The 288,358-nt window shown below is 37.9% G+C and overlaps 1 protein-coding gene across 5 annotated transcripts; it reads left to right on the forward strand.

The window, feature by feature from the left end:
* Positions 1-36,763: 36,763 nt before the first annotated feature.
* Positions 36,764-170,851, forward strand: sema6a.L (semaphorin 6A L homeolog). Of its 5 annotated transcripts, XM_041568308.1 has the most exons (21): positions 36,765-37,194; positions 52,324-52,403; positions 87,927-88,063; positions 91,129-91,246; positions 98,203-98,263; positions 99,729-99,791; positions 101,580-101,681; positions 105,009-105,099; positions 107,990-108,109; positions 109,065-109,153; positions 111,263-111,480; positions 113,985-114,116; positions 115,459-115,614; positions 116,547-116,723; positions 117,097-117,237; positions 118,143-118,223; positions 120,570-120,628; positions 120,941-120,961; positions 121,072-121,125; positions 125,181-125,321; positions 146,832-152,278. In XM_041568308.1, the coding sequence occupies exons 3-21, from the start codon at positions 87,964-87,966 to the stop codon at positions 148,016-148,018; spliced, it is 3,111 nt and encodes a 1,036-aa protein (XP_041424242.1). In that variant the 5' UTR covers positions 36,765-37,194; positions 52,324-52,403; positions 87,927-87,963; the 3' UTR covers positions 148,019-152,278. The 5 variants fall into 5 exon arrangements, with proteins under 5 accessions (XP_041424244.1, XP_041424242.1, XP_041424241.1 ...); XM_041568310.1 differs by lacking the exons at positions 52,324-52,403; positions 146,832-152,278 and adding an exon at positions 168,470-170,851 and having other exon boundaries at positions 36,764-37,194; XM_041568307.1 differs by lacking the exon at positions 52,324-52,403.
* The last annotated feature ends 117,507 nt before the right edge of the window (positions 170,852-288,358 follow it).

Raw genomic sequence — 288,358 nt, forward strand, 5'->3', positions numbered from 1 at the left:
CACATTGGCCTGTTCCTTGTCTGAATATACTTTCTGTTCAGGCCAACAGTAGCTGATATTGTTTTTTTCCATGTGAGATTTGCCACATATATTAATATTAATTAGGCCCATCAGTTTAATGTTATTACTAATACAGCCTGGCCAGCTTTATTGAAAGGGGAGCCTTTCTTATATCCTACTAACTGCAGGCGCAGTATTGAACATACCATAAACATCCTGAAAAATGAAATATATCAATTTCAGTTCCAATAACATTCAAAAGTGCAGTGCATGTGTATTCCTCGAGGAAACAATGAGAGTTTAAGAAAATGCATAAAGCTGTTAGGTGATCTGCCAATATTAACATCAAGAGATGAGTAACTGCTTTATCCTTGAACTTTCTGAGAACAGCAAGCCCGCAGGCAATTACCAGCAGTTCATGAGAAACACTCTGACACAGGCGGGGGACAAAATGTGATGGTTCTTTAATAAAGCTATTATTGTTCACAGTGTATAATTGCCACTCACGTGGCTGCTTGGGCATCCTGGGAAAATCAGCTCAAATTCACCTTCTCCCCTGCTCGAAATGCTGTCAATTCAGTAGATTAGAATTAAATTATGCTAATAGCAAATAGCTGAAATTCAGTAAATGAACCCAGCTTGAAATCCTTATATGTGTTTCAGGATCTTTACTTTGGTTAGGAAACAAGAACAGTAAAAGCTCAGCTTGCACCCTAACATACGTTGATTGCTCGAGTTCATTACTGCCATTATTCAGCATTATATGAATACATTTCTCTAATAAATGTTACACGGATTTTGATGTTATGGCTGCAAAAAGATCATATGCAAAATTTAGACTGCAAAAGCTATGTTGATATGTTGTCAGAGGTTCCATTAATTGTATGGGACCTGTTATCCAGAATGCTCAGGACCTGGGGTTTTCCAGATAATGGATCTTTCCATAATATAGATCTTCATACCTTATGTCTACTAGAAAATTATGTAAACATTAAATAAACCCAATAGGCTGGTTTTACTTTCAATAAGGATTAATTATATTTTGGACCAAATACAAGGTACTGTTTTATTATTACAAAGAAAAAGGAAATAATTTTTAAAAATTTGGATTATTTGGATAACATGGAGTATATGGGAGACGACCTTTTGGAGCTTTCTGGATAACAGAACCCATACCTGTACATACACCATGGTATGTCAACAACTTGACGACAGTATATAGTGTATTGTGCGCACAAGACAGCAATTTTATCTGACATCATGGTTTTGCGTCTTGATAATAATTCAGTTACAGTAACAAGTCTGTTATTAGACTGGAGAAGTGCTATAATATTAAACATAAAATTACTTGTTATTTTAATTAAAAAATATGGTGCCGATTAGAAATTAACATCTGCTAAAAGAGATTTTATAGCATACAGGTTTAGCATCTGTTATCCAGAATGCTCTGGCCCTGGAGTTATCCGTATAAGGGATTTTTCTGTAATTTGTATTTCCATACCTTAAGGCTACTAAAAAATTATTTAAAAAATGAATCCAATAGAATTGTTTTGCTGCCAATAAGGATTAATTATATATATTACAGAAAAATAATACAGAGAAAAGGCAATATATTTTAAAAAGGGAATTATTTGATTAAACTTGAGTCTATGGGAGATGGCCTTCCTGTAATTCGGAGCTTTGTGGATAACGGGTTTCCAGATTGCATGCCTGTATATCACTTGTGAAGGGAGTAGCGGCCACAGCAGAGTTTTGTACAAATGCAAAATGATTTGCCACTTAAGCAATGCATTGATTGGCTACATTATGGGAATCTAATGACCACATCTGTACTAATTGGTACCACTGAACTAATTGGTAAAACCTCTCATGAGATGCAGTAAAACAATGAAGGAGAAACATTCAACTTTCAGAAAAAAACAGTAGCAAGAAACCAGTAGCAAGGGAAAAGATCTGGCATCATTCTGCATTAGTCCAGTCCTGTGTGTTCCAATGTATCACAAGCCAGAGGGTTCTAATACAGTGTAATGGGAAGCAGCTGTTCCCTATTAAAGGTGTCTGACCACCAATGAGAAGATTGTGGCAATCAAAGAGGCTTGTGTGACATTTCCCTTATGCTGGTTACCCACAGGCAGATCTTGCCAATCCATTAAATTGCATAACAACCGGATATTTGGACAAACCAGTCTCTATATGCATGTTTTTAATTAGACAAGAAATTGAACCAGGGATGGGGGGGCAGGGGGAGACAAACACTGGATGAATTCCTTCATCTTTAGTACAGGTATGGATTCTGTTATTCAGCAACCCATTATCCGGAAAGCTCTGAATTACAGAAAGGCCGTCTCCCTTAAGATGGCCATAGATGCAAAGATCTGTTCATACGAATCCTTGATTTGTGCGATTTCCGGAACGTGTGTGGAGTGTCCCGACATTTGTCGTGCCATGCCGATCGGTCGTTCAGTCGATTGGACAGGTTAGAAGATTTCTGTTGGCTGCCGATAATATCTCTGCATGTATTGCCGATATCTGACGATTTTCAGTGGGAGACTGTCACCAACTTTGTCGGACATAAACTTTAGTACGATTGCTGTCAGGGACAGAACATCGGCTGATCTGTTCTTTAGAACTTTATTTGATCTGAAAGGTTAGTGGCAGGTCGGGAGATTGGGATGTCTGATCGTTCATCCGATATGCAGGGTTTCCCTGACCCGCACTAGACCCTAACCCACCCTGCACCGACCCGCGCCCGCCCGCACCGCTTCCAGGGGTCAATGACGTCAAAATAGGGGCGGGGCGAGCAGACGTGAGAGTATAAAACAGGAACCCAGAAGTCGGTTGCCGGCATTTGAAGGTGGGGAGCACCGCAGGGAGCACTGCGAGGTCGACCCGAACCCGCCCGAACCCATGGGTAAACCCGCGGGTATCGGGTCGGTCCGCACATCACTACTGCACGTCTATGGCCAGCTTTAGACTCCATTTTATCCAAATAATCAAGTTTGTTAAAAATGTTTTCCTTTTTCTCTGTAATAATAAAACAGTACCTTGTACTTGATCCAAACTAATATATAAATAATCCCTATTGGAAGCAAACCCAGCCTATTGGGTTTATTTAATGTTTACATGATTTTCTAGTAGACTTGAGCTATGAAAGATCCATTATCTGGAAAACCCCAGGTCCAGAGCATTCTGGATAACAGGTCCCATACTGAAACGATTGTATTCTAATGTGGTAATTGTCCTCTGCCATTAACGTGGATCTTATAGGCTCTGCATGGCATCCTCCCGTTTATATAAATGGGATTGAAGAGAAGGCAACATACATGGTCTGCTAACCAAAGCACAAATCATAGGCCTAATGTGAGCACTGAAATGTTCAAGAACAGGCTCATCAGCAAAGACAGGAAAAGAAAACAAGAGCTACCTTTAAAAATAAACAGATCCTTGGCGTACAACAACACTATTCACTTCAGATGTCCTTTGTTATATGAAGTGAAATTCCTTGCATGCACCCAGACTATATAATGTCTTTTAATTACTCGTGCTAACAAATGAAAATTCAAAGCAAAACAGAGAAAGGCCTTTCTAAACAATATGCTAATGTTGGAAATTCCTACACCCAAATTAAGTTTATGCACAGAGAACATATTGTATATCAAATCAAATCGGATGAAATCAGAACTAAGTCAAGGTTCTGCCACGCAGATTGGAGTAATCTTGCCACATTACAGCCGTGCTTGTTTGAACTGAATTAGTTCCCTTTCCAAATCAAAACTCAATTTGCAGATCTCCTATTATGTTAGTAAATGAATGTTATTTGTATATGTGTATGTTTTTTCTGGCTTGGATTTGGTAAAATTGATTTCCTGAAATAGCTTTTCATTTTATGTGGCTTGTAGGCAGTGATACTCTGTTTAAATGGGATGTTCATCTTTAAAATAACTTTTACTATGATGTAGAGAGTGATATTCTGAGACAATTTGCAATTGGTTTTCATTTTTTATTATTTGTGGTTTTTGAGTTAACTTTTATTCAGCAGCTCATCGTTTGCCGATTCAAATTACCCTAGCAACCCTGCATTGATTTGAATAAGAGACACGAATATGATTAGGGAAGGGTCTGAATAGAAAGATGAGTATTGTAAAGGAGCAATAAAAATAATTGTGTAGGCCTACAGAGCATTTGTTTTTTAGATGGGGTCAGCTGGAAACATTCAGAAGAAGGCAAATAATGCAAAAGCCATACAAAAAAAAAGAATGGCCAATTGAAAAGGTTTTCATAGTTAACTAAAAAGTGAACGACCCCTTTAAGCATATATCGAGTGGGTAACCCATTAAAGTGGCAATAAACACCTATAAGATATTTGGCATGGAAGTAGGAGATGCATAGATCAAGTGTAAGCTACACGTTGTCTTCAAGTTCACTGTTGCATTTTGTTTAGTTAAATTCCACCAACATTGGTTAGTGCTTAACCTCTTTTTTTACTTTATGGTTTCTTATTTGAAACGTGGCTGTACATCCAAAGGTTGCAACAAGCATTTTAATAGCAGGATTACCTTTAAATTGCTTTTAATCCTAACCTGTCGGACCAACAGATACAGTGTGTACAGGACCGGATTTACATAGCAGACGCCCCTAGGTCCCCTACCTTTTTTTTGCTCAAATTTTCATCATCGGGACCAGAGCAATGGGGATTGACGCACAGGAAATGAAAAAAATGATCATATCTCCTGCGCATCCCCAGTGTTTCTGAACCAATGTGGGTGTGTTGGGAAGCATGCCACAATCTTAAATCCTGCAGCCCTAGGCCTGGGCACTGGTGGCCTCTCCACAAATCCGGGCCTCAGTGTGTTTCTAGTGTACTTTTGTGTCACTAATATCTAATGAAGGAAAAATTAATAAAAGACTGCATTTAGGAAGTCTTGCACAGCTGTGTCTGTCTAGGCTCAGTGGAATAGCACAAACAGAATATGGAGTATTGACTGAATCAATTACATACATGGCTGGCATACTGTATGTAGAGCGTTAAATTGGACAACAAATACAGCAATCCTGACATTTGACAGCTACGGACAGTTGATGAACACATGCACCAGTCAGTGCAATAACTGGCCAATCAGATCTCATCCAACTAGATATCAGGCGCATCTTGCTGAAACCAGTCTGGTTAATAATATTAGCAGCTGTGATGCCTGTTTTCTGTAGGATAAACAGGGAAAGTATCAGTACCATTAGCTCCAGTCATTGTGATAAATATTTGACAAATAAGCAGCATGTTGAAAGCAAATCAGTAGCATAATGTAGCAGCAAACTTGCATTGACATAAACATATATATATTTAGCAAGTGGTAAGCATGCATTTGCATTTAAATGAAGCAGTTACTTATTAAAAGCATGCTTCCACTTAAAACTGAGTGGACTATTTGTCATTCCAGCTGAAAGCAATTTCTCAAAGTCATCTGGTTTGTCCAGCCCCATCAAATGGAAATATTTTCATACATGCACTGAATCCAAGAGGGCACAATCTTTATGATGTCAAGTCTATCATCAGAATAACAGATATGAGCTTAACCTGATGATTATGCCTCCTTATAGGTCCCTGGTAAGGCCTCATCTGGAGTATGCAGTACAGTTTTGGACTCCAGTCCTTAAGAGGGATATAAATGAGCTGGAGAGAGTGCAGAGACTTAGTGCAACTAAATTGTTTAGAGGGACGGAAGACTTAAATTATGAGGGGAGACTGTCAAGGTTAGGCTTGTTTTCTCTGGGAAAAAGGTGCTTGCGAGGGGACATGGGTACATTAGAGGACATTATAGACAAATAGCAGGGGACCTTTTTACCCATAAAGTGGATCACCGTACCAGAGGCCAGCCCTTTAGACTAAAAGAAAAGAACTTTCATTTGAAGCAACGTAGGGGGTTCTTCACAGTGAGGACAGTGAGGTTGTGGAATGCACTGCCGGGTGATGTTGTGATGGCTGATTCAATTAATGCCTTTAAGAATGGCTTGGATGATTTTTTGGACAGACATAATATCAAAGGCTATTGTGATACTAAACTCTATAGTTACAATAGATATGGGTATATAGAATTTAATTAAAAGTAGGGAGGGGTGTGTGTGTGGATGCTGGGATTTCATTTGGAGGGGCTGAACTTGATGGACTTTGTCTTTTTTCAACCCGATTTAACTATGTAACTAACTATGTAACATATACGTAAGTTTTAATAAAACTTAGCCAGCTTCCTGCTTAACTGCAGATGTGAGTGGGTCCCAAACCAGGGCATGTGTTATATCTACTTCTTCTACAAGATAGACTGAAAAGAAAAGTGGAAGGGTGGATGACATGGTTTGGTGTGTGTGTGGAGTTACAGCCTCACGGGTATCAGATACAGGCACATGCACCTCAGGAAAGCAGAACAAAACATGTATCATGAATAAAGATGTCAGTTTATTGTTAGATGCATATAAATTCTTCGGGTAATGCTTTGTTTCTAGATCTTTTATCCACACTTTTAAATGTGTGGTATCCTTGTTCTTGGGAGGCTTCACTTGGCATGGTTATTAAGATAAAAAAGACCATGGTGAGAATACTGTATATCAGGGCTGTCCAACTGGCGGTCCATGTAAAATTTAAAAGGTATCACTACAGAGATTAGCCCCTGCATTGTTTAAACCTCAAATTCAGACTCTAATCCCCTGTATTGTTCACACTTGTGATCCCCCTGCATTGTTCACACTTGTGACACCTCTATTGTTCACTCCCCTAAAGCCCTGTACTGTTCTGAGACCCAGACTGAAACTGCCCACATTGTTCACCTGTTCACACCTTATTCAAAATGCTAATGTGTCACTGTATCCAGTACATAGTACATAGCTTTCCCTGTCTCCTGCTCTGTTCTGCCTTCCCCCCTGTGTGTGCCATTCTCTGCTTACTCAGTGCTGCTTGTGTGTGCCATTCTCTGCTTGCCCAGTAGTGCTGCTTGTGTGTGCCATTCCATGCTTGTAATAATTACACCGCACACCCGGAATTTTACTCACTTTCGCTGCTATAGTGGTGCTGGTTATCCGTTGATCCGACAAGGCCCCTCAGCAACAGCAATTCCACAATCATGGATCCGCACACAGTAGTTTTTCTGCAGTGGGGAAACCCCTTTCTTTTTATTTATATTTACCACCAATATCAACGTTTCGGGGGTACAACCTCCCTTCGTCAGGATATTCTCTGCTTGCCCAGTGCTGCCTGTGTGTGCCATTCTCTCCTTGCCCAGTGCTACCTGTGTGTACCATTCTCTGCTTGCCCAGTGCTACCTGTGTGTGCCATTCTCTGCTTGCCCAGTGCTGCTTGTGTGTGCCATTCTCTGCTTGCCCAGTGCTGCTTGTGTGTGCCATTCTCTGCTTGCCCAGTGCTGTTTGTGTGTGCCATTCTCTGCTTGCCCAGTGCTGCTTGTGTGTGCCATTCTCTGCTTGCCCAGTGCTGCTTGTGTGTGCCATTCTCTGCTTGCCCTACGCTACCTGTGGAATGTAAGCCTGTTAGGGGTTTGTTATTGGGGTTTGTTAGCGTTTGGAAATTGTTGTTAAGGGCCCCTAAGGTGTTTAATCATGTGTTGGGGGGTTGTTGTATTATCCACAGGGGAGGATGAGGCATATGGATTTAAGAGTATGTTTTAACATGACTTTTCACATATGAGTGATGAGGGATTTCCCTGCAGTGAGCACCAACCATTTGGTTTTTTGGTGTGTTACCACCGTTAATGTGGATATGATCTTAAACTTCTTGTGGTAACATGGGTGTGGTTTACAATGGGTGTGGTTTAAAAGGGGGAGTGGCCAACACTGACTTCAATTATCGGCCCTCCATCACATAGGCCAGTAAAATTTTGGCCCTCGGTACCACAGAAGTTGGACAACACTGCTGTACATGATCACAATATTTCGTTGGCAACAAAAAAATGGTCACTATAATTTGAATTTCAGTATATTTCTCAATATTGACAAATCTTAGTAGAGGACAGAGACAGCCAGTGCCTTTGGAAGTCATTTTACTTCTTTGCAACATGATAATTAAACTGGAATGAAAAATCTCTTGTAATTTTAGACTCTATTTACATATCCAGTATCAATCAATACAATCAGCAGACTAAGCACAAAGGTTTTATCTGGCATTAGTAGACTTGCTGCAAACTCTAAACTTGATATACAGAACCGATATGAGAACATGTAAAGGACACTGCTTTCAGGAAAGATCTATGATCTGGTGCACTAGTAGCAAAGGTCACACTAAACATGTCTAGTTTTTGTATTCTAATGTCTCCAAACATATAGTTGAATTGGAATGTTATTATAGTTGAAAAGTTTATTTTATTAGACCTGGCCCATGGCCTTAGGCTTAAACACAAGACATAAATCAGAAATAAGAGTGTTTAAACTTTTATCTCATTTTAATATTAATGGTACATTAGCCCGAGTGCCATTGGTACATTGCCTTGACATGGCTCCTAGATTCTTCAGAGCAGGTTAACTAAAGGGCGAAGTGGCTAACGCTAACCACTTTTTGCCAGAAATCACATCTGCAGGGACATTGCCAATTGACTAACAGGTGCAGACATCAATTTGCTAACGAAAGAGACTGACGCTAGAGTTTGTTCACACTCTATCACCGGGTGACTTTTTGCTCAGACGAATGGTCATTACTCTGCCAATTCACTAAAGTGTGGATTTTACTGAACGTTACCTCTTTCGCCAGAGTTGACTACGCCACCTCAAACCAGGTGAACTGCTAAAATGAAGCTACATCTTCCTCAATCTTATGTCACTTACATCATATCCTGTCTGACGAAAATACATTAAAGTTTAAAATACGCTGGCGACTTTTCCTTTTTTAAGCGGGATTGCCTGCAAAAGTCCTATCTTGAACTTTTTTGGGTTAACATTTTTCCCCAGACATTTGAGGGCCATGGAACATTTATTTTACAGTGGGCTCATGTCTAGGGCATTATCTGATCTATTTTGTCTTTATTAAGGTGCATTGGACTTGTGTAATAAAAAGTGACCACTTCAAGCATTTGCAACAACCTCTCTAATAAAGACGTCCATGTGACTTTAATGTACCCGCCCTATTCAAATTGATCTAAGCGTAAGATCACTAGCGACTTTTCCGCTAGGCATAAAAGAAGAATAGCGAATCTTTGCTATTATGCTTGCACTGAAGAATTATTGCTATTGAAAAGTTGCCAGCGTTCGGCGCCCAGGACGCAACTTTGCATATCAGTGAATTAGCGTAGTGGTAATGAATTTGCACCTGTGGTGCGAAGTGTGTGAATCGGTCGTTGGCGACAATTCGCCCTTTAGTAAATCTGCCCCTTATTTTCATCCAAACCTAACAAACAAACCTAGTCTCCAGGCCCATACTGGCAATCGATGGGTTCTGACAAATGCCAGAGGGGCTGCTATAAGGTGCCATAGTCAGTATTTAGTGGGCTGGTGGGGGCTGTTTGGGGCCTGGTGGAGAAGCTCTCTGCCCAAAAAAGGAAGTGAGTTGTACTCATTAGTGTCAGTAGGTGTTTTCTGTAATGCAGCAGATATGTGTAGTTCAGCTCCTCAAACAGTGTTGTAGGTTTGCCACTTCCAAAGCAGATTATCGATGAAAGACTCACTGGAGAGCTAAGTAGTGCAATAAGTTTTTTAGTTTATTGGAGATGCATAGTACAACATGTTTCAGACCACATGGGCTGGAGCAAATTACACCAGAGAAAGGAACCATGTGGTCCGAAACATGTTGTACTATGCATCTCCAATAAACTGAAAAACGTATTGCACTACTTAGCTCTCCAGTGAATCTTTTATTATGTACTCATTAGTGGTATACTTGGTGGGTCACAGGCGGGTTCCAGAAGAACTTTTCTTATCGCCCACCCATGACCTTACTTGCTTCCAGCAGTCTGCATTTATAGAGTGCAAAAAGTCGACCTGCACATCACTAGGACTCATGCAACTTCCAAAGGCTGAGGAAAAACCTTACAGTAAATATTTATATTGTTAATAAGTACATTAGCCTTAAGAGTTGCTGAGTCAGGTTGTGGAGGTATACAGTGTGCTAAATGACTAGTGTGTTCCACTGTCAGAACAATGACATTTAATTGGTTTATTTGCTGATGTTGCAAGAAAATAAAACTGTTCAGTGATGTCTAGTACCCTGTTATATTGCTGGATCAAACAAGCAACTAAGTATGATTTATAGCAAGTTGAATGGTGGTTGCATCTTGAGAATACAGTGGTCTAGCATATATTTAATCTGCTTTTAAATCTTTTGTAAAAATCTGTATTGCCCCTAATACAAACCAAAGAAAAGAACACACATAGGAACAGGGGAGCAAGTGACCCACCAGTAAATCCAGCAAATGGGTAACACAGATTAAGACACTAAACAAGAACAAACTAGTCTTTATATATTCATGTCCATTCTTTCTTTTGTACTAAAAAAAATGAAATGTGTTAATAGGAGCACAGAAACCATATGTTATCCTAAAGGGCAATATGTCTTTCAGAGATTTTTCTTCATACTATTAGTTAAATAAAAAATCCTACTTCACGAATAATTAAATATTACCTTCATATTTCATACAAAACACAAGGATCAAACACAGGAACAGGAATGTCAGCCATACAGTGGTATTATTGTTAACACACAGAGAATCCGGAGAAAGTCAATGGTGTCAATGTAATGTATGAAAGCAATGTACACTCCGCTGGGCGTTCAAGCTGTGGCATGTGTATTTAAATTACGATTAATGAACTGAGATCACATTCCTTGGACGGCTCTAAAAGGCCTTATATTTTGTGAGAATAAATCTCTGGTCAGTGGGTGATATTACAGTGGGGAGGCATAGAATTATGTGGTACAAACTTTCTTTGAGCGCCGGTGCTTTGAAATGTTCTGGAATTCTGACTTTTTTGGCCATATACTGCCATGGTTGCACATTGTATTTTGTCATGTCAAAAGAGCATTAACAAAGATGGCTTGCTTTACTTAAAAGAGGATATTATCAAATGCATAACATTAAAAGCATATGGGGTGCAATATGTAAACAGACACAAAGCTTGCTCTAGATCTACAACGTAGTAACCAGCAACCAATCTGGTTTTCTTTCAACAGTAGCTCAGTAAATGCAGCCTGTTAATTGTTTGCTACAGAGGTGCTATAATGTATCATAGGTCTCCATCAGGGCCCCCTGGCAGCCAATTTATTAGCCCATTGGTCTTCTGGGACCCCTGGACGGAGGGCTATGATGATACATAGAATGGGCCAAAAATGGCACTTAAATGTTTGCCCCAATTTTTTTGAACTTGTAAGGGGGCCCTGACCATCAATAGCTATTTATAACTTGTGTGTGGGGGGGGGGGTTACTTTTTAAGCCGCTGATGTCTGGCTGATGTTTGTGTGGTCTTTTAACTGTGATGTGAAGTGGGCAGGATATGGGGTGGGGCTTGGGCGTGAGGGTGGGCGGCACCCAGGGGGCCCCAAAAATGTTGTTGCCCCATGATTTCTAATGGCGGCCCTGATAACAATCATTGTTTTAATCATGCTTTGAGGCAACTGTTTGTGGCTCATTATAATGCTTTGTCATGCTCTATCATGAACATTATACAGGAATTCTCTCTCTTGAATCTACTGATGCATATCAAGGTTAGAAAGTTCCACGTGAGAAGATGTTTTTAAACCTGCAGCACAACAAACCATTAGTCTTAGTTATTCAGAAAGCTTAATGGCAGTGGCCGAAGGGGAGATTTGTCACCTGTGATTTTTTTTTTAACAACTGCGGGTGACAGATCTCCTGAAAATGCCTCTCCATTGCAAATAATTTAAATCGCTGGAGGAAACTTCGAGCAATTTGGCAATATGTTGGTCATACCACCAGCAATTTCAATTACCCCAAAGGGGCAGTACCACCACTTCATCAAGATAAGCTCAATGAATAGGGCTTGTGCTGAACATACTTTTTTGCATACTAAGAAGAATTATTTATAGTTTTGGTTATCTCTTCCACTAAATGAAAAAAAAAAAAATTAAACCACTTTAATTTTCTAGTTTCCAGTAAAAAAAAATAAACCCTTTACAACTCACCGTTTGAGTAACAGAAGTACGTATTTATTGCCGGTGTCGAAAAAAAATGTCTATGAATCTGGGACAGACAAAAGATATTCCTATGGCAGTGATCCCCGAGCAGTAACTCGTGAGCAATATTTTGCTCTCCAACCCCTTGGATGTTGCTCCCAGTGGCCTCAAAGCAGGTAATTATTTTTGAATAAGTTTTGATTTACAAGTTTTGGTTGTATAAAAACCAGGTGTACTGCCAAACAGAGCCTCAATGTAGGTTGACAATCCACATAGGGGCTTCCAAATCGCCAATCACAGCCCTTATTTGGCACCCCAAGAACATTTTTAATGCTAGTGTTGCTCCCCAACTCCTTTTACTTCTGCATGTTGCTCTCGGGTTCAAAAGTTTGGGGATCCCTGTCCTATGGCATCTAAGTTACTAGAAATTACTAGAAATTGTGCTCTATAGCTTGAAGACTCCTTGCAATGTCAAAAATATAGGTGAGAATTTACAGTTCTCACCTATGTCCAGCACCCTTGTAGTGGATACCATTAGGCTATGCAGCAGTGGCTTCTATTTACATATTTATTAAAGCCTCCACATTGGTTGAGGATATAGTGCTGGATAACTTACTCTATCTCACCATAATTAGAAAAAAATGGATAATTATTACCTAGAATGGAAGTGACAGGGCTTGTTTCTCTTTTCCTCTCTTGAGATCTTCTTGTGGGAATTATGTGATGAACAACTGGATATATACAATCAAGTCACAGACATGTAGCTGCATCATGTACAATGTGATTGTTTAACTGCTACGACAAATGAACAGATCATGAGGGATTAAACTACTGTGTATGTGTCCAGTTTTAGCTCCTAAATAAACTAGGAAAGACGTGTCAAACCGTACATCATGGCCTATGCCTAAACATAAATGTGCTTAGTTTGGTCGAAACTCTGTGCTAGTAGACTACAGTAATAGTAGATTACATTTTTGGCCCATGTTTTGTTGAGCCAAACCTTGCATGAAAAAACACCCATACAAACCAGATTCCATGAAAGTGGAAAGGTACGCAGATTTTGAAACAAGCTTTACAGTTATGGGAGGACTGAATAGATTTTATGCCCAGACCTGCTTCTTGATTGTTTAAGAAATGTCTGTTAAAAGAGTTATAGTAAGCATAGCCAACATAAGTTAATCAGATAAGAAAGAAAAATAACACTGACAACTTCTGAAATGTTTTTGGTTTCTTAATCTTGCATGCCAAGGAATAAGAATATCTATATAAGTCAATTAAATACATTTTACAAGTAGATTCTAACTTAAATGCATTTCACTTTTCCTCACAAAATGATTGTAATTAAAGAGAAAAACAAATCTCTCAAAAATGGGCAAGACACGCATACTAGCACACGTTTGCATTTAGTGCTGTCCATCAAAATGGCATTGTAAGGGAAACAGGGACCATGAACCCTATTAGTCTGTAAAATACATTGGGCAATTCATCATCAACACTGCTGAATGCAAATACCTTTAAAACAACAACAAAAAAAGTGCATGTTTTCTGCATTAATGGTGACAGCATGGTGTCTCCATGGGGATAAAAGATCCCTACTTCTCCTTTATTTGATATTCTGCTGCAGATGGAAAGCAAGTAGTTTGTGCCCAAAGTACACTATTTTATAATACTCATCATATTCATTATCATTCATCACAAGTTCTATTTGGTATGCACACGCATACTACGATCATTTGGCTGCTTATTAATGATTCAGGTCTTCCATGCAAGCTGCACTGGATTTAAACAACAGGGCAATGTGTAAAGTCAAGTGCTCTTGGGACTCCCTAGAACCTTGTGTCTCAGTGTTCGCTAATATGTGCTATTGACACTTGAGCTAGGTACACCCATTTATCACCCACCACCTATTTGCACTGCTTCCAAACACACAGGGGCAGATTAATTTACGGACAAATTTTTGCCAGTTCCAGCTTCGCACCCCTCGCACCACTTCGCCAGGCGCAAATACGCTACGAATACTCTTATTCAGTAAAATGCTAAGTTTTCTCCCGGGCATCAAATGCCGGGGACTTTTCGCAAGCGTTTCTTCGGCTGTGCGAGCTTGTGCCTAGCTACAATCTGCTACTGATCTTGCGCTTAGTTCAATTTGAATACGGCTAGCAAATTGGCAATGTCCCTGCAGATGGCAACCCTGGTGAAAAGTCGCTAGCGCTAGCCACTTCGCCCTTTAGTGACTCTGCCCCACAAGGTGTTTAATGAAAGACATCCCGGCGACTTCTCGCTAGCGTTACTTCGGCTGTGCGTGCTTTTCATAGTGAAGATGTGCTAGCGTTCATTTGTGCCTAGCGACAATTCACTAATGGTCTTGCGCTTAGGTCAATTTGCATACGGCTAGCGAATTGGCAATGTCCCTTCAGAAGGCAACGCTGGCGAAAAGTCGCTAGCATTAGCCACTTCGCCCTTTAGTGACTCTGCCCCACATGGTGTTTAATGAAAGACATCCTTTAATACTAGAATGGCCTCATAGAATTTTTAGTTAGTCTGTTTTTTTGGCTTCGTAATGCCCCAGCAATTAACAAATTCATCAAGTAAAACTTGTCCTACAAAGAATAAGGTAGAATAATCTTTAAACTGAATGTGGCTTCCATCAACCCAAGATCTTCTAACTTGATTATTTGATTCCTGTGAAAAGTTTCAGAATGTATACAGCCAGTATATCTATTGTATATGTACTGATTTTTTCCCCAAATCCCCCTTCCAATAGGAATGAATAGAAAGTGAATGATTTTTCTTTGGTGCTAATCTCACATTTTTACTAACCTGCCCCCCCCCATCTTTGGTATTACTTTATAACAATTGGACTATGCTGTATGTAAAATTCTCTTGTGTATATTTTAATGACATTATTTTTTCCAGTTTTGACAACTATTCATTCAGTTGCTATTCAGATTTCATAAACAGCTGTCTTCATTAAAGGGGAACGCATATTTTCATAATTTTATTTTCATTTAAAAAACATGCAGACTTTTCTTTATTTTTAATGATTTCTGACAGTTCCCTAAACCTAGCCCCCTGCTGATCTCTCTGACTACTTTGCTGAGCTGACTGACTACTGTTACTGGACTGGCCAGCTGTCCTCAGTCTGCATCCTCCAAACCCCACACACATGTGATTTCAATAAGAAAAGGAACATCACAGTGCAATGCATTGTGGGTTATGTAGTTCCTGCATGCTGTCTATAAGCTGTTGAATAGTTGTTAGAATTTGTAACATCAGTGTTTAGTCCCTCCTTTCCTGCCAGGATTTCAAATGATGCAGAAAGAGAAGAACTGTTAAACAGCTGGATTTCAGCATAGAAAATTATGTTTATTCATACTTTTTGAAGAAACAGGTAACTGTGATGGATATATTAGGGGTTTCTGTGTTATGTGGGTCTCTTTATCAAATTTTGGTTTAGAAGCCAGAGTTCCCCATTAAATGCAGTTGTTAGAAATCATCTTTCAGTTTTTACTATCATCTTTGGCAGAAACAATATTTTATAAAAATAACATGACATTTAGAATAATTTTATTTTAGTATTTGTATTATAAGAAGTGTTTATCTACCCTCATCTTTGCTCCATTGTGATTATTTAAAGTGGACCTGTCACCCAGACACAAAAATCTGTATAATAAAAGTCCTTTTCAAATTAAACATTAAATCCAATTTCTATTTTTTATTTAAGCATTCATAGCTGTTGTAAACTCATTTAAAAATCTCAGCTGTCAATCAAATATTGTCTGCCCCTCCTCTATGCCCGTGGCATAGAGGCGGGGCAGACAATTACTTTCACTTTCAATTCAGCACTTCTTAGATGTCAATGCTCCCCACACATTCCCCCACTTCTCTTTACCATTTAATTGTGTAGCCAGGACATGGGGATGGACATCGGGTCCCCCATTCTGGTGCACAAACAAGATTCTGAGATGATGGCTCCTGCCTGCTTGCTATAATTTTGAAATCCCAGACTGAAGAAAACAAGATTCAATTAATTTATATAGTGTAATTAAAGTTCATTTTCCTTGACTAATCTGATAAAATAGGATTTTGAATAATTTTTTTGGGTGACGGGTCCCCTTTAAGTGTAAATAATCATTACACATGTTCTTAGTGTGGCTCCTCCACTATTATTTGCCTGTAGTTAAGGTGGACAATCGGGTAGATTTGATTTAATGGCATACATGCCAACCGTCTAGGCATATATGTATAGCATTTTCAGGAATGGGGAGCAATTTCATGATACTATCCTGCAAAACTGAATTTTTCTTCTGCTAATGCAATGTGTAGATACATATAAAAAAATCAGAAAAGATGCACGTCTGCTTCACTTCATACATGCTGGGCCCATCAGTCCAAACAGACATAAAACAAAATCAATTAGCCATTTGAAATGAGTAGTCACATGCAATAATATGCAGCTTTTCAGCCCAAGGCTAGATGTTTGGATAACCCAAAGGTCAGTTATTCTAAGCAACTCTGCAGTTTACATTTACACAAAATGTTCAATGATTTTTAAGCTACTTAAAAGTAATTTTTTTCTGTCTTATGCTTTTGCTGTCCAATGGCTTAATATCGCTTGAACAGAAAAGTGCTGATACGCTCCAAAGAGAAACTAAACTGTGGGGTTGCCTGCTCCTGTTAGAGGTTCAAAGCGCGTCACTTATATAAATGTCAGAAGCTATGACCTTGTGAATAAATGTTATAAGGTGTTTAAAAAACATTAATAACAAATAAAAAATCCATTACTGCATGTATTCTCCATGTTACTAGTGGCTACCGGGGTCTTTATGGGCTGTTCTCATAGACCCAGATACATATTTTGTCTCAAATGCCAAAATAAGCAACAAAAGAGAATATCATTAGACATACAGCTGTGTATTTGTACAAATTTACACCTAGAAATAGCAATGTGGCTATGTGACCACATTAAAAGAATGTTTTTTTTTACTAAAACTAACCACACAAAAGTCAAAACAACACAGAAAATGTTCAGTTGATACGAATTCCTTCAAAGAAATGAGATTAAACAAAAACCATTTGATGTGCGCAAAGACCATGATTTATTTAGATGTGTTGGGTTATAAAAGAAACACGTATGTGAGTATTCATTTGAAGAATAACATTTCCTTCAGGTTGAATGTTTGTTTTTGTATTTGTCTCATGGAAATATTAAAAGCTAAATATGTTGTTTTTATCTTGCTTTGCGTTTGCTCATGACTTATTGGAGTTCTACTGTGTTATAATCCCATTGCAAGAGGCAAAAAGGGTCCATGGCCCAGGAAATATTAGGATACATGGCAAAGTTCAAAAAACAAATAAAATTCACCACCTTTTTGTACTTTGCATACTGCCCTGCACTTCTCTGAATTACCAAAGGTCTCTGAAGTCCAAAATGGATCGCAGAGACTTGTGTTTCCCCCATGAATAAAGTGCTACCTGTGTTCAGCAGAGCTGTATTTACAGGGCCAGGTAATGGGAGGCACATACTGTAGGTGTCTTCCCTCTCATTCCCTACCCATTCTCTAACTTGCCCATTAGTCAGACCAGCAAGTTAGGGAGCAGCGGCGAGCATAGGCTTCAACTGAGCCCTGTAGTTACCTCCTATCCAGATAGAAAGGACAGAACTGCCTTGTACTAGATACAAAACAAAGCCTGACACTGGAGATGCTTTTAGAATAAGTGCACTTTTGTATTATTAGTTTAAACCACTTTAGATAATCCTAAGGGACATTTAAAAGACACCCTCTTTCAACATGAGTTGTACTGAACTTTTTACTGATACTTTTAGTATTTTGTTATTTTTGGAAACATTTTAAGTAAAGTCACATTATGAGCACAATAAAAATAGTACACAGAATAACAGGCTGCAGCTGGGGGAAGAGGGGGTTTGTTTATACAGAGGGTTTCTTCACTCAACTTTTTTCTGCTGCCTTGAAGAAGGCAACCACCTACTATTATCACAAACTATTACTTTGGTATCTGAAAAACAGTTCTTTTCTTTTTGGCTCTGTCTATCAAGCCACTCCTCTGATGAGAGTTATTCATACACTGTTAGCAATGCTTCCAGAAAAGCAATATCACTTAGGGGCCGATTCATGAAGCTCGAGTGAAGGATTCGAATTAAAAAAACTTCGAATTTCGAAGTGTTTTTTGGGCTACTTCGACCATCGAATGGGCTACTTCGACCTTCGACTACGACTATGACTACGAATCGAACGATTCGAACTAAAAAACGTTCGACTATTCGACCATTCGATAGTCGAAGTACTGTCTCTTTAAGAAAAACTTCGACCCCCTACTTCGGCAGCTAAAAGCTACCGAAGTCAATGTTAGCCTATGGGGAAGGTCCCCATAGGCTTGCCTGAGTTTTTTTGATCGAAGGATATTCCTTCGATCGTTGGATTAAAATCCTTCGGATCGTTCGATTCGAAGGAATAATCCTTCGATCGTTCGATCGCAGGATTTGCGCTAAATCGTTCGACTTCGATATTAGAAGTCGAACGATTTTAGTTCCTAGTCGAATATCGAGGGTTAATTAACCCTCGATATTCGACCCTTCATACATCTGCCCCTTAAAGTAAAACCAAGACTTAAAGGAACAGTAACGTCAAAAAATAAAAGTGTTTTAAAGTAAAAAAAATATAAAATGAAAGTATAATGCAGTGTTGCCCTGCACTGGTAAAACTGCTGTGTTTGCTTAAGAAACACTACTATTGTTTATATAAATAAGCTGCTGTGTAGCAATGGGGGCAGCCATTCAAAGGAGAAAGGCTCAGGTTACACAGCAGATAAATAAGCTCTGTCTCTCTAATGGTGTTATCTGTTATCCATTAGTTAACCTGTGCCATATAGCCGTTTTTAAATTTCTGCCATTGCTCCACAGCAGCTTGTTTATATGAACTATAGTAGTGTTTCTGAAACAAATACATCAGTTTTACCAGTGCAGGGCAACAGTACATGAAACTTTCATTACTTTAAAACACTTAAATTTTGGTATTACTGTTCCTTTAATAAAAAACATATAAAAGCCATTTGTAACCACTTGCACCAAAGGTAGAATGCATGATTTTTAATTTGAAAAATAAAAAGGCCTCTCCACCTCATTTACTCAGTACCTTTTAGGCTTCCTTCGATCTGCTAATATATTTTTTCCCATGACCATCACATGTTGACTGGACCTATATTTGACTATACTAAGAATGAATATAAGCAGCATTATGAATTCGTGGGGACATGGACCATGACAAAATGTCATTGTTTTTCTTATAGGTATTTTCATTTAATCATAGTACATTATTGCTAGGATCACTAGGATAGGCAGGACCCAAATCATCTCCTGTGCCCTTAGCTAGCATTTCAGAAGTTTGGCAAACTATTTCTGATTAACAAGAACACTGCCTGTTGAATTAGTGAGATTCCCTGGGGATGCATGACTGCACATTACCTAAATTCATGATAGTCTTAGCTAGTAGAATTATATTGCTATTATAGATGTGAATATTATCTGGATACATGTTTTTCTCATGAGCATATTAATAATGTTATATACAACATGCAGCACTGAAAGAAACATTCCATGGGGGGAATTTCAATACTTGCGCTATGTAAGACTGAGAATGTGAGAATGGCATTTGAGGACAAGATAGATTTCCTCAGTGACAGATTTATAGGTAACTCTAGGAGACTTATGAAGTATGCTGAAGTGCAATAACAAATTCTGCATTATGTATAATTTAAAGTATTTGACTATAAGGGAATGGCACAGAAGACAGAAAACATGCTGAATGACGCAGTGCAGAACACTATTAAGAAATGAACTTTTTGAACTGTACAACTACACACAACAACTGCTTTAAGTAATGCACTTAAGGTCCCTTGCTGCTCCCACTCCATTTTCACTCCTTTGTGATTGATGTTGGAGTGAGTGCTGAAAGCAGTGTCTCTGTTAAAGCTGGCCATAAATGCAAAGATCCGATCGTTCGAATCCTCGAATGATCAGACTTCCCCATCTCCCGACCTGCCACTAACCATTCAGATAAAGTAGTAAAAGAACAGATCAGCCGATGTTCTGCCCCTGACAGCAATCGTATGAAAGTTATGTCCTGACAGTCTCCCACTGAAAACCGTACGATCGGCAATACACGCAGAGAAATTATCGGACCAAACGACCGATCTCCGCCGGACAAAAAATGTCAGGACTCTCCACACACGGTACGAAAATCATACGAATCCTTGATTCGGACGATCTGATCTTTGTGTCTATGCTCAGCTTTATGCTTATAATAAATAATCATAGAGACAATACACTAAAGCCAGTGGCACACTAGGCATTTTATACAACTGTGTAGATATACATGCAGTCCACTGACTTTGTGTTTGTGCTGACAGGCTGAGGCCTGTACATTAAGAACTCAAAGTGCAAGTCAGTGGATCAGGCTTTGTTTGCCTGCATAGGTGGAAAACCTTCTAGTTTGTCACTGGTATTAAAGGTGGGACTGATAGAGTACACATTCCTGTTGGTGGAAACAATACTATTTGGGTCAGGATATACTTTTAGTAAGTGATATGCACGGTTTACTTAGATAAACATGGCTGTCCACACCAAGAGCTCCCTCCAGGTGTGGAAGCATACAGAGCTGTCAACCCAGCACAGCAGGCAGGTAAACTGGGGGGGGGGGGTGCATGCATCACACCAGCAATTTTTTTTCCAAATGCAGTGACATCATAGGAGGTTCTTAATTGCGCTTGCTCACCAAAGGAAGTGACGTCACTGCTCATTGATCTGCCTGAAGCCACTGATTGTGTGACACTCATGCGCAGAAGCAATGGAGAACATTAACAGTTTGTAAAGGGGCCATACACATGATTAAATTAAATAAGACTTAAGATGGTTTAATATAAAAATATGTATGGCAGTTCTTATTGTTGGTTTACTTATCTATATACTTGACCACAAAAATGGCTGGAAGGCAGGACCCCATAGAGTTTACAATGACTGTTAGGGGCAGATTTACAGTATAAACATTTGAGATTAGAGTATACCACAGAAAAATTCACCCACTTACTAGTCATTCCTATAGAAGTGTATCGATCATTAGTTAACTTTATCAATAGTTAACTTTAGAGTTCACCGTTTATAAATACTCTTTTAAAAATTCCATATAGAAAGTGGGTGAATTTTTCGGTGGTATACTCTATTCTCAGATTTTGATAAAGCTACCCATTGAAATCTGTGTAAACAGTGTTAAACATTTCGATTTTTCAATAAAAAAAAACAGGATTAACATGTTTTTCGAACAAGCCCCATTTATCTGCCTCATGTCGAACAAATATATAAATAACTGCAGTATTTTCATAAATGGCCAACAAGAAAGCAATGGTATTAATAAGGAAATGTAAGTACTAGAAAAGAGAGGTTTCCAATGTAAGCGTAAAGTATGCAACTCTAGTAATCCCATTATAGATTCACTTAATGACTTTTATTGACAAAAGCATGTAAAACAAATCAAACTGCGCCATAAACATTGATATTTAAGTAAAGCCACCTGGCCAGTGCCAGCCCCGGTTATTAGTGACATTCTGATTGTGGCTGTTCTAGTAACAAAAGGTAAGTTTAATACTATGAAAAGCTCGTTTGTCCTTAAGTAACAAGAGAAAAGATTCTTCTCTATTGCCCTGCAGAATCCATATGACTATTGTAGTACCAGTGATGATTTAATTAAGCAGGCAAGGAAAAGGATGCATACTCTTTCAAGTGCATTTGTGAGGCAAACAAGACAACTTAATTGTTTGTTTCTCTAAGGAAAGGAACGAAAGCACAGAATTAATGCGGTTCAGCCTGTGAAACAATTTGTTTGCTCTGCCTAATTTTAACAATTAGCAAAGTTTTCTCGGTCCCAAACTACATATAAATCAGTTTGGGAGAGTGACAGTGCCATCTAATCTTTAACAAGAAATACAAAGTGACATTAAAAGCCAAGCATCTTCATTATATCAAAGGCTCCTCTACGACAAAGTATTTTGTAACATTAAAGAAGTTAGTTACTAAAATTGAATGAATCTCATATTTTATTAATAAAAAACATGACCAAACTACCGAGCCTGATTTAAGATTATTCATTAATAAAAAAAAAAAAAACTTGAAAAAAACTCCAAACTTCCATTGGATCACAGAAAAACTTAAAATAGATCGGAAACCCCAATCGCTCAAATTTTTCGGGGCTTTTTTCCCAAATCTCTCAAATTTGAAAAAGTTTTTGCCCGAAAGCTTAGAAAAAGTCCGATTTTCAGCTAAACCCAGCACAGACCATGACAACTTTAAATTGAGATAGTTGTCTCTCCCATTGACTTATACAGGACCTCGACAGGTCTAAGATGGTGGATTTTTCAGCTTCGGGCTTTTTGCAGCATCAGGGTATAATACATTTCAAAAAATTGGAGTTTTTGCTCAAAAAAACCCGACCACAAAAATTTGAATTTTATTAAATAACCCCTTATATGTACATACTTTAAATAAGAGGTGTTTTCTATACCTTCTTGAAGTTTTAGACCTAAATATCATTAACATCATCTCCACATTGTGACAGCTCATACCAAAAAATCCATACACTCCTGCCAGAAATACTATGGGGTATATTTATCAAAGAGTGAAGTTAGAGATCACCACGGTCCTCTAGAGAGAAATTCCGCCACTCTCCATTCATTTCTATGGGAATTTTGAAATGCGTATTTATCAAAAATCCCATAGAAATTAATGGAGAGTGGCAACATTTGATATACCCCTATGATATACCCCTATGTGTTCCAAAATAATATTTTATTACATATTTACCAGAAACCACAATTCCTACATAATAATATTGCGGGTATAGTGTGGCAGGTATTCAGATTTAATGGTTACCCCCATGGGCACACAGCAGCTTATTTTTATAGACTATAGTGGGGAGCCCAAAAGTTAGATTGGGATCTACCAGTAGATCTTTAGCTGGGGATCAGTAGATCTCAAGACACAGTCAACAAACAGCTTGTCTATTTCACCCTCCTATTTCATGCTTTTCATTCAGATATTTATTTTGTTAAGGTTAAATAAGAAATAGTTGTTTGTTAAATATAGCAATAAATATATTGATTTATGAGAGACTTTATAAGTAATAGTTTCTATGAAACAGAATGCTAACAATGCTTTTATGGATGTAGATCATAATAGGACAACATCATTAAAAGTAGACCTCACATTAGTAAAGTATGGGCACTCCTGGACTATAGTATTGTTTCTAAAGCAAACTCAAGATAGGGTAATAGTGTAGGGTAATATTATATTTAAAGAAGACCTGTCACCTTGAGACATAAGTAATATATATCTTTTCCCTCCTTAGTTTAACCCTTTAGTTAGCTGTTTTTGTCTATATCTGAAACGGATTAGAAAATATCCTACATGTAAAAAGTGCTTCATGTTGAAACAGGACCCCTTTGTTTTCTGAGTGTGGATTGTGCCAAACTGCCAAATCTCATGTATACTTAGTCATAGAGTATACTCTGTGATAGACGGGCTCTGTACAACTCATGTCACACCAGGACTTGAAATTCTATTAGGATTGTTTGAAACACATTGTTCTATTCAGATTGTGTGGGCTACTACTAAAAATCTCATAAACTATGAAATTACAGAAACGCTAAAACATACTAAGAATGTGCAGTTCTTGGGACTCATTCATAATCACTGGGCAATACCTGGACAATAACCAATTAAATGTTTGCTTTCAAAGTTCAACCTGCAGCTGCCTGTAAAAAGCCAGTCACCGATTGGTTGCTATGGGCTATTGCCCAGGTGCACATTTGCCCAGTGTTTATAAATGAGCCCCCTTTAGCTTAAAGTCAACCCCAAAATAAAAATGTGCCTAATAGTGATGGGCGAATTTGCACCGTTTTGCTTCACCGAAAAATTTGCGAATTTCGCGCGAAATTTACGAAACAGCGAAAAATTTGCGAAACTGCGCCGGCGTCTCGTTTTTGACGCCGGCGGCCGTTTTTGACGCCGGTGGTCGTTTTTGACGCCAGCATCCGTTTTTTTTGACGCGGGTGAATTTTCGCGGGAGTTTCGCAAATGTATTCGCTGGCGGTGAATCGCGCAATTTTACTGAGAATTCGCGCCTGGCGAATAAATTCGCCCATCACTAGTGCCTAATAAAAGAAAACATAATTCTAAGCAACTTTCTAATATATATTTATTGAAGATGTTCAGTGCTTTTAAAGTTATAGTATTTTCTTAACTCCTAGTTAGTACTATTTAAACAATGTTGCAAAAGTCTTGGTTCCCCAGCATTAACAACAGGTCTCTTAATATAAGTAATAAAATAAGCAGTTGAAATAAGTAGTTCATATAAATAACTAATCAGCTCCCCTCCAAACTTCCACTCCCCTGCCCTCTGAGCACATACAATGGAAAAATTCCCCTGTTTACAATATTCCCTATTGTGGGCCTGGATGCACCTCCTGCACACCCCTAGTAGTTGTGCCACTGATTTTTTTTTTATAGGGACTGCCACAGATCTTGGCACTCCTAAACTGATCAGAGAGACCTGTAGCAATTCATTATGCCTGGAATATTTTTTAGGACAACTTGAGTTTTTAAAGTTTTTTTTGTAATTCCTCTAAATAAAGAAAAATGCAAAAAGTAAATACTTTTCATTATGTAAGGATATTTACTAGATAGTGTTGGGCCTACATGTGAGGGTGACAAAGGCACACCTTCTCCCCCGACCACCCCCATGTAATTCTCCACCCTACCCCCCCAACACATCAGCAAAATCAGACACATACACTACATATTTCCCCACAGAGAGACAAAATCGCAATTGTAAACTGGGAGATTTGGTGTACCAGACTTAGAAAAGGGGCAAACCTAGGGTAATGTAGGTAGCAGAAGTATGCCAGGTCCTAGGCACATGTTTCTACTGCCTTTCCAGCTCTGATACTATAAACATTGTATGCACTTAAATACAAATGATTTGGAAAGTCTGATGACTCCCAAATGCACCAGTATATATGTAAAATATATATAGTTTATACGTATAATTTTATGTAGATTTCCAACTCCCAGCAGCACCTTACTACATTTTCAAAGAACATCATGAGAAATCGGCAATAATCAGCTCAGAGCAGATTCGCTTTTCTCAGCCTTCAAAAATACACAGGCACATACAGAACATACAGAGCGGATTGGTCATACATAAATGCAGGCTGAGAGAAGCGCATCCCCAGCCCTGTGTGCTATCAGTTTAAGGGGCTGTAGGTCTGTGGATCTGGTGTAGAAGACACATATGAAATAATCCATGAGATTTTCTTGATATTGTAGAATACAAGTTGTATAGACACTGATTGTAAAATTCAGCAATATGTCATAAAACAAATAGATAAAGACACTGCTGGGATTAAGGGCTATTCCACACGGGGAGATAGCGACGCGTTTGCGGTCGCGGCGACAAAGCGCCGCGACAGTCGCCGCGACCGGCGCAGGCGACAGTTTTGTATGGGCGCCTATGTAAAAATGCCTGTGCTAACCACACGAGGCGATGCGCTTTTCAACAGTCGCCTGAAAAAGCCTGGCGAGGCATTTTCAGGCGACTGTTGAAAAGCGCATCGCCTCGTGTGGTTAGCACAGGCGTTTTTACATAGGCGCCCATACAAAACTGTCGCCTGCGCCGGTCGCGGCGACTGTCGCGGCGCTTTGTCGCCGCGACCGCAAACGCGTCGCTATCTCCCCGTGTGGAATAGCCCTTAGGGTTAAATATAAAAATTAGGAAAGTGTGTGTGAAGGGTAAAGTAACTCAATACTTTTGCTTTATTAATAGTACACTAATTGTTTATATGAAGAGCAGAAAGCAGCAGCATTATGGTTAAACTTTAGCTGCTACTTCGGCAAAGAGCTCCTTATCTGACATATGACACTTCTTCCTCCTCCATGCTGATAAACCTTACTGATGTTGTGCTTCCCTGTTCTATCTGTGCTTAGAGCAGAAAGCAGCAGCACTATAGTTAAACTTTAGCGAGAGGAGTCTGAAGGGCTGATTCTACCCATGATGCCTTGCTCTCCCGACTTTCAGGAAAGTCGGGGCTTCAGTCAGTATCTCGTGGACATTTTCAAAAGTAGTTATAAATTGAGATTTAGTGAGATTTGCGTTGAATAAATTGAGGTATGTGGTTTGTTTTAAAAGTTTTATTGCCTTCCTAGTGCTAACTCAATCGTGACAGGTTTCCTTTAAATGCATATAATAATATTTTGCTGTTAATGATCCTGTTTATGTAAATTGGGAAGTTGCTTAGAATTATGCAAAATATGGTGGTTTACACCCTATTTAACGAAGAGTTTTTGAAACCACGGCTAAAAAGTATGAAAGAAAATGATGCTGAACTCTGCTAAAAAAGACGAAAACCTCTAAAAGGAAAAGCTCTAAAAGTCCGAAATGATTTAGAGCAGTCCAAAAATATCAGCGCACCTCCCATTGACTTCAATAAGACAACTTGTACTTGGCAAGGTTTTGTATTAGTGGTTTTAGTGTTTTTTTTTTTTTTTAATTTTAGAGCTTTTTTTAAAAAAATTAGAAAAACGCTAATTTTTAAGAGATTCATGGAAAATTTTGAAATTTGATTGTTAGTCGGACTGCCTCCTGTTCTGAATTTTGTGCAAGTGCGTCTGTTGATGCAGGGGAACTTTGGACTGGGAGGTAGCTCCAGGATTCCCACAGAGTTCTCTGTCTGTGTCAATTGATGCAGCAAACGTGCACCTAAAGAATAGAGTTCATGTGATTTTGATGCAAAGTGTCTCAAGTGATTCCATCCGGAGATTCAAAGCAGTGTTCAATTTGTGTTGAAGTAGAAGTGTGCAAAGTTTGACGTATCAAACACAATTGTGTCAGGCACATTTTCTTAATAAATTATTGCATGGTCTATCAGAGGCTAGTCTTTTTAAATCTCAATCAGCAGCTGACTGAAGACACAGCTTTTTCAAGGCAAATTACTATACGCATTGTAACTGTCCCATCCCCCACCTTAAAAATAATGTCTATGGCACAATGGGTATTTTGCCTCTGGGAACAGTAACTGACAATCACACTTTGATTATTGACCATTCATTGTGCCCAGGACATGTGCTTTCTAGTGAAGTTAATGTGGGAGGCCTGTGGCCTCTTGTTTTAATATGGTCACAACACGGCTCCTCCTTTACTTCTAATTTTCATATATTTCACATTCGATGTATCTAGTCTCCAAGGTTGGTTTATGATAGCCCTGTACTGACTACCATGAATACTAACTACATACTTGTTTGTGCAGAAAATGATGCAGCTAGGTATAGTCCATAAGGAGACATGTGGTTCATAAGCAAAGCAGGTCAATTCTGTTTATTTACAATGGTGATTAGGGTGTGGAAGGAAGTTCAATGGTATTTCAGCAAATTCTGCTCACTGAGTGTGAATAAACAGTGTGAAACGATTGTACAAAGAGTGGAAAAAACAGGGTCAAGGGAATGGCCTTCACATTGGGTAGAACTAATGCACTGTGACAGACTAAAGGAAGGGGTTAGTGGGAGCAGGTTAAAGTTGGCAGGGCAATACAACTGTTAATGAGGATAATGATAAAGTGGAAAAAAACGAGATAGGGCTGTAATGTCAGGGAACAAAATGGGTGATGCCAGCTGTAAATTTCTTACCAAACTGAGTTTGGCTTTAGCAAGGATTCATTACACTGAGAAGAAAAACAGATTTATTTAAAGGTTAGATATAATAAACTGTAGAAGAAGATGCTTATTTGCTCCACTAAACAGAATAAAGATAAAACTGGTGGTGTAACAAAAGATGACCCAGGCTTTATGAATTAGAATTAAAAGACTAATGTGTTGAGAAGACCTGGAGCTGAGAAAATGCAGGAGGGGTAATTTATTAGGCATGGGGAGCAAGTGCAAGATCACATAAGGGTACATTTACTAAGGGTCGAATTTCGAAGTGCTAAAACTTCAAAATTCAACCATCGAATTGAAAAAAAAAAAGTCGAATTATTTTTTTGTTTAAATTTAGCTGTTTTCGATCAAATTAAAATAGTTCGATCGATCGTAGAAATAGTTCAAATCAAACTATTTGAACGATTTAATCGAATGATCGAATGATTTTCAAAAAAAAAAAAAACTCTGACTTCTAAAAACTTAACCAAATGTTGGCTATAAGTTCTAGGAGGTCCCCTTAAAAAGGTTTAAAGGTGGCGTTTTTAAATTCGAAAATTCACTTTGAATTCACTTCGACCCTTAGTAAATGTACCCCTAAGTGTCGCTCTCCTTAGTGCTTACTTACAAAGCATTTGCGCCCCTGGGATTGCACCTGATCAAATATCCGCCCCCTTGGATCAAGCTTCCCTAAGGCAGGCAGGAGTAGGGCACTGTTAATAGCCCATAGTATGTTACAGTATGTTACATATCCTTAAAATCTAATAAGCTGAAAGGATAGTTATCTTCCCAAGCTTCTATAAAAGTCCATCTGCAGTTTTAACCTTGCCTAATGATCCATTGTATTTCTGGCAGACTGGGCATCCTTCTCATCTTCCAAAGGCCTCCGTTCTATAATGCCATTGCAATAAGGCAGAAAAAGACAGCAGTATGTCATGACAGCATTGGTGGCAAGGTCGCTGAACTGATCATACTGTGGGTAGATGGAAACCCAAAGGGCAGGGGCCAAATGAATACACAATGCAGTCATTGACCAGTGGCCCAATAGATATCTAGAAGATTTTTGGTCAGACATTGATTAGCTAGTCAGGAAGCATACACCACCACTAAGCTGAGGACTCATTCTGGAGGAACTGAGCTTGCAGCTTTATCAGCCAAGATATGAGCATACCAACAATTATCAATCAACCCATCTATATAATACAACATTGCTATTCTCCCAAACTGATATTTTCCTTTCACAAGTGCCTTAAAGAGTCACTGACACCAGAAATTAAACATCTATAATAATATTGCCTTTGAAAGCTACTTAAAGGAGAAGGAAAGCTCCAAGACAGTTTATTGCCAACAGATTAGCCACAATAGTGCAAGCTAGAATGCTATATTTATTCTGCAGAATGCTTTACCATACCTGAGTAAGCAGCTCTAGACACTGTCTCTGTTTGTTTAGGATAGCAGCTGCCATATAAGCTTTTTGTGACATCACTTCCTGCCTGAGTCAATCCCTGCTCACATACAGCTCTGAACTCAGATAACAGCAGGGATGGGAGGAGGGAGGGGGATAGGAACAAACTGAGCATGCTCAAGCCCTGTCCTGGAGGTTTATGCTGAAAACAGGAAGTCTGATACAGAAGCCCATGTGTATACAATAAATGGAAAGAAATACAGTGTTTCTTTTGACAGAGGGCTCAGAGAAGCATTACTTTGAGGGTTTTACTGGTGTTTTTATATAGACCTTTCTGATAAAGATTACTTAATTTTAGCCTTTCCTTCTCCTTTAAGGTGGCCAATCAAAGGCAAATATTGGCTGTGAATCTGCCTTGACATTGCCTTCCTTGATATATTTATGATAGAAAATTACTCAGATGTCAGTCAGGTTGGGCAAAAAATACTGCCAATTGAAGATCAAATATAAATTGCTGCTGACAGTCCTGCGTGTCCATGTGATACAGCTGTTGGCTGGTGGGAGCAAGAACTGGATAAGTCACATTTGTCTCATCACAAGGATGACCACATTGTGCAAAGATCTGCTTATTATGGTCATCTTTAGTCTTTTGCTATTCTAGACTAGAATACCCTAGATGTATTAATGGTTAGTATACATTTTATATACTTTGTCACCATTAATTTAGTATTTGGGGCCAACAAAAAGCAAAAAGTCGCAGAAATGTTTCATTTAGGATCTAATTTGCTCATAACAAATGATAAAAGACAAGGATTAAACAGGCAAGGATTTTAATGAAATGAAACCTAATATATTTTCAAAGTGCTTATCTTTGTGTAAGCAGATACGACTAAAATGCCAGAGCGCAGCCATGACTCACATTTAGACAGAATAAGTAGCTTTGTTACGATGACACCCAATGAATAACCGTGCAATGTTCAAAGCTTGTCACCTATTAACTGTGAGCCTGGAGCGTGCCTACCCCCTCCACTGTTAATACTGTATATTCATCTACTAGGAGGTTAATCTAGTAGGCTTTCTGATTGATTGCTATATAATAATTTCACCTTTCTGAAATTTCAGATGTAATTATCTTTTTTTTATTTTAAAGCCCTTTGAAGCTGCGGACATTAAATCACTATTTGGGTGGCAAAATGCTATTATAAATACATTTCAAGACAATCCACTACAAGAGTCTCTGTTACATATAGCAAGAGGCTAAAGAGACACAAAGAAAAAAAAACTTTTTATTTGTCCCTGCAAACCCTTTGTTGAGCTGGCTATACATGCCCTGAGATTGAATGCTAGTTTTAGGCTACACTGGGTTCAGTCACTTGAATTAGCACTGATGCAAATGCAGAGGGAATGCTTTCCCTTTAAATGGAAATTGTAATTTGCTGATTTTGTGTAAATATGCTAACACATGGATGCACAGCATTATGCTTAGTCAATGTCAGATGGGTGTTTTGACTGCTGCTGTCATCAGGCGAAAATCAACAGTGGTCAAACACCTCTTTCTGTCTGTCACTGCTTCTCATATTAATCCATGGGAAACGCTGTGTCTGAAGCACACCTAGTGGTGACAGTCAGGCAGGCAGTTTTTTTCCATAGCACTGACAGACAGAGAGGGGTGTTTTAACTGCACTGTTATCTGCCTGATGACAGCACTTATCAAAATGTCCAGTTTTTAGGATAATAGCACACCAAAGGGCATATTTATCAAAAGGTGCAACAGTCGGTCAGAAGGAAATCTAACTGCTCCGTAGTTCGTTGCATGGGCGTTTTACAGGCATATTTAACAAAGAATGAAGTCTCACTTGTTCAGTAGTTCATCAATAGACCTACCGTATGCTGCAACAAATCTTTCTGCCTTCTACTTTTGCTATGCACTTGCCTTATTGGGCTGTGGTCCCTGCTTGGACCCCTTAAAGGGATACTGTCATGAGAAAACATGTTTTTTTTCAAAACACATCAGTTAATAGTGTTGCTCCAGCAGATCTCTGCACTGAAATCCCTTTTTCAAAAGAGCAAACTGATTTTTTTATATTTAATTTTGAAACCTGACATGGCTAGACATATTGTCAGTTTTCCAGGAGCCCACAGTCATATGACTTGTGCTCTGATAGATTTCTGCCCCCCCCCCGCAAGCCTAAGGGTAGTGTAGAGGCGACTAATCACTTCTTCTTTGGGGCAACTAATCTTCCCGGACTGCTTCCCCGTGTCTTCCGCCTGCTTCAATGAAAAAAACGCCTGTGGCAATTCATTTGTGGCTCTTCGATTTCCGAAGTCGCACGAATTTTCCTCGTGACTCCATAAAAATCATGACAGAATCCCTTTAAAGGGGTGGTTAACTTTTAGTATGTTATTGAATGGCTAATTCTAAGCAAAATTGCAATTTCAATATTTTTTTATAGTTTTTAAATTATTTGCCTTCTTCTTCTTCTGACTCTTCTACTGATGCAAACATGCTTTTAATTGCTATCCTGTGATAACTCAACACACATCATTATATACAGTACATGTAATGCAGTTAACCAGCTAGTAAACTCTCCTCCTGCATAAAGGCAAGAATGGCTGATACATTTTAATGTAGTGTACAACATACATACTACATTTAGCTTTTAGCAGATAGGTTCCCTTTAAATCAATACCCCACCAGGAAAACTTCTGTTGTCTGTGAGCTATGTTTACACAAAGCAGTAACTAGACACAACCTCTCTCTTTTAATGATCTGATCATCCACAAAGCCATCTTTTCAGGGATCATGTGTCGCCATCCATGACATGAGGCAATAGGAATGGAGGATTGTTGATTTGCTATCAAGGGTCCTAACGGACTGATGGTTATCATCACGACAAGCCTCCAGATCAGCAAGATAAATGTAAAATCAACGTTATTATATGTGCCATTGAAGGGATTCTGGGAATTCTGAGAACAGCATCCAGAACATCTAGAATATGGTTAAAAATACTGTATTTTATTCACTTAACTTAATGTACCAAACAAGAGCATCGGAATATTAATCAAATTTCATGCCTTTCAGCAGCCCCCCCCCCCATTTTGGAATCTTTTAAATGTCAGTGACACTGCACATGCTCAATGTGCTCTGAGCAGCTGTTAAAGGGGTGGTTCACCTTTAAATTAACTTTTGCTATGTTATAGAATTACTAATTCTAAACAACTTTTCAACTGGTCTTTTCTTTATTTTTTTATAGTTGTTGAATTATTTGCCATCTTCTTCGGACTCAGCTTCCCAGCTTTCAAATTACCCTAAACAACAAATACTTAAGGCTACTAATTTATTGTTTGGGCCTTCTCTTATTTCAGTGTCTTATTCAGATCAATGCATGGTTGTTAGGGTAATGTGGACCTTAGCAACCAGACTGCTGAAATTGCAAACTGGAAAGGTGCTGAATAAAAAAGGTGCTGAATAACTCAAAAACCACAAATAATAAAAAATGAAAACCATTGAAAATTGTGTCAGAATTTCACTCTCTATGTCATACTAAAAGTTAGTTTAAAGGTAACCCCTTTAAAATGCTAAGCTTGGAGGTGGTCAGAAAACCTCAATACATTTGTGGAAAGTGAGGTTGGTGCTACATGGCTGATAATCAATTCTGATGCACAATGTAGTGATTTCTGTGGTGCCAGGTAATATGATTTTGAATTAACTACTAAGCAGCTTTGTATTGCAATTTTATTATGTACTGTATATTGTGCGTCTGTCCCTAAGCTCAGGTAAGTGACAGCACCCCAGAGCATGTGCAGTGAATCAGCAGAAAAGAAGACGGGGTGCTACCGGGGTGTTTTGAAAGGCAAAGAGTTTTCCTTGTTAAAGGGCTGTGGACTGTTGCAGATACTCAAAGACATAGCATCTCAATGTGTAATTAAATTTTACTATGGACAAGACAAGGACTGGTGATTCTTACACATAAAAGTTCTCAAAAGTTAATCAGAGTTGCAGTTCTGTGGGTTCCATTCTTGAAAGGTATTTGGCAAAAACAGGCGCTACATTGCACCAGTGCAGTTATCCATAACAACCAATCAGCAATTCTCATTTTCAAGTTAGAAAATGGAAGCTTTGGTAAGAAGGGTTGCTATAGGTAACTGCACTAATGGAATCTAGTAGTTATGTTAGCGAACCAGCCCCAAGATCTCCCGGTTTCTCTATCCAAACTGCACTGAACTCTGCAGGCACCTTTATCCCAGACACAATATCAAAGTGACAGCCATATGTGCCCGACTGCCTCCAAGCACCGTAACAAATTCAATAAATACCAGCATGTCCAAAAACCAGCACTTTGTTTCTTAAAATGGGACAACCCTGACAGGTACTTAATTTATTATTAAACATAAGCTTTCCAGATCCCTCAGCAACTGATTTCGACTCAGTTAACCAGAGATTGCATTAGAGGAGATGAACTGTAGAAAAACAAGCTGCAGCCACCAGGCTTGGCTGGTCTCCTGACTCCTAACTGGCTTTCTAGTTGGCTCAGCATGGCCGGCGGGGGAAATGGCTAATCCATCTGCAATCTGGCTATTAATTATCTTAACTGGAGCGCAGGAAACATGAAACATTCACTCCTTGTTAGGGCTCTTACAGACGCGAGCGTTTGAAGCTGCACTCCCCTGCATTCCGGTTTTATGTGTTCAGCCGCATGTAGGCGTCAAACGCAGGTTGAGACGCAACATGCTGCATTTTTCTTGCATGTGCCTGTGTGAGTACAGCCCCATTGCAAAAAAACTGAATGTGTCTACTCCTGCGCTCCCCTGCGGCTGAACGCATAAAACCGGAACGCAGGGGAGCGCAGCTTCAAACGCTCATCTAAGAAAAAAAACATATATATTCGTCATGGTACAAACCAATCACTCAGTGACATTAAATAAAATGAACTAAACAAGTCAGGAATCAAAGGAGTTAAAGCAACCCAAGTCTAGGTATGCGTGACCGGCAGATGCAGGGAAGTGCAGTTCATCCGCAGCTGGATAGGAGAAGGCTGAGGGTCCCTTTGCCAGAATGAACAAATGAGGCTGTCTGGCTGCTTTCCTATAGCTGGTCTAGTCTGGCACCTGCTGCTGGCTGAGCAGGATTGTGTGAGCAGTGATCCATGTACAGCTCAGCACTACTCCAGGGACTCCCATTCTCTGTGCCAGACCCACCCAATGCCTGGCAGAGACTGTTCTCTCTCCAGCCAGTGTTACCAGATTAATAAAATATCACATGTACAAAACACATGCAGGTGGGCTCTAGCTTTACTTCTCACACACTCAAGTTGCACTCAGTTCAGCCCTCCTAATTTGACCCCTGAAAAACTCCCTGGATTCACTGGAAATCATAGACCAACAACAGTGGCTGGTAGTAACCCATTCCCATCCACTCCCTATGAATTTACAGTTTAAATCCAATTAATTTGCAATAAGTGCAACCCTGCTAATTGCCTTTGTTAGAAGTAATTGCAGTTACTAGTTAGTAGTAGGACTGATGTTAGCAAGGCTTGTGTTTGGCCGAGTAATTGCCACGATTGGGCTTATGGGCTAGTCCACACGGGGAGATAGCCCTGCGTTTGCGGTCGCGGCGACAAAACGCCGCGCCAGTCGCCGCGACCGGCGCAGGCGACAGTTTTGTATGGGCGCCTATGTAAAAACGCCTGTGCTAACCACACGAGGCGATGCGCTTTTCAACAGTCGCCTGAAAAAGCCAGGCATTTTCAGGCGACTGTTGAAAAGCGCATCGCCTCGTGTGGTTAGCACAGGCGTTTTTACATAGGCGCCCATACAAAACTGTCGCCTGCGCCGGTCGCGGCGACTGGCGCGGCGCTTTGTCGCCGCGACCGCAAACGCAGGGCTATCTCCCCGTGTGGAATAGCCCTATGGCAAAGAGCAGTAAGTAGAGAAAGCCCTGGGTCAATGATGTGCTGAGAGGAGCTTAAAGGAACAGTAACAACAAAAAAGAAAACTGTTTCAAGGTAATTAAAATATAATGTACGGTTGCTCTGCATTGGAAGTGCTTTAGAAAGCCTACAATAGATCATATAAACAAGCTGCTGCGTAGCCATGGAGGCAGCCATTTAAGCTGAAAAAGGAGAAAAGACACAGGATACTTAGCAGATAACAGATAAGCTCTGTACTAGAATACAATGGTATGCCACAGTGTGACTGTATTATCTGCTATGTAACCTGAGCATTTAATGGCTGCCCCTGGCTATACTGCAGCTTGTTTACATCATTTCTGAAGCAAACACGCCAGCTGTTCAATTGTAGGGCAACAGTACATTATATTTTAATTACTTTAATTCACTTTACTTTTTTGGTGTTTTTGTTCATTTTGTTTCATAAACCAAACGGAATGCTATATATGTATGGATATATATTGTACCATATAGGTTTGTTTGGTGCCGTAAGGGGACGTGTGTTTCAGGAGGATTTGAGGAGAGCTACAGCCCAGGCCTGGACTGGGAGTCAAAATAGGCCCTGGCATTCCAATTACAGAGAGGACCAAACAGACCCCCCACCAGCCCAATAAATAGTGATGGTCTATGCAGTAGCGTAACTAGAGGGGGCGGGCCCTCGTGCGTGACGCGCAGCCGGGCCACGCCCCCTCCGTACCTGGCCCGCTCGCACCCCCTGCTCACCCGAAGGTTCCGCCTGTGTGTCTATGGCATCTTACAGCAGCCCCTCTGGCATTTGCCAGAACCCACAGACAGATTGCCAGTCCGGGCATGCTGCCACCCACATCTCTCACTAAATACTAGGAATGCACCGAATCCTCTATTTTGGATTCAGCCGAACCCCCGAATCCTTTGCAATAGATTTGGCCGAATACCGAACAGAATCCAAATCATAAGCAAATTAGGGGTGGGAAAGGGGAAACTTTTTTGACTTCCTCGTTTTGTGACAAAAAGTTCATCGATTTACCTCCCTCTCCTAGTAAATTAGGATTCGGTTCAGCCAGGCAGAAGGATTCGGCCGAATCCGAATCCTGCTGAAAAAGGCTGAATCCTGGATTCAGTGCATCCCTACTAAATACTGACTTTCTATGGCATATTATAGCAGCCTTAATGGTATTTGCCAGAACCCACAGATTGCCAGTCCAGACCTGCTGCTGATACATTACCAGGCACTGGGCAGGCTGGTTCCCAGAAAGTTGCAGGTGTGGCATCACTCAGCCTGCCATTATGTCATTATTATGTGATTATTATTATAGGCACGTGGGCAGAATTCTCACACTTCTGAGTCTGTTTCTATTGTTCTCCCAGTAACACATTATGCTACTAATATATATATATATATATATATATATTGATCCATTATCTCCCCCTACACGCACCGGGCGCAGTTTCCTTGGGGTACCAGACAGTGAGTGAGTCAATCCGCTCCGGGATTTCCCTAGTGCACAGGGGCCAATGCCAGTAGCCGAGGAGTTCGGTGAGGGGGCGGTGCCTGCGGAGAGAGAAGCAGATCCCAAGTCTTCTCCAAATACAGTTGAATGAGCAGCAGTCAGTGTGAGAGGATTGGGCTGCTCTTCCCTGCTGTTAATCCTATAGGAGTTCGTTGTACCCGGGCATCGCTTGGCACAGCAGCAGTATCAGCGCCTGTGTGAAATGAACAAGAACAAGCCTCGCTCCAGGTTCTGCTGAAGGCGGGGGTCATTCTCTCTCTCAGTTTAACTCTGTGGATTCCTTGTGGGATTGTTGTCTCGGAAAGAGAAGGGTTCAGCCCAAGTTTTCTGCGCTCCCTTCAGTGATAGCGCAGCGGTGCGGGACTAGTGGAGTTCCATGAGCTGTGATGACAAAGGCTGGCACGGGAGAGCTGCTCGCATCCCTCTCACTGGATTACTAATGGGACTTTACATGAGCTAGCCGGACCACTGCGCTGCCTGATCCCAAGGTACGGTGCTACTATGTGCGACACCAGCTGCCTGCCTCTCAAGGGGGCTTCTTTGGATCCCACTGCTACGCATTCTGATCCTATAGTGTGTATTACTAGTCATACTGATCGCATAGTGTGTATATTACTAGTCATACTGATTCTATAATGTGTGTATTACTAGTCATACTGATCCTATAATGTGTGTGTATTACTAGTCATACTGATCCCATGGTGTGTATTACTAGTCATACTGATCCCATAGATACTGTGTGTGTATTACTAGCCATACTGATCCTATAGTGAGTGTGTATTACTAGTCATACTGATCCCATAGTGTGTGTGTGTTACTAGTCATACAATGAGGGGTCGGGCACAGATTGTATACTCTACCCAGCTAGGGTCGGACAGTGATCGCACTATAACATTTCGTGGTCTCTTTCATTCATGGGATGTGCTTAGGGGTAACCGTGTAAGTGCAGGGCAGCTCTACTACTGTCTGGCAGACAAAGGGTTGTCCCCACACTGACTGGTGGCAAACACAAAGACAAGGGCTGGCCTGGATGGCTCTTTCCTATTGTATTGACTCGAGAGTGAATGGCTGGGAAGCAAACGCGACTATCAGCGCTCATCTAGTGCACATTGGGGACAACCCGGGGCGAGGGAGAGATAGAGGAGGCGGTAAATTGCTACCGCGCTAACGATTGCGCTCCCTTCCCGACCAAGTAGTCAGCGCAGTAGCCTCCTTCTCCTCCTCTCCAGCACTCCGGGATTAACGAGAATTCAGAGGGTCGTCTAGCAAATAACAAATCAATTTTCTCTCTCTCTCTCCCACCCAGAGATCTGGTCACTATTCCCCAGCGCCCCGTGTAACCTGGAAACAGGGTGAGACAGTTCCACACTCACTCCCAAGCTCACGCACAACTTCAGTGCATCTTGTTTTCTTATTGACACATGGGGTTACCTTGTACCGTTTATTTCAGCTGTTTAAAAACTACAATTCCATCAGGGTGGTGCCGTATTTGGATGATCAGATAACATTTATAAAAATGCATGACAGGGCACCTGATCCTCTGTGTATATTATCTATCTGTAGCTCATGTTTTGTAGGTGTCATGCCATTTCCCAATAGAGGGGCAGACATGTTATGGGGCTCATGCTGGGATATGTGCATATAATACTCTACTGTAGGATTGTAGTGTACTGTACCACCTCAGAATTGGATCACTCCCATGATCCCAGTGTCACGCATTAAACCAAGAAATGGAAACCCTTTCAGCCCTCTGCTATGTCTGGTATTTCATGTATTATATATGTACTGCACTTTGTGCAATTGATTGGGAATGGCAGACATTACAGTAACTCACTGCCCCCGTACCCCTGCCAGTGGCTCTTGTATGCTTGGGTGTGTGTGCCTCCCTCCGTCCCATGTGCATGGAAGTCAGTCAGCTGAGAGTAATGTGCTCTAAGTGCTCTGGCTGGGAATTTGCACCAGAGAGATACAGTGGGAGCTTTGGGAAAGCTGCCTGTAAATCCTCCCCATGTGTTGTTTTCCCCCACTGCCTTCTGTTGCCTGGGTCCTGCCTGTTTCATTTGGGTAAATGGAGCAGAAAGGCAGGGAGCTGGTGGGACTGGCTGTGAGCATCCCAGTGGGCCCCTAAAGCCAAATTAGATCATTATTAGAAAATGCTGCTGGAGGAATTGGGGGAAAATAAAGGGTACCTCTGTTATAGGAGCTGGATGCTGTTGCAAGCACACATCATCAGTTTTCTGCTGCTGCTAAATATATTCTGCTTGTATTGCTGAATCTGGTTATGCCAGGTTCATGCTGATTTAAGTAATAACCCCACGGTTGGAAAGGAATTATATATATATGATCTGAGGCTTTTTCCTGCAAACAGTGTTGGCTCAACTGTATCCCCCTATTATACTGATCCTTTTAACCCTTCAGACTGTTGTGTTCATGCCCTAATGCATTGATTTTCTTTTCGCCCAGTAAGTGGTTCGGAGAGCTCACAACAAGCCACATTCCGTTATCTCTCCGAGAGCGCTGGGCACATTCTCTATTTAAAGCTCTATTGATTGCACTAAACATGAAATGTTCCTCTAGCCCGTTGGGTAGAGTAGAAACGAAACACGTGGTGCCTGCGAGATAAAACAAAGGTTAATTGTGCAAAACCTCTCAGTCTGCTCTGTGTCTGCAATACACCTAACAGTATGGACACCCAGCCGTTCCCTCCGCCACACACAAGTAAATTGCACCCACAGCAGCGGATCTTCTAATGCTACATAATTGCTTCTGAGCTCTCTTTAATAGAGCAGGATTCAGGTAGAGCCAATCTGTAACAGTGTTTCAACTACAACTCCCAGTATCCCCTGATAGCCAGCTACTGTTGATTCTGGTCATCAGCTTCAGGGAAGCAGGTTATATATACACACAATAGTGCACAAAGAACGCCTGATCTGGATCTCCCCAGTGCGTAAGCCTTGTCATACTTAGAATTGAAAGCACATTGCTTGTGGAGTTATTAAAATCTGGATTGTACAGGGCGAACCAATTATTGCATAAACTATTTATAGCATTTACAGTCCAGGGAAGAAAGTGTTTACTCTGTGTGTATTATTTTGTAGCCGTCCATAATAAGTCCAAATATATCGATATACTCTGATGTATTTACTGCTTGCCCTCCAGAGTCTAAATGCTAATCATTAACCCAACTTTAAATAGCCAGTCAGAAACATGGCTCCAATCTTTTCGGAAAATAAATAAATGCTATTGATCTTGGGGGTTTTTATCTTGTCTGGGAACCGTGATCTGCTTGTTACAATGATTCTAAAAAAAAAAAAGAGGCTTTTAAGTGAAATGTACTTGGGCAGAGCAAATATTTTGTTGTGGTAATTGCTGTCCTTCCAGGGTGCATTTGCCGAAGTGCAGTGATAAGGTGCCTTTTATTGGAAATCCTTGTTTGTTTCTATGGATCAGCAAAATGTTCCAAAAGCTGGAAATAACTGTGGAGGTTAAACAAGCATACTCAGAGACTGAACTATTGTCTTACCCCATGATGGTATAATTCCCTTATTCACTAAGCCTTACCTCATTCAATGCAGAGATAATGAGGATTTAGGCAACATAACCCTGCATTGTTTAAATAACCCCTTCGTTTGCAAGAGTGCTTTGTGCATTGTTGAAATCTGATCAGAACCTTTATCCGTTGGCTTCTATTGCTAAGTATATGGAGGATATTGTTTCAATTTAAAGACCGATATCCCAGGCAGTCTGTTAATGTTGCGTGGCTGAAATGAAACAGTTGTAATGTTTGGGTAAGTGCTATTAGGTAGTAGTACTCTGCAACTAGGTATCATACTGTAGCTACTGTGCAACAACTGAACCTTTACTATCACAGCATTTTCCTTGGATAAGTGAAGAGTAGCAGACATGGTTTGCCCCTATCCTCCCTACTGTTTATTTCTGATTCGCTGATTGATTAGTCAATGAAAGCTTTTACAGAGGAGTAAAAATCCAAATGGATTTAAAGGGCAAGTTCTTATCTTGTGAAAATGTATTACAAATTAAGGTGCTTTTTTTTTTCCAAGGCAGGAAAAGGGGTGGGGGATAGTCTCCGGAGCTGAACTGGGGGGGGGGGGTTTGATGTGGTTAGACAAGTCAGTGCCTTTGTTGATAAAGCTGACATCCTGCATGTCCTGTGATAAATGCCTTGGAACTGAGTGAATAAAGAGCGACAAATGTGTGTCAGTGTTTTAGGTTAGCTATTTGTGCCCTTAACTTGCACCAATTTTGTATTAGCATGTTAATGGGGGTATTGTTTGGCACTGACAGGCTTTACATTGTTAATCTTATTTTCTCCTGATTACAATTATTGTATTGGCCTCTGCCACTAGGGCACGAAGGTCAAACACACAGCCCTCTAAGGATTTTGTGACCAGTAGCACCCCCTAGCGACTTAAGCTCATGGGGGGATTTTGTTATAGTTCATTACACTAAGAGCACAGACTTTAACATTGTTTTAAAGTCTCCCATTGGCTACGAGCATGGGGATAGCAAGTGTGGCATACATGAGGTTAAAATGTTTAACTTCTTATGATATGGAATATCCTTCAGAGTAAAAAATTATAATTGATAAAGTAAATTGGAGAGAACTTGTTCTTTTAATCAATGAATTGTGTGTATATGGTTCGCCTGGTGGAGAGAATGTGATTTGCAGTGAAGGATTGCTCCCTCATACTGACCATATCTTTGCAGACTGCACATAGTGGCATTGTTAAATATTTGTGTGTGTTTACTGTTTAATTACTATTGCATTGTGCTCTTTTTGCTTGTTTCAAAGAATGTTTTATTCATATCATGTTGCTTAAGGCAATTTGTGTTTCTTGCATCGGTGATACAGAGAAGCAGCACAGTGCTGTAAAGGGGAAATTTCAATGCTGAATTTGGCATAAATAATAAGCATAGGATATTGATTGTTTATTGGTGTCGGTATAATAGCAATACCGTGCAATTAATTCAGCTTTGTATAGTTGCAGATACATATTGTGGCAGTTAACCAGTATAAGGAGTTGTTGTATATAGTTGTTTAATCTTTTGTAAGTATGCTTGATTGTAAGAATTGTTTTGTGCTGTCTGTTGTAATGTGCATTATATGATACATATATGTATTTCTTTTATACAATTTTATAGTCTGTGTCATGGTTTGAGATTTGGATGGTAAATCATAATTTCAATATCCTATACCAGGATTCTGTCGCTAGAGGTTCATTGGCTTTTATGGTCCCACTCTCCCTTTAGTATTCCAGATATTTCTTCATGATGCCATTGTTTATGTAGATCTGACTCATGAATATACATTTTGTTATAAAGCAAACCATTCAATCAATGATAAAGTAAATCAATGATAGACACATGCAACGCATATCTATTGCTTTGTGTGTTGGCATGTAGTAAATAACTATAGACCAACAGTGATGCATTGACACCTCAGGGATAATTCCCAGGTGTTCTATAGCCCTGGCATACTCACCAAATAACGTAATTGTCCAGGGTTGTTAAACGTCTTGACTCAAGGTTTTATGAACAGCAATTCCCGGATTCCTTTTCCCTGCCCAGAATTCCAGGAATAGCTGCTCACCATGCCTGAAGGGTTGTGGCATACCTTTAGTAAAGATCCCAGGATACTCTCATCCTTTAGTGTGATCTTTTTTACTGTGTGAATCCAAATCAGAAGGTCTGTCTTGTTGGTTATAATACCACCGAGTATATTGGATACGTTTGCTTTGATTTTTTGTACCAAGTACCAATGTTGGAATGAGTTTCCGCATGCCTCAGCTATGGTCTGAACTGTGCAGCTAAACTGGTTCCCTTTGGGTGTACTTATGACATGTCAGTCATTTATATTAAGTGATCCTGCTATGTTAACTATATGATAAGCATGCTATAAAATGTTTGGAATTAAACCTATAGCATTTCATGCTAGGAAGGTAGTTCAGCTAGTTGCCTGGCTCAGACGGATATGCTTATTGGCTGCACAGAAATGTTGGCTTAGAATCTGTTAGGATTTTACCTGGAATTTAAGGTAAGTTTTGGAACTCCACACAGACTGATACTATCTCAGGCTAGGCACAAAATAATGGAACCTAAAGGTAATATTTTCCTGTGTGTAACCAGCATAATGTCTTGCCTGTGTTTGTTACAAACGAATGCACCCATTACATCAAAGAGAAGTCCGTGATGGCCAAAGATTAAGGGAGCAGAGTATCCACTATAAACACAGAAAGTGAGCCCAAATGACAGGACAGCGATAAGATCAAATCAAAGGAGGAGAGTGACCGTTTCTGAGGCTAATTAGCTGTTTCCTCCAAGGAAGCTTTTACTCATATACTGCTATTTGGAAGTTATTCTGGATGTGTTATTTGCTCCTATACACTGTTATTCACAGTTAGTCCCCTTTCAGTCCCTGAACTGTGTCCCCCCGCCCCCAGCACCCACTGTTGTTTATCTGCCATGTTCAATGGCGGACGTACTTCCATGTCAGCCTTTAAAAAGGAAACTTTGCTGACAAGTCATTGACTAAATGGACTAATCCAGTCCTGGGACGTGAAGTAATGTAAAGAGGCAGGTCTGGATAACTTCCTAGACAAATCATCTGGTTGGTGGCTCCATTGTCTTTGCTAGCAAATAAAAACAAAGCAGCTGCTTCTTTGGAAACAAAGGGTATTTTTCTCCTCCAGAATGTTTGCTCTGGCAGGAACTACACCAACACAGGACTTTTTTTTATTGTTTCTTTCGTTTTCCCAGTTTGTATGGCTATTTCTTTGTCTTTATGAGGCGTTTGAATGCCTGAGACGTCCTTAACAGCTTGGCTCAAAATGGCAGGCCTTATTGCTTTCTGTGCCAAAGGCCATGCCTTCAATGCATTCAGTTTTAGTTTAGCATGCACATTGGCCATATACTGAGACCTGTACTTGGCCATGTCAAGTGTTTTACTCTTTTTCCTCACTCTGCATAGGCAGCTGAGTGGTTAGCATTACTGCCCACCATGTCTGTGTAAATTTCCTCCAGGTAACTCCCATACTCCAAAAATGGCCCATTTTTGGCTCCTGATAAAAGTTATTTATTTGATCTTTTAGTATGATGTAGAGATGGGTATGCTGAGACAATTTACAATTGGTTTTCTTTTTTTATTATTTGTGGTTTTGAAATTATTTAGCTTTATATTCATCAACTTTCCAGTTTGCAATTTCGGCAGTCTGGTTGCTAGGGTCCAAATTACCCTATCAACCATGCACTCATATAAATAAGATACTGGAATATGAATTGGAGAGGGCCTGAACAGAAAGTTTAGTAATAAAAAGTACCAATAACAATAAATTTGTAGCCTTACAGAGCCTTTGTTTTAAGATGGGGTCAGCGACAACCATTTGAATGCTGGACAGAGTCAGAAGAAGACAAATAATAATAAAAAAAAAAACGTTTCTTAGAATTCACCATTCTATAACATACTAAAAGATAACTTAAAGGTGAACCACCTCTTTAAAATAGGATGTGAATGATGTATAAGCCCCAAGGAACATTGCAGTGCTATATAAATCAAGAATAATAATAATCATGGTTCCTTATCTCATTTTCCTAGCCAATGATCCTGTTTAGCTCCATTCTGTAGCACCAAACTGACTGAATGATTTAGCTTCAGTATAGTTTGGAGATCCTCAGACTGAATATCTGTGCATTAAATGATTCAGTCATCATTAATATTACATAAGGCAGAGAAGCCCCTCCAGCAGAAAGCAGCTGAAGCAAGGCTCTGTGCTCGATTCCTTTTTCTTTTCTTTTTTTTTTTTGTAGTCACTGATGATAAAACATAAAATCCTGCCTTACAACATGCCCTCATTTGCAGCAGCATTATTGATACCCCGGCTCCACTGAGGCCTAGTTGCATCGTCAGATGTTTTCAGCGTTGGCCGACATCACCTTATTTCAAAGTGAGAACGGTGACTGCAATAATTCTTGAGTTGTCTTTTTCCCCAACTGTAATTAGGAGCCATCTGTACAAGAACAAAGAATGAAGAGGCTAGCCGAGCCTGATATGTTTTTATAAATTAAGGTCTCAGTCCTGATGTACTGATTGATGTTATGCCGTATTTGTGTTCATGTTTCCTATTTCATCTGACGGCGTTTCAGAGTGAGCTATTTAGTTAATTCCTCGAACATCTTTAAATTATGGCCCAGCTAGAGACCGTAGCTGGATCTTCATCTATTAATCATGAAAAGTGCTTTCTCATGCAGTTGCTATAGTTTCAGTGCCTCGGCTAGTGTTGGGGTGCCTTGGGAAAGGTTTGGCGTGTAAGAGGACTTGCAAGCCTTGCAGTTATTTTGGCAGAAAGCAGAAGTTGAAAAAGAACAGAAAGCGATTTCGAACATTATTCAGCCCTGGATTAAAGGAGGCAACTCCTAGATGTGTCTCTGCGGACCTTGTTATGGGAAAATCCAGCCGATATTTTTTTCCACAATTTACTTTTTTTTTTTTTTTTTACTTTGTTCTTTGAAAAATAGAATGGAGAAGTTTCTGGTCTAGAGCTTGCATTAATGCTACAGAAGTCCTTTTAATCCCTAAACTAGTGATCAATGCAAAGGCTAATGAGAAATGTTATAACCTGCAGGGTAATTCAATTAAGTTGTTTCAAATCTGTTTAACTTAAAAGTTCAGATACACAATTGGATTGCTGTGCTTGTTTATACTGACTATTATTATTATTAACATGTATTTATATAGCGCCAACATATTGCATAGCACTGTGTTAAAGTGAGTTTAATGCTAATATTTGTTTATTATTAACCTAAATAGACCAGAGTGTGTGTGATGGGAAAGGACAGCAAACCTGACCTTTGGCCTCTATTCTGTTTTGGGTCCTTATTAGAGTTCCTAACTAACTCCAGAAGTGCTGAGTTACTTTACATAATATTGGCAAAGATCTATTGAGAAACTGGGTCATCAGCTCTTCCTGACCCTGCAGGATCTCATCTCTCATTTGTATATGCGGCTGCTCACAGGAAAGTTTTTGGAAACATTGCTGATGGGGGTTATCGTCCATAGTTTTCTGCAATCTTCCTAAACGATCACATGGGGACCACACACAAGAGCCAGTTTGGTTCATCATGACCAGACTGAATGATCTTGTCAGCTTCTATTCGAACACTTGTTGAATCAAGTATTCCAAACCTTTTTGTTATTCTTTAGTCAATGGGCGGGCAACGTCGCTGAGATATTTTCATTGGCAAATATGGCATCTCCTAATGTATTATCATAGTACATTAGATTGAAAAAAGACACTCGTCCATCAAGTTCAACCAAAGTCTGTATATAACCTGTCTAACTGCTAATTGATCCAAAGAAAGGCACTCCAAAATCGGACCAGTCCTGGTCTCCTGGTAGAACTAAGCTGTCTGTTAAAAAACAAACATTTTCACATGGCCTAAAGTTGGCCATACACGGAGATGTCGCTAAACGAGCGGATCTCGGGCTGATCCGATCATGGGCCCTAGGTCCCAACGATCAGATCCTAACGATTGGGAACAGGCGGGCGGTTCATCAACGAACAGATGCGGCCGCGATCCGACAGGATTTTTTGTCCCATCCGATCGAGATCTGGCCGACTTTTGGCCAGATCTCGATCGGGAAAGCCCGTCAGGGGGCCCCATACACGGGCCAATAAGATGCCGACTTGGTCTGTCGGCAGCTTTTATCGGCCCGTGTATGGCCACCTTTACATTGGTTCCCCATATTGTCCCAGACTAAAACTGCCAGATTCATCGACACATGGTAAGTCTAGCGAAATCTGGACACCCAAGGTTAAGAAATAGGGTCATAGGGCATAGTTTTCCATTGAAGGAGTAAGCCTTTGTACCACACTCAATTGGCAGTGAGTATATACTAACTTTATCTGACGCAATCTGCAGTCAATTAATGTGTGGTTTAAGGGAAGACTCTCAAGACACTTGCCTGCAATGTGAGTTTTGTATTCAGTAGCAATTCTAATTCTAGTTGTTTACCAACTGAATATACCACAAAAATACCTGCTGTTGTGCTGCACAGTTTGACCTGAGGTGGCCTAGGCTGAAACAAGCAAAATCCATTTACCCAAGATGACCTTTTTTCTTCTTAGACCAAGGGTGAGAAACCTTATGTTAAACTACAACCCAACATCCCACTGGCTGCTTTAGGAGAAAGGGGAAAAAATTACTTGTACTAAATGTATATTAAATATTTATGTAATTATTTCCAGCTGGTACCTCTTAGTATTTTTTTATAGAGGTGATCTCCCTTACTGGGTAATTATGTAAAAAGTCTATTCTAGAGATAGGTTAAGTGGAGTGTTACTTTAGTAAACAGCTGAAAGAAAAGAATAGGAAATTCTATCCATTCTGCCTCCTAAATGACTTATGTTGTATTATAAACTTACATGATCGCTTACAGAAGGAATAAAGGAGCTTAAAGCATCAGGGAACCATTTAAATGGGTGGTTCACCTTCAAGTTAACTTTTAGTTTGGCCAACTCTAAGCAACTTTTCAATTGGTCTTCATTATTTTATTTTTTTTTTAATTACCTTCTTCCTCTGACTCACTCCAGCTTTCAAATGGGGGTCACTGACCCATTTAAACAACAAATGCTCTGAATGGCTACAAATATATTTGTTACTGAGTGACTTTTTATTACTCATCTTTCTATCAAGGCCCTCTCCTATTAATATCCCAGTCTCTCATTTAAATGAATGCATGGTTGCTAGGATTATTTGGATCCTAACGACCAAATAGTTGAAATTGCAAACTGCTGAGCTGCTGAATAATACTTTACATAGCAAGAATAATTATATTTATAACTGATCTGTTAATGTCCTATTAACACAAATTGGCATTTCTCTTACTCACACACCATGATTATTCACAGTTAAATTAGCTACTCTTTTATACTAGTTGGAACGTGTTTGAGACTTAAACTGTGCCCACCCTGGGACCTGGCCAGATGGTGAATGGAAAGGCTTAATAATCTTGTTGTGTGCGGATGGCATCTGGCCATAGATATGGTACCTAGCTGAGGCCCTTTCTGTGATGTGAGTCCCCTGGTGTGATCTGATTGTTCACTTGGGGGGAAAGTAATTGGATCAGCTATAAATGTGCCATAAATTGGTTTGCCATATTGGAAAAGAGGCAATTGTGTGGTGTCAATGCCAAAAGTATGGCTATCTTAAAGATGCATTCCCCCCCCCATTCTGCTGCTACATTACCAGTGTAGACGAGGGTACAGGAGCCCAATCTAACATTTCCTCCATTTCTTCTCTTTGTTCTTACATAGAAATGGGAAATGACCATGGTATAGGCATACAAGGCAAATCGGGTGGACACCTGAGCCCACCGGAAGTCTTAACACTGCCCACTCCACATGGGAAAAAATAGGTCACTGTTGTTTTTAGGGGTAAAGACCCATAGGGTAAAATGAAATAATTGCATTACCATGAAGTGGCCTGTGTAAAAGTGAACTTCATGTCAAGCTCATGCTTAAAACACCCATGGATACATGCCCATACTTAGCAAGCCAAGATCTGTTTTCTTAATCAATAACTGGCCAGTTCCTCTACAACTTCTCTGTCTCCCTTTGAATCTCAGACGGTAGGAGGTATAACTTATCTACACAAATCCCATAGAAATACAGTGGAGCGGTGGTTGAAAATTAAAGCAGGTGCACAGGACATGACACAGAGCAGTATCACTCTAAATCACCTTGCTCTTGCTGGTTTTTGAAGAGCATTTGAAATTCATTTTGTAAAACATTTATAAAACCGTATCTATTATTAATGGTTGTAATGTATGAAAAAATAAAATGTCTTTTCAAAAAGTAAACTGAGCTGAAATATACATATTCTGTGGCCAAAGTAAGTTCTTTTTCAGCATGTTAATTCAGTTATTCTATCATTTCCCAGGAAGAGTGTCAATAAATATTGAATTAGATGAATGCTCGATGCGGGCTGAATTGAGGATGCTATTATTTAATAGTAGTCATGCTTGTATAACTGCATATTTTGTATTAATAAAATGCAAGCGTATTATCCTTGGTGTATTGTAGAATAACAATGAGAAGCTGCCATGTGCACTGGTGTTACAAATTAATATTTGAAGGTGTGCTGTTTTCCCATATAATTCTTCTAACCCATTGATAAAGGCATATTAGAACTAGATATGTTTTAAATCATAATTTTTGGGATATGGACTATTCCTTAATCGTTAATGCAAGATTTAGCCCAACCAGATCCGAACCCTAATTTCATATACAAATTATCACACAGAATGGTGGAAAAACCCCAGGTGTATAGTGTGTGCGTGGAAAAAAATTGCGATATTCCTAAATTTGTGAACGGAAGTCAAGTGATATTTAGGGTTTGGATTTTGTTCAGCCAGGCACTTCAACCGAATCCTTCTGAAAAAGGTTGTACAGGTATGGGATCCTTTATCCGGAAACCTGTTATCCAGAAAGTTCTGACTCCATTAAAATCAAATAATTCAAATTTTTAAAAGTGATTCCCTTTTTCTCCTTGTACTTGATCCCAACCAAGAAATAATTAATCCATATTGGAGGCAAAACACGTCTATTGGGTTTATTTAATGTTTTAACTATTTTTAAGTCGATTTTAAGGCACATGGATCTATTATAAAAAGATCCCTTATCCGGAAAGCCCCAGGTCCCGAGCATTCTGGATAACGGGTCCCATACCTGTATTCAGCAGAATCCCAAACCTGGATTTGTTGCATCCGTAATTAGAACCTTCCAACCCAGTATATTTGCATTAATGCATACTGTATAAAATGGGAGCTGCCATGCTGCATGTGCAATAGCAACATTTAATAGTTGTTATATTTGCATTCAAGAGAAATAACTGTAGGGTTAAAAAAAGAACATTTGTTTTTGTAATGCTTTCTTCTTCCTAAATAGATGTTTATACTAAATACTTGAGTGCTTCCAGGGCCACACTGAGATGGGCTACTTTGCTGCAGCAATTAAACAGCACAATAAATCTTCAGAAATGCCCTGCAGAGTTCCCCTGTGACTGCCGCAGTGCAGCCAGATGAGCATGTGACAGCTGAGATACTCTGACATGGCAGCATTGCAATCCGTGAAATGATCGCAATAAAATAGTGCTATCCCACCTTAATTTTAATGCAATGGTGATTTTTTCAAAGTACAGATTGACCAATTCTTACTTGACAAGTACTGTGCTGGATACTGCTGAGAGCGGCCTTGTTAAGTTATTGCTGGGCAAATCTATGCAGTAATTTTACCATTTCTTCAGTCTTATTTCATAAGAGTATGTGTGAGATAGTGTTTCCTTATGAAAGCAATGGCTTGGGATTTAATTTCCTTTAAAAAGAATACATTTTTCTATATGTCAGTTTGTGCCAGGGCTAGACTATATCAAAGAATCTATAAAGAATGGTTTCAGAAGCTATCCATATATGTAGCCTTTGTCAGGTTAAACAATATGTCTGATTTTTTTATAACACAGCACTTTCCATGTCTGCTTTAGGCTATGTAAATGTAAAGGCACTATTCATCAGGGAGTGTATGATAGGTCTGTCCAATTCTAGACCTCAGTATATAAACACATCCCTGCTTTGGCACAGGTGAGATCATTGCTTTTTCAATCTTTTGACCGACTCACCTGTCTTTAGATATGAGTATACTGTATGTAATGTAAACTACCCTTCCAATGTCTTTGAAATCCTAGTCGGAAATATTAACTAAGGTGCAACATAAAGTGACATCATCTTCATGGATACTTGTGTGATGAGTGTGAATTAGCAGGCTCTGCTGTAATGTAAATATTGAATGTGTTCTGGGTGGGTAACAGCCTTAAGAAAAGGAAAGACAGGGTTGGATGCCTTTTTATCAAGGGATTAAATACAAGGTATCTGAAAAGAACTCCATATAATGCTGATCCAGTGACTGGTGCAGTTGCACTCTTGGAGTCAGGTAGGAATTTCGCCCCCTTGGCAGGAAAATTTAAAATCAGCTAGCAGTTAAGGTGGCCATAGATGTAACAATTACAATGTTTTTTGGAAAAGATCTTTCCAAGAAAGACTGTTCATTTCAATAGAAACTGGTAGAATCGTCAGTTATACAGGTAGAAACAATACAATTCTACCTGTTTCCGATGATTCAGCACTAATAATGGCCGATGTTTGGGTGCCTTCAAAGGCACCCGATCAAAATTTTCCATCCAGCCCGATCGTCGAGCTGACCGATATCCAAGTCTTCTGTTGATAACGGTCGGCTCTTTTCCCACCATACGCGCACCGGATATCGCACTAAGATTAGTTTTGTACAATATTATCTGTGCGTCTTTGGCCACCTTTAGCCAGGTTTCACTTTAAAAGATTCAATCTAATGGACATGTTTTTGTTTTTTTTTAACCTCCTCTAGTTTTCTCCCTTCTGCCATATATTCCATATTGTAGGTTAAAAATTAGGCAGAAAGCTTGCTAGTCATGTAGAGATTCTCAAAGCCACACCCACCAGCGGGCAACTGTTTTCTGGGAATCTCTTTTATAGAAAAATGACTACAGTTATGAAATAAGGGGTGGGGTAGCAGGAGTAAGTGCATTAAGGAAGACCCCATTGGACCCACTGGAAGGCCATGAGTGCAGCATAGAGAATGTGCCATATGGTAAGATGATGGTTTTCATAAGGGTGAAGGTCCTTTGCTCTGGGGCCCACAACACATTGTGATGGACGTGTGTCTTTTTTCCACCTAACTTACTATGTATGACCATATGCATTTTGTAGGTGTTGATTTACACTACACCGTGGCCAGACTGACCATATGCAAAATATGTGCATCACAGTATTATTCCTTAAGATCTGAACAAAATATGCTTCTATTGCCCAAAACGCTTTACATTTGATTATTTCCTTCCCTGGCCTCACACACTCACACTCGTGTAATTGTAACCTGGGTGCTTGAATTGCAAGTGCACCATTTCAGAGTTAATAAAAAAAAAAAAGGTATAACATGGCTTTTATTGGGCCTTGTTCTTCCAGAATCCTAGACGCCAAAATCCTTTAGGGAGTAGCCTTGTGCTTTCAAGCACCACAGTAGCTTTTGATCTCCCAGACTGACTTCAACATAGACTGCAATTAGTAGCCAAGCTTCAGCTAGAAACTAAAGAAAACATGTACCAGCCTATCCTGCCCTCTGTGTACGAGATGGCGAGATGAGCGAAGAGTGGGAAATGGATATGTCCTGGTCACATTACGCTTTTCTCATTATTGTGGAATAGAAAGAAGGGTTTTTTTTTTTCCTAACTGGAACTGATATGAAGCAAACTGGATCAGCACTTATCTGTCATGCTGTTAGGAAAAGATTCATTTCATATCCCTGTTGTCCTGCAGTTTACGGAAAGGCTTTAGCAGCGAGTCCTGTGGCCATAGACCACTGTAACTTCATGTTGCTAATGCTTCTGGGCAGATATTGAAACAAGTTGCTGAATTAAAACAAAAGCAGATTCTTTGTTAACAATGTTGTCCTGTATGTATATATCCTGTTTTGAGGGTTAATATCTTAGCAGATCTTTTTTTGTTTTTTTTAAAGTGTGTAAGAATTCTCTGCGAAAATACCATACTCCTGCATCGCTTTGCCTCCAGTGATTGACACTCCTTGGGTACATATTGGTAGGTCCACTTTTTTAGTGGTAGAATAAAATACCTCCCAACATTTTGGAAACAGAAAGAGGGACAAAAAGATTTGCTGTGCATAGCATGCTAAACATTTTTGACCACCCCCATTTTTGTGACCACACCCCCTAATTACCATGTTCATTTTGCAAAATGTTGCAGGTTATGAAACTTTTAACACATTTCTATGTTTTTTATGTATTATAATGAAGGTGAATTGCCCTTTAAGCTGCAAGTCACCATTTCCCGAAGAGACCTGCTTATCTTGAATTGGTACAATTGTTTCTTAGTAACTAAGTGCACCTGCCACACGTTCTCGGCTCTCTGCCAAAAGCCAATTACGTTTTAGAAACTTGTACGAGACAGTTGGGAGGTATGGAATAGGTACAGTGTGATATCACTGGGCATGCACAGAATTACTGATCTGCGTTGGGCACATTGATTGTGTGCAGTTCCTTTTGCACAAGGCTTAGGCCTGACCAAAAACAGAAATATTCCTAGCTACGTGGGAAATGTCCAGTCGTTGGAGTTCTTAGCCTTATGATAGTGAAGATCCATGCCTCATGGTTGTATATATGCATAATGTACATAATAATTTTTACCATTATCATTTGCCTTTAAGATAAAATGAATGATAGCAGCATTGTCTCTATCAGAGCTGTAAATACTTGCTTTACTGGAGGTACAGTGGGATGATTGCGTGGGTGCTGGAAATAGAAAAGAATCGTTCTGATTACAGATAGCTGGGTATGACTCCTATGCATAAATCATATGTGGGGATTGGCTTACCATACTATTAGCATTGGGTTTCTTCTGGATCCCCTGTTTTATATGCAGACGATATTCTGTCCTGCCACAAAATACATTTCAAAGCTACTGTCAGTGATCATTACTGTGCTATAAGCCTACTGAACCTAAGTGATAATAACATTTATGATGATCTGGCTGTTGTAGAGCAGGTCTAACAATGCACTCCCTTGTTTAAAGGGAGTTGAAGTATGAAATTCTTGGCTTGCTGTCCTAACCTCATCATATCTTGTGAGCAACACCTTTCCCTGCACACTGCTAGCATCATAGCAACCCCCGGCATGCAATTTGCAGGCACAATTCAGCGCCAAGCTTCATAGACGCCTTCTGAAAAAGGAGAAAGCACAGATCATTTGCTAACATCTGAATTTAATTCAATGTGTGAACAACAAGTTTTAATGCCTATAAACCTTGCAGAGTCTAGCCACAAACTTGCGAATTGGGTTGCTGTCTAATTAAGATATGTCGTCTTTTTTAAGTGTTGTGACAGATAATCTAATGCAGCTATTTCTATATCCTAATTTTCTGCTTTATTAGTGAAACACTTGAGCTCATTTATAATCGTGTGCGGCTTGCATTGGTCATTTCTGCTGCATAGAAATATATACACTTTTAAAGAACAATGCACAAAAAGGGCAATTGCGTTAGGATAAGGGAAACATTATGGTTAGTTATATTTCATCTATTAAATGATACCAGTCCTTTATTATATTACATAATGTGTAATGTAATATATGGGCAGAAGATAGACCCATAAGCTGGATAAAACCACATTTTTTTGAGAGCTCTTAATTATGGAAATGCCATCTTCCATAAACTCCATTCTAATCAAATGATTACATTTTTTAAAAAGGATTTCCTTTTTCTCTGTAATAACAAAACAGTACCTTAAACTGGATTTCACCTAATATATTATTAATCCTTACTAGAGGCAAAACAGTCCTATTGGGTTTAGTTAATTTTTAAATAATTTTTTAGTAGACTTGAGGTATGGAGATCTAAATTATGGAGAGATCCCTTATCTGGAAAACCCCAGGTCCCAAGCATTCTGGATAGCAGATCCCATACCTGTATATGATGTTTTGCCCCATAATGTGTACCATCTCACCCAGCCTGTCAATTATTCAAGACCTTGGTTTGGTAACATTTGACTATCTCATATAATCTTTTGAGAGTATAAATGTTCTTATCATACCTCCCAACTGTCCCGTTTTCAGCAGGACAGACCCTCTTTAGACAGTCAACCCACTGGTTTGTACTGGAAAGTCCAGATTTTCTCTGCACTGAACAGCTGATATAAGATACAATGTTTCTAACTTAATTGGTTTTTGGCAGAGAGCCCAGAACAGCCACAAGGTTCAGATAAGGTACTTTGTAACAATTTTGAGATAAGGAAATAAGTAATTGTAACAATATAAGATAACAGGTCCCTTGGGAGAAGTTAGACTCACAGCTTAAAGGGCAATTAACCTTCATTAGCAAAACTGTAATAACTGAAAAAAAAAAACAGAAACATGTTGAAACTTACATAACCTGCCAAATTTTGTAAAATCAACATGGAGATTAGGGGGTGTGAGCAAAAATGGGCATGGTCATAAAAAAATTGTCCCTCTTTTTATTTCCAAAATGTTGGGAGGTATGATCTTATATGAATTATCATTGTCACCGTATTGAACACCTTTGTGAGTTCATGGTATTATAACCATAATGGAGAAATGATAGTGACCTCCAATGTATGTATGCTACCATCATTTTTAGTATTTGTACCAATCAGCTGTAGCAGCCATTACCTTTTTCTATAATACAAACACAACGTAGATCTGATGATCCTGAGGCCAGATGTAATGTAGAGTGCAGTTCAACAAAAATCCATTTCTCCCCTTGGAGTGAAGGGGTGTAGTTTTCTTCTATTTTATTACTTCTTGTTTATCAAATATTTCTAAAGAAGGTTACTTTGTATTTTTGTCTGTGACTGAAGGCCTATCCAGTAACATACAGTAGAGAGGTATGGATATGCACCCAAGTAATAGTGTTGTGTTGTTTTTAGCTTTCATTAGCATTCTTGTCTGACTTGCTCTTGTGTATTTACACTTCCCTCCTTGCGACATGAATCTCCATATTGTTGCTGTGCTAGAAACAATAGAATGCTTGTGTCTTTCACCCCAATGGAGATATATGCCTTGAAACAGTGCCAGGATGCTCTTTCCTGAGGAACAAAACTGGTGACCTAAAATACACTCCTCCGAGCAGACAGAAAAAAAACAACATAGTTCAGTTCATCAGTGCATCAGATTGCCAAGGATCCAGAGTTTTACCAAGCTTTGCACTGCTTGGGACAGCCTACAGCACCTCGGTCTTAGGGAATCCCATTATATTTTCTACATTGATACTAATCATGCAAGTAGTGCCTGTATTGGACCTGTTATCCAGAATGCTCGAGGCCTGGGGTTTTCAAAATAAGGGCTTTTATAAGTTGGATCTCCATATCCTAAGTCTACTAAAAAATGATTTAACCATTGATTAAACCCAATAGGATTGTTTTGTCCAATAAAGGGTAATATCTTAGTTGGGATCAAGTGCAAGATACTCTTTTATTATTTCAGAGAAAAAGGAAATACTTTTTTTTAAAAATTGAATTTTTTGATAAAAAATTTAGTCTGTAGGAGATGGCCTTTCCATAATTTGCAATTTTCTGGATTACAGGTTTCCAGATATCAGATCCCATACCTGTATGAGCTATTTAATTACCTGGCAGCCAACAGCGTAGTGCTAACACTTGAAAAAAGTTGCTTGATGCCATTCATCTGCAACCTAAATTATCCCAGGCCATTGTATATTGTTGTATATCACCCTTCCCTTCATAACCTCCCTACAAATGTGATATCAAACGTAGCTGCTGTGAACTATACCTTTTGGGATCTGCCACCAGTGGAAGGGTATTGGGCTGCTGGGATTTATATTGCAGTGTATTTGGCATTCCTATTTAACAATACTGTGCTGATAGATCTCTAGTAGACAGGTTATAATCTTGGGTAGTTTATATAATGCCAATGGCCAGGGCGTATTGGCAGGAAAGCAGCCAGCTGTAGATTTTGGCCAGCTTCCATGATGGCAGGTTGTTTTCTGGCCTGTTTTAGGCTGGCACACGTGGTTATTATATAATTTTGATTGTGGGGACAGGTTTATTAATTGCATTCTGTCATTGCATAATTATCCCCATTTATTAGAATATCATTTACATTTTTTACACAAGCTATAACAGTGGTTTCTCTCATGATAGAGGTTATATAATTAGTCCATCTATTTACTTTGCTTCAGGCAAGCCTCCTTATCTCTTTTTCTCCATATTAAGGTGGCCATAGACGTAGAGATCTGCTTGTTTGGTGATGTCCCCAAACAAGCGGATCTCTCCCCGATATGCCCACATTGAAGTGGGCAATATCGGGCTGATCTGATCGTGGGCCCTAGGGCCCAACGATCGGATCATAATGGATCCGGGCGGGCGGATCGCGGGACTGCATAGATGCGCTGCAACCCGACAGGATTTTTTAACCTGCCCAATCGAGATGGCCAGATATCCATCGGGGAAGCCTGTTGAGTTTTCACAGCTTTTATCTGCCTGTGTATGGGGGACGTTTAAAACCACAGCCACCTTCAAGCATCAGTATAGTTTTAATAGATTATTCACATATTCAGCCACTGGCTCATGACTGATTGTAAACTAATAATGACCATAAACTATAAGATACGCTCATTTGGCAAAGTCGCTAATTTATGTCCACTAAAGGCAGGGCGAAATCAGATTACAACAATGGCAATGGGCACAGATGGGATGAAGACCGCATTAACTAGCCAATGCGATGATCGATCTCCAGGGAGTATCAAACCTGCCTCATCAATATTTGGACGATTTTTGGCCAGATATCGATCGGGAAGGCCTGTTGGAATGACCCATACACGGCAGATAAGCTGCCAAATCTGTCTAAAGATACCAGGACATGGTATCATCCAAGTGAGCATATTAAGTATAATTATATTATTACTTATACAGGTATGGGACCTGTAATCCAGAATGCTTGGGACCTCGGGTTTTCTGGATAACAGATCTATGCGTTATTTGAATTGTCATACCTTAATCATTTAGATAATAAATAAACCCAATAGGCTGGTTTTGCTTCCAATAAGGATTAATTATAACTTAGGTTGGATCAAGTATAAGATACTGTTTTATTATTTACAGAGAAAAGGGAAATCATTTTAACTAAATTTGGATCAGATGGAGTCTATGGGAGACGGCCTTTCCACAATTGGGAGCTTTTCTTGATAACAGGTTTTCAGATAACGGATCCCATACCCTTACAGGTTATCATTTTATATGCATGTATCTTATGGCACTTTATTTGCACTTATTGGATGTGTTTCTCTCACTATGCTGATCTGCCAATTATTCTGTGGATATGCTATCTATATTTCGTTCCGTGCAAACATAGACACAGCTGGCTATAGATGCTGGAAGCACAGGTATTATGTGCCAGTGTATGTGCAGATTTGCCTTTTGAAATCAATGTATAGCATTTCTGTAGGTGTTGGCAGGGCAGTGACTGTGCAACCCCTAACACTCCTGTAACTGCTCAATTTGTGCAGCAATTTAAGGAACAGGCAAATTCTCCATCATAAAAGGAGTCCTATTTATTTTGCCGTTACCTTCCAAATTGTTAAAACACCTCCCTGACAGTTTATGTGAATTGATTACTGGTATATGCGGCATTTAATAGGCAATCTCGACAAACAGCTTCCAAATACTTTTAACAGGTGGTATTGATTTTGTCAATTGTCAAGGGGCTATAAAGTGGATATACATAGAACAGTTCTGTAGGTTCTGCATTTTTTTTTTTAGTTGCTGCTGTTTTTGCTGATGCCTGCTGACATGTTTTATCCATTGGGCGAAGAGGGGTTGCTTAAGTGTGCTGAATTAATATTTTATTGTGTAATGATGTATTTTCAGATCAGTATAGACATGATTTATGGTAGGAGGTTGCTACTGTTCATCTTTGTGCAAGAGAGAGACTGTGGTTAGAAACACGTTTGTAGACTAGAGCAGAGGGCTAACCTGAACCATTTTGGCTGCTGGCAGTGAATGTCGGGCTGCTGGAGAGAATGGGCAGAAACCCAACTACCCACCCTCCATAGTCACTGTGGACTCAAAATGGCTTTGAAGATCTTGGGGACCCAGGATACTGGTCGATGGCACTGCACTACTGTCAGTATCCCTTTCAATTATAGAGTGACCCTTTAACGAAAGTGACAGTTCTGTAGCAGTTTTATAGCTGAGATTCTACCTGCCAAAAGTCACGGAGACAGAATGTGTAACATAACCTATGATTGATTATTCATCACATTATGACTTAGAAGCTGGTAACAATAACATGCTTTTTAAATGGATTTTTTTTACCACACCTAAAACTGTATGGACTGCATGACTGTATGAACTGTAAGAAGCATAACTAAAATACAATTTGCCTGTATTCTGTACAAATATCCTGGTATGGATATGTTTCCAGAGCAACTTATAGTATATATTTCTCTTCTCAGGCTTGGAAGACCCATTGTTATTCAGATGGGTGCTTCGCAAAATGCCATTGCCCTGGTGCCAGGGCACCAAGAGTCATTCTTGCACTTTTTTTTTATATTTTTTATTTTTAGTTGTGTTAAGTTTGGAAAAACTTGAATGTATTTACAAAACTTTAATATAGAAGCAGCTTGCATGTTTAGCAACCTTTCTCCTTTCCCTCATTGTGTTCTTTTTTTATGGTAATGGAGTGCAGAAATAGCTTTATGCTATCTCATCCAGCAGCTTGCTCTTCCAGATGCGATTTCACAAACAACCATTTAAATACACAATGCTTGTTGGAATACTTAATTGTTGCTTACCTATTTGTTTTGCATTGTGCTTTCAAAAGGTATATGGCTTTATAGAAAATTCTTACCCCCCTCCCCATATAAATTAGAAGATAATTCCCATGCCTATGTTGCTTGGTTTAAATGAAGCCATTATGATTGCCTATTACTTGCCATTTTTCCATAGTCCATTGTTCAAGCAGACTGCAAAAGATGGTTTTGTTTGGATGCCTTTGTGTTGCAGTTGTCTGGATGAAAACACGCAGTACACCCGAGCAAAAAGCAGAGACAGATTTCAAGTCTTTGTATTGGTCTTTGGTATTTATTTTTTTCCTTAGAATTCTTTTTTTATAGCTGCTTTATGAGAAATGATCTCAGATCCAAATGGAAAAGGAGATTCATTCCCAGAAAAATCATCTGTTTATGGGTTACAGAGGATTTCATGCATATGTAGAGCTGTACTATTCTCCTTTACCTTGAGAGCTGAAATGCACCCACTATAACGTGATGTCTATTGTGATGCTTCACATAAATAAGTTGGCTGAAGCTCAAATAAAGGACAAGAACAGCAGCCTCATTGACAAACTCATAATTCCCCTTCTATATTCAGGGACAGTTTGAAGAGAGGGCAGGAAAGGGGCCTAAAATTAACACCTTGCTAGGAATTGTAATCATAAAAAACACAAAGGGCATATTATATACAGGTATATGCATTATCTAGAAAGCAATAAATTACAGGAAGGCATTCATCCATAGACTCCATTTTAATCCTATAATTTAAAATGTTAAAAATTATTTCTTTTTTCTCTGTAATAATAAAGCAGTAGCTTGTACTCGATCCTAACTAAGATATAATAAAGCCTTATTTGAGGCAAAACAATCCTATTTTGTTTAATGTTAAAAATCATCTTTGTAGTAGACTTTAGGTATTAAGATGCAAATTATGGAAAGATCGTTTATCATAAAACCCCAGGTTCCAAGCATTCTGGATGGGGATGCACAGAATCCACTATTTTGGATTCAGCCGAACCCCCGAATCCATCACAAAAGATTCGGCCGAATACCGAACCGAATCTGAACCCTAATTTGCATATGCAAATTTGGGGTGGGAAGGGGAAAACATAGGTTACTTCCTTGTTTTCTGACAAAAAGTCACGCAATTTCCCTCCCCGACCCTAATTTGCATATGCAAATTAGGATTAAGATTTGGTTCGGCTGGGCAGAAGGATTCTGCCAAATCCGAATCCTGCTGAAGAAGGCCGAATCCTGACCGAATCCCGAACCGAATCCTGGATTCGGTGCATCCCTAATTCTGGATAACCAGTCCCGTACAATCTTACAAGTGTTAGTATCAGTATACCGCTGGGAAATTCAACTTGCAACCCTCCATCTATTGTTGAAATCATTATGCTTTATATTGCTCCAACATATTCCGTAGATCTGAACAATCAGATTGAGTCAATGCTGATACACCTGATCATCTACAATTGGTTACTTTGGCCCTGCATAGGAAAAGTTTCCTTAGCCTTGCCAGCGCCACAACACGACTTTTCACAGTTAGTTGAATTTAGTTTATTATTTAAATTAATTGATAGAATCCATTTAACTGGCTGCCTGGTGCAATCTATTTATGCTGATGTGCCCGGCAGCTTTTGCTATTAATGCATGAATGTATTGCCAAGTTCACTGAAGAGTGTGTGTTCACCCAGACGCGCATTATACATTATAAGATTTTGTGTTTAATTAAAGTCTCTGACTTTGGCGGAAAGCGCTGGGGGGAGGGACTGAATTGCAGGCTCATCAAGTAGCTGTCACTCAGGCAGAAATAATGGCTTTCACCCCCATCGCTGGGCTGCTCTGTAGCCTGCCCTTGGTCATTTTGTGGCTTCTGTATCATTCAGAGAGAATCCCTCGGTGACAAAAGACTGGGGAGGAGAAAATAATTCCAAGGCCTTTCATATGGGAGCATGTTGCTTCTCTAATGGACTGTAGACGGGTTTGCATCCTTAAACATGACATCAAATGTGTGACCCCATATCTAATGCAGTCAATGCAGCGTTCTGATGCTTAATGCCAGTTTTTTCAAACCTATTTAAAATCTTATATTCCCCCTGGTCTGCACCTGCACAAAAAAATGGGTGTGCCTTATTGGTGGGCTTTTTGTTTGCTTCTTCAAGCCCACCAATGGCCTGGCAATTCTTTTGTTCTCTGAGCAGCGCAGCTTTGTTTTGTAAAGAGAGTATTCAATAAATAAGGCATTTTCTAATAAATAAATGCAGTGCAAATATTCATGCAGCCCTTTTGAGGGATTATTAAAGAGTATTTTTTCTTCAGAATCAATGCACATGCTTTACCACGGATTATATAGGAAGATATTTCTGTTCCGGTTTATTTTTTAAAGATTAACAGATTCTCCATTGTGGAACGTGTTCAAACATATGGTCTGGCTAAAATGAATAGGTTTTTCTGTGTTTGCATTCAGTTCTGCTCCATGAAATATGTAACTTGACTTCATTCTTATCAGAAAGTGTGATTTACACACCGTATTATTCCTGGTATTTTATTCAGCGTTACAGGGGCCCGAGTGTTCTTTGCAGGAACTGAGGGGGCGGATGAAAAGTAGGACATGTTTCAAGAAATAAGTTTTTTCCTCAGCTTTTCTCTGCTTGTTTTGGCAGCCTCACATTGCATGTTACCATTAAACTGTCTGGGCTGAATCAGGGCCAAAACCAAATGCTCTTTTAATAACAGGAAAATAAATTCTTCGATGAGAATAAGACATTTGCAGCTCTGAGCTGAGCTTACATTACATAGATGCATGATACTAGAAATCTCTAAACAAAGCAGTAATACACCTATAACCATTATGCATGGCTAGGGGTTCCTGTCCGACAAGTCATTTTTTCCAGGAAAGGTGGCAACCCTATGAGAACCATATGTTGGAAAATATATATTGCCTTTTAGGGATCTGCTTGTTAATAAATATCTCTTGTTCAACAATTTGCTGTCACAATGCTACCCCCACACCTTTGTTTTACTGCCTTCCCAGAGACATCAACAAACGCCATGTCATAAGGGTGATAATGATCCATTTTTGAGCCGTGTTGGAGAGTTTATTTTTTTTATATTACCATTTAGTATGAAGAGGAATTAGGAATGAAAAAAATCCAAATATGGATCATCATCACCCTAATGACATGGTGTTAGCTGATGTCTCTGACTGCCACTTCATTTAAATACCACACCCTTTATAATGCTGGTTTCGGCCTATGTTTCAGGCAGTCAGTAGAACGTGGGAGCCCTGCATTTACAACAGTTTAGCCAATACGGATAGTGTTTTTCATTTTGAGCCTTTCGATTATATTTTAGCAAGAACGAGAATGTAGGGCGGATCCCTATTGTTAATAAACTAGGCCTTATATAGATGTGAAAAAACTATGGTTGTTAAAGAACTTGAAATAAAATGAATCCTATTAATTATTAGGGCATGTTTTCTATTTAGTACACGTTAAGAAATAAAGTCCCTTTTATCAGCGATTTTCTTTGTTCTTGTGTGTTTTGTTGATCTGTATTTATTATCCCTTCTACGGGGACAGAGGCTGAATACAGAACCTTGTTTATTTTTGCATAATGATCGCATTTTGGGAGCCACTGTACCAAACACAGTAGAGATCAGTCTTATGCAAGTTATAAATGAATCTGCATACATGCATTTTTTTCTTGTGTTAATGTTTGTTTATGGCTCCAGCCTCAATTGGTTTATTCATGGGGCAGTGCTCCGTGGAACGTGATAGCATTCAAAATGTAAGGGCTCTGATTGTCCCTTCGCTACTACGACTTGAATGGAAAACAGCCTTGATTTAAAAAAAAAAAAAAAAAAGCCAGGGCAAGTTGAATTGGCAGTGCTCAGGGCTATTGAATCTATTGTTTTCCTCTTTGAATCAAGGGCCTATATCTTGTGTTTTGCACATTCTCTGGCAAAATTGTTTACTTCGCTGATATAGCAATCGTTCTTGTTCCTCCTTTCTTCTCCTTTGTCAGGAGGCTCGCCTCTACTATCATATTTTCTCATCTCCAATATTCTGAGCTTTCTTGAAATGGGATACAGAATTATGTATGACTGCCATACTAATGAGCCTAGCAGACAAAGCTCGCAATGTCTCCAGGATCCGTCCTTCAAGCAACATTTTGCAAATGGTTTAGAAGCTTTAAGACATGAAGCAGAAGAGATGTTTCACGTTAATTCAACTGTGAAGCATGTTCTAAGTATAGGAAGGGGTAGGTTATATTCTCTATAAGGGCTTGTTGATAGGTAGGACCTTTTCCATCCTTTGCCCATTGTGTGAAATGTTTGTGCTGTTTTCTGAATATGAATGAGATTAATGTAAATGTTTCCTGTTGAATACGGTTTATTGATAATTATGGTACCAGCTATGCAGTTGGTTGTTAAACTGGAGCAAACTTTGTTACTTACCCCATGTTTAAATGTACTTAAATAGACTGTAAAGTATAGGCAGTTTTGCTCGGCATTACTTATGAACACTTGTGGTCTTGAATGCTTAATTTTTCTCCCTTTGACCAACTGGTCAGATCATTTTGTGGGGGTGCTGGAACATATGTATCTGATAAACACATACACCCAGCAAAATAAGATGTTTGTTGGACTAGTTTTGCTGGAGGGGGGAGACTATTTAATGAACAGGTTGCAGAGATTTAGGGCAATTTTGTGGTATAGTGATGGTAGTTCACCCTCTGTTAAGCAGCCTGGTCTCATATTTTCCTATTTTGTATTTTGCCTTAAAAGGGTGGTGTTACATTTTTAAGATATCAAAATTAATAGTTTTGTTGGTAACCTTTTTGCAGAGTAAACACAGCTGACATTGAGAAAGTGATCAGCCCACACTGTAAAATGTGTTGCTTGATAGCAAATGCCTCTTTCCAATTTGACAGGTAACCTTTTACAGTGAAATCAGCCTCTAGTTTGGGCAAATTAACCAATATATCAGACCTGTTGCAAACACTACTGTTTTTCTGCAAAAAAACAAACATTTTTTTTCTAATGTTTTATGTAATGTAATGCCAAGAACCAGCCTGCTTAAACATAATTGTGCCAAATTTACAGACCTCGTTTTAAAGACTTGACATTCAGAGGCAGGACAATTTTCCAAGGAACAACAGAGACTGGGGACAATTGGAGTGCAATACCTTTGTCCAGTTACGTTGAGAAGAAACCCAATACATGAAACACAAGTAAAGGGATAGTTTAGGGATTACGGGACCATAGTACAGGGGAATCATGGTGCTGGCATAGATTTAAGGTATCTGTCATTTTTAGGTTACGAGAGAACCTAGAAAGTTGTCTGTACTATGGAAAGGGCAATTTACACTGCAGTTCAGCTATCCAAATGATATTAAACCACACCCTCTAGACTCTGGGATTGTTAACTGAAGCCCTGTGTAAGATGATAACTGATAAGGAGATTGTGGTCAGCCTGCCAGTGTGATAATGTATGCTTAGCCAAGGCTACAATTGCAAGACAAGAATACTTGGTGTTTTACACCTAATGGAATATAAATGTACTTTCAGATCATAAGATTTGCATTATAATTTGTCAGAGAGAAAAAAAAGATAAAGTGATAGTGGCCCTTTCATTAATGGGACATTAAGGTGGTCTGGCTTTGATCCCTGTGCAGAGGAGGCCTCTGTTATCCAGACAAAAGAGGTATAACCCTGTATCTGAATGGCTTAGGAGCCATGGTCTTTGATTCCAGTATTTTTTAACAATAATTATCCAGTAAAGCAGTAGACATAATACTATTATGTTGCCTACAACAAGCAGAACGCCATGTTAATGATGTTTAAAACAATTTTAAGTCAAGTTGCTTTTCAAAACTAATTAAACCTCTCAGACATCTGTTTGCTGTAAATGTTTGGCTAGCATTTAGCTCTGGTATTAAATGAATGAATTTCTGTGTTCTCATTAGCCCTGCAATTGATCAGGAGTCTGGGACTTGTTTGTTTTGCACCAGATACCAATTTTTTATTGCGAGACAAACACGCCGATAGTCTTTAAAAAATGCAATCAGCACTGCTTGGTGAGCGGCACCTGATCCTGTGAGAAGGAAGGAGCCAGTTGATAAGGCTGGAGCCATGTCCTATCAACTGGACAAATAAAGTCTGACTGCAGAATGGAACAACTATATCAGAATAGTCAATTATATTACAAGACATAACTGTGGCCTGCTTTATGTTTGTTTAGCATTTTCTTTTTCAGACTTTGAAACTTGATGACTGAAAAGGATAAGGTTGTTGGTGCTTTGAGTTAAGGTTATGCAGGAGGCACGGGCAACCTTTTCCCAACTGATCTATTAATCATTTGCGGCAGGGTCAAGGTGAGCAATCAGCTTTTAGATGTGGGCTACCAAAGTCATTCCACAATCATTTATCACTCACTGTGCCTGAAGTGCCATCTTCCTATATTGTAAATGACTGTTCTCCTGAAGGAATACCATGCTGTACTTGTCCCCAGGAATATCATATGCTAATTATTTTTTTTGTGGGGGGGTTTATTCCCACTTTCCCTGATTTGGAATTGACATTTAACAACGTTGAATGTAATGTAGTTGAGCTATACCAGCAGTCATAAATATTCTTAGAACATTTACAGCTTCACTGTTACTAATGCTATAATGATGCATTAATAATGGGGAGAAGATATGAGAATTTTAGGCAACTACCTTGTCCTAAACTCCATAGCTAGGAGCAACCATGACACTGGACTGCTGGTTAACTCGCTTTTTAATTTGTTATTAGTAAGGATGCACCAAGTCCACTATTTTGGGATTTGGCAAACTCCTTTGCTAAAGATTTGACCAAATACCTTACCAAATACTAATTTGCATATGCAAATTAGGGAAGGGTACATTTTATTTAAACTTCCTGTTTGATGGAAAGTCTTGTGATTTTAAGGATTCTGATTCAGTTTGGCCAGGCATGTGAAGTTGGCTGAATCCAAATCCTGCTGAAAAAGGCTGAATACAGAACCAAATACTGGATATGGTGGATCCCCTAGCTTTTAGTAAGTATAAAAATATACATTTTGCTATGACCTAGTACAAGAATGTTGGCATGTATGGCAATGGCTGGAAGGTGACAGAATGGGCTTTTCTGCTTTACCTTAACATTAAAGGGGAAGTTGGGATACACTGTAGGAGTGAGGTTTGAACAAACACTGCCTATTAGAATGTGTTTGTGAATCATTTTTTTTCCTGGCAGTCGCTGCAGCCCTATCTGAAATAGAGCACTATTAATTCACATAATGTATGAAAGGGCTCCACTGTTAATCTATACGTTGCAGAATTATTTCTTTTGGGCTATTAATTTAATTACCCTGCTTAACAATTGAAGGGGAAAGGGCAATGACCGTAAAAGCTTCATGCTGCAACCCTAATCAATAGCACAATTGACATATTGAGATGCGATAGGAGTAACAATCTAGTGGCTAAAACTAAAGAAAAAGAAAGCCCACACTCCTGCTGGCCTCTTGTGCTGCTGTGTAAAGCAATGTGGTGGTATTCAGTCTTTTTTTCAATCCTAGTTTGTTCCTGCAAGGGTCTTGTTCTGCTTCTCATATGAGCTGTAGGCATATTGCATTGCAACCAGCAAATCTCTCCAAACATTAATGTTGCACAGGGAGACTTTTGGCTGCTTTATGTAGTTGGCTACAACATATATACATAGTTCTCTCTATGTAGGAAAATGTTAAGGGTAGGGTTGTCTTCTAATAGCTTTAGTTGCCCTTTAGCCAGAGTTCGAGGGTCAGTAGATCTCTGTTGGAAAGGTACAGACATACTGCAGGTTTTAATTTAACGTCTTTAAATGTAAATGTTTTGCAAGGTAATCTAAATATCTTTTTAATCAGAAGTTATTTTGGTGAACATAATGGACAATGAAATCGCTCAAAGGCAAAACTATAGAAATATATATGTTTATTATAATACTAAATTCATAAAGCATGCATTTAGTTCAACGAGCTTTTATCATGCAGATGACAAAACACAAATCCTTTGAACTTTATTTTTTCCGATCTTGTATGAGATATTGTCAAGTACGCTGGAGCTAGTAATTAACATCTGAACCTCTGACAATTATGTATGCTCCATTCTGACAAGCGAAATTTGTGGGGGTGGAATCTGAAAATAAGTAGGCATCAATTAACCTAATACGTTGGCCCCAATGTTTCAGTAGCTACAGTAACATATGCTGTCTACGTGATATTGAGATGCAGATTTTATGGCCTATAAAAAGCACACTGTAATGGGTGCAACGGTGACATTTATACTAAGCAAATACAAGATGGCTGGTCTTTTCCATGTGTACCTTTTATCTAGTGGGCACACTGTGTTAGATCTGGGCTCCCCAACCTTTTTCACCCATGAACAACAATTAGATGTAAAAAGAGTTGGGGAGCAATGCAAGCATGAAAAATATTCCTGGGCGGTGCAAATTAAGTGCTGTGATTGGCCATTTGGTAGTGGAGGGAGGCTCTGTTTTTTGAAACCAAGCTTGCCTCCAAACGAGGAATTGAAAGTTTGAGGCCCCTTGGAGCAACATCCAAGGGGTTGGTGAACAACATGTTGCTCAAGAGCTACTAGTTGGGGATAACTGTTTTAGAAAGGGTTGCTTCATTGTTGAGGTTTCTTTTTACAGCAAAATTCATAAAACTGACATTTTAAATGGGTGCCAGTTTTAAATGAAGTAGCCATCTTCCTGTGCCTGTGGCCCACACCTTATCATTTAGAGTAAATAAGATTGAATAATAAACTTTTTTTCCAACATTAGACGTCCAGTTAGCTAATGACATAGATGAATAAGTACATAAGGTCATTGGGTGACCAAAAATTTAATCAGAACACAGCCAATTCTCGGTGCTTGAGTTGTCTTCCATACAGATGAATGGCAATTGCCACTGAAGTCACCGGCAGAAGTTGCAGGCATTGATGGGCATATGCTGTGTGCCTAAGATCCTGATCCACATTATCACCGGACTGACCTTTATAGACTTTTACTATGTGAAAGTGTAAACAACTTGTGTGGCAAATCAAGGCCAGTTTTTTAGACTAGACTATGTTATCTGACCTCTACCTGTCCATGCTCTTAATATATTGTAGTTTAGGCTAGGGTCATATGGGTGACTTGTTTCTCAGAAATGTGCATCGAATAAAATATTGTGATCGATTGTGCTCTCCTGCAAAGAAGCTTAAAGGAACAGTAACACCAAAAAATAAGTCATGGGGCAGCCAACAATGGGATTCCTCGGCACTTATTGGTTATCTACTGGGTATCCTCTGCTTGAACGGCTGCCCCCATGGCTACACAGTAACTTGTTTATATAAACTATAGTTGTGTTTTTAAAGCAAACACGCAAGTGTTTTCCAGTGCAGGGCTACATCATATTTTAATTACTCATTTTATTTGTTTTACTGTTCCTTTAATGTCATAACAAAAGGGGTTAAACACTTGCTTTAGGAAATACAATATATAGTTAGAAAAGAGTAGTGTCAGTGGAAACATGAATGATTTCTCGTTTTCCTCTGTTTCTAAAGAAATACAATACTGGTTTATTTCACTAATAACCTGGCAGAATTTATGAAAATAAAATTGAGCAATTATACCATTGCCTATAACCTATAATGATTGAGCTTTATAGGGACATAAAAGCCTTGTCCATGAAGCTGCATTTACTGACCTCCTTAAGGCCTTTGTCACAGTCGATCATAAAATTCAGCTGAAGGCAATTAGCTCTTTGTAAAATCGCTATGACTGCCCAGGGCACTTTATTTGTATTTAGCTAATTTGGAGTTGGGCAATCCATTACTGAGTGAACGCTAACATAAAAGGCTACTGGGTTATTTATTTATTTTCAGCCTTGAATTAGTCATGACCAAGAGACTGTGGTTGTTGGATTGCTTATTATTCTTTTAAAACCTCTTCATGCTACAGATGAAGTTAGGAGACCACTATGAAACCCATATTCTAATGAGGTCCATCAGAGAGAAATCAAATCCTATGTTCAACTCTGCCTTATCCCTATTTGCATTAAACCCCAGACAAGTTTTGAACAATTTAGGACATGTCCTAATCTTTCTCAATCTGCATGATTTATTTGAGTAATTCTGCTTCTGTAATGATACAGGACTCTGTTTTTCCTAATACAGAGAAGTCTATCAGAAACATACAGTATGTTGTCACTTTACTCTTGCCTTATTGTAGTCCGACAATTGCTATCCAGTTGATCTTGTGTTTTCATTTTATTGGTACGTCAAATAAGATATTGTCCATTAAGGGCACAGCTTCTATAATATGATGGTGATGAACAAAAGAGCACCAGTCTTGCCACTGTAGTTTGTACTATAAAAACTCAAGCTGGTCAAGCATTCATTTGCTTCTCGTATTGAGCATCCGGTATTTTACTGCTGACTAAGAACATCTTGTTGTTGACAGTACAGAGCCCACAGGGAATGCTAACAGCGTGAGCTTTTCAAGAGCAGACAAAAATTGGGTATTTGCCAGGTTGCTCTGTGGCAAGTTTGACCTTTTTAAAACAAAGCCTTGTAATTCTGCAACTTTTTTCATAGGAAACATTTTATCCCTTTTGTAGCTGCTGGGTTGAATGGCATTGCGTTCTTTTTTGCAGTTTCGTGGCCTGTTCCTTTACAACATGCATCTGTTTGGTTGCCCCTTTTTAGCGCTGGGTCATGGGCTTTATTAAAATACTCTTTATTTTGTTTTAATTCTGGATAAGAGCAGACCATAAAAAAGCAATTGGAGCTAATGTCCTGTTAAATAAAAAAACAAGCTCTGGAAATGGATGTTCAGATACAGGTGCTATTTTTTTTTTTATTTGGTTACTAGAATTTTCAACCATTGTGTGAATAATACACTTGACAAGCAGTTTATCTGGTGACATTGTGCTGGCTAATATTACATATACTTATGAAGGATTGGAAGTCCTCAGCAAATTACATGTCAAATAATACTGCACTTTAGTGAAGGAGACCATAATGCAGATAAAGTAAATAGTTCCGTATCTACTTGCATATAATATACGGTTATAAAAATGATGTATTTTCTTTAGTATGCTTATACTTTTTTGAAGTGAATGCCTGGCTCTTGAACACTTGTTTATTTTTCAAGCCTGTTGAAGAGCAGAACATTCTTTTGTTCTCAGGAAGAGTTGTCAAGGTTTGTTTGCATGAACAAGAGTCATTGCCTTGCTCACAAATGGGGAGGGCTCACAAAAGACATACAAATTGCCATTAGAACAGCATCTTATTTACCAATGCAAAACTACCAACTCCTGAATAGAGGGTTAGAAAGAGTCTCATGGGGCTAATTGCTGTTCATAAAAATACTGTGGTAAGGGTGTATCACCCTGGCTAATTCCAGAACTGTCAGTGAACTGACACTATCTAATAAATAGATTTGGCCTGGCTTGGACAAGTGCTTTGGACAAGTGTTGCGTCCCCTCCACAGAAGACCATTTTATGGCAACAGAAGGATATTTAACTGAATGAGGGATAAAAGCTGGTATAGATACTGAAACTTGCACGTGTCTTTAAAGAAAAAGTGTTGGTAGTATACAGGACTTCAGTAGTGATATGATAGTTGGTAACATTTTGTGTTAACAGTTGTACAGTTTTTTTTAGAATAAATTTGGTTAATTTCAAAATGTTAAAAATATAATGAAAAATGTGTGATCCCAATTATTATTATTTTCTATTGTTTTTTTTTTTAAACACCCATAAGTCTGGGAACATAGATAACGCTTTATGAACAGGCTTTATCTATTTAAACAAAAAAAAAAACATTAAAATGTTCTATATAGGGCTTTATCTACATTCAGTCTGCTGTGGTATAAATATATACAAACATACATAAGCTGCAATTTTCTAACCTTTAAGGATATAGTAACACAAGGCATAGTATATTTCAGTATTTTTCTTGACCTATTTTACAAGCTGGTCCACTGGAGAATTAGATGTATTTTTATTGTTTTATAAATGAGAACACAAGTGTACCATGACTCTTCCACTAGTGGTTTGCAACAAAAATCCCTTGTTAATTGCACTCAAAGCCTGAGAGATTGACTCATTACTCTGCTTTCCAAGCCTTTACATGAAAACAGCGTTAAGAAATCCATGCTATTCATCTACAGGCCTTTAGGTAGACACTATTCTAGTATAATATCACTTATCCAGTTAATGTGTGTTGCATCCGGATTTTATTTTTTATACAATTTGAAATTCCCATTTTTTTCTTAGAAAATTAACACAAACTCATGAGCAAGAACTGCAAGCATAACCTAATAGTTTCCTATTAGGTTATGGAGAGAAGAAAAGTCTAGTAACCTTGGTGATGCAGATTTGGATTTGAGGATGATGGTACCTAACACTACCTACGTTACCAACATTCTCTTGTTTGGGGAGCTTCCTAAATGTGCAGATCCATAGATGCAGTGTTCCCAGATTAAATTCATTGTCATTTTTTTTTTTTGTTCTGGGCTGTTGGATATCTCCAGCCTGCCAGTTATTTGCTAGTTATAGATATCTAAGGAAGTTGTTATCAGATTTGGGTGTCAAATCATTCAAAAGAGTTGCTGACATAAGAGGGCTAATACATCTGACTGAAACTGGATGAAGGAGATTAGCAAAACTGTTTGATTACAATCTGGTTCCAACATGGTCAGATTATTCATATTAATGCATTTTAAGAGTTCAGTGGATTGCTAGAATTTAGGTAAAGGCCAGTGGCACATGGTTTTTATTTAAAAAGAAAACTTATATCTGCCACAGGAAGATCATTTCTTAGGTTTTGTTATGGGAAATAGTGACATGAAATTTCCAAGAACTCTCCTTAGGGTGATGATATACATGTACGTGCTGTATCAAATGTACACTTGCTTTTGGCCTAGCTCAAGACATGTTTCTATTTTCTTGTTTTAAGCAGTATACTCCCCCAGGTACTTGTTTGGAGTTAATGATTCCATTGCATTCACCTAAAGTACAACATACAATTTTATTTATGGCTTTGGCACATTGGTTCATGCTAAATTGTGTAGAGGAGATTGAAAACACCACTGCCATCCCTTATACGCGTGAATGAGAAACATGTGAACGTGATGGTACTGAATCACTCGCTAGTCATTTTTTTTATCTTGAAAGCACCCTTGCTAGCACTGTCATATGTTTCCCATTCTAGTAAATGTATTGTTTATTAGTTATCTACTTTAGCCTTGCATATGTTGATGTATAACATCCGTACTGTATGGGCAATGCTCACGTTTATATGAATATTATTCATAATATTTATTTCAAGTTTTTATTTACAAAGAGTTTACTTGAATGTAGCTTGAATCTAACAATGTTGTTAGAAATGTAAAATGCCTTGTGTAGACCTGAGTATAGGCCAGTTTGATGGTTATATACGTTAGTGATTATTTATGTTGGTTAGGGCCAAGTCTTTAATCCTATTTTGAAGGCAAAGGTGTGTGTCTGTGTGGGGGGGTCCCTTTGAATGCAAAGGCCCTGAACCCAAAACATCTGAAGATCTTTGAAATAGACTAGAGGAACTCTACTTGATGAAACAGATGACAGGTTTGATGGCTGAATCCATATTTGTTTTTCCGTGGATATTTCCAGTGCTCTTTACAAGTACGCTACTGAAATACAGTGGTTATAAATAGTCTTGCTACTTATCTATATAATGGTCCTACTTTTGCAATCATTCTTTTTTAGTGGGTGGTAAACTGCAGTTGTTTTTATTGCCCAGTGCTTCCCATCTGGATGGTGATGTGGCCTTCTAAGTGATTGTAAGGCCTTCATATTCTCCAATGTCTGGCTACACAGAGTTTCATGAATATCAATGTATTAATATAATATCGTCCCCAAAATGATGAACTAAGCAAGATATTTGTGCAAGAAAAGTTAAAGCAACAAGAGTAGGCTTTACAAAAAGCCTCATCTCCATGCTACGTATGGAGATGAGGGTTTTTGTACGGTCTACTCTTACGTAAATATCCGGCATAGTTCATAATTTTGTCCCTAATAATGCAGGCGGGCAGTTTACTGTGCACATATGGGAAAAAAAAATCAACTGTGACGCTCAGGAGACTATGATTTTTCTAGAATTGTTTTGTTTAATAGATAAAGCAAAAATCAACAATGGAAACTTTTCATTAATGGGAAGTGCAACGCCTACATTATCTATTCTATTTGTGTTATGAGTAATGGGGCAGATGAGTAAGTTTCACCAGTATAAATAGACTCCGATTTCTAGGCCATTCTTTTTATACCGGCTTTACCAGATAAATGGGAATTTGTAATACATTGCAAATCAAAAAATTGAAAGGGAACTTGGGGTTGTACTATGTTTAACTAAACTGAAAATGACTGAGAGCTTTCAGCTTTATACACACTTCTCAGACAAGTGGGTTTGTTTCGGTCATCACCATGTGCACAAGTGTAGTGCCTTAACTGGTCAAGTGTGCACATACCTGTAGTTGTTTTTAGCTTGCACACTAGTTTGCCTATTTCTAGATATTTTTTAACTTCAGTAGAGCATCATTGTCTAAGAGCCACAGATGTTCTAATGAAATATATGGAGAATATAGTAATTCTGCTACAGTATGTATGGCACTTGATCTGACCATCAACAAACTTTTGGATTAGCCCTATGTATGGTCACTCGCAGACATTTTATTTAAATTCAAGTAAATGAAAGCTAATTCTTATTTCTAAAATGCTATATTTTCCCTTTGGAATCCAGCTATGAACTTGTTGCTATATGTTGTGTGTCCCGAGCCTTTGATGAATTGCCTCAATAAAGCACACAGATGCTTCTCCTCTGGCAATAAGGGAAGAAAGAAAACTCAACCCAGTTTATACCTTGTGCAATTCCCCCGGTACTTTATTTGAGACATTGTTATAAGCAAGATATGTTGTTTCATTCCCTTATTCTTGATAACAACAGGTGTGCTATTGTTGAACCAGCTGTCAAGAGCCTAATAATTAGACCTAATTAGAATTAACTGGTTTGACTGGATATGTGAAACTGATAATAAAACCAGTGAAAATGTCTAGGTCGGCACTCCTACATTTGTTTCCCTGTTTCTGCAACAATCATTTTCTTCACAGACATTTCTTATTGATGGGTTCATTTGAGAAACGGCTTTAAGGGTTATTCCAGAAGATAGATTCTATTTTACACCAGTGCAGTAATCCATATTAGTCAATTGCTGTTATTATTACACTAGACCAGACTGTTTAATGTAGATAGCTTGCTATGTCTAGTGTCTATGTTTTCAGCTACCCTAGGGAGTCTTTGTGTTTTGACTTTCATTGGCTTTTCCTCTAAAAAGAGATACTTTATTCAAAACATTTTGGCATTAAAGAAACCAGACAAAATGCCAGTACTGCTTTCATGGTTTCTTTTAAGCAGCTGCACGGGTCACAGCATAACCTGTGCAGATGCACTTCCTGCCTGCTAGACCAGTGCAAATGAACGGAAGGAAAGCTACGCAGTTCAAGTAATTTTGTTTCATGGTAACCCATAGGTTCATTAAAAAACGTGCTAAATTGCACTACTGCATACTGCAATAAGCAGTTAATTTTCATCGGTTTTATACTGCTTAGAAAATGTTACCATAAAGTTCAAAAGAAGTTTAGCAAATCACTGAGGCAACTTTGGGCGACTATTGAAAACGTGTGCATTAGCGCAGGCAACTTTGCATTGTAGCCTATGGGGAAAAACGCCGAGGCAGTTCGGGGAGATAGTCGCTCAAAAGACAAGGCGATTAGTCGCCAGGCGACAAAATCTCCCCGAATCTCCTCGTGTGGCCTTACCCTTAAAAGTATCATCTGAACTGCAGGATTCCCCAGTTTGTTTGTTTTTTTACATCTGCCCCTAAATTACCCTTTCCTTATCCTGGATTAAATATTTCTGGTTTTCTACAGGCTGATTTACAGCCGCTTCTGTCTGGCTCAGTGCATGCCCGTATCTGCTGGATTAGGCATATAGGATGCTTTTTATAAAGCAGGATTAGGGATGATTCACAGGAGCCTTTCTGTGGGGGTAGCACTGCAGTAAGTGTTGGTATTACACATCAGCAGGATAATTGGTGGCATCTCAAGCCTTGCAGGCCTTGTGCGGATAAAGCACAGCCGGGTAGATTGAAAAAACAGACTTCTTTTATTGGTTCTCGGTGCATTGATATATGTGCCGAAAAAGAATTATTACATTCATTTCCTACTGCTGGGCATGCAGTACTTCTAGAAGACATGCGGGGGTTGTATCTATAATAATGTAATCAACTTTCACAACAACTGTCCGATTATTTCTCCCTAGAATGTGCTTTCGGAATATTGCTCTGGGGAATGCAGTGACTTGGCCGATATATATAAGTACATGCCCTTTAGTTACTGAACATTGGTGTTAAGAGCAGGGGCACACTGGCAGATTCAGGGAGATTTAGTCACCTGGCGACTAATTGCCTCTTCTGCGGGGAGACAATCTTGCAGAACTGCCTTCCACCTGCTATAATGAGAAAACGCCTGCACCAATGCACTTGCAGCGCTTCGATTTCCGAAGTCACCCAAAGTTTCCTCGTGAGGCAACTTTGGGCGACTTAGGAAATCAAAGCGCTAAGAGTGCATTGGCGCAGGCGTTTTCTCATTATAGCAGGTGGAAGGCAGTTCTGAGAGATTGTCGCCCCGCAGAAGAGGCAATTAGTCGCCAGGTGACTAAATCTCCCCTAATCTGCATGGGCACAGGTAACATTTCTAGAATAATGGCTTCTGATTTGTGCATGTGATGAGTCACATTGTAGTTCTGGCAATTCACAAGCAGCATTTAAAATATCAGCTGGGGTTATATAGTAAGTTAGGTTGAAAAAAGACACACGTCCATCAAGTTCAACCTTTTAACTTTTTCTAACCTGCCTAACTGCCAGTTGATCCAGAGGAAGGTAAAAAAACCCCATCTGAAGCCTCTCCAATTTGCCCTGGAGGGGGAAAAAAATCCTTCCTGACTCCAAAATGGCAATCAGACCAGCCCCGTATCAACTTGTCCTATGAGCTATCTTCCATAACCCTGTATTCCTTCACTTGCTAAAAAGCAATCCAATGGATGGATGGAATGGAATGTTTTTGTTTGTTTCTTAGAATGGAAGTTTCCAATGGATTTACAGCTATAGGTTACATGAGAACATCATACCTCCCAACATTATGGAAATGAAAAGAGGGAGATAAACATTTGCAACTTGAAAACATTCAAATTGTTTTGACCATGCCCATTTTTGTGGCTATATCCCCTAATTACCATGTTCATTTTACAAAATTTGGCAGGTTATGAAAGTTTGAACATATTTTTGTGGATTTTTTTTTGCTAATGAAGATGAATTGCCCTTTAAGCTGTGAGTCGAACTTTTCCCAAGGGACCTCCTTATCTAAATTGTTACAATTACTTATTTGCTTATCTCAAAATAGTTACAAAGTATCTTAGTTGCACCTGTGGCTGTTCTGGGCTCTCTGCGAAAAGCCAATCAAGTTAGAAACATTGTTTCTTTTCCTGGCAGTTCAGTGCAGAGAAAGTCCGGACTTTTCAGTAAAAAAGCGGGACTGCAGGTTGAGCTGTCAAAAGTGGGACTGTCCCACTGAAAACAGGACAGTTTGGAGATATGGAACATCACTGAGCCTGATGGCTACATTTCTTATGTGTGATTCTAGTAGCCTTAACCAGCAACCCTAGTTCATAGGCTCCAAATTAACCTGGCAACTGGTGCTTGGGTGTAGCTAAGGGCTCTTACACATAGGTGCTTCTTCATATGATCTCATGCATCCAATTGATCTGCTTGGCCACAGGCATAGTTCACTGAATTGCTGTGAAAAGATCCCATGCACTTAAAAGGAGACCTACAACTACAAAATTCTGAGCACTCTTATGGGCACTTTTGCAATTTATATATGTATTTTCTGCAAGCTTTCATGATTTTTGCAGTTTTTCATGCAAGTTTTTACATTTAATAAAACTATTAAAAATTATAATTTTGCCACTAAATGAAAAACTGTAGTGCTAAAAAAATGCCCCTAGCTGCCTGTCACTGCCACGGTTCATTAAATACAGGTACCCGAAAGGCGTAGTCAGGCAGTCCGGGGTCGGTAGAGGCAGAATTCAAGTAGGGTCAGACAGGCAGTGGTCGGTACAGGTGGAGTTCAAGCAAGGTCAAACATGCTGGGGTCTTTACTGGCAGAGATCAAGGAATAGTCAGACAGGCAAGGGTCAATATATATTTCAGAATAGTCAGGCAGACAAGGATAAAATTGGAATCGAAAGACAGGAATCACATCCAGATACTAAACAAGTTAGATCTAACAACAGGCAATGAGTTTGGATGCAAAGCCCCTTTAAATATTCGAATTTCACGCCAAACGAAAGTGATGACCTAACGTTTGCGGCGTGTAAAACCCGGAACACTAGGAACCTGCAATATACAAAGAAGATGTACTACTTGGCGGGTGATGTTACAAGCAAATGCATCTTTGAAGAAATATTACATTATTATTATAATTATTTTGAAATTATACAGATTTTTTGAATGTGCCAACTAAGCATGCTCATCATATGTTAATGTGTATAGGCAGTTGGTATTGTCCATTTTAGCTCTGTGTTTTTATTAGGTTGTTATGCTTTGGTACCCTGGCCTATTTTCAATCCCCTTTTTTCTGCTGCTGTCCCTGTGAAAAAATAATTAAACTTCCCACCCATGGGGTTTTACAGCATAACCTGTTCAGCTTTGCATTTTGTGCTAAATTAAGCAGGGTCATGCCAGTGGCATAGAGGCGGGGCAGACAATTACTTTCACTTTCCATTCAGCACTTCCTAGATGTCACTGCTCTCCCCACATTCCACCTTTCTCTTTACCATTTAATTGTGTAGCCAGGACATGGGGATGGACATCAGGTCCCCCATTCTGGTGCACAAACAAGATTCTGAGATGATACAAGGCTTGTCTTAATAACAGTGTCCACAAAATGGCTGCTGCCTGCTTGCTATAATTTTGAAATCCGAGACTGAAGGAAGCAAGATTCAAATAATTTATATTGTATAATGAAAGTTCATTTTGCTTGACTAATGTGATAAAATAGGATTTTGAATAATTTTTTTTGGGTGACGGGTCCCCTTTAACTAGATTTGATTTGGGATTCAAAAAATCCACATTAGGTATGCGGCAAGCTTGGATGTCTGTGTTTAGGGGATGCACTGACAGTGTTAAAGCTGCCTGTGAGATATATATATATATATATATATATATATATATATATATATAATGCGGCAATGGTGCATGGGAGTTTCATCATTCTCTTTGTACAGGTATTCTGCATGCGCTGATGGCTGCTCCTGGATTTCCTTGGCTGACTTGTGATTTGTCACGTGTGTGCTGCCTCTACTGTATGTGGCACGGAGGCAATGTGTATAATAACTGTCACTAACAACAAACCACCTCAACTATTAGAAAATGAGATCCTTGGACATCTTCTAAATAACATCAACAGCTTTGATTGTGCTCCTTGATGTAGCTCCTGCAACTGAATTGGGTTACGGTTCTCCTTGTCTTCATGTTGCTTTCATGGCTTTGCAGCTGAACCATACCTGTGAAAGGGCGTTGTGCTTATTTTATGGTAATTGTGAAGTCACTTACATGGAAACAGTTTAAAAGCTTTTCTAGAAAGAAATGAGCTGCACTCAAAGCACAATGGGTGACTCGCACATGTTTTGCACAAGATGATGCTGTCTAAGCAATATAAAGCGGGACATAGTTATCACCCAGGTGGAACCCCAAGCCTTCTTATTTAAGGTGCCTTTTTTTCTATGGGAAATGTAGGTTAACAAATAGAGTACTGCTGTCTAGTCAAGTTAGTATATACCTCTTATTTAGAACTGGTATGGGATCTATTATCCGCAATGCTATATAAAAGATCTTTCTATAATTTAAAGCACCATGTCGTAAAAAAAACCAATTAACATTGATTTGTGTTGGTTTAGCTAACATGCAGCACAAGGTGTTGTCTTCCTTTATCCAGAGAAAATTGCTATTTGTTTATAAGGATACAAGCAGGGAAGGAGTATTTTATATTTAATCTGAGCTCTGATGTCATAGTGGTCTTGTAGGCGAATGGGGAGTTTCTCATGTTCAGCCTGAAAAGCACCAATATGTCAGACATTACCCATTCCAGTGAATGGTAAGCAGCAGGGGCAGTTTTGGGCTCTTTACTACCAATTGATTTATACCAGCTGAGTAAATGTCCATGTGCCTTCACTTTTATGGGTACCTTTAATTTTCTGACACTGTAAAATGCTCATTATCCAAAGTGGCAAGTTAACCATAAAGGTGAGGGCAGATGGTCATTTTTATTTACTTTCCTGTGTTTAAAAATGTTTCCATACCTTTGTGTACAAAACCAAGGAGCAACGATTCCTGTATTATACAAAGTCAAAAATTCCCTGAAATGACATTATGGTTAGTGATGGGCGAATTTCGTGAAACGGCGTAAAATTTGCAAAACGGCGATGGCATCTCGTTTTTGACGCCTGCGTCAGTTTTTGGTTTTTTTGGACACCGGCGTCCGTTTTTGTTGAAATTGCGCCAAATTTGATGCAGGCGAATTTTCACAGTGGTTTCGCAAATTAATTGTCCGGTGGTGAATCGCAGGAATTTGCTGTGAATTCATGGCTGGCGAATAAATTCGCCCATCACTAATTATGGTAATAGGAAAGACACCCATATAATGCACATTCCACTATTTCTTTGAAATGCTCCCCTCAATCTGTTCCAATTTTATTAAAACCAGGCAGTTTAATATTACAGGTGAGGATCTATATATCCTCTTGGTGTTTAGACGTATTTATTATTTTTTCCTGAACCCTGCTCAAGGTTGCTGATTGGAGGCTGGCATAGCTTTCTCCTGACTGTACATCAAAACCTCAGTGTTATTGATTAGGGGCTGAGCACGTGGTTTGGATGAAGACTGCGGGGCATATCACACACAAGCTTTTAACTTGAATTGCTGATGGATTGATTCTACTCTCAGTCATGTATTTGCCAGTGTAGTCCTGCAATGATGATACTTGCTGGGAAAGACAACTACAGCAAATGTACATGGCTGTGCCTAGATTGATCCAGTTGTCTTTCCTTTTAAACAGCATGTTCTAGGTGTCACCGTTTCACTCCCATCAACCCACTTTTGGGATGTCTATAACGATTATTGCCTTGCAGCAATTAATCTCAACTTTCCCATGTTCTGAAGTATAGGGATTCATTTTTGCTATCAATTTACATTTAGAGACTTAATTCATTTGAAGGCTTGACAGATGATTGGTTGAGAGCACCTTGCCATGTTTTGGGTAACCTTCATTGCCAATTATTCAGCTCCTTGCAACATTCACATTGCAATAATGTACAAAAGCTACCGAACAAGTCTCTGAACTGAACAGATATGAAACATTTTACATTACAGGGTTTGTTAATCTGGTTAAACTGAAAATGATGTTTATGGAAAACTTGTTTTATATTGTAACCTAGGAAGAACAAACAGGCTTTGGTCTTACTGTGCTTGAAATAGAACACCCTAGGATTTTCAACTATTCAGCTTCGCTTTCCCATACTTTGAAAAGTATTTTTCTAACAAACATGAAAGATAAAGAAGAGCAGATGCTTTTTCAAAAACCAGAGCTCAGTTTTTCATACTATCTCTCTGATATATCAATGCAAAATTCACTAAACAGGTGGCTTATTGGCTCCCTCTGGACTGTTTACAGTAAAGGTTACTACCAGAATCAGCTGCTACTGGTTTCATTGCGGTCTGTTCATTTTTACTGCCCAAATCAGCATCTCATTAGTGCTGCATTTATTAAGGTCCTATTTCTCTGATTAGGTAACAGAGAAGCAGCCTACTTAAAGACTTGTTTCCATACTTACTTAGGGTCTGTACTAGCCAAGAAATGAAGGACTGCCAGAGCATTAAGGCTGTCCCTTTTTAAGGCAGCAAGACAGGGCATTCTTATTTGTAGATTATATTGTATGATAATAAAATGGTTCAGAGAGAGAGATAGAGGATGTAAACATCTCATTTTAAAACACATGAAATAAGGGGATGTAGAAAGTGGTTAAATGTTAGGTAAATATTTAAAAATAGAGATATCTTGGTGAACAGTTGGGTTGTAATTCAACTTATGGCATGTTCTAGAACTTCTAGACTTCAAGGGGCATATTTACTTAGCTTGAGTGAAGGAATAGAATTCTACCATCGAATTGGCTACTTCGACCTTCAACTACAACTTCGAAACGAACAATTCGAACTAGAAATCGTTCGACTATTCGACCATTCGATAGTCGAAGTACTGTCTCTTTAAAAAAATAACTTCAACCACCTACTTCACCACCTAAAACTGACCGGCCATCAATGTTAGCCTATGGGGAAGGTCCCCCTAGGCTTTCCTAGCTTTTTTTGATCAAAGGAAAATCGTTCGATCGATGGATTTAATTCGATTGAATCGTTCAATTCGAAAGATTTTTCCTTCGATCGTATCGAAGGAAATGCGGTAAATCCTTTGACTTGAATATTCGAAGTCGAAGGATTTTACTTTGACAGTCGAATATCGAGGGTTAATTAACCCTCGATATTCGACCCTAAGTAAATGTGCCCCCAAGTGTTGTGTTCTACAGTATGGGGCAACTGTGTTTATAAAAGCTGACTTGGGTGCTTTGACAAAAGTGTTCACTTTTGCAGCTGACTTTGTGTACTATAAGTTACAGCAATGGCTGATCTTGGTATTTGTAGAGCTTTTCAGAAGAAGTGGTGACGTGATAATCACCTTATAGTAATTGATTGTTGGGTTGAGTCTTGGATCGACCAGAGCAAACTGTGTATAGCAAAAAATACCTCTTTCTGGGTGACCATTCTTTCTTAACTCTAAAACACATGCAAATTTTTGTACCTGTTTTTATTTTGTCATACTTTAGTGAATTGTATTGGTACTGGAGTAAATGGGTTGTGTAGCATTATTTGTGACTGAGGCAATGTGATGTGACTTTTTGAAAATTACCAGAAAATAGAGATTTTGCACTTAAAAAAACTGTCTTTTCTTTCAACTTCTCTAAACTGAGTTCCAAAGCAGAAGAAATAAAGGTAAATGACTGAAACTAAAACATAGCCAACAAACCTTCCACATTTACTAGAAGGCAAAACAATTTCCAGCCTCCCTGGACGACAACAGTTCTATCCCGTGTAAACTTAAAAAAATAAATTAAATTGTTACTTTAAAAGATTCATTACAGTTTCTGAAATCAATATCATGCGCATTATAATGTTTCAGCAACCTTCTTAAATTGACAGGAAAATTCACCGTCATTAGTTTGATAATGACTTTGCCCTATTTGTCCTTATTCAGTGTAGTATATATTATATCTTGTGCATATCAAATTCCCAATAAATCTATTTTTAAACCCTTATTACCAACGTGTAGATAAGTCAGTATAATAAGAAAGCTTTCAAGTATGTAATAGGAGTGTTATATTCATTTTAATATCTGGGAATATTTATTGTGCTGGAACCACCAATTCTTCTGTGTTGGAGACTTCCTTGGCTCCTGGTAATTCTCTAGTGAGCCTGACTCAATTGTTAATGATGCTTCAAAAGTGAGTGTTGTCTAAAGGTCATAGCACATGAGGTGCGTTTAGATTCTTTGAACACATACGTTTTTAAGTAGCCAAAAAACATGGAACCAAAGAGCCTGAACTGCTCACCCAATTTGCCTGCACTGAAATCACATGCAAGGGCTTATCAGGCAATAGTTTAATGAAAACATAGTCCTGTCCTGTGTCTGACAACCCTAAGATTAGCAAGTCAAGCCAATTTTAGATTTTTTTGGCAAAAATCCATCAGATATACGAGTTAACTGGCATATACAGTAATGTAATTTACTACACCTACGGGGAGGTAGTGGACCACATGGGCGATTTCCCCACAGGTGTTTCTCAGTAAACGTCACATTAAACCATTTTAGTTTATCTGTCACCTGGTAGCATAGTTGAGACCAATTAGGAAAAACCGGGTGCCTGTAGACCATTTATCTGCAGGACAAAGCACCATGGAAAATGGCTTTGTATAGTAAACCCCCTGTGTCCCATAAATACATAGATAATGAACAGCCCTTGCTGACAATAGTTTTAGGGTAATGGCCAATGGAGAGATTTGTCGCACACAATAAAAAGTGAGGACTGTGGACGACAAATCTCCCAAAAATACTTCTCCGTCTGCAATAATTTAATTAGGTGGTGGTAAAATCTGCACAACACGTCATTCTTCCTTAGTTGCCTCGCAAGGATACTTAGGTTTTGCCACCAGTGATTTCAATTATTGCAGACGGAGAAACATTTTCATGAGATTTGTCGCCTGCAGTCGTGCATTTTCATCACGGGCGAGAAATTTCCCAGTCAGCCATGGCCCTTAGCCTTTTAGATGCAATCAGATATTGTTTGTGTGACACTAGAGAAGCATTTGAGAGCTAACAGAATCAACTGATTCCAAATGAAACAAAAATAAATAACCCAGGCTTACTAGCGTGACTAGTGACAGATCTGTGTGCATTGCTTTCAGTGCATCTATCTGTCCCTCAGTATGTGTATTCTTAACTTGTTGACAGTATTAACTTGTTGACATACAGAATAAAATACTCAAGGGAAAGGCTATATTGGATGTTTAGCCTAATGCAATACATAAATAAGCATTACATTTAGCAACTCACTTGCTTCTAACCTAGCGTGCATTATTTCATTGTTACTGTAAACCACCAGTCGGAACAGAGAACCTTTTTTTCTTCATCCAAAAGATTTGCATACAAATGTATATGTACTGGAATGACTTCAATCACTTTCTTTAAACCAGATTTGAAATTAGAGGATTTTTATGGATATGTAAATATTTCACCAATTTTTTAAGAGGCCCCGGAGTAGCGATATATTTAATCTAAAAGTACTTACCTTGGAATTGATAAGGGGATCACAAGCCAAGTCTGTTTAGTTCCAAATGACACCAACGAGTGCAGAGCTGAACACTTTTGATCAGTGAAATTACATTTCACGGATGATTAGTCTAACGACAGCCGAAATAATATTGTTCTTGTTTTGCCGACATCGCCCATTTAATGGATCACATACTTAAAACTGTGTCTTATGCTTTTTATTATAAGGATGAGAGATGCAATTTAGAGTGGGAAGAGAGTGGGAAGAGGCATTGGCATTTTCCTTTTTTTGCTATTTTTGGAGCTTTTTATACTAACATCAACCAAATGTTTAAAATGCAATGCAATCATGAGCAAACGATCAAACTGATAAACAGGACCTTGTAAAAATCTTTTAACATATTTAGTACAACATGTGTACATTTTAAATGGTGCCATCTAAAATAATAAGACAATATAACAATGAAGTTGGGTCTTTCAGCAACCAACCATAGTTACAAAGTTAATTTAGACTGTAAAAAGTGCACGCCTACATATGATAGTCACTGTAACCTTGCATATTATTCTTGTCCAAGGCTTTGTTAACTTTTAGGGGCAAATTCATCAAGGGTCGAATTTCGAGGGGTTAAATCCCTCGAAATTCGACTGGGGAATAGAATCGAATAGGCAATTTGGGCGGTTTTAGGTGGCGAAGTAGGCAGTCGAAGTATTTTTAAAAGAGACGGTACTTCGACTATCGAATGGGCGAATAGTCACAGCGTTTTTGCGCTTGATCCAGTACTTCAACTATCGAATGGCGAATAGTCGCAGCGTTTTTGCGCTCTATTCGAATCATTCTACTCAGGCGAATTTACGCCAATTTGATAGTCGAGGAGCACAAAAAAACAATCGAAATTCGAAGTTTTTTTACTTCGAATCCTTCATTCGAGCTTGGTGAATTGGCCCCTTAGTATGATGTAGAAACCCAACCAGTGGCTCATGAGCAGCATGTTGCTCACAAACCCCTTGTATGTGCTCACAGTGGCCTCAAAACAGCTGTTTTTTTTTTGAATTCCAGGCTTGAAGGCAAGTTTTGGTTCCATAAAAACCATATGTACTGCTAAACAGACCTCCTGTAGGGTGCCCCATAGGGACCAATAATAGCCCATATTTGGCCTTTCATGGGGTTTTTTTTATACTTGTGTTGCACCCCAACTCTCTTTATATTTAAATGTGGCTTGTAGGTAAAATAAGTTAGGGGCCAATGTAGAGAGTGATATTCTGAGACAATTTGCAATGTGTTTTCATTTTTTATTATTAGTGTTTTTTTAAGTTATTTAGCAGCTCTCTAGTTTGCAATTTCTGTAATCTGGTTGTTAGGGTCCATATTACTCAAGAAACCATGCATTCATTTGAATAAGAGACTGGAATATGAACAGGAGAGGGTCTGAATAGAAAAAAAAAAGTACCAATAAATGTGTTAAGTTGGAAAGAGTCCAAAGACACTAAATAATTCAATAATTATATATAAAAAAAGTTATACTATACTAAAAGTTTAACTGAAAGGTGAACCACTCCTTTAATAGAATAGGCCATCACATCATCACCCAGGAGGGAATACCACAAACATAATCAAAGGCTTTTAAGCAGAACCTCAATAAAACTATATAGCAGTGAGCAAGCTTTTATTTAAAGAAGAGTAGTGACTGTATCTGAGCTGTGACACATCATTCCACTTTGGTGGGACAAGTGACGCTGAGCTAGAAGAACGCCTTATAAATAAAATATCACAAAGGATAAGATGGGTGCGTTCATGACAAATTTTGAAAGTTAGAGCCCATGAAATGCACATCATATTGTTTTATACACCGATCCCTGAATGATTCATGACAAGCGCTCTTATAAAAGATTGTTTTATTTTCTGGCAGAAAATATCAAAGACAAGTAAGCGAGGGAAATGTTGATGCTAGAAAAAGTTTCCTAGTACATTAGAAGCCATGTATAATGCACTAATCTACGTTCAGCTGTTTCATGCCAACATTACCATTGTCTTCACAGGATATCCTATTCTTTGTTCCTTCTTTTATCTTTCTTTGTTCCCTGCTTTTCCATATACATACATTTCAATATTTCTTTTTTTTTAACTAAGATCAAAAATTGGTGCATTTTTGTTGTCTTCAGCAATGTTGAGTGTTTAGAGAGTTCTTTGATTTTTTTTCCCCCCTTTACATAGATTTGCATATATTAATTTCCACTGAGTCTCAGCTTCAGTATATAATGTCCCCCAAGGATACTTGAAAGAGAATATTAAATCAGTCTTTTATATTTAAATCTTTATACAAAGCTGAGGAAAATGTATTTTTTAATGAAGTTTTTGAGTTTCTTTCTTAAACTTTTTTTCTGCTTGTCTTGAATGCTGTCTTTTAAAGGGATACTGCTCTTTAGTTGTAAGGTGCTTTATAAAAAAATAGCCTCAGAATTGTAAAAGCAAAGCATATCAAAATATCTCATGGGATCTATTATCTGGAAATTTGTTCCAAATTACAAGAAGACCGTCTCCCATAGAGTCCATTTTAATCAAATAAGTCAGTGTTTCAAAAATGATTTCCTTCTTTTTGAATATAAAAAATACTGGGTTTCTGTTATCCGGAAACCCATTATCCGGAAATGTTATCTGAATTATGAAAAAGACATCTCCAATAGACGCCATTTTATCCAAATCCAAAATTTTAAAAAGGATTTCCTTTTTCTCTGTAATAACAGTACATTGTACTTGATTCAAACTAAGATATAATTAATCCGTGTTGGAAGCAAAGCGAGTCTAATGGGTTTATTTAATGTTTACATAATTTTCTAGTAGACTTAGGGGCAGATTTACTAAACTCGAGTGAATAATTCGAATGCAAAAATATTTGAATTTCGAAGTATTTTTTTGGGTACTTTGACCATCGAATTGGTCAAATTCAATCGAATCGAATGATTCGAACGTTTCGAAGTAATCGTTCGACTATTCGATAATCGAAGTACTGTCTCTTTAAAAAAAACTTCAACTTCATACTTCACCACATTAAAGCTACTGAAGTGCAATGTTAGCCTATGGGGATCTTCCAGAGCACTTTTCTAAGTTTTTTTTGATTGAATAAAAATCATTCGATCGATCGCTTAAAATCGTTCGAAACGTTCGATTCGAATGATTTTATCGAACGATTTTTATTAGATCTTTCAATTCAACCTTTTGATTTGTACGATCGGATCTTTGCGTCTATGGCCAGCTTTAGCCGTCCCATCTTAATCTTCTAATTTCATAAACAGCAGAATATAAACCCAATCTCTACAGGGGGGGCGGGTGCACCATATTTGCTTGTTGATGTTGGGGGTACAACAGGGCAAGATTTCAATATAAATTGCAAGTCAGGCTTGAGATCTGTCCTGTTTGATGAAGACATAAATGTTTAACAAGGTTTAACAACTGAGCAAAGGCCTCCGTATACCAAAACACTTAAGTGAAATACTGGACAGGTGGCAACCATACAACTCAGTCTACTTCATTTGTCTTTAGTTACACTACACCGCATTGTGTTTGGGCTACATTTTCAGAAGACTTCTGTAGATAATTTGATATTTAATCATTAAGCTTTGTTCTAGACACAACGCATTACCACCAGGCGTTCTCATCAAATTGCTATTGACCGTCTTTTTTCAAGTGAATTTCATTTCTAGCGAGTTCATTAACGCTTCTTTTCATGCTTTTTTTCTAGGGTGAAGTAAAACGTAAAGACTTTGCGCTAAACTACTATGAGGTCAGAAGGTTTGCTGCTATACTTCACGATACTACAGTTTGCTAGGGCAGGATTTCCTGAAGACTCAGAGCCTATCAGTATTTCGCATGGCAACTGTAAGTATAGATTATTAGAAGTCTCATATGTGTATGTATGTGTGTATATATATATATATATATATATATATATATATAAAAATATTTATATATGTATATACTATGTGTGTGTGTATATGTGTATGTATATGTATATGTATATATATATATATATATACAGTATATATATATATATATATTAGTGTGATGGGCAGCACCCCGCTTCCAAACCTCACCCAGTTGCACGGTTAAAGCTTACATACATTTTCCAAAAAAGAACCAGCAACACCGGGATATTTTTCAAGACCAAAAAACGTGTATTTAGTAAAGCATGTCTTAGCCAACGTAACGTTTCGGTCCCCACTGGGACCTTTCTCAAGGCAACCACACCCTTAACATCTATATATATATATATATATATATATATATATATATATATATATATATATATATATATATATATATATATATATATATATTTGGATCTCCACTATAAAATGATGAAACCCCATGGCAGGTTGGGACATTGTCAGTGTACCAACTAGCAGTTTCCTCTTTCAAAATGTAATTGTTTACTCTTCCAATCTGCCTCAGAAATAGACTAGTACATCCATGCCCCATGCCCTACCCAAGGTCAAAGAAAGAAACAGAAAGCAAGATATAATTTTTTAAATAATTTCAAAGAACTTTTGTAGTGCCATACATTCTTCTGCACAGATGTCACAAAATACAAACTGGAAATATATGTTGTATATTCTTAAGATATCATTTTCTCCACAAGGAAGAAAGATGCAGGGCTAACGTTGCAGTCATTACATTGAAGGTCCTGATGGATTTGAAATGGCTAATGCTTGTTGCCTTGTATGAAGGGCCTGCACATAAAGGGCTTGTCTGAACAAGGGATAATCTCTTGGCATATCTGGTTCTAATCTCTTCCAGTAACCTTCTTAAAAGCTATACTTTCTTTAATCCATGGCCAGTCCTCTAGTTTTTTTTCTGTCTTATCTACCTGCAGAAGGGATTCCAAGTTACTAAAATGCATGCCTCCCATAATCTGACACGCTGATAGCTATTTACAGACTAAATGACTAGCCACATGCTTTGCAAGAATTTAGCATAATCTGTATACCTCACAGAATGGAAATAAAAAACATTGACACTCCGCTGGGCCTCTCAGTGTTTAGTTGTAAGATCAGAAATGCTGCCACCAATCATATTTGAAGTTAGGCATCTGTAATTGCACACAATAATAACTGTAAATTAGATTACAAATCTGAAAATGAATGAGAGGATAATGAACGCTCATTTACTCAAAGGATTATTTAAATTACATAGAAATTAAAAGCAAACAGGCATATATTGATATTCAGTAAGTATCATGTTCACATTGTCCTTCTTATTTCAACATATTGCAACTTGATTTGTTAGATTATTTAAAGGGGAATAATGCCCTGTTTATAATTAGATATCAGCTGCCATGTGATTTATCTGACAGTAAAGCTGGCCATAGACGCAATGATCCGATCGTACGAATCATGGATTTGTACGATTTTCGGACCGTGTGTGGAGAGTCCCGACATTTTTCGTCCAGTGGAGATCGGTCGTTTGGTCGATCGGACAGGTCGGCTGCCGATAATATCTCTGCGTGTATTGCCGATCATACTATTTTCAGTGGGAGACTGTCACTAGCTTTGGTTGGACATAGATATCGTACGATTGCTGTCAGAGGTAGTACATTGGCTGATCTGTTCTTTTACTACTTTATTTGATGGGAATGGTAAGACTTTGAACTGAATTGTTAGTGGAGGGTCGGGAGATGGGAAAGGCCGATTGTATGTTGATTCGTACGTTCGGATCTTTGCGTCTATGGCCAGCTTATGGTATGAAAACATAGGTTAGGGCAGTCATTTTGATTTACACAGGGCTGGGAGCTGCCTTGGTGCTAGCCTTGGCAGAAAAAAGTGCAAATATACAGAGAAGGAATACTCTGTGCACACTATTTGTTATATTGTTATACTTTAGAGCACTTGAAAAAGCACCCGGGAAGCCTGAAACATGTTGCTCAGGCTATGATTCAGTTTAAGCAGTGATTAAAGTTTAGTGTTATTGCTCTTTGCTCCCCTGAGCAAAAAAAAAGGGTTTGAACCCCAAAAATCTGTAAACCTTAACATATTGAGAACCAAATTATGGAAAGATCCCTTATCTGGAAAACCCCAGGTCCCAAGCATTCAGGATAAAAAGTCCCATACCTGTATTTAAATTTTTATATTCTGTTTTATTTATTCCTTTTTGTTGATTTTTGCTTAATAATAATGGGTAATAATAAAGGTGCCAAGTTTGCTACAGGTCTCTTTACCCATAGCAACCAATTGGCAGGTAACATTTACTGATCAGCAAGCATTTAATTTGCTAGATGGCTGAAATTTTTGCCATTGCCAATACAATGCCCCAATAGAGCAGAATGTCAATGCTATCCCTTTTTAACGTGAAACCCTTGCCTGTGGTGACCAAATTACCTTGTGAAATGTAAGAATGCTTACTTTGCTTTGCATAGCCATTTCCTCTCTGAACTCTTCATCTGTCAGACATTGGAGTATGCCTTTTTTTTTTTTAAATTCATAACTGATCAATGACAAGTCTCAAAGAAAAGTAAATGGATAAGAACCCTACTTCTAAGCCCTGTGAAAAAATGTATATATCAAGGTTTCCTATCCATGCATAGTTCAATGCATGCAATCTAACAACTGATCAGTCTCAAATTTCTAACAATAAATCTTGAGCAACAGAGGAAAATGCTCAGGAGAAAGATGATCCCAGAGGCCCTTAAGCCACTTCAAAATTTGCCATGAATAAAAGGAACCTGGAGTGAAAAGACACTGCCTGAAAGCAAGAACTATTTGGGGAAGTATTGTTCTCTCAAGGCCTCAGTTTCTTGAATTTCCAATTATGTGATAAATTCATTGTTAGGCTTCAAAGAAACACCAGGAAAGATGGTGTCCTTTAGTCATAGCGCTGTATATTTTAGCGTGTAGCTTCTCATTTTTCAATTTTCTTTTTCCCTTTTATCTCTTGTTTTCTAAAACCAGACACAAAACAGTATCCGATATTTGTGGGGCATAAACCAGGACGAAACAGCACACAGAAGCATAAGATGGACATCCAGCAGATCATGATAATGAACCGGACTCTCTACATAGCCGCTAGGTTGGTGGTTTCCTGCTGTTTTTGGTTTCCTGCTGTTTTTCATTTATTAACTACTTATAAAGTGCCAACATAAGCTGCAGCTCTGTACAATGAGAAGCATCCTCTGATTTCCCACATGTAGTCTAATAAGACTTCTTACACAGGCATTTTTTAAAGGCATGATGAGAACATAAAAATGCTTAAATTGCATTTGTGCGTTTAAATGCATTTAATTCTCTATTCTACTGGTTTTTGAATGCATGTCCTGTGCAAGCAAATACAGTATGCTCTGTCTAAAAAAAAAAAATGCCATGAAACGTGAGCATCTCTCAATGCTCTTGAGTAAAAGGCAGAATATAATGGAATTGGTTAGCTAATGCATTTAGGTTCTCTGAAACATGCATCAAACCAATAAAAAAATGCCCATGTGTAAGAGCCCTAAACCGGTTAATTGAAGGGTGATCATCCATAGGTTAGATCCATTATCCAGAAAGCTCCAACTTACGGGAAGGCCATCTCCCATAGATTCTATTTTAATCAAATAATTAAAATTTAAATGTTTTTCCCCCTTTTTCTCTGTAATAGTAAAACGTTACCTTGTACTTGATCCAAACTAAGTTCAGGTTGGGTTTAAGTAGTTTTTTTTAGTAGACTTAAAGGGATAGTGTAATGGGGAAAAAACAGTTTTTTCAAAACGCATCAGTTAAAAGTGCTTCTCCAGCAGAATTCTGCACTGAAATCCATTTCTCAAAAAAAATGTATATTTAATTTTGAAATCTGACATGAGGCTAGATATACTGTCAGTTTCCCAGCTGCCCCGAGTCATGTGACTTGTGCTCTGATAAACTTAAGTCACTCTTTACTGCTGTATTGCAAGGGTGGAGTGATATCCCCCTTCCCTTCTCCCCCAGCAGCCTAACAACAGAACAATGGGAAGGTAACCAGATAGCAGCTCCCTAACACAAGATAACAGCTGCCTGGTAGATCTAAGAACAGCACTCAATAGTAAAATCCAGGTCCCACTGCAACACATTCAGTTACACTGAGTAGGAGAAACAACAGCCTGCCAGAAAGCAGTTCCATCCTAAAGTGCTGCATCTTTCTGAAAGCACATGACCAGGCAAAATGACCTGAGATGGCGCCTACACACCAATATTACAAACTAAAAAAAATACACTTGCTGGTTCAGGAAGGAAATTTAATACGAGTTAATTATTTTCAGTGTAAACCTTGTAATTTAGAAATAAAAACATCATAAAAATCATGACAGAATCCCTTTAAGGTATGGAGATCCATATTATAGAAAAATTCCATAATCCGAAAACCCCAAGTCCCGAGCATTCAGGATAACAGGTCCCATACCTGTACTCTGCAGAGAAAAAGAATGCTTATCATATCTTAATTTGTAACTGGGGGGGCTTATTCTACAAACAAACAAACATATGAAAGTCACGACTGTTGTTGTTTATGGAGAAAAAATATTGCCTTGTAGAACTTCAAGTATGGACTGTTTTACTTGTTGACATGCATTACATTGTTCAGATATATTTTTCAGTAATAAAGGGTTAACCCTAAGGAAGTCCTCAAATGTTTAGGCATGCACCTGACCCAAAGCCGGAATGTTTTCCCACTGTGCTGGGTGAACCCATGTCAAAAGATTCACATCCTTTTCGCAGTCCACCAAGCTGTTCATTCAGCAGCTGCCATTGTGGACTCCTGTTGACATACAATGTTTGGGTGGCCATGGGTCACGAACAGCCAGTGGCATTATTCAAATAGCCTCCCTGCTCACAATTATGTCATGGAAACAAAATCCATTACTGCTGGCTAAAGGTGTGAGAAGCAGAGACGTTTACTTTGTGCTAATGCAATGGAATTAAAAGTCGGTTTGGAACATAGAATTTATGGAACTTGCTTGTTTTTTTTTTTTTGGAGAATAACAAAGTCTGATTGTTCCCTGTGAAAAAAAGGGCTGTGGTTTTCATTTCCTACTTCCATTCAGTAACACAGTGACCCACTCAAAAGAACTGAAGAAGCAATTGTATTACTGTTAGCCTCCATATTCACAATTTCGTTTCATAATGGGATTTTCATTACAGGGTTTCACCTAGGAATTGGTGATAGCATAGCGTGCATTTAAAGATTTAGGATCTGGTGACACCTGTTCTTCTCAAGAAAGTATTGTCAATTCATTTCTCGGGGAATTCACATCTATTTTAAGAGGTTTATTTATGTGCTGCTTATTCTAATTGTACTTGTTTGTGCAATGTGCTGGAGAAGGTCAATGCTAGACCTTCTGTGCTGGAGCTGCCGAAGCAGAAGCCTCCGGAGCAAGTTAAATGGGTGCTTCACTTTTAAAGAACAGTTCAGTGTGAAAATAAAAATTGGGTAAATAGATAGTCTGTGCAAAATAAAAAATGTTTCTAATATATTTAATAGCCAGAACATTACTTCCTGCTTTTCAGCTCTATAACTCGTTACTCGTGACTTGAAAGGGGTCCATAAGGGACATAACTGTTCAGTGAGTTTGCAATTGATCCTTAGCATTCACCTCAGATTCAAAAGCAACAGATATGTTGCTCCCCATCAAGTCACTGATTGGTTACTGCTTGGTAACCAATCAGTGGAAAGCAAGAGAGCTGCAACTCAGGAAATAGTGTTCTGTTATGTTAGACATCCAGTCACTCCAGCCTTTATACATTACATTTAACTATATTAGAAACATTTTTTTATTTTGCACAGCCTATCTATTTATCCAATTTTTATTTTTACACTGAACATTTCCTTTAAGTTAACTTTTAGCATATTATAGAAAGGCCAGTTCTAAGCAACTTTTCAATTGGCCTTCATTTTTTCTTTTTTTTTAAATTTCTTTTAATTATTTCATCTTCCTTTGACTCTTTCCAGCTTTCAAATGGGGGTCACTGAATCCATCTACAAAACAAATGTTCTGTGAGGATACACATGTATATTTACTGCTACTTTTTATTACTTTCTCTATTTATCTCCCATTCATATTTCAGTCTCTTATTCAAATGAATTCATGAGTGCTGGAGTAATTTGGACCCTAGCAACCAGATTGCTGAAATGACAAATTGGAGAGCTGTTGAATAAAAAGCTAAAAAACTTAAACCAATTTCAAATTGCCTATATGATACTAAAAGTTAATTTAAAGGTGAACAACCCCTTTAAAACTCTAGTCTATCTTGCCACAAACCAGTAGTTTTGTCACTATAAGGCTTACATTGTAGCTACAGTTTCTTTACAATATTATCTGACTGTGATCCGTGGAACTCACCAGGTACTCGACCTCAAGTGCCCCCTGCAAAACTGAGCATATAACCATTTATTAAGCAACAACATATTTAGACAGATTCCTCAAATATTCACTTACAATCTGTGATCACTTGCAAATATGATGACCAAAAACTTACCATTGTGGCCAGACAACAGTTGCTAGCATTTTCTTCATAGCATTTAGCCGAAAGGATTTCTCCCTGATTATGTAGTTCCTGCAACAGAGCAAAGTGGACACAGCAAATTAAGCTGAAAGCTAATATTATTCTTCTAATGACCCTGACTGCGGTTTCGCCATTAAAGTGAACTGCAGCATCCAGCTCCAAGGCTGCAAACAGAAGTTCTTTTCTTTAGTGAAGCCAGAACACTCCATATTGCCGCATTTGGCAGACAACGGAACCCTAATTACAAAAGAATTTAGCCACAAGCAGTAAATAGAAGTTGGAAACCCTAACTCGTTTCCAGTTGCTTTGGCATTGTATGCACAATATAAATGGCTGAGTTGTTGTTTAATGTTTGAATTAACCCTTTTTTTCCGCTAAAAATGCGGATTTTACTGTCATTCGGAGTTTAGTAAATAACCCCCATAGTTGATGTAGAGTGTGATATTCTCAGAAAATTTGTAATTGGTTTTAATTTTTTATTATTTGTGTTTTTTGAGTTATTTAGCCCTTCAGTTGTACAACTGTTTCCATTAAGTGCTGTAAGTTGTAATTCTGAGGATCTAAATTTTACAACCCTTGCTCTATATTTTTGTGTTGGTTATGAATTCTGGTAAAGGGACCTTAAATTATATTTAAGTATCAGGTAGAGAGTGATATCAGGAGTCAATTTGCAACTGTTTTTCATTTTTTTATTATTTGGGGTTTTGGCGTTTTTTAAGCTTTTAATTCAGCAGCTCTGCACTTTGTATACTCAGAGATCTGGTTGCGAGAGTCTGAATTTCCTTAGCAACCATTCATTGATTTGAATACGATCCTGGAATATGAATAGGAGAGAGGGCCTGAATAGAAAGATGCGTAATAAAAAGTAGCAATTACAATAATGCTTTAGGATCATAGAGCATTTGTTTTTAGATGGGGTCAGTGACCTCCATTTGAAAGCTGGAAATAGACAGAAGAAGAAATAAACTTATGAAAAAATGAATTAGCCATTCTATAATATACTAAAAGTTGGTGAACCATGTCAATAGCCTATATAAGGTCGGATATTGAGAGTTTGTCCCTAGAAAGATATAAGACGGTGGTAATTGAAACCAGCCCTGCAGGATGACACATAATGTGCCAAGCAGCCAGTTGTATTGAGCCTTCAGTTGAGCTATAGATGGGCAACAGATGTTGCCTGCGTGATTCTTACTTTTAATGAACACCATTGATACATTTTTAATAAACACATTAAATAGATAATGAGCAAAGCAATCAGTTGGTGTCAGTTTGTCTTGCCATTAGCTGTGCCCACTATTTAGAGACCAAAGAGGTTGATCAATGAAACATACCACATATCTGCAGCCATATCTATCCAGCCATCAGGCTTTTAAATCACCGGAACAACATATCTACTGTTCCTTTTCTCACCGTGCTGGTATTAATAACTGTGCATCTAAAATGAAGTCAGTATAGTGTACTTTTTCTACTTCATTGGTGCCACTCCCTTTGCCATATGTTCTTTCCTTCCTGGGGAATAAATTATTTTTTTGGACATCTGTTCATGTGCCTCTTTAAGGAGCACGTTCATGTGTCCTGTTAATGTACCCAGAGCAACTGCAAATAGCTGCTACTATATGCACTGCTGGTTTTAGTGTTCGTTCACAATTAGCAACAAAACGTTATTTTTCCCCTGTCTGTGCCTCCCAGACAAAAATGCCCCTGTGTACTTTTCACACTGCCGGGAGTGTTAAATATAGGCCTGCACCTGAGACTCTCCTTCTCCTCTCCAGAGGGACATTAACAGACAGTTGTAAAGAGAGCCTGGCTCTCACAGCAAAGCAGGAAGGTAAATGTAGTCAAGTAATGTTCACTTTTAGCTCGAGTACATTTGTACAAACTAATGGAGCATCAAAGTGTGATAAAAAGAGAAGGCTGGAAACTGCTGCCAACATTCTCCTCTCATATCCTCTACTAGTTCTGTACAGCAGTCGGGTTGTTTATTGGTCCTGACAGAAGGCTTGCAGGGTCCAGCAATAAATTGGGCAGCTCCTCTGTCCTATGTGGAGTTGTATTTCATTATTTAAAAAAGGCAAGGAACACGCTGTAAGGCTCATGTGCCATCTTTATTCTTGATATAAACAGTTGAAATTGCCATTGTTTATTCAATGTACTTTTTTATTTTCGGTGCTGCTTCTACAGGGAAACATGACCTATGTAAATAAGTTGGGTGTCAACTTCTAACCTGTACATTTGATTGATTAGAACTGAATTATATATAATTATTTTATATACACACATACATAGGTAATAAGGTTATATGTGTGTGTGTATATTTAAATATAGATATTATAATATATATACATATATATTAGGGATGCACCAAATCCAGGATTCGGTTCGGGATTCGGCCAGGATTCAGCCTTTTTCAGCAGGATTCGGATTCGGCCGAATCCTTCTGCCCGGCCGAACCGAATCCTAATATTAGGATTCGGTTCGGTATTCGGCCGAATCTTTCACAAAGGATATATATATATATATATATATATATATATATATATATATATATATATATATATAGTATATAGGCACCGGGGTCATTAGAAGGGGTTGAACTTGATGGACTTTTTTTTTTAAACCAAGTAAACTATGTAACTAACTGTAAGCTCTTTTGGACAGGGTCCTCTACCTCTTCATGAAATTCACTTTTGGTATTATTTAGAGAGATATTCTGAGACAATTTGCAGTTGGGTTTTCATTTTTTTTTTTTTTTTAATTTGTGCTTTTTTGACTTATTTAGCTTTTTATTCAGCTGCTCTCCAGTTTGCAGTTTCTAGGATTCACAGTTGCTAGGGTTCACATTACCTTAGCAACCATACACTGATTTGAATAAGAGACTGGAATATGAATAGGAGAGGCCTAAATAGAAAGATGAGTAATAAAAAGTAGCAATAACAATACATTTGTAGCCTTACTGAGCATTTGTTTTTAGATGGGGTCTGAAAAGCTAAAAAGAGTCAGAAGAGGAAGGCAAATAATTAAAAAAAAAAGAAAAGAAAAGTTGCCTAGAATTAGCCGTTCTATAACATACTAAAAGTTATCTTAAAGATGAACCACCCATTTAACGTATACACCCATTTATTGTACAATGCTTCAAAATATGGTGTTTTTAATAAATACATGTTAATATTAATGTAACGATATTGGTACAAGTACAAAAGAACACTGTTGCCCCTAGTTATATATTATGTGAATCATTATGTATCTCACATTGGCACAGTGGTTAGCATCTCTGGGGTCCTAGGGAGTTAGCACTGGAACATGTTCACAAGTCCTCTGCTTAATCAGAGTCTAAGGTACCATAATAGCAACTTCATTGTTATAACCTTGAGGGGGTCACCAGGGACCATGTTGCACTGATTCCATCATATATCTGCCTGTTACACATAATTTGCTTCCCCCCAAGCAAGAACCATCATTCAATTGCTGAAATGAGACCGTAATCATTCCTCATTTTACTACTTTCTTTTTTTTTAGGGACCACATCTACACAGTCGACTTGGAGACGCCATATGCCGAGGAAATCTTTTTCAGCAAAGTAAGTCCTGTTCTTTTCTGCTTGAGCAAGGCAGGTTATTCTTATTGCCTCCTGTCAGACGTTATGATGACAAAGCTGATTTGGAAACAGAAAATAACAGTTTATTCCACCTTCATTTCTAATGTCGGGTTCATCCAGTGCAAAATGCAGTCCTTAACAAAATGTTTCAGAATCCCCAGCAGGATTATCTATCAAATGGCTTTTAGAGAGCCATGTATATAATTGCAGAGCTTCAGCATTTGAACACCTAAGCATACCAGCTGAAATATTGCATTCTGTCAGGCTGTAAACATGTTTAATAAGGAATCACTCATTTAGCAAATTAAATACTTCTTCTCCCCTATCAATGACTATAGAAGTGAAGAAAATCTGACCTGCTGCAGAGAAAGAGTGTGGTTAATATGGAGTAACATATTCACAGCAGCATCGTGATATACAGCTGCACTTATGGGTCAGAATTATTTATATGAATATAGAATAAAAAAATCTTGGGCAGATTAAGTATAAGACAGTGTGGGTTTTCTTTGCTGTAGAACTCTTCCAGTTCCTATCACATTTAGTAAAGTATGTTTTAATAATGACTTATGGAAATAAAAATCCAAGCTCAAATCGCCCATGGAATAACCCAGAGAAAGCAGTCAATAGTAAGCATTTACTGATCGAATACAGTTTTAATAAAAACAACTGTTTTACTGGCTGCCTTGGCTACTGGCCTGGGGTAGAGGTTGTCTCTATGTTACATAGAGCCCATGGCATGTATTTAGTAAACAAGGTTAGCATAAGTGCAAATGGGGCGGACATTAAATGCAAATATTGCCCCCTTAGGCACCTTTTTGGCAAGCCATTATCGGCAACTTAGATTATCTGTTCCCTTTATTAATTTGGCTGTCCTTCTAAAATTTGTATAAAGTTCTTTATCTCTTTTATAGCTGGGTGGTCTAAACAGTCATATGTAGTAGAGAGAATTATATCTGCATCTCTTAGCCTAAAGTTCAGCTTTTTGGGGCTTACTGTTAATGTTACAGAAATGACTGCCTCGTAGCTGCATAATCAATTATACATTTATCTTTTCTATCTAGATTCTAAACCGTTTAGGGTATGGACCTCACATACTTTTTTATTTCTATGCTCGTGTTCTTGACACACAATAACATGCTGCCGACTTTGTTTGATGCTTTATCTGTATTTTATATGCATGCCTACAGGTTTGTGTCTCCATTAGAACGAGGAAGAGAGTGTAAGACTGAATTGAAAATAAGCCTTAGATATGCCATAGAGGGCATTTAAGACATTTAAAACATGATGTATGATGCTTAATATGAATGACAATTAATCATAAGGAGCCCAGATGTATTCAATAACACATGTCCTGCAGCTTGTCTCCTCAATTCAACTCTGACATTAAAAATCGAAAGCGGTGGAACCTCAGGGGCTCTAATTGATTTTTTCACCCTGATCTTTGCAGAAACTGACATGGAAATCTAAACAGTCTGATGTAGACACCTGCAGAATGAAGGGGAAGCATAAGGTAGGCAATTTCCGTCACTTCTGCTGCCACTAGGGCTTAGATTTTTGATGGTTATCTGTGGTAGCTGTGTGATATGCTATGGATTGTGGCACTTACTGCATCAGTAGTAATTGCCTTTTCAATTAACTCATCTACGTCTCTAAATTGGAGAACAGTTGCTTACTGATAAAGATCAGGCTTTAATGTGGATCATATATACCATTAGGGATAGCTATCGAGTTTAAGGCTATGGACACACAGGCTGTTGTCAGAGGCTGTTTTCAGCCTGCTTAATTGAGCTGACCTCTGCCTGTGTGTGACCTCACATAGGCTGATCAGATTCAAATTAATGGAGCAGGGCTTCTCTAACCTGGCACAATTACTCAGGCTGAAAACAGCCACTGATCAGCCTCTGAAAACAGCCTGTGTGTCCATAGCCTAAAGATACATTTGGACTTGATTATGCTTCGAATAAGCTCAGTTTGATTTAAAAAGTTGTTTTTAAGTTTGGTTATATTTTTTAAGTGAGCTGTTTCATACTACCTGGTATGCCTCTCTGCCCACTGTAGCTGTGGGCAAAAGCACATGGGTGGGCATGGGCAAACCAGGTGGCCTGTTGCAAACACAAGACTGTGGAGATGGTTATGTATCTAGCTCCCTACCCTTACGCCATGCAACCACCTTTTGCAATACCCGTTGCCCCCTATGGTCATAAATAAATGCTCTGATATGGGAGTGTGGGTGAAGGTCGGCCACAGTTTTATTTATATTGATATCGTATCTCACCAGATCCTTGCCAAATCCAAAAACACTTATAGCATAGTAATAAACTGTATATCTTACCCCCAATGCCGGCCACTGCGTGTGCATGTAATATCCCCTTGATACCATAACAGGCAAAGGATCAATGCTGTGACAAATACACTCACAAAAAACCTTACAGTAGATAAAACTGCACTCGGGAGTAGTTTTTTTGTTTTTTTTAAATAAATAACTCGTAACACTTTACCTGGGTGGGCAGGAGGGGATTGCGCCTGTAGCCATGCTGGGCATGAAGAGTGAGCCGTGGAGGAGGGGCTGTTCTTATTGAAAGGCGCATGCGCACTTGCATGATGATGTCACTTGCGGCGGAAGTGGGCAGCAGAGATCCACTTCAGACCAGGCCCCTCCTCCACAGTCAGTACCCGTTTTCGCTAAGCACTTCAGCGCTGCCCACAAGAATTATTGAAAACATTTAAGAATTTTGGCAAATATCAAGTTTTGTTGTAATTAGCCCCAGCATCAGAAGGGTGCTGTATTCTTAAAACAGTCCACAAATATTATTTGTGCAGGCTCTCTGCAGTTAGTGCCACTGTAAAATGGTCATCCATTGGCTGCTGAGCCGGCATTAAGCCCATGAGCCAAACCATCATTTATTGTGATTTGATGGCTGTATAGTATCTTTGTGTTCATTTGGGCCATCTGAGAGGAAGTAAGCAGAAGCTGTTGCTCCTTGTCCTTCCACTTCTGCTAATGACAATCCTCACATGAAGCCAGGGACATCAGCAGATGAATTGTTCAGCTAAGGGCATCAGCAGATAACATTTTTTCCTGTGTCAGAATGACTGCAGACTGAACACAGTATGGTCTGTTGAAACTACCCCCCCCCCCCCCCGGCCAGCCCCCCAGGTGATTTGTTTTTTTAGATATACTTAGAGAACCACTTTGATTGGTTGGACAGTTCTCAGAGAATAATAATACATTTTTGTGTGTTTCCATTGTTGAATGAGATAATGAGAAAATATTATATTTTCTGTCTTTACCATACAGGATGAATGCCACAATTTTATTAAGGTCCTGCTAAAGAGGGATGAAGATACATTATTCGTCTGTGGAACTAATGCTTTCAATCCTTCCTGCAGGTACTATAAGGTACGTTTGCTTGGTAACTGTATCCACATCACATCTGACTTATGTTGAATTATCTTTAAATAATATTCTGAATAGCTGTTTTAGTGAGATACAGACGTTTACATTTCCAGCTGCAGTTAGCGGCTGTAAAGGATTTTATGTATTTGCCCATTACTATTCTCCATGAGAGAATTGCAGCTCATTCTCAATTCTTCTTGTGAAATTCTTCATGGGGCACTGAATGTACAATCAGGGGATTGCATGGTCTGATACATCATCATTCAGTTCTGACACACAAAGCATTCTTTTGCCCCTGCTTTTCCTAGGAAATTTTCAAGGATTAAAGCAAAAGAGAAGTGCAAAAACCACTGCCATCATTCATTGCCCAGAAATATGTCTGTGTATTCAGCAGTTGATAACTGTACTTCTTCTTGTAGCCAATGGGTAGTGAAACCACCATTCTTTAAACATTTGTATTTAACACCCAATTTCCTTTTAATTTATTCTTACTACTTTCTGGACAGATATATGTATAAAAGGTTGAAATAGAGCTAGCCCCAGCTCATCAGAGGAAAGCTCCTCGGCTTATTTAGGGCCGTATTTATCAGGGGTTGAATGTGAGTTTTCACCACTTCTTAAATGTATCCCTCGACATTGTATACAAGTGAATAGAGAGATGTAAAATTTCTGTTGAGCTCTATATTCACTTTATATATTGATATGAGTGATTTTGTTTTAAAGTTGCATGCCTATATGTATGATTATAGCCCAGATTACATTGGTGCCTTTGTTTTATGCAAACCGTCGCTGGAGAGTATAACTTGTTTTCATTTAAATATCCCAAAAGCATTTGGATCCTAAAATGGAAACTTTTTCAAATGTATGTTATATATACAGTAAAATAGACACAATCACCTGTTCATCGGCTTTCACTCCCTTTACTCTAGTTTGGACAATTCTTCTTACATATCTCCATGCCCAGTGAACAATATCTCACACCAAATGCCTTCTTTTTTGGGTGATAAATTAGCTGAGCAAACTTTAGGTGAATAACATGTTCTCTGACGGGCACATCTGTGTTTGATTGCTGGAATATTCTCCCACCCTGTTTATCTTGTTTCCCACTCCAGACCTTGAAAACCAAACTTGTGCTTTAGGACATATCTGTTTCTATGATAATATATTACTTTTGTGTAGACTACAAGCTCTGTGTTTATTTATAAACCACTGTTGGTCACAGACTAAAAGCTCAATATATATAATAAGTAATAAGCAAGTGAGAGTTTCTGATTGATCCAGGCTAATATCATTGGCACTACACCAACAATCTAAGCGGACATTTCAGTCTCATTCTTATTTCTTTGCAGTCAACAGGCATAAAATTGACCAGTTATTAAAACAAATTGCTATGGGAAAAATAGTGTATTTGTCCTTTCTCTTCTTTCCAAATTCTTCATGTATGCTCATCTCTAACCAAATGTTAGAACATCCCCTCTCTGTGCTCTATAGAGATTGCAGCTGGCTTTCACTTTCCTGTGCCAAGCGGAGACTGTTCTAACTCCCCTTGTCACTGCTTCATTCATATTAGAATTAATGCTTCTAACCAGCATCACGAAGGCAACCCTTGCTTACTAGCTACAGTGTTGTCTTTGAGAAGAGTTGTATTTTTTTTTCCATTTGGCAGCTTCCTTTACAGAATAAAAATGATCCAATTCACTCTTTCCTACAGATGTTTCCTCACCCCAATCTGTTAGCCTCTGCTGATTTCATCACCTGCTACCCATGCCATTTGAACCTCAAGTGGGATAGCTATGTGAGATCACAGTTTTACATGGACGCCGGTGTTGCCCCGTCTGTTCTGCTCGCATTACAGATGGCATTCAATCAACCTTTGACATGCTGAATGGCCGAGAGAGCCTCTCACTGGACTATAAAATGCAAATGTGGATGGCCATTGGTTTGTACAGTGTACCCACTGTCATCTGCTGGAACTATAAATCCCAGCTTAATTTTGCAGCAAAGTAATTGCTTTCTGTGATGCAGGACAGTGACAAAGCTTGATAGGAAACAAATGATGACAGACCACCCCCCCCCCTTCCGAAGGCTAAAAGCTCTGTAATTTATGAGCTAAAAAGTTAATTGCTGCCATGTATAGCGTTGCGGTTTTTTAACTTGAAGCTGTTTTTGATATATATTGGGTGTATAATTTTGCTAGATGGATTATATTCAAATTTAACCAAATAGCCTAGGATGATCTATGTCCCTTGCAGTGCTCAGTTTTCTTTTGGATTCCATCCACATCCCACAAAGTTTTTGGACACAGTCTCAGTGGTTGCATATCACATCTCTTGCATAGTGCAGGGAATTAATATCCCAGGGAGCATGTTTGAACTATTACGTTTACGTATATATAGAGTATTTATTTATAAATATATATTCAGCTCTATAGTTCTTTTCATATTTGACAGGAAAGCAGTTTAGTTGAGGACTAAATCTGCAAAGCAAGCTCATCATAGTTTTATCTCACACATATTCATTGAATGGTAATTGCTTCTTGGTAGAGGAACATCTAGGCAGCATTCATTGTACAGAGCAAATGTCAACAAAAATAATCCAGTGCTTGGCTGCTAGCTGGTCATGTTCCAAGTTTGTTCCTCTGGATAGAGGCTCTTTTATTGCATCATTGTGGGCTGAGGAGAACTTTTGTCAAAAAGCCAGACACCACAGACCGCGTAGTCTGTCATAGCTCAGAAGCAATCTCATAAATGGATAAGATATCTTCTGAAGCCTTTAATAATCCTTTTCCCTGTGGTAGCAGGCAAGTGGTGGTGAGAAGGTTTAAGTACCCTAGCAAAGAAGTTTGTGTGCTTTTGTGAGTATATACACCCTCCAAAAGCAAAATGTACTAGAATAAATATCTGTCCAAGACTTTTCTTGATTGAATTACAAATTTAGCACGAAATGTTGACTGTAGTAAAACTGCATAGAATGAGAAACAATATTTCTGTCTTGTTTTGTAACGTTCATATTGTGCTTCTGTTTTTATAACTTGTACTTGGAGCACAAGGCTAAAGCCAACATTTGATATAATATATAATCTTCTCTACCATAGTGCATCAGAAAAAGTGACAAAGGAATGGCTGATTTGATTATTACTTTTACCCATGTGTCTTTTTATGTAAATACCAAGGCATTCATATGATTTAAAAGCAGAAGGAAAGACAGCCCCACTACGCCAATTATTCAACATTCAATCCGCAATGCATTGGAGGGGGTCATATAAGACTTGTTTGAAACCAGTGGCTACAAATGCACAAATAATTTCATGGCTTTGTTGTTTTATTTCAGATGGATACGCTTGAATATCTTGATGAAGAAATAAGTGGGATGGCAAGGTGCCCATATGATGCAAAGCATGCCAACGTGGCATTGTTTGCAGGTACAGCATTTACTGAAAAATATTCTATTTCTGACCCATACTGAGTCGTGCTTTGTTTTGCAAAGTTGCACTCGCCCCTTTGCACTTAAGACAAATTAGACTTTTGTTTAGCTTTCATGTACTGTACCCCATGGTCTTCCAGTGGGCTATAGGCATCTTCAAAGCCTCATACTCTGTAGCCAACCTTGCTTATTAAGCCATTTAAACAGATGTTTATTTCTGTACAAACAAGAGTCTAACTCCGTTATTCTTTCCTTGAATGTCATTTCTGCAGCTTCTTTTGATATTAAAAATGTCCTTTCTGAAATATAATAAAAAATAATGCTTAAAGTGTAAAATATACACCCACATATACATAGGCACAGTTGGCTTATGATTAAAGAATCCATAACCGCCCTTTCAAAATAAGTATTTCTGCAACATTGAATACATGAATGGGTCGGTCTTCAGATAAGACCATGTGCAATCTTTGTTCAGGAGATGTCAAATCCACTTTAATGTTCTCCAGTAAAGAGAGAGGCTGTAACAAGAAAATTAACAGAAATGTAATGTATCATTTACCAAGGAAAGTTTAACACTTCACAGCAATGATACACAACTGCAATGTCTCTGGATGAAATGTTATCATCTGCTTCTGAACAGGACTCCTGGGTTGTTGTTAGACTATTATATTTGTTGTTATACCCTAGAGATCATTTATAAAACCCCCATATAAAAACTTCTATTATTTGACAAGATTTAGAATGCTTTATATCTTCTCCAGCTAGCATGTGTAGTTTGTAATTCCCCACCAACACTGGAATATTCCCCAAAGGTATAAATCTCATGTAATTTAGCGACTTATCACTAGCTAGTGTGAAAGGTATTTCAGTCTTGGAGGAAGCCAGGACATAAAGCTGTTTCTTATTTCTGTCCTTTAAAAACGTGCAAAAAAATGAGAGAATGTTGAGAATGGAAAGTTTCCCATGACTCAACACAAGTTCCTGCTTTTGTCCGAAAATACCACATAAACACATTGATACAATAAATACACATATATATGTGTATCTACAAAGCCTTACACACAAACACACACACATTTACTCTATACCTATGTACAAACACACAGGGTATCATGTGGGGTGTTTTGTAGCCATGACTAAATTCCCAGTGCATTTTAATAAAAATAATGGATTTAGGCCACCCCCTGATTCTAGCTTTAAAACATGCCCCTGCTCCTTTTAGGATAATTATAGGGAGTCAGATATAACCTGTAGCACTTCCAAGTAATCACATTTACTTTACAGTGCTACGCAATGTGTTGGCACTATATAAATACATGTTAATAATAAAATAATAATAATAATGTCAATAAGCCACAGTGTTGGAATGGGGTAACTGAAGCCCACCGGAACTCCTGACCTCAAGGCTACCCCACAATCAACCATTGCAGCATTAGAAAGTTCTATATATATTTAATCTACTGCTATTTGTTCGCTCTGTGTATAAATATGTTTTAAAAATTTATACATAGGAATATTTTTGTTCCAAAATTGTGCAAGTTGCAAGGCTATTGCTGATCGTTTACAAGATTGTTGGCTTTTTTCTTTTTTTTTTGTATGTTTCTCTTCTGGATTTTGCCAGGAACTGAAATTCTGGGAGGTTAAAATATTTCTCTCCTTTTATCTCTGGCAGCTCCGTTTAAATTTCAACAGTGCAATTAAGGTCACAAATATGTAGGCTTAAGGTGCAGAAAATATGCTTCTTCTGCTTTAAGATCTTCATTAGCATGGAAGTTCGGGAACATTACTCCAGGCTGCATGCTCCTCTCTTTCAGGTTGAACAGAGACCTATTTCAACTTCTGTTCTGGAAACAATCAAGCATAAGACACAACTCCATAGGAAGCCTGGCCTCGTTTGTTCTTAAGGGAGCTACTTGTTTCTTCCCAATTACATTTACCTTATAATCTTACATAAATAGGCAAATGTAATGTAGAAATTTGTATAACTAGACTTACTACCCTGGTAATACAAGGAATTTAGATAATAAAGTAATAGCTTTGTGTTCTCTATACGTAGCTAGAAGAAGAAGTGTGCAGTATAAGCGGACATGATTGCACTGCTGAACGAGAAACGGGTGAATTGTAAAACACACATAGTAACAGGATACGCATGTAAACCTCCATAAAAATATACATTTTCCCAGGAGTTCTTTTAAAAATATCAACCTTGAACCATATAAACTATAATAGGCTACCCATGAGTCCTGTATTCATATATAACTTCTTGTATGCAGCCAATGAGAACATTCCACTCCAAGCTAATGTAATGTATTAGGAATATTATTGGAACCTTATTAGAAAGTTCATATTGAACACAAGACTCAAATGAGAGTTTTCTAGTTCTACATAGTTTGGTGTTATGTTTGTAAGAGATAGGAAAAAAATGTAGGGCTGATACTGCTTCCTGTGGTCTTTGCCATGACCGCTTTTTCCATATCACCATATCCTTTTATCTTTCAGATAAACAGAATTCTAAATATGTCCCTCAAAAGACATCATTCATTTTTCTAGATTGAGAAATTGTATTATGTTGTGCACTATAGTAAAAAGTTCTTATAGTAACCCATAGAAACCAGCAGAGAAGAAAAGCAAGAAAAGGCTTTCTGCTGATTGGGTGATATGAGTTACAAGAACTGGGACTGACTTTTATTATATTGCATCTAAATGGTTATACAAAGACAGGGACACAAATGTTAAGGTTACAGAATAAATAGATCAGATCTGTGCCCCCTTAAAATTATGATAAATATTTTATACTTTATAAAGGGGTTTTACAGGTTACCTATTAAAGACTACATTAAGCAATAACTCTGCAATACTGATTGTTGTGTTTCTTGTTATCTCCAAAGATGGCAAGCTTTACTCTGCAACCGTGACGGATTTCCTTGCAATTGATGCCGTCATTTATAGAAGTCTGGGGGATGGTCCAACCTTGCGAACTGTCAAATATGACTCCAAGTGGCTGAAAGGTAAGAAAGTGGCCCTCGTTCTCGAATATAAGGAATTTCTCCTATGTGCAATTCCATCCTGTCATTATAAATCTGCCAGTGACGTCTCCAACCAAGAATCCATTTTTCCATTTACTGGAAATAATTGCATTTTAATGCTGGGCTTGTAGCATGTTAGCACAGGTCTACAGTTTATTTTTACTTATTAATGTTATCGCAGGGTATTTATACTTTGTCTAGATAATTTTATGCTTTAGAAATGTGGAAAATTAATTATATCAGGTGACATTAAATTGAATATTAAAAGAAATATAATATGTCTGCTTGAAGTTCTGCCAATCCGTTATACAATTTGTTTTAAAGATAAGCCAGCTACAAAGTCAGGGGAACAACATTTTCCTGGGTAGGCCTCCAAATGATTTCCTTAATCTGATGTATTATCATTTGCACAAGCCACTGTAGATACTGGTTGATACCGTTAAGGCTCTGATAAATTACTGTGACTTTCCTGTGTTGATTAAGTGCTAAGGAAAGTTGTCGGAAGTATGAAAAAGAGCTCCCTATGAAGGATGACACATCACCCACATTAAAGTTTGTTCTTACTGTTAAATATGGTGTATTAGGATCTAATTATAAAATGTGTATTAAATTACAATTCCCACCATTTTCAACCACATAGGATAATTGGGTAAAGTTCTACAATAGCAATAGCATGGCTGCCAAGCAATAGAACTATAGGTCAACAGAAATTGTTAGTCTACAATTGTTAAATCTAGAGCTCCTACAGTCCAAAGTGAGTGATCACATGTTCTAATTTGATTATAAGAAAACAGATGCACAATTAACATGAAGGTCTCTATACTACAATGTCACTTGCATGTCCTACTGTGTCCTCTTGTAAAGTGCATCCCAGGAGACCGGTAGTAGTATTCGTGATATGTCATAGCAATAAATCCTGAGTCTCTTTTGTTTTCAGAGCCATACTTTGTACACGCTGTGGATTATGGTGACCTTATCTACTTCTTCTATCGTGAAATTGCAGTCGAATACAACAGCATGGGGAAGGTAAGGATAGAAATGGACGTAAATTACCTGTGTTACTGCTCTTAAGTCATTTTAACAATGAACGACCTTGCTATCGGAGCCATTAATCACTGTGACAAGGCCACCTTTTGGGAAGATTGCATTGCATATACTGAAACTTTGCAATGCGTCTTGAATACAGTGCCCTTATGTGGGATATTACCAAGAGTTGAAGTCCCCATTTATTCCTCACTGGGGTGTTGAATGCCATGGAAGAATGATGTGTTACTCTGCAGCAATATTTTTTCCTCCTTTTAAAGCTATGAACTGATATATATCCATCCCTCCCCCAAGGCATAAAAATATGATAATCTTATTGCATTTTTAAAATTTTGAAAATGTAAACTAATGTGTAGTTCAAAGAAGAGCACGTTGTTTCTCTTAACAAAAATATAGCAGGGATATTTATCTGCAGTTGTCCAATAATAATTCCCATATCTCCCTATAGATGTTGCAGTGGGAAGTGTAATAATTTAGCAGTCACTAGTAGCAGTGAGTGAATTTTCTCACCAGGCATGGATTCGCAGCAAAATTTCACAGAAAAAAAAAATGCTCAACAAAACCCTATTGACCGCAATAGGGGGAAAAGTAGTTGTTTTTTTTTACACGTTTGGGGGGTGGGGTCATCACCTTCAGTTTCAACTGGGTATAGCACCACCCTAATGAATACGTCTTCCCCACTGTACCAGTGTTCTTTAGAAATCCTGAAGGGTATTGTTCAGTACTTGCAGCATGAATGAGAATTTTACTATAGGTCACATTGCAATGCTCTTGAAAAAGTAGGAATCCTGTACAATAGACCGCTTCCATGAATCCATCTGTTTCAGTACTACTGTCAGTATTCCCCTGGCAGTTTAACTAGAGCATGGTTATGCACAAATGTTGTCTTGAAATAAAATTATTATTTGTAATACATCCTGTACTTTATAGAATTACAGTATAATTAACATACTCTCTGTCATCAAAACCTACCAGAAAAGCAAGAACAGCTTTATCTTTGCATGCAGTGTTGATTTATATTTTAGTATATTTGTATATTTATAATTGATTATTATTAGATAGCCAGGCATTGTCTAAAAGAGCTGGACAGCTTTGGTGCCAGTGATACCTATTAACAGACTTTAAGTTTTATTCATTCAAACGACTCCCTAAGCAACCTCTGCTATAAAATGAAATGCATACACCATATCCCTTTTTTTTTTGCTTTCAATAATATAGAGAATGGTGAATTGTTATGCAGAAACCTATAAATCATTAACAATACTGTGGCAGCTGGGAATGTGTTTACTGCGAAGATATTTTTATACATAGTGGCGTGTTCCCATCATAAATCCCTTTCGGATATACACAGAATTTTTAATTTGTAGAAATGTCAGTTCAATACATGGATCTTGTTTTTCCGGTTAGTTAGACATCAAAGATTTAGTAGGGTGCCAGTACAAGACAAGTTCCAGTTGGGTGATTGCGCTGTGTTCCCTATGAGCTATGATTCCCTTATGAACGAACGTTACGGATTTCTCTTGCCATAGGTGGATATATAATGCCGTATTGTATCTGACAACCAGAATACCTCGTTTCCCACTCAGTAACAAAATATTTTTAAAGTGGAAAAAAACAGAAATGCTCTATTAGGTGGCTGAGAATAGTCCTAGTAATAGATTGGATTACTAACTAACTAACCCATCATTCTCAACCACACAGCAGCTGGACAGGGCCATCAGTTGAAATGTGACAACAGCTGAGGTAGAAATGGGATCAGTTGGAGTTCAGCAGCAGCTGGGAAGGGCTGCAAGTTTTCTACCCCTGTGCTGTGTTGGAGATAGCGAATGTGCTTTTGTCTGTGGAAATAGAAAGCTAAGCAGACGTTCTGGAAATTAATTTATATTTTGCAGACATGTGATCTTCAAGGGGATTTATAGCTTTGCTTCAAATGGCACATTCTTATCTTCTGGAACACATGGTTCTAAAACTGAATTTCCCTTTTGTTGGCATTTCTTCTTAAAGGATGATGGCGCCTTAGTATCCCCCTAGCGCATCCCGGCATTTTTAACTTGACACAACAAAACCTTGTTTTTTTTCTTCCCTCGCTAGGTGGTTTTCCCAAGAGTCGCCCAGGTGTGCAAAAATGACATGGGGGGATCTCAGAGGGTTCTCGAAAAACAGTGGACATCGTTCCTAAAAGCTCGATTGAATTGCTCGGTTCCTGGGGATTCACATTTCTATTTCAACATTTTGCAAGCTGTTACAGACGTCATTCATATCAATGGCCGAGACGTTGTCTTGGCTACTTTTTCAACACCATATAACAGGTAAATTGGTGTATGTGCCTTTCTGCACTTTTTTTTTTTTTTATTGGAATTTTAATTATTTTGCTCAATTATGTAACCAAGTCATCTGCAATTCTTGTTCAACTTCTAGTAACCCCCAAAGGCTTTCAGTGTAGGTTTGGAGTTCTACTTGAATGCTGTTTGCAGGGCTCCATATTGTTCTCTCATTAGAATTTAGATATATTTGGTTACAGTAAGGGGGTTATTTACTAAATTCCGAATGCAAAAATCACGAAAAATTGTGATTTTTTTTATTTTATAAAATCTGACTTTTAAAAAATCATGAATTTTTCGGAATTTATTATACTCCGAGGATGGAAAAGTCAATCTGAAAATCCGTCACTCAGACCTGTTGAGGTTGCATATAAGTCAATTGGAGAAGTCCCAATGATTTTTTGATGTGCGCTGGGTTTCGTGCAATAACCACAGTTTTCGGACAAAAAGCATAAGAAACCTGAGTTTTCGGGTGAAAAATCCAAAAATATTGAGAAAATCTGAGGAAAAATCCCCAAAAATCTTGAAAATCTGAAGCAAATTTTCGGGAAAATGTAATAATAAATAAGCATAAAAAACCCAAGCAAATTTGATCGTAGTTTGTAGCAGAAAATATTGAGATAAATTCGGACCCCCTAAGTCATGTTCGCTATATGGACTCTGAAAGTAAGTTATTTTCCTTTTTTGTTTATTTTTAACTCATATAAATCCCTCTACTTTCTTTGGAGTATGATTCTTCAGGTTCAAAAATTATTTATTACACTCCCCCAGTCTCTTAAATATTCCTTTTTGCTCAGTGGAGGATAAAATAGAATTTCTAAATTATTAAAACCAGCAAACATGTCGGTATTTCTATATGGCTTACCTTTCCCTACCCCGAGGACCTGTAAATAAACAGTCAATAGCTATCTGCAGCCTCTCACCTTGGAATGCTTTTATGAAGAAACTTGAGTAGGACACGAAAGTGGTCATGGTTTACTGGCATTACTTAGAGCTTTAAACGGCAGAAAGTGTTTACCATTCCAAATCATAAAGGCCAATGCATTCAAGCAAAGCACTGAAACCCTGTATGCTGGATACTCTTGAAAAATCCCTACTCAGAGGCAATGAGGCAAAGAGCTCTCCTGATTTTTCATACTTCATCTGAATGTCACATGGAAGCCTGACTAGAATAATTATTTACACCATTACACTATCTGCTTATGAATATGTTGATACACATTAATGACTTAGTGATCTGCCTTCACTAGGCTCTGGGTGACACAGTAGATTGTAGAATGATAAAAGTTTGTGTAGCAGCAAAGAACAGATTTCTAAATGATGATGACTTAAATCCCATGGCCTGTTTTTTGTCAGCCATAGAATGAGATAAATAAAACAGGGAAAAATGTCTTAACCTGACCTTATACAGGGGACCAATTGTATTTATAGTCTAAATAGATCAAAGTGAATTTTAATACTATTTGGTTTAGTTTTCAGACATTTGTTTACTAGTTTTCTAGTAGGCTGCCTATTTCTGTATTATTTCGTATTACTAAACTGGTATGGGACCTGTTATCCAGAATGCTCAGGACCTATGGTTTTCCGTATAAGGGGTATTTCCATAATGTGGATTTCCATACCTTAAGTCTACTAAAATATCAATCAAATGATAAATAAACCGAGTAGGATTTGTTTTCCTCCAGTCAGGATTAATTATAACTTAAGTTTAGAGCAAGTACAAAGTACTGTTTTAGTATTACGGAGCAAAAGGAAATAATTAAAAAATTTTAATTATTTGGCTAAAAATGGAGTCTATGGGAGATGGCCTTCCCTTAATTTGTAGCTTTCTGGATACGGGGTTTCCGGATAATGGATCTTATACCTGTACTGTGCTTATCATTAGGGCTGTATACTGCTCAATGGAAGGGCTACAATATACTTTTTTTTAGGGGTACAATATACATTTTTATAATGTGCAGCTGTGGCAGTGACTGCATCACCCTTATTAAGACTCTGCCACTTTCCCAGTAAGACAATGCTAATTCAGTTGTGATGTGATGTAGTCATTATAGTTCTTGAATTGAAGATCTCTGGCACAATGCTACATTTAGTCCAGCGTTGCCTAGTCGGAAAGCACAATTGGAATTTTATGAATAAAGGTTTGAAATCGGCTGCTAATTTCTACAGAGCAACGCTTCGGAATGATAAAACTCCAAAGCTGTGCAATCAGTATGGAAAAAGAGTTTCTTTGGGGTTTCCCCTTTCCTTAAGTTCACTATAATTAGCTATTTCATTTTTTTTTTTTTTTAAATAAGAAGAATCTGTTAATGCTAAGTGAAGATGAACTGGTGGTGCATTTGTCTGCTTGACATGGAAATGCTGTTATCAATAGACAGAGGTTATAGAGTTCACCACTGGCAGGAAAGCTTCAGTACAGAAACTATTTTAGTTAAAAATTGTATGAATAACTATGGAGTGAGTAATGATTTCTGGGAAATGTCACATTGCAGCATCCCTGGCTCTGCTGTTTGTGCCTATGATATGGCTGACATCGCTAGTGTATTCACTGGGAGGTTCAAGGAGCAGAAGTCACCCGATTCAACATGGACCCCGGTTCCAGATGAACGAGTGCCGAAGCCAAGGTACATACACAAGTCATTGTCCACTTCAATATGATATTGGGGGAAGCAGGACAAGAGAAAGTCTTGCCATGCGCTTACATTTAAATGACGAGGAGTAGAATTAAGGCTACCTTTTCTCAGATTATGGTGTGAAAATGAAGTTACCTGTTTTTTTGGCAAAAGTTGACCCATGTGTGACAGACTGATGTTCTGCCCATCAGAGCAACATGGTTTCTACCAGCCCCTTGGATGTTGCTCTCAGTGGCCTCAAAGCAGGTGCTTATTTTACAATTCCTGGCTTGGAGGCAAGTTTTGGTTCCATAAAAACCAGGTGTACTGCCAAACAAAGCCTCCGTAGGCTTACAGTCCACATAGGGGCTACCAAATACCCAATCACAGCCTTTATGTAGCACCAGCTTGAACTATTTTCATGCTTGTGTTGCTCCCCAATTCTTTTTACTTTTGAATGTGGCTCGATGGTAAATAAGTTTTGGTCAATGTTTTGATTTTGAAAATGATTGCAAAATGTATATTATATGTAATCTGAAAACATAATAAAAACTTCAAATATAAAAAAATGGTAAATAAGGTTGGAGATCCTGTTCTATAGACAGAAGGCGGCACAGAAAATGTATGACACTAACCTAAGACAATGGGACCTGAGGCATTATGTAGCACTGATCAAAACAACCACTGTACCCATAGCCGCTTCCCAACTATACCAGTGGCAAGCACCACAAATGATTCAGAAGGCCCCAATACTATAATTGCCAATGCAGGTGGGAATACTACCCTTTCTCAAGTCCCATATACTGCTGCTGCTGGTTATCCTTGTAGCTTAGTCTGAAGTGTAACCAAGATTTGATTTCACAAAGTAAATTCCTTTCTGGAGCAGTTCTTTTTTTTGAAGTCTCATTTGTGTTTGTAGGAATGTAGATATTGAACAGACATCAATCAAATCCACAAAACCTTAAAAAATAATTGAGTGAAATCCCAGACCTCTGTGTAATGCAACACAAGTTCTGTTATAAGTTTGTATGCAAAATACTTTTTTCGATTAAATGGAGGGGAAAATACGAAATAACCTGCTTGTCTACTAAAGCAATTCTACCCCAGAGACATAATATGGCCTTGTGCCCAGTGCTGCCCAGGTATCTGTGTCTGGTAGTGGCTGTTGATTCCAGCTTGTTGTGGAAATACATTTGTTTTATGCTTGGAGCTCTGGGAGAGGGACATATACAGGTCATAGTCTTGTTACAGTTGGAATCATAATTCTCTGTGCTAAGCAAAGCAAACACTCTGTACTGGTTATTCACCTTTTGGAAAGCTTTTATGCATTGTAAAAAATGTCCTTTATTTTTAGGCCAGGCTGCTGTGCTGGATCTGCAACTGTAGAAAAAATAACAAAGTCAAATGAACTTCCTGATGATACACTTAATTTCATTAAAACCCATCCCCTCATGGACGAGGCTGTGCCATCAATAATAAACAGACCTTTATTTCTCCGGACCATGGTTAGGTAAGCAGCTTGCGATGTCCCGAAGCCAAGTGCTGAGCACACACTGTTGTTAAGAAACATGTTGCAGGTACTTTGAAGGTCTGTAAACATTTCTGCTGTTCTTGGCTCCTCTCCAGTGTGAACTGATGAGAGCGTAGGGCAGATGCCACAGACGTCCCAGGGCTGCTTTCAAGATATGAAATGTCATTTCAGCTGTGCTAAAACCAGATGTCAGTGTAGACGGAGATCAGGCAGGTCCTCCATTATTAGCTGAAATTCAGTGCTTAAGGGAGAAGGTGTTAAATGTCTCGCTGACACATTATGCATGCTTTATTATTTATTTCCTTTTAAATGGAGTCTTCACTAAAATGCACATGGAACTGTTATACACATGGAAATACCTTGGAGATGGCCCATAATGTTTCTGTTTTACATAATCTAGAATATAGTGATAAACCTGAAAATGCAATACCAGCTTACTGAAAGTTTAAGGCTCATCATTTTTGGGACATGACTTTATTGTTGGGATGGGCCATATTTTAGTATTTGTCAAAGTTTGGGCTGAATTCCTATTTTATTCTTTTTGCTACAAGCAGATAAAATGTTATAATGTAATAATTTTTTTGTGTGTGTGTGAAGGGGAATTATTTAGACTTTGTCTGCATTTTACACTTCTTTAATCTCTTTGGAGTTGCTATAACATTTCACAAATTTGCAATAGTTAATTATCCATAACAGCTTCTTTGTTTCCTCATATTTCAATGACCTGTTGAAGCAAAGGCCCGTTGTAGAGCCAACTGCTCTTTGGAATTCAATGGATTGCAGCTAATTTTTAACGTCCGTCTATCGAGCACAAAAACAACTTTGACTTGAGTGTAATGCAAACCTTTGCTGGTTTTAGAAGACGCAAGCTTAACGCCTTATTAATCTCAATAATTTGCCTTTTATCCTAGGTATCGGTTAACCAAAATAGCAGTTGACACGGCAGCTGGGCCATACCAGAACCATACAGTCGTTTTCTTGGGATCAGAGAAAGGCATTGTTCTCAAATTTCTGGCAAGAACCGGATACAGCGGCTTCCTTAGCGACAGTCTCTTTTTGGAGGAGATGAATGTTTACAACACAGAAAAGTATGTTCCTGGCTGTTTTTTCTTGATCCCCTTCTCTCTTTTGCACTATGGTTTATTCTATTTGCTTTGCCTGAAATGAGTTTTTTTTTTACCTTGCTGCTTTATATGTTAACTCCCACATTTTGATTTAGATTAATTACATTTTCTGTAGCTCTGCTCTGCAGTAATATTGTCAGGTAAAATGACTAAACCTTCTGCTATTGTTTAGTGTCTTTATATCAAGGCTGGTAGAACTCATGCTAAGCTTTATTTATCAAGAGCAGTGTTTTGAACCCAGCATGAGTCTCTTTGTTTTATTCAGCAAGAAATACAATACTAAACTGCAGTTCCTTCAGTATTCTGAATTCATGTGTATAATGTTCTTTGAATGTAGGTGCAGCTTTGATGGTGCAGATGACAAAAGGATCCTGGGGATGCAGCTTGACAAACACAGCAATGCTCTGTATGTGGCGTTCTCCACCTGTGTGATTTCAGTTCCCCTTGCAAGATGTGATCGCCATACAAAGTGCAAAAAGTATGTGTCTCTGCCTTTTTCTTTTTTTGGGAATGGTCAGAATATTTTTCCTGTGTTTAAATGACTCTGAGTACCTCTCACCTCTATGTCACCTCTCCAGTCCATAATGAACACTGCTGCGAGGCTCATATACCTCAGCAACCTCCTCTGCCTCACCATTCTGTCAATCCCTGCACTGGCTTCCGTTACCTTTCAGAATCAAGATCAAATTAATGACACTGACTTTCAAAGCACTTCATAACTCTGCCCCACCCTACATCTCTGAACTCATCTCTATATACTCACCCAACCGCTTACTATGCTCCTCTACTGACCTGCTACTCAACTCTTCTCTCATTGCCTCCTCACATGCTCTCATTCAAGACTTTGCAAGGGCTGCAGCCCTCCTCTGGAACTCTCTCCCACGGTCTGTCCGACTTTCTCCCAACCTCTCTGCTTTCAAGAAATCTCTTAAAACGCACTTCTTTCGAGAAGCCTACCCTCACTCTGCTTAACTACCAAACGCAACACCACATACAGTACCACTTTTCTCACCCTCTTAATTCGATCTTGCCCACTCCCACACCTTGTGTATTACTCCCTTCCCTTTAGAGTGTAAGCTCTTTTGCATAGGGCCTTCCTCAACTTTATATAATTCATGTGATTTAGTCGTATAATCACATTTACTTTACAGTGCTATGCAATATGTTGGCGCTATATAAATACAAGTTAATAATAATAATAAGTACAAAGGCTATGGCACCCAGGGCTTTACAACTGTACAGGCTGAAAACAGGCTTGAGAACACTTGTTAGTGTTTCACAATGTTACAAATTTGGTTGAAATTATCTGGGTGTCATTGCTCATTAGGGCATTCATTTAATTAAGATGTCTCATTGCTCTCACTATTTTGTGTTTGTGCTTAGGACTTGCATTGCTTCCAGAGACCCATACTGTGTCTGGTTACGGGAAGGTGGGACATGTTCACAGCTGGCAACTAATACTAAGTAAGTCAAAACAAATCAGAGTGATTCTGTCACTAGGTGTTTGTATAGAAACTCTATGACTGTTGGGTTATTTAGAAAATGATAATGGCATTGTAGTGTAAGTAATGTACAGTTGGGTATTCATATAAGTCTTTTGGATCCCTTACTCCATGCCATACCTTGTAACAAGCTGCCACATCTCTTATTAGAATTAGTTATATTATTAATTCCATTCATTTATATGGTAGGCTGTGAAGATTCAAGACCAGTATTTTGAATTTGAAGTAGTTTACCTTAATTGGTTTAGGAAACAACAGTGGAAATGACAGGCAGTCAATGTTGGCTGATTGCTCTTTGGACTCTATGAAGTATTAGCTTCATATATATTTAGCCCTTCCCAATACAGAGAAAGTAAATTGTATAGGAAATCTGTTTGTCAACCATCAATAAAGACTGCCTGACATACAGTTATGGAAAAAATATTGATATTATCATTGCAGTTGATATAAGGCAACAGTAAATGCTGAATATAGGGAAAGCAACTGCAGGGCCACTGAGGGACTTGGGAAGGTCAGCACATTGTAACTCAGTGCAGTTTTAATGCTTTCCATGAAACAATACAATATCTGGACATAATAAGAGGATTATTAATAATCAGTGACCTAAAATAAACATTAAATAAGAGCTTCATCTTATGGAAACACAACACTTTCTAAATACTTGTATAATGAATTAACAATTCTGTATCATTTCTAGATGTATTCAGTTATTCTTAAGTATGTCTTTATCTCTGTACTTGAAAGAGTTGGATTTTGATTGATAGAAAATACATTGTTTTGTGCTACCTTTGCTTGGACAATGTATTGGAGCTAACTGTTTCTAAATAACCGACTCCAACACTGCATGTAGAAAGACAGATTTTAGAAACTGTACAGAATTTTTAATTCATTATATTTACAAAGTTATTCCCTTCCATGTTTCTTATTATTTACTTATTGCATTTTAATCTTGTGATAGCCCCCTTTAGTCTTTTATATACTTTGTTAGAACCAGACTGGAGTAGAAGACTATTATTAACTCTAATGTAAAACTTTTAGCCTTTTTTATCCTGTCTTTGTTTATTTTACTAAATTGAAAGCAAACTCTTCTGTATGAACATCTGAGTAACTTATGGCGATGTTTCCCAAAATACCATTCATGCGTCTGAATAATATGGCACCTCCGGCAACAGTGAGGTAGCAGGGGGGGGGAGGGGTGTGAGAGGATGCTTGGGTGATACACAGAAAATAGCACTTAATGTGTGCAGATCTTAACACTAGACACTTTATAAAATATGCGTGTACTGCCAGGTCTGGATTATTGGCTTTCATATAGGAAACAGAGTTTGTGCCCCTTGTGTACTTTTAGGATTTTATTAAATGAACAGCGCTAAATAAAAGGTTTCTAATGAGTATTCTATTCTGAGTATTCACAGACTCAGTTTAGGGGGATGGCAGAAAGAGCATTTACCCTGGGTCTCCAAGTATTGAAAAGGGCTTCTAGGAAAATGTGGATAAAAGGACAAACAACATCTTATGTTGCATACTTTCAAGGGTCTCAGGGTGACAATGGAGATGTTCCAAATGGCACCAGCAGCTTTCTCTGATTTTCAGAAAGGTCTCTGCTACCAACTGAGATTGTTGTGGTGGTGCTTAAACCATTCCCTAGTCATTTGGCATGGTGTTGATGTAACTGGAAGAAAATAGGAAGGGGCAATCGACATATTTGCAAAAAAAAAATGACCTTTTATTAATAGCCATTTTAATGAGTCATTTGCAATTGTGGTGAGTGAGCCTTGCTAGTTCCCTTTCATTTTGTCCTGAAAGATTTATACCAAACGTTTATTGATAAATAAATGTGAATAAATGTTGCCCATCAGTCAGTCACATGAGGCAGGGTGTTGGCAGTTGACAATCGGTTGCTCTATATGAGATTCAGCTCAAGTATTTTCTCGGAAAGTTATTTTATTACAGTGCATGGTATAAAAGAACACTACGACGTATCACCTCTCATTTTTTCCAGAAACAGTATATACTTAAATAAAAGCATACAATGTTACCACAATCCTTTCGATATTTTTTGCTATATGCACAATGCTTACATTATACTAAGTGAAAACACAGAGTGTTGTTAGAAGGGAATGTTCTGGGCCACTAACATCTCTTCTTTAGGAATCCGTTTTTTTTACTGCTGTGCATTCTTCCTTCGAAAATTTTGTGTGTTTTTCTTTCAAAGAAAGCACATTGTGAAACGTTGATGTTTTTATGGCAGTTGTGTGAACAGTGCACGCTGGAAGTTGTAATCCTGTGTTTCTTTTTGCCTTTGCAGAGTGCCATTTGAGCAGGACGTAGAGCATGGCAATACAGACGGCTTAGGCGACTGCCAAAGTAAGCAAAGAATCAGCCCTGTGTTTAGTTTGGGTGAAATAAGCCTTCCAAACTCCCAGAGTCAACATTACCTGCAACAATAATGGCAAAGTCACTTTGCAGTAATGGACTGAAAGAATTCTAGTATTGTGTGACTGAGGTGTAAGGGGATCTCCATGTTTGTATAGCCGCCATATGCACTGTTTATTCTGATGTGGTGAAACTCTCAGCAGGAAGCAGGGGTCCATGGGGATGGGGTTACATTTCAATCATCGCAATTTTCACAGAAATTAGTGGAAATAACTTTTTTTTCCATTTCTGTTTTTTTTCCAGATTCTTTTGTGGCATTGAATGGTAAGACATATGATATTTAAGCTCAAAATTTTTACTTTTTCCTTCTCTTCTAGTTTTTCTTAACCTCACTAATTAAAAGAAATTTCAACCCTTGACTATTTTTTTCATAGAAATTGCAACTTCTCCTCCACCAGATCAGGAATTATATTACCACACAGTGTATGGTCAGTTTATTTGTGTTTTGTAAATAGTTCCTCCAAAGCACCCTAAATAGTAGTATTAGTTGCCTTTCCATCTCTCTCATGTTGGTCCTGTTTTACTAAAATTGCCAGTTTTGTTTACTTTTTTCTTTCGTAAAAAGAGCAGCAGGAAGTTGGCCTTGTTGTGGTTGGATGCATGTAAACATAACCAACTACTCACCTGCTACTGGGACAAGTTTAGATTGAGAGTTTGACAACTTCCCAGTGATAGATCTTACTTTATTCACTAATAAGAGACTCAGCTAATAGAACAACATTTTTGTCCATGTTCAAGTAGCAGGTAAAGGTAGTTTGGCCTTAATGTTCGAATTCTAGAACTACACAGGCAACAATCATCTGGCATTGGAAAGAAGCAGGCAATTGCAAGTAGAGGCTCTATCTAAGGTAGCTTGTATTGGAGAGAAGTAGGCCATTGCAAGTAGAGTGAATACACATTTCAACAAGTATGGGTGGGTCAAGAGAATATGTCCTAACTAGCTGCGTTCAGATGGTTCCATTTTTAATCAAATGTGAGGAGCAGCAGTGGAGACGGAAAGACCTTTGTTTCCCCCAAAAAAACAGAGGAATGCAGTTTGCTTGGTCCGCAGGTGACTTTTTACAGGTGCCACAAACTGTGTTTATCTGCCATGTTATTGCTGTTCAAATAAAAGAATACCGTGCAAATTTTCGTGCAGTCAATATATATGGAACAGTCCCTAAACTAACAGTGAAGTGTCCTGTTTTCTCAGTAGAAGCTAATGGTTCTGAGCCATTACACTTCAGCTAATTTTTAGACTCAGCTCAGAATTGTACCACCTTTTAAAATAATTCACTACATTTAAATGAGGGCCCTTTTTCCATGCCACATTACATGCTCCATAAAGTAGGTAATATAGCATAAACTATCCTGTAGATAGCCGAATAGAAAAGGTGGGAGAAACCCAGTAGAGGCATACAATCCCAGAAGCAGGTTACTTTATAGATATGAGATCTGTAACAAGAACACCACAGAGCAAATTAAATCTTTTCTTCTTTATTACCTTATTAAGGTTTGTGGGAGGCACATCTAGCCCCACTGCTAACCTTAATAAATTGATATCACATTAATAATGTATTCAGCTCCTTTAATCTGATAATACTTGTGTAATGGACTTTGAAATTGCCTGGCTGAGAGTATTTTCATACAAATGAACAATAGCCACCTCTTTTAATATGTGGCTGAATAAACCGCATGCTGAAATTTAAAGAGAACTTTTAGTCTCTAGTAGCAAGCTTTTTTGTGTTTTTGATGGCTTCATAATGGACAAGTGAACACTCGTGCTTTGAAAGTCTAATTAAATAAAGTCTGAGAAGAGTTATTAACCTGCTAATAGAAAAGGCCTGTATTGTGGCAAAAAAGGCAATTTTCGTGAATGGGACCTGTAACTGAAGTTCCATTCCATCCTCTTTGTACTACTTATTCTTGTCTACAGCTGTCTAATTAGGATGCTATAGTTGTTAATAGCTGGTGTTTAGAGAATCTTATTCCTTTGCGTATTATTTGTTTTACGTAGAACACATAGACTAGATGTCTTTCTAAAACTTCCTTCACTGGCCTCAGCTTTGTCTTTTGCCATTTTTTTATTTTTCTAAACTTTTTAATAAAAAGTGAATTTCCCAGAAAATGACATATGAGTTTGGGTTCATCTGTTGTTTTCTTGCTGTGTTAATATCTCAAAGTGGTTATATAGTCTATGGCAATTTGGCAACTTATAGCAGCCCCTCTGGCATTTGCGAGAACCCACAGATTGCCAGTCCGGGCCTGGTGCCTGGCACCTTTTTTGACAGTATATTGCAAATCACAGACACGTTTGTATCCCAGAACATGTAGAAATATGCTGCTAACTAGATAATGCACCTATATACTGTAATCCAATGTTATTTAATACCTCTTGTTATTAAATAACAAGAGGTATGGCTTTTACTAGCAATTGCTCTTCAGCCTGTCAACCAGATTACACAGAAGGACATGTGCAGCAGGTTGCACTAGGCACCATTCAGTTCATCCCACCCTTCTTGTAAATCATGAACATTGTGCCTTTTGATGCAGGGTGATCTTGGATTTACCCCTACCTCTTGATGGTGACAGTAGCCACTGTAGGATTCCCAGAGTGGCCTGCATCAATAGACTAAAGAATCAAGTGCAGAAGTAATTTTGATGCAGAGCACCAGTAGTGACAAACATGGAATATTTTTTTTTAAGCACAATATTGTTAGAAACTTAAGCATTTGCACATATGTTAAAGCATCAGCCATAATTGTGCAAGGCACCACCTCAAAGCCACTTTTTCCAATTACACTGGAATTATGGGCTAAAGTTCCTTTGTATATTTTCCAGCATTCAATATTTAATACTAAGAATGTCTTGTTTCATTTGTGGTGCTTTCTATCTAGGGTTTACTTATTAACACATAGAAAAGTTGATGTAGAACCCATACTCAAAAACATGATGACACATACTTTTAAATGTAAATAGACTTAGTAAGTAGACTAAGTAATTGTGCATTTTATAACCTGGCTCTTTGAGTTGGATTTAGTAACCGGAAATAAGGCAACCAGTAGCAATACAGACAGTAAGGCTAATATAATTACAGCTAGTAGATTAGATATGGAAGCCTTATTGCTGAATTTTTGCTTCTCATTGAGACTTGCCTGATATTCATTTGCTAGTGGATTATAGTGGACGGCACATTTTAACTCAAAAATCCAGCAAGATAGGCAGTGTGCGCATGATAATCACTGACATTACCAAAAGTCAATTTAGTCACTGTCACTTAAGATGATTTTATTGTAACTATTATACCACCAATCACCCAAAGCGTATTGAGCCGAGATTCAGATGATCCTTCTAATCACAATACCAATTACAGCTTCAACAGTATTATCATAATAGCCTCATTCTTCTTCTGCAGAATGGATTTATTTCATAGCCAATGTTAGCAGTAGACCCAATGAAACTGCTGATGTGGGGGAACATTTATTTGTTTCCAATAATTCCAGCCATGCATTAAGGTAAAGCAGGCCAATTAAGAAACAGCACTAATCTCCACAACAATGAAGACACTGTGCTGACAGTTCATCTCCACTGGTGGTTGATCTCTCCTCCAACAACAAGCTGTGCCTCATTGTGTATTTGATACAGCCATCACAATAGTCTTTCATATTCAGCCAACACTGACAACTCAGTGTTACTCTCCTTGACAAAATGTCTCTATTTGTGGCTGGAAGGGAGTTCCTTTGTTACCTGCAGAAGCAACATAAGTAGGTTAAACAGTGTAGTAATTGTCATAGACCTACATTGTGCCTTTGTTGTAAGATATATTTTATTGACTTCATCTACAACGTCACTGACAGATGCCTGAGAGCCTAATAGCCTGAAAAAGCAGCTTTGTTTGCTTTGAGTTCATTGATTTCTTCATGTAGTGTAAAACATGTTACCAGGAATGCTACATCAAGTTATAGGGCATGGTGTTTTTATACAGGAAGTTAAAAACACTTATATAAATAAATATACAAAGCAATCTTCTTTTTATAAACAACCTTTTACCACTAAAGCGAGAAAATAAATACACTTACATTTTCATGGTAAGATACTAATTGCATTCTCTGGGAATCAGTATGCATATTTGACAGCTAGACCTTGAATTCTTGGCCTTGGTGTAAAAAAACAAGCGATAATCATTTTATATTAGAGTAATTTCGAGTTAATGAGAGGATAAACATACGGCTGAAATGGTTTCAAGAGCTAAATGGATCCAGTGAACTTTTCCAGTTTCAAGGGATTCCTACTTAAGAGAGATTGTTTTTATCCCATTCAGTGTGAAAAGTAGAAAGAAAAACTATAATTGGTGACATTCAAATTCTTAACCTTTTACCTTTTCTTGACAAACCATGCAATGTGTGAGTTTTCTCAAGTGTGTGGCCAAGAGGTTAAGGTATATTTTTGACATGTTTAATATCTAACCATGCTTGCGCTAAACCAGAACACTCAAATTCCTTAGATCCCAGCACCACTTCCTACTCGAGAGTGCACGAGGGATACGATAGGGGAAGCATGCTGGATTGGAAGGACCTCTATGACTCCTCTGAGAATACAGATCCGCACGTCGCAGACTCTTTTCATAATCACCAAGACAAAAAGGGTAAGGCCTTGGAAATAATTCTTCTGGATAAACACTGACAAAAGAACGGGGAGGGAGGTATAATTTGTGACACTGATGCTTTCAGCCTAATGAAATATGTTGAGCAAAGGATGTTCCCCAGTTGACCTATACATTAATGCCATCATGGAGTAAAAACCCAAAATGCTTATTTTCTAACACTTATGGAAACCACACAGGAAAAACAATATCTACATTGCATATTTTCGTGAATAAAATGCTCATTAATAGTAAAAGACTATTTGCACTTCCGAGGTTTGGAAAATATGTTAGTAGCACTATTTTCTGATGCTTTGTACTTATACATGTCAACCAGTTATCACTCTATAGTATAGCAAGGCTAGGTTGGCTGACTGGCAAGATCTTCTGTTGCTTGACCAACTTTCAAGGAATATTTGACTATATTTTAAATTGAGCAGGAGTTATCTTCCCTTTTGTGTGTATAGAATGTTCTATGAGTGCATGTTTGCTTGGAGCTGCATATTATTAACCTTAGAAACATGTCTTTACAGTTTGCAAAAGAGATTTCAATTCCAGTAGGGGCCAATGGAAAATGTCTAAGACCATGAACATGTCTAAGTATACTCTTTCCACTTAGTAAACCCTCTGCCCTCAGTTTATGTTTGAAATGAAAAACAAGCAATACTTTACAATAGGTTCTATATTTTCTCTTCACTTAACATCTCCTTCCATTATCCTCTTCCTGCAATCATTAGGGATGACTTCCGATATATTGAGGTCACTATTAAACTAAGAATGTTTTCTGAAGGTAAAGTCATTTAAGTCACTGATTGTTTTGTAGCATCAGAATGCATAATGACTCCCAGTTTTACAGAAGCGGCCATCCTGAATAATAGATTTCTCCATTTGAGAAGTATTTTCAGGTCCTGTTTACTTCATGGAGGATATTAAACAAGTGAAATTATGGTATCATTTATTTTTACACTGAAGTAGTGCATCTGAGAGAGAAGTCATTGACCTGTAACCTACGGTGATCAGCACTTAACGGTTGTTGTCTCCTCTTTCTACCTACAGAGAGCAAAGCATAGCTAATTCCTAACATTGATGTTTTTACTGATTAAAGCTCTGCCCCCCATCATATTAACTTTCAGAAAAGAGTGGAATGCTTTATGTATTAAGTAATTGAAACATCTGCTCTGAAGGGCTTGAGTAGGAAATCTGGAATGCATTCTGTTTCTGATCAATTCAAAAAGAACCTGGGCCATTATCTCATCTGAATCATCTAAAGAACTAATTTTGAAATTATTCTAATGCTTCTCCTCCTGTCATTTGAAAAACGAATTGACGTAGCTCCTGTACAGGTAGTAAAAGGCAAGTCTGCATCCCTGATATATGTTTATAGGCACATGCCAATCTGCATTTAAGGGAAGAGCAACCCAGGCTACATGTTCCTGTTGCAGAGCTAAAGAATATAGGATTATTGTTTGAGAAGAATAGAAAAAGTATATGCTTCACAATCATGTTTCCCTGTGTGGTTTGATCATTTGTGCAAGGGACGGTGGGGTTTTCTTTGTCTGTCCTGTGTTATAAGACTCATATTATCCAAATTGCTCTCGTAGTATAACCTGTTGTAGACTTTATTGTAGAAACAACTTTACCAAATGGAGAAAGTCGTAATGCTTTGCATTCTTTATTAACTTTCTGGATTTTGTAAGTAAAGGTGCAGTGGAGAAAATAAGGGTTTCAGAAAGCCTCGAGAAATTGCTGAATCTCAAGGCCCATTTGGGGGATCTATTTGCACTGAGCATATTGACTTAGCTGAAAGCATCATTCACAGAACCTTGTACATAATACAGAAAAGACAATGGTAGCAGTGGTTACGCATGGGTGTTTTTCATTATCACATGTGTGTGCTTACTACTCCTTGGCTGTCTCTGGGCATTTACACAGAGAGACAAGGAATAACTTTGCTATACAAACAATACAAATCAAAGTAAAGCTTGACGTTTTGTTATGATTTTATGTTTGATTATTTTTTTGTGTGTTTTGTTTTTTTTTTTATTTGACTTTTGGCTGATGATTCACTTTTGTCAATCTACAGTTTTCACTTTTGTTTTGCAAAGTGCGATGTGGTGTTATTTAGTGTAATTTCTGTGGAAGATTGTTTCTTTAATTTCCACGCTGACACTAACGTTTCTGTGTACTAATCCTTAATTCACTCTGCTTTGTTTGCTATGACGCGTGTGGTGTTACGATGTCACATCCGTATGTTCAGCGTGCGTTTAAGGTACAGGATGTTACTTTGGAATTGGCTTTGCTCATAGGGATGTGACATTTGTTAACCACAGCTTAATTAGCTAAAGATACTCTGGAGTTACTTTGCCTACTATTTAAAACGCCACACTATTTTAAAATCAATATCCAATTATAATTCTCTTTGTAATCATACAAAATATATATATATACTTGCTCCCGGGATCCGCACTCCTGAGGGTAAATATTCATTTAAGTACCCGGGTGGTGCTCCTGGGAATTTATGTATAGGAACACGTGTAGTTGCGCAATCCTGGGATTTCATAAAAATTTGTTCTTTTATTGATTTATCATCATGGTACAGAATCAACATTTCGGCTCACATCCCAAACCTTTATCAAGATCAAAGGCTCGGGATGTGAGACGAAACGTTGATTCTGTACCATGATGATAAATCAATAAAAGAACAAATTTATATGAAATCCCAGGAGTGCGCTACTACATATGTTTTATATATATATATATATATATATATATATATATATATATATATATATATATATATATATATATATATATATATATATAATGAACAAGCTGTCCTTTTGTTATCTCTAAGATTTAGTGTTCAATAAAGAGAACTCCAGTGTTCAATAAAGAGAACTCCAGTGTATCTTTTATACCTGTGCAGTGTTTTTTTCACAGACTCTTGTGTGTGTTTTCACCTTGCAAAGCCAACTTAACCTCACATTTCCACTAATGCCCTCCCCCTGCTGCCATTGTACTTAGCCTCTCTCCCTGACTTCTTCCCTGAAGATAAATAGATTATAAGAACAAGTCCTTTTTTTGTGTGAAATGTTCCAAGGCTTTACCCTCTCGGTAGTGGCATAATGCTTGTTTATGTGTCATAGATATACTAACTAAATCTTTAGATGTCAATGTAGAATGTGAAAGAAGAAAATGAATCTATTTTCTTCTGTTCTGAAACTCCATTTCCCATGACCTTTCCTGTCGGTCCTTGTCTGGTGTTTTCTTTTCTTTACACCTTTCTCTAGATGAGATTTTCTCCTTAGAGGTAAATGCAGCCAACTCCCTTGTTTTATCTTGACATCCCTGAACGTCTGGAGCCTTCTCAGTTTGCTTAATGAGGTTGATAAATTAGCCGCAGTCGTGATCTGCTCAGAACTCATGTAATAGGCGCATTGTCTTATTAAGCACATGTGAACAGCAGGTTGGTCTGAACAATTCACCGTTTGTCTCTCTTCCACTTAAGATTTTGTAATGGAAAAATATTGTGGAGACTAGCAGACAATTTATTCTGGATAATGTTGACAAGATTTGATCAATAATGTTTGAAAGGAGAGGTTACCCTATTCTGTTGAAGGTGGGAAAACTAGCTAAAGTTCGTGTTGTTCCTATTGAAAAAAAGAAAAGAAAGTGGTAACATTCATAAATATAAATAAAGATAAATATCCTCCTTGTTTAGCCAGGGACTACTAGAATATATTAATTGTATTTTTAAGTGGCTGAACATTGAAAACAATGTGTCCTTAAATATTACCCTTTAGTTTGCCTTAACCATAACATATATTGAGTTCTGGGAGCTAAGCTGACTGCATGCCATGTTCGAGCCTTCTCTACATGTGACTGGTGGGGTAATCATCATAGAAATTAACAACACAGAATGAAATACATAGGGCTTTTTGTTTGTTTATAGAAAAGACTTCACATCTGCTGAAACTACCAGTGTAGCCCCTCTCATTCAGATGCATAAAGGAAAATACATTTAATAGATCAGGTGGTTTAACTGGGGGATCTCGGGAGATCAAGAAACAGAAAAGTTGAAATGTTTTAGGATATCTTGACATTTGAGGGAATTGTCTTACCCTACTTGACAGTATTAAAATAGTCAGCTTTTGTTGTGATACTATCAAAGCTAGAGAAAGAGAAAAAAAGACGAAAATCTGGGACACTTCTTCAAGCTGTTAACATAGAACCGCTACCAAAGGAGATTATCAAATGCTGGAGGGCAACGTTGACATAAATGTGCAATGTAGGACTGTGTTTTACCAATAACATTTTGGGGATAATGCTGGAGACCCAGAGACTAGATACTCTAAACACTTAAAAAAAAAAAGTATTGTTATGAGAATGGAGCTCTAGTGTTTGGAGGACAATGAATATTTTTATTGATAAATCATGCCTCAAGACCAGTGGCATACTATAGTGCTATATCTGCTGTTATGTAGAATTCTCGTGCCTGATATAGTAATAATATAGTGTTAACTTTTTATGTTCGCGTTTTTTTTTTTTAACATGAGTCAGTTTGCTTTGGATTACTATTTGGCTCTAGATATGGTTTTTCCTACCACAAATCATTCTTTAATAAGTTGGACCACCTCTAAAGACCATTAACCACAAATCTGTATAGAGTTAGGCCAATGGCACACAGAGATGCTGCAGGCAGTTTGCACACCTTGTTATTCTCCACACTAAAAATGCTACACTGTACTCTGCCCCTACTTGCTGACTACAGGAATTGTGTGATAACGGAATAAAGAGAAAAAGCAGGAGCAACACACACTGAGGAATGCAAGGTGCCCATTTATTTGTAGCCACAGAACATGCCAAGAAATATATCATTTTAGAGGGATAAAACAAGTGAACTATTACAAAAAGACTCCCGGTGAGACTGTGCAACTCTTGGTACTCCAACCCGAAAGCAGTCCTGATAAAAGTTATGCTGTGTTCATCATTTTCTATATAAATTGAAAGATGCTTGAACCCATAGTATCAGCCTTTGTAGCTCAGTAAGCATTTGTGATTTTCACTTGTATTTATAATAACTAAAAGCACAGTCCAAACTAAAATCAGAGTGATTGCATTTTCCCCAGATACCCTCATCAGGCTGCAAGGCCAGTGACTGGAGGTTTTCTCCTTTGGCCACTTTGTCTGGGCTTTGATTTTCATTAAACAAAGTTGGCTACATTCAACGTAGAGCTTGGGTTTTTGAAATAAACAGGGATACAAAAGAAAGACCAGACAAAATGTATTTAGTTAATGGACCATCTTTTCCTCATGCACCTCATGAGTTTTAAGAAAGAGAACAGCAGAAGGCTCCATGTTGTCTGTTTTTGATTAAAAGGATATATAATCTGTCAAATCTGTGGCAGCAGAAGTATGCACTCCGGGATGGATGTGGCGATAATACCTGTCTATTAAATCTGTTTCTATCTAAAAGTCACTGTAACATGTAAAATCCTGCTCTCCTGTGCTTTGTATTTAGAATAGTATAGGAAATTCTAATTTATTCCAGATCTAAAGAGATTGGCAGTAGCCAAGGATTCCAGCGATGTGTATGGAGGGAATATGTAATTACACCCACCCTCGTAATCCATTTTGAGAATAATTCTAGCTATATATCTTTTCTTGCTGAGTAAAACCAGGGTCCTTCCATTCCTTCGATATGTTGCATTTGGCATAGGAAGGAAAGGAACAAAGTGCTGCAAATCTCCCCCCCCCCACTAAAAGTATATAGTAAATGCCACAATTACATTTTCCTGCTTAGTGCAGGTTCCTTTCACAAGATTACACACTTTCACCATGTGGTTTTGCCTGTGTAAAATAAACAGTACACTTTCATGATCATCATCATCATCATTTATTTATATAGCGCTGTCAAGATTACTATTTATAGTCAAAGTAGCTAATATTATTTACAGTTTTTTGCCATATTTGATATTTTGATATTGATATTTTGCTTTTGCTTTGTAAAAATGCACTTAAGGGCTTTTAGTGCTAGGGAGCAGGGATCGATCAGCTTTGAGGATTTCACTAAACTTAGTTAAACTATGAGATACTAAATAAACTTTCCCATTGATTAGTTACAATCCACCACCGCCTCCAGGATAGTTAGTCCTATGTACTTCTTATTTTTCCTCAAAATTGTAACTGGAGGCTGAGAGGCCAAAAGCAGCTGAGGGTTCCACAATCTACCCTAGATGATACAGTATGATAATTTGAATGTATTTCAGTCTGCAAACATGGTATAACGGATAACCACCTGACTGCACAGAGCAAAGTTGGATAGCATTGCATTATTCGGTTATTGTTCTCTGTAATGCAGATCGAGTGTCAGTGCAAGGAAAATAGATCTGTAAGTTGCCCATTCAGGTTCGTATTTGTCTTCCCTCCCAGGTGTGTTGGTCTCCAGCACACTATGAACAGAACAGCAATCATGTACAGTATTCGGAACATAAGACTCTAATTTTCCATCTTGTATCCTGGTATTCTTTTACAGTACCTCCCGTTTTTAATTCCATATTACATTTCTTACGGTATTTTATCCCATATAAGAGTTGCTCATTGCCCTTCACTGGTTTAAAGGCAAAACTGATTGTTAGACCATCAACTGACTTTTTTAGCCTTTTTTTCGGACAACCCTCAAAAGAGCTTCAAATAGCGATACTGCCAGAGAGCTTATAGATTAAAGCCATAGCAGTAATACTGCTTTGTAAGTTGTGGTAGCTTTCCAGTGTAAACGACATAGCTCAAGGACACTGTTACTGAGTGAATCCAAAGGGGGTTGCTTTCTTAACATATGCACATATTTCCTCTGATTCTAAGCGGCAAGAAGAGAGATTTTTGCATTATCAGCAAGTGAGTTCAGACCAAGATTTCCATATGATAAGAACCATCTGTTTAAGGCATACGTGTTCTGGCATTGTCTGACCTTAGCCAAGTGTAGTGTGAATCATTTGTAATCTTATTAAAAGCTATTGCAATTGTAGACATTGTCAGATCAAGGGTACATGTAGTTGGGATTTGTTTTGACAGCCAATGGTGATTCTTTATAAACGATTCCCAGTTAGAGACAGAGAGGTGTTGCAGCTAGTCTGGGCAGAGAAAATACTTGAACGTACAAACAACTCGGATGTAGGCTGCCAACAGAATATCTAGAGTTTCATATGAACCACTGCAAGATGTACAGTACATTTGTATTTTTAATATAACCTTAGGCATACACAAAAAAAAAAATCTCCATGTAACACTCCTGAAAATGGGTTTCTAGTAGTTATGGGTGAATTTGGGGCGTTTCGCTTTGCTGAAAAACTAGCGAAATTCGCAAAACTGCAAAAAATTCACGAAACGGCGCTGATTTTTTGGTGAATTTTCGCAGCAGTTTCGTAAATTCGCGCCTCACTAGTTTCTAGGCTTCCAGTTCTACATTGCAGTAGTAGGGTGCCATATTATACATGTCACAGGGTGCTTTTCTGTTGCTTCAGTTGCTTTTACACCCCCCCCATAACTTTTATAATATCATTTTACTGCTTTCCACTGAATTGCTCAGTTTGTATATTCACCCGATATAGATCATATTGTCATTGTCTGTGATTTTAGAGACCAACCTTTCAGCGGTATCATTTAGTCTCTGCGCCATATTGCCTCTGTACCATGCATTACCTTTTCTGCCTAACTCTAAACCATTATCTTTTTTTTTCAAGGAGACTCTTTGGCAGCCTATTAGATGCATTACAACAAGGGAGCTTAAGTAGAAAGACATTAGCCGTATTTAGCTCTTTACACTATGGACTCTACTCTGATTTATTTGACTTGGTGGCTAATAGGTCTAGGAGAAAGTCTTTTAAACCTTTGTGGTGTCTCCTCTCCTTATGTAAAGGTCAGGACAGCTTTCTAAATATAATACTCCCATCGGGTCTGTACTTTACTTAGGACAGCTTTATGGGAAATTGAACTGAAGGGTCAAAAAATGGGAATTTGTGGGATTCATATATCACATTCAGCTCAGACGTACAATAAGAAAAATTAAACAAGTTTAATGTTGGTCTCTTTATCTGATACATCCAAGGAGCAGAAGTAGCTGCATGGTGCAAATAGGGCAAACAGGTCTCGAGCATTCTGGATAACAGGTCTCATATTTGTAATTCGCAGCTTGCTCCCGTAATTTCTTCCTAAGTCTTGTTACTAAACCTATTCCACTCTCGGAGAGTAACATAATACCATACAAAAAAAAAAAAATACCATGCAAAACCAAATATAGCATGTCAGAATATACTAATAAAAGAACAAAAAAATATTGAAATATTCTGCTAGATATACAAAAATAAAATCTGGAGGTGGCAGAAAGGCAAGTGGGTAGAATAGCAAGCTTTGCCTTAGGAGCTTGAAATAACTTAACACCCACAAGATATGCAACTTACTAGCTGCAACCCATCCAGTCATTCAAAGTTTGCAACTAATTAGTAGCTTTGTGAAATATCTTGCCTTTAATTTATTGCATTCCACATCCATTTGCCAATGTTTAGATTTCCTACAATACCATCTGTTATACATTACTGCAGACATACTGCTGCTTCTTGCAACATTTTTTTTTCTATTGGGCCCTACTTAGAGCCTGGTGCCCAACCACTTCTTAAATTAATGGATTAGAGGAGGGAAGGAATTTCTAAATTGCTGAACAGATTTTCATTGCTTAAGAACTCCCAGTGTCCTTGAATAGCCATTGAAATGTGCTTTGTTTACATTGTTTTAACAACAAACAACAGTAATGTGCCAAATTGGGAAGCAATGTGTTTTTAACATTGTTTAGTGAAAAACTCTATTACACATTGGGGTTAATGAATACACGCTGCTATGTTTTCAACAGGTTTAATAATCCATAACAAAATTTAAGAGGTAGCATATCTGGTTACCTGTTTAGTAGGCCTGGTTCAAGGTTTTCTTCCACCCGCAGGTAGAAGTAGGCCAATTTGTATAGTAGAAATAAGCTGGACATACATCACCATATTTGGTCAGTTATTTTGGGCGATTTCAACCATACTGCCCAACAATACCGGCATATATGTCTAGTTGGGGGGGGGGGTTTTAGACAGATTATTCACACTGATGGATAATGTTGACATTGGCCTAAGGAAGTAAAGAGAAGCTCCTTTACACTTCCTGCTGTTCTGAACGTTCTGGCAAGTAACGTTGGCCAAGTAAACAGAACAATGCTAAAACCAAGGTGGCTATACATAGATTTTGGGCCAGTTGATTGGAGTACCCTAGTGGGCAGTACAGCCTGAAGAGGATTCCATACACTTCTGCATGACTTTAGACACTTTCTATTGCCTCCCATCTTTTAGAAAGAGTTCAGTGGTTTTTGGATCTGGTTATTGGGTGCATAAAGGTTTTTTATTTTACAAGGTGTGTATGAAATAATTTTCAAGTAGTAGTGATTGCACCGTAGAGTGCATAGAATTGGCCTAATTTTACCAGGTGGGGTAGTAAGAAGGCTCAGTGACTCCTGTTCTTACTGTAATAGGTCCACCATGTGCATTTGTTTGAAACAGATATTATTAAGGCCGTTAGGAAAAATGCTTTCATTACTCAATATATAGGGGCACATTTACTTAGGGTCGAAAATCGAGGGTTAATTAACCCTCGATATTCGACTGTCGAAGTTAAATCCTTCGACTTCGAATATCGAAGTTGAAGGATTTACCGCAATTTGTTCGATCGAACGATCAAAGGAAAAATCGTTCGATCAAACGATTCAAAGGATTTTAATCCATCGATCGAGCTTCGACCAAAAATTTGTTAGAAAGCCTATGGGGACCTTCACCATAGGCTAACATTGAGGTCCGGTAGTTTTTACTTGGCGAAGTAGCGGGTCGAAGTTTTTTTAAAGAGACAGTACTTCGACTATCGAATTGTTAACGATTTTTAGTTTGAATCGTTCTATTCGAAGTCGTAGTCGAAGTAGCCAATTCGATGGTCGAAGTAGTCAAAAAAATCATTCAAAATTCAAAGTTTTTTTATTCTATTCCTTCACTAGATATAAGTAAATGTGCCCCATAGTGTTTTGTTCTATTTATATGGCTGATGGGTTGCTATTAGGTATTCAGTCCAGGATTGAACCTTTCCATAATTTGTCTTTGCTCAAATCCTAAGCTGAAATGCAATGTGACTTTAAAGCACTGGATGCCTAAATGTGATTTTTGGTCATGATTTTTAAAAATCGTATTTTAATATAAAATGTAGGGATCAAATTTGGTTTGTTGTTCATCAATGTGTTTTAGGATCCATCTAGCTCCAGCACATAAGGATTTGGTACACCGCTAGTAGAGTACTAGAGCTTCGGTATTGACAGAATTTTTTTTTATGCATATAGATACAAAGTAGTTTTTAAAATTGCAGCTGTGCTTCGAACAGCTGTACAGTATAACAGAGTAGTAGATTCTGTCAATAAGGCATTTTTTAGGCACCCAGTCTGTATTTTATTGTGAGACTGACTAAGGGCTGTCCCCACCAGGCTGACTAGTTTTTAAAAAATAATTGTAGTTTGGGGCGACATGTGCAGTCGTAGGAAGCTGCCATTCCTCTTGTCTGTTTATTTCCTATTTTGTATCCCTGAGACCCAATTAAATACAGACATTTGGTTAAATCACATGTAAACGGTGCTTCATTAAGTCAAAAGAAAACAAATTTTCGTTATAACAATTGTCCTGTCACCAAGTGTCCTTGTGTGAGAACTGTCCTCTTTCATAGTTTTCCTTCTTTTGGTATATTCTGTCACGATTTCCCTTTATGTGAATTAAGCACCTCCGATCTCACCAGATCAATTGATGTTGCAACCAAATAATTCAGTTCCTGATTCCCCTTTATGGCAGAAATGATACTGGGAATACCGACCATATTAGATAATCAAAAGGCATTCTGTAGATATTTGGAAGTCTTTGTTAGGGGTTTCTCTAATGTTTTGGACCCAGTTGAGAGAAAAAATAATCTGCATGGTTGCAGATAACACTGTATAATATAACTGAATCCAAGCACTTTGCTAAGAATCTATAGTCTGTGTGCCACAAGAACATTCTGTTAGCGCCAAGTCAATGTCCCCTCTTGGTAATGATTAATGCCTTTAAGTGGGAGTTGACCTCTCTTGCACATTCCAACTGTTGTGTTCTCCAGACTAGGCATTAGGGAATAAATACTTGCTTAGAATTCTAATTGTGCTGGTGCATTGAACATGGCCTTCACCCTCTCACCCCCCAGGAAAATATAAAATAAATGAGTGAGCTGTCTTTTGCATGACATTACTGAAATATATGCTGTTTGAAAGTAGCAAAATTTATAACTAGATTATTTATTTTGTGTGACAGAGCCGTGCTGCACAGTGTATGTACTGTTCATGATGTGAATGGAAAATCTGACCATAATTTCTCTTAAAAAAATCACTTTACAGGTGCCACATGCTTTAATCCTTTCCACATCCTTTCACATCCTTTCCTAATGTGACATAGACATTTCCCAAACAACCATCCAATCATAGTTTTGTACCTGTGCAGCCCTCTAGTTAATACAGGTTTGGGACCTGTTATCCACAATGCTTGGGACCTGGGGGTTTTCGGATAAGGGGTTTCTGGAATTTGGATTGCCAAGCCTACTAAAAAATAATTTAAACGTTATTTAAACCCAGTAGGATTTCTTCCAATAATCCTAATTGTTTTGACCAACATGTACTCTGAATGGCATGGTTTGGTGCTCAGAGAGAGAATATTTCAGCTTTGTACCAAATACTGTTTTAGCCAGATGTTAGAGCTAGGAAAGGAAGCCTATCAGCTGTACCATCTCTCTACACCCTGAGCATGAAGCATCACATTTACAAACCATCTTTCTCTCCTGATTGGTTGCTCTTTATGGGAATGTGAAAATATTCTTTGCTATGCCAAAAATACTGTTAAATTGACTTAATTAAGGAGGTTTAATGAAAGGTAAATCCATTATAAATATATAGTGAATAAAGTACCCCCTCTTGTAAAATATAAGGATATTATAAGTTACCGAGGAGTTTCATGGCCATATAAAAACACGAGGCCGAAGGCCGAGTGTTTTTATACAGGTCATGGAACTCCGAGGTAACTTCTAATATCCTCATATTTTACAACTGGGGGTACTTTATTTATCATAATACACAAGTTTCAGTGAGTCATGTGACAGAAATGACATCAGAACTCACCGTTTATAACTGATGACATCAGAACTCACTGTTTATAAGGATATAATTTACAAGATATTCATGGCTTTTGTGTATTATATATATATTATATATATATATATATATATATATATATATATATATATATATATATATATATATATATATATATATATATATATATATATGTGTGTGTATGTTTGTGCAGAAATTGCAAAACAGTCTTCCAGATAGTTGTGGTTGATGTACCTGGCAAATATAACTACACTCATAATTCATATTCACCTTGTAAATGATCCAAATATTTAAAAATTATTTCCTTTTTCTCTGTAATAATAAAACAGTACATGTATGGGACCTGTTATCCAGAATGCTCGGGACCTGGGGTTTTCCGGATAACTGATCTTTCCGTAATTTGGATCTTCATGCCTTAAGTCAACTAGAAATTTATTTAAACATTAAATAAACCCAATAGGCTGGTTTTGCTTCCAATAAAGGTTTAATTATATCTTAGTTGGGATCAAGTACAAGCTACTGTTTTATTATTACACAGAAAAAGGAAATCATTTTAAAAAATGTGGATTATCTGGATGAAATGGAGTCTATGGGAGACAGCCATTCCGTAATTCGGAGCTTTCTGGATATCGGGTTTCCGGATAAGGGATCCTATACCTGTACCTTGTACTTGATCCAAACTAAGATATAATTAATCCTTAATGGATTTAATTATCATTAAAATTATTTTCTAGTAGACTTGAGGAATATACAAATGATGGAAAGAATGTTATCCGGAAAACCGCAGGTCCCGAGCATTCTTTATAATAGGTCCCATACCTGAACACCCTAAACATACTAGGGATGCACCGAATCCACTTTTTTGGATTCGGCCGAACCCCCAAATCCTTTGCAAAAGATTCGGCTGAATACCCCATATGCAAATTAGGGGTGGGAAGGGGAAAAAAATTACTTTCTTGTTTTGTGACAAAAAGACACGTGATTTTCCTCCCCGCACCTAATTTACATATGCAAATTAGGATTCGGTTCGGCTGGGCAGAAGGACTAGGCCGAATCCTGCTGAAAAAGGCTGAATCCCTAACCGAATCCTGGATTCGGTGCATTCCTAAAACATACCGAATCTAATAATGAGCTTGATACCAAATATGCAACCTTGGTTTTATTGTTAAGGGATCTGCTATAACTATATTTTCCTCTAAGATTTTTATTTTAATGGCTTTCAAGGATAAACTCATCTGCTGCCAGGATTAGGGTAATAGCAAAACATGGCACTATTAATCCTTTCCATTTAACAATAATTTGTGTTTCGGGTTTCACTTTATATAGGATGGCTTATTAGCTCAGCTTGATGAAAGCAAGACTAAAAATTGAAAAACGTCATATGGTGCTTTAGGTATTGATAAAGGTAGCTTTGTAATCCATTTGAATTTGTCAGCGCCCAGAATAACAACCTTTTATAACCAAGGGCCGTTTTCCGAGGTTGAGACTTTTTTTGATATTCATTTTTTTTGTATACTCGGCTGCCCCTGTCTAATTTCCAGAGCTGACATTAATGCAGCCTCTTGTAATAAATGGGAACTCCTGTTTCCCGATAAAAAATAAGATAGACACAGAAAGATTATTGTGGAGAGTTGGGGAGGCCACTGGCCATTTGTTCAGCTCCACACAGATGCCTATTTATCACTTCAGTGCTGTACAGTGACTGACACATCCATCACATATAACCAGCTCTAATCAATAGATTATATTTCTGGCAGCCTCTTGAAATGATAGCAAGATAAAGATTAGTAGAAGTGTTACACGTCTGTGTTCCGAGCATTCAGTCATACTGTTTCTGCAGTGTACATGATTGCTGTGAGTTATTGCTGAGACCTGACCTTCGAGTTAAAGACGTGACTGCTAAGAGACTGCTCCCTAATAGCCATATAAAATTATCAATTATATTAATTGTTGGAGGGATTATGGATTTGTTTAAATAAAGAACTGGTAGTTAGTTAGTGCTTATTTTGAGCCATTTTATACTTAAACCTTCAAGTATATGAGATCCAATGTAAATTTAATTTAAATAGAGATTTAAGGGGGTTGTTCACCTTTGAATTAACTGTTAGTATGATGTAGAGAGTGATATTCTGAGACAATTTGCAATCGGTTTGCATTTTTATTTTTTGTGTTTTTTTTTATTCAGCAGCTCCAGTTTGCAATTTCAGCAATCTGGTTGCTAGGGTCCAACCATGCACTGATTTGAATAAGAGACTGGAATATGAAAAGGAGAGGGCCTGAATAGAAAGTTAAAGGGATACTGTCATGGGAAAAAAAAAATTCCAAAATTAATCAGTTAATAGTGCTGCTTCGGCAGAATTCTGCACTGAAATCCATTTCTCAAAAGAGCAAACAGATTTTTTTACATTCAATTTTGAAATTTGACATGGGGCTAGACATATTGTCAATTTCCCAGCTGCCCCAAGTCATGTGACTTGTGCTCTGATAAACTTCAATCACTCTTTACTGCGGAGTGATATCACCCCCCTCCCTTTCCCCCCCGCATTAGCCAAACAAAAGAACAATGGGAAGGTAACCAGATAACAGCTCCCTAACATAAGATAACAGCTGCCTAAGATCTAAGTACAACACTTAATAGTAAAAACCCATGTCCCACTGAGACATATTCAGTTACATTGAGAAGGAAAAACAGCAGCCTGCCAGAAAGCATTTCTCTCCTAAAGTGCAGGCACAAGTCACATGACCAGGGGCAGCTGGGAAATTGACAAAATGTCTAGCCCCAGGTCAGATTTCAAAATTGAATATAAAAAAATCTGTCTGCTCTTTTGAGAAATGGATTTCAGTGCAGAATTCTGCTGGAGCAGCACTATTAACTGATTCATTTTGAAAAAACATTTTTTTCCCATGACAGTATCCCTTTAAGTAATAAAAAGTAGCAGTGGCAGCCTTACAGAACATTTGTTTTTTTGATGGGGTCAGTGACCCCCCATTTGAAAGTCAGAAGAAAAAGGCAAATAATTCAAAAACTATAAAAAAAATTGGCAATTCTATAACATACTTGAAGTTAACCACCCCTTTAAGTCTCAGAATGACCTTGTGATTTGGAGTTATTGACTGTTCATTCATTTTGTCATTGACGTTTACGTTGAAACACAGAGGCCTGGTATAGTTTATATACATAACATTCCTTCTCTCTATGCATCTCTGTGGTCGGGAACGGCTAGATTTCTGAAGATTTCTCTATATACATCATTTGTACAATGCGCCACATTTTCTGATATTAAAGCATGCAGTTCCATTGCTCTCTTTAGAGAATATAGGTATCCGATCTGTTATCCAGAAAGCTTCGAATTATAGAAAGGTCATCTCCCATAGACTCCATTTTAACAAAATAATACAAATGTTTAAAAAAAACATTTTTTCTCTGTAATCATTAAACAGTACCTTGAACTTGATCCAAACTAAAATATATTGATCCTTATTGGGTTAACTAAAATATAATAATCCTTATTGGAAGCAAATGGGCCTATTTAATTAACATGAATTCAAATACGAGATAATCGTTGTGAAAAATGGTTTTTAAGGTAGTAGGTAGAATCCATTAACTATGAGTCAAGTATTAAGGGGCCATGGGGCTCGGTGCATTTTTTGTTAATTGCTTTTGCAGTGCCATAGGGGTTCCCTGCATTCACAACATGACAATTAAGATTGAATTGATATCATGTTCCAAAGTGGGTCTGTACAAAGGGGCCACTGATCAACAGATTCTCCAACAAACCAGTCAGCTAAGGTTCTTTGCAAACACAGCAGTTCTCTCAAGTCAAGTTTTTCCAACGAGTCCATACCTCCCAGGTTGCCATATCATTTCCCATTCTCATTTTTATTATGTAATTAAATCAAAGGAATGGAAGATTAATAGAAGAGTGTATTATTCCTAATGCTGAAGTGTACACTCTTACTTATACTTCTGTTAGTGTACATTGGCTGTTTGCTTTCACATTGTGTCACAGGTAATCTCTAGTGATTTACGGGAAGGCTTACACTGGACACACATTGGTCTTTACGAATACTTGTCTGATGGCCCATTGGCTCAAGAGTTTGGTGTTGTGCAGTTTGGTAATATAAATTGCTGAATTCCTATGATGTAACTAATAGGGTTGCAGGCCAGCAGGACCCAGTACTGTTTTTGATTATGTGACTATTCTATACAATATGTGCAATCTTCTTGAAACATTGCAAGATCAACTTAAATAGTTATGCCTCTTTGTTCCCTTCCAACCCGCTGTCCTGCAATCTGAAAGAAAACTTTTTGCAAATCTGCCGTTAAACATTTATCACAGCTCCTCGCCTGATTTGGTGCATTTGATTTTACAAGAGTGATAAAATCACTGCTTACAAAAACATTCCTGAGAGTTGGTTGGGCAAACAAGGGGTGTTACTGCACTGACTCTCATTACTTTGTTTTCTAGCACTGGGGCCACATGTAAGACAGACTTGTCCAAAGTGTTTCAGACACACGAAGCTTTTTTCTGTTAAAGGACAGGATATCCTCTTTTCCTATAGTTTTAATTAAGAATTATGCATGGTCAAAAAAAAAACAGCAGTCCACTCAGAAGCCATCTGTATAAACAAACCCCTTCCCATATCCTTTGTTAGGCTTTCAGATAAGAAACAGCTCATTATACCAAGACTCTTAGCACACTGATGTTTGCCTTGACCATTTCATAAGAACAAGAAATATGAGACTTTTAGTGGCAGATTTATTAAGGGTCGAAGTGAAAATTCAAATTTTCAAATATTTTTTTTGGTCACAATTCTGAAGTTTAAATCATAAATTATCCAAATTCAATTCGAGTTTTAATTTGAATTTCAAGATTTATCATACTCTGGCCCCTTAAGAACTCAAATTTGACTAATCGCTACCCTAAACCTGCCGAATTGCTGTATAAGTCAATGGGAGAGGTCCAGGCATCAATTTGGTGATGTTTGCAGCCTTCCTTGAATCAAGCTTTTTAAATCAAATTTCAATTTGAATTTTCATGTTTATTCAATTTGTTTGAGCTGAAAAAATTAGATTTTATAAAGAAAATTCGATTGGTCAAATTTAAAAAACTCACACGAATTCTAAATTCAACCCTTGATAAATGTACCTCTTCATTTCAATAGTTTTTTCTATTTGAGTTTTTGCCCTATTAAGTGCAAAAGTAATAATAACAAAAAACAGAGATATGTCTTAACTAAAACAATAGGCAAATGTATATTCAGCACACGCCCTATTTATTGAACTCAAGTTGAATAAGGAAGTATAGTGAATTTGTGTTTTTGTAATAGTAAGCCAGTATTTAGTAGCATTGTCAAAAGGTAGGGCTTTAGGAGGCCTTGAAATTCTCCAAAAAAAAGAGAAAAGTCTGGTAGTATATTGAAAACCCTACTTACAAATACTTAAATAATTTATTTGTGTTCACAATAAAACTCAGGCTGGATTCTGTTGCTGGCTCTACAGCTATGGTTGCAAAAGTCGTGGTATAATAGAGCATTTGGGTTTAAAACATGGGCTGTAGTTATGGACGGATTTATTTGGCAGGTGCAAATTTGCGGCGAATTTCCTTGTTTCACAGCCGGCAAATAAATTTGCGAGTTTGCACCGAAAATTCACCGGTGTCAATTTTTTTTTGACGCTACCGACAGTTCTGACGCCGGTGACAGTTCTGACACTGGCGACAATTAAATGGACGCCCATTGACTTTAATGTGCGTCAAAAGTCGAATTGTCGCCGGCTTCAATATTCGCGTTTCACAAATTTTCTGCGAATTTCGCAGGGAATTAGCGGGACAAATTCGTCCATCACTAATGGGCTGTAATCCTACAAAGGACTTTACTCTTACTAAGAAGATTCAGTGTGACTCGTGGAGATACTCATTTAGATCTTTGTCTAGTCAACCATATAAGATGCGTCATAATGAAGCCTATAGACAAGTATTTTATATAGACACAGCATTTTGCTTACTGACCTTTGTCTAAATTAACATTTCTTAAAACATAACATTTTCTTGGCATTAACTATGTTTTCATTACTTACTGCCTCTGCTTTAAATTATTCACCACATTAATTGTGATGCTGTCAATATTAAACACAATTTAAAAGAAAATTCCCCCAGCTAGTTCAAGAGCACTGAGAAATGTATCTGTTATTTTTATCTACTTAATCAAACATGACAAAATGACACGCTCGTTTGTAGGCTGTCTAGATGATGGGACAACATATGTGCAATTGCACAGGGTAAATGGAAATGGCAACAGGAGAAAATTTCCTCTCTAAATTTCTGCTCCAGTAATTTATTATTGTTCAATCATTGTTCTGAATCCGAGAACTAATACGGCATAAAGCTTAGAATTTATAACCAACTTACTGCAAGATTACTCCACAATTTCAGTAGAATTTATCCTTTTTATTTCTTTTTAAATGAAATACCTAACACGGGTCCCGTATGTCTGACATTCTAAAGGCAACACAGCATGAACAATCATTTTTCCTTAATACAGGAATCTTACATTTGTGTGAACTCTCCTAACATCTGTTGGCAGCACAATTATATTTCACATATATATGTGTATACACTTTTACGAACATCACATATGCACCCTCAAACAAACATACATTTGAGTCAAGTCAGTGCATTCATTTTTAATGCAAAAAATTCAGTCAATTCACTTTATATTTGCTAATTTGCAAAATCAAATCTGGGAAACACAAAATAAATTTCAGCTGAGTGAAACGTTCCAAATTCAATGTTAATGCTGTTGGACAGCAGTTTTATGATATTGAACCTGGATTTTTTTTTTTTTTATGGAACAAAATTCCAATGATTTGGACAGATCCAAATCCTGCAAAAAATGTTAGGATTCTGCTGAATTTGTTTGGGAGAACAAATCCAAATCCTGCACAAAATATTAGAATTACACCAAATCCTGCACAAAATATTACAGTTCTACCAAATCCTGCATTAATTAAAGTCTTCAAAATAATACTCTGTTGAGATTTGCAGACACAAATAAATACACAATGGCAAAACTTGAAACAAAAACCAACCTGCAAAATTGATGATAAATTACACAATAATATTTAGTAAATAATATTTTTTTGCTTTATATGAAGATCTGCAAACTCTGCCTTATAAAGATCTACATGCAAATCAAAGCAATATTATCTTGTAGCTAAATGCAACATTTAAAATAATTTCCAGGGGGACCCTGTAGCTGGGCCTTTACAGTACACACATCATTTAAGTATAATTGCACCTAGCAAATGTATTTGCCCATCACTAATTATTTGTACAGTTGTCCAGTTCCAAAATCTAAAGGTGGCCTTACACAGAGAGATCCGCTCGTTTGGCGATGTCGCCAAAAGAGTGGATCTCTCCCCGATATGCCCACCTTTGAGTGGGCAATATCGGGCTGATCCGATCGTGGGCCCTAGGGCCTAACGATTGGATCCTAACGATGGGTTACAGGCGGTCAGATTGTGGGACCGCATCAACGAACAGATGCGGCCGCGATCTGACGGGATTTTTAGTCCTGTCCGATCAACATCTGGCCGACTTTCGGCCAGATATCGATCGGGGAAGCCTGTCAGAGGGCCCCATACACGGGCCAATAAGCTGCCGACTCGGTCTGTCGGCAGCTTTTATCGGCCCGTGTATGGCCACCTTTAGGCAGTGATCCCAAACCAGTGGCTCTTGAGCAACATGTTGCTCACCAACCCCTTGGATATTGGTCCCAGTGGCCTTAAATCAAGTGCTTCTATTTGAATTACTGGCTTAAATGCAAGTTTTACTTTTATAAAAACCATGTGTACTGCCAAACAGAGCCTCCTGTGGGCTGCCAGTCCATATAGGAGCTACCAATAGCCAACCTCAGTTCTTATTTGGCATTCCCAGGAACTTTTTACCTGCTTATGTTGCTCTCCAAATTTTTTTTACATTTGAATATGGCTCACTGGTAAAAAAAAAAGGTTGGGGACCTCTGATCTAAGGGTATGTCCAGGGATAGCCCATTAAACTCCCTGCCCATTTTCTACTAATTTCTACTAATTGGCCCAGCTTTCTATCGTTTCAATAAAATAATAACATTCCTTGCATTATCCATATAATTGTAATTTTTTCCTTGTTAGAATTTAAGTACTACATGCAAAAACGAACTAAATCAATGGCCAACACAGTGCAAAGCCAACTATGCGCACAAGCACTTAAATGTTGGATGTGATTTGTGAAAAGAAATTACATCTCTGTGACAACAAAATAACACGGAGTGTAGACTCAGCTTTTATAGTACTCTATTCCTGCCAACAGATTTATGGAAATTCTGAAATGTGTTCTGCCTGTTTCATTGATCCTTCAATTTATTTAAGGTATGCACCGAATCCAGGATTTGGCTAGGTATTCAGCCGGGATTTGGCCTTCTTCAGCAGGATTCGGATTTGGCCAAATCCTCACTCCTGGCTGAACCGAATCTGAATCCTTAATCTGATCTTTAATCATGTGACTTTTTGTCACAAAGCAAGGAAGTAGAACATTTTTGAGCCGCGTGCTGCTTCCCGCCCTCCTTTACAAATGCAAATTAGGGTTCGGATTCGGTTTGGTATTCACAAAAGATTCGGGGTTTGGCCAAATCCAAAATATTGGATTCGGTGTATCCCCTAACTTTTTTTTTCATTTTATCTTTACTATCACTTCCCCACCATCCCCCATAAGATAATCACAGTTATAAGCTCTAAACAAAGCTCTACTCAATTATACTTTACTCTTTAACATGATCTACATCTCAGCCTTAGAATTAAGGATGAGTTTATTGTGCAGGTGGTTTACCTGGGCTGGGAGGCAACTGCCTTCTTCACCAACAATCTTTCTGTAGAACCATAGAGGAGGCATCAATTGTGGACCAGATATATCAAATGTACATTTTGTTCTTTTAAGCAACAACCACATTTTTTTAATAGACAGATTACATTTTTTACACAAGGCTTTTGTTAAATAGATGTGTATATCACCCCTTTAACATTTAACACTTAAGGATTCCTATACTAAAGAATATTTGAAAAACTAGTATATTAAATATGCTTCTCAGACACAAGGATGTAAATGTTAGTTTCCCTTTATAATACCAACTAGACGGTTTGCGTCAGGCACTTTGCAGAACAAAATTAAATGGAGAATTTTGACAGGCCATGCTGTGCATATTTCTTTAACTGTTTGTCATATTTGTTGCAGGGGTGATTCGTGAAAGTTATCTCAAAGGTCACGATCAACTTGTTCCTGTTACCCTTTTGGCCATTGCTGTTATTCTTGCTTTTGTCATGGGTGCAGTCTTCTCTGGAATTATTGTATACTGTATCTGTGACCATCGTCGAAGGGATGTTGATGTTGTCCAAAGGAAGGACAAAGATCTGAGTCGTTCACGCAGAGGTTCTATGGCAAGTGTGACCAAACTAAGTGGACTCTTCAGTGACAATCAGTCCAAAGAGTCAAAGCCAGAGGCTATCCTTGCGCCTTTGATGCATAATGGGAAACTTGCTACACCTAGTACAACTGCTAAAATGTTAATTAAAGCTGAGCAACATCATCTTGATCTTGCAGCTTTACCAACTCCTGAGTCCACACCAACTTTGCAACAAAAGAGAAAACCCAGTAGGGGCAGCAGAGATTGGGAAAGAAACCAAAATATTATCAATGCATGTACAAAAGACATGTCTGCTATGTCATCCCCAGTAATCCCAACTGATTTGCCACTTCATGCATCACCAAGTCATATCCCCAGTGTTGTTGTCCTGCCTATAACCCAGCAAGGTTATCAACATGAGTATGTGGACCAGCCAAAACTAACAGAGGTGGCTCAAATATCAATTGAAAACCAGAGTTCCACTCTAGAATACAAAACAATTAAGGAACACCTTGCCAGTAAAAGTCCAAACCACGGTGTAAATTTGGTGGAAAATCTAGACAGTATTCCACCAAAGGTACCACAAAGAGAAGCCTCTTTAGGTCCTCCAAGTTCTTCAGTGTCTCAAAATGGAATGGGCAAACGTATAGACATACACGCATCTGCTTATAGTGTGGATTACAAGAGAAACTATCCAACAAACTCTCTCTCAAGAACTCACCAGACATCACTCAAAAGAAATAACACAAATTCTTCCAATTCTTCTCATCTCTCCAGACATCAGAGTTTTGGTAGAGGGGACAACCCACCTCCTGCTCCACAAAGAGTAGACTCTATACATTTCAGTGCTGCTCAAGGGCAAGCAGTGACTTTAACAAGGCAGCCTAGTATCAATGCCTATAACTCTCTCCCAAGATCTGGTGTGAAACGCACACCATCTATAAAACCAGATGTACCACCTAAACCCACATTTTCACCACTGTCATCATCCATTACGTCCAATGATGCATGTACATAATTGTGGTAGGAAGGTACAACACCAGCTAAGCAGACTTTGCCATTTTGAGCCAGTGTACTACAATTTTACTCAATGATCTCAGATTTTCAAGAAGGCTATATTGTTAAGCTAAGGACTCTTTGGAATTGAAAGTGAACTATTTTCTTATGAAGCAATGTGATGTACGGTTTACATTTACAACTGCAGGACTCTCACACGATCTGGACAGTTGTTACTGTTGATAAACACAAACATCACGACCAATGAGCCAAAAGCACAACGATGAATGTCGAATGCCGATTCACCTCCTGAAATTCAAGGACTGGTATAGGATGGTGAAGATAACAAGGAGGAGAATTGACTTCAGAGACCTGTTAACTCAAAATTAATAATGGCAGAAGTTTACTATGTGCAGATACTGTGAAATGCCCATCAGTGTTACAGCCACTTGGTTAACCGATGAATGCCGAACTGGGCACAGCTACATGATATCTCTGCTACTCTTCTCTTGTCAGTAAATAACATGTGACCATTAACAATAGTAACTTCAATTATTTATTGTTCATTTTGTCTTTCCTAAGGAAATGACTGTCCTGCAAATCATTCTCTGAGCAGCTCTGCAGACAAAAAGACAATGAACTTGATTCCTATTTAACATGATACTGCTAACTGGAGTAGTTGAGCTCTTTTTGTTACAATTTTTCCCAATAAATTGGCCGAGGAAATAATTTGGGCTGGCATTGCAAACTTTTTTTTTTATGTTTTAATTTACCTTTCTCTTCAATTTCATTCCTTTCCTTGGCTACCACTATGTTTTATCTTAAATTCAGTTCTGGGAATGAGTATGTGACTTGCTGTTCTAGAATATGTTGCAGATTCATCCAGGTCTGAAAGGATTCAAAGGGGAATATTTATTTTCATTAATTTGAAGAATTCATTGGCTGGTCCTTTGATTTTTTTTTTTTTGTAGGCAGCAAGTGTTAGAACATCCCTATAGTTAATCTAGGACTTCTCTGCACAGACCATAGTTGTAAACATGGCTTTGTCAGTAGTGATTCTTTTTTGTGAAGAAGGCACCAGCTGATGTTGTGCCGTTCCATCTCCTGTTTGCATGTAGTTTGGTAATCAATCCAGCAATGATGTGAACTCCGTAATATGCCAGCTTTTAAATCATCCATATTAATTATGGTCTTATCTCACAGAACCTTCATAGAATTCCTTCTGTGAAGAACATTTCTTCCACATGTAAATTTGTGCCTTACACCCTCAGTTGTGTGTACGTGTGAACTGTAGTTCTTATAAATCCACCCTTCAGACAGCTATTTATTTGCCTTTCTATCCTTTTACCCTACCACTGAATGTAGTTCTTGCCAGATATTAGGATTAAGAATGTAGCAAGCATATATAGCTCCATGGTTCCTCTCCAAACATCTGGCAGCACTACAAGCTGTACTTTATGTAATCCTTCTGGATGTGCCAATTCTGTCTCTAAACCACTCTTGTATCATGCTAGCAGTATGTGCACTATTGTGAGTGGCATTTCCCCTCCTACGCTCTCCTTTTTACTAAACCATATCATTACAGTATGGTGATTAGCATCAACTAATGTACTGTCTTATTGTTGGGTGTTATCACTGGATGTAAAATGGATTTAGATTGGCTGATTTCCAATGGAAAAGCCCTTATCAAGTCTGTCAATGATTTCTTTACGGAATGCGATTGGCCAGCTTCCGTAATAAATACCCTTCCAATTACAATACCTTACACTCCATATGTATGTACAGTCTGGGATGAATTGTTTACAGCAGGCTGGCTCCTGCTATGATTGAATTTTGGTTGGTTGGTATTACAAAAAAAAAATCCCATTTGTCATTCAATGATTTTACTTTTATTTTTAATATCCCCTTAATTTCTTTATACTGAATCTTTTTTTAAAAAAATGAACATACCATTTCTTTTACAAGAAAAAAAAAATTTAAATTATTTTTTTTTCTAATCATTTGAATCAAATAAATAAAAGAAAATCCACTATGTGATTTTAAGAAAATCAGTATGGAAGTGTATAACAAGGGTGGTTGCAGATCATTGTGTTTCTACTTATTTTTTGTCATCCTTCTTTAAAAACATTTTGTGTTCTTTGGTGAGAGTTATCCTTCTAGTTTTCAACACATAAAACACAATAAGATATGCTCACCAGGGCTTGCCTCCTAACAGTAAGTGGCCACTGTAGACTTTATTTACTGTATGAACACTGCTGTATATGATGCCTTTCAATGTTGAACTATTGCTGTAAGACCCTGCAAGAGTTTGTTTTTTTAAATAGTTGAAAAGTAAATGTGTGTGACACTAAACAAAAGTTCCATATGAGATAAAGTTCCCGCCATAGAATATTTCTAAGGTGCTAAGTACTTTAGGGTATTGGGGAATGATTAAGACAGAGTGAAGACCATATGTGATACTTGCCATTTTTCCAAAGCAGAAATTTTGTGAAAAAGGAAGATAAGTAGTGGTCATAGAAGATAAAATCTGGTGGGGCATCACTGCATTCTGGACTGTATGGCATAAACCAAAAGTTCTTATTTATATGAAAATGATGTTTTCCAAAAATTACATTCCAACCTCAAAGGGTCAACTGTGGTCTAACCGAAAGATTAAAGCATTTTTAACCCACAGTGCCTGTACAGGGATGTCCCTGGAACAATAGCACTCTTTTTGAGAGAAGGGATTGTCCTTCAACAGTAGGAAGGTCACAGGTTGGGCCTTCAGCTGCCAAAATAATCCCTAACAAATACGTTCTCAAACTCTTGCAGTGCCTTACCTCTTTAGGTCCATAATTGCAACACAAAGTGGCATAAGAAAAAAAATCAAACCTTACTGTTACAGAAATGTTATTTATTCATAATTCTTATGGTTCGATTGCTATTGAATGGCAGAATAGGGAACAATGCGAGAAGGTCCTGTTTCAATGGCATCTGCTGCACACAGCCACATTATTCATTTTGGTCCAAAAATAAGCATGGCTATGTCTGTTTTTTTTATTGGCCATAGAAAGACACCAAAACATGCCTAATTCTCCATGGGCTAAGGCATGGATCCTATAACTACACTTCTGAAGTTTTCTGATATGATTATCTGCTTGTTTAGAACTTACGGGGATCCTTGTATAACACAATCTAGGATATGAGCCTACATACTGTATAATCGTATTAATGACTGGCAGTATGCACTTGAAATAGCAGTCTCTCGGTGCCTTTCCATCAACTGTTGCCCCCTCACCATCCTCATGGATTTATCCAAATGCAGACGCACGCCTTGGCCCTCCTGGAAACTGGATCCCAGGTGCTCAGCAAATAGGGTATCGGCAACCCAACCCTTGCTTTAAATTTATTTAGTGCGGCATGCAACGTTTCGGGGACAACCCCTTTAAAAAGGGGTTTAAAAATGCTTGATAAAGGGGTTGTCCCTGAAACGTTGCATGGCATGCTAAATAAATTTAAAGGGTTTCACCCTGCCAGCATTACCTGTGTCCCCTCACCATCCTCCCCATTCTTAGATCCGAAAGCTCAGGCACTGGTGATTTGTTTGTCTTGTGAATGGAAATTTTCCAGCACTATACTAGGTTGGTTCATAAAATTCAATTAAAAGTAATAACAATTGCAACAGCCTGTTTACATTCGTTACTGCCATTACAGCATTGCTTTGATGTACTTCTCTCTTGAACCAAGAATGACATAAGTGTGTTATAACAAAATACATTAAGCAGCGTTCTTATTATCTTCAGTACTTTTAATATTTAACAGTTCCTTTGGTCATTTTTGATTCCAGACTTGTATCCATAAACCTACATGTGCCTTTCCTTTCCACCCTTGCTATACACTGACGGATAGTTGGAAACAGAATCTGACTTCTAATTGTGTACTGTTGTAAAATATTGTGATGTCATAAACTTTTTTCTTCACCTTCACGTCCCTTAACATCTGATTCACAAATTAATGTATGTTGTACAAAAAAAAAATTTGAAAACGGGATAAAATTCTTTATTACATAAGGTAATAAAACAGACTGTTCAAAATTTTGTTTTTGGCTTTTGTGTGTTAACTGCTAAATTATTTTTTCCTGAAAATCCAAAATGAACGGTATAAGAGCTACAAAAGTTAGTTATAATAGTTGGGAAAATGGAAATAGTTTTGTTATGCAACGTGTAGGAGAAACATTGTACACTTGTTCACAAAACATTTTGTAATTAAAAAAAAAATTAAATCACATATTTGTATCACTGTTCATGACCTTCTTTTTTTATTTTGGGTCTGATGATCTTCATGCATTTAAAATGCACTGTGTGTCATAAAATAACATAAAATAAACCGTGTGTCACTATGTGGCTCTCTTTGAAAAGATCTCATGCACTTGCAATAAGTCTTTTCCCCCTCTATAAGCACATTATATGCTGCCATACTTACATTACTTAATAGTTTAACTTGCTCATATAGGACCAGCAACACTTATTAAAATAAAAATGCACCGAAATGCATTTGAAGTCTGCATTTTGGAAATCATCATATCTAAAGGCATTATACTTGTAAATAATTTGGCAATTGGTCTTGATTATGTATTAGCAATAATATTTAGAGCATACCTCCCAACTGTCCCTTTTTCGGAGGGACAGTCCCTCTTTTGACAGCTCAACCTGCAGTCCCTCATTTGTACTGGAAAGTCCCTATTTTCTCTGCACTGAACAGCCCGAAAAATAAACAAAGTTTCTAACTTAATTGGCTTTTAGCAGAGAGCACAGAACAGCTAACAGGTGCAAATAAGATACTTTGTAACACAAAAAACTGTTTAGATAAGGAGAAATATTTTCAAACTTTCATTACCTGCCAAATTTTGTAAAATGAACATGGTAATTATGTGGGTGTGGCCACAGAAAGGGCATGGTCAAAAATTGTCGCTGTTCTACGTGCGAAAAAAAAAATGTTGTCCTTCTTTTTACTTCCAAAATGTTGGGAGGTATGTTAGAGATCACGTAAATTATGGCTGAATACCAGTGCTAATAGAAAATTAATTGACATGAGCATTTTTAATGCTACTGTTCCTTTAGCCTTTTTGCTTACAGTGGCAAGGGTGGTGCCGCATTGCAAATACTCAGTTCCCAATGGAGTGAAATATCCAGAAACTGAGGATCTGACCTCAGGAGGGAAATGGTTTATTTGATAAGGGCACTGTGTCTTAAATGCCCATAGTATTCTTTCTGTATATCATTTGCAGTTAGTTATGGGGTGGGAATTGCAACATTGCCTGCCTCAACTAAAATAAGCCAGAAATTCCTTTATATAGACTAGTGACATCTGTGTACTGTATATAAAGGTCTTTTGGTAATGCCAAAAACGAACTCTAATATATACAATATAGTTCTAATAAATACCTGTACATTAGACACTGCCACAACTACTGAAGTATATTTAAGGAACCTTATTATTTGGATACACTGAAATACTTCTAGAATACAGAAAATGGCAGCTTTCTTTGCAACAATTGAGCACTAGTTAAAGGCTTGAGTTCCACTACGTGTATAACTGTAAACTCTACTCCAGATATGAGTAGCAATGTAGCCCATACCGACTCCATTTCTTTAGCATTGCCTCCTTCCCTTTAATCTTCACATTATATTCCTTCTCTATTCTTCAGTTATCAAAAACGTTTATATAATTGTGATTTAAGAGGAGGAACATCATAATGTGGCTTGTGGCTGCAATGGAGGTTTGAAATAAAGGGGGAGCAAATAGTAGCTCAACCCTGTGTGCTTATTTAACAAGGTACTGGGATGGCATAATCATATATATTTATATATATACATAGCTATACATATGGAATGGAGGCGCACTCTGGTAACACATGCCTGGGTGCCCAAGAGATATCATACAAAAAAAAAAGATTGGCACTCCTCAGTTCTTATTGACATCACATATCAGCTCTGTGTCTCCCGTTTTTAGTTTATATAAGCCCTTGGTTAAGTTATTTCTGTATCCACTAACCTTCCTTGTCTCTCATTTTCTTACCATGCATACTGCAATTCAAATTGTTCATGTGCCGTGGATGTGATCTATTTGAAGTAAGAAATACTAAAAATATAGTGAAGTAAGGATTGGTTGCAAACAGTAGTGATAATAGAACAATGGAAAACGTTCTAGTTGGACACGTGCTGTTAGTTGAGTATCATAGGTTTTTGTCCTTGGCCTTTTGGTTTTTTAATATGCTCATTTATTGTAAATACTGTCTCTGGTTTTCCCAAGGATACTAGGGATACTCGTCCAAATGGCACACACATGAACAGTAACGTGCATTAGTTTTGATGCTTTATATTCAGATCTCCGTAAACATTTCAGGGGCAATGTCCCTTCTCCAAGTGCTCTTGAGAGCTCTGCACGTTGCTGTTCATGTTAGTGCCATTTGGATTATGGTTTATTGGAGATATACTGTACATTTTCTCTATGAGCACCAAATAGAGCACCACTTGCATGTCAATATGTTTTAGATTTATGACTACATGTAGACTACATGCATGGACTTTTTAAATTCTTTAAAACAATAAGTCCATGCATGATTTTCCATGTAGAATGTTTCCACTTTACAGGTCAATTAGAATATATTGGAGAACTGAGCAGCAAATTGGAAAATTAGTTTTAAGGTTGATAAATACAAGGTTATGCATTTGGATCTAAAATTAATGCTAGATTCTCATGTGCTGGGGGCCTCCTTAATAAGAAGGATTTGGTGGTTATTGTGGATAAAAGACTGTGCAACACTAAGCAGTGTCTGATAAAGCTATAAACAAAGTGCTAGTTCTCTCTTGTATAAAAACAGTATTGTCTTGAAAGAATAAAGTCCTCATTGATTTCACATTCTGCCAACAATAACATGTTGAAATGCAGAGACCTGCTCTATTGGTCAGTATTTTTATGTAAACTGCAAGTTTGAGGTATACAACATACTATTGTGCAGTACTATGGAATATGGAGCTTTAAAAATAGGTGTTATTAATCAAAGCAGCAAATATTTTGCAAATGTGTCACAGTTACACACTTTTGCAACCAAGTTACTTTTGTGTAGGAATAGGGCAGTGTATTTCCTGGTACTCATGGCCGTGTTGCTCTCCTTTCTGTTGCAAAGCAGCAGTCCTGGAATGCTTTATAGTTTCAATTAAGCTTTATAACAAGAGTATTGTGTTAAGGGAATCGGGTGATTGCTGTGCCTGTGCCATACACCTGTTATCATAGGAAGGGATTGAAAACTGAATGGATTGGATGGATATCTTGCTTAACAAGAAGCTGTATATAAAAGCAGAAAAACTGTGAGGTTTTAAAAGGCGATATGGTGACACAATTGTTTGCTTTGGGTCTGGCAAATTGGGATGTTTCTCTTCACCACTTAAGTGTGATGCAACATGGTATATTTAAATATGCAGTTAATTTGACTGCCAAAATGTGTTACTTAAATAGAAAAATAGATGGTTGCCAATTTTCTAGAGGTGTTATTGCTGTACAGTCATAAACTGTCTGATTATATAGAACATTTCTCATCACTGTGGAACATGACCGAGGAAGTCAGCCAGACACTGAATATCACACAAAGGAATAGTTGCAAATGGCAAAGGGCATTGTTTTTAACAAGTGTACCAGATGTTGCTCTCAAAACTATCAACTTAGTATCATAATTTTCTCACATCCATCAGAAGGGCGAGAGACGGACACTAAGAATAAGCCTTCTCCATACACGTTGTTCTCAATACTGATTTTCTCTTAAATGACACACTGCATCCAACTTATTAAGAGGCCATCACCATGTAATACATATATATATATATATTGTACATACAGAGTATATGTTATAGTATATACGGCCACAGTTCTACTCATTTCAAATCGTCTCTTAACGGTCCCTACCGAAAGCACAGTAGTAGGAGGACAGCCAATCAGTGTCCTGCATTCACAGAAGTAAAGAACAGGCTTCAGTTCCCTATCAGGTCAGCCTAGCTGCTGACTGATTCCTATCCTACAATACAGTAGGATAATACAGGTAAAGGAGGCAACACGAAGTGGAACAGATAGGCAGGATGGTTTTGCAGAAATTTTCAATATGTCAGCCCAAAAAACGGCTTTTCACAGCACATTCTTGTTTTTCATACAATTGTCTTGATTCAATTCAGTGAGGAAAAAGGTTTATCACATAAAACTCATAGGGGTATATTTATCAAAGAGTCAAGTTAGAAGTTGCCGCAGTCCTCTAGATTTAAATTCCGCCACTCTCCATTCTTTTCTATGGGATTTTTAAAAGCGTATTTGTCAATGGGTGAAAGTGAAAGATCAGCCTTTGATAAATACACTTTTCAAAATCACATCGCAAGAAATGTGCCATTTAATATGAGAGATTTTGACTCAATAGTTCTGTCGAGCTATAAAAATGACATTTAAATAGAGATGTCGCGAACTGTTCGCCGGCGAACTTGTTCGCGCGAACATCGGGTGTTCGCGCTCGCCGGAAGTTCGCGAACGTCGCGCGACGTTCGCCATTTTGGGTTCGCCATTGTTGGCGCTTTTTTTTGCCCTCTCACCCCAGACCAGCAGGTACATGGCAGCCAATCAGGAAGCTCTCCCCTGGACCACTCCCCTTCCCTATAAAAACCGAAGCCCTGCAGCGTTTTTTCACTCTGCCTGTGTGTGCTGAAGAGATAGTGTAGGGAGAGAGCTGCTGCCTGTTAGTGATTTCAGGGACAGTTGAAAGTTTGCTGGCTAGTAATCGTTTTGATACTGCTCTGTTATTGGAGGGACAGAAGTCTGCAGGGGTTTGAGGGACATTTTAGCTTAGGTAGCTTTGCTGGCTAGTAATCTACCTTCTACTGCAGTGCTCTGTATGTAGCTGCAGTGGGCAGCTGTCCTGCTTCTGATCTCATCTGCTGACTGCTGCAATAACAGTAGTCCTTGTAAGGACTGCTTTTATTTATTTTTTTGTTGTTTTACTACTACTACTACTACTACTACTATAAGAGCCCAGTGCTATTAGTCTAGCAGTGTTGGGGAGTGGGACTGGTGTGCTAATCTGCTGCTCCTAGTAGTTCAGCAGCACCAACTTTAATTTTTTTTTTTTAATATTCATTTTTTTTTATTTTACTTTTTTTTATTTTACTACCGCTGTAGTAGTGTATAAGTTGACCTTTTAGGCATTATTTGCCCTGTAGGCATTATTTGCACACTGTTTTCTTCAACCCGCCATCGAGCTGTGTGACCTTGTTCCCATTCTGTCTAAATATCCATAATATTACCGTCTCCAGAAAAAACACCGGAGTCACTTTTTTCAAGCAGCATTCATATATTTTACGTAATCCGTATCCACCGCTGTAGTAGTGTATACGTTGGCCTTGTAGGCATTATTTGCACACTGTTTTCTTCAACCCGCCATCGAGCTGTGTGACCTTGTTCCCATTCTGTCTAAATATCCATAATATTACCGTCTCCAGAAAAAACACCGGAGTCACTTTTTTCAAGCAGCATTCACATATTTTACGTAATCCGTATCCACCGCTGTAGTAGTGTATACGTTGACCTTGTAGGCATTGTTTGCCCAGTTTTTTTGGCCACAGCCACTGAAGCACAGAGGCCAGAAAAAATATGCCATATAAATGCTGAAAATAGTCATTTTTTGCCATACGTTGACTCAACGTATATGGCAAAAAATGACTATTTTCAGCATTTACGTGACATATTTTTTCTGGCAACTGTGCTTCAGTGGCTGCAACCAAAAAAACTGGGCAAACAATGTCTACAAGGTCAACGTATGGCGAAAAATTACTATTTTCAGCATTTATATGGCATATTTTTTCTGGCAACTGTGCTTCAGTGGCTGCGTCCAAAAAAACTGGGCAAACAATGTCTACAAGGTCAACGTATGGCGAAAAATGACTATTTTCAGCATTTATATGGCATATTTTTTCTGGCAACTGTGCTTCAGTGGCTGCGTCCAAAAAAACTGGGCAAACAATGCCTACAAGGTCAACGTATGGCAGTTGTTTAAAGAGAACAGTAGATTACTAGCCAGCAAAGCTACCTAAGCTAAAATGTCCCTCAAATCCCTGCAGACTTCTGTCCCTCCAATACAGAGCAGTATCAAGCAGATTACTAGCCAGCAAACTTACTATCATCTGTCCCTGAAATCACTAACAGCTCTCCCCCTACACTATCTCTTCCAAGCACACACAGGCAGATTTTTCAGATACATTTTTGCCCTTGATCCCCCTCTGGCATGCCACTGTCCAGGTCGTTGCACCCTTTAAACAACTTTAAAATCATTTTTCTGGCCAGAAATGTCTTTTCTAGATGTTAAAGTTCGCCTTCCCATTGAAGTCTATGGGGTTCGCGAACCGTTCGCGAACCGCTCGCATTTTTGCGCAAGTTCGCGAATATGTTCGCGAACTTTTTTTCCGACGTTCGCTACATCCCTACATTTAAATGCTGACAAAACCCCTTCATTTCTTGGTGTTACTGGTCCTTTAACAATGATTACCAATCAGAACTGTACTGTTCTGGTTCAACAGCACATGAGAAAGAAATCTAAAGATATCCGTAAAGAGGTGCTTATACAGGATTGATAACACCGAATAATAAGAGCTGATTTAAAGAGACCTAAAGTAAATGAGAGCAAAGCATTTCATATAAATTAGGAATATTTCTGTTTACGTATAGTCACAACAGGCAGTCTTTTTTTTTTAAAGGGTCCTGAACTACTACATTGAGGTCATGCTTTATAAAAAATGTATCCATTTTAATATGAATCCTTTTAACAAATATTAATTCTACAAACATATCTTATTATGAGGAATATTAATATTAATAATTGCTTATTTCAATGGCTTAAAGCTCCTATTAATTATCATAAAAATGAGATATAGTAAAAATTAGCTCACACATATAGCTATAGTCAGTCTAAATGAATTATGTATAATTTAGCTGCCATAAACATGCTCGGAGGCTTTCAGCTTTTTTCTGTAATACATTATGTGCTCATATGAAAGAATGGAATATAACAAATTTTGACTCCGCTGTTGTCTGTAAAAACCAGGAAATCAGGATTATGGAACATGGAAAAAAGAAGGTAAACAAATATGACAGGAACGCCTATAAAAGCCAATTACTGTATGTAAAGCCGATGTACTTCTGTTATGTCTGGTTCATGGCACATTCATAGTAAATGAAGCTTACTTTAAAATCCAAACAGGTACTTATATTGTAAAATAAAGACTATATATGCACTTAAACAAAAAAAGATCCACTTGCAGTATGCTTTCTTACTGGGGCTTACTTAAGGCTCTTTGGGGGAGGTGTTAAAAAGGATATCGGTAAATATGGTTGAATTTATAATTAACGTCCCTTACATAGACCCAAAAAGCAGGAGAGAAGAGAAAATACTGCATTTTTGTATATTTGTTCTACTATACTATATGGGAAATAACCCAAACACGGCAAATGCTTGGGAAATATTCATTTATGTAAAAGCAGATACAGTACGGAAATAATCCCCAATAAATTAAGACCTATATTGCAGTATTCCAAGGAGAATATTCATTTCTATTACTTATTAGTCTAGTGTCTGCTTTTCTATATGATGTAGAACCACTGTGTTTTAATAGTAAAGTAGAGGTTTAGTTTCTCTTCATACTAAAAGTCTTTGCTTGCTACAGGGGTCACTGATTTTTTATAAAAGATCTCTTCTACATCTTTCAGTTTTACTATGTAGATGACAATTTTGCTTATAAAATGTATTATCTTATTCTGCTCTTTTTTCTTCAAAAAAAGATCTCTTCATCCTTTCTCTTTAAATTCTTGAGCATGATCACACAGATGCTTTTAATACCCCTTGAAGCTCTTATGTGGCATATACAAGGTATAAAGGACAAACCTGCTTACAAAGAAAGCCACATGTGACCTGTAAGGTATGTAAATGCCTTCTGCTTCACTTCCTTCCTTTTTTTAATATTATAAGGACTTGTGCATGAATCTACACTGGGCACGTTATTCCTCTCTAATGTCTTTTGGATTGACTCTATGCATGAAGCCTTTCCTTGTATTCAATGAGCATGAGTAATGTAACAGCTGTGTCTTATTCTAAAGCTGGCCATAGACGTTCAGATTTACCTTCATATCGGACAAAGGATTGTTCGTTGCAATCTCCCGAGCTGACACTAACATTCAGATCAAATAGTAGTAAAGTGACAGATGATGTTCTACACCTAACCGCAATCATTCAAAAGTTATCTCCCACTGATATCATCAGATCGGCAATACATGCAGAGATATTATCGGTAGCCAACAGAAATTTTCTAACCTGTCTGATCATCTGAACGACCCAACGCCATGAGACCAAAAATGTCGGGACACTCCACCCATGGCCCAAAATCGTACAAAACTATCAAATCTTTGCTTCTATGGCCAGCTTAACCTGCTTCTTTATAGATAAGCCAGAGTTACAACTCCAAGTCCATTCCATAGTAAATTGATGATTCTGATCTTTGTAGCTTAGCAGTACTAGAAAGAAACAAGCCCACCAATAGTCTTCTCCCTATCTGTCTGCCCACTTTCCATCTTAATCTCTGATGATTTCTGTTGGGAAAAAAAAACATTCTAATATTAACTAAGAAATCCTCTAGCCGAATTTAAACTTTAATTACACAAAGTTCCAATTCTTTTCAATAAAGGAGCTTGTATAAAATAGACAAAAAGGAACACCAAGAACACCAAGAGCCCCAATAGTGTAATATGTTTTTACAGGGAGTAATGGTAGAGTAAACAAGTTAATACTCACAAACCAGGGTTACCGATAGGCAACCACTGTATAGGCAGGTGGGGAGATTATCCTGACCCCACTCAGGAATAAAACGTCGCTCTCTGTAGAAGAAGAAAAAGGGAATGATACCCCTCCATTCGGGGTGGACTCGATATAGTAGTAAGACAAAACAGAGGCGCCAAAAGGATAAAAAATAGCTAAAAGCACTTAAAAACCCAATGGGTAATTCAGAGGAGGTAGTAATGAACTTACCTCCTCCAAGCAGACACCAACGAAAGTGGTAATTTTCAGTAATAGTTTATTCAGAAAACTGTTTTGTGAATAAACTATTATTGAAAATTACCACTTTCGTTGGTGTCTGCTTGGAGGAGGTAAGTTCATTACTACCTCCTCTGAATTACCCATTGGGTTTTTAAGTGCTTTTAGCTATTTTTTATCCTTTTGGCGCCTCTGTTTTGTCTTACTACTACTTTTTCAATAAAGGAGCTCATTAGCGTATTATAACTGAATTTATAGATTACAGATTTTTGGACAAAATCATCAGACTGTTCTAATCACACTGAAAACATTTATTTAATATCAAATAGGTTTGCTTTATTGCTGTTATTTCAGATGAACAGTTATTTAAGAAAAAGTTTAAACTGCCCTTCTTGAGAATGTTGGCAGTAGTGGCTAGTGGATAGCTAGAGTCTGACTGTGATTGCTCCTGTAATTTAATTATCATTCTCTCCAAAGAGGCTTTACTTGTTACTTGTCTTTTCTCCAACTACCTGGCCCAACATCCGTCATCTCTTCAAAGTCTGTGATGGTTCTAACAACCTATTTCCTCTACAACTGACCATTCTCCTCCTTTTCAAAGCAGCCTTATATCCAACTTCTCTCCAGAGCCTGATCGTTACTACCCTAACAACCTGACATGTCTACAGCCTAACCTTTTCTCCAAAGCCTTATTTTCTCTACTTCAACAGCCTGCCTGCTGATGCTCCTTAAAGGTGGGGGAAATATTTGATTTATTTTGCAAAGTACATTTGAAAGCATTTGTTCACACCTGTTTTCACCTTCTAAATACTTTCATGTACATAGCACACCTTCTTGAAGGTGAATGCTGGGTCTGGAATACAGTAGCAAACACCCAGACTAATATAAAGCCAATAAATAAATATTTAAAATATGAGCTTAAACACATAACATATATTCTGAAATTTACCACCCATTTCATTCACTGTATGCAAAATCTTGCACCCCAAAATTCTCTACTATCTTGTTACTTTCAAACCTGCCAGTACCTTTTATGAACAAGTACAGTGTGTCCCGTCACCAGGCAGTCTCCCAATCATGTCTTGCTCATTAATTTGTCTCCTGGCTTTCAGCCAAAATACATTTGCCGCAGTACAACGGAAAAAAAACTTCAGAAATACAGCTACAACATTGCTATTATTGGTTAAAATGGTATAATTTATATGCTGTATTATGAATACACTGACATAAACTGCTTTAAAGTAAAGTGCATCAGTCTTAGACTGTGATGGCAGAACAAAGGTGTAAATGCACCAGGATTTGAAATACAACAAAATAGGAACAGATGCAGTACTGTTCAGTTAAATATGCTGTAATTTGCTCTTAAATTTTAAAAATTGTAGTGTGCCAACATTGGACAGTATAGTATATGCAGTTAAATGCTCCAGAATTTGAGCTGCATTAACAGTAGGGTCATTTGTACTAGAGAAGCAAACTATCATGTTTATTCTATTGATTGATGCCATAGTATTTATCTTAGATCCTGAAGGGTTTTTTGAGCCTCCACTGCCTTCATTAATTTCATCTGCAAAGTTTAATAGACTGCTCTCAGGTGTTTTCAGCTCATTCTTACAAATGTGTTCAGCATTTAACAAGACAGTATCTCCAGGTGCTCAGTTCCCAGCTTCATCCAATTAAATTACCTTTACTAAGGTTTTATCATGAGGTCTCACTCTTGGTACAGCCCTTCTGTGGTGGGGCCACACTTGACCAGTTCTTACCCTTCTGACCAGGTCCAGACTGAGAATTAAAATAGGCCCTGCACAGAGGCCCAATCAGCCCACATAGAGGCCAAAACAGCCCCCCACCAGCCCACTAAATACTAACTTTTTATGGGACCTTATAGCAGCCCCCTGGCATTTGCCAGAACCCACAGATTGCCAGTTTGGGCCTGCTTCTGACGTTCAGCTCTTCCTGGGAGCTGATATCTAAACAAATCCCACCGTTAAACAATATTCACCTTCTGTTTAGTCAATAACATATAAAGATTTTCAGCACTAGTGTATGCAAGGCACACTACCTATGTTAACAGGGACATGTGGACCTTGCAGTCTATGAACACAAACTTTCAACTAACCCTTGTGACTCTACAGAATGTGATCATCAATATACCCTCAACCAAGTTTCTCCCTGATGGTTGTATTCTTATTTGTGTGGTATATGTAGATAGACAAATTTGTAGAGCTACCCGTTATACCTCTGTTGCCTCTATCCGGCAGTCGGCTTGAAACATCCAGAGCTGTCTTGGGTAGTAATTTAGTAAGAGTAGAAGCAAGATGCATCACAGTTAGAAATTACAGGTGCCGCACCTACCTCCTGTCTTGGGCTTAGGTTAGTCTTTCCAATTAGAACATAGGGTTATGTGAACTAATATTCCTGTTATATGAAACTTGATACATATCCCAGGTGTGAGGGCTTTGCCTTCTAAACCTCTAGAGCAGTGAAAAGTCCCTTATTCCTAGTGCAGACGCTTAGATTGCTCCCTAGCTAGTTAGGTCACTGCAGCATAATTAACTGGCGTCTCTGTATTCTTTTGTCAGCAATAAGTAAGGGCTGAGAATCCTTTCTTAGCATATTATTATTCAATATTATCCACCTCCTACCTGTGTTACATATACACATGCTGGTACCTGCCACAGATAAACTGCATGCACCTGCAAAACAAAAAAAAAACTGCATCTCACAATACTAATAAGTACACATGGTTAATAAAGTCCATGGTGATTTCTTTAAAAGCCCCTTTTCATTAAAAAAAGTATATTTTCATAGAGTGCATTTGAGTTTACATTGTTTGCAAGAAAAGCAAGCATGTGAAAGAAATAAGATCGCTGCCTTTATTTGTGCTGTTTTTTACTTAATGCAAAATTCTAGTCCTGAATATTAAAAAATCTAAATTAATCTTTGGGGTTTTTTTTTTTTTCAAAATATTGCTAGGCAAGCCAGAATAAATGTCTCGGAACTCTAGTGTGTACTGTGAAGGCCAAGGTAAAATCCAGAGGCAGATAATAATCCCAGCTTCATGATTTATGTTTTATTTAGTTTTACTTGTTCAGTGAAATAAATATTGAAAGCAATTCCACAATTCAGCCTGTGATAGTCATTGAGACTTCTGCAAGAAAATTATGGGACTCCATGAAAGCATAGTATGAAAATAATGGCTCTCTGCTCCATTGCTGTTATTGTAAACCAGAATCCTGGTGTTAAATAAATTTCTCTCTAGCCAGAACATTTTTCATTAAGAGTTATCTATATCTAATGGGTAATGCAGATACATGGAATAATGAAAATATGTGGCAATGATTATTTTTATTTTTAACCTATATAGAAATAAAAAGCATATTCATAGTAATACAGTGGTCATTTTTTGCTCATTTTCTTCTAATAAAGATGTAGAATTACACTTTAAACATTGTCCATTGAGGCTTGAATGTGTGGTGTTGATGGAATCTTATTGCAAAAATGAAAATGTAATATCAGCTTCAGCATACTGACACAAAACTCTAAATATAATCAATTAAAAGATTCTGTACTGTTTCTGAAATAATCAAGGTTATCTTCACTATTCCTCTCTCAGCATCTGTTTCTCTTCATTCTGTCTTCATTCAGGAGTTGGGATGAATGCCCAATAAATCTTATAGGGGGGCTCCTTTTGCCTAGAAGATGTATTAAAGCTCACTCTATTAAAATCACCATAAATCCTGTCTCTCTACATTCAGAATTTGTGCAAAAGGCAGTTATTTTGTTAGATTTTGTTTGTACTGGAATCATTTATTTGAGTAAGCTCTAATACATCTGCTAAAAAAGGGAGCCCCCTATAAGATATTTTGGATCATTCATCTGACACCCAACTGCTGCATGAAGACAGAATGACGAGAAACAGATACTGAGAGATGAATAGTGAATATATACTTGATTATTTCCGAAACAATGCAGAAATTTTAATTGATTTAGAAAGTTTCTTACTTCAGTTTGAGGAAGCTTATATGAGATTTTCATTTTTGCGATAGTTCCCCTTTAATAGACACCAAATATTTATTTCAGAAACACTGCAGAAATTTTAATTGATTTAGAAAGTTTCTTACTTCAGTTTGAGGAAGCTTATATGAGATTTTCATTTTTGCGATAGTTCCCCTTTAATAGACACCAAATATTTATTTCAGAAACACTGCAGAAATTTTAATTGCTTTAGAAAGTTTCTTACTTCAGTATGAGGAAGCTTATATTACATTTTCATTTTTGCGATAGTTCCCCTTTAATAGACACCAAATATTTTAATTAGGGGTGTTTTTAAAAACAATCTAGGAAACTGATCTTCATTGATACAAGACTGTTGCGCTGAGTCTCATTCTTGAAATTGTAGATCTAAGTGAGGGAGTTGAGTATTTCTAATTGACATTTACTCACTGAATCTGTGGAGTACAGATGCTACTCTAATAGTACTGTAGCGGTCTCAAGTCTGAAGCTAGCAGATAACTACTCCAAGAATAATTCTAGGGCAAATTAATCTTTCCTGAAGAGTTAGGTTTTAAGGGAGCTTTTGAAAATGACAGAGACCAACATTTTGGTACTCAACCGATCTACTCTCAGGCAAAACAGACAGAGATCATGCAAGTATCCGTACACGTGTATTGACACTCCATTATTCCACGTGTTCAGAATTACCAAGATGGCAGGGGCAGTATGGTGTAAATCAGCCTAGCTGCTCACCCTGGGGCGTGTATGGCTAGCTTAAGTGGTATACCAATTAGAAAGTAAGTTAAAGTATTCAGTACATAATAAGCACAAATTAGATTAAAACTATTTTCAAAAGAGGCAGCAGTTTTAAATCTGAAAATTGAACTATTTGAAGAAGGCATGAATATTAAAAGTGTAGTAGATGAGTCAAATATACCTCCAGGGTTATGAACTTGGGATGGGGACATAGTTACATAGTTAAGTTGGGTTGAAAAAAGACCAAAGTCCATCAAGTTCAACCCCTCTAAATGAAATCCAGCAACCATACATACACACACTCATACCTAGCCCTCTATACACTCACAAACTATATATATATATACTAATATCTGTACTAATTGTAGATTTTAGTATCACAAAAATAGTCTATGGGCAGGGGCATACGGGCAGATTCGGGGAGATTTAGTCACCTGGCGACTACTCGCCTCTTCCTAGGGCCGATAATCTCCCTGAACTGCCTTCCCCCTGCCTTCCGTCTGATATAATGAGAAAACGGCAGCGCAATGGCACTCACGGTGATTCGATTTCCGAAGTTGCTCGAAGTTGCCTCATGAGGAAACTTCGGGCGACTTTGGAAATTGAAGCGGCGCAAGTGCATTGCCGCAGGCGATTTTTTCATTTTAACAGGCGGAAGGAAGGGGGAAGGCAGTTCGGGGAGATTTTCACCCCAAAGAAGAGGCAATTAGTCGCCAGACTAAATCTACCAGAATCTTCCCATGTGTCCCTGCCCTATGACATTATGCTTGACCAAGAAATTATCCAATCACTCATTAATAAAATCAGCCATCACAACTTCATCCAGCAGGGTATTCCACAATCTCACTGTCCTCACTGTGAAAAGCCACTGCTTTAAATGACAGTTGTGTTCCTCTAGTCTACAGGGGTGGCGGTGATCCTTTTTATGGGAAAAAAGATCCCCCGCTAGTAGTCTAATCTTCTTATCTCCTGCCAGTCTGATAAGGCCTCCACCACTTGATGCTATAAAACACCCCCTATCCTGTACAGAGATATTACTAAAAAAAAGTATGCCTGCTGTAAACATTTTCTTTTTAAGGATTATCTTATGTCACTGGGCTTAAGAACTATGGTCGGCAATAGAAAATACTTTGATGGTCTCTCCATGTGTATTGACTCTGAGCTTTACTTACTATCAAAAAGATTTGCTGTATTATACATGTTAAAAGTAGCAAGGTATATATGTCTTTCTGATTCTTTCTGCATTAGAAAAATATCGAGCGATATGCAGATATTTTATCCAGAGGGTTTAGTAAAATAGAATCTGTAAAAAATAAATAAACTAAGCATACCTTTAACAGATCATCTAGGTGCACATGCACTCAGCAACTGCATTACTTCAGAAGATGTATTTCTCAATATGAAGGAGTGTGGGTTGAAAGGGTAATTGATGCATCTATTAAAATGAAAGGTTTAGCAGCAAGTATGTGTTTGAGTAAAGTACAAGTCACATTTCCTTCTTGCCTGGCCATGTATGCAGGGTTAAAACTAGGAAAAGGACTATAATTGCAGTCACAGTGAGGTGAAAATAAGTATGTGGGAGAACATCTGCGTTTAATTCTAATTATACATGATTAATACTGGTGTTGTGCCCTTTTTTATATCAATCAGTCTTTTGCTTGTTTATATCATTAGTCCAAGTGGATTGTCAGTTCATCCAGAAGGCTAATAGCACAGAAATAGCAAAAGATAAAATCAGTGTTATGTCAAATCATCCACTTCAGTACTCTGGCCTGAAAGCAATGTAGCTCAGCTCCGGGGCTCCAATACAAATCAGTTCCCCATCTGTTTAGTATTTCACGACAAAGTTTTGCTTTATTTAACAGAATGGTTAATTTAATTAGCTGGGAGTTCTGAATCCCCCATTCATGTAGCAGTTAGAAGTTCAACAGCTGTGAAAAAAAGTTTGGTTGGCAGTTTGTTATCTAATAAAACCATTACATATAAAATGTCGATTACCAGCTGTATCTAGTGCTATTGCCCTTGAGCATAATGGAATCTGCTAACATGGAAAATGACCAAGCATTTTGACAAAAAAAAATCTGAATTAAATGTTGTTGGAAATACATGTTCTTTCCAGTAGATAAACACTGGTGAATATTTCCCTCGCAGATCCAAGCTTAGTCTGGAAAGGAAATATATTCTCATAGCCTGTCTACCCACCCACTGTCTTTCCCCTTGATAATATTCAGAGGTAGCAGGTGGTAACGTAAGATATACCAGTTCTTTGCCCAGTTACGGATACTGTTATCACATAATTAGATTTTTTTTTTATTTCAGTTGTTTAATTAGTCTACCCAGTCCTTAACGGCATTGTAATGTTTCTAATAGCGACACATCCTCAATGAGTACAATGCTGTACATCAATATTTAGCCATTCGACTGCAATAGAGGCCGGTGGGAAGGCTTTATTGCTATTCAGAGTCTTTTGTAAGGGGACAGATAGATAAACAATCCAACAAATCACCCACCTTTTAAAAAAACCATGTTGATTGCAATGTTGCTTTCCGAGGTTAAGATATTGCATTTCTACGTATACATTAAGCATACAATTTAGTTATCTAATTTGAAAACTTTGTCACTTGCTTTATTTAGGACCCTCCACAAAGGAAAATGCAGCTGTTGTCCAGCATGAGGAACCTGAAATCATTGAACCACCGGAGAAGAAAGTTGCAGCTTTGCACATGACTCCACATTCAAGTAATGCTGAGACGAACAAACGGGAGGACTATGTCGTCCTAGAAATGGAGGAAATTGTTCCAAAAACAGGAAAAGACCACAAAGCAAAAATGTTTGACCCGCCTTTTTCTGAGCCAACCAATGTACCATATATGATGTCTCAACTCTTCAATGATCAAATACCTGCACAAAGTAAAGAGCATAGTGAATTTCTCTATGCAGAGCAGAAACAGTTTAGAAGAACAATTTCAAGAAACCTAAATATTCTTAATACACATGTGAAGGACCTGAGTAAGTCCATCAAACAAATCACAGCATCACAAAAAACGACTTCCCAGTTGATTGTTCAGCAGAACACAATCTTGGAGAAAATTGCTTCCAACCTTCTAATAATGTCCCAACATCATCAGATATCCACACAACAGTTTATTAGAGTGATTCAGCACGGGATACAGGTGTTAAGTTCATCTAAGGAAACATCTTCCAACTGCAGAAATGAACGTATATGCGATACATCATCGACTGCGAAAAATTAAAGTGTGATGCTCTTGAAACAATCATTACGAGGCTTGTCTGCACATTTGGTCTCTGTTACGACACATCAGCTTGAAATCTGCAATGGCAAACATTGGAGAATACAAATAAGCCTAATTTCGCAATATGGTTTAGTGCATTCCTAGATATTATCTTCAAACGTATCTCAATAGGTTGCTTTATAAATATGACTCCAATGGAGATTGCTCTGCCTGGCTTGTTATTAAGCAGATACACAGCCCGTAATAGCTTGTTTGTAGCAAAACATTTCATTCAAATGAAAAAATGCTGTAAGAAAATCTGTGCGCTTCCTACAATAAAATATTCTACCAAAAGATTTTTTGAGTCTCATTTCCATCAAATTGTATGTTTCTTACATATTACTGGATCCAAATGTGTCCTATGCTATTACTGTTTTTCTGGTATCGATTTCTGACTCCACCATCAGCACCTCTCTGCTCCCCTCAAGACAAGATGCAAGAACAGTTGTGCGATGCCAAGAAGGAAGACCCTGCTTGAGGTGTTGTCCGGTGGAGTCAGAAATCACTACTCGAAAAACAGTAAAAGCATAGGACACTTTTGGATCCAGTAATACGTAAGAGACTTACAATTCGGTGGAATTGACAGTGACTCAAAAAATCTTTTGGTGGAACATTTATTGTAGGAAGCGCACAGATTTTCTTACAGCATTTTTGACTTTTGGAGGTGGAACCCTCTATTGTGTTGCGCATCCGATCTTTGTAAGTGCGCAGGGTGTAAGTCCATTTATTTCATTCAAGTGTAAAGCATCATTTCAAAAGGTAAATTGACGTATATTGCAAAACTCTGTTGGACAGAAACTTAGAAGGAAAAGTAATTATAATTAATTATAGGTAGAAATAAATATGGCCGAAGAAAACAACACTGTGATAGACATACAGTGTTCTTAAAGGGGTATCTTATGTACTCCTCAGAAATCTTTAAATGCTCACTTATAATTAGCATTGGCTTTGACCCACCCCATCACATGACATAACAGAAACTACAATGTAATCCACTAGATAGTTTTCACGTTTTCTTAAATTTGCAGAACGGTGCTTGTATATAGGGCACATTAGCACCATGTTAATCCCACAGTAAGGTAGTAGGATTCAATAATTGCCCATAGAATGCAGTTTCCTGATTTTTTTTTCATTATTATTCTTTTAATTAAATTTAAAAGCCTCCAGGAAGCAGGGTACAAGGATAAACATTTTCTATATATTTTTACTGGAAAATATAGCATCTCGTGTAAGAAGATGAATACGGGGCTCTGTTTTAAGATATTGCTACTCTACAAACACATTGCTGCTGCTTCTTCACAGGAATATTGGGATCTGAATATCAGAAACAGTGTTAAAGAAATTCTCAGCATTCTGATACAATCTCCATGTGCTCATAATGTGAAGCTATTCAAATGTACCCTTGTCGTGTGCCTTAGATGACAGAATACCCTAATCAATAGAACCTAATAGTTTTTGCAGTAGCATGAAAGACTGAATGCTAGAGAATTAGAATATAGTCTTAGGGAAAATAAAGCATATTACCTCAAAATGACTATAAATCTTTTCATAGTATCTGTACTATACTCAAACTATCCCGTTGCACACTTTTCAATTTGCTTCTATTTATTGTTAGTTAGATACAAAAATACAGTGTTATATGGTATCTTAGTAAAGATATGAAATCAAAGCAGTTACAGTCATTGTATAACTCAAAATGCAATAAAAAAAACTTTTTTTTTTATGCTCATTGTAATTATTTGTTTACAAAAGGATTCATGAAAATCTTCCTGTGGTCAAGATTAAAACATGGTAATAGATTTCCCCACCTCCTTTTTTAACAGAGACACAACAAAGTATGAAGTATAGGTATGGGATCTGTTATCTGGAAACCTGTTATCCAGAAAGGCCATCTCCCATAGACTCCATTTTATCCAAATAATCTAAATGTTAGAAAATTGAGTTCCCTTTTCTCTGTAATAATAAAACAGTACTTCATATTTGATCCAAAATAAGATATAATTAATCCTATATTTACTAAAATCTGATTCTGTCTCATTATTTTGATAAAAAGAGCTTGACCAAACTCCCATCCTCGATTTTGTCTTATTAATAAAATAATTTGAAGTAATTGGATCGGGTAAAAACTCTATAAAATTGAGCAAAAACCTGAATCATATGATTTTTTTAAGACTTTTCTCCCAAATTGCTAAAAATTTTTCGGGGTTTTGCCCAAAAACCCCAAATTTTTTCAAATGATCAGGCTAAACCCAGCGCAAAACACTATATCTTCAAATTGTTATAAGGACATCTCCCATTGACTGATACATGACCTTAACAGGTTTCAGATGGCAGATTTTTGGATTTGGGCTTTTTGCAGCATTGGGGTATAATAAATCTTGAAAAATGCGAGGTTTTTTTCACAAAAAACTTCGGCCAGAAAAAAATTGAGTGTAGTAAATAACCTCTTCAATGTAAACATGATTTTCTAGTAGACTTAAGACATGAAAATCCAAATTACAGAAAGATCATTATCTGGAAACCACCAGCATTCTGAATAACAGGTCCCATACTTATAGTAATAAGTCAAAAGCTAGCTATACAGGCCCAGATTTGGATGAGCAGTTTTGCCAATTTCAACCATAGTGCTAGAGCATCCTCATGCATCAGAGCGCAATCCTGGTGAACCAAGGATTATTGGTCCTGGCGGAAAATAAGTTATAGCGAGCCACAGCTCTTCGGTCCTCTTCACTTCCTGGTGTTCTAATTATTCAGACATTTGGAATACAATTCAAAGATGGTCATACACAGGCATGGATCCTCATACAGTATCCCTACATTCAGCCTGCGGGTCAATCGTGTATGGCCACCTTAAAGCAACTGGAATTTTTGACTCATGTTGCATTGCCCGTTGCATTGTCCATTGAGCATTGCCCGCATTTGATTGTGCTGGTTATACAATATATACACTTTATAGGAGCAAATGTTTATAACCAGACTAGAATGCAGAATAAACTGTACCATGTAACAACAAGGGGTACTCAGGCTCCCCCCACAATTGTGTCTTTTCTGATCAATACTTAATCGAGGTTTGGTCAAATCAGGGCTATCTTGTTCTGAAGCCACAGGTGTTAACAGGCCCTCACTTGATCTGAATATTGGAGTACCATTTGGGCTAACCACATCCACATTGCCAAATGAGATCTATCCAGGGTTGGGAAAAGCCCTGGCCATTGTGGGCCCCGTCGGCCAAGACCTGCTCCCTCTCCCCCCCCTGCCAGCCTGAAAATATTGCTTCCTATCTATCCATGAATGGCCAGCTTTGAAAATGACATGGTAATATATACCAGAAATATGCAAGAAAAGTAAAGAAAAAAATTAAGATCAGGTAGAATCCCAGGTAAAAGTAAATGACAATCACTTATAATTGTATGATTACGGTAGTGAGACAATTAAATAGATTTTGAAAATGTAGCAGCATACTCAAAATACAACTATGGGATCCCTTATCTGGAAACCCGTTATCTAGAAAGCAAAGAATTATGGGAAGGACATCTCACAGAGATTCCATCTTAAGCAAATAATTCTAATGTTTTAAAAACAAAAAACATTTCTATAATAAAAATACACTCACACCTCTCTCGCCTTCTTTGCTGATAAAGTTTACCCAATCGCTAGGGGCTGGGCCACTAGTAATGCAGCCAGCGGCCATCATGCCAAACCCAGCAATTTGCTGTCCTAGGCCTGGGCCTTTGTCGCATGCCCACAAATCTGGTCCTGACTATAGAATATGATAGATGTTGAACACAATTGATTCTGCAAGCGTGTGCACCCCAGTCTATTGAAAAATAATTATACAATTTGCAGCCGTTTCTCTTCAAAGAGTAATTGCCCTAGTGTGAACATCATCATTTGCTGGAAAATTTCAGTAATAGATACGACTAAAGAAGTATTGGGTGTAAAAAAAAATGCCTGGGCATCTGACTTCTTTGCTTCTGAAGGGAAAACTTTCAGATGAGAAAGCAATTAAAGTAAAATTTTCAGTCTGGCAAAGGATGAATGGAAATGATGATTTAAATGAAAGTATCTAAGAGCATGCCAGTAGAGTGTATTGAAATGATAAAAGTTTTGATTAAATGTATCCTTAATTAATATCTATGATTCTGGAGATATGCAAGGAATGACCTACTCCATTTCAATTTAAAAATAAAAAAGGGTAAATCCTTTAAAATCTTTTACTTTGTGTCATCCAACTATTGTCCTGAGGCCAAATGTGTCCCTTTAAGTGTTTTCTTATGGCCCTTTACATGCTCGAGACCTCCATATACTTTTATGACATCATCATTTTATTTTAATCCGTCCCCGAACATATGGTACAGAAGAACATCAGCCCACTCCGTAGAAAAAGTTTGGAAGTTATAACTTGAATGAGCAAAAACGGGTCTATTTTTAATCAAATGCTCATAATGTTTCTGTATATTTTATCACATCTCCCCTAGATAATTTTAAGCAAGGGTGGAGTGCTAACAGTATGTGGGCAATGATTCGGCAACTCAGGAATCCGAACAACAGGACCATATGACGCAGTCTGGATTAGTGTAAGTGCTTTTCTAAAATTACCAGTGAGCAGGACAGACATGCCATTTGCCAGAACATTAGCAAAATGATAAATAATTAAATCATTTAAGAGCCATTTAAAGCATTCTGTTTTCTCTGTGATAATAAAACACTGCTTTTTACTTGATCCTTACCAGGCAGTATGAGTCCATATTGGTGGCCAAACAATCCTGTTGGATTTTTTTTTATTTAATAAAAATTTTTTAGCAGAATTTATTTGAGGTAATCTAAAATATAGAAAATCCCCAGGAAAATTCCATGCATTCCAGATAACAGATCCAATACATGTACAATGAATTTAGGTCCATAAGTAAAAAGGCATATTCATCAAAATGTGAGTTTAGAGCTTAATAAAGAAAAATTCACCCATATTCTATTCATTCCTATGGAATTTTTAGAATTGTAGTTATCAAAGGTATTTGATAAATACGGTTTTTAAAAATCCCATAGGAATTTATAGGACGTGGGTGAATTTTTATTTATTAAGCTCTAAACTCACATTATACAGGTATAGGATCCCTTATCCGGAAACCCGATATCCAGAAAGCTCTGTATTACGGAATGGCTGTCTCCCATAGACTCCATTTTATCCAAATAATCCAAATTTTTAAAAATGATTTCCTTTTTCTCTGTAATAATAAAACAGTAGCTTGTACTTGATCCAAACTAAGATATCATTAATGCGTATTGGAAGCAAAACCAGCCTATTGGGTTTATTTAATGTTTAAATTAATTTCTAGTAGACTTCAGGCGTGAAGACCCAAATTACGGAAAGATCCGTTATCAGGAAAACCCCCGGTCCCGAGCATTCTGGATAACAGGTCCCATACATGCATACAGTATCCAGCTTTTGTTTGTTTCGTTTTTTAAATATTGCACAAGCATTCCATCTTACTACCCCATATATTTCTTGATAGAATAGCTTGACTTAAAAACTCAAATTTATCTAGATTTATTATGCCCCGAAGCTGCTAAAAGTGCGAATCTGAGAATCTGCCATCTCAAACCTACCGAGGCCATGTAGAAGTCAATGGTAGATGTCCCTTTTACAATTTGAAGTTATTGTGATCTCTGCTGGGTTTTTGTCCGATAATCCGAAAAATTTGGAGTTTTGAGGCGATAACCCAGAAAAATTCGAAAAATTCGTATGATTTAGGTTTTCACTCAATTTTTATCAGGTCTTTTCCCGACCCAACTTTTTCAAGTTATTTTATTAAAAAAAAAGATAAAATGGGAGTTTGGTAGAGCTTGGTTTAATAAAAATGAGATAAATTTGAGTTTTAGTAAATAACCCCCTAAGTACTGGGCCATGAATTAGAATTAGTATGTTTCAATCAATTTTTATAATTGTCTTAAATCACCTTGTGTCATTATTTTTACAATTTTTCTTCATTTGCTTCTTTTTTGTATGAAAAAATGGGAGCTTCCTTCTAAAGCAATACATTTCTATAAAATTTAGTTTTTTTTATCTCCAAAAATTTGAGTTTTCCCGTTTAAAAACTTGACCAGAACATTTTGAGGTTTAATAAATAGGCCCTAAATGTTCTCCAGACAATGTCAAGACTTGGGGTGACCAGGCCCACTAGGTCTGCGGCATCAGAGACCTTCCTGCACCACCTCCTAAGTCTCTTGACCCCCCCCACCAACTCCACTGCCCCCTGTCCCAGTAACAACCTCCCTCCACCTGCTTTACTCCTACTGATCAAGCTGGAGGAAGGTCAGGGAGTGCACAGTTTCATGCAGGTGGATGAATCTGGTTGGGCCCCACTAGGATTTTTCCTGGTGTCCCTTTGGCCCAGTTCAACCCTGTCTCCAGACACTTACCAAAAGATATTAGATAAGGTTCGGCTGCCTTATTTATATTCCTTTAGGCAGTAAAGAAACTATTACATTGCGGAGACATTTGCAGTTATATTGGATGTTGAAGCACCGCCGGTGAGTGATGTATTTTTTCTTGATGACATTTCAATTTACATTCATTGCGATGAGCAAATCCTGTTTCTGATTTCAACGTCAGGTGGATCTAGTGTTATACAGAACTTCAACCATTCTTATTTCAAATATACACAAAACATTGAACTGATATGGCAAAACAAAATGCTAATTTATTCTCCAGATAGAAAGGGTCTCCAGGGTGAAATTTCATATAAAAAAAGTTTCAACTTACTTCAAAATGATGAGCTATATACCAGACAAGCCATGTTAAAGGGATGTAAATGCAGAAACAAGTGTTTGGATGTGTGCGTGCATGATTCTTCTTAATTAATACATTTATTTCTTTACATTGGTCTTTTGTATTTAGTCTATTGCCTTAAAATATAATGGTGTTTTTTTAGAAGTTACTGATTAACTTTTTGTTGGTACTTTATGCACTGAGACATGGTATGAGCAAATGCATTGAAATTCTCAGGCATCATTCTCTAATCCACAGGGATGTTAGCAGGTACTTTTTGGTTCAAAAATCATGGAATATCATAAGCAATATCGAGGGAGGTTATTAAATAAACTCTTATTTATCTCATATTATTATTAAACAAAACTCCCATCCACAATTTTATCTTATTTATCAATAAAATAACTTGAAAAAGTAAATCCTGATAAAATCGAGTAAATACCGGAATTGTACAAATTATTTTCAAATTTGACTCCAGAATCAGATTTTTTTGGGGTTATCACCAGAATAATTGTAAAAGAGACATCAAACCATTGACCTTTACAGGTTTGAGGTGGTGGATTTTCAGATTCAGTCTTTTTGCTGCTGTGGGGTACAATAAATCTCGAAAAAATCACGTTTTTTTGCCAAAAAAACCTCAACAGAAAAAAATTGAGTTTGGTAAATAACCCCCCTAATGTGTTATTTGTAGTAACATGAATTTCATATTACTCAAATTATTCATGGAATGCTACAAAACTTTTCAGGGAGCAGTCTTTTATCCAGGAGATCAATAAATCCGTTTTGTTTGCAAAACTTCCCCATGCAACAACGCCCCACCATTCTTCATGACTAACCTGATTTCGACATTCCATAGGGCAAGACCAACAAAACACATACAGTACCTAGGGTTTTTCAAAAGTTCTTTGATTCAGTCTGCCATCATTTACCCCAAATATCCACGCTTGCCTATATCTCTAAGCAAATTGCATGATCCCATATTATTGGAGGACTACTGAGCAGAGCATTGCGCCAAAGTATGAAACATTCACCTAGGCATTTTCAAAAGTGCAGAGCTTCAATCTGCTATCTCTTTATAACCCTTAAATCACGTTTCCCATCTGACCCATCATATTGTACTCCAAATATTGCTGCAAGACATTGTACCTAAGGTTTTTCAAAGACGCTAAGCTTTAATCTGGCATCCATATATTCCAAAATAGCATGCCTGCCAAATGTACCCATGTGACTAATGAGATCTAAATTGGTATTGGAAGACTCCTCAGCAGGAAATTGTTGCAAAGAAGTAACCTTATTCTTTACAAAGCTTCTGGGTTTGGTTGTACAGTCTATTTGCCTGCAAACCTGATTGGTTTGCAGCCAATGTTGGATACAGGTCCGCCTACCTATGTGGCCAATGACATTGTGGCTGTAGAACTTCTCAGCAGCACAAATGTTTAATCACATACTATGTATTCATCCTTGAGCTTTTGAGCTCCAATGCTCTGGAACAAGAAGTTGCTCATCTATTGCTCAATATTACAGAATGTCACCTTTGATAAAATGTCAGCCAGCAGATTCTAGATATCCGGAACCAGTTTCCCAAAAGACATACAGGTTAAACGACCCTTTCATATTTATTCCACTGATGCCTGGAGCTCCCTGTAGCTGATTTAACATTAATAGTGAGAAATATAAAAAAGCTTCAGGGTGTATTTTGTGTTAGGGGAGACTACAAATAGATGAAGATCTTATAACAATACACTTATATATATGTCAGTTGATTACATTTTGGGGGAGTCTTAGCCTCTATAAGCATGAATTATTCTGCAAATATGATTTGACTAAAGCCTATGCACTTGGTAAAGCAAAACCCATGATTCATGTAATACACTATTATTAAACTGCTTCCCTTAGTATTTAAAAATGTCACTTTATAACCTTGCCCTATGTGTAAATGATTGTTTCTACTTAACATTTATACTTGAATAGCCTTTCCTTTATCTGGCAGTAATGCACAGAGATTTTCAATTAAGTACAATTTCTCAAGAACAGTTATTTTTGTTATATTACAGCTTTTCAGTTCCTGTTGAAAAATGAGGTTCTGAAGGTTGTTATGAAGGCTTATCTCATTTGAACATGAAATGCCCGAGGCAAATATATGCAGGTGAACATCTAAATGGAAGAGTGGAAATGCTTAAATGAAAGGTATTCTAGCAAGGAATGTAAAATGGTGAATAGAATTTATCAAAAGATGGGTAATATGCCTAATAGGCTTTCAGCAAACTCATAAGTCTTGCTGAAGAGTTTCTTGTAAAGTTTATTTAATCGATCCCCTGGGTTTTCATAGAAAGCATCAATGTGTCACAGAAAGACGCTTTCCATCAAGTCACATGTATAACTGGGTTCTGTGCTTGTTCAGAGTCTGTGTAGCTATGTCCATTGCTCCAGAAGGTCTGTGAGAAAGGATGAAAGAAAATAATAACGTTTTCAGTGCAGGCCCCAGAACAAAATGAATCAAATTGTCTAATAGAATCAGCTTCATTTTCAAAGGATAAGGAAAGTAAAAATTGTGGCTATTCTTTTGCCCCAGGGCATCCATTACTGGGGATCATGGAACCACCATGATTCTTTTGCTCCCAGGTGTTCTGACACTACCATACTGCACCTACTCGGAGCCCAAAGCCACCTATGGAAGTCCTGGAAAAAACAGTGGAACCACATACCTCAGCAAAGTAGCCCACAGGTTTTTTTTTCTTTGGTAGAGGAGTACCTGCTTTGGGAAAAAGTTGATTTTGCTCACTGCAACGGGGGAGTGTAGGGGTGCCTAACACCCCTGGCAATTTTTTTTTCTTGACTTTTAAATATAGATTGGTGAAGTGTGTTATGGAGTGTTCTGGGTAAAATTGATGAGTCTTTATAATTAGAAGGCAAATAATGGCTCAGTGAAATTTTTGCTAGTTACTTGTATTTGGGGAAACTTTCTTTATCAAAAACCTGATCTATGTCATTACTGTGCTTAGGGGGACACTTGAGAAAGTGCACTGAAGGCCGAAACATGTTGGGGCATATTTATCAAGGGTCAAATTTCGAATTCAAAAACGTAAGAAATATTAATTCAAAAAGACCAACCGAAATTAAGTAGAAGTTTTTTTTGGTCGAATAGGTCCGTTTTCGATCGAATAGGTCTGTGTTCGGCCAAATTCGAATTGTATGAATCGAAGAAATAGCACATTTGATCGAATTCGATTCAAAGTATCTCCAAAAAAAATTGACTCCAATTGACTCCAAATGGGTTCTAGGAGGTCCCCCATAGGCTAAAACAACAATTCGGCATGTTTTAGATGGCGAATGGTCGAAGTCGAATTATTAAAGAGACAGTACATGATAAATTTTGATATTCTAATTCTTGAATTGTTTTCAAATTCGAATCGAATATGGACTATTCCCTAGTCAAAGTACACAAAAATTAGCTCAAAATTCGAATTTTTTTCATTTGAAAATTCACCTCGACCTTTGATAAATTTCCCCCGTTGTGTTAGTCGGCAATAAACACTAATTCACAGCAGTAAATCTGCATTTGAGTACTCTCTTCTGGTTAAATATGTGCTATGGGGAAATATACCCCCTTTTAACAAAAGCTCAGTTGGGTTTGTGTAAAAAATCTGCATAAACATTCAGCTTCCAGAATTAAATATAAAAGTATATTTTTTTTAAACATACATACCTGATGCAACAGATTGATAAATAATTTATTAAACCTTAAATTTTTCTGAGAGAACCCCAAATCTAAAAAACCTAATTTTTTTTTAGAGATATATTATACCCCAAAGCTGCTAAAAATCGGAATCCAGAATCGGAGTCTGTTTTGCGTCAGTTCTGATGTTTAAAGCCTGAGTGACACCTGTGCCCAGTTCATTAGGCTGAAGTTCTGAGTCTATTAACTTAGGTCATAGAAGGAACCCTGGAGCTACCATTAATCAAAAGATGATGGAGGGGACAGGCAGGGCCGCTCCTGCCATGAGGCAAAGTGATAAAGCCACCTCTTGTAACTTTAGGGATACTGTCATGGGAAAAAAAAAATTTTTCAAAATGAATCAGTTAATAGTGCTGTTCCAGCAGAATTCTGCACTGAATCCATTCTCAAAAGAGCAAACAGATTTTTTTATATTCATTTTTGAAATCTGACATGGGCTAGACATTTTGTCAATTTCCCAGTTGCCCCATGTCATGTGACTTGTGCCTGCACTTTAGGAGAGAAATGCTTTATGGCAGGCTGCTGTTTTTCCTTCTCAATGTAACTGAATGTGTTTCAGAGGGAGATGGGTTTTTACTATTGAGTGCTGTTCTTAGATCTACCAGGAAGCTGTTATCTTGTGTTAGGGAGCTGCTATCTGGTTACCTTCCCATTGTTCTTTTGTTTGGCTGCTGGGGGGGAAAGACAGGGGGGGTGATATCACTCCAACTTGCAGTACAGCAGTAAAGAGTGATTGAAGTTTATCAGAGCACAAGTCACATGACTTGGGGCAGCTGGAAAATTGACAATATGTCTAGCCCCATGTCAGATTTCAAAATCGAATATAACAAAATCTGTTTGCTCTTTTGAGAAATAGATTTCAGTGCAGAAGTCTGCTGGAGCAGCACTATTAACTGAATCATTTTGAAAAAATTTTTTTTTCCCATGACAGTATCCCTTTAAGAGCTAAATTTCCGTGTTTTATTGCACTCAATGCACTAGCGATGTGACTCCCCTTTGACCCACTCAGACGCTGCTTTTTAAGTGCAGATCGGGAGAGAGGTGGCGGCATCTGGGTTGCAGCCTCAGGCGGCAGCAGTCCCAAAGTCACCCCTGGGGACAGCCCCATGCGTCAATAGCTGCAGCAGGCAGGTACTGAACACAACTATATGGAAGTGCAAAGAGGACATTTAGGCACAAGTAACAAATTCTTTAAGTATGTCTTAAGGTGGCCATACACGGGCCGATAAAAGCTGCCGACAGACTGTGTCGGCAGCTTATTGGCCCGTGTATGGGGGCCCCCGACGGGCTTCCCCGATCGAGATCTGGCCGAAAGTCGGCCAGATCTCGATCAGATGGGACAGAAAATCCCGTCGGATCGCGGCCGCATCTGTTCGTTGATGCGGTCCCGCGATCCGACCGCTCGTTTACCGAATGCTAGGATCCGATCGTTGGGCCCTAGGGCCCACGATCGGATCTGCCCGATATTGCCCACCTCAAGGTGGGCATATCGGAGGGAGATCCGCTCGTTTGGTGACATCGCCAAACGAGCGGATCTATCCATGTATGGCCACCTTTAATTAAAGTGGTTTTATGTGCAACTTGCTGCAGGGAAAAGAGCAGGCTTGCCCACTCATCTGGAGATCTAAATGAGGCATTAGTTTTTCATCCCCTTTAGGCTGACAACCCCACCTTAATCTTGTTCCAATGTGGCATGATGGATCCTGGGACTTGATGTACCACAGTGTGTGGTGTGCATATTCTCTGGAAACCTTTGGAAGTTCAAATAGTGTTTATGCATATTTATACATAAGCCCAACTCAAGGAGTTCATGTCAAAGAGGGAGGGGGTATATTTTCCTTGAAGAGACATTCAATAATCAGTATAAACAATGAGGTAACAGAACATTTGGTAATGCTCTTCTGGATGTCACTGCACAAGTGTACCAGCCAAAAATGTTTGCAAATCCCTCATAATTATCATTTGAACTCAACCAAAGTTATGTGTTTATTTTACATGTGTATTTTTCTCATTTGGTAAAAAAAAAGGGAATCAGTCCTACAGACCTCTAGACTCCATAACCTTTTCAGAGTGCCAAGTGGGAGTGTATAGTATGTCTTATGCACAACTCACTTAAAGGGACCACTATATTAAAAACAGAATTTCACATGAAATTTCACAAATTTTTTCACCTGCAATAAAACTCGTAATCTAGCCAAACTCAAATGTGTGTTTATTATTAAAAAACTTAAAACTTGATCACATTTTTAATAAGTCTACCAACTTTGCTAGTAAAACTCCAAATTACTTCTATGTGAACCTGCCAGCTATTAGATGTCAAAACAAGTTTTTTGTGCTTAGTAAATCTCGAACATTTGGGTTTTTCAAACCACACATTCTTGAGTTTTAGCACAAAAAAACTCAAATCATATTAAAAATTCAAATTGAAACATTAATACATACATGTGCTCTATGAACATTCTGCTTTCTGTGGCAGCTTTTTCATGGATACTTTTGCAACAAATGACGATTACTTTAAGCTCTTGCCTTTATAGATAATATTATTACTGAATATTCATGTTTTTTACTATCTTTTAATAAGAATAATTCTTTTTGGCATCTGATGGCCATTCAACCTCTTATTACAATAAAAGCAAACGTGTGTTTCCTAGGAAACAGTGAATAAGTAGCATTTCTGTTATTTCCAAGTTCAAGGATGAAATATATATATTTTTTGTTAAGTATAAGCTCTCTACAGTTTATCTCCATTATGTCCCATAAAGAAAAGCTGAAGGCAAGAGCAAACCTTGATGCTGCTTTCTGATACACACTGCTTTCACCAGTAACAAAAGGGATAGGGTTGCTAAGCTTAACTGCGTTCTCTTTCTAGACAAGGATAGTCTGATTAAATAACAGGACTTACAGTACAAGGATAGTCTGATTAAATAACAGGACTTACAGTACAAGGATAGTCTGATTAAATAACAGGACCTTGCACATTGCAATATTATCTTTCTGAACATAAGTACAGAAAATATCAATTTTGACTAGAAACCATTTGCTTATATTAATGATTTTTTAATAGTGGAATCGTGGATGGAAATTAAGTCTGGTATGTGATGGGATAATCTCTGGGAGAGGTTGTGCCTCAATGCTGAGTATTTGGGGCCCTGTAGCAGGAGGTGGGCCTTGTCCTCCACTGCCTCCAGGTCACATATCTGGCACAGTCTGCTTTCCCTGGGCCTGTAGGTCGGTCTGTTTCCCGGCCCAGTTCAATCTCTAAGCTGTGGGCACTCAGTTTGTACCGACTCAGGATCTATCTGTCTTTGGGGTTCAGTAGCCTTTCAAGGTATGGGATCAGACTGTATTCCCTCCCAGTAATTGGTAAGTTTCTGGGAGTTTGAAATTTCATTCCTCCAGTCACATACATATTGCTCTTTAGATTTGTTGATTGTTTGCAGTACTAGGCCATTTGTCAGTTGGTGGGAGTCTTGGGTGGGCAGGGAGCGGATGAGTTGTTTCGAGGCACATCGTTTGCCCTAGATCTCATTGTTCTGCCAGACTTTATGGTAGTAGGTCATGGGGTTGCTGTTCTGTAAGTGTGCCCAGTATGAGCGTGCCCTCTTCTGTATGCCAAACAGTAGGGGAAATCTGCCCAGCTCAGCCTGACAGGCAGAGTTTAAGGTGTTCTGGTGGACTGGTCTATCTATCTATCATCTATCTATCTATCTATCTATATATCTATCTATCTTCTATCATCTATCATCTATCTCTTTCTCTCTATCTATCACAGTCCCTCTTCCTACGAGGCAATAGCAGAGCATGAGAGTGAGGAGAGTGGAGAGAGGGGACCTGACTAGGGGTAGGAGGCAGAAGAGATACGTGCTTTGGCCCTAGGCATGTGCCTTCTTTACCTACTCCTAGTTTCAGACCTGGGTTTATACACAATACTTATACAGGTAGTACCACATACTACAAACACAATGTCAGTTTTACACAATCATATGAATTACAGCAAAATAATAGCACTATCTAGCTTTATACAAATAAATGAGAAAAAATTGAATATTTGAAATAAATGAACACATTAATAGCCAGTGTGCAACATTGTGGGTTTATGGACAGACATTTGCAGACTTAAGGTCATGTCATTTCTGTTTATACCACTGAATAGAAGAATTGATGTTCCTTGTGCATGAACTCAGACACATGAATAAAAATAGAAATGTCACCAGAGAAGCAGTAAAATGGCTCTTTAGTTGTGACAGTATTAGTATAAACTCCATTATTTAGACACATCAATAGCTCAGTAGAGCTATATGTGTGCTGGGATATGTTCCATGGATTTTTTGTTGTTAGGTTTTATTATAAAGGAACATTGCAGACTGGAGAGACACTTTAATATCTTCTAGTTGAAATAAAGCAGTATCAGACTTATTGTAACTTGCATTGTCAGAAATTCAGAAATATCAAACATGTCTGTGAAAGAAAAAGTATCTTGTCCCCGTTGAAATGAGGACTTTCCAACCCTTTCCAGACACTTTTATTTTTACTACTTAGAAATGAAAGTGATCATTAATCAATATGATTGAATATCTTTGTAATTTTAGCAATCACAATGCAAAATGTTTTAAAAGGTTGCACAGGTATGGAACCTGTTATCCAGAATGCTTGGGACCTGGGGGGTTTTTCCGGATAAGGGATCTTTTGTAATTTGGATCCCCATGCTTTAAGTCTACTAAAAACTAAACAATAGATAATCCCAACTTGATTGTTTTGCCACCAATAATGATTAATTATATCTCAGTTAGGATCAATACAAGGTAATGTTTTATTATTACAAAGAAAAAGGAAATCATTTTGAAAAATGTAAATTATCTGATTAAAATGGAGTCTATGGCCATTCTTTAATTCTGAGCTTTCCAGATAACGGGTTTCCAGTTAACAAACTCCATACCAGCAGGCCTATGAGTGGGCCTTGCCATATTTTTTGCCACTGATAACATGTTGTAAAGGAATTTTACATATACTACCTATATACTGTATACTACTTTTTATAAACCTATAAAATGTGTCATTTAATGTAGCAATTTAGGTTTTTCTGCTGTGTAATAGTGTATCACTTTTCATCGCTCAGTAGCATTTTTGTTTCGTGTTCAAATTTCATCAATATTAAAATGATGAAAAGCTGTACTAAGGTATTTCATATTATTAAAGGATATGACAAAACACTTTGATATAAGCAGACTCTGTTCCGCAACCTGGATCAAAGGGAAAACAGCCCTTTGGTTATTAATAGTTTTGTCAAAACGCAGGAGCTGTGTGCTGAAATGAGCAAGGATTAAGCCACACTTTTGAAGAATAAATACTCAGAAAAAGTAAAGACATACTATAAAAGTTGCTATTGTCTGTGAGACATGACTTAAACCTTTTTATTTCTAGCTTTAATTAACAATATTTGAATCCAAGACAATATGTTTGTCCCAGTAAAAAGCTTGGGTGACTTTCTGTCCTGCTTGTTAATTAGTAATACATATACAGTAATACATATACAGTAATACATATACAGTAATACATATACAGTAATACATATACAGTAACTAGCCAAGGAGTTTCTTAAATTTAAATATTTAGAAAAAAAATTTTTTTCCCATGTTAATATTATATCTACTATGGTTTTCTTTCTTTCCTTCTTATAATATAGTTTTACATTCTTTTCAAATCCTATCACATTGGCAGCTGCACAGTTCTTGTTCTCTCATTTGAACCTCATTCCATTCTGTACCATTTTAAATCTATTGCCTCACAAAATGTGCATCTGTATAATTATTGTTCTAAGCCTTTATTTATACAGCGCTGACATGTTACGCAGCACTTTATGGAGAGGCTGTTCATCATTCCCATCAGTCCACACCACTGCCTACAGAAGACTTTAAATGAATCACAAACATTTGTAGATCCCAAATAAACACAAGGACTTTTGTAAGACTGACTGTTGAATCATGTGACAAACAATATTATACGGTTCTCTAAAAACTTTTTATGTTAGAAAGATTCAAGAAAAAGAGATTTAGAATAAAGAAAGATCATAATGACCTTGGTTAAGATTCGAGTAGCGTTGTACATATAGTATATTATGGGCCACAGTGTGGCAGTTCGATGATGCAAACTCATTTTTGCACAATTACGACTGTTACATGCTGCAATTTTATTTCGGGTGCATTGATGCCTGTGGGACGTGATTTCCCACAAATGACAATCTGCCATCACCAGGGCCGTATTTATATAAAGGCATCCATGGGCCTGTACCTAGGGTGTCAGCTTTAAGGGGAGATGGCCATTGGGTGCCTATATACTAGATTGTTTTTTAAAAGAAAATTAAAAAACCCTCCCCAGCCACCACACTTTGCAAATCCATTGGGGGAGTTGGTGGGTGAGGGGGTATAGAGCACATTTAGCGTGGAGACTACGGAAGTGATATTACGCATAGTTGGGATGTCACTTCTGCAGCTTGGGGAAGCTGGACCTAAATACAGGACTGGCCATCACCCTGAGTAGAGTCCTGCATCAGGTCCGGTACCCCGTCGGGTACCCGCAGTTAATTGCGGAATGCCTGCAAAGTGGTTGAGTTTTGGACAGAAAGACCCCCAGTCCCCTGACTATGCGGTTGGTCCGAGGGTGGCCTGTCTGGGTACCTAGGCCAATGACAGGCATCATTACCTCCTACGGTTAAATCTAGCAATTTCCCCCTGACTTTGTTGATCTGCTTCCTGAGTGACATCATGTTCGCCCACCAGTGATGTCACCTCCAGTAAGGGTTGCCACCTTTTTTTCCAGAAAAAAAATACCGGCCTTCCTATATATTTATCTTTTTCCCTATTAATAACATTGGGATCAACCATCATTCTTACCATCCAGATGGTAAGCCTACTTCCAGTATGTCCCAGGTCATGTGATGATTGGGGGCACTGCTGGTAAGTTCGAGCAGTATAAACAGGGAACTTTGTAGTGGTCCAATTCCAGGTTGTCACCTAGTGGATTCAGGTTGGGCACGGTTCTGCCCAACTGGACCCATGCAGGACTCTACCCTAAAGAACCAAGCAACTGGGATCTAGTGTAAACTGTTGGTGCAGAATGCATTTTTCTTGTACTATTTAATATGCTTAGGTATATACTGCTCCTTAATTCTACAGAGTCAGAATGATGTTAGTGCAGCTCACACAAATGAATCCATTGAAAGGTCCAGAAGCCAACTGCCACCAATCAGAAGTAATCATTTACTGGTCTTACGTTTGAAGGTTACAAATTACTAAACCTGCATGAAACATTGTACCTTGAACTTCATTACAGGTCTGGGATCTGTTATCTGAAAACCAATCTCCCGTAGACTCCATTTTAATCTAAAAATTCAAATTTTTTTTTTATTTTTTTTTCTCAGTAATAATAAAACAGTACTTTGTTCTTGATCTCAACTAAGATATAATTAATCCTTATTGGAGGCAAAACAATCCTATGGGTTTATTATAAATATTTTTTTAGTAGATTTTAAGGGGTTGTTTACCTTTGAATTAATTTTTAGAATAATGTAGAGAGTGATATTCTGAGACAGTTTGCAATTGGGTTTTGTATTATTTGTGGTTTTTGAGTTATTTAATTTTTTATTCAGCAGCTCTCCAGTTTGCAATTTCAGCAATGTGGTTACTTGGGTCCAAATTGCACCAGCAACCCATGCATTGATTTGAATAAGAGACTGGAATGCGAATAGGAGAGTGAATACATAGGAAGATGAGTAATAAAAAGTAGCAATAACAATACATTTGTAGCCCATTTAAAAGGAGGAAGAAGCTAATTAACTCAAAAACTATAAAAAAAAAAAAAATGAGGTTGCTTAGAATTGGTCATTCTATAACATACTAAAATCTAACTAAAAGACGAACCACCCCTTTAAGCTATGGAGATCCAAATTATAGTAAAATAACCTTTTCCAGAAAACCTCAAGTACTGAGCATTCTGGATAACAGATCCCACACCTGTACTAACTTGAAATCATAGTTTCAAAGAAAAAGTTTAATGATTCTTTTTAGCAAACGTCTATTGCCCTTAATAAACTGGCTGGTCTTATTATCATTTGCAGCTGTTTTTTCACACCTTTGAAGAATCAGAGATGCTTTGCGATATGTTTTCTTAAGGTCAACTAAAAGCTATACAGGAATTATGTTAGCATGGATGTGTCTCTTTTTCTAAACATTTCTCTAGTTTCTGCTCTTAGATTTACAATATGTTCAATTTGACATCCTTTCTGTAGTTGATTTTGCTGAAAATACTTGTAGAGCAATATCCAAACCAGCTCTTCTACAAATATAACTTTCTTATCAATTTTATTAGGCTTAAATTGATTTGTTTCCATAGTGCTTTGACGCAAGTATGTAGCATATACATATATATAAGGCATGCTTGGAATGTAATATGATTTATTAGCCTTTATAAATGCAGTATCTGTTGCCCTGGGTATGTAGCTAAAGTGATGGCAACATATATTATAATATATCGTGAACATAAAATCCAGAGAACCTGGACTGTAATTTAACAGTTTATTTGTATACGTATATGCATGAAATGAGACACAGGAATAAGGAACGAATGTAAAAATGTAATTTACAAATTCATAAAGCAATAATGCGTGTAGGAAACATGCACAGCTGATACGGCCTGACAATCCACAAGCCTGAGTTGTCATATATATATATATATATATATATATATATCTATATACAGGTATGGGACCTGTTTTCCAGAATGCTCGGGACCTGGGGTTTTCCGGATAATGGATCTTTCCGTAATTTGGGTCTTCATGCCTTAAGTCTACTAGAAATTCATTTAAACATTAAATAAACCCATTAGGTTGGTTATGCTTCCAATAAGGGTTAAGTATAGTATAAGTATAGTTAGTTGGGATCAAGTACAAGCTACTGTTTTATTATTACAGAGAAATTTTTAAAAATTTTGATTATTTGGATAAAATTGGGTCTATTGGGAGACATTCCATAATTCGGAGCTTTCTGGATATCGGGTTTCCGGATAAGGGATCCTATACCTGTGTGTGTGTGTGTATATATATATATATATATATATATATATATATATATATATATATATTATATATATATATATATTATATATATATATATATATATATATATATATATATATATATATATATATATATATATATAGTGAATAAAGTACCCCCTCTTGTAAAATCTAAGGATATTATAAGTTACCGAGGAGTTTCATGACCATATAAAAACACGAGGCCGAAGGCCGAGTGTTTTTATACAGGTCATGGAACTCCGAGGTAACTTCTAATATCCTCATATTTTACAACTGGGGGTACTTTATTTATTATAATACACAAATTTTAGTGAGTCATGTGACAGAAATGACATCAATACTCACCGTTTATAACTGATGACATCACTACTCACCGTTTATAAGGATATAATTTACAGGATATTCATGGCTTTTGTGTATTATATATATATATATATATATACATATGTTATTTTTTTTATTTTTAATTTTTTACAAACCATATGCACAAAATGAATTAGACACTAAAAACACAAATCTATCAACCCACTTGCACTCATCCACAAAAGGGCCCTTTATGTTTCCAGTAGTGCCTGTATTGGCACAATAAAGAGCATTCTCTGGTGCAAGGAATCCCTGGCTTCTATCAACTCTAGTTTACACATCACTTAGACAAGCAAGCTAGGGACTCCGTGGGAGACTACTGTAGGTGGACCTGTACCTACTTTTTTTCAGTTAATTTGTAGTACACTTATCAAACCTCTTTATTGGAGCAAGGATTCCCATTTCTATCTCTCACTAAGAGCAGTCTGAAGGAGTAGTCATTTGTTCCTCAAAACCAAGACTCTTGCCTACTCTGTTGATAGGACAGACAGGACATCTCCCTGCATACATCTCCCCTTTCTTCCTCCTGCTTAAACCATCTGCAATAAACCTTTGTAGGTATATACTGTATGTATATATATATATATATATATATATATATATATATATATATATATATATATAGAAGCTGCGTGTGGAGCGCACAACCAAAAGAGTAGCGAGGTATGGGTGAAAGAGCAAAAAGTAATTGTTCAATAGCGCTGGTGTCGGCACTCCCAAATCATCAAAATCAAAGAGGCAAAAGTGCTGGTTAGAGCAGGTTTATTTTATCCAACGTTTCGGTTCTATATTAGAACCTTCCTCAGGGAACAGAAACCAAACAGTGCACATATACAAATACAAGAGGTCCTCTGCACTCAACCCATTATCAATATATTTAGGTTGGACATTGAGATATTTTGTGCATACAGCTACTAAAAAATGCCTTACCCTTTAAACAAAACAGGGATTTTTTGTCCAATATATTCAAGCTGGCCAACTGCATGAAAGTCATCCTTGGTATGGCCAGTCCTATTCTCAACTTGCATCTGATTCATGCAAGTATAGGACTGGCCAGTTATGGGATGACTTTGACATAGTTGGCCAGCTTGAATATACTGCAATCTCAGATGGTGACTTGAACCCTGTAGCAGCTATTTCACTCCAAAGCAGGTGCACAACAGTCAGAATGACTTTGACATAGTTAGCCAGCTTTAATATAATGCAATATATGGACAATATATTGTCTATATGTATTTTGTGGTCACAGCCTCATTGCACCCCGCCTAATGGTTTTAAAATTAGTGGTGAGCAGAACTTTCCCTTGTTTATATATATATATAATATATACTGTATATACCTCCAACACACTGCATTATACCCGCTACTTTCCCCAGACTAGACTAACCACAGAATCCCGACAACGGTTCAAGGAGAAACGAAACGAATTGATGTGGGGCAGTTTGTAAAACTTTAATAAATGTACTCTTTATTACACCCGTGAGTGCTCTTGTTGCTTCCTACTACATGTTCCAAACGAGGAGCACCCGGGTATATATATTCTGTATATACAATGTATATTGTATATTACTCCAACACACTCTGTTGCTTTCCCCAGACTAACCACAGCAAGGTTATGGTTGTTTAAACAATAAGGTAGAAAAGGAAAGGAAAATGGCAGGGATCTGAATATCATCAACAATAAGCAAACAAGGCATTGCAATGCTGTAACACAGTTAAACTCACAATTACAAATAGAATATACAGTAATGATGCATAAACCTGTAATATTACACTAACTTCAATAATAAATTCCTCTGTGACAGTCCCGACTTTATCCGGCTCAGTAGTTAATGTTGCTGTCCCTTAGTAACATGTACACTTTGCTTCCAGGTGAGGCATTACTTAGCAAAGGCAGGGACGCTCACCAATGAGGTGAGTTGAGTAACTCGCCTCAGACGGCAAAGCCCCACTAGGTGCCAGGGACGGCAAAAATGCCACTCCTGGTACTTTAAGAGCCGAATTTCCAGTTTTCAAACCAGAAATTCTGCTCTTCTAGCGCAGAGAGCGCAATTATGCTTTCTGCGCTGGTGTTCCTGCCCTCGTGGACCCCCCCCCGGACCAAAAAGGTGAGCGCACCAGGGAGGGGGGGCAGCAACACCTAGCTGCCTCAGGCGGAGGAGGGGCCAGGATCGCCCCTTAGCAAAGGGGTATAGTTCAGCAACAATGGGGTTAACTCCTGTGGATAATGGATGCACAGTCCCCCAATAAAGTAGCAGGTTGCCAGGTTACTCACAGTCAGTGCTTCTAAATCTCTGGATCACTTGGAGTTAGCAGATCTCAGGTAATGAAGGCAGTTCTGTTTTCTAGAACTGTACTCCCTGGACCTCTGTGCAGCCTTTCAGCCAGGGACTTTCCTACCAAACTGCCAGACAGCTTTCCCCCTGCTCCTTTGCTGGCTACCAACAGCTCTTTTACAGGTGCTAGTCCAGAGTTGGCATAGCAGGTCTGATTCTATCCAGGTTCTCTCCCAGTAGCAGGCTTCCCTTGGGTCAGGATCTCAGAGGGTGACTTGAACCCTGTAGCAGCTATTTCACTCCAAAGCAGATACAGCAGGTACACAACAGTCAGAAATCCCCTTCTGTCTCCCAGCTATTCCCTTGGACCCAGCAGTCAGAGAGCAGTCTCTCCCCAAACATTTTGCAAGGCCCATGCAAGGTCCTGAGCTCTGCTGCATGCTGGAAAATATAGTTATGTTACTGTCCATGCAAACTCTATAGAAACCCAGGCTCCTTGTGGTGAGTTGTTGTTTATATTTCTTGCTTAATTAGGGGTGTTACACTTTATAGACTAAAGACATGGTAACTAGAAACATAAAGGAACAGCAAGATACTAATAATAGTAGTAATGAATGTAACATCAAAATCATTTTCCTGCTAGCAGGTTTAGCCAGAAAGTCCACAGTAGCAGGTAAGGTAACACTTCCCCATTTTATAGGGAGTCTGTAATGTGAAAATACACCAGTTAAAGGGCATGTAAAGTCTAAAATAGAATAAGGCTAGAAATGCTGTATTTTGTATACTAAATATAAACATGAATTTACTGCACAACAAGCCTAATCAAACAGATAATTTATGCTTTCAAAGTTGGCTACAGGGGGTCACCACCTTGTAACTTTGTTAAACATCTTTGCAAGACTTAGACTTAGACACATGCTCAGTGTGGTCTGGGCTGCTTAGGGATCGTCATAAACAAAGCTGCTTGAGTTCTGCATGGCTGGGAAGTAAGACGGGGGCTCCCCCTGCTGTTCATAAGTATGATTGTTTCCCTGCTCAGCAGTTAGGGACCATTTGACAATTCCTATCCACAGCAGTAAATGAAGGGAGAATTTCACTGCATACAGTCAGGTTTCTTATAAAAACGGTACACATTTTTTAATTAAAGTATATTGTAGATATGTTTCTTTTTCATTAAAGAAAGTAAAAATGGGGTTTAATTTTTTTCTATTTATATATATATAATTTTGAAACTTCGAGGCTAGCCTTTTTCTTACTTTCCCAAGTGCCCTCAGTCATGTCACTTGTGCTTTGATAAGCTGCAGCCTCTGCTAACTGCTGCACTGCAAGTTGGAGTGATTTCACCACCTTCCCTTCCCCTCTCCCAGCAGTCCAACAGAACAATAGGAAAGTAACCAGATAACAGCTCCCAGACACTTCTGCTGAAGTTTCAGCTGTCTGAACTTATATCCATGTTGCTGCTCCTGCTCTGCTTGGGGCTAACAGAACTGCTGGTAGAGAAACCGACCTGTGGGGAAATGGGCAAAACGGCAAATATTGCATTGGTGTCACTGAGAACCTAATTTCAATAGGAAGAGGCATAACCACTGTTGAAAAACTGTGCCATATTCCATAAGTTAAAGCAAATATACCATATGCCATTGTATATATAGTGGTATAGTCACTTCCAAGAAAATTGACTCCAGATCCTAAATATACTATACAGTGAGAGGCAGAGGGCAGTGAGAGTAGAAATACATTAAATACAGTGAGAGGCAGTGGGACCTTTAGTTACCTGTAGCCTGGAGAATGTTTTACAATGTAAAGATCAAAACGAAGGCCTGAGATAGTTGCCTACACCCCAATATTACAACTAAAAAAATACAATTATTGGTACAAGAACATAATTTTACATGGTAGAAAGAACTATTTGCAATGTACACAATGTACAGTGTAATTAGTAATAAAAACTACAGCATAAAAATCAGACTCCCTTTATACACTGAAGGTGCAGATCACATTAAGCAAGGGATAGGAATAAGTACTTGTACAAGTAAAAGTATGGGTGTTTAGAGATGCAGATTTGTTCTTACATTGTAACATGTTATTCTCTTATTGGCTAACTAAGTAAGTCAAGCTTGTCAAGCTTTTGAGATGATAATATTACATCTCATCTTCAGGCTTAAAGATGTTACATTATATGAAACTATACTACATTTATACATACCAAGACTGAATAGTAAATAGGGTTTACAGGAGTGTGCAAAAGTGTGAAAAGTAAAAAGACAAGATAAGGGTATACTGGGTGGGATAACAAATGGATCTAGATCTTATCTACTTCAAGTCCATATCAGATAGTAATAAATAAACTACAAATGGAAAATGTGACATATAAGGACAAGATAATATTTCAGCCCAGATATTGATAAGCCTCCCAGGAAAAACAATTTAGCTTCACTCTGCCAAGGATGCAAATAGTAGTGCAATTAGCACCGTAATTGTGAGATAATGTCAACCGAAGGAAAGTGTCTTTTGAGATGAAAATTGTCCTTAGCTGTGATTTTCTAGCTGGCAGATCTCTTAGTTAAAGTCATACCTGGACATAAAACTCCTGTCCCTTTTCAGGCTACATTCTAAGGTGTTGAAATTCCCCATTAGTTTGAATTCCCACTAGAGGTATGGACACAGATGTTCAGAGTGATGTGATGGAACACATTTAACCAGCTCACCCTCTGATCAGTATAGTTATGTGAGGACCCCAGTCAGTATACAGTGGGTGTGTGATCATTTGCCACTGTGGCTGTTCACAAGCAACAAGTATTATTTCAGCTCTCATAGAATTGCTTTCACCTGCACCAATTGAGACTAAGGACTTCCTAGCAATGGGCCATTGTCAAAAAATTGAAAGTAGTCATTCACAATTTTGGGGCAGGGTGCAAAGTGCATCAATTGTAGGTTGTGTTATTGCCACTTGCTCCCAAGGACACAGGGTTTTTCATTTGAATGGAGTACAAGGGCCTATCCTTCCCCTATAAATACAGTGCTGGCTGCATATAACAGTACTGTATACTTGATGTCCCACCCCACCCCCTAGTAAGGACATTTCCTTACTTTTTTTCTCAAAAAAAGTTTTCTCAAGCTTAGCGCACATGAAAACTATTTTATCCTATAGGCCAAATACTTCAAAGTCTGCACCAAATTCAATCAACTGAGGTGAAAAGTCATGAAAAGTTTTTCATATTGTGGGAAATGTCTTACAATGCAACAGTGATCCCCAACCAGTGGCTTGAGAGCAACATGTTTCTCACCAACCTTTTAGATGTTGCTCCCAGCGGCCTCAAAGTAGGTGCTTATTTTTGAATTCCCGGCTTGGAGGCAAGTTTTAGTTGTATAAAAACCAGACATACTGCTAAACAGAGACTCCTTTAGGCTGCCAGTCCACATAGGGGCTACCAATAGCCAATCACAGCCCGTTATTGGTCCCCCAGGTGCTTGTGTTGTTCTTTTATTTACATTTGAATATGGCTCACAGGTAAAACAGGCTGGGGATCCCTACAATGCAAGTTTATGGGAAAATTCTGAAACTCGGTTTTATAATTTATCTGATATCGCTGACACATTTACACAGCCCTATACAAAGATTACACATCATTCACATGAGTCCCTGCCCCAGTGCTTAAAATCTAAGGTTGCTACCATATTCAGACACAGTAGGGCAGTACCTTAACTTTGGGACCCTCACAATTTCTTTCTCAGGGCCACCACCCCCACCCCTAAGAAAAATCTTGAATTTGGAACAAAACTCAGAACCCCAGCACTGGAAGGCTGCCGCCCACTAACATCTTTCCACTGATAAATACTTTTGAAGTTTTTTCACTAGCAATAAAATGTGAAAATAAACACCTTCTTAGGAAAAACTGCTCTGGAACGATGATAAATATGGAAAAATTAGCCAACGGAATTTGAAAAAGAAAGGAATTTTTTCCCGCACCCAATGTTAAATCTCCCCCGAAGTATTCACATGTGTTGCCGCAACAATTTGAAGGGCTGCAGTTTGCACGAGAATTGTTATTGCAGCATCGTTTTTAGAGCATTTCTGTAAAGGAATCCATACTGAAATCATATTTTCTATTTTTAACATAGCTGTGCTTATAATTACACACACTGGCAGGTGTGTCTTGTTAACGTAAAATAACTTCTTTGCTGGGATAGACTGCAGCTACAATGTCTCTAGAGCAAACAAGAGGCAGCATTTTTTATTACTCATTTCCAGCATGTCTCGTATGGTAATTCATCTCCTAAACTCAGATGTTCCTGGGCAGTTTAGAGAAGCCCTCAGCGATGCTTTTGCTGTCTAGATATCCAAGCAGAGCACAAATGGATCTGTCAGAATTACTCATTCACATAATGACCCACCTGCGCTCCTGCGACTATAGGCTGAAAGTAAGGGAGGGGAGGAGAAGTTTGGGAAACAATGTCTTTACTCACCGTTGGAATTTTCCCCATGATTTGGCTCGCAGCAATTTTTCATAATTAACCTAATGTACTGCATTTACTTCTAACTGACTTTTAAAATTAAAATAGCCAGTTGAAAAGTTAAAGACTATAACAAACTTCATAGGAAGCAAGGTAATTAATTTTTGTTATGGAAACCTTCCAGTTAATATTACAGTTAAGAATTAAATGTGCAGTGGTTACTTATATGGGTTGAAAATGGGGACAAAGATTTTTAACATATGCAGCGCTAAACATACACTACAGTTTAAATGGAAAATATACCCCCTTTTTACGTGAGCTCATTCAGTTGGGCTTGTGTAGAAATGCTGCACAAAAACTATATTATCATTGTCAAGAATTCTCACCTTGGGCCATGAATTCATATGGCACCAAAACATCATTAAAGAACCATTAACAGCAAGAAATGAAATACAAGTACAATATACTGCTATTGTGAGCTGATAAAAAATAGTTTGTTTCATAATGATTCCTACAGTCTATAAATTAGCTGCTGTGTAGTCGTGGGAGTGGTTATTGAAGCTGAAATAAGATTATAGGGTGCACATTTACCTAAAAGAACAGGGGTCAAATGCTATTCATGGTTCTACAGAATTAGTATTTGTTGATAAGAAACATAGTTTATTTATTGGTGCTGAATGAAAAGATGCAAATGTTAGAGTTAAAAAAAAACATCAATTTGTGCCCTGACTGGGCTTTTAAGTACATGGCTGCACCCTCCCTATGTGAGTCTAGGTTGAATTACTTCCAGGATGCTCTGAGTAATCTGCTGGTTCACTTTTACTGGCGTTTTAGCCTTTTGCTGAATGTCCTGACCTTTGAGCGGTAGGGGAGATTTCTCAAAGGGTGAAACAACATTTCTCCACACTTCACACAAGAAGAACACTAAGGGGCAAATTTACTTAAAGGAATAGTTCAGTGTGAAAAGAAAAACTGGGTAAATAGATAGACTGTGCAAAACAAAAAATGTTTCTAATATAGTTAGTTAGCCAAAAATGTAATGTATAAAGGCTGGAGTGACTGGATGTCTAATAAAACAGCTAGAATCCAACTTCCTGCTTTTCAGCTCTATAACTCTGAGTTAGTCAGCGACTTGAAGGGGGGCCACATGGTACATTTCTGTTCAGTGAGTTTGTAATTGATCCTCAGCATTCAGCTCAGATTCAAAAGCAACAGATATGACCCATGTGCCCCCTCTTCAAGTCTCTGATTGGTTACTGCCTGGTTGCCAGGGTAACCAGTCAGTGTAAACCAAGAGAGCTGAAAAGCAGGAAGTAGTGTTCTGACTGACATAATATACATCAATCATTCCAGCCTTTATACATTACATTTTTGGCTAACTAACTATATTAGAAACATTTTTTATTTTGCACAGCCTATCTATTTACCCAGTTTTTATTTTTACACTGAACAATTCCTTTAAGGTCGAATATCAAGGGGTTAATTAACCCTCGATATTCGACTGTCGAAGTTAAATCCTTCGACTTCAAATATCGAAGTCGAAGGATTTAGCGCTATTCGTTCGATCGAACGATTAAATCTTTCGAATCGTTTGATTCGAAGGAGTTTAATCCATCGATCGAACGATTTTTGTTCGACCAAAAAAAGCTAGCAAAGGCTATGGGGACCTTCCCCATAGGCTAACATTGACTTTGGTTGCTTTTAGGTGGCGAACTAGGGGGTTGAAGTTTTTTCTTAAAGAGACAGTACTTCGACTATCGAATGGTCTAATAGTCGAACGATTTTTAGTTTGAATCGTTCGAAGTCGAAGTAGCCCATTCGATGGTCGAAGTAGCCAAAAAAAACATTTGAAATTCGAAGTTTTTTTCCTCTATTCCTTCACTCGAGCTAAGTAAATGGGTCCCTAAAACTCCTATACAAGCAAATGAAGCTGCATAGTTCTACTCAGGTAAACTGTTCTTATACCCAATGATAAATACACGTCTGGGACTGCCGTTGCATCTCATTAACTCACCCCTCAACTAAATTATCCTGAAAGTACCCAAACAGCAGAGAGTTCAATTAGAATTCAAAGGTGGCTGTTAAATAAAAAGTGATTAATATGGTTTGTAAATCCATATCATAAGGCTGGCCTTGGGGTTAGTTAAAGAAAGAAAAAAACAATTAATGGAAAAGATAAAGAAATTCAAATATCTGAAGCAGAATTCTTTTAAGATGGTTATTTGGAAATCTGGGGCATATATTTTTCCTGGATCTGTTGATCCAAAGATCCAAAGGTCCAAAGATCATAAATAGCTCTGGAAGGACAAGTGTGTATTAATGGAGCTGTGGAATATTTGGGTGCAGATCGGCAGGTAATGGAGAGCATTTAATGGAAGCTAGTAAGATAATGGCAGGCATGACAACTGTGCAGAGAAATATGGTGAACGCTAGTAAAGGATCTATAGATGGTGCTCTGATATTAAAAAATATATATATATTTTATTTATAACAATGAAATGTTTCATGCACATCTCTTATTCATAGGCATGTGGTGTATGTTAAGTAGAAGACTTGGTGGATCATTTATGGCTTAGCTGCAGCGCATCTTTTTTTGTAGAGAGAAGGCATAACACAATCCAGTGACACACAGCGACTACTACTACTACTACTACATGACATATGAGTTTTAAAAGAATTTCATATTTACTTTGTATTTCTACTTGCAGCATTTTTCAGAAATAATAAATACTAAATGAAGAGATCATCGCTTCCACGCCTGTTGTTCACAACAAAAAACGAATCCAATATCAGCATTAGAAAATCATGCCTTTATTCTGGTGCAGAATATGATTCAGTGATACAGCAATAAACTTACACGTTTTGTGCATATTGTCTCAGATTATACTGATCGCACCTGTGGGGAAGCGATAAATCAATTGTTCGTGGGATGGAATTTTGGAGTGATGTCCATCTTGCCCTAACATGTGCTGCAGCCAATATTGCATAGAGCTCAGCTAATTTGTTTCATGAAAATGAAAAGCTTCCCATAAAATACATATAGAAGAATAAAAAAAGTTGAGGACCATCTTAAGCTATAAAACTATGTGGACCACATCTATTCTCCAATGCAGCTGCAGTAGAGGGGACAGATGGCAGGAGGTACTGTACATGAACCTGTAGTAGCATTCATGCTGAGCTGGAGTAGGGGCTGTTGGCTGGCAGTTTGGAACCGTCAATGTGCTACATATTTTGGGGTTTGTGTAAAATGAGTGCCATAAGTATGTATGCCTACAATCTGAATATGTGTTTTGTTTTTGTATATATCTACTTGATTTACTGTATATGTAACGTCATTGCCAACTGTAACTTGTGTTGTAATGGTTCAAGCATTAATAACAAAAGGAAAAAAAAATCAATATGAGTCGGAATGGCATGACGTTTTGTTTTGTTACAAAAATGAATACAGTCACTTATGCCACAAAGTACAAATAAAACCAAACACACAGAGATGGAAATTTGCATATATTTGTAGACATAAGCAGAAACCCATAACATTTCATGTCTGGAGCCAACAGTGAAACAGTGCAGAATATACCAGCGCTATATGAATACAGCATAATAATAACTATAGGTATGGAATAGTTATCATGAAACCCATTATCCGGTAAGCTCTGAATTACAGGAAGGCCATCTCCCACAGAGATCCCATTTTAATCAAATAATTCTAAATTTTTAAAAACAATTTCCTTTTTCTCTATAAAAATGAGACAGGACCTTGTATATCATCCCTACTAAGATGATTAATCCATATTGGAGGCAAATTTATCCTATTGGGTTTAATTAATGTTTTAAATGTTTTCTTAGTAGACCTAAGGCATGGAGATTCAAATTACATAACGATCCCTTATCTGGAAAACCCCAGGTTCCAAGCATTCTGGATAACAGGTCTATACCTGTAATAGTAACACAGAGGTAGCCCTGTGATGTTTATCAGTCTGTTTCTGTTGTCATTGTAAATCATGGAATGTTTAATACAGTGAACAGAGTTTGATTCCTTCATTTGCCTGTATTTCTTTAAGCAATGTAACTAGGATGGCATATATATTTGTATAACAGGTTGCCAACAAATATTGTTTTACATTGGGATGATTGGCCTGCAAGCTATTTCCTGAATATTTTGCATAGTTTTTACTTTAACATTTGCATTTACAACAGAAATCATCCAAGCTTGCATTGGTAACACTTTTCCTTTCAGCTTCTCTCCACCAAAAGTGGGATTTCCCCCAGTCATTATTCCAACACTTAGATATTCCAGAAGGGATTGTTTAAATGGCTAATTCTAGTAAGAATCTCAGATATTCCACATCTGTGCTCCCAACCCCTAAACATTATTCATGGAATCAGCAGAAAAGCATTCAAGGATCTTCTTAGATCCCAATCTCCCATTGCTTACATGTACTGGCTTGCATTACACATGCCTGAGCTAAATGCAAACTTGCACATTCCCTAAGGCTGTATGCTTTTAAAAACACTTATAAATTCCCTGCTAGAAATACCAAAGATCTAGGAATTTTCTTTTTCCTCATTAGCATCGATACACCAACTGTCACACAGAAATAGAAGTGTGTGTTTAATATGTTCAAATTAAATGTTTACATCAGATATATGGTTCCTTCAGCTGTCTGGGGAATTCTTTCTGTGAGTTGTAGATCAGCAACATCTGCAGGGCAATTGCCTAAATGTATTTTCTTTGGGTGCCACTGAACAGTGGAAGTTCTCCAAGAATGGTGGGTTTGACGTCACTGCTTTACGTGGTTAGGTATCAGCTCCCATTATCCTGCTGCCAAGATTCAAGAATTTCTATAGCTATCTGAAACATGAAGATGAATATTTTAGCTTGAAACCAGCACAAAGCTTACATTACAAACATGCTCAGCATAGCATATGCCAAGCCATTAAGTGCGGCATTCCTTCAAACGGTCATTACTGCAGTTCCATGCATTTACAAAATCTATATCATAAATGTAACACTGCATAACTCCCAAAAAATAGGGCCTCTAAATGGAGTTATTTGTTGGGAGTGTGCAATGCAGCCAATGCTGCTATTTGTTTAACAAATGGGCCAACTGAATGGTAACAAATGAGAAATCTTGGAGATACTATTTTAAATCCCCACAAGCTATTAAGAATGTAGCGTCCTTTCATCGAACATCACAGTAGTATTAAGCTTTTCATCAATAAAGATGTGAATTAACAGAAGGCTAACAGGCCAGGGTCATTTACAAATGCAAGTGCAAAGTGTTGAACCTGCCAAATATCTCGAACTCTTTGCTTGTGATTTACTAATGTGGACCCAAATAAGTTACACTGCAGTCTACTAGAGAGGGTACGTTTTTCCATATGAATGTGTATACAGATTGTATCACTTCAATTGCATGGCATTAATAACCATGTTAGTAGGCAGTTCACATGGTATGGGGTAAGGGAATGATCAGAGATACAACATTCTCCTATTATAGCTGTTTTTGCACAATATAATTTGTGCTTTTTGAAGTGCAAAATAGTTTGCTACAACATAACTGCACTGTCATGAAAAATTATTTTATATCCACCTTACTACAGCATAATCCATAACCAATTTATTAAATATGCCTTCATTGCAAGAGCTACTACTAAAAGCACTAAGGAAAGAGTAATGAGCCCTCTCTCCCTATGAAACTAATTAGCAGTCCCATGGCTCATTTCTGTTAGATGGAATGCGAGGGGCAATCCTATGATATTTAAACACATAAAGTCTCCAGTTTAAAGTTACTGATACGCTGATGTGACCCTTTTTAATTCAGGTTGCTCCGCTGAGGGTTTACAATATAGGTAGACAGAGGACCCACTCAAACCGGTTGGCACACTGCAAAATGATCTACTGCATGGCAGTGCCTCAGCTGCACTCACACATGTTAGTGACCTTATTGGTGGACATAAATGTTAATTTGGATCTGTAAGAATGAAGCCTATTGAGCCACTGGCTTATTAAAAATAAGTTCAATACACATACAGTACAATAGGCTATAGACAAATACAAGAGGTCCTCTGCACTCAACCTATTTTGTGCATACAACTACTGTATGCACAAAATAGGTTGGTTGAATGTCTCAATGTGCTGCTTTGCAGTTCTCTAACTCTTAGTTACTTAGCGATAGTGATGGGTGAATTAATTCGGCAGGCTCAAATTCGTGGCAAATTTCTGTGTTTCGCTGCCGAGGATTAAATACGCAGAATTGCGGGGAACCTTCGCTGCATCAAAAAATTTTGGACGCACATCAGCATAGTCACGCACATAAAAACTTGCACAGGTCAAAATTATTCAGACTCCCATTGACTTTAATGCATTTGGCTAAAACAGGCGCACATCAAATTCTGCTAATTTTTTGCAGTTTCACAAATTTCGCTGGAAATTCGGGAGTTTTTTGTCGAAGTGAAATGGGACAAATTCGCCCCATCACTAGTCAGCGACTGAGGGGGGGCCACATGGGACGTACTGAAACTGTTCAGTGAGTTTGTAATTGATCCTTAGCATGCAGGTCAGATTCAAAAGCAAACACTTATGATCCATGTGGCTCCCCACTCAAGTCACTGATTGTTTACTGCCTGGTAACCAATAAAAGAGTTACAAAGCAGGAAGTAGTATTCTAGCTATTGTGTTACACATCCAGTCACTCCAGCCTTTATACATTACATTTTTGGCTAACTAACTACATTAGAAACATTTTTTTATTTTGCACAGCCTATCTATTTACCCAGTTTTATTTTTATACTGAACAATTCCTTTAAGATGAGCCCCTGCCCCAACCCGGATCCACCCCAATCTGCTACAATCCTACCTTTATTCTTCCTAAGTGAGCTCCATAACCCCCCCCAGCCTCGCATGCATCATTTTTCTGACCCTCTTATGGCACTATCCTTCCCCTTTACATCACAGACCATCACCTTTTGTGCCCATTCCCCCACCAACCGGTGTAAATTATTAAGAAAGTTGGCAACCCTAATGTCAACATATACTGCTGCATTATCTGATGATCCAGGTGAACTTTCTGTGCTTGCCATTGCCCATAGGGATTCATGCAACAACCAATGAACTAAATGCCTGGTTGTCGATAGTCCTAAGTCATCATTGTATCAGTGTAGGTTGCCTTATTTATACATAATTCGTGTTGATTTGTGTCTCCCTTTTTCACAGTACAATATATTGAGGATTTTAAAATAAAAGGCAATAATAAAAGGGTTGTTCACCTTTGAGTTAACTTTTAGTATGATGTAGAGAGTGATATTCTGAGACAATCTGCAATTGGTTTTCACTTTTTATTATATGTGGGTTTTGAGTTATTTCGTTTTTTATTCAGCAGTTTGCAATTTCAGCAATCTGGATACTAGGGTCCAACCATGCACTGATTTGAATAAAAGATTGGAATATGAATAGGAAAGGGCCTGCATAGATAAAATAGTAATTAAAAGTAGCAATGAAAATCATAAATTTGTAGCCTTACAGAGCATTTGTTTTTTAGATGGGGTCAGTGATCCCCATTTAAAAACTAGAAAGAGTCAGAAGAAGAAGGCAAATAATACAAAAAATATAAAAAAAAAAAGTAATTGACAAGTTGCTTAGAATTAGCCATTCTATAACTTACTAAAAGTTTACATAAAAGTTTAATGAGGATCTTCCCTTTGCATAATGAAAGAAAATGTAATTCTAAGCAACTTTCTGATATACATTGATTAAATATTTTCAGTGGCATTAAAGTTATTTGTCAATATATATATTTGCTGTTGAACGCAGTACCTGTCTAGATTTTTGTATTCTCTGCAGAGCTGTTTGATGCTTCATTGTTTCAAGAGTCAAACCCAAACATCATTAAGGGATAAACAAATGTTTCTTTTAATTGCAATTACATATCATTTTAAAACCACTGAACCTTGTTCATCAATATGTATTTGACAGTTGTGTAGAATTACGGCATTATGCAAAAACAGCTTTTGGGTGGTGTTTGCCTTTAAAAATATAAAGTCTATAGCATATAAAATTACAAAATATTGAGGTGCCCCACTGCTTGACGTGTCCTGATAAAACCTTTAGGGGGTCAGAAGGTAAAAAACAAAACTTATTAGAAGGGTCAATAAGACAAAGTAAAAGAACTAGGGTGTCTGGACTAAATCATAAATATTTTTCTCTCTCCAGTCAGCCATTGAGTAATGTGAGCTCCTTGTTCCGCATCATTGCACAAAGCAATAAGTACTTTATAGCATGTATTAGTGCTGTTGCTTAGTAGAAAGGGTTATGTCAAACCCTGTAATAATATGTGTAATATGAGACAGGCAAAGCTGCTGAATATTATTACGATTTGAGGTCTAGAAGAAAATGAAGCTTAATATTGGATTCCCTGTTTCATTATACAGAGCCTTACACAGTATGTGCAGCATAAACAGCCAGATGGTATATTGTATGAAATCTTATTGGAAGATAAATGCTCAAATCACTAGTCTATTCCCATGTAATCTGTCTGATTAGGCTCTGCACTGTATTGTCAGATTGTTAATGGGATGGCAAAGCCAGGCTTCAGACATCAGTGTGGTTCCATAGTCTACAAAGTGGTTTGTGGGAGTTCTGCAAGACTGATTTAATAAAAAGTAAAGTATAATGGAAGAGCCACTGGCCTGGCCACATTTGCTTCAAACATACAAAAAAAGAGGGGATGGATCAATGCACATTCGCTGGCCCTATGTTTTATTGGTAATTACGTTTCTGTGTAAGTACATGCCTTTTCAAAAATGTCAAAATAAACCAGACATGGTGCACCTAACTATTTACCTCTTATAATATATTGCATAGGCTGTCAACTCCCCGCATGGTTGCACACCTTGGGAAAAGTGTCTCCCAATCTTATTGTGGTAGGGTTCCACTGCTAGGGTACCACTTAAAGGAGAACTAAAGCTTAACAAAGAACTAGAGTAGAAATGTTTCACATTATGTTTTGCGCTTCTGCACCAGCCCAAGTTATCTGTAGCCCTTAAGCAGTAAAGATCTGTTTTCCAATTAACTCCCAGCAGCCTCCCAAATTTATTTCTGCCATTCCCAGTGCTGTCATTTATCTGAGCATAAATTAGTTACTTGTCATGGCTACAAAATGCCAGAATATACCATGCTATGGATAATATTGAGAATTGCTTCCTCTAAAACACACGTAGGGGGTTATTTACTAAAACTCGAGTTTTTCTGGTCGGGCTTATTGGGGGAAAAAATCACATTTTTCATGCATTTATTATACCCTAATGCTGCAAAAAGCCAGAATCAGAAAATCCGCCATCTCAAACCTGTCGAGGTCTTGTATCAGTCAATGGGAGATGTCCCTATACCAATTTGAAGATATTGTGATTTGCGATGGGTTTAGCCTAATAATATGAAAAATTTGGGGGTTTTGGGGAGAAAAAGTCTGGATAAATCACACGATCCAGGTTTTCACTAGATTTAATCAAGTTTTTCCCAGATCTGATATTTTTGGGTTATTTAAATGATAAATATGGCAAAATCATGGATGGGAGTTTGGTTAAGCTTTGTTAAATAAAATAAATTAAAATTTTAGAAAATAATCCCAGGAGTGTTTTAGCAAAGCCATTTATCTCTATTGTCTATTTTGTAGCCATGACAAGTAGTTGCTACTAGTAGCTACGTGTGTCTTCACCCTTAAAGCAGCAGTGTTCTCACTTAGATACATTGGGGTACAGTTGTTGCTGCAAAGGAACTCAAAAGAGTAACAGTAGAATGATTGCAATAATTGCATGCCCTACATAATGGCAGAATGGGCTACATGTGGTAGTGACTAGCAGTGTTCTGTGGGATGCAGAAACTCTACTCATCTATCCTTGTCATGTGGCACCTTCTGGGTTCCAATGAATTGAGCTGCTGAACTGTTCACAAAAGCCTAAGGGCACCTCTTGTCAAAAAAAGAAAGGACCCAAGAAAACATTGCCCTAATTAAATGCTTCATTTCCTTGTATATTCACCTTTAAAACACTGTGACAAGAGAAGAATAAATGGCTTGCATGCAATATTAATATGGCTTGAACTACACACAGGATGGTGCATTTTAAGCATTGCGGCTTCCTTTGTAATGTTCTGCTTGTGGCTGTATCAAACTGGAGCCGCCTCTTAATGAAATTTCCTACATTTGACACATATCGTTAGCCGGTGAAGATTTATTCCACCTTGAATTTCTGGATTTTATGAAACTAAGAAAAAAAAAGGGGGCAAATGTTGTAGAGAGAAGCTGAAACCAATCTATCACATAATGATATGTGCAATGTGCATTATTTACTTTCCAGCTTGGCACTGCCCAAATTATAGACTGGCAGACAGACATAAGAATCATAAAGTGAGTGCTGTCTGCGAGATGTTGCAGTTCACGTTCCTCACAGCCATGATTCAAATCAGTATTTTTTTGCCTTTCTTTTCTTGCCAGAGGCAATGTGACACTTTGATTTGCAGGAAAGTTGCAATATATGAATATTTCTCACCAGTAATAGACCTGATTTTCCAAAACACACTGCAAGGCTGTGTGCGAGGCGGAATTCCATCATTAATTATAATTAAACTTGAAAATAATAATAAACAGAGCTGGTTATCCTACTGGGCAAAAAAAAATACATATAACTGGCAACGACTAGTGGATCTTTCAATTGCGATTCCAATATTTTGACAATTGATAAAGAATGGAAAATGGAATGGAAAATATTCCAATTCAAGATTAAGATACCCATTTGCTAAAATCCGAATTTTAGTGGTGGGAGCTTTTTGAAACCACGATTAAACTTTATGGATTGAATGTAATTAAAGTTTCAAAGAGCAAAACAATTTGCACCAATAAGAATAAAAATTCACATCTCCTAATGTAATATTGTTCCTTAAACGGTTATTGCATTGCAAATTGTAATTGTGCATTGCGAATTGTAATTGCGCACTTTTAAGAAGTGCTTGAAGGTGTTGTAATCTTTTGGAGCAAACATAAACAGAAGCTTTATTACATTTACTGCACATTGGCGAAAACTATAAAATTCGGAAATGGTCTTCCACTGTCGGAAGTGGTCACTAAAGCAAAAGCTATTTAAAATGTGTGCAAAGCAAAATTTGTTCGCGCAAAGGCATAACTTTTCGAATTGCAAATCGTTTTTCTGTTACCGACTTTTATTACATTCCCCCGTATTTCTCTAAAATCAAGAATGCCATGAAAGTTAATAAAAAATCCTAAAAAAATATGAACGGAATCCTAATAAAATATGAACGGAAAAAACTGCTGAACGATTAAAAAAAAACAAAAATCTCTAATTCCTCAAAAATTTAAATTTTTCTGACAATTACAAGTGAAAAAATATTCAAAAACCTCTAAAAGTCTGAATTGTTAAAAAAAGGTTCAATAGGATCAACACAGCTGCCATTGACTACTATGGGACCTCAACTGCTTTTACTTGTTACAGTTTTGTATTACAGTATTTTAGAACATTTTTGGAATATGATCCCCGACCAGTGATCCCCAACCAGTGGCTCATGTGGAACATGTTGCTCTCTGACCCCATGGATATTGCTGACAGTGGCCTCAAAACAGGTGCTTATTTTTAAATTCCAGATCTGGAGGAAAGTTTTGGTTGCATAGAAACCATGTGTACTAAGAGCCTTCTGTAGGCTGCCACACCACATAGGGGTTACCAAATAACCAATTAAAGCCCTTATTTGGCATCCCCATGGACTTTTTTCATACTTGTGTTGCTCCTCAACTGTTTTTACATTTGAATGAGTCTTACAGGTATAAAAGGTTGGAGACCCAAGATTTAGACCCTGCCCAAATAGAGTTTAAGGACCTTATCACAATGTCTATGTTCAGTTTTATCATGAACCAATTAACCGCCCTGTATATTATTAAAGTGTGGGAGGAAAACAGAGTACCCAGAGGTAACCCAAAGATACGAGGAGAGGATACAAACTCCTTGCAGGCACAGCCCTAACTAAAATCAAACCAGAGCTGCAGAACAGCAGTTCTAACAAATTTGTGTCCCTACGCTGAGATCGATGTGCATATTGTTAACATACAAGTCAATGAAAATAATTCAGAGAAAAAACGAATAAACATAAACCATTCTATTGTCTGTGGAGTCTGAATAGATGCCATAAATAAGGTGCCTGTGTTTTATCCTGGCACGTCAGCCTTCATGCTATTGTAAATATTTCTCTGTAATAGCTTTGGGTTTCTAGTTTCTGTTCCACGTGTCTCTAGACTATCCTGGAGTAACCTGATGCATATGAACTACAGATGTATCCCAGAATATTCCTACAGGATTCAGAGTCAGGCAGTGCAGCAATCCAGCAATGCCTCTGTTGCACAGACAAGCACTTATCTGGGCTCCTTGCCAAGCGTAATCCTGAATTCTGCTCTATTGTCCTAGGTTCAACGTAAATCTCACAAGCGTACTGGAGATAAATTGCTGGCAATTTTATTACATTTTTGAGACAGCAGAAAAGTTAACTTATGGATAAGGAATTGCTGACATTTTAAAATGAATAACAGAGGAACAGTGACAGCTGAACCCATGCATTACAGCCTGCAAAAAAAATCTAAGAAATCTTTTTCTTATTGAAAAAATAGTATCTTTATCTTTATAATCTGTTCTTAACAAAAGAAAGAGTTTATTCACTCACACACGGGATGTTGAATAGCTGGAGCTTCTCTACTTACTAGTGGGTTGGTATTATTTAACTAACACTGCCTTGAATAGTGGTAAGGCCCCATTATTTATATACAGTACCATTGTAAATTTGTTCCATCTACCTATAACACAAATTACAACCACTGGTCAATTTAGACAGAGTCATTAACAACAGTTACCACTCAGTAAAAACATACAGATTCCAGATTTAACCGTCTATTTTCAGCGCCAGGACAACTTGAGTTAAAAAGAGTTATCCCCTTTGCAAGTGGCATTGGGACTAGTGGGTTTTCATAGTGGCCTGTGTCAATAGACTTCAGCATTAAGATCACATCACTATTTTGACAAGCAGATCTGTACATAAAATAAAGTGCATGGCTATTGAAGTTCTATAAGCATATAAAGGTCATTTATACAAATCATGGGACTCCAAGGTGACTTTAAATATCCTCATATTTTAACTTAAGGGTGATATTAGTATTTTGGAACCTGTTATCCAGGATTAATGCATCTTATATTGGCTCAAGTACAAGCTACTGGAATGCAAAAAATGCAAAATGCAAAAAATGCAAAAAAATATTTAAAACAAAATTCATTATTTTATTAAAATGAACCTTAATTAGAATCTTTCTGTATTACGGGTTTCCAAATAATGGACCCCATGACTGTACTCAAGTTTGAAAGTCATGTGATAGAAGTGACATAATGAAGCAATGATTATGACTGAAGACATCACTAGGTACAAATTATAAGGTATATTTTACAGGTTTAAGGAGAAGGAACGCTACAGAGGCAGTTGCCAATAGATTAGCCACAATAGTGCAAGCTAGAACACTATATCTATTCTGTAGAATGCTTTACCGCACCAGTGTAAACAGCTCTAGAATCTCTCTCTGTTTGTCTAGGATTGTAGCTGCCATATTAGTTTGGTGTGACATCACTTCCTGTCTGAGTCTCTCCCTGCTCACTCCTAGCTCTGGGCTCAAATTATATCAGGGAAGGGAGGAGGGAGAGAGGAGCAAACTGAGAATGCTTAACCTATGCCCTGGAGGTTTATGCTGAAAGAAGGAAGTCTGATACAGAAGCCCATGTGTACACAACAGAAGGAAAGAAATGTGGAAATTCTTGTGTATTTATATAGACCATTCTGATAAAGCTTACTTAGTTTTAACTTTTCCTTCTTCTATAAGTGATCTTGTGGTTTATACAGAATATATGCTTTTCTGCTACCTTACCATAACTGCAACCTGTAGGTGTTGGTGTGCTCTCTGCACAGTCAAGAGATGATTTAGGAGTTTGTTATTTAGCTTTGTCTCCTGACTCCTAATTACAATGGCTGCTTTATGGAGCCCCAGGAATGCTGGAGGCCCAGGTCAGTCACAGATTCTTGGACCCTTTTGAAGACAGCTCAGTTTCTAACTTTAATGCAGTAATTATATTTTAAAAGCCATATAGGGATGAAAAGGGAGTAGAAATCTACACAGTCACTGCTGCTAAGAAATATTTCTGAAATGATTTCTTTTCTTTTGCACGTAGCCACAAGAAGGTGAACAAAAAGTTGCTTTACTGTTTTGAGTCTAGAGCCACATTTCTGGTCAAAGTTCTTAAATATAGGTTTTTATATTTATATATATATATATATATATATATATATATATATATATATATATATATATACAGTATATCACAGTTTATATAGTACTGCAAAGGAAAAAGTGTAGTCACCATACTGTGCAGTGAGCACATTTATACAATTAATAAGCAGGGGGCCACCACTGCTGAAGGAACAGTAGGTCATTTCCATAATGACCTAGAACCAAGCTAGTTCAGCAATCTAATGTACAACACTGTTTGAAACTGAGCTCTCAGCAAGCGGCAATCTATTAGTTATAATGAAATATCAAACTGTGTTCAGTAATTGATTCTGGGTTACAGACTAACTGTTCTATAAAAATATCTATATGTTTTTTTTTATAAATACATTCTGAATCAGATGGCAAGTTGAACTGTGGGTTCGACAATTTGAGGATTCTGAATTATTTGGTAGAGTGACCAAAGAAATGTGTAAAAAAGTGACTTTTACCTTTAATTTTTCCCCAATAGGTGATGAAAGCTGCAAGGGAGATGTTACTAAACAGAGCATGGTTTCTTTGCTTAATAATTTTTTCTGTCTGGCTCTGAAAGCTATAGTGTTCTGGAAGGAACAGGCAAGCCAGACAATCCATCCCAGTGGTCCAGTTCACCTGATGGAGCTCAATTTCCAAAGGAAAGGTATTTAGTTGTACTGTAGTGAGAGTGTTAGGAAGGTCTCTCTGAGCAGGACACTGAACAGAAATGTTACCTGTCTGTGTTAGGAACTCCCAGAGGGGCTGGGGATGCTGAATGCAACTGCAAGGAGCAGAGGGAGTCATGACCAGGTGAGCTGATATCCCAGGAGGGGAGAGCCAGCAAGCTTTAGTGAGAAGCCTGAATATTTCAGCCACCTTGTATGATGAGAAACCCAGAGAGGGGAAAAGTTTTGAATTTGTGCTTTTAAAATGCTAATGGACTGTATTCACTTTTATGTTGGGAAGAGTTTGCCTGAATAAACCTGTGTTTTTGCCTGAAGACACAGTGTCCCTGTCTCTATGTTCGTGATCCTTCGCTTACCTGCCTACCATATCTACCCCCCCCCCCCATTACGTGTACGGGCAGCCAGCTTGTCACAATTAATATAGCAATATGGTATGTTGTTATAAACAACCAGTGATTGGTGCTTCAGATTGGTCAGGATGAGGAGGAATGCCAATATAACCCCCAACCAATAGGGGAAAAATCCATCTTATTGGGTGAACAAATGCTGCCTTTGCTTTACCTACCATGACAGTAGCGCTTCCATATCAGTTTGTTTAGCTTTGCTCCTTTGTAACTATGGGCTGCTTTGTTTAGACTGAAAGCAAGCTCCTTTTGAAGGCCTCAAATGAGCTCCTGGAAACAGCAAACATTTTATAGTAAGATCACGAGTACTGCCATTATAAACTTTAAAATACCTTGTATAATGATATTCAGGATGATGGATAAATACATAGTTGAAATGGTTGAAGAGGAGAGCTAAAACATCCTGGCTATGTTTCCTTTATGCCTTTTTCATCTACCAAAGGAGAATTTAAATGGCACTAGCAGATTATGAACTTGCAATGATATAGAGATACTTGCTATGCAGAGCTATTTTAACATGAATCTCTCACATAGCAACTGTGGATTTTAGTAGCCCCTTGGTTTCTCTGGAAAAGAAATGTTATTACGTCCATAAAGCTAGAGATGATGAGGTTTGCAATCACAACTGTACACTTCCACTCAAAGTACCATTTTCTTACGGTCAAAATAGCTCTGGGGTCTAGAGGAAGGTCAATTTCGTGAGCTTATTGGAATCATAATGTTTGCTTGTGTCCTTACTCCTGTGACAGTTATTTCTTATTTACAAACTTGAGGGATAATTTTTACACTGGATATTAGGTATTATGATTTTTACATATCATTTGTGTGGTTTAAAGTAACTGTGATTTAAAGGACAATGGGATTCTCTTCCCTAAAGAATGAACTGGCCCAGGGTCCTTTCCATTAAAATGTTGTGGCACCATTTTCTTTTATTTTTCCCAGGGATCGTATGCAGTATAGTAATGGGGGAAATTACAATTTTGTGCACACCAGGCTGTGCATTGGGGTTTCATTTATTAAGATAAGAAGAGTGCCAGCCTGGGGTCCCAGGTTAGTGATTACAGTCACTGTGGGGGTGTTTTCAACAAATAAATTTAGGTTTCTTGTCCTTTAAAATAATTAAAATTAGATGACAGATACATTAATCAGTTCAGTAGGTCACTGAGAAAATAATGCACAATTAGCTTTGATTCTCTCCCTTCCTTCCAATTCCCTATCCATCGTTTGTTCCAGAGTTTCACCCAGGGAGTCATGTATTTGGTACAGGATTTGGCTGAATCATAGCAAACCCCTAGTTTTTAGTTGAACCAGACTTTTAGGGTTTGTTTTTTTTTTACTAAATTCCAAATTTATCTGGGCAGGCTTTTTAGGGGTTTTTTTATATAAAACTCAAATTTTTCGAGATTTATTAAAGCTTGATGCTGCAAAAAGACTGAATCCTAAAATCCATCATCTTAGACTTGCCAAGGTCCTATTTTGAAGTTTCCATGGTCTGCGCTGGAATTAGCCCGAAAATCCAATCATTTAGGGCTTGTCGCGCAAAAAATTTTTTTTATGATTCGGGTTTTCACAGGATTTTATCCAAGCCAATTAAATCGAGCTTTTTTTCAATAATAAATTGGGTAAAACCGTATTGGAGTTTGGTTGTGTTTTTTTATTTTAAAAACTAAATAAATTTGGATTTTAGTAAATAGCCCTCCCCAAGTCCTGTCTCTTTTTTTGCATTTAACATATTCAAAAAGCAAAACAAAACATTGAAATGCAGTGTGTAGGCAAAATAGAGTTCTACATAATACTGGTGATCTTATACTGTACATTAATGTCTGAACCCCCATCTTCTCTGGTATTGGGTTCAACATAGTCAAACATTATCACATTTATTTGGTGCACCTTTATTCATATACAACAAATGCGCAAATATAACATATTTCACTAGCAGATCTTCCACATCCCAACTGGAGATGAATCTTGTGAAAGCCATTTAGGATCAAAAGATTTGTGGCAAGGAACTAGGACCCCCTTATAGATTTTGGCTTCTACTGACTGTAGTGTAGTGGCAGACTTCAGAGCAGCTCACTTAAGTGGAAAAAGTTTGCTCCCACCAATTGATATTTAGGACAACTGTTATTCAGGTTTATTTTGGATCTGTACATTATGGCAGGGGCAATAGAAGCCGTATGGCGTATAAGCATTTGTGGAAAATGGCTACTAAATTAAAAAAATTGTGTATAAAGATTGTTGCAGGCGTCTAAATTGACGCACGTCAAAATAATTTTGACTCCCATTGACCTCGCTGTTTCGTGAATTTCGCGCAAACACATTCGCATCATCACTAATCATCCTACAAAAAAGAGGGTGTTTGGAGATATACAACGGCACACTATAAAAGCAAGTGCAGCATTCGTCCCTTTCCCAACAAGCACTAAGAATATTATTAGGAGAAATCATTGATTGATTTTACACACCAGAAGATGCTGCAGCTGAGCTACAAGGTAATATGCTCTCCAGTCGGGGAAAGCAACTCCACCCTGTAATGAAGAAAGCTGTATTGCTGAGTAGGATAGTCTGGACCTCTGTAACTAAACCTGATGGTCTAGTGCAGTGATCCCCAACCAGTAGCTCGTGAGCAACATGTTGCTCTCCAACCCCTTGTATGTTGCTCCCAGTGGCCTCAATCAGGAGTTTATTTTTGAATTCCAGGCTTGGAGGCAAGTTTTGGTTGTATAAAAACCAGGTGTACTGTCAAACAGAGCCTCAATGTTGTCTGACAATCCACATAGGGGCTACCAAATGGGCAATTACAGACCTTTGTTGGCACCCCAAGAACATTTTTCATGCTTGTGTTGCTCCCCAACTCCTTTTACTTCTGAATGTTGCTCACGGGTTCAAAAGGTTGGGGATCCCTGGTCTAGTGGGAAAGCGGGGACACCCCTGGTCTCATCGCACCTTGAGAGGAATTCAAATATTTAAAGGCTCCTTGTCTGTTTTTTTCATTGCCCAACTTAGGTCTATTGTTCGAAAGTTCCTTGGGGTGATTCTGGTTGAATTTACTTTTCATAGACCCATGCCCGTCCTTGGTAGGGTTGCCACCTTTTCTGAATAAAAATACTGACCTTCCTAAATAATTATCTTTTTTCCCTATTAATAACATTGGGATCAACCGGTAAAATACCGGCCAGGTGGCAACCCTAGTTCTTGACCATTCCTGTCTATTGCCTGACCCAACCATTGCCTTTTTACTGACTACTCTTTCGGATCCTGATTCTGTACTGCGCTGTCTGGCTGGTTAATGACCCCGGCCTGTTTCCTGGTGTTGCTATTCTGCTTCAGAGAAGGGATAACCAGTAGCTCAATCTCATGTGAGCCTGCAGAAACTGCACACAGACACCAAGCTTCTCTTGCTTCAAGAAGACAAAACTTTTTTAACACTTTTGCATTAGCAGACAAAGATCATGTCACATGACACTATATCAGATTACTATGGGTTATGTATGAGAGCACACACATTAATACATATCTAAACACCTAGACTACGCTTTGTGCTAGCCCCATTACTCCTGTCACACGTTCCAGTTCCCTTGCCTGCCAAGAACTCTTGCCTTGATTCTCTCACTTTAAGTCCTTGCGGCATCTGAGTAGCGAAGGGCTCCTCCTGACAACCCGGGCAACCATACTTTTCCTGTAGTCAAAAATGTTGCATGTTGAACTTCAGTGTAATTCAGGTAATTGGACAAGATCTGATTTATCTTCATTTTTATGGAGTTACGCGGATCTCAGATGTAATTTGGTTTTAAGTTAAACAATTTTCCATATAAATAGTTTCATCCTATTCTTCCAATCATGATGCACTTTTCAGTTACATAATTAGAGCACTTGTAGCTGGTCCAATGAAACGTTTGATTTGCTTTCTGGACAGATTAGAATGCTAATGTGCCCAGAAAATTTACAGTTCTTTTGAGAGTTGCTCTTATTGGTTGCTTCAGGAATAAATAGATTGGCCCCAGACATCTTTCAGTAGGTAGACAAAGTATGTATTTCTCAGTTGGTAATATAAAAACCAGCATGAAGTCCACAACAGGTGTCAGCCTGTTAATTGCTACAAAGGCTACTGTAAGTTTGCTTGCTATAAAGAAAAGCTTTTTATTGGTTTACAGAACAGAAAAAAATTGTAAATACAGCTTAACTTGATCAAATTGATAACATTGCATCAAACAATGGGTGTAGAATTGAGGCAAATTGCTAGAAAGGTTATTAACACCTAGTTTTAGTGATGCACAGAAATATTTCTTTCACTTGCTGGGTATTTTAATCATTATACACATGGTTAGTTCTGCATGTTAATTATTGCTATACTAAAACAATACTTTATGTTTATTGTGCAAGCATTTGGATATTCAGTGAATAATGCAAAGTGTGGGATGATATCAGATTTTCTTAACCACAGCACTTCAACTTTCCCAGTCGTTGTGCAATGACTCCAAAAGTAAAAGTATTAAATACCTGTTGATGCAATGCTGCCTATAGACATTGGACTAAACTGCATCAACAGTTATTCAATACAGGCATGCGACCTGTTATCCAGAATGCTTGGGACCTGGGGTTTTCCGGATAACAGATCTTTCCGTAATTTCGGTCTTTATGCCTTAAGTCTACTAGAAAATCATGTAAACATTAAATAAACCCAATAGGCTGGTTTTGCTTCCAATAACGATTAATTATATCTTAGTTGGGATCAAGTACAAGTTACATGTTTGGGATTCGTTATCTGAAAACCTGTAATCCAGTAAACTCCGAATTATGGAGTCTATGGTAGATGGAAGGCCATCTACCATAGACTCCATTTTAATCAAAATAAATCTAGTTTTAAAAACAAGTTCCTTTTTTCTGTAATAATAAAACAGTACTTGATCCCAACTAATACAGAATGAATCCTTATTGGAGGCAAAACAATCCTGGATTTAAACTGGGTTTAAAGAATGTATAAATTATTTTTTAGTATACTTTAGTTATGAAGAGACAAATTACAGAAAGACCCCTTATCTGGAAAATCCTAGGCCCCATGTATTCTGGATAATAGGTTTCATGCCTGTGCTATTGTATTATTACAAAGAAAAATAAAATTATTTGTAAAAATGGGGATTATATGGATAAAATGTTTTCTATGGGAGATGGCCTCCCAGTAATTTGAAGCTTTCCAGATAAGGGATCCAATTTCCATACATGTACTATTAATTTGGCATAACTGAAAGAGGCATACCAGCATGCAATCAGCAGTAGTGATGAACGAATCTGTTCCATTTCACTTCACCAGATAAATAGTACCAAGTACACTAAGGTTTATAAGGCTCAGAGCAAGCTTAACTCAAGAACCATCTAATTAATGGCAAGCTTAAAGTCGGTGTTACCCATAGGTCTCACTGGCTGCATCTGGGCCACTTGGGTGGTGATACGGTAATGGAGATTATACTGCAATCATTATACTAAAAATATAAGCCTGTGTGCTTCTGGAAAGAGCAATACTGCATTTTGCTAATGTAAAATGAGGATGCACAGACAAAGACAAGTCTTTTTTTCATTATGATTTTTCTGTTTTTTATTTGCCTCACTGAGAGGAAGTTCCCAAACACAGATTATTACTATCATTTATTTATGGAATGCTGATGAGATATGGTGAACAACACAAAGGGACTACAAGCAATTTCACATAACATGGTCATAAACTGAAACAAGATGTGAAGTTTGCTTTGCTTTGAGAATTTATAGTTGGGGGGGGGGTTGTGTTATCTGCAGCTGCAGCTGGGATAATGTCAGTTGAATTGTACAGTACAGTACTTGTAGTATGTTTTGTCTTGTGCCTGACTTTAAACAAATCTAGTTATGTTGTCAGTGAAATTGCATCTACTGTCCAGTTTGGTGTTTTGATGCTCCGGATGTGGTTATTCAGTTTGATTTTGGAGTGTAGGCGATCATCAGTTCATACAGGCCCCTAGAAAATTGTAATGAAATTCAAAATCTCGTTGGTTTCTAATAAATTCTGCGAATTCGCAGGGAACTTCCACGTTTTGCTACCGGCGATTATGTTTGCGAAACTCCTGCAAAAATTTGGGGACATCAAAAATTTTTGGACACTCACCTGGAAAGTTCTATCTGGATTTCCTAATTTGGATATCTTGCTAGGAAACTTTTATCTGGACAGGCCTTCCAAAAGGTCTGCTATTTGAATTTGTTTGCAATGTACAACTTTGGTGTCCAAATTAGATTAATAAAAAATAAAAATTAAATAATACACGGGGTTGGATAACTTTTTAGCAAGTGAGGCAAATTGGAGAGGCTTCAGATGGGGTTTTTTTTGCCTTCCTCTGGATCAACTAGGTGGTAGGTAGATTAAAATATATATATATATATATATATATATATATATATATATATATATATATATATATATATATATATATATATATATATATATATGTTTATATATAGACTTGATGGACATGTGTCATTTTTCATGGTTTTTAAATTTAATAAATCTGAAACTTTTAGGGGCAGATTTATCAAAGGTCGAGGTGAATTTTCAAATTTAAAAAATTCAAATTTCAAGCTATTTTTTGTGTACTACGATTAGGGTATAGTCCAAATTCTGTTCAGATTTGAAAAAAATTTGAAAATTCGAATATCGAAATTTATCATGTACTGTCTCTTTAAAAATTCAACTTCGACCATTCCTCATCTAAAACCTGATGAATTGCTGTTTAGCATATGGGGGACCTCCTAGAACCTACTTAGAGTCAATTGGTGGAAAAATCAAAGTTTTTTTGGGAAAAATTTCGAATAGACATTGATCGAATGCATTATTAATTCGATTTGTACGATTACGGACCTATCTGATCAAAATCTGACCTATTTGGCCAAAAAACTTTGACTTCGGGGCATAGGGTCGAATTTCAAATTTGAAAAACTTCCAAATTCTAACTCAAAAAGACCAACTGAAATTAAGTCAAAGTTTTTTTAATAATGCATTCGAGGTCCCCCCCTGTCTAAAACAGCAATTCGGCTTGTTTTAGATGGTGAATGGTTGAAGTCAAATTTTTAAAGAGACAGTACATGATAAATTTTGATATTCTAATTTTCAATTTTTTTTCAAATTGAATTTGGATTATTCCCTAGTCGAAGTACACAACAAATAGCTCGAAATTCAAATTTTTTGAAAATTCACATCGACCTTTGATAAATCAGCCCCTATTAATTTCGGTTGGTCTTTTTGAATTCGAATTTCAAAGTTTTTCAAACTCAAAATTCGACCGTTGATAAATATGCCCCTACGTGTTTTAGAGAACTTAAAAAAACTAAATTTTTTATAGAAAAAATATATTTCGTAAAAAAAAAAAAAGTATTGTTGCCACAACTGAGATTATTAGTAAAAACACGTGGGGGCAGATTTACTAAACTCGAGTTAAGAATTCGAATGGAAAAAAATTTGCATTTAAAACTATTTTTTGGGGTACTTCGACCATCGAATTGGTCAAATTGGATCGAATTCGAATGTTTGGAACGATTCGAAGTAAAAATCGTTCGACCATTCGATAGTAGAAGTACTGTCTCTTTAAAAAATACTTTGACTTCATACTTCGCCACTTTAAACCTACAGAGGTGCGATGTTAGCCTATGGGGGCCTTCCCCAGCACTTTTCTAAGCTTTTTTTGATCGAATATAAATCGTTTGAGCGATTGCTTAAAATCGTTCGAATCGTTCAATTGAAACGATTTTTATTCGATCATTTCGATTTTTATAAGCATTTGGGCTAAAATCCTTCGAATTCGATATTCGATTTTACTTCGAGGGTCGAATTCGAGGGTTTATTAACCCTCGAAATTCGACCCTTGATAAATCTGCCCCATAGTGTAGCTAATCAATTGAGGATAGGTATACTCATCCTACTGTAAAATCAACATTAACCATATGGAACAGAAAGGTAGCATTGCTTTCAGAGGCACAGCTCAGATTACTACCTTGTTATCATTCAGAACCTGCCTAAAAGCTGTATCGGTGCAGGAACACAGCAACATCAGAAGAATATAAAAGAACCAACCTGCTCTGTAAGATTTTACACTGAGATCCTGCTGGTTTGAGCTTGAGCTTTTTTATTTCAAAGAGTACAGAAAAGTTATTGATTGACTAAGCAGATACCCTAAGAATGCTAAAACCGAGTCATACAGGTAGGCACACCAAGCATTTATTTTTTTACTAGGCCAATTTGAGGTATAATTATAATCATTTGGAATATAAATTGTCACATTTTTTGGAGCACAATTATTTAGAGTTCAAAACATACATTTTGCATTTGAGTGTAGAAAATATGTTTCTGCAGTGGTATTTAAGAGTTGCAAGGTACTCCACTCATCTACATCTTTTTGGCTGGTAATGATTCTTCAAGGAAATTAATTGTTTGTTCCATCAGAACAAGCATTGCATTATTCTAAAGTCTTCATTTACTCATATCATTAACTATCTGAATTTTATATTCTAATGCAGTAAATAAAATACTTTTTTTTTTCATGACTAGGAGTTTCATTGCCTAAATACTACAGGTATGGGATCTGGATTATGAAAAGGCTATGTCCCATTAATCAAGTACTTCAAAATTTAAAAAATAATTTTCTTTTTTTGCTGTTATAATAAAACAGTCCCTTGTATTTAAGGTTGCCTCCTTTTTTATAGTAAAATACCAGCCAAAGATTAGAGGGGTGGGGATGAGAAAATAAGGAGGTGGATCGGTGATGTGAAGGGGTGAGGCAATGACATAGGGGGCGAGCGATGAGGTGGCGGAACAGTGACAATTTTGAGTATGGGATGTACAGTAAGTCTCAGCCCAGCTTGAAGCAAGGATTTATGGTGGGTTGAGGGCAGGCCTGGGGTGGAATGACAGGTAGTTACAAATTTACTGGCAGATACATGTCTGATGAATTTATAATACTGTATCCAGCCATGGCTGCTATTTTACTGGCCAGGCCAGTGAAATACTGCCCAGTTGGCCACCATACTTGTACTTGATCCCAACTAAGATTTAGTTCATTCTTATTGGATGCAAAACAATCCAATTGGGTTTGATTAATGTTTAAATGATAATTAAGTAGGCTTAAGCTGGCCATAGACGTGCAGATATATCCTTATGTTCGATAAACAATCGTTCATTGCAATCTCCCACCCTACCACTAACCATTCAGATTAAATAAAGTGGTAAAAATAATAATTCAGGCAATGTTCTGGCCATTAATTCAAAGACAGCAATCGTATGAAAGTTTTGTTCGACAAATAGTAGTGACAGTCACCCATTGATATCGCAATAAATGAAGAGATATTATCGTTACCCAAAACAGAATTCTTCTAACCTGTCTGATTGACTAAGCAACGATCACCCTCGTACAAAAAATGTCGAGACGATCCACACACAGTCCTTAAATCGTGCAAAATGAAGATGAAGAGATTATCTTTGCATCTATGGCCAGCTTTAAGGGTTGGACTACACAGATGTTTTCAGCGCAATCCGACGTGCTGCAACAAAATGCCAGCGTCAAATCGCATGCGGCGGAAATAAGGTAAGAGATAGAAATGTCAGATGAAGTCGCATCGCTGATCCGACGCGACACGACTGTCGGATGCAGACGCAGCGTGCAGCGTCTGCATCCGACAGTCGTGTCGCATTGGATCAACGATGTGACTTCATCCAACAATGCATTCACTTACCTTATTTTCGTCGCATGTGATTTGACGCTGGCATTTTGTCTCAGTGTGTCCAAAAACGTCTGTGTAGTCCTACAATAAAGTATGGAGATCCAAATTAAGGAAATACCCCTTATCTGGAAAACCCCAATTCCTGAGCATTCTGGATAACAAGTCCCATACCTGTATTAGTGAGGTGATTTTTTTTTCTTTTAGTGAATAATCCTATTTAATTCTGGAGCCCAACACTCTGGGAATGAATTACAAACATAGTTGCTAAATTGCACAAGAGCCGGGGGAAACCAGATTGGTTGCTAATGGCAACTGCACTTGTGCAATTTAGCAGCCATGTCCATAAATGAGCCCTTATATGGGCTTTTTCTAGTGTACAGTTGACTGCATTGGTGCTTCTTGAGATTACACAAATAACAGTTTGCATATGCCTGGAGAAGTTACCAGTTGGGGTCAATATATATTGTGTGTACTGTGTTTTACTTTGTAGCCCATTTAAAAATTGCTTTTAAATAAATTTTTGTATGCTTTGGAAAACAGTCCATAGTCTATGTTTATGCTTATATAAAATGTACATTCATTATGTGACAGTGTGTCAGAAAAATCTGTGGAAAACATATGTTATTTGGCACAGTGATTGGGCAGGCGCTGTCTAGTTCTGTTTTTGCAGAAGAGATGTCTAGCTCTGTCTTTGGACATGACAGCTCCAGTCCTGTGTTTGGAGGAGAAGGCTCTGGCTGGCTTGAGCATGAGGAGTGATAAAACAGCAAGGAACTCTTGGCTTGGGGAATCAGGACGGGAACTTGTTAGATTGTATTGAGAGCATGAGCTCTGAAAAATAGATGAAGTTGTCAAACTGTAGGTGCAAGTTGTGTACGGCTTCTTCTTCGGACTTGCGCCAATTCCGGGTTTGATGCACGAGTGTTCTTCAGGTTTGACACTGGCATCAATGCGCACACATCTTTTCTTCTCTATACACATGTGACGTCATCGCACTTGGTGCGTAATTCGCATATCTAAAGGCGTTCTACTTACTATCTCCCAACATAGGTCTATTATTACATAGTTCCTGGGTATAATTCTGATTTGAGTAACTGTTCCTAGACTCTTGCCTGTCCTTGACCATTTCTATCTGCTACCTGAACTGACCATTGTCTGTTATTGACTACTCTTCCAGTTCTTGACTCTGCACTGTGCTGACGGATCGGTTTTGACCCCAGCCTGTTCTACGACTACGCTTGCTCTAACCCCATCTCTGCATTTCATCACAAATATCACTGCAGGAAACAGTACAAGTTGCTCACTGTGCTTTCAGTTGTAAATGAGCCTTATATCGCTACACAGTCTTAGTACCTCAATAGCAAACAATGTAGACAGTCCAGATAATGAGTAATAATCCAAAAAGGACCAGAACATGATAAGAAAACACAAGAAGAAATCAAAATAAATAGCAGTGTTTTCCTTGACATCTTTTTAGCGAGGGGAACTACTTCCACCATATAACTCTGTTAACAAAATAACAGTTACATAAGAAACAAAGTGAGACTTTTTGTTTCTGATGACATTTCCTAAAGGTTAAATAGATTCAGGGTGGGTGTCTGATTAAAACAACCAACACTTTGTGCAAGTCTTTTACAGACTAGATCTTGTGACTATCAAGGCTCCATGGAAGTAGCTTAATATTCTAAATACATATATTCTAAATACATATAGCAAAAATGAAAATGTAGACGTACTTCTAATGATAGCTCTCCACTTCACTCAATTAAATGTTCCAGCTGCTTCCTTGAGTCCAGCTCTCACATATAACTGGGGAAATAAAATAGCTAGGAAGAAATAAATTGAAGCACACATAGGGTGATAAATTGTTGATAGAAGAGCCCTACTAACCCAACAAATCCAGTCATATGAAAAAGTTTAGGAATCCCTCTCAGCCTTCATAATAATTTACTCCACTTTCAACAACAACAAAAATAACAGTGGTATGTCTTTCATTTCCCAGGAACAGTACTGGTGTGTTTTCTGAACAAGGATTTTAAGTGAATCAATATTCAGTTGTATGCAATCAAATCAAATTTCAAAAACTGTCTGTGCAAAAATTTGCTAATTTAAATACACGTAACTGCTCAATACTGATTACTGGCAACACCAAATTGGTTGGATTAGTTTGTTAAGCCTTGAACTTCATAGGCAGGTGTGTCTAATCATGAGAAAAAGTATTGAGGGTGGCCAATTGCAAGTTGTGCTTCTGTTTGACTCTCCTCTGAAGAGTGACAACATGGGATCCTCAAAGCAACTCTCAAAAGATCTGAAGACAAAGATTGTTCAGTATCATGGTTTAGAGGAAGGCAACAAAAAGCTATCTCAGAGATGTATATTGTCAGTAAGGAATGTAATCAGGAAACAGAAGGTCACAGGCACAGTTTCTGTAAAACCCAGGTCTGACAGGCCAAAAAAAATACAGGAGCGGCATATGCGGAGGATTGTGAGAATGGTTACAGACAACCCAAAGATCACCTCCAAAGACCTGCAAGAACATCTTTCTGCAGATGGTGTATCTGTACATCGATCTACAATTCAGCGCAATTTGCACAAAGAACATCTGTATGGCAGGGTGATGAGAAAGAAGCACTTTCTGCACTCACGCCACAAACAGAGTCACTTGGTGTATGCAAAAGCTCATTTAGATAAGCCACAGTCATTTTAGAACAAAGTGCTTTGGACTGATGAGACAAAAATTTAGTTATTTGGTCACAACAACAAAAAAAAAAGTGTTTGTATGGTGGAAGAAGAACACCACATTCCAAGGAAAAACACCTTTTAACTACTGTCAAATTTGGTGGAGGTTCCATCATGCTGTGGGGCTGTGTGGCTAGTTCAGGGACTGGGGCCCTTGTTAAAGTCGAGGGTCGGATGAATTCAACCCAATTTCAACAAATTCTTCAGAATAATGTTCAAGCATCAGTCAAAAAGTTGAAGTTTCACAGAGGTTGGATATTCCAACAAGACAATGACCCTAAACACACTTGGAAATCTACAAAGGCATTTAGGCAGAGGGAGAAGTACAATGTTCTGGAATGGCCATCACAGTCCCCCGACTTGAATATCATCAAAAATCTATGTGATGATTTGAAGCAGGCTGTCCATACTCTACAGCCATCAAATTTAACTGAACTGGAGAGATTTTATAATCCAGAATCCAGACACTCATCAAAGGCTATAGGAGGCATCTAGAGGCTGTTACATTTGCAAAAGGAGGCTCAACTCAGTATTGATGTAATATTTCTGTTGGGGTGCCCAAATTTATGCACCTGTCTACTGTAGTTATGATTTATTTTGCATCTTTTCTGTTAATCCAATAAACTTTATGTCACTGCTGAAATACTACTGTTTCCATAAGGCATGTTATATATTAAAAGGAAGTTGCTACTTTGAAATCTCAGCCAATGATAAACAAAACTCCAAAGAATTAAGAGGGGTTCCCAACCTTTTTCATATGACTGTAAGTGCTATGATGGATGTTAAGTTAGCTTCATTGCAGTTCACTGCAGTGTGCACACAGATCCCCTTTCGCAAATATACAGTACCTACTAAAAGAAAATATTCTGCGTGTATATTATATATGTGAGTCTGGAATGCTGTAATTCATGCATTTATCCACATATATAATAAAATAAATAAAGAGGGAAATAATATTGTGATTCACTATTAATGCATGATGACGTTTAGGGATGCTTGCCTAAATAGTTCCATCTATCCTGTGCTGATGGAACAAATCAACAATGGATCTAGACCTTCACTGACTAGCCCTTGTTCAGGGAGTTCCTTTCATCAGCTTGGGCTTCTCTGGGGCCAGGCTGTGAATCAATATCCACCGCGAATAATCAAGATTTCTCCACTGCTTTGTATAAACTCTTGGTGGACGTGAGATTATGTTGTCCTGTCTGTCCCAAAAAAGATCTGTCATCAATTAGGGGGCTACCACAAGTTCACACTACTATAGGGAATCCCCTGCTTTGTTGGTAAGTTCTTCCCTCCATGTATCCTTACAGCTGTAATAGTCACTTGTATATTGTATAAGAAAAAATGTAAGAGGAAATATCATCTATAATATTACACAAATATTTAAGGAGTTTTTCAGGGAATTCAGCCAGCAACAGTATTAACACAATGGCAGTTTGGACACAACACATTTTATTGATTCACATGAGAAATCCTTTGATGCCTTGTGGCATGAAAAGGAAGAAAAGGATCTAAAGTGTTCCTGTGCCTACACAATTTTATGAGTTTGACATACGGTGTCTTTTTTGGCAAAAGCCCTAGTGAGAAAGGAAAAAAGGCCTTTATTTTCGGTGAGACCCTGTATTATAACAATTTATAAGTGCCAGTCACATTTCATGGCTTTGTGCATAATAACATATAAGGCCTCTTTTATGAAATATGAAGAAGAACATCTGAGATCTGAGAACAGCTCCTATGACTGCCGCCACTATTTTTGCACTGTAGGTGTATAAGCCCTCTGGAAGATATTGTGCTAATTTACTTAAAGAATTAGGGAAAAACGCATTGGCATAATAGAGAAACCATTTACCTCCTCCTCTTCTGCTTTTATATCCAGCTCTCAGATCCCACTAAATATAAGTGACACATAAGGAAATTGTCACCTTACTTTGCTTTCCCAGACATCCCTCAGTCAGCTTTAAATTTGCACATGCATAGTAGTGCATAGTAGTTTTGAGTTTAACCGTCGATATTTGACCATCGAAGTTAAATCCTTCGACTTCGAATATCGAAGTCGAAGGATTTAGCGCAAATAGTTCGATTCAAAGGATTTTAATCCATCAATCGAACGATTTTTCTTTGACCTAAAAAACATTAAAAAGCCTATGGGGACATTTCCCATAGGCTAACATTGCACTTCGGTAGGTTTTAGGTGGCGAAGTAGGGGGTCAAAGTTTTTTTCAAAAAGACAGTACTTCGACTATCGAATGGTCGAATAGTCAAACGATTTTTAGTTTGAATAGTTCGTTTCGAAGTCGTAGTTGAAGGTCGAAGTAGACAATTCGATGGTTGAAGTAGCCAAAAAAATCATTCGACATTCAAAGTATTTTTTATTCTATTCCTTCACTCAAGGTAAGTAAATGGGCCCCCAAATGTATCACAAAAACCAGGTAAGCAAAATAAGATGGTACTGCAGTGCTGCAATTCAAATGTCCAGGCCAGTACAGTTTTTTTACCTACCAGGAACATTCTCCCTAATTTGTCTTAAGGTGAACATGCAGCATGAATGCAGACAAGGGGTGCCGCAGGTGTAATGACGAAGGATTTTTATGTGATTAGGGAGTAGTTACCTGATTTAACTACATTAAAAATATATTGCAGAAACAAAAAGTGATTTAGACTTTGGTAAATGAGACAAAGAATGTGGAAAGTTATAGAAATGAGTCAATGGCGTAACTACCGAGGAAGCAGACCCCGTGAACTGAGGGTCAGGGCCGCCATTAGAAATCACTGGGCCCCGTACAACAACATTTTTGGGGCCCCCTGGGCCCCGCCCACACTGACGACCAAGCTCCACCCCATATCCCGCCCACTCCACATCGCAGTTAAAAGACCACACAGACATCAGCGCTAAAAAAGTATCCCCCCCACACAAGTTGTAAAAAGCTATTGATGGTCAGGGCCCCCTTATAAAAAATTGGGGCCCCAAAAAAAAAAAAGTTTAAATTTTTTTTTTTTTTAAAACATTGGTGGCAGGGGCCCCCTTATAAGTTAAAAAAAACTTGGGGCCCCAACAAAAAAAATGTAAAAAAAACTAAAAAAAAACAAACATTGGTGGCAGGGGCCCCCTTATAAGTTAAAAACAAATTGGGGCCCCAAAACAAAATTTGAAAAAAAATAATTTTTTTTTGAAAAAAAAAAAATTGGCGGCAGGGGCCCCCTTATAAGTTAAAAACAAATTGGGATCCCAAAAAAAAAATGTAAAAAAAAACATTTTTTTTGAAAAAAAAACTGGTGGCAGGGGCCCCCTTATAAGTTAAAAACAAATTGGGGCCCCAAAAAAAAATTTGAAAAAAAAATAATTTTTTTTTGAAAAAAAAAAACATATGCGGCAGGGGCCCCCTTATAAGTTAAAAACAAATTGGGACCCCAAAAAAATGTAAAAAAAATAATTTTTTTGAAAAAAAAACTGGTGGCAGGGGCCCCCTTACAAGTTAAAAAAAATTGGGGCCCCAAAAAAAAATGTTTTAAAAAAAAAAAAGATTGGTGGCAGGGGCCTATAGAATATTAAAATAATCCATTGGTGGCCAGGGGATTAAAAAAAACCACACAAACTGGTGTTCAGTAGAATTGAACTCATGGCTTCAGTACTTCAACTTCGCCTCCTTTCGTGACTTCGGGTCTTTTCACCGCTTCAGGACTTCAATTTCAGCTGTTTTCGTGACTTCGGGTCTTTGCGGCGCTTCGTGACTTCGTGTCTTTTCGGCGCTTCGGGACTTCGGCTTTTTCCGTGACTTCGGGTCTTTTCAGCGCATCGGCTTCGGCTTTTCGGCACTTCCGCATTCGGCAACGCAAGAGGCAAGACGTACGGCTCGGGTGGCTCGTAAGGGGGGCCCGGATCTTCAAAAAAATGCAGCGCTGCCGGGCCCCCTTCATGCCCGGGCCCCCTTCATGCCCGGGCCCGGTACGCTTGTCCCCCCTGTCCCCCCCTTATGGCGGCCCTGCTGAGGGTACAGGGCCCTGGTGGAAGTCTGCTTCCTTGGTAGTATGAGCAGCAGGGGGTTGCAGGTGACCTGCAGGTATATGCAGCAGGGGATTGTGGGTGACCCTCGAGTATGTGCAGGGGGGAATCATGGGTCATCCACAACTATGTGCAGAGGGGCCCAAAAATATTTTTTTTCAGGCCCCCAAAGTTATGCAGCTAACATGAGTATTGCCTGAATCTTGAGTTTCCTGTGTGAAAAGATTAGTATTTAACTGTGAGATTTTTAAGTATCATTGGGGTCACTTCCCAACCTTGGGACACTTCTCTAGCAGTGAAAGCAAATCAGTGCCATTGGCCTTATTTATACCTTTCAGAATTACACATGGCTCTTGGTTTAAAATCTTCTTTGTGAATAGTTCCATTTCCTTTTTCATTATTTATTGTTATTTGAATTGATCCCCTTTATGAGCATGCTTCCCTGATTCACAGACCTGTGCCAGATATCAAAGGGATTCTGACGCAGTAAATTTGATGTTTGATATAGGCTATGCAAAATTAGGACCATATCACTTTTAATCTAGCCTTTTAACTTGCACTGATTTTAATAAGAAACTAGAATATGAATAGGAGAGGACCTGAAGAGAAAGATGAGTGATGAAAATTAAAAACAACAATAAAATGTGTACCTTTATTAACATGTATTTATAGAGCGCCAACGTATTGCACAGCGCTGGCATTTGTTTATTAGAAAGGGTCAGTGACCTCCAGAAGAAAAGTGCAAATAATTAAAAAAATACTATAATAAATTTAAATTATGAAGGCCAATAGAAAAGTTGTTTAGAATTGGTCAATCTATAACATACTAAAAGTCAACTTTATGGTCAGTCCACACAAGCAGATTCGGGGAGATTAGTCACCCCAGCGACGAATCGCCTCTTCTTCAGGGTGACAATCTCCCCTAACTGCCTTCCCCCTCACAAGGAAACTTCTGGCGACTTCAGAAAACGAAGGGCCGTGGGTGCGATTTTCATTTTAGCCGGCGGAGGGTAGGGGGAAGGTAGTTCGGGGAGATTGTTGCCCGAAGAAGAGGCGGTTTGTTGCTGGGGCGACTAATCTCCCCAAATCTACTCATGTGGACTGACCCTTAAGGTTAACGACCCCTGTAATCGCTAGAATAGAAGAAATTTCAATTCTGGCTTATGCTCAGCCATTCCTGAGGCACAGTACAATTTCTTGGATAAGGACTTATTTTTTTTTTTTTTATAACAATAAGCATAGTTATTAGTAAAGAACATATTTTATGAACAGCAAAGAAGAAATTGCATTATCATTTAAAATGCGGGAAATTCTGCTTTACTTAGTTCTCTCTATCTTTTGTCAAGAAAATGTTTCAGCTACAGTACTGCGAAAAACAGAATTAATGACCTGTAATCATGCTGTCAGGATAGGAAGAAATTAGCACACTCATCCTCCATATGACATTCCCATTAATTCATTCACTGTTAAAAACAGAGCACAAAAATAGAATAAAATGCACAATACAATTGTTATTGCTTATGTGGAATAATTAGCTGCCTAGTCAAAGGATGGCACACGACTGTTGGTTATAAAGTGATCCGAAGCGTCCTAACAAACACAAGAGTCGAAGGAATGGACGCGAGAGGACCTCCTATTACTTTGGAACAGTAAGTCAAGAGGTGTCCTTTAGCTGGTTATTCTGATAAATCTTAGGAATCCAAATGCTTTGTAATTACTAGGCCATTCTAACATATGGTATAGTGACAGATTTTCCTCTCTCTACATTAAGTAACTATGTTGGTGCTTTATCACACCAGCTTTCATCTAGGTGGCGGCATAAGAATTTTTTTAAAGGAGAAGGAAAGGCTAAAATCAAGTAAGCTTTATCAGAAAGGTCTATATAAATACACCAGTAAACCCTCAAAGTAATGCTGCCCTGAGTCCTCTGTCAAAAGAAACACTGCATTTCTTTCCTTCTATTGTGTATACTTGGGCTTCTGTATCAGATTTCCTGTTTTCATCTTTAACCTCCAGGGCTAGGGCCTGAGCATGCTCAGTTTGCTCCTCCCTCCTCCCCTCCCTGCTGTAACCTAAGCCCAGAGCTATAACTTAGCAGGGAAACTCAGGCCGGATGTGATGTCACACCAAGTGAATATGGCAAACAGAGAGCTTCTAGAGCTGTTTACTCAGATATGGTAAAGCATTCTACAGAATAAATATAGTGTTCTAGCTCGCACTATTGTGGCTAATTTATTGACAATAAACTTTAAACCTTTTAAAACCTTTTTAAACCTTTAAAACCTTTTTAGTTATGCATATTATTACTATACAGGTGATTTTGTTTTATTTGACATGATATTTGTTGGCTAACTTAAAAGACTCAATATTATGTATACAATAGTCTGCATGCAACCTTCTGCTTCTACAGTACCTACTACCTCTGAACATTGTATATATGTGGTAATCCTTTGGTCCAGTTCATATATACATGTGGGTGATCTGTTATCTGGAAACCTGTTATCCAGAAAGCTCCAAATTACAGAAAGGCCGTCCCATAGGCTCCATTTTATCCAAATACGCCAAATTTTTAAAACGTATTTCCTTTTTCTCTGTGATAATAAATCAGTACCTTGTACTTGATCCGAACTAAGATATCATTCATCCCATTTGGAGGCAAAACCAGCCTATTGGGTTTATTTATTGTTTACATGATTTTCTAATTGACTTAAGGTACGAAGATCCAAATTACAGAAAGATCCTTTATCCAGAAAACCCCAGATGAGGAGCATTCTGGATAACAGGTCCGATACCTGTACTAGACAAATTTTGTATATAGACATATATAATTATTGTTCTTGCTCTTCTTTCTTTCTTTCTTTCTTTCTTTCTTTATTTCTATCTTTCTTCCTTTTTCCTTTCAATATACTCAGCATCGCAATTTTACAGAATGTTTTTCTAACGAGACAAAATTTTCTGTTTCTGTGTTGGAATCCAACTAACAATCAATTTGAGGCCAAAGGCTAAATGAGTAATTTACACAGCTGAGTCTAATCTAAGTCAATTATTTCACTGCCTTCTAAGTGTTAGCTTCAAACTGTTATGCCTGCAAAACATAATCACACAATTTTAAAATATCTTCTTCAGAGGCAGCCTTAACCTGTTTAAAAAGATTATAAATATATACTGGATATATGTACAAATTTTATGTTGTACTCTGACTGCCATATTGGGTAAAAGCTGCTCGGTCTTAGGGCAATGGAAAACTTGGGGATTTGCCACTGACAATATTGCAGTTTATGGCAATACTAATGAGCTGACAGCAATTGCCCCCCAAAGGAAGTAATCCACCTCTTGAAAGCAGAGCTTGCCATACAATATACTTATTATCAGTTCTTCACGTCCTGCCCAATAAATCTGTGAAATAAAGCAAATGTAAAATATAGTCTCCCCCACATTGCAATGATTATTAAATATTATTTTATAGCACTTATAGAAAAGTATATAGGTGCCTTGTGATTTTTAAGGGTTTCATTAAAACAAACCTTGCTAAATAGCAAGCCACATCGGTAAATTTAGCTTTCTGTACAGAATAACCTATGCCCAGATATTTTAGTGCACATTTAAGTCACAATTTTGGGCTCAATCACCATGTTTTTGCAACAAAGCTGTTTTTTTCCTATAATTCCAGCATTATTGCGACAATGAGGCGGTGATGTGTCTGATGTAATTGCAGGGGATGCGTTGATCCTCACACAGTTGTGTTTGTACCTCAGGCCAAATCTCATGAATCAAGTTGGTAGTGGCTCAAGGATTCCCCTGTGGCAGTAGGTACACTGAGCGCCATTCACAACAGGGGACTGGACAACCAAGCAAATACATTTAGCTACAAATACCATTAAAGGGAATCTATCACAGAATTCAAAATGCATCCGTTAACAGTGCTGCTCCAGCAGAATTCTGCACTGAAATCCATTTTTTCAAAAGAGCGAACATATTTTTTTATATTTAATTTTGAAATCTGACATGGGATTAGACATGTTTTTATTTTCTCAGGTGCCCTCAGTCATGTGACTTGTACACTGATAAACTTTTCACTCTTTACTACTACACTACAAGTTGGAGTGATGTCACCCTCCTCCCTTTACCCCAGAACAGAACCAAATAACAGCTCCCTGACAAAAGAGAACAGCTCCTTGGTAGATATGAAAATAAGTCCCACTGTGACTCCTACAGTTACATTGAGTAGGAGAAACAATAGCTTAATTCAAAGTAGTTTGATTGTGAAGTACTGGCTTCTTCTGGAAGCACAGAATCAGGCACAATGACCTGAGATGACATCCTACTCACCAAAATTCCAACTAAAATACACTTGTTGGTTTGCAGTGCAAACAGTATAATTTCGAAAAAAAACTACTCCATAAAAAATCATGACAGAATCCCTTTAATAAATATTACATATTTGTGCAACAACTGCTGCCTAACTGCAGTATATGAGCCTTTTAGGCTATTGTATATAAATGGAGTGTATACATAACATTTGCAGATCAGGGATATAAATACAAATGTGGCCACAGTGTACGTGTAGATTTTTTTTTTTTATCCATTTCGCAATTTTTACAGCTCCCCAATAATAAACAGAACATGCATTGAGCGCTATAAAAGTGTGCATGTCACCATGAAAACTTAAAACTGCAACATACTGCATAGATGTTTGAAAACACACTTACTATAAAAAATTACTTTGAATTGCATAGTTTTTTATGCATGAGCAACTCATCTAAAAAGCAGACATCTCTAATGAACCTTTGGTATTAGCATGCCAGGGCAAGTTAGCAGTGTATAAATCAGTGATATTAGAGGTATTAGGTGTTAGTAAGCAGATGGTGGGGTCAGAGGCAGACAATTTTAAAGTCACAACAGGTTAATGTATTAGAAGGTTCAAGTTAACCCATAGCAGTTCTCTGTTTCCAAACAGTTGGCCAGTAAATACTACCTTTGATTCACTACTGAAACAGTAGCAAACTGCACAATATATTAAATAATTAGAGTCCAGAGAGGGCACAAGGACAAGAGCCTTGGGCACAATGGAGTTCTAGTGAATTCAGAATGCAATTTCTATGCGCCAATGCCAAATCAATATTTTTAAGCATAGTTTACAATACGCCAACGCAACCTTTATTCTCAACTACCTCCCACCAAATATTGTTAGTTGCTGTATTTATACTGCAGTATGTTCTGTTCTCCCTCAGTCATTAGCTCACTGCTACTGCTGTGTCTCAGGAGGATAAGGCACGTGTGCTGCACTTTTCAACCTTCAGAACTACCAATCTGTCATAGAAGACCTAGGGATGAAGAATAGGATGCCTTTGGGTGCCAGAACACCTAGCTACAGAATTGTCACAGACAGAAGAGTAAATAGGGTTGCCCTGGGTCAGAAGCAGTATAGAAACATGTAAAAATTATTTTCTGGTTTGTCATTGAGACAGCGGAGTTAATAGATAGCTTCTGGGTACAAGCTGAAGGGCATATGGAAAGAGAGTAAACAGAGTCAGGACAGTTGCAGAAAAGATATAAGAAGATGTGCAAAGATCAAGGCTGTAAGAGTTAGCCAGGAAGCAGTGGACAGTTATTGATGAATCAAAAGGTGAAAGGCTGGCTTGTTGGGGCAGTGGAAAAATACAGCCAATGAAAGTTTTAATGGGATTCATTCAGGACATCAGGAGCTGGAGAGTTAAAAGGACAAATGTATTTAGGTTTAAAAATTATTGATATTGAGGGAATGGTTTATCAAAACCATCAGAAAAAAAATAAAAGTGACAATTAATTTAAAATTTTACAGACTATTGGGAATGTTTTTTAGAAATAGGGATTGACCTGTTGGAAATCCTTCAAGATGGATTTGCCCCCTAGTGCAAATTAACTTATTATATTAACATCATATTATAATAATAATAGTATAAGCAATGTTAGATGTGCATAAAACACTGGCATGTGGCTAATGTTCAAAAAGATCTACAGTTTTGAATCTTATTCTTTATAACTTACTTGCCCAACAGATTGGGGCTGCATCTCCACTATGTAAGCACTGGATCATGCAGCTAGCTGTAATATTGCTGCAGACCACATTTGCACCCAAACCCTAATGTATTTGCTTCTGTAACTATCTTTGTTATCTATACTTCCTATTAGTAACACTGACATAAAGTCTCATTTTTAGCAGTACAGTACCAGGGAGATGCTTATCCTAACCTTCAGGCTACTTGCCTGGAGAAGGATGAGTTTTGTTGGGCCAAATGGAGTTAGCAAGAATGTAATGTACAGAAATGATTAATGCTTTAGCTTTCTTTTGATTAATGGATGAATAGCTTAATGTGGTTGGCACATTTGAATGATAATGATGCATAAAATGTGACAAGTGAAACTGTACATAAAAGAAGTATAACGAGAATAACACTTGCAGTAGTTATTAAAATGTTCCTCTTTCCCCCATAACTGAGATGGCTGCATTTGCTGTGCTGGAAAAGCTAGAAAGTATTGAGTAAATGCATATTGCCAAAACTGAAACTTACCAAGGGGAAAAGTTATATACTGTATACACAATATCCTGATTCAGGTTATGCTGTCTACACATTGGTTATAACTGGCTTAACATTCCAGGGTACCAATATTAGTGCAATACGGCCACACATGGGAATGAACTAGCCTGACTGGGAAGTGTGGCCCATTAATTGCTTCATTAACTTAAAGGATGTACACTGCACAATGGATCAGCCTATTTGTCTTTTTTTTTTTTTTTTTTTACAGGGGACTGAGGTGAATGTAGGCTTCAGAAAAGCAATTCAGTTCACAAACTCTTATAGTAGCTTGCAGCTTCCACTAAGAGGATCCTAACACCTGCTTGCACTGCTTTGCGTACCTTCTACTTCCTCCTTTAGGTCAAGAACAGGAGTTGGAGTAGAGCTCTGAAGGTATGTGACAGGGAGCCGGGAGCACGTCCACATCGGCAGGGCCCACAATTGTGACTTGAGCCCCCCAGGTTTTTTCTCAGTGTCCCGCCAGCCCAGTCCAACCTTGAGGTAACCCTAGCCTTAGATAAGTTGGGAAAAGACCTCCATGAGGTGTAGATAGTGGACAATAGAATTCTAGCACATTCTTAGAAGTTGTAAGCTAGATACTGTAGGTCACCTAGCAAAAGAAGTACCACCTCCACCAAGAAGAAGTAGCTGAAGGAAGCCCTCCCATGTGAAGTGCAGAGACACTCAGTTGGAATGGAATTCAGACTGGTTCTGTTCCATCATGATGGAATCCGGAGCAATAAAGGGTATCTCTCTACTGCTTACCTACTTGCAGGTAATGGTGAACGATCTTCTCTCTATACTTGGTTCTGCTACTATATTAATGATTGAAAATGACCTCACCCCTTGTTGTACTCAAGGTAGTGCCTGCTGCTACTATTAATAAATCCTGTTAATGGTTGAAAATCACTGGTGCCTGTTCCTGTTGAAAGTTACAGTTCTGCCCCTACACAATCACAAAGACCTAGCTGAGAGAGGGTCACAGTGTAACCCGTTCTACTGATCAGCAGCTGAGGTAAAAGAAGGAATTTAATTGTTACTGTTACACTCCTATTACCTGCAAGAAAATGAAAATAATCCAGTTGATGTAATGCAAGCTACTGGACTTACTTCAAGGCACCTTTTGTACCGATTCTGTATATAATGAGCATCTATTCGAGTCACATAGAAGCCTGTGAAGAAACTAGTGACAGACAAACTTTGATGTCCTTTTGACAGGTATGCACGGCAGTATATTCACATTTTAAAATGAAAAGACAGATCTTCCAGGTTTCAGTCACAGGGCCTTTTGCTTAGTTGCAAATCTGTCATTTTCCGTGTTGTCCTCATCAGCCTTGAGAAAAGCTACTTCACAGCAAAATCAACAATTATTACCAACAAATCCCCAAATAAAATAAACCGCGCAAAGCTTGCGCAAATGCAGTAACTCAGAAACTAATAAGTGTGACCAGTAAATGCTTCCTGGTTGCTAAAGTTGACTAGACCTGTAGCAAACGTTGCACCTTTTCTTACATTTCCCTATTATTTATTCTCAAATTCAAATTTTTCCAAAATAATGGGTCACTTTATTCATAAGGGCTTGTATTTGATCTCACGCTGCCTGATTGCTATTCAGGTATATGATCCGTTATCTGGAAGCCCATTATCCAGAAAGGTCTGATTTGCGGAAAGGCCATCTGCCATAGACTACATTGTAATCTAATAATTGAAATTTTTAAAAATGATTTCCTTTTTCCTTGTAATGAAACAGTACCTTGTACTTGATCCCAACTGAGATATAATAAATCCATAACAAATTCAAGAGCGAGAAAGCGCAGGTATAGGCTGGGTGCAGGTTCTACAATGGTAACATTTTGGGTTGGGTGAGGTCAGGGCCGGATTTACATAGTTGGCGCCCCTAAGACCGCTGCCAATCGTCGCCCCTGTCACCTCTGTTTTACTCAAATTTTCATCATCGGGACCGGAGCAATGGGGATTGGTGCACAGGAAATTTAAAAAACGATTGTATCATCTGCGCAGCCCCAGTGTTTCTGAACAAATGTGGGTGTGGTTGGGCATCATGCAGCCCCTAAAGTCCTGCCGCCCTAAGCCTGGCTCTGGGTGGCCTTTCCACAAATCCGGTCCTGGGTGCGTTTTAGGTTTTGCAGATTAGGACCAGGTGCAGGTTGTGTTTTTCCTGACGAGCACATCGCCAGTGAGAAGGCAGACATACTGTATGCTTGGCTTTTCCCATGTGTGAGTATGTACTGTATGTGAGGGAACCTGAGGGGCTAGAAAGACAGAGAGAGAACCAAAGGGAAAGCAGGAACAGCAAATACTTTAAGAGTGTGAATGTACATGTTTGTCAGTAAAAAGATTTTGTGAATGTTTTGGTAGTGGTTTGATAAAAGTTCCTCAATCCATGGTAGGCAGGGAAATCACCTGTGTATTAGGTAAAGACTGAAAGGCTTAGGGTTTTGTTTTCTGTTTTTGTCTTTTGAAAAGTCGTTAATAAACTGGCTCAGGGCCAGTTATACTGCATTGAACTGTCTGTGCCTCTGTTTTGGGTGTCTGGAAGTATGTGCAATGTTCTACCCCCCCAGGAGATCACAATCTCACTAAGGTATCTGCAACATGCAGAGGAGGTCCAACAAAGAAGCATAAACTAAGGGAGTCTATGCCTACAGGCATTAGGGTTAAAAAGACAGATGGGCTGAGAGACAGCACTGAAGGCTACAAGGTGCTGGGAAAATACTCTGAATGTTACAAAGGCAGGGGGAGGCTAAGAATGAGAATTTAGGGAGGAAGCAAGACATTGAAAGCTTTCTTTTGATGCTGAAACATGTTATATTCCACCCTGAAATTTCATCTGTATACTATCTCTCCTGTACACGTCTAGGGATGATCTCCATGGTCTTACAGAGGAGAAACCATAAGTATGTCTTCTCATAATTGCTAGACATTAATCAATAAAGTGTATCTGTTCTTTCTCATTTGCTATCCACGGTATTTGTACATCCAGCTATTCCTCTTCAGCATCATGGATCAGGACTAATTTCCAAGAATATGAAGTTATGTGAGCAACTCTGTTGGTGTACATTTTATTTTGTAGAGCTACTCATGATACCTTTCCTTCTTGGCAATGGGGTGCATTCTACAGTGACCTTCACAGCTACTGTGTCATCTAGGGTGGCAAAACATTAAGGAGAGATGCTAAATTTGATATATAATGAGCTGCTTCCCATCACTGTTCTTTAAATGCAGAAGTCATTCGGAGTTCAATGCACAGAGCATTTGATGGGAAGGGAGAATCTAACGAATACCCAACAAATGCTTATTCTGATAGACAAAGTTAATAAGGTAAGTAGATGATGATTAGGTAGTGCCCAAATATGCTACATGCCAAAATAAAGGTCCCTAATTATATCTTTCAATGACCAGGGAGAAACATAATGATCATTCTACAAATACTGTATCTTGGGTGTCAGCTTGATATTCCATCAATTAGATGGAGGTTGACACCTGTACAATTCTTTCTGTTGATACTGAGGGGCCGATGCATCAAGGGTCGAATATCGAGGGTTAATTAACCCTCGATATTCGGCTGGGGAATGAAAATCCTTCGACTTCGAATATCGAAGTCGAAGGATTTTGCGCAAAAAGGTCGATCGAATGATCGCAGGAATAATCCATCGATCGAACGATTCGAAGGATTTTAATCCAACGATCAAAGGATTATCCTTCGACCAAAAAAACTTAGCCAAGCCTATGGGGACCTTCCCCATAGGCTAACATTGGGTTTGGTAGCTTTTAGGTGGCGAACTAGGGGGTCGAAGTTTTTTCTTAAAGAGACTACTTCGACTATCGAATGGTCGAATAGTAGAACGATTTTTAGTTCGAATACTTCGATTCAAAGTCGTAGTCGAAGGTCGATGGTCGAAGTAGCCCAAAAAACACTTCGAAATTCGAATCCTTCACTTGAGCTTGGTGAATTGGCCCCTTAATATTAAAGAGAAAAACCTTTCACAATTAGTAGGTACCATCGCAAGTCAAATAGCCCATGAGGAGGTTTCTTTGACTGGCCATTGACAAATGTTTGCTGGTACAAATAAGAAGTGCTATTGAGCAATAGCTAAATATTCTTCATTGTGTCCAACAGCCCAGTGTATGAGAATAATGTCAGGAGAGAAATGCAAATTGTTATATTATATGGCACATACCAGGGGAATAACAGAAAAGTGCCCTTATGCACTTTAAGAATTTAGTTACTTTCAGAGGGGAAAACAGATTTTACTAATTAACCGATTTCAGAGAGTCTCACTATCAGATATCCCAAAGTTATGCATTTCTCACAACATGCCCTATGTAATTTAAGGCCACATCCACTAAGCATCAGTTTACTGACCAGCTGTAAGTTAGCTGCTATGCTCCTGATTTTGTGTAGATTATCATGAGAAGAGAAAGTGTCATTGTTTTAGGACAAGAAATATATCAGCAGGTTTGTATTGTCCCTATGTGATTTGTATTCCTGATGCAAAAAAGTAATGCTGTTTTGAAGGAAAATAAGTCAGAATGATCACCTGTTTACAATTTGCGGAATTTACAATTTAAACCTGTTTGCAATTGCAGAAAGTTTACATAGTGTCATTGAGAAGAGTAACCCCAGATATGTTAAACGATGCATTTTAAGGTTACAGATTGTGCATCTGAAAGCAATGAAAACAGATCACATTTGAATTTTTGCACATTGGCTGGTCTCTCCCATTGCCACATCAAACCATTGTTCATTCTCCTACTCTAGTAAGTAGAAAATTGCATAAACCCAACGCTCAACTGTCTCCTAGCCCCCTGCTCTCTCAAAGAGATAGCTCATAGTTCTGTGATTTAATACTGTGCAAATAAACATTCCCAGCCAATGTTAGTGTATTTGCAACAAACTAAAAATGTTAAAAATGTAGTCAATAGGAGCATTTATGTACAGGAGTCTCTTTTGGTGAATTAAAAAGACTAATAAGGACTAATAAATATTAATAAAATAATAGCAAGGGAAAGTAACAATGTTTTGTGAATAAAAGAATGGTTACCATTTGCTATTTATTTAACAAGGAGCGCAGTATAGTATAGATCTTTACATCCACCAAGTTCACTCTCTCAAAAGTCTACCTTTAAAGAATAAGTAAACATTAAAAATAAGTGAATTTAAAATTGATGAGGGGGGTATTCTGAGCACTTATGCAATGTGCATTCATTATTTATTTTTATAAAATTCCAAGATATTAAAGGATACATGAACTGTTAACATAAATGAATTTTGTTACAACAGCGCCACCTGCTGGTCAATTTCCCACCAGTCTGACCACCAAGTAGTCAAAGAAGTGTCAGGAGAAAGAAAGAGGCTGCTCTGATGTTCTTCTGCTTAGGAAAAAAAAATTAGAAACCTTTCTCACATCTTTCCTAAGCAGAAGAACATCAGAGCAGCCTCTTTCTTTCTCCTGACAACTTCCTTGACTACTTGGTGGTCAAACTGGTGGGAAACTGGGCAGCAGGTGGCGCTGTTGTAACAAAATTCATTCATATTAACAGTACATGTATCCCTTAATATCTTGGAATAAAAACAAAATAAATAATGAATGTACATAGCAAAAGTGCTTAGAATAGCCCCCTCATCAATTTAACATTCACTTATTTTTAAGGTTTACTTATCCTTTAAGGTAGGCTGAAGCTCGTTACCATTACTTCCACAAAATTCTCCCCAAAATAGAAATCATTAGCAATGCTTACCAAATCAAGCTATTTTACATTTTCCCCCTTAGGTTGAATTTGTAAAAATGAATGAAATGAGTGAAACAGTGGGGCTCATTTATAACAGCTGTACAAATTTGCACCTGGGCAGTTACCTATAGCAACCAATCAGTGACTTGCTTTTTACAAGCATCTGCATGTTGAACAATGAAAGTAAATATTTCATTGGTTACCATAGGTTACTGCCCAGGTGCAAATTTGCCCAGTGTTTATAAATGAGCCCCAGTTTTTTCCCATTCATGATTTTTCATAAATATGCTAATGGTAAAAAAAATAATGTAATTGCATAAAAAACTTGATTGAGTGTATTCAAGGTTTGTTTTTTCACAATCAAAGTTAAAAAAAAAAACTTAAATTCAAAGATTAGTAGATCAGCCTAAAATGGTCTGAATGGCGCGTCTATGGTTGCCTCCTGGCCTGTATTTGACCGGTCCAACTGGCAAATCACTGCCTAGGGCCGAGGCCAGAATTTGGAACACCCTCCCTTCCCTGACCATTTCCTCACCCCACCCAGTCCACCCATATCCCTGCCAAGTGATGCCACCCCATATGACATCACTGCCCACTCCCCCACCCAAAGGCCAGTTTTATTCAAGTGAAAAGTGGCAACCCTAGGCGAATCCCTGTGTGCTGTGCTCAATTTATGCTATTGAGCTTTAAAACCTTGTCGAGCAGAATGGTGTTTTGACTGCTTAAATCCGTTAAACACATTCTAACACATATTTCTGCATTGATACATTTGTAAATTCATATATATATATATATATTCATGAGTGTATGTGTATTGACACAGCATTGCCCCAGGTATAACATGTAGGACAAGCCATCCATGTATATGCCATTTTATAATTATTCATAGTTCTGTATGTAGACCTTCTGTTTTGACTTCAAGCTGTCATTATTTTTGGGAGATTTCCATTGAGTCACATACAGTACATCTATGGAAAAAAAACTGTAATATTTAAAAATCAGACACAGAGAAAACAGAAATCAACAGGTTTTTTAGATATAAAATATCAACACAGGGACTAGTACTACACAGAAAGTCTTTCTTTAAATCAGTTTGCCTGAACAATGTATTAATTACAAAGTATTGAGTTTAGCATTTGGAATCATCTACAAAATCAAAGCTGGTGTGCATGATATATTGTGTTATGAATCCAGTGTGCAGTTTCTGTGTATTGAAGGTGATAGCAATAAGGAGAAAGGCAATTATAGCCAGCTTTTATCACCATGTCTGTGCCTCATACTATGTGAAAAACAATTTGTTTTCTTTTAAGACTCATCCTTTAAGAGTACTTGCTTGTCTGGAAAATATAGAGGCATCACAGAAAATCTGTCAGACATTCCCTTTTGAAGTGTTACTTTCTGTTTCCATCCCCATAGAACCTCTACATGCACATTCATGAAAATAGCAGACATAGCTTAGTAAGGGGCTCACTGTTCTGCACATACAGCTGGTTTGTTTCAGAGTCGACGCTTTAAAAATGAAAAAAAAAAAAAAAATCACTTCAGATGTGAAAACTGTAACCTTTGTTGAACCATATATTTAAAAGACCAGGCAGCGTGCTGGTAGAAGGGAAACATACAAAAAGACCTTTTTATCAGGCTCTAGACATGAGCATGTGGGAGCCCAGTTTATTGAGACTGGAGAATGACTTTAAACCTTTCTCTTTGGGCATCACAGAAGAATATGAAGAATCTTGAGAAAAGAGGGCATGGTGCTAATAACTTCAGACATTCGACATCTATAAAAACTATAATTACTGTACCTAAAGGAGTTTATGGCTTTTTAGACAAGAAAGTCATTTTCAATCTGGAGGCATGGCTCACATCGATTTATTCTTACTACAAAGAAAACAATTGGTTCCCAAGCCAGACAACCAGATGTGCTCACTAAATTAAGAGGAAGTGGCCATTTGATGGGACCAACATTACCATGAGCAGCATAAACAGAGATGCTTTAAAATCCTTTGAAAAATACTCCCCATCTTGATTGATCCTGCCCTGGCTGCAGTTAATTCAAGCCCTGTCTTGTATGTCTTTGTGAATACAAACCACTTGACTCATGGGAACTGGTTGCAAGTCATTTTGGCAACAATGCTCTTAGAGCAGATGTTGTGCAACTGTGGTGATAAGGGAAGCAAACGATACAAAAGTGCCTCAATTAATGAAACATGAGAGTACGACACCAAATAAAGTAATAAATTCAGTCAAAAGAAAGTAGAAATAATGGAAAATATCACAATTCACTCCAGTCAAGGGTAGGGGCACACTGGGCGATTCGGGGGGAGATTTAGTCGCCTGGCGACTAATCGCCACGTCTTTGCGGCGATCAATCTCCCCGAACGCCTTCCCTCTCTCTTGCGCTGGCTAAAATGAAAAATCGCCTGTGCTAAAGCACATGTAGCGATATGCTTTCCGAAGTCGCCCGATGTTTGAGGCAACTTCGGGCAACTTTGGAAGACGAATCACCGCGTGTGCTTTAGCGCAGGCGATTTTTTATTTTAGCCAGCGCAAGAGAGAGGGAAGGCGTTCGGGGAGATTGGTCACCACAAAGACGAGGCGATTAGTGGACAGGCGACTAAATCTCCCTGAATCGCCCAGTGTGCCCCTACCCCTAGGGTGCTACAGACGGAAAATTGAGAATGTGATGTGAGATTTCCCAAAACAATCAAAACAAAAGTAGTAAAAATTTAAAAAAATCATTTATTAGGACAAAAGTAAAAAGGCTTAACATGCTTTGTGCCTGTTGGGACTGTTTTTTCTTTTGTTTTGATTTTTATATAGGAAATCTTACACCAAGTTCATGTTAGCATAATATTTGGGGTGAATGATAAATTACTTTTCTGGCAAACATATGATCTCTATAGCAGTGACTCATGTGAATCATATGTCAATTCAAATATTATGGTTCAGGCTTAACTTAAAAGGTGATAAACTTCAGATTGAGTCAATCCAGGTGACATACAATAAGGGTTTTATTTACTAAACTAAATTTGTGATTTTTTTTTTTATTTAAAATTGGACTTTTAAAAAAATCACACATTTTTCAGAATTTATTAAACCCTGAGGATGGAAAAGTCAGAATCTGAAAATCCAGCATCCCAGACCTGTTGAGGTTGCATATAAGTCAATGGGAGAAGTCCCAATGATTTTTTGATGTGCACTGGGTTTTGTGCAATACCCTGAAGTTTCCTGAGTTTTTCAGGTGAAAATTCCGAAAAAATTGTGAAATTCATGAAAATCTGATGAAAAAATCGTGAAAATTGGATTTTTTCCTGCAAAGCAAATTTTCGGGAAAATGTAATAATAAATAAGCATAATAATTTTGTAGCAGAAAATATTGAGATAAATAACCCTCTAAGTATTGACTACATTTTTTTTTAGAAAGAAAGTTAAATTATACTCAAAATTAATCTCTATACAGGTATGGGACCTATTGTACAGAATGCTGGACCTTAGGGTTTTCCGGATAATGGATTGTTCCATAATTTGGATCTTCATACCTTTAATCTACTAGAAAATCATGTAAACATTAAATAAACCCAATAGGATTGTTTTGCTTCTAATAAGAATTAAGTATATCTTAGTTGGGATCAAGTACAAGGAGCTGTTTTATTATAACAGAGAAAATGAAATGAAATTTTAAATATGAGAATTATTTGGTTAAAATATAAATGTAAGAATTGAAGAAATAATTTACATTCAGTGACAAGGAAAAGGAAATATGGTGGAGTGACTTTCTTTAAAATGCTGTTTGCTTTCGTTATGGTCTGCTTTCCCTGAACCTGAACCAACTTGCAAATGAAGCACTTGACAACCGGTTTGCTTATCTCTGATCTAAGTTGTGTATACAAAGACTACCAACAGACAGATGGGCCATCAGAAAATTGTGACGTTATGGGCTGTTGTTCTGTCATCATTCAGTAAGTGATAGTTTCCTAAAATCAAAGCCATATGTTATTGATTGTTTTTTCTTCGAACAAAAACAGATTCATTTTAGGAAACCAATACTTTCACATGGGCGTTTAAAATGAATAAGAAATCTGAAACTACTTTGTGCTGAGTTTCCTTGAGAGTGCCTTGTCGAGGTTCTCTCCTTTGGCACCAGTGGAACAAACCTCCCAGTAACAGAACAAGTGACTGTCAAGATATCTGCAGGAAAAGGTTAATATTTCATAATCACATTTTCACAGATGAAAAGAGCAAACAGATGTTCCCTCACCACAAACTAGCATATTGACCAGATGTTCAGAAATGTTCCAGGGAAAAAACCCAATCAAATATCTTATTCTAGCAATTCCAAGTGCCAAATCTAGCAGTAACAATTGTGCTTTTGATTTCTATAGACATGTTATCCTCATATCATAGGAGAATGCACAGATATTCTGAAAACCCTGCCAATTGTATTAATATGGAATCATTTTATTTGCTTCCTTTCCCATTGTATTAGATATTCAAATTCATTTTTTTGGCTCTTCTTTTCACACTTCCCATGAAGTTTTATTATGTCTACTGGACTGTGCATGAAATTCCTTTTGCTAAACAGAAGACCCACCTAAAAATGGATTATCATTACTAAATAATTTTACTCTGGAAACAAATGACATGGGGCAGCTGGGAAATTGACAAAATGTCTAGCCCCATGTCAGATTTCAAAATTGAATATAAAAAAATCTGTTTGCTATTTTGAGAAATGGATTTCAGTGCAGAATTCTGCTGGAGTAGCACTATTAACTGATGCATTTTGAAAAAAACATGTTTTCCGATGACAGGATCCCTTTAACCTTTGTCTATGGGATATAGTGGATATTACCACTAGCTAGCACTATCAACCTGGTCACCTGTCCCATATGCATTGTATTAAATAATGACCAAATAATATATAAACAATCACTCAGCTTGAGCTGCCATTTTTTGTCAGTCCAACAGATATCAACACTATGATATTTTCACCATTGATCCTACTTCATGTGATGAAAGAGCATGAATATGTTCTGTTTTTGCTTTTGACACAGAAATTCTATTGTGCTTGTACTCACAACACCACATTGAATCACTGAATTGGGATGACATACATCAAGTTCCATCTGTGTTTAGTGGCTTATTTTGATGTAGTAGGTAGTGATGGGCGAATTTATTCGTCAGGGGAGAATTTGCGACAAATTCCCGCGATTCGCCGCCGGTGAATAAATTTGAGAAACCGATGCGGAAATTCGCCAGCAAAAATGTGTGCCGGCATCCAAAAAACGGACGCTGGCATCAAAAACAGACAACGGCATCAAAAACGAGACGCCAGCGTCATTTTGCCCCAAATTCACCTATCACTAGTAGTGGGTACAGGCAACATAAAAAACCATGCCCTATGTGAAATGGGTGGTTCACCTTTAAGGTAACTTTTAGTATGTAATAGAGTGGCCAATTCTAAGAAATTTTACAATTGGTCTGCATTTTCTTTTATAGTTTTTACATTTTTTGCCTTCTTCCTGTGAAACTTTCCAGCTTTCACATGGAGGTCACTGACTCCATCTAAAAAACAAATGCTCTGTAAGTCTACAAATGTATTGTTATTGCTACTTTTTATTACTCGTCTTTCTATTCAGACCCTCTCCTATTCATATTCCGGTCTCTTATTCAAATCAATACATGGTTGCTAGGATAATTTTGAAATTTTAAATTGGATAGCTGCAGAAAAAAGGTAAATAACTTAAAAACTACACATAAAAATAAAAAAACGAATACACCAGGTTAGTTGCTATGGTTTATTAGACACTAGTTCTAACTAGTGACTTTAGGCAGTGTTCTTAGTATTCTATAAAAGTATTATTAATGTTATTTCCCTGATATTTATGTAAACTGAGGCAAGAGAGTGTTAGAGGGGAGACAACTCCAGAACCCCCCCCCCACACACACACACACACACACAAATCTAGTGGGCAGCGGGGCAGGGTGTGTAAAACATAGGTTGTGTTTTTTTAACTATGCAACCTCATCCAACATTCTTGCATTGGTTGACCTGAAAATGTAAAAAAATGGGAACCTTCATTGGCCTGTACCCAATCTGCCTAATTAATGTTGTTATTGATGAACTTATTTATGCTGATATGGTATTTATTACAGTGTACTGCATAAGGCTACCCCTTTCCTCATCTCTTTATTTTTTACATATAGACAAATACAAGAGGTCCTCTGCACTCAACCCATTATCAATATATTTAGGACCTTAAGGCATTTTGTGCCTTAAGCTACTGTAGGGATGTGATAATTTAGACACCCTCATATAAAATTGGCAGGCAAATCCTCAGTATTATAGACACCTAAATGGGTCCTAATGGGGACCTGTGTCCATGCTCTGCTTATATAAGCCCCTGTAGGTCTCACAGTGTATGCTAGATGGCACTGTGCTATAGTATAAAGGTCTAGGAAACCATGCAGTCTGGGTCCATTACTTTAGCCCTTACCAAGCAGGCAGGAAGGGAATGGGTAGTGGAACCTAGGTGCTTTGGCCCTAGTAAAGTGGATAAATATACTCAATAATAGATCACTCTAGGAGTGATAGATAGGTTATTTAGCTGAGCAGCTCAAGGCTCTGACGAGGAGAGTCAGAGGGATTAAGATCCCGGGTACTAATTGCCCAGAAGTAGGGACCAAGTGAACAGACGCCAGGGATCTAGTAGGTCTCCTGGGTTCCACTCAGGGCACAGGCTGAAAGCTTGGGTACCTTCTCAATAGCTGCTTACCTACTGCTGTAACTGTTCCCTGGCCTGCAGGGATCAAGTGTTCTCTGGTACTGTGAGTATAAGCTAATCCTTTGTACTTTATGTTCTCTATATGCTCCTTTGTGGATTGACCTTGTAAATAAATAAGTTCCTTGGTAAAGCATAAAGAACCTCTGGCACCCAATTCTTGTGCATTGGCACACTGTTACAGTTGCACTACACCCTGCCTCCACTCTGTTGTCAGGGCTTATAATAGAGATGGTGCCACTCAATTTATTATAGCGCTACACTACTAAAAAATGCCTTACCCTTTAAATAAAACAGGGATTGTTTGTCCATATATTTCAATATATTTAAGCTGGCCAACTACATCAAAGTCATCCCTGGTATAGCCAGTCCTTTACTTACTTTCATTTGATTCATTAAGAATTTTATTGCTTCATTAAACATTTTACACACAGACTAAGTTTTACCTGCAACTTACTTGCTGCTTTCAAGGTTAAAACTCCCAAACTTGGTTGCCCTTTTATTGGCCACCAGTGGGCTCACCTGACTATAGCTGGAAAGGGTGGGAGCTACAACATAGAGCTGGTCACTGCTCCTGTATAACTATAACAAACAAGGGAAAGTTGTGCTCACCACTAATTTTTAAAACCATTAGGCGGGGTGCAATGAGGTTGTGACCACAAAATACATATAGACAAATACAAGAGTCCTCTGCACTCAACCCATTATCAATATATTTAAGACAGAGACATTTTGTGCATACTGCTACTGAAAAATGCCTTACCCTTTAAACAAAACAGGGATTGTTTGTCCATATATTGCAATATATTTAAGCTGGCCAACTACGTCAACGTCAATGTCCTAAATATATTGATAATGGGTTGAGTGCAGAGGACCTCTTGTATTTGTCTACATATATGTATCCACATAAATACATATATGTATTTTGTAGTCACAGCCTCATTGCACCCCCACCTAATGGTTTTAAAAATGAGTGGCGAGCACAACTTTCCCTTGTTTGTTATTCTTTCTTTTTTACATTTTGTTCTACTTCCCCGATTATTTTTTTTATTGTGAATGGGTTCATGTTACCTATCATACTTTAATGAACTTAATGGTTAATGAGGATAAAAATGTAATTTTGTTGCCACAAAAAAATAGTAGTCACTGTGCCAAAATCCTGGGAATTGCAGTTAGTTTGCTTTGTAGACATTATGAGGCAATGCTATGGCAGGATAGATGCATACTATTGTCCTGTCTCTGTGCCATAGAAACAACAATTCCCATAGGCGAATATAGGAAGCAATCCACATTCATTTCCAGTATTTTTTCACAGAGTCATTTTTGGAGAAAACTCATGACTACATAAGGTTAGTAAAAACACTTTTAGTATGTTCCTGTAGTGGTGCTGGACTTTACAAAAAAAAAAAAAAAAGTCTATATAATTAAACCTTTAGCTGCACTATTACTGAACCCATTCCTAGCAGGAGAATATTACAAGTGTTGGTACTAGGGATGAGAGAGGGCAGACTGTACCTTGAACCCTAGGAATATGGTCTAGAATGCCTACAATTAGAATTAATTATAATTTCTAATTTGTCTGTAATCACTATTTCCACTGAACTGTTGGAAAGTTTGATGTTTTGGTTAGGACTAAGGGAATACCTGTAAAAGGGAAAACCCCATAAACAAAGACTCTACTGCATAAAAAATAATTCTGCATAGGGTATACAAAGCAACAAGTAGAAAATCAACCTGAGAACAACATCTTAGCAGACATTAGATTTTATTCTGTTAAAGAGTATCATTCTGAAACCGTCTGTTGACTCTGTCCCTAATCAGAATCCTTCATAAGGGTTGAATTATACAAATCATTCATTGTTTAATCAGCTAATAAAATGGTCTTTTGAAGGCCAAGACATTTTTAAATCATCCTACAAAATATTAACATATGTGACTCAATCTGCAAAGCATTTCAATCACATTGAAAATATCATTTTGCTTGATATCTGACACTGCATGGATTGGTTGATTATTAATGATTATTAATACTAGTCTCTGCTGTTTGTTCTGTCCATGACTAGCAATGAACCGTCACTGGACAATGGTCAGATGAGTTTACAATAGAGATAGGAAATTACTAAATGGTTTCACAATAGCACTAATCCATAGACAACAAAAAGGAGCGCTGCTGCTTTAATCCTTTACCTTCACACCATTTTTCCAAAAATGTTTCCATAATACATCAAGCTATTTATTCATTTGTGCTCTCACATTTAAGGGGCAAATTCTGAGTGGAAAAATAATTAATTCTGAGTTATGTGCGAATTTGAATGTAATTCCACTAACTGGATAAATGGTAACTATATACATGATATCTAAAATAGAGGGAAAATGACATATTTTACATAATATAGAGAAATCCTTGAGAAACGATTAGTCTGAATACTGTAACTAACTAACCAAATCCAAACCCTTTACACATTAGCAGCTATCTAAAAGTTCAGGAGCATGTTTGGCCGCAAGTGGCTTAATGAATCGCATCAATCTGAAGCTTTTCATTGAGTTGATTTTGGAGCACCTGCACTTGTGGGTACATTCAGAATTTACTCCTAATATGTTACAAAAATGATTGTCTTCAACTAAGCCCTCCAAGAACTATCAGACAAAGGTATCCATGTTGAACTTTAGCTCTCCCACACATTTTCACAAATATTCTTTGACACCAGTGCTTCTTAAATAGGAACAGTAGATTTAGTTCACTTGCTCCACCAAGTATTCATGGCAGATCATCATATCACAGAGTTCTACATGAGTATTACTCTCACTACAGGTGTCTCTCCCAAGCATACTAGATATTCACAGTGTTGCCTTAAAGGACCAGTAACATAAAAAACATTTTTAAAAAATTTTGTTTTTTTTGTAACGAAAAAAAACCACCAAGACAGTTTTAACTTTTAAATCGCAAAGCTTTTATTAAGAAATTACTTACCGATTCTCTGCATGCGCTCCTCTTCAGATATGGCGACAGGGCGACAATCCATTGTGAGGCGCATGATTTCTCCTCCCTGGCTATCTCCTATAGAAGGCAGGGAGGAGAAATGGAGCGCCGACGTTTCTGAAGAGGAGCGCATGCAGAGAATCGGTAAGTAATTTCTTAATAAAAGCTTTGTGATTTAAAAGTTAAAACTGTGTTGGTGTTTTTTTTTACGTTGCAAAGAAACTAATTTTTTTAAAAATTGTTACTGGTCCTTTAAATGTATTTTACACACTAACTATTGTTCCTACCCACTTAAGTCTCTACAGTCTAGTGCAGGGGTCCCAAACCTTTTTAACACGTGATCCACATTCAAATGTAAAAATAGTTAGGGAGCAACACGGGCATGAAAAAGTTCCTTGGGGTGCCAAATAAGGGCTGTGATTTGGCTATTTGGTAGTCCCTATGTGGGCTGGCAGCCTATAGGAGGCTCTACTTGACACTATACATTAGTTTTTATGCAATTAAAATTAGCATTCAAGCTTGAAATTCAAAAATAAGCACCTGCTTTGAGGATCCTGAGAGCAACATCCAAGTGGTTGGAGAGCAACATGTTGCTCATGAGCTACTGGTTGGGGATCACTGGTCTAGTGGGTCACCTGAGGAACTACCCCACACTACTTACAGGCTAGCAATCTCCAACAATGCCCTAGGCCTGTGTGTTTTTTTGGAAATGCGGTGGAGGGTTGATAATGGAAGCCAGTCTTGACCACTCCCTATTTTTAAACCACACCTACTTTAAACCACACCCATGTTATCACAAGAACTTTTAAGACCATATCCACATTAATGGTGGTACCACACCCAAAAAAAAACAAATAGTGTCTTTCTCTCCACTCCAAACTACCAAATTGCAAAGAGAAAAGCCTTCAAAGTCACATTTTACAACTGGATCATTTGCATCCAAAGCCAGGACCATAGAGCTTACAGCAACCAGGTGCTGTACAATAGTGAGTGTACAAGCATACAAATATTGTCTGAAACACAGAGTAATAGGGTAATATCTGAAGTATGATATCATTGAGTACAATACTCTGACACCAAATGGCTACACTATTTCATTTATGCTCAAATTCTAGTTTCCAAAATGTATGAGGTCAGTGTGCAACCCACTTGCTACACGTTGAAATCTGCTATTTGCTTTGAGCAGCACAACAACACAATCCGGCATCATTAAATAGGGGGATCTCAGCGCATGCGTGTATATTTTATACTGTACTCTTCTGAAACTGCTCAGTAACTGCTGCGTATAGCTGAGGAATGCAGAAATACAATTTGCAGTTGTATAGCAGGAAGGCACAACACATTTTTGTTACAAAATGCAGACTCCATCAAACAAAGTTTATATAGATGTAAAAACGGTTAAAAATGTGCATAAGGAAAACGGCAATATAAAGAAATGTAGTTAAATGTTTTTAAGTGTAAGAACTTCATAACTTTTACTCTTCTACTGAAGGTCTTTGTGCTTGCCATTATGAGGTCAAGAAGACCATATTTTTTCATGTGTTTATTTTAATTATTTCCATTATCAGGTTTGCAAGTAAAGATAACCCTACTGACCAAATAAGTCCCAGCATGCCTAGTGCCTCGTCAGTAATTAATATTATTATAGAGAGATGTATTTTCCTTCTATTTTCCGACCTTAGAGAGATGCCAGCAAACTTCACATACATGAAGATAACCCCTTAAACCATTTATCACAATCAAATCATTAAGGCACCTACAAAGCAGATAACAAATTGATATTTTTTTATACACAGTTGTGAACCTGATGCAATTATCTGTAATTTAACAGGCAGTTCTCACATCAGAATCTAGGTCATACTCTGTTTTTTCCCAACGGAATGAGAAAATATAACTACAGAGCAGCTCTTGGTAGGATTTTCATATCTGGAGATTCTGATAGAGGAATGTCTTTTTGTTTATACTGGACTAAGAAATATATAACAGGATATGAACCCAAAAATTAAGTGTTGTCTAATTAAAAAATGTAATTGCAAGCAACTTTCCATTATGCACTCATTTGCAAAATATCAGTGGTTTTAAAGTTATATGTAAATGTAATTTATTTTATTGAAAGCTGTATCTTTTTCTGTCCCTCTCTGAATTTATGTTTTTGCTTCGTGAAAAGTTGTAGCAGAAGTTGGCCTCACACTTCTTCGCAAGTCTGTTGATCAGTTGGTGTCATTGTTTCAAACGTCTAATCCACAAGGACAGAGAATAGCAAGGGATAGATAGGTGCTGCTTTCAATAGCTGCCATACAAATATCTTTAGGTGACCACCCATTTTGTGTGCGGTAATGGTCACTCGGGCACATGGTGGCAAAAATTTGGGGGCAGCAGATCCCACTGGAGGAAGAGCAGCGGCGGCAGCAGGGGTGAGATGGTGTGTGGGCAGGGGATGGCGTTGTGTGGAGATGGGGAAACAAGCAGGGAAAGTCTGGGGCTGGGGGCAAACGGGCAATGTGGCCTAGGAGAAAAAAATCTTTGAATCCAGCCCTGAATATGCCACCCCAATAAAATGTATGATGTTCTTTGTTATAAAAGGGGAAGCAGCAATTGAGTTGGATGCATAGGGCAAATCCCCACCCCCGATACCCCCTACAAGAGGTGATGAGTGAGGATATTATGTCATGACCCTCCTGGCTGTCACCATGGAGCACCAATAAATCCCCCACACCCTCAGCTAGCTGCCACCAAATTTACAGCACTAGGGCCAAATAGACAGAAGAGGGAAGTGCCTAGGGCAGCGATCCCCAACCAGTTGCTCACCAACCCCTTGGATGTTGCTCTTAGTGGCCTCAAAGCAGGTGCTTATTTTTGAAGTCCTGGCTTGGAGGCAAGTTTTGGTTGTATAAAAAAACAGGTGTAGCAACAAACAGAGTCTCTTGTAGGCTGCCAGTCCACATAGGGGCTACCAAATAGTAAATCACCCAGGGCATTCTTCCTGCTTGTGTTGCTCTCCACCATTTTGAATTTGAATGTGGCTCATGGTTAAAAAAAGGTTGGGGACCCCTGGCCTAGAGTCCCCCCCCCACCATTGCACCCTAGTCATTTGCCTGTTCTACCTCTACCCCTAGTTCCAGCCCTCGGGAAAGATTGTGGATTTCTGAGCAAGGAGATAATAAATAATCAAGTTCAGTGTTTTTACAGTTATTTCAAAAACTCTCAAGCCTGTCAATCAGCTATTTCTGCTACATTGTTTCAGAAGTCCGATGCTAGGAATATGGACAATGTAACGGGCAGACAAATAGTGCTTTCAATAGCCATTATATATTCACAAATACAATTAAAATAGTCATGAATGTACTTCTTTAATTGCACATTGTGTTGTATCAAGTTACAAGAGTGGATTCCCACCCCATTCACTTAAATTAGTTCTTGTTAGAACTGATTTTCAGAATCCATGAGCATCAGAGAACAGATTGATTGTCAGACTTCACATCTTTGGTTGTTTATCTGTTTCAGAAATGATAAGGTTTATTTTTCTGCCAGCAGTCGCAAAGTTATCTTGTTATCCTCCTGATGTAGGTGTTGTACTGTGAGCACAGCTTGCCTTGGCAGCCTTATCTCCTCACCAGAGAATATAATTGGATCATATGATAGTGAAAACTGTATTACCTGTCTGAGATGGAGAGATATATCTATTTTGATAGACTATATACAGTATGTCTGTAGAGGTAGCACAAAGCTAATGTGAGAAATACATTATTTCTCACAACTTTTACTCTTCCCTGGGGTTTGTAGATGAAATGAAGTCATTAATGAAGGTTTGATTCATTTAATAACTCTTATTCCATGTATCCACAGCAAGAACCTTTGTTTTGTTTTTCTGTTTTTCCCATGCTGCATCTCTCCAAAGCTCCTTTATGATTACTCTGTGCTGAATATTTCCTGTCTGAGTGTAAGTCCCAGTGTCTTTTGAAACATCCTTTGGAGAAAGGTTTTTAGAAAGGTATGAAATACTTACAGTATACGTGCAGTATGTTAGAAAAAGGTTAAAACATGCTTTATTAATTATAAACAGAACAATGTCAAGTGCTTTTAGCTGTAAACCTGTTCCCATCATTGTAGCTTTCTCTGGTGGTAAATACATATGTACAGTAGCGTGTGGAATGGCACATATATAGTAACATTAGACCTGGGTTCTGCTTATTATGGGTGAAGGGAACACTCAGTAAAGATGCCATTGGCATGTGTGCATGACTGTGTATTACAAATGTTCTTATTGAGATATAGTATTACAGACAATAATCCTCAGCAGATCCAGTTTAACAGTCAGAGTATTAATAAATGAATTAGTGCAAACATGAAACACTTCTAGGGTTGCTATCTTTTTTCCTTGGGAAAAGCTGGCAGGGAGCAGGCCGGTGACATTGGGGGTGGGCCTGGTGACATCGAGGGGTGGGCCAGATGACATTTGGGGCGGTGACGTTGGGGGCAGGATGGATGACATGGTTTGATTGGCTGATCACCATGTCATTCACTTCAATGTCCTGTCTGGATTTCCTAATTTGGAAATCCGGATAGGCCCTTTTTTACCAGAGCAGCCCTTCCAAGAACCAGGCTGTCGGATTGGTGGCAACCCTAAACACTTCATATCTGAGATAAAGCTTTAATATGTCTGTAAAAGTGTTTTCTGGAATATTAGTGGTTAAGAAGAGCACTAAAGGGTGCAAAATGGCAGGATGAATTCACAGGGCCAATTTACGAATTGGCAAAAAGTTTGAGATACGCATTGTCAATAGTGATGGGCGAATTTATTCACCAGGCGCAGATTTGCGTTGAATTCCCGCGATTCGTCGCCGGCGAATAAATTTGCAAAACCACTGCAAAAAAAATGGACGCCGGCACCGTTTCGAAGATTTTTCACTGTTTCGCAAATTTCGTGGGAAATTCACAAATTGATAGGCGAAGCGAACGGCCCAAATTTGCCCATCACTAATTGTCAATGGGAGTTTTTTCTTGTGGCAACTTTTTTGTCCAAATGTATTAAAGTCAATGGGCATTTTTTCTTATGGCAACTTTTTTGACCAAATACACTAAAGTCAATGGGTGTTTTTTCCAGGGACATTTTTATCTCAGCGATATTTTTGTCTTTCTGACTTTTTTCCACTGCAAATTTTAGATGCAGTTTCGCAAGAAATAGCCGCAAATGGCGAAACATGGCACTTTGCCGTGAATCCATGGCTGGTTAAATCATTTGCTCATCACTATTATTTAATGGCTTCAATAGAAAACAAGATATAAACTCTTGTTTTACCTTACAGAGAAAAAGTGATCTGGGTTCTGACTGATCACCTTAATTTGTCCTTTGGAGGGAACTATTTTCTAGATACTGACCCCTTTCAAATAGAACTGACCTAAAATTATACTGATGCGATCTGTGAAACTGCTTGGGGCCACCATATTATCCATTGGGAGTTAATGGCTGAATTCTAGCTCAAAACTCTCAATTGTCTCCCCCTCACTCTTAGTGACAGACAACATTTCAGTTAAAATTAAATGAAATTTGTAGACACCCACAAGAATGTCACTCTGATTTGCATGTGATCCCACATCTCGAGTTACTGGCAGCCTTTATTGGCAACATAAGACTATGCTCCAATTTTAACATAAGATATAGATAAAATGTAAAGATCATAGTATAGAAGTCAGGTCAACCTTTTTAATATTATTTTATTTCAGAAGTGAGCAATATGTGATCTATATCTCCAATACACCCACTAACAGAAAAAGGCCATTGGTAGGTGGTGGGTGTTGTAGTTTAACAAATACTGGAGTCCAGCAGGCTGCCAATTCCTACTTATATACTTTTGCAGATATGCTGCTGTTATTTTCATCCATGTCCTCTGTCCATTAGAGTCACTGTTTAAATAGTACAAAGGGCAGATGGATTTAAATCATGTCAATTCAAATTTTAATAAAATGTACGCAGCAGGATTCCTTAATAACTTAAATTATTCATTTGAAATCAATTTGCTCCTCTGAACATTTGGTGGCTCGCCACTATTAATAATGAAAGTAAACACATGCAGAGAGAGCATTTTCTCCTTTATATGCAGAAGTTATTCTTATTATATGTATTTAATTAAGTTTCTAACCAGGAGCTGCTCACTCAGGAGAGCAAATAATATTACAGCATGGTATTTGAGGCCCCCGCCTGTGCCCTATATATGGTGCACTTATTTGCACCAAAGTTAATATAAAGTAAAGAGGGCTGATAAAAATACAATACAGATACTGCAAAACATAAACATATGTCTTGTAGCATTAAGAAATACATTCTCACTATAAAAATGGAAACAGGAGTATCTGATGGAAACCCACACAGACATAAGGGTAAATTTACCCTTATGCATCTCAGTAAATTAGTGCTGTTAGAGTGAATTTTCGCCTGACGAAATGTTGCGATGGCTGCGAAGCAGTCGCTGGCGATTTTTTGACGCTTAGTAAATCTACCCCATGGAGAGAACTCCTTGAAGATAGTACCTTGGCTAGGATTGTACTCACGGCCCCAGTGCTACCGACTGATTAGGGTTGCTGTATTTTGGCGAACAAAATACGAGTCTTCTTTGATTAGGGCAGTGGGGAGAGGGACAATGAGAGCTGGGGCTATGGAATAAAGTAGCAGGCCCAAAAAGAAGTGTGGCTGTGACGTAGATCGGGTGGGACAGATCGGGCTCAATGAAGCAGAAAGTTGATGTGTGGAGAGAGGGGCAGGAGAGGAGGGGGATATCATAGAACCAGGGATTGGGGGCATGCTGGGGCAGAATGCCAGGTCATTTTAAATTTACATCACTAATTTCGCCCAGTTGCAGTAACCCAAGCATGTTTATATAAACAGTAGATTCTAGCTCATTGTTTGTTATTGTTAGAAGACCAGTAGCAAATGCACCTATTACATTTCCCCAGTACCGCTGTAAAGTGATTACAACCCCATGAACAATAAAATATTTTGCATCTGGATAGCTGTTTTCTCCTTGGAAGGTAGACAATTAGAGGCACATTTATCAAGGTTCGAATTTCGAGTTCATGTGAGGTAGTTTTAAAACTCCCATAAATTTGAAATTCGACCAAACGAAATTTATTATTAAAATCTGATTTTTTTTCAACTCGGGTGAATTGAATCGACCCGAAAACTCAAATTGAATTTGATTCAAATTAGAAAAAATCGAATCGAATCAAAAAAAACTAGATCCGAGTTTTTTTCTCTGAAAAATCTTGAATGTAAGGGAAGCTGCAACCATCACCAAATTGATCCCTGAACCTCTCCCATGGACTTATACAGCAATTTGTCAGGTTTAAGGTGGCGAATAGTCGAATATAAGTTCTTAAAGGGCCAGAGAATGATAAATCTAGAAATTCGAATTAAAACTCGAATCGAGTGTGGCTAATTCACAATTTGAATTTGAGAGTTTTGAACAGAAAAATTCTTAGAAAATTTGAATTCGAATTTTCACTTCGACCCTTAATAAATCACAGATACCCCTCCGTATAATGGATTTCTGCTGATCTGTAGGCCAAAAAAGTCACAGCGCAGGATGAAGGGGGGGGGGCTTTTTACTGGTAATCTAATGATTTACCTTGCAAGGAACAAACATGCAGTAGCTTTAGTTTTTCTGTTTGGCCTGTTTAGTTCATGAAATTACACAATCCATGAATTTTACATAATTAAAACAATAGGTAAAAAAGTACAATCAGGATGACTCTATTCAGCGAATTTTTATTTAACAAGGGGGTGTACTGTCCCTTTAAACATTCCACATTTCAATTTTGCTGTGTTTTCCATGACAGGGATATTTATGCATTTCACTAACTGCACAGCAGAATTTGCATTGTGTACAGATGGCTTTTTATATGATTTTCTTCAGAAATGCAATTTGAGTCCAACCAAAGCCTTTTATCTTTAAGAGATATAGATTTGGTTTGAAATAAAACCATTTTGGCTCTGTGTACAGTTTTTCCCTTTTATCATAAGACTTTTCTCTGCAGAGATTGAACCAGTATAAAACTGTGTTTTTGAGAAGAATATTAATGTCAGAGGTCTTTCAAACCACAAAATAGCAAAGAAAAAAAACAAAATGCCCGGCAATTTTATACGTAACGGCAAAGTAAATTCTTTATTCTAAACAACACTGAATGATATTATTTTGGTTTTCTTACATATCCCCTGAAATTCACTTAAACAGGACAACTTTGTACAACTGTGCTCTGGAATGCTTATGGTGAACATAATTTATATTATATTTTTTTGGCCGTTACAACATTGGGGACACAAAGGGAGTTATATACTAAAATCTAAATGTATCTTATATTTTATTTAAAAAAAACCATGACCAAACTCCCATGCACAATTTTAGCTTATTTATTTTAAAAAAAAACTCTACTTAATCGGATCACAGAAAAACTCAATAAAATCAAGCAAAAACCTGAATTGCTCAAATTTTTTGTTTTTTTCCTAAATGCTTTACTTTTTCAGAGTTTTTTTCCCCCGAATCGTGAAAATTTTGGGGCTTTTTTCCCCGAATTGCTTAATTTTTTTGAGTTTTTGCCCGAAAACCCAAAAAAGTCAGATTTCGGGCTAAACCCAGCACAGACCATGATAACTTAAAAAACAGATAGGTGCCTCTCCCATTGAGAATAAGAGGCAGATTTTTGGATTCTGCCATTTTGTAGCTTCGGGGTATAATAAATCTCTGAAATTTTTCTGAGATTTTAACATTCGGATTTTAATAAATAACCGCCAAAGACTGAATTATAAAGCAAGTGCAATTTTGGGCTTTAAATTTACATTTTTTTGTAACCTACCGTGCAGCATTTCATCTCTAGAATTCCAGCAAGTTGCATGCGATGCAAAAAATGTTGATAAATCAGGTGTGAGTTGCAGTGCACAGTTTCAAAGTTATGATGGTGTCATTCATAGGCACTGACAGAGGGTAATGGGGTAAAGTTCACAAAACATGGTGACTTGCACTTGTTTCACCATCAGTAAATGACCCGTCTTGTGATGTACTTGTTCTCCTAACTCTTCTAGATCAAAGCTTCTTTTGAAAATTACCTTTATTCCTTTTGAAAAGATAGATCAGCATTTATTGCATACATTACTGCAGAAGCAAAAAAATGGAGCATTTTTTGTGGAACGCTGAGGGCCACTAGATGTACATGGTCAATTCTCCATTCTATTTTAGTCACCAAAGAGAAATATTTTTTGGGAATTGGGCACCTACACATCTAAGCACAGAAAAACAATGTTTGCAAAACCTCTTTAACCTCTTCACTGAATTGAAATATGTGATAATGTATATTACAAATGTATTGTGCACCCCTGGATTATTGTTGCAGCCGTTCATATACACAATAAGATTTAATTTCTTTTAAAATGTTGTTCATCAATATGAAACAATGTTTCATTAACAAACACATCACTTTTCATTTATCACAGGGCCATAACAACTGCACCTACTGCAAACAGAGTCAGGCACTTTGTGTTCCCATAATGCAGTACAAAGACCTGCACCTATCAGTTACGACTAGCCAGTGACAGTACTGAATACAGGAGGCAACATATACTGTATGTTTTTTATGAAGTAAAGGACTCAAGGCAAGTACAAGTCTCCCTTGTTCTATAAACCTGATATGTACCATTTTGTGCCTATTAGAGAATATAGTGCTTGAACCTGGCATTGGTTAAATGAGCTCTATAGTGTGAAATGAAGTACGGCTTTGGGCTCTATAATCTGAAATGTTCGGACCTTGGGTTTTCCACATAAGGAGTCTTTCCATAATTTGGCTCATTATACCTTAGATACCTTCAGGTATGGGACCTGTTATGCAGAATGCTCCAAACCTGAGATATTCTGTATATGGTATTATGGATCTCCATAATTTAAGGGGCCTACTTATTAAACCTCAAATATTGAAACCGAAAATACTCCATCTCAAACCTGTCAAGGTCATGTAGAAGTCAATGGCAGATGTCGCTGAAGATGTTTCTTGACATCGTGAGCCGAGCTGGTTTTCGTCCGATAATCTGATAAATTTGAGTTTTCATTGCGACAATTTAAAAAAGTTGAGTTCTTGGAGTGTCAATACAAAAAGGTTGTACGATTCAAATTGAGGCCTGATTTTGTTGTAACGTTTTTTCGCTCTGACTTTTTTAAGACAATTTATTGAAAAATTAGTTAAATTCATGAATGTTCGTTAGGTCGACTTTGTTTTAATAAAAAAATCAGATAAACAGTAAATAACCACCTAAGTCTATTAAAAATAAAAACATTAGCTAAACCCATTAGGACTGTTTTGTCTCCAAGAAGACATGTCTGACAAAATGGCACGCCCCTCAAATGTTACATCACTGACGCACATAAACGTGTGCAGGGTTTAACCACATTACACTAGCCATCGTGTGTTTGGTATCTATTCCTGAGTCTATAGGAGATGACCTTCCTGTAATTCAGAGCTCTCTGGAAAACTGGTTTCTGGATAATGGATCCCATACCTGTACTAAAAAATTTTTAAACAAGTGTAATAAACCCAATAGTATTTTTTGCCACCATTATGGATTCAAGCAGCTGAGATACCATCAAGTACAAACTACTGTTTTAATATCACAGTGAAAAATCGTTATTTTTAAAAATTAGAATAATTTGCTTAAAATGGATTCTATGGGAGATGGCATTCCTGTATTTCAGTGCTTTCCAGATAAAAGGTTTCCGGACAAGGGATACTATTTAACAACACTAAATTCGTCTAATAATTTAATAAATACCTATTTTGTAGATCTTAAGGGAAACTGTATTACTCTACTGTGCCAACACAATACCAAATAAAAGCTTGATTAAGCCTAGCTCTCAGTCTTATTCAATAATTTGATTGGAAAGAGCCACTTTATAGCAATAAAGCACTCTTCAGGATTCAAAGATGGAGAATTGCATTGACCCCTCTTTTGCTGATTAAATAGCTGACTTTTGAACACAGAAAAGCAAGAACTATATGTTAAGATTAGGTTAATATCAATTAATCAGTAGGTTAGATTACTGCAATTTCTGAATTTCTGGCTCAGACTCTTAAGCTTTAATCACTACGTTATATCTGTGAGATAGAAACTGCCTGCAGGTCTCTATAAACTAGTAATATTTTTCCAACTTATTTTTAGATTCTCATGGCTCTCCCCTGAAGCTTGCTTTGAAGAGCCACTCAGATGCAAACAGGCATGACCTATGTATATTAGCATATTTAGATGTATGCAAATAAATGCACTCTTTGTCACGAGCCGCTGATATGAAGCCATGACGTTGTCCCCTTCAACCATCAACAGGACATCTCATTAGAAATATCATGAGCCAATTTTATGCTGTTGAAGGACATTTACAATCCTCAGGGCAGATACAGTCCTAGTTTTGTGCTATGTCAAATGGCGTTTGAAAGTTAACATTTGCAAAACGTATCTCTTTTTGGCATGAGTAGTATAATAAAAGTCATTGACTTAAGCATAGGACATAATATTTAACCTTATTTCATTTGACTAAAAATGCATTTTCCAGTTTTTAAGGTCTGTTTGTAGAGTTTGATGTCTGAATAGATTTAAAAAAAAACAGAGACAATGCCTGTTCTCAAAATCTTGAGACATTTTAACAACCTATGTATATTTGAGTTTAGGGAATTAGCACAATGTATACTGCATTGAAAATGGTCCCATAGGGCTTCCCTGTCAAATGCTGGTGTGAATTTGCTCAGATAACCCTTCACACATCAATAATACTCTCCCTACTTAACTCCACTAATAAGGATATTAAAAGTTGCCACAGAATACCCGCACGTCTATAAAGGCACTGTATCAGATCACGGAAGTTCTTATGAATTACAGGTATGGGATCTATTACAGGTATGGAACCTGTTATCCAGAATGCTCGGGACCAGGAGCTTTCCAGATAACAGATCTTTCCATAATTTGGATCTTCATACCTTAAGTGTACTAGAAAATCAAGTCAAAATTAAATAATCCCAATAGGCTGGTTTTGCTTCCAATAAGGATCAATTATGTCTTAGTTTGGCTCAAGTACAAGGTACAGTTTTATTATTACAGCACCACGGAGTGATAGTAGTAGCTCACTGGTATAACCCCGGGCCGGTACAGTCTTCTGCTGATAGGAGCATCGGCCCAGGGTTTCAGGTAAGTAAATACAATCACTTGGGGGTATCTAAAATTTGGCACCCGAATGCTAACAGACTTTCCTTCTCCTTTAAGGTATGGAGATTGCAGAAAGATCCATTATCTGAAAAACCCCTGGGCCTGAGCATTCTGGCTAACAGGTCCCATACCCATATTAGCAAGGGTTGAATTATGCCATATTAATAGTTGGGTTTAAAACTCATACTGTCTGTAATGTGTTGCTTCAAATGCTACTACTCAACATATCAATAAGCATAATACCAAGTACAAGTATGCATCTACAGTTATTAACTAAGCACCGTTATTAACTCAAAATTCCAATTTTCAGATGGAGCTATTGCGATTTGCATGTGCCAAAATACAGATGGAGCTACTTCATCTGTTACAGAAGGCATACGATTCACTTCATCATAGGAAAGGTTGCCTGGTCATAGGAGGGACACTTAAAATTGGCTACCCCTAAACCTATAGTATAGGTTTCCAAGCTATGCATCTGAAATCAGATCTGGTTTGAACATGTATTTACATTGTCCTGGATGTTCTGGAGCAGGATGTTTTACTTTTTTTTTAAACTTTCAGAAAAGGGGCTCCGGCCAGATGTTGAACCAAAACCTCTTAAATCATTTTTTTAGTAATACAGATAGGGGACCTGTTATCCACAATGCTCGGGACCCGGGTTTTCGGACAACAAAACTTACCATAATTTAGATCTTCATACCTTAAGTCTACTAGAAAATCATGTAAACAACCCCAATAGGCTAGTTTTGCTTCCAATATGGAAGTACAAGCTACTGTTTTATTTTTGCAGAGGTAAAGGAAATAATTTTAAAAAATGTGGATTATTTGAATAAAATGGAGTCTATGGGAGACAGACCAGTACTAACCCAAAACCAGATTTTGGAAGCTCACCCAAAACATATATATCTCATAGTGCTACAAATGTGATAACAATAGTAATACTATTTACCTTATGGTATATCATTATCTGAATAACACTTAATAAAATGGCCAGAACAGCATCAGAACATTATTTGCTTTTTAATTCTCATTGTGCATTCCCTTAGCAAAACAGTTACAATAAATATTATTGTAGCTGAAGAATTGTTAGATGACAATTGTCACTGTTTGATGCTATGAGTAATACAAGCAACATAAAGACTCATAGTGGTGTATCATTTAATGGCTTGGCTTTAAACTGTGCTTTGTCATGCATACCAAATAAACAATTATTAGAACACTATGAAGTCTATGATTTCACATTCCAAAGAGCTGGGTGGGTTGGTTGCCAGCTTAGATACCTGCAATAAACCCATGTAGCTTTCTATTGTGCTTTGTGAAGTGTTTGCGGATACAATTTGTCAAGCTTAATATCAATTGTACTGAGCAAAATTGCACTCTGTGAGGTTGTAAGTCTTGTATGATAAACAAACTGTAATGTAAAACATTTTTTTTTTGAGGAACTACAAACTCCTCTGGAAACTGCCATGAACTGTATTATTATCTGTTCAAATAGGCACACCTGGGCTTCACAAGATATTGGTATTTCATTAGAATTCTGTATGATTTAAAGTAATCCTTTAATGGCTCTCTTCCTTTCATTTAAGTGTTTGAAGTGCTACATTCACCGCTCTATTAGGAACCCATGTCACATTAATATTCAGCGCTTCAGCTATGTCTTCCCGTTACCTCCATTTCAAAGGCAAAAAAGTCTTAAATATCATTTTTACTTTTCTTAATAATGAACTCTCATAACATACAGAAGAAGCATGCTAAACCTATAACTGCCTCCCTCCGCCGTTCTACCTTAATGGTGTGTTGTGTGCTTTGCATACCTGAGAATTATTATCCATTTTTACCGTGAAAAAAAACCCTAACTTTTTTAAAAACCACAAATAGCAAGTCATTTATTAAATGATCTTAAACTAAAAAGCACTTATGGATCTGAAAAATATAATGAAAACCTCAAAATCCTAATTTTTGTAAGCATTTTCATGCAATTACAAAAAAAGCTCTCAGAAAACCTCTAAAATTAGAAAGAAAGATTTTACAATTCCTAAAGTACAGTTCCCAATGACTTCTACATGCCCTCGCCAGCTTTAAGATGGCAAAGTTTTGTATTAATGTATAGCGCTATAGAAAACTGCTGTATGAGAGGGCAGTTTTAGCTACTTTCCTTTGTGGGCTGGGGCCACAGATGAGCTCTCTTTCTCAGGGGTAAGCCCTCGCAGCGGGGTGGAGGCAGGGTGTAGTGTAACGGTAACTGTGTGCAATGCACAAGAGATTGGGCGCCAGTAGTTTTACTTGCTTAAACAATAAACGGAGTTTATTAACCAAAACCAGAGTTCACCATGGAGCATGGAACATAGAGTAAAACAGAGATCAATCAAGGTTACACAATATACTCACTGTGTGAATATAGAACAAGGAGTAAGGAGTACATGTAGAGAACAATGCAGCTTGTTGGAAGGTATTTCCCCAATCTTCAGGATTACTTTAAGTGGAACTCAGAAACTCTTACTTCCCTGAGTTTAACACTTAGGCCCTACTATGGGGTCAGTAATACCCGGGATCTTAATCCCTCTAATCTCCTCGGCGGAGCTTTGAGCTGCTCAACTACATACCCTATCTATCACTCCTAGAGTGATCTATTAAAGTGTATAACTATCACTTCACTATACTCAGGCTGAGTTCCACCACCCCTAACCTCTGTGGCCTAACAGAGGAAAGGTTCAGCAGCAATAGCCTCTACCTCAAGCCCTTTTATATTATACCACAGTGCCATCTAGCATCCACTGTGAGAACTGCAGGGATGACATAAGCACAAGGTCCCCATAAGGACCCACTGAGGTGTCCATATTACTAGGGGTGTGCCTGTCTGTAATGTGTAAGGTTGTCTAAGATTTTCACATCCCTACAAATGTTTTTTGTGTTTTTTACACTTTTCGTGGTTTTGAGTAATTAGTAAAATAGATGCTTTTTACCACAAAAAATACAAAGGTTAATAAATCGGTCTTCACCTGTACATCCCCAATCATCTGGACCACAAAAAGTAAAACACATTGAGCATGGCATCCTTTCCAGGCCCTTCTTCTCCCAGTCCTTCCCACTCACAGAGCCTCATTCTTCTGTAGTTATGCCACTGGGCAGTATCTGTAGGTACAAACAACTTTAGAGATGCAAAGAATGTCTTTCAACAGGAATATTATCATACATTTACCTCTAACTTTGTCCACTGGAAGAATCAAGATTTATATTTTAATGGGATTATGTCATGATTTTCATAGTATAGTTTTTATTACTAAATTACACTGTGTATAGTGCATGTAATTCATTCTACTATTTACAATTCTATTCTTAAACCAATAAATGTATTTTTTATGGTTGAACTATTGGTGTGTAGGCAGCCATCTCAGGTCATTTTGCCTGATCTTGTGCTTTCAGAAAGAGCCAGCACTTCATTATGGAACTGCTTTCAGATAAGCTATTGTTTCATCTACTCAATTTAACTGAAGGAGTCCCAGTGGAACTTTTACTATTGAGTGCTATTATTATAGCTACCAGGATGCTGTTATATTGCTACATTCCCACTGGTCTATTGATAGACTGCTGGGGGGGGTGACAAGATCATTCTTTCAGTGCAGCAGTACTGAGTGACTACAGAGTGACTGAAATATATCAGTGTCACAGGACTGAGGGCACCTGGGAAACTGACAACATGTCTAGCCCCATGTCACTTCAAATTGAAATATAAAAAAATCTGTTTGCTCTTTTGCAGGAATCTGTTGGAGGAGCTCTATTTTGTAAAAACAGAAGACATTTAAGTAAATTTTAATACTTATATGATCCAAGTGTCCAAAATGCTGCGTCTTTACATAAGGATTCTTGTGCATTTGGAATTGCATCATCTTTGGACAGCTGTTCCATTAGGTTAAAGTTAACATAATGTTCTATAATTCAGTATTAATGGGGAGTTGTGGATAAAAGCTGAAACAATTATAGTCACATACACAACACCAAAGACTAAAAAGGACTTCCATGGCATGGAAGTATTGCTCCTATGTGTAATATATTTATATTTAATAAATGTTTTATTGCCTTTCTGACCTGTCCATTGCAGAGAAAAAAGAGAAATACAAATTCTAGACATTTTCTTTTCCAGAAATTCTATTGAAGGTGTTCAATTGAAACTATTTGGCTTAAAGGATATTTCCATTATTTATCTACCTGAATATCTAAATATCTTTACATATTTTGAATATTAAAATGTTTTTTCCCAGCAACATATCTGTACACAAGCCTCTCCAACTATTTGTCTTAATTTTCTCTCTAAAACAAAAGCATTTGCTCAGTTGTTATACATTTGCCAATATTTCTATTTTTAAAATTGTCTAGCTATTTTATTTTCAACAAATGCATTCAAATACTTATGCTATAGTCAATTCATATTATGCCTCATAAAAAGGCATATATTTCATGTTTTTTGGTATTGCAAAACATGAAGACACTTCCCTTGGCAGGCATATTGTACGACGTAAATTGTTATATCAAATGGTGTAAATTATTCTGTAGTTGATTAATTAAATTTTGGAAGCAATTGCCCATTATTGAATGACTGCCCGAGAGAAGTGAAACAAACAGTGAAAGGAAAACATGTTTGAAGCTACTGGAATGTTTTTAGATTCTAGGACTTAAAGGGATACCGTCAGACTTTGCTTCACACTGAAGATCACTACTCCGTTTGTGTTGAGATGCATTTGAAGCCTAATGTCAGGTTTAGACTGGGCCGGCAGGACACTGGGAGAAATCCAGTGTGGGGCCTGTTGGCCCAGACCCGCTCCCCCCTCCTGCCTGAAACTAAGTGCTCCCTGACCTCCCGTTGGACAGAGTATGGTTAACTAAATAGTTATACTTTCATAAAAAAGTAGAGAAAAAGAAGAGTAACAGTACAGATCCTGAGGTCACTGTGCAAGCAATATCTCTGCTGTTTGGGACAAGGGTATATCCAGGGGTCAGAAAGAATGTGGTAGCACCACGTAGAGCACAAAGCATTACAGGGAGCAGGGCATCTCCATAAAGTCACTTTTACCTCTATAGGTAAGGCATAGAAAGTCTAGCATATATCTCAATATGATATACAAACCACCCTTTGGTTTGATTAGTGTTTGGTATAAACTATATGTTAGGATGGCACACCATCAAATATTTGAATCTAAAAACATTGGGAGCTCATTGTAGGGGGCCACCTGGAAGCCTCGTAATAGCTATGCATAAATACATATAACAGGGCACTCATTGAAAAACATATCAAAATTTATTAATAGCACACTTAAAAAAAACCCAACATGTTTCACCTCTCAAATTAAGGGGCCTTTGTCAAGGGATCATGCAAAAATGTGCAGGCAACTAACACAGACAAACAATGTGAAAAATATACCCTCTAGTCAGTCCATGAAACAGCGATCCAAACTCTGGTGTCTCTTCTCAGTGTAGCTTGGTCCCAACTGCGCAGTCCCTCGATGAAACTGCAGTTCCCATTCTGACGTTGCTTCTTGGATGCAAACACCGCATCAGCACATACCAATTCCTCCAAACTGTGCGTCACCATGGCAACCTGTGCAGCTAAATCTCTCCACAGAGTTCAGGGAGTCTAAATCATAATTTCCAAAGTGCAGGGGACCAGACACAAACCAGTCAGATAACTCATCAGTTTCATTCTTGGAGACGGCATATTGGAAAAAATGACAGATAAGAAGGGAAAATAATCTGTCAATATAACAATCCAATGGCACCATCAAATAACTAAAATCATAGGTCCACCCAAATAGTCCAGCCATATAAAGGAGGAATACGGAATTACTCAAATCTAATCACATTACTTGACGGATAGATGTTGTATTCAAATTTACGGATAATATAATATATATATATATATATATATATATATATATATATATATATATATATATATATAATATATTCTTTTATTTATTGTCGCTCGTCTATCGATATGATTCTCCACTAGGGATATATGATTCTCACCCACAATGAGTAAGTCTCTCTTGGATTCAAATAAATACTTACTCAAATCGAGCCTGGCCCGAAGTTCCCCCTGGGCCTGACTTGAACCATTCAGATTCACTCAGGATATTAACCAGACAGCTTTATTTGAGGTATACATTAATACAGAGTAATATAATACAGAGTATTAAATTATAGCTCATACGTCCTTAAAGCTCGTGAGGACGTTGAGGGAACAATTAGCCATACAACAGATGACTATTTAACCATTTCTTCTTCCATGGGGCTGATCCAGAAGCATCCAATCATCATTCTTGTTTTAGCATAACTGTGTCACTATTTCCATCTTAGGGACAGACTCACAGTCTCAGTACAAAAGCCAAATAAGGTCCATCTACTGTGTCAGCACAGTGTCCAGAATGGTATCTATGCTGTAGTGTCTGAAACTATATGTGTCTTTCTTGGCCTTGCACTATACTTGTGACATGAGACAACAGATGTGTTCCTTGTTCTGTGCAAACATTCTACATTCTAATAACAGAATAGCCGTTAACCTTGAGCTTCTTCTACTACACAGCAATTCTGTATTAGTATCGTTCTGTTATCTTTGTCCTTTTTATAATAACCACTTATGGCTTAAATCTAAAACCCTGATCTCTACATTCCCCCACTTTTTTTCTTCTAATATAAGCAAAATCCTTAAGCTAGCACTGCGAGCTGAAAACAAAAAATATATATAAATAGGGGAAAAAAATTGGTTCTACCAGAAAAATACAAGATGCTACAATCACAGTGGACTTATCAACACAGTAATATGCATATATATAAAGGCATTTCAATGATAAAGATAGAGAAATCCAGAGAAGATGCATAGTCTATTCAATGTCCAAATGATCCAGCACCACTTAGGACTAGTCCCCTTGCCTGTGATGATATGGTGTATTGTTGAATGGCAATGTAGAAATGTCTTTGAAATAGTCTCTTAAAGCATCAGTCCATTACAATATCTTGATGTAAACAAAAGCCATTTGTTGTAAAACTATTCATCATCATCATCATCATCATAACCATCATCATATTTAAAGTACTCACAATAAATAGGTTGTAAATATATATACTAGTGAATATGATATATGCAGCTGAATTGTGGAATTGTGGATGGAATAACAGTTACAACAAACAATACCAATAAATGTTTTAAAGGGCTAATTAATTCGAAGTGATGGTACACTGATAATAATAAAGTTAATTGATAGTAGACTATGCAACATGTACTGACACTCTTCCACATGGTCTAGAATCATGTACCAAATTATACATGATATACAAACTTTAGTGCGAATAGCACTAAACATTCGCAAAACATTGTTTTAAGCATCACTTGCGATTTTTCCTTACATTCCCCCTTGAAAGAACACTTATCTTATGTCCAGAAAACATGCACAGCTAAAGTCAACATTAAGCCCGGAAACCGTATATGAAGTCAGAACATCCACTCCGCCTCTTTACAAAGTAACAATACCACAACTTTCGGTAAAAATTTGTTCTATGCCCATTAGTCTCAAAGAGGACATATTGTGCCTCTGTTCCTTGCAATAGTGCACCAATTTGGTGGTGTCTGTTCCTGCTTTGATAACAGTTGAGCTTTAAAAAATGATCCTTTAACTTCTACATGGTTTTATGTAATATTGGCTGCATGGACACATAAAATAAATTGTATGCATACTCTGACAGGTTATCCTTTAATTGATAGTGTATTTCCTCAAGCAACGTGGATGTGTAAAAAAAACTGCCTTTTTGTATAATATTGCACACACTGCAGTTAAAGCAATAAAAACAAACTGGCTTAGGTTCTCCCAAATAAGGTGCTCACCTTATGAGGTTTTGGATTGTCTGCTCCTACCAGACTATTCCTAAGGTTGTCACTTCTTGTTGATGCAAACATTGGGGTTAAAGTGCAGTGTGATCCCAATATGGCATCACGACCTGTAAGAAATGCCAATGTTTTTCAAACGTATGTTTAATGTACCAAATGGCAGCAGTGAATTTAGTCATAAAAACTGCCCTCAGATCCTTATCTGTTTTACATTTATCCTCAACTTGTGTCCTCACCTTATATTTTTTATATGCACTGGTCTCCTTTCATAGCCTCTCTCAATAAATTGCTTTCTTCCAAACCACATTCAAGAATGTCCTTGTCAATGGTAAACCTCTGTTCCCTATATAATTGAGACTAAGGTAGAGCTTTTAAAAGGGCTGGTGGATGGAAACTATCACCATGGAGTATCCTATTATGATCAGTACTTTTTCTATAGATTTTCGCAGTCAAATTATCTTTACTGTTCTGTACTAACACATGCAAAAAGGAAATTTCAGTTGTACTCCAATGTGAGGTGAAGCATAAAGTACTATCCCTACTACAACTCTCCACAAGGCAATGGGGAGCAGCACTTATCCCCATTTCTGTTCCTTGTAGATGAATATAAAATTTTCCATCAAATTTAAAGTAGCTCCTTTCAAGGACAAATTGTAAAAGTCTGTCCAAAAAAGGCAATTAACTCACCATCCATACATTGTTCAACCAAAGCCTGATGTATCACTGCTTTGCCTATACTTTTTGGTATGTTTGTATACGAACTAGTGATATCCATTGTTACAAGTAGTGATGGGCGAATCTGTGGCATTTGGTTTCGCCAAAAAAATTAGCAAATTTACTGAGAAATTTGCGAAACAGCGACAAATTTGCAAAATGAATTGAAGTCAATGGGCTTCAAAATAATTTTGACATGCGACAATTTTTATGCGCTCAATTCTGATTCTGATTCAATCATTTTTTTTTTGTCTTGCGGATTTTTTTTGCCGTAGTTTTGCAAATTTATTCACTGGTGGTGAAATCCATGCCTGGCAAATTTTTTCACCCATCACTAGTTAGAAGAATATCATTCAAAGACAATGGTACTGATGTCTATTTCTCAAGAAAATCAAAAGTATTCAGTATATAAGAAGGGATTAATGGTACAAGAGGTCTCAACAAAATCAAGACATTGGGCTATAAATTGACTAATATAATTGGTAGCTGAGATTATCAGCCATCATGGGGGTTTAATAAAACTCTTTTGTACTTTATGTAGGAGGTACAGACAAGGACATCTTCATAATTAAAAAGTCATATAGATTAGATCAATAACACCATTGTTTTTAGTGTCCAATATAATGGAATTTAACTCTGATTGATATTGAAATGTCTCTCTGTAACAATTCATAACAGACAGTATCAGTAAACGGGCACATAGTTTCCTCCCGATAATCTGAATACTCCATAATCACTATACCCCCTCCTTTGACAGCAGGTTTCATAATATGGCTAGTGTCCTGCCTAAATTCTCTAATTGCTCTTTTCTCAAGAACATAGATTGTTCTTATACCTATGTACTGCATGTCTCTCAGGACATTATTAACTGTACTCACAGACTTATTGGACAAACAGATTTGACAAATACTGTTATGGCAAAATTATAAATAGTATGCAAAGACAATATTATGATAGATATAAAAAAGGCTATTTTCTGGTGTCAGTATCTCTTTAAGTTTCATTTGATCAGCCATAGTGATGGGCAAAATTGTCCCGTTTCGCTTCTGTGAAAAATTGTGACTTCACGAAAAATATGTAAAACACATTGAAGTCAATGGGCGTCAAAATTATTTTTACTCGCGTCAATTTCAACACCAGCGAATTTTCGCTGCAGTTTCGCAAGTATATTCACTGGCAGCGAAATGCAGAAATTAAATACAAATTTGCACCTGGCGAATTTATTCACCCATCACTAATTGGCCATTGCTGTATATTGTTCCGTAACGATCCTTGTCCCTTCTTGTTCACCAAATTCTGTTTGCTGTGTAAAATAAGATTTTAAATTTAATGTATAAGAAATTTTGAAAAGCTCAATTTCAAATTCAAATGGATCAAAGGGGACCATTGGTACAAAAGAAAGAGTCCTACCTAGGAATTTACTTTGCATTTCAGTAATTGAAAGATTAAAAATCACTTGTCCTTCATCTGACTTCGAGTTGACACAATATGTCCTCTTTTTTACGCTTCCTTCTTCCTTTGGTTTTTTTCAGGGTCTACCTCTTTTGGGCTTTGATAAAAAAAAGAGGACAGACCTGAAGATTGAGAGTTACTGAGGATTGACAGTCTTTAATGTTTTCCAAACCCTCTGTATCTTTATTGGAATAGCCCAAGTGGCTTGAGTCTTTAAATTTGCGAGTAAGAGATCTCAATGGTCTAGTCTTATTATGAAAGTCCCATTTAAGCCATCATTACACAGATTCTGATTAATAACCCTGAACAACAGTCAAACATTTTTTTCTATTTAAAGGCAAGCAGATCAGCCTTAAATGTATCCATGTTTCTTTCCTTTTGGGAGCAAATTTGGGAGCAGTTTTTAAAATCTCTGTTCTGGTCTTAGATAGCTGTACACTAGTTTGTTCAATGACCAAAATAATTAGATCCAAAGAAGCTCTATTGAGTGCTGCATACCATTTATTACATAACTCCTTGCATTTGTAATATGGAAGCCCATAGGGATGAGTTTTTGTTTATAATATTTACTCAGAGTAGTAACTTGTAAGTGCAGTTCAACTTCCCTCTTTTTGAGGTGTTCAAATTCCTAATGGAAGTCGTGTGGTCTATCCATAACAAAGGCCACCAAAGAAGTATATTTAAAAAGAATTGTATGGTACCAAAGGGACTCTACTGCCCAAAGAAATGCTTAAACACAACCTCTGAAAAGCCTGTTATACACAGAGGCTAGACAGGCCAGACTTGTCAGCAAACAAAGGACCATTTTATACATCAATATATTTTTAATGATAATGTACTCTTATTGCTCTCCAAAAAATTAATGTTTTGTTCAAATGTTATACACTTTATGGAAATAAGTGACTTTGCCACAGACAGGTTTGCTATGCAGGGTGCCAAGAGTCACTTTGCAGAGGAAATAACAAATATGGGTACTACTTTCTAAGTTTTATGGGCATTTCTAGTTGTATGCAGAAAGCTATAGTAAAATACATTTTGATATATACTAAATGGTTTTGTTGTTTTGTGCTTGTGGATATTAACTTCAGTAAAAGATATCCTCCCTTCTTTTACATTTTATTGGGAGATATAATGGTAGTTCCAGATCTGAAGCCATTCACAGTATAAGCTATTTAACATTTGGAACTTGCCCTTGTCAAACTGGGCTTTGTCTTGGCTATAGCAATATTCTTAAAGGAATTATATTGTGGATTTTTATGGACCTTAACATGAATTTTAGTGTCCCGTTTTACAGTGTTTTGACAAACACAAGTGTTAGTTTTATTGATTCAGAATGTTTGCTTGAGGGATCAATTTTGTTTTTGTCCTTGTTCCTTTTAAAACACATCAAATCACTGTATATGGCAATGTGAAACTATGTTTTTTCCCCAGCTCTGTCAGTTTCTGCCATAGGCAGAACAATGTTTTGGAATTCTTTAACCCATCCAGTAGCCATTTCCAGGAAATGCAAATAAAAGCTGAGTTGGTGCAATTTGGCATGTTAAACCCAAAGGAATTGATCAGTGATAACCCATGTGAAGAGCATGACAATCAAGCATTCAAAACAAGCAGAAACTGAAACCATAGAAGCCCCCTCAGCTTATTCACAATATAACATGCTTGTTTGCATTACAAGTTTCACATGACTGTGTAACTGCACACACACCAGGACAGAATACAACTTAGAAGAATAGAAGAAGATAATAGTTTGCCCAAGAGCTCACACCTTCAAGTCTCAACCACTGATTGAGTAGTCCTGAAAAGGTCTGTACTTAGTAGATACTGTAGCTACCACGTGAATTAGCTACTTTTTGTGACTGTGTGTATTTATGAGGTCAACAAAACCAGAAGCTCTTGTTTTACTAGATGGAAAATAGATACTAGTACTTTCCTCACAGGCCAAACAACAGAGCACATAAGAAAAACTCTCAGTAATATTCCTTTGCATATTTCTTTCATGCTGCTAAGGACTTTGTTGCACATATGCAAATCAATTCAAATTGGGAGGGTAGGATAAGAGAGAAGTAATTCCATTTTCTGCAGGGACCTGAAAGAAAGCAGGAACATTTTCTTAATCCTGTACATGGGAACTAGTGCTTCAGGTAAAACTTCCTGGACTATTTAACATCTGCTGTTATACAAGTAATTTAGTAAACAGATAACATAACATAATACTGTGCTAATAGTACTGTTGTGGCAATACATATTATAGTTCAAGTTATATGTGCTGGAGACAGTATAAAACTAGTTTGCAGTGGCAAATCAACAGATTTCAATATTTATAAACCATTATGATAAGGATTAGTATCTGAAAGAAAACAGGAACATTTGTTTAATCCTGCACATGGGAACTGGTGCATCAGGTAAAAGTTCCTACCTGAGCTGTACACATTGGTTCCCTCTGAGGTAGCAGAGCAGGCAGTGTTCTGGGAAAATATAGTCTTACAGGAAATAAAATGTAAGTAGTGCTGAACTTAGTGTACAGATTTTACTGGGGGGGGGGCGTTTAATAACTATGTACTCCGCTTTCTCTAGAGAGTCTATATTGTCTTTTTCTCTCATATTCCTTTTATAGCCCCTTGTTGTATTACCATGTGGTAACTTCCCACAAGCAGCTGGTTTATGATTGGTTTAGCAGACAGGTGTAACATCCTTCTTGGTATAAAGCTTGCACAGTATATGTACCCACAGAAAAGACACAGTAAATGAACATAACCTGTACAAAATGGTGTATGCATTGTCTTGTGTCTGGCATAATCTAGCAGTTACAATTTTAAGGTGTCCTTAAAATGAAAGGTACAAAAACATTTACAGTCAATACCATGCTTCTCTTCCCTTTAAATGCTCTCCTATAACCTTACAAGGTTCACACATTTAAAAACAGTTTCCACTAGATGAGGAATTAATATGTGTTATGTGAAACGCATTGCTTCCCTGGGGGTTCAAGGATTCATTATTTTTGCAGCTTAATTACAATCTACAGATAATGTTTTATGTATTACATGCTTGAATTAGACATTTATTTTCATTTACCTTCCTGTCATTAGAGACTTAGTGCTCGCTTGTAGCATTAGGATCTGTGCTAAACTATAGATAGGGCACGTGCATTAAAGTACCTATCGATAAAAAAGAAGAAATACTGACACATTTCCATTTGTCCTTGGTTATCCCCGACTTGCCATTTCCCCCTCCTTGTAAGGTCACTAAGGGCAAATCCTATGATTATATTTTGCTGTAAGGTGAGAAAGAGACTTGGGGGTGGAAATAGCAATTGATTTTGTATAAAGCTATTTTTCTTGTCTGAAGTAATATAGCAGAAAGCAGACAGAACTAATATACGGCCCATCAAGGTTTGTCCCTTACTTTGGCAGAGTTCAAGGACAGATTTGTTTCTTAGTTATCAATCCAGGCAGGATCCAGCCAGAGATTTCTTTTTCTCACTTACAATGGGACAACTGCTGCGGTGTTCCAGCATGGAGAACCACTCTATGGAAATCTCTCATTAAGCCATCACTAACCAAAAACATGATTAAACTTTCCATCACAATAATATTTCAAAGGGGCATGACACACAATAACATGATAAACTGACAGCACCAGTGGTTTTTACAAATGTAAATATAATGGTTTTCTTGTCAGTTTGGGGCCATAAACATTGGCACAAAGTGATATATGGGATAGTGGATGGGATGGGGTTAAAAGGTTACAGGTGAACTGAGTTAAGCTATAATGGGGAAAGGATAGGTAGTTATTGGTTGGAAAATGCTAAAGGATTTGTCATACTCAGGTGGGAGTTATAAATAGGACTAGTCAGGTGAGCTTACCTGCTGAAAGAGAACTTCCATAAGGTGTCCTGGAGAAGCATGGCATAGCTGGAGAGGAAAACTGTAGAGAAGTTATTCATTAACCCACCCACCCCAAAAAAAAAAAAAATTCTGCATCTTGGAGGAAATGAAGAATAATGTTGGTTATGTTACAGATGGATTATAATTAACAAAATGATATGCTTCAGGCAGTTAAGGTGGAGCCATTGTGCATTTTATCTATGTTCTGTATAACAATAAAGTGGTAGTCATGTATATGAATAATTTGGCTGATTTAATTACCTGGAATTAATAAAAGCTGCGGCCTTTTACACCTCCAGCTCCAGATGTGTTAGTGTTTTAATTTGAGTATGTGTTTTATACATCCTTCTCATCCCATGTTAAATATTTCCATTGGACTGAAAGATTACTAAGAATTTGTAAACATAATATATAGGTGAAACGCAAAACACAAATGCAACCACAAGTGTGGGTGCTCTAAACTGGACATAATGGAGAGCACACTGCATCTAAATCCCCTCCTCCACTTCCATATAGTTCCTAATGTGTCCATCCTATCTCTTCTGATGAATGGTCCCAACTGCACATAGTGATGCTGAGGAACCCTGAAGCTACTTCTTTCCTGGAAGTGGCAATAGCAAATTGGACCAATAAATGCACCAGACTTGTGGCCAGTGGATCACATGCAAATGTTGTTTTGGACCACCTCTATGGAAATGATGTAATGCCCACTTTAAAATGGTAGAAACAACTTTCATCCAATCTGCACCAAAATACAATTGTTTGATGCATTAGGTGCAGTTGCTACAGACGCTGTTGTGCTACGTTAATGAAAAAATGCTACATTATGGTTAAAAACCATAGCTACTCTGAACTGAACTTTCTGTGCTGCACTTGCATTTCCTTATTAAATGGGAAGTTCATGGTAGAACTAACCTCAGTCAGTCTTCTTTGTCTCTTTGTGGTTTTTTAAAACTATTCACCTTTATTTTATACCTGTATCTAAACAAAATTTAAAATTGAATGTAAAAAGCAAGAAGAATACAAAATGAATACCATTACAAAATTCTACATCATAGCTTGTGTTAAGTTGGATTTCCAATATAAATGAATAGAAACATGTCACATAAACTGTATAATAAGGAAAGATACAGTAACTTTAGTAAGAACATAGGGGCTATTGGTGGCCCACAGTCTAGCACCTGTTTTCTTTGAAGCTTTAATTTACATTTTTGCATTCTCCCCTGTCCCCAGATTCTGGATCCGTCAAGCCCGTTTTGTTTTATTTGTGATAGTGTTGGGTTTCTGGAGTTATTGCGGCTTTTTCATCACTAAAGCTTGCAGAATATCTTCCCTTGATTAATTCTGTATATTGGAGTCCTGAGGGCACAACTACTTTCATAGAGAAATCCAATTACCATCTGCAGTGATTGACTGGACATAGCTCAATTCAGCATCATCATTAAGCTAAGTAGTTTAGAACGTCTTGGATATTGTTTTTTTCCTCCGTGGTGGTTTTTGTAACAAAGTACAACTGGGACCATGGAATATCTTCCAACTTTGGTTTATACTGCTGGCACGTAAATGTGTTTATGTAAAGCTGCAAAACCCTATCTACCTTCAAGCTAATCAGAATTAGTCATCAGCAATAGTGACCTTGTTGCTTTTGTTGTTCTAGAAGAAACAGTGGCATCAAAAAATCACTGTATATATCTATGTAGTTTTATGTTAAGAATAATGGCAGTTTGTTTATCCTTATACACACAAATACAATTGTGAATATTTTTTCACACACATGCAGTCACGCCTTCACATAACACATGCTTCTACAGGTACAGGTATACGATCCGTTATCCAGAAACCCATTATCCAGAAAGCTCAGAATCTGGAAACCCCCAGGTCTCTAGCATTCTGAATACCAGGTCCCATAGATGTGCTAATAAACCTTGGGCTTCATTTACTAAAATATGGGCTAACTTTCACAGGCACAGTGACCTATAGCACCCAGTCAAAGTCTGATTTCATTTTCCAACAGACTGACAAAGCTAATTAGAGATTTGCAGTGGCTTAAATAGCCACGGCCAGGGGCACCCCTGGAATTGTGTGCCTAAAACTTTCCCCTGCCCAACCAAGCTTTATCGCGTCTCCAACGGGCCTAGGTGTGACCCCCTGCACCCCTGGTAGTTACCTCACTGGTGATTGGTTACAATGTGCGCAAGTTAATATTGCCAGTAAATGAGCCTTTACAGATGTCTCCAAACAATATGGATATTAGACTTCAGTGGCCTATATAAAACTTTTGGCCCACTTGTTCATTTTTTTTGCCACATGACTGCTCAATGATGAAAACAGAAGAGGGTACATTATTGAATTTACTGTAACTTAAACACAGGAGCCATAATTATAATAAAACAGAGGGGGACATCAGCTAAATTTTATCCGGAGAGGTACTGTTTGCCCAGTTAGTAGAAGCCTCTAATGGTCTTTAAAAGTTACCCAGTGTAGCCATTCCCCATATTTCATGTTTAACTGGGTTTAATAATTTTTTAAACATACATAATAAACACTTGGTCTTATAACTGAGCATTATCAGCTCCAGTTGCAAGTCCTGCCTTATACCTAGCAGTACAGGCCAGTATGTAACAGTAAGATCCTTCAACTATTTAGATTTATACCTTTAGTGCTTGTCCTAAATGATATCAGATGATTAGTTAATGACTGAATGGAGTTGGACTTCTACAAATTATAAACAGTAATAGGCATACTATATCTATTTGAGCTACACAGTTACCCACCATGAAGAAAGTGGAGGAGGTTTGCAGAGACATTGAGGGAAGAGAAGCTGCAATGAGATTAAAAAGTTGTAATAAGTAGAATTCAGCATTGTACCTAGTAGTGAAAAGATAACTGGTGAGTCATTTCATTCTGTGGAGTTTAAGCAGATAATTTTCAGAGATAAAATATATACAAAAAGCTTTAATGGCTTTCAGAATTAAAACAGGGAGAATAGTTTTTTAAGGAAAGGGTCAAGGAAATATTTTGACAGTATAAGTTTATTAATGCCTCTTTGAGCAAGGAGAGAAACGTTCCGTCAGAAGACAGTATAGATGGCTAGAGAGACCAAGAAACTCTTAATGGTAAATTATGGATTACTTGGATTTTTTATAAAATTCATTTTTCTTTTTAGATTGTTGACATTGGCAATATGTTCAACTGTAAGAGAGTTCAGCATACCTTAGGTCTGCTAAAAATCGTTAATCAGTTGCTTATTATGGACTCTATGGGAGATTTTTCTGACAGAATGGCCCATTTAAGGAGCATAAAAGCCACCATAGAAGGCTCTAGTCTGTGCATTTAACCTGTATAAAAAATATGCCATGTTTTAATTAGAAGGTGCCAATTTTGCACATTTAATTCTATGGCTACTAACTATAAAAATATAGGATTTGGTCAGAGATATTACTTTAATGTAATTGACCCACAGGCCCGTTATCATGACCCCAAACCGTGTGATCATATTTACATGCATATGTGAACCTGTTCATCCATCAAGATCCCCAATGGGCTTCCTATTTACTGACCCTCCCCTCTAACCCTTGCTGGGTCTGCTATGATATTACTCCAGGGGCAAGGCATGTTTTGATGCAATCAAAGGACAATTTTTGTATAAAACATAACCAGGAGAAACAATATGTTAAGAGACCAGATGTAGATGTATTTTCATCCGCTTTAAATAAAGGTTTAGTTGTTTAAACTGCATTTTGTAGAAACATACTAAATTGACAGCTTCCAATTTTTGAAAATTCTGGAGAGGGGGGTTGTGAAGGGGTTAATATACTATTTATATTAGCGGTTATATCTTCTAATCAGTTTGATGGGGGGAATCTGCTTCAAAAGCGAATAATCCTCTTAGTGTCATTCATAAGGGAAGGGATTGCCCTATGTAGTCTATATAAAGGGGAGAGCAGCGCGGCCATTTTCTCTTTGGCTGATGTGAATGATACCAAGGAGTGTGATATCAGCTCTCTCAGAGAGGTATTGATGGTGAGCCAGATGTCTAAATAGGTCATCTAGAACTAGGCCAATGTTGCTGATCAGAGGTAACTATCACAATAGCCGAGAATCTACCAAGGAAGGAGGAAGGGATCAGAGCCCTGGCGGTACCTCGCCAGTGAGGGCTAGAGAGTTCCTATAGCCACAGAGGTGTCACTTCTTAACACATGCTTTGTCCTAGTGTCGAGACCTTGGGAGTAATTGGTGCTTGATCTGAAAGAAGAGTACCCAGAGGCAAAGGTTACCGTCTAAGAATCATTGTACTGTTTTTCTATTTATTATATTAGGAATTGTGTGTACTACTGAAGATAACTGCACTAATGACTGTGAATAAACCCGTTGCTAAGTTCATCTGCAAGATCATATAGATCACATAGACCTACAGTTTCAGGACTTGCCAGATTTTGATCAGTTGACTGTGCCCTGGACTGTTGTATTGTTATCTAGCTGAGCGACTGGAGGCTTTAGCTAGTGCCCCTTCTGCTCATTTTCCTCAGTCCATTTAATTAATTCTATATTTTGCTTGTCTTTCAGTTAATGGGCTATAAAAGCCTGCCTCTGGTCAATAATCCCCCTAGCTGTGATTTTGCCCTGCTGTGTTTGGTGCCCGAATCCTTGTTCCCTGTTCTCTGCCAGGACTCTCTATTGCTCCAATACCCTTCCTGTCCAGACGTTTCTTTCTCCAATCAATTCGATTTCACAAACTTGAGTACTGGAAAAACAGACTCTTGGGAATTGTGTGTGTGTGTTACAATAGTACATTTTTTTCTTTTTATATATATTGCAATGAGTCACAATATTTTTTATAATTATACAGTTTCCATCATAGGCTAAAACCGAGGCCGCATGGCATTATAATACATTATACATTATAATACAGGGAAGGAAGAGTGATTTGAGCTATTTGCAAACCATAATTTTCCATAAGATTGAACTGGAACAGATATACAAACCACTATGGTACATCCAAAGGAAACTGATCATATCACATCCTGCAAACAAGCCACACCAGTAACAGCAAAACACTTAAAATGCATCCAGCAGGGCAGCTGCCAATGAAACCTCATCACCAGGGAAAACATAATTACATATCTGAAAACAGCAGTTTTCTCCTGAGATTAACCCATGCTGATATTTTAATCATAGGTATATACTGTGTATATATATATATATTCTTCCTAGAGTAACACTATGCTATAAGATTGAGCCAGCTGAAGTTCATTAAATGAAGTACCCTGCTTCCCAGGGGTGCTGCTGCCATAAGGCAAGTTGGTGAAATCACCTCATAAGGCAGCCTTAAGAGCCGAAATTCTGATTTCTAAATTGGAACATTGGCTCTTCTATTGCAAAGAGTGTAATTGTGCTCTCAGCACCCCCTCAACCCATGCAGAAATTCCAAACATTAGCTGTAAGGGAGCTAGTGGGAGGTGGCTACAGAAAGTCCATCTCAAACGGCCAAGGGCGACGAATCAACCCTGCTGTTTCCTGAACTTGCTACAGGCGTCTCTTCAAGAGAAAGTAATATGTTATGATGGTGAAGAATCCAAAAGTAATTCAAAAGAAATACGATCTTGAAAAGTGAACAGTGACTAGTAACAGTATAGGGAACAAGGGATCTATTTTTCTTTCTTATTTGTAATTATTTATACTTCCAGAAGTGACCAAGAAAATGGCAGATCACTGTTTTTCCAACATAATACAGTATATTAATGAGTTGGCTGAAACATTGTTTTACAGCACAGACCATCTATGGTGCCAATGCAGACACATACATTCATTTTGACTTTAGGTTCTGCCCTTCCTCTATAAAATTCATCAGACTCTCATCATTTCTGTCCCTTTCTTGTCTCCTTTTCCTGCAACTTTGCTCATATCTATCAATATCAGTGAATGGAGAACCTTTATTCAGCATTGTTGTATACACTGACACTAGCACAGGGCTCTAATTTTCAAAAGGTAATATCCATATTTTACCCTGAAGCAGCAGCTTCATGATGTGCTTGATTTATAGAGAAGTACACTGATTGCTTTCTATACAGACCATGGTTGTCACATCAATAAAGAAACTGCCCCACGTTAGAATAAAAATGTACCAATAATAGTTTAACCCCAACCAGAACCTTTTAAACCACTTGTTCAGAATTATTTAATGTAGTGGTGCTTCGAACGGACCAAGTGGCAAATGACCAGACAAGAGAATAACGTTTTCCCTATACATTACATGCTTAAGAGATTCTGGCCTTTTAAAAATTAAAAAAAATAACACCCAGTTTGAGAAAGCACAATAGGAAAGGGAATGTAACATTTTTCTCAGGAAGAAAATACCAGGGTCACTACTGTGTTATATTTTGCTGTGGCTATTGCATTGTAAAATGCTGCACATTGCTGAAAACATATACAATAATGCATGTTATTTTAAAAGGGGATGGCATTTCAATGTACTCCGCATTTGGACTGCTTAAAGGGGTTTTCACTTTTAAATTAACTTTTAGAAGCTATTCTGAGACAATTTGCAACTGCTTTTCATTTTTTTATTATCTGTGATCTTTGAGTTATTTAGCTTTTTATTCTGCAGCTCTCCAGATTGCAGCTTTAGAAATCTAGTTGCTAGCGTCCAAATTACCCTAGCAACCATACATTGATTTGAATAAGAGACTGGAATATAATTGGGGGGGGGCTTAATAAAAAAGATGAGTAATAAAAAGTAGCAATAACAATACACTTGTAGCCTTTGTTTTTAAGATGGGTCAGAAGAAGAAGGCAAATACTATATACTATAATTATAAATTATGTCAATTGAAAAGTTGCTTAGAAATAACCATTCTATTCCAAACTAAAAGTTTAATGTTCTGGGAATCGGTCCAATCCCGAACTGAATCATGAAACTGATACCTCCCTTATAACTACTATACATAGTTATAACTAGTTTAGAAACATGCAAAAAAAAGTCAAGTAAGTCAAGTAAATGCAGAGATCTAGAAATTCAGGACAAGCTAAACTTGGACAAGACAAAACAATAGTCAGGGAACATTAGAAGCAAGAAACAGTGCAAGGTAAGTCTCTCGGAGGGGCATGTACAGATGAAGCAACTTTGGTTTGTGTGTTTAACACAGAACATCTAAACACATTTAAACCACGTATCCAATTTAACACAGACAATTGTGTCACAGCATCCCATCTAATTAAAGAGTTCGCCATTTGTGAACAATGGTGCTTTGGTATGCTAGTGAAAAGGTTAAATGCATTAAATGAGTTTAGATGATTTTAGATGACACCGTTTCTTCAGTTTATCCCGAGTCATGGCACATTTAACACGGAAAACCAAGTAACTTCATCTGTAAATAAAATATCATGTGCCAGGCAAGATAGGCTGGGATTACCTGCAGGAACCTGGAACAGAAGACAGAAACACCAAATATATTGACCATCTTTAACGCTTTAATGGATATAATATATGATGTATCTGGCAGGAGTTGGATAACAGGGATCTTCTAATGCTAAATATTGTATTGTGGAAATGTTTCAAGCTTTGGCTGTTGAACATCTAATATTCACACAATTCAATGGGAAACCCCAGGCACCTGCAAACTGATATCCAAAGCTCAGTGATTAAGGTGAGATAACCTCCATTCTACAGGTCTTGGATTTGAGCCATGACAAATGCAGAAAGCAGATGTATATATTACACACCAGTGTCTATTAATGTCCACAGAGACTGATTCCATTCATTTAGATTCTACTGTGACACATTTACCTAGTGTTTAACAGCGAGACCTGGTGTTCCAAAGTAATACCTGGAGGCTTTTAGTAATGAAACACTAAGCATCAAAGGCCCAAGCTTCAGGCTTAAAATTTCCCAGACCATAACTGCTAGAATATTACACAGAGCATTCGGGGTTTGGGAATGCCCCACCACTTGAAAGAACAGCCGTGTGGCTGCAAGGTGCAAAACAATATCCTTAATATGGAGTTCAAAAGAGCAGAATGAAGTACTCACATTTACAAGCTCAAACGGGGATCATATGAATTCTCCCATTTTATTGTAATTCAGTCTTTGTTTGTCTCTACTTGCCCTTACTGGTGGCAAACAGGTATCCCAACACGTGGAATGAAGTCATGTGAAAATGTTGCTGGATTCTGATTGTCCCCAGCACTCTTGATACTTCCTATATACATTCAATATAGACTAGATTATGATCCATGAAAAATGATCCAGCTTCTCTAGATACTCTCATAAGAACTCCTAACTGAAATATATTTATTAGTGGTAATGTATGTTTTTTGAATATTTCTTTATTTATAGCCAGTTGGGTGGGGGGGGGCTTTTAAGACCACATCAATCGAATATGTTACCCAGACACTCTACATTATGGCTTTCTTCTTCCATTATAGGTGCATGATTATGGGAAGGGGAAAGTGTTGACTGGTAGTTCTTTACCCCCACCCCTTTTGTGTATTTTTGTACTTTAGTAGAGTTTCTCTGTGGGCAGAATGATCAAAATTCCATGTAGTTGTAGCATCCCCATCCCTGTTCCTTTAATGTTCTCATGCCTTTAAAAATGGGTGGCGGTCTGGGCAATCTCTCTCTCTCTCTCTCTCTCTCTCTCTCTCTCGCTCTCTCTCTCTCTCTTTAATCTTGGCAATCTCTCTCTTTAATAAGTTAATGGCGGGGAGGGTTAAGCCCTGTGACACCAGTCCCTTGGTCAGGAGACCCTTATCCTATGAAATGCTACAATGCAGGGAAGTGCCAACCTATGAAAAATGACCATGAGGTAAATCATATGGTGTTTACCTTGACATGGTGTAGAGGCTTTTCAAATTTATGATCATAACTTTGTAACTAGAACACCCCTGTTTTTGAAAGTATATGCACTTGCACTTGTATACTTCTGTAGTTGGGCAGGGGTTCCAGGTTTCCCTCATCTTTACAAAGAGAAGTTACCATGTGTTCAATTTCTTTGGGCTTCCACTTCAGGAGGGAGTGGATGCTGCAGGAGAGCTGGAGGCAGAAGGCTTGTGTATGCTGAAGAAAAGCCTTAGGACTGGAAAATCATTAAACCTAAGGTGCTGAAGCCTTACAGAAGTTGGGGCTTCATGGAACCCATAAATGAGGACTAGAAAGTGATAGCCTTGCTTCTGGAAAGGAACATGCAAGGGGCGACATAGGTGGACGGTGGCGAGAGTAGATAGGCAGGTCTGGCGCGTGTGGGAACATTGGAAAGGAGGGAATGGGTATTGTGTGTGACTGACTTCAATGTGACTGGCAATCATATACTGGCACTTAAATAATATATATTATTATCCAAAAGAGATTCCACCGATCCACCTTATGTGGTTTTTAACTAATTGCTCTGAATTTAAAGAGTGGTGAGTCTTTGTGTTCATGGCGGAGAATCAACAGAACCTTTACTTCCTGCACAAGCTGAGGAAATCCCATCTCCCACCATCCATACTCAAAACCTTCTACAGAGGGACTATCGAGAGCATCCTCAGCAGCTGTATCACTGCCTGGGCTGGGAACGGCACTGTCATGAAGCGCATGACCCTACAGAGTATAGTGAAGACAGCAGAGAAGATCATAGGTGTCTCTCTTCCTTCCATCATGGACATTTACACCACTCGCTGCATCCGTAAAGCCACCAGCATTGTGGCTGATCCAACACTCCCCTCACACTCACTGTTCCCATTCCTGCCTTCTGGAAAAAGGCACCGAAGCATTAGGGCCCTCACTACCAGACTGTGTAACAGTTTCTTCCCACAAGTCATAAGGCTCCTGAATAGTCAGGGACCGGACAGATCTCTCTCACACACACATTTCATCTGACCTTACTATATACCACATTACACAGCCACTGTACTCCATTGTATAAATAAATAGCCATTGGATACAATTGCACATCTGCACTTTAACATGTTCTTTATCATGTTCTTACTACTATCATAACACAATGATACACCCATTATGTCTGACATTTAGCATTATTTACTTAACATATGACATCTGCTGAGTGTGCACTGTCTTGTCCTGTCCCTGCACTATGCTGTCCTGTCTTGCAGGAGTTGCATATTTTTGCACTTTTTTGTCTGTTGTCCAGTACATCTATGTTGTGTGTAGCACCATGGTCCTAGAGGAACGTTGTTTCGTTTCACTGTGTACTGTACAAACGTATATGGATGAAATGACAATAAACTCAATCTTGACTCTTGACTCATGGGCAACATGTTTTATCGCAACTTTAATTAAAGGTTATGTTTTAGCTACTTTGTAACAATCACTATCTGAACTGGTTTGCTGGCAACAATGTGAGGAAATGTGTCTAGATACATTTTACCCTACTTTGTTGCAAGTTTGTGATTAGCAGTTTGTATAGATTTGGCTTTCTTACGGATATAGGATTGTTATAGCAGCTTGTTTGCTTGCATTATTAGTTAACATCCCAGGGGTGTAAAATAGTCATTGCTAGGGATGTAGCGAACCGCCGAGTATGTGTTCGCGAACACCGGCAAAAAATGCGAACTGTTCGCGAACTTCGAACATCCGAAAATCGTTCGATTTTAGCGACCGAATGGTCGAATGGTCGAACGATTTTGACGCGAACGCCTATTGGCGAACGTCGCGCGACGTTCGCGAACTTGCGGCGGACGCGAACAGTCGAAGTTCGCGCGAACTAGTTCGCCGGCGAACAGTTCGCTACATCCCTAGTCATTGCTAGCGAGTTAGACAAATTCTGAGTTCTACTGAGGAGAGTATATTAGTTACATAGTTATATCAGGTTGAAAAAGACCAAAGTCCCTCAAGTTCAACCCTTCCAAATGAAACCCAGCATTCATGCACACCCCCCCATACACTCACATAAATGATACAGTATATACCCATATCTATACTAACTACAGATTTTAGCCTAAATCCAACGAGGGTGGTAGGGATCTTGATCATGACAATGACAACTCTCATAGTAAATATTTAATAAAGCCTTAATTCAAATTCTGGATTCAGATTACAGTATAGCAATGTTTCATGCCCACTATGTCCCACTGTCCTGGCTCAACAGCCCTAAAATTTTGCTATGCTTTTACCTGTAGAAATAGATTTAATGATTTTTAATGTTAACGAGACAAAGGGATTGCCGCCTATATTGTAATTTTGAAATCATAATTCAGTGCTTAGTGGTCTCTGTGGGGACTCCAAAGGCAACCTGAAAAAGATGCTCACTACTACTTTATTTTACTTCCTTTCCCAATATATTAGAGACAAAATGGCAGGAATGAGTAACGGACAAGTGTATGTGCATAAATCAATGTCTGTGTGTGTGTATACAGAGTAAGTGGGGCAAAGCTGGAAAGCCAAGTTTTAATGTAGGTTTCTATGCCAGAAGATTCAAATAAGTGATGTCTTTCAACTAGAGGTTAGTGCTCCACAGAATGCAGAAAGAAATGTTTTGTGATGTTTTGTCCGTCTCATGTGTCATTCTGCGAGATAAAAAATGTTATGCTTTACAGTTGGCTAAACTTGCCAATTTAGAGAGCTTTACTTTAGGTTTGTGAACAGTTTATTATGATAAATTGCTCCATGCTTGATGTGCCCTCTGAGTGGAATTCTAGCCGGCAGTTTACAGACAGAAGGCTGTTGCAAAATGGCATACTATTAGTATCCCATGGAGCATACTGTACTATTAATGCAAAAGCTATCTCTTTAAAGCTTCCCCACTTACTACCTGCAGCTCAAGGGATGCATATATATATATGTTTGTTGGAAGGAAAAACAGGTTACTGTTATGCAGATGAAAATCTGCCTGGATACCTTCCACTATCTCAAAGTAATCTATTGCAACAGGAAAAAATGTAACAGATTTTTTTTTAATCTTGCCTTATCTTACTGTGCCTATACCATTAGTACTAGTTCTTATACTGTATCATACAAAGAATACAGAACCAGAAAACTGTAAACTCACATGTTCATCCTCAAATCTTTCAGATCACTCATTTGTATTTTTGGTCTTTTACTGTGTTGCTGTAATTTCCATTCACATTAACAGGAGCCTGCAATATAAATTATTTCTTTTTTACCTTCAATTATAAGGCACCTACCCAGCATTCCAAAGCCACAGCGATAGCTATTACCATCTTAAATAGCAATGAATCATGGATGTTGGAATAGCTGGTGTATTATGAGATTCATACTGTACTGCAGGGGTCCCCAAACCTTTTTTAACTGTGAGACAAACATTGTAAAAAGAGTTGGGGAGCAATGCAAGCATGAAAAAAGTCCCTGTGGTGCCAAATAAGGGATATGATTGGCAATTTATTAGCCCCTTTATCTGGACTGGCAGCCTATAGGAGGCTCTGTTTGGCAGTACACATGGGTTTTATGCAATCAAAACTTTCCTGCA

Source organism: Xenopus laevis, chromosome 1L (assembly GCF_017654675.1).
Source record: "Xenopus laevis strain J_2021 chromosome 1L, Xenopus_laevis_v10.1, whole genome shotgun sequence".
Lineage (NCBI taxonomy): Eukaryota > Metazoa > Chordata > Amphibia > Anura > Pipidae > Xenopus > Xenopus laevis.

What these genes read in the sequence shown, in the direction of transcription:
- sema6a.L (XM_041568308.1), top strand. Translation starts at nt 87,964, where the DNA reads ATGAGGTCAGAAGGTTTGCTGCTATACTTCACGATACTACAGTTTGCT. An exon ending in TGACTCCAAGTGGCTGAAAG is followed by an intron (nt 108,110 to 109,064) that starts GTAAGAAAGTGG and finishes TTTTGTTTTCAG; the next exon opens with AGCCATACTTTGTACACGCT. An exon ending in GAACGAGTGCCGAAGCCAAG is followed by an intron (nt 114,117 to 115,458) that starts GTACATACACAA and finishes CTTTATTTTTAG; the next exon opens with GCCAGGCTGCTGTGCTGGAT.